Below are 288,358 nucleotides of genomic sequence, written 5' to 3'. Positions count from 1 at the left end.
TGACGGGGGAATGGAAATGAGCTGTCTGGAGCTAATGTGCTTTCGCAGCAGGGGAAAAAAAGGGGGCCATCTTTCAGATAACAATTCCACTCATTAGGACATCAGTTCCACCGTAATGACGAGACACCAAGTTGCTAAATTCAGAGAGGACAATTAGGAAATGCTGGCACCCAGACAAGCAAAGTAAACAATGACACATGGCTCAGAGATCTACATATATTGTGGCTTGATGTTGTGTGACACATCTGATAGCTTTCAAGGGGAGTTAAAAAAAGAAAGAAAAAGAAATAAATGGCCTCCCACTGGGTAATGCTTGTCACAGCAGCAACTTTGTTAATATTGCATGTTTATTAGCATAAAGGGAAATAGATCAATTAGTTCCCCTCTCGTTGGTAAAGTTGTCCATGTTTGATGAAAGAGGCATGTTACAGATCGAAAAGCATGTTTTTCATGACTTGCACTTTGCGTTCAAAACCGCATTTTTCCACCGTAAAAGAAAGCATGTGAATGTAAAGCACAGTAAACATTGTGTGTGAGTAAATCATCTTCACATTTATCTCCCACCGAGTCACCGATAACATTTTTACAGTTTACTGGTATTTTGAATTTGAGTGTAGTAACCGTTTTTGGCCACTTTCTTACATATGGCGCCTTTAATAATAAATATATGTAACTATGAGAAGTGTCAAAGTAAACAGACATTGGTTACTTGAAAATTCATTTTCTCTAGTACACTCCTTTGCAATTTTGGCAGATGTTGCCTCTTCACCTTCCTCTGTCTTGGCACAAACCACTGCACTCCCTGTGGCTGCCACCAACTTCTCAGGCTCTGCATTGCTTGCCATGTGTGTGTCCACTGCATCGCTCTCCCATAGGAGCCACTCCCTCTCCCTATTTCAATTTCCAAAGGATTATCAACAACAATGCATTTCTCCAACAGTTGCTGCCGAGTTCCTCCGCTCCCCTCCTACACCAACGCTTTCCCCTGGTTGCCCAAACAAAGCCCTGAACCACAACATGTAACTTGTGAACATTTTAAGCAGGATTCCATTAGTTGAATGACAGTCGGCTCATTAAAATCTTTCAACATGGCCGCTGGGTTGATCTCTCTCACTGCATTAGAGTAAAGCATTTGTTTATGTATCTCAAACGATGGCAGCGGTTAATCTCTGATGCTTTTTAATGTGGCATGGGAAAAAAAAATGCAGCTTTCTATGGACGCGGCATGCAACCTTGATGTAGCGGGCAAGACCACAGGGGTTTCTTAGACTCCGATAGCCTTCATGCTCATGAATAAAACAGGGGGTTTAGGGGGCTTCCTGTGCAGCTAATTCACAGTGCCGAGCTTCCAATCTGTTTTTATGGTACTTGGGCGGAACAATTTCTCTTCCCCTGCTTCAGGGCTGAAAACAGCACGGAGCGCGGATTCGCAGAAGCTCGTACAGGGATAGTAATTTGCTATAATCAGTCATTGTGCTCGGCTGAGTTTAGCACAAGCTGAGACACATGATACTTTTGTGGTGTTTCTTCAATTTTATGCAAATAAACAATGCAGTGCAGCTCCAAAAACCGGCCCTTGTTTCTAGCATGAAAATGTAACTTTCATGAAGCTATTATGAATGGGTTATTTATGTATTTACTAAGCTACAATGTTCTTTTATATGGGTTGTGAATTTGGAGTTTGTAGAATTTAATTTTTCGGATTACATTAAATGCTTTTCGACTGAACCTTGTGCTAAAAATCCTAGGCAACACATTGACATCAGTCACTGCAATTTGTAATGAGCGACACGGTTTTTCTTTCTCGTGAGTCCTGTTTGCAGACTCATTACCAGGCCCTGCTGGTTTTTCCCGGCACTGAGAGGAAGTTAAACAAAGCGCCACTCACATGCATCCCCTCCGTGACGACAACAGACTCGTCGCCAAATGCTGAGAAGTGAAGGGCCTGCGACAACAAACCACTACAACACCCTTCACTCTTTCTTCTAGTCAACTGCACCCTGTCATCATCCGAGCCAATCATTATTGCCTCAAGCTATGGTAAGAACTGAGACAACAAACCCCCTGGCAATAAAACCACAAGCCTCTCCATCTTAATTCTACCTTACAGCCCATCATATGTGATTCAAAATCTTAATTTCAGACCTTTTTGTTTTTGTTACAATTTTTCAAAATAAGACAAATGTAGTTAACTAGCATAGATTCACTTAATGCTATCATATACAGAGACATACATATTGATAAACTGCATGTGCACACACACATACTGTATACACACATACGAGGCAGAAGGGACCTAATTAAATGTAGACGGTGACTGTGTGGACTGGTGTACAGTGGAGCTGGGCCCCATGGCTGCTGCTGCAACAGTTCATCTCAGCCAATTAGATGCCACATCAAAGACGGGGCCACCATAAAGTTGTGGGTTCACAGGCGACATTGTTGTGTGCGTGGTCAGCAATCAGCAACATTCCCTGCTGGGATCTACCACCGTTGAAGCCACAGAGAGTCACCTGACAGTATCACAGAGGCCTGCCTGCCTGCTGTGTGATCTTATCCTAATGTGTATGTGACTGAACCACAGGCCTCTAGAATGAAGTCATGCCAGGATACATCTAAACCTCCACCATGTTCTCCGTTTATTGCGCCTCTTTCGATCAGACTATGCGCGTTTGATCCTCACAGTATCTTAGTGTGATGCAACCGAACTAATGGAAAATAGGAACTTCTTTTGCGGTAATTAGTGAGTAATTAATGATCCAAAACTGTTGAGTTCCAGCAGGTTTCCTAATTGCTTTACCTTCCTATTCTTCAATAACATTTTGAGCAATCAGCTATGAAACTTGACTTTCACATTTTCCGATTCAACTGAGTCTTAATTTGTATGGCTAATTTCGCTAATGAGATTGCATTTCCGTGCTGTTGTATATTGTGGTCTCTTAGAATTAACGGGGGTTGTTGAAAATAAGTGTTTCTACGATGCATCGCAATGCAGATACACTCCAGGCACCAGGTAGAACCTAGGAACCAGGGAAAGGGGTTTTAAAGGGTTCTCTGGATCAAAATGGTTCTTAGTGAAACCATTAGTGTTACAGAGAACCCTTAAAAAACCCTTTCTTCTGACTTTTCAGAAGCATGTTCCAGGTAGAACAGCCCTTATAGAAGGACCCTTTTGGAACCCCTATTTCTAAGAGTGTAGACGATTACGCGTCCACGCAGTGATGCCACATCATTGATTATAGCCAGGAAACGTTGCTTGTTGATTTTCCGGTTGCTAAAATCTGTAGCTTGACTGCAGAAGCATTTGTTTTGTTTTCTGGGGATAGAACATTTAAGTTCCATTTGTAAAGAAATGTTTTTAATTCATCCTAAAGGTCCTTCATATAGAAAATTGTGGATCCGAATGAATGTGATAGTCAGAAGGAAGAAGTGTAGGTAAGAGCAGGTTCCAATGTTTAGTCTGTTGATGGACACAGGCACAGGAAGAGCTGTGAGGGAGGCAGGAGTCGGCCCTGGATGGTTCCCAGGATTAGGAGGAGGAGGTCAGGGTCAGGAGAGTGCTGCCACTCTCCCTCTCAGCGACTGAGCCGCAGCTCCCTCATTATACCTGAGGAAACAGACATTACCCATGGTGCAATGGGTACACTGAGATAAGCCAAAACCATGGACCATGCAGAGTGGATTCACTTAAAATGCGGCGAAGGGGAATATACAGATGTTTTTTTTGTGCATGTAATCATCATTACGTACATATTGAGATAGCATTTTATTGCTGTTGCAAAAATTGCTTTACAGCATTCAAACATATTGAGAGAGCTTGAGAACACACTTCTGACTTCAAACGTGCCACAGTTACATTTCAATGTATATACGACGAATAGCCCCAGCCTTAACAACACATAAGTGGAGGCATCCATTAACCAATCACATCAATAGCCTTTTGTAATTCATGTATATTTATTAATGTATTTCTCCCTGTCCTTTAGCGCAACCTAATTGGCGATTGCATAACATTTAGGCGTCCAGCGTTTGAAAGGCTCGAGTTCTTTCGTGAATTAGAGAGCGATTAGTGCATGTCGAAAATCTACTTCATTCTAAATGTGTTAATTGACGGTCTATAGCAGTGGATGCAGTTGTTGAAAGTGCCAGTAACCTCACACACAAGCTTCAAATGTAACCAGACTCTAAATTGCTTTCTGTGGGTTTCTTTGAAAGGTTATATATAATTAAATGCCATACAGTAGTCATTTTGGGTGCCAATGGGACTCACATTATATGTAAGAGATCTGCTGAGGAGTCACTTAACCGTCCATTATAACCTGTGTTTCATTTATGTAGCCACATGTTACTGACCGAGATTAAATCTGCATTTTGATACAGTCGAGCCGGGAAGGTGCATGGGCTTCCTTCATAAGTACAGATCTTAATATGATACTTTAGTGATGCGTGTTTTCTAAGTGCATTATATCTGCGGTAATGATCCAGTGATGACTCGGTGTTAAGATGAGGACCAAGTGGTAAACTGGGCCAATCCAGTCATACTGAATGGCTCTACAGGACCACAAACAGTTGACGGAGCCACCTAGTGTTCGCATCCAACACACAATAGAGTCCTGGTGGCTTCACGTTCCACACAGCTGTCACTGAGTGACCACAGTGTCAAATGTATAAGGGGAACAAATAGTGATGGCTCCATCCTATGTTGCTTGTATGTATAGCCCGTGACGCATGCACGAAAATATAATGTAAGCTTTAAATTGTGAGCTATCGTTATAAGTATAGTTTTTCACAGTCCTGCACACATTCTTGTTTCATTGTGGCAAACAAGCTGCCCCACTAATGCAGCCCTGCTTTCTCATATCTTGGTTAAGGCTGCCCCCATCTGGCCGGAAACTCGCTACTGTGCACACAGCCTGAGCGAGAGAGAGAGTGAGCCACTTTGGTTTCTCTCTGCCTTTCTCCTTCCCCACTACTCACTATTTGCACTAAAGACAAACCGTCACATAATAACACAATATGGCTTGTTTAGGTGAACTATGTTAATTATGCACAGGCATGACTTTAATGAATAATTTAGGTGTGATAGTTAATGTTTCTAATGGGGACTGAGGAAAAGTCAGGAGTTGTGTAAGATATTTTACGTTGCACCACAATTTCCAAGATTTATGTTTCTCTGTGTCACCCTTCAGCATCAACAGTTGTTATGGGACAGTCTCGCTGTATCGGGTTTAAATGAGGGTGGCGATGTGTGCAGCGCGGCGGTGTCATTTGCAACCTCGCCGAAGGAGCCCATTTTCTAGTGCGTGGTCAGTGGGCGCTGGCTGCTGTTCATCAGTATGGAGGTCTATGCGGTGAGAAGAAATTGTAATGATGGACACTGTGCGGCAGGAATCAGCTGCTCAATAACCCCCCCCCCCCCCTAATTGCTTAGCAACAGTGTTCCAGGGTCTCTGATTTGAGATCAAGAGTTTAGTGGACTGAAGACTCCGCTTTGGAGAAATAGAGCTTGTGCCATTCGATAAGGCGGCAGAGAAATGGGCTCTATCTTCCACTTCCTCTGTGCCCTCCCTCCCATACTCCCCCTCTCTTTCTCCTTCTCCCTCTGCCACCCCCCCCAACCCATTTCTACCAGGATGATTATGTTACCTTTCAACTGCATGATGTATTCAGTTCACTAGATTATATTCTGTCATCTCAGTTAATTGAATTCTGTCCATCACATATAGATGTTTTCACATTTGCATAAAGGTTAGAGTGGTGAAGAGTGTCAAACTTCAATTTAGACAATGTCACTCAAATAAATATACTGGCCTCTTCCTCCGTCTCTCCCCCTCTTGTGGCTCTCCGGAGGTGGCTATTTACTGATTCTGTCTGAATTTAAATAGATCTGTATTCCTGGGATGTGCTCACGCTCATATACATGTAAATATGAATATGAAAATGACCGCACGGCGCTCTGATACGGGGTGCGTGACCATGCGTGGTTGGGTTTGTGTGAATCTGTTCCATAACCTGCCTGTTGGGCTGTGTCTAATTTTTATATGTGTGTTTCTGTCCACACGGCCACCCCTCATGGCATGTTTGTGACACAGACAGTATGTAGGCATCGCTGTCCTTTACAAAGGCTCTTAGTAAGCACTTCCTCCTACTCCCCTACTTATTGTCAAGTGCCTCTAACATCCAGCCTACAACTGTCATGTGAAAATGTAGGACCACAGTGGGAGGGCTGGGAAAGGGACCTACCCGAGCATAACATGTAAATCCATCTCTGCATGCAGACACATATGCATGAAAGTCATTGGACACAGAACGATTCCTTTTATTTATAACACACACACACACACACACTCCTCCATTGAGATTTTTAAAGCAGTTTCTCCATGGCAGCCAATCTGTTAAATGGCTACAAGTGACAGAGGGAAACCAGAGCATAATAACATGTCACACAAGGAAACACAGCAAAGAGGGGGAGAAGAGCAGACAGACAAGGAGACCAGGGCCAATTCACATTTGATGAGTGTCCCGGAATATCCAATTATGTTTGCTTTTGAAAATTGATTCATGTGTCTTTAGCGGCAATTTTCATATTAGCCTCTTTCAAATAAACATCTATTAGGTTTATGTATCACATTGCCGCGTGGCGACAGTGTGCAGCCAGAGCTAAAATAAGTCTGTGTCAGTTAGTCAATAAATGGGAGCGCGACGACAACGGACAGATTAGAGTGCTTATCGCTTTTCATCAGCTCCGAATGCCAGCTGAATTGAAGGTCAATATCTGAGGATTCTCCAGGTGTCTGGAGAGTATGGATTGGCTAGTGCTCGCAGCGCCTCTGCCCGTCTTTGTGGGCTGGCCAGGGACAATTTCAAATGTGTCACAGGCACATTTGAGCAGTTGCCAGGACAAAGCCACTATACATTATACTACGTACCTCTTTATTGCTCCTTCCCCCCACCGCCGCCCTCTTCGTTCTTCTTTCTCCCCTTCACCGTCTCCCGAGTTCTCTCCAGATATGTCACACTGTGGGCTTTGTCACGCTTTGTGACACATGGTGTGAGTTATCTGTGGAGACTTTGGAAATGTCTGCGACGAGGCGGGCAAGGGTGGGTTATTATTTATGATTACATGAAAGACAATCGCGCGCTGATATTGACTGGAAGATTTGCAATCTCGGGCTGGGAACAGATGCGCGGCAATGGAGAGAAAATATTTTTTTTTGATTGGAAAATTAAAGAACACAAATATCAGGGGGAAAGGTACGAAAAGGTGAAAGTATGCCTCCTTTCAATAGGCCATCTGTTTACAGCAATTTTCAAGGTTGTTCATTATTGATTACATCTCTATTTCTTCCTCCAGAGATGCAGCCAAAAAAACACCTTGGATAAAGAACTATTTAAAATTTACTGAGGCAGTATACAACTCTATCTTGCTCCTTTTCTCTCCCCTGCTTTGCAATGAATGCAGAGGTTTTCTCATTGGAAATGGACAGTCAAAGCCAGATAGGGCCTGAATGGGGCAGATGGCGCTCTGCTCTAGCCTCCAGCTTCCCAGTGTTTGTGTTTGAGCTTAGCACTCTGTTCAAACTCTAAAATCACACACAAAAAAAAACTGAAGATAAAACAACATTGGCACTCGTGTGTCGCCACACAGGAGTTTATGCAGAATGTGTGGCATGTGTGTGCAGTTTAGGTTGGTTATGAGGCCATGGGGGAAGGCGTTTGTATATTGAAGGGTCTTGTCCAGCGTGTCAGAGGGCCCTTTTGGCTACTCTCTTCTCAGACAAAGCTTTGGTGAAGGGGCTCACTCCAATAGGACATGGCTGCTGGGGGGGGAGAGAGCAGCAGCAGCACTCCAGACCTACTCGCCTGCAGGAGGAGGCTATCTCAGCCACCTAGTCCACTCCTCAGGCTGGACGATACCCTCAACCTCAACCAGCACCACCCACGGGGAAGGCCATATCTGACCTTATCTCTGCATGTGTGCAGCTGTCGATCAACACACATAGACAGAAAACAGACCTTTCACTTCACGCAGCCAAGCTAGACTCAAAACTGGATATTACTTCGGTCCCCAGTGAATGCGATGGGCCAAATTGTATATAGGACAAATGTGAATTTGTTTGGAAACTTTAAGTTAAACTGAACAATAAATTCATATACTTCTGCAGCACTGAATAACATGAAAGTGCTTGCTGAGAATTACAAGAAAATGAATGTCTGGCTTTATTTGTGTACGCATTTGTTATATTATTTTGTCCATTTTTATTCATGCAGGCAAAGTTGTGAGCTCACCCGTGGCTTTTATTTACATGGTAGTCTTTCGTCTGCTCTACGGGAGAGCCTAGCAAGCTGTAGATATAGGCCCTTTCAGATACTTACAAAGGCTGCTTAGCTGCTTTTTGTTGCCGTAACTACCTCTTTCTTCCACACATTCCAAATATCTTTGGTTCAGACCTGGTGGCCTTGATGAACAAGGTTCTATGGAATCAATCAACTGCTTCTCTCAGAAGATCTTAACATGGTTTAATGTTGGCCTTGCCACATTGTCCTTCTGAGATATAAACCTCATCTAACTTACGTCTGAGATCAGAGTTTCTTTTCTGAGAGGTCTTTTTGTGTAGAGTGGATTTCAGAGAGGCCTTAGTGTTGGGGGGAAAAACACTACCAGAGAGAAACAAGCAAGGCTGAGTCATATTGTTGTCTCTATTAATGAGTGACAGCATACTTCAAGTATTTTTCATGAGATTTTTTTCATTTATTCACTTCAGTCAAAAATAAATTTTTAAATCACAGACATTTTACATATATTGAACTTTGCTAAATGAATATAAGTTGTACGAGGCCTCGACTATAACTTGTGTGTGTGTGAGGACCAAAGGTTATATAAACCATAGGGAGCAAGGACAATTTGCGAAAGTTAGCACATTTTGTCGGGTTCTCACAACTTTAAGGGGCTTTTTGGGGGTTAAGACATTGAGTTTAGGTTAAGGGTTAGGTTTAAGCCTGTAGTTCTGATGGTTAAGGTCACACTCTTAGAAATAAAAGTGCTAGTAAAACCATACAAGGTTATTTGGCTTGTCCTCAAAGGAGAACCCTTTTTGGCTCCAAGTAGAACCTATTTATAACCCTTTTGGAGGGTTCCACCAAGAGCCCTTTAAAAACCCTTTATCCAGGAAAGGGGTTTTAAAGGGTTCTCTGGATCAAAATAGTTCTTAGTGGAACCTTAAACCTGAAAAAACCCTTTCCTGAAGAAAGGGTTATTCACAAGCAAATGGTTCCAGGTAGAACCTCAGCCCTTGTAGAAGGACCCTTTTGGAACCCTTATTTCTATGAGTGTAGAGTAAGTAGAGAATACATTCTGTCTATGAGTGTCCTGAGTAAGAATGCTGTGCGTATACACATACAGTACACAAATATACTGCATATTTATGGCATGTAAAAACGATTACAAAGAAACATTTACATTGACCAAGAGTGCTCTTTTCGCCATCCTTTAAATGTATTTAAATCCCCCCCAAAGTGATCACTTGTTAAAGTTTAAGCTCCTTTTTTAATTATTCCAGGATACTGAAGCATCACAGGAGTGCATATGCAGAATGTGCCATCTTGTGAATGTCGTGTTTTCACTGGATTGAATCAGGTGATAAACAACACCTGTTTTCTCTCTCTCTTTTTTGTCACATGCAGCAGGAAGCATTGTTAGTGAAACAGACAGCTATTCATGGTGGACATATGTGCAAAGCACCATCAGCGTCCACAGCCTTTCCCAGCTTTAGTAAAACAGCAACATCTGCCTTCAGGTTTTATAGCCTGCAACATATGTCCCATCTTTGGTGACAAAGCTGGCTAAGGCTCTCATGCTGTTCCTGTCCCCTAGTCCAAACATACATCTTTAGATACCTGTCAGCCTTTATTATTCTGTCCTCTGTCGCTACAGATAAGGGAAGTTAAAGTTTAATGAAATGCAGCCCGGCTACAGAGGCCCGGCTTTTATAATTTGTCACAGGCTGGGTGCTGGGAGCCCACTGCTATGTAAACATGGAGGCAGTGGTCACGGCCATTACCTCTAAATGACGGAGCACGGACGAAGTGGCAGAGATGTCACTCCTAAAACCAGCCATTTTCCTGTTGTTGCCTTCCAACACTGTGCTGTGCGTCCCCCCCATAAACCAAGATGGAGACATAAACATGAATTCTAACAAAGCCAGTGGTAATATTTTTTTTGCAGCAAATCACCCACAGGGACTGACACCAAATGCAGTCATTTACCATCTGTATGAAAATGATAGCCAGCATGTTCTGTAAGTGTGCTCACTGTGTGTTGTAGCTTCTAAAGCCCCGCAGCAGTGATTCTCTCACAGACTATAAACTACACCTACGGCCTGGGGTATACAGTATATGTCCTGTTTCACACACTAGGGCCTCAACACTACTTACACTGTGTCCACCTATATAACCTTAATGACAGATAAACACAGGCCTGGGATGCCTGCAGCTATAGTGGTCAAGGAGCCTTTGCTGCACTTTATATCTATGGACTGAAGAGTCCTACATCTTACTGTTACTGATCAGTAAATGAGCTAGGCAGAGTTTGGTTTTTGTGCTTGCTAACATATATAAGTTGCATACTAGCCTTTTATTAGTAATCATTCAGCACGTATTAACACCTTATTCTGCATAACCTAATTCTACCTCTATTACGACATGAATTTCCTACATAAGGTGCTTAATATTTACTAATAAAGGGCTAACATGCTACTTATATGCATGTTAGTAAGCACCTAGTTAATGGTGAATATGTGTTCCCTAATCTAAAGTGTCGCTCAAATCTCATACATAGACTTAATCCAAGTTATACATCAGGAGGGCGCAATGGCTGTCGTACATAAAGGAGATGAACGGTCAAACAGAAACGTGTTTACGAACCAGCAGCGTAACAACGGGCCCCGCAGTAGTGCACCCTAGTTACTAATAACAAAGCACAGCACACAGTATATAGTATATATTTAACCAACAATGTTACTTCTGCTATTGTGTTAGGAAACTACAGAGGACTAAAGGGAAAGAGATCAGAATAGTGCTCGGTAAATGTGTCGAGGAGCTGTTTAATGTCACCATGGTGACAATTGTGTCTTTAATAAGAAACAAACCATAGTAGAATTGAGGTTCATTTCTTGCACTAATTTTGCAAAAAAAAATGCATTACTGAAAATATGAGATGTTTTTATTGGACCTAATGCATTTTAGCCATCTCCCAAACCCTGCCTGTGTCATTTTCTATTATGTTGCTATCTTGTATATTTTATAAAGAAAAAAAATCTGTTATTAAACTGGCAGTTCAACCGGCCGCAGACAATGGCCGCGACACAGTGTGACACAAGAGAGAGGACGACCGTCCCTCTTCACTGGTTTGTTCTGCACTAGACGAAACTCTAGGAAACAGCTTATTCTGCCACTTCAGTTTGGAGCTCCATTTTAGCCTGGACTGCAGTCTCGCTGAGAGCAGGGGTCCACACACATGCACACTACACACACTTCAGCAGCAGTTGATGTCTTAATACAGGCAGGATCTAATTTAGCTGATCCTCTGACATTTATCCCTTAGGTAAACTCTAGCACTCCCCTCTCAGTTCCAGTGGCACCCGTGCCAACAAACCGGCACAGGCATATTTTAGAGTATTCGCTTCACTCCTCAAAGTGCCCTCAGAGACACTCGCCGTCTCCTCCACGGTTCCTAGTGAAACGCTCCACGTTTGATGTTATTTCTTGGGCCCCTCCTTTGTGATCAGGTACAAGAAGTTAACCGAGAGTACGCCCTTGATGAAAAGAGGGGGCTTTTATTTATTCTTGGCTGCAGCCATTTTCAGCTGGTGCAGGGAAATTGATGGGGTCCCACTGCACAATAACATGCATACTCACTTATGGGAAGGCACACCAACAAAAGCTGTTGAGCAGACATGTGCAGGCACACTCAGAGGTGGGCTGTGTTTGTGTGTGTGTTGGGGCTATAATCAGTAGCTCTGTGACAAGGGTGGGAGGTGGTGGCTGGCGGGAGGGAGGGACGGAGGGACAGGAGTGATAACAGATTGAACGACTCTGATAAACTCTCCTCTAATGGTCCCTGCCTGTCCCTCTCCCCACTTTTTGTCGAAGGCACCTATTTAGTGGACTCTTTCACTGGTGGCGGATTAGAAGTCTGGATAAGGAGAAGCAAACACTGACAGCTTCTCTGAGTAAGCAACAGAACGAGGGAAGCAGGGGAAGATAGAGAGAATGCGGCGAAGAGAGAGACAGGAGGAGAATGAAGGACAGAGCGAGAGAGGCAGCCAGAGAGGATATTCAAGGAGTGGCACTTACCCGTAGCCATCCATCGTTTCTCCCTCCGCCACCAGCGCCAAACCCCCAACCCCACCCACCCCCCAGATCCCCTTATAGCCTCCTTTTATTTATTTATTTTGCTTTCTCGGCCATGACAATGCAGTAACTACTTACAGAGCGCCGGGAACTGCTCTTTGAGCCTGACGATGATGGTGGGTTCAAGTGGCAGGTTGCAGGATGTGTCAAACACGGTCTAATTCTGTGTGGTTAACAGCTAGGCGTGACACGAGCAGGACAGTGTAAACATGGATTAGGTTGACGTCTCACTCACGGCATGGCAGAATGACAGACAGCGACTGACAGTGGCGACAACATGGGGAATCTGCCATGTGCAGGGGACTCGCGGCAGCGCTATCGTATATATACGCTTCCTCACATCCAGCATAAAAATCATGTACATGTCCCTTTTTCTTTTTGAATTTTTTAACTTTTTATACCATAAAAAAACTATAAACATTCATAATAATCTATTATTAGGAAAGTACTTGCTACTTCTGCAGCTCCTTGCTAAATATGACATCATGTACTTTCAATTCTCATCTAATTTACTATTATTTAATCAAGATATTAATATTTTATAGTAATGCCAACATTTGCTGTATTATTGAAACGAATAGCAACAATGGAAACTGACCTTTTGGCGTCGCACGTAAACGCACCGTCGCATGTTTTCCAGTCGGTCCCCATTGTCAACAGCAATTAAATGAAATAAACAATGAGGCAGAAAAAAAATAAATGACAAATGCACAGCTTTAAATGAATAATGCGTCTTAAAGAAGGAGACAATGAACACAAGAATACTTTTTTCTTTCTTTTCTTTTTTTTTTAAATGAATGGGGCGGCATTCCATTTGGATGCTACACAAATACTTTATACAACAAACGCACCGTGAACCACGGCTTTAATTAACAGACAGTGGCTTGTAGATTCACGGCAGTGACCACACTGTGACCAGACGAAGCCTCAGTGTTTATTTGTTTCTTTATTAAGTGGGATGTTGTGTTATATTTAATATGGGGTGGGTAGAACCCCCAACCTGGCTATCGTTCAACTGACAAATGAACCGTGTAAAAGTGAAAAGCAAATAATTATATCCAGCTTCACAGCCTCTATTAGGGCAATTTTGCATAGACAAAAGGGAAATTGCACACTTAGTAATTTGTCCATTTGATTATGCCTGCTGTATATGTGTGATTAAAATACTGTAATTATATCTACTGTATTGCGTTCACAATGTGTCCAAGACTGTATATAGTGTGTAACTGTACAATACCTACAGGAGTGAATTATTTTGAATGGTCCATTTACTAAATTGATTATTAAAAAAAAGGATTTCATTCGCTCAGACTTGAAACTAAGTATAGCTCGTTTTTGTCCAAAAGGGGTTAAAGTATTAAAAACGACAACTATTCACCTCAATCACAGCATTTCTTTTCAGATTGGGAGAACACAAAGCATTAAAGCATCACTCTGGCAGCAGTAAAAAAAATAAATAAAAACACAGTTTTTAGTGAAACTCTTTCACACAATATCAGAGAAGAAATAACGCCAATTGCTATACACTGGTGCCAATTATGTCGAGTAGTATTCTAGTCAACGGGGTCATCTTTCTCGTCATACAAGAAAACATGATGCTTCCGAGGGCCAGCGGGCTGCTTCTCTCAGCCTCGCGCGCCAGTGTCAAGTGCCGCAAACAATATGCACTCACGGCAAGCACTGGTCGAATCGCGAGACGACATGCGCCCGATGATTGTCGCCTTTGCCGCAACTGTTTGTGACTGACAAAGACCCCGTGTAACTCGCCATCGACTTTACCTCGAAAATCTGTTATCGCCGCGCATCTCCGTGCAGGAGCAAACAAACGAGCAGTAAATAACTCGCTCACCCCGGTCCCCGCGGGCCGTCAATCAAACGGACAAGAGTACACTATACGGCTGTGTTACAGAGCCCAGAGCTGAACTAATCCAGTAAATGCAACAAAAGCCCCCGACCTGAGGAAAATCCTGTCTGAAGATCCAGTCTCAAACCACAGGAGGGAAGCTGGGAACACAGAAACCTAATGACTCCAAAGCAGCCATGAAGTGTGAAATCCCACTCTTTCTGAGGAACAGCTGAGCCTGTGTGCGTGTGCTCGGCAAAGCCAGTGACACTGGTCTCCATGATGGATAATCAGATTTATTGATTCGCTGAGTAGAGTCATTAACAAGTTGCGATTCAGAAATATTGGCCATTACAGTGGAAAAGCCATGTTGAAATGAATGTCACTTGAAATCCATAATAGGCAAATGAATGCAACTGTTGTTGAAGTCTTTCAGTGGCTTCCTTGTCATCATCGCACTCATCATACCAGTGCATTACACCGAACAAAAGGGCTAAAGACTAATTATTGAAAGATCCACGCAAACTAGTGAGCTCGCTAAATATGGTCAACTCTAGCCAAATTTCCAATCTGTCTCTATTAATTAAGCCATTTAATCATCCACCACACTAATTGTGTAATTAAATCACTGCCTCCTGGGTGCTACTGATGTGTAGTGAGTAATCTGGTGCACAAATACCATTCATCAACAATGTGGGCTGGTTGATAATGGTAATGGATGGGTTGGTTCCACAGCAAATCACCAAGGGCAGTTTGCTTTAGAAATACACAACAGGCGCTGGTCAGTTCTTGCGCGGCGCTGATTCGAACTCTCGCCGACATCAGAGCAAATGTTGGGAGGAGATTTCGTTGAGTGACAGAATAGAGAATCACAATAACAACAATACTGTACTGCATTTGTGCGACGTGCTGAATGATTTACAGTGGGAAATCGGTCTGTAATTATGGAGTTCATAAACAAGATGTTGCTTCCATTAATTTTTTTTTCTATGAGTAAAAGAGTCCTTGTGAGCTATAGGTAATCATTCAATAACAATATTTATATTCAGTGCAATTTTCTGAAGTCAATATAGCAATAGTTCAGTATTGGATATAATGTTCATGCATTGCAAACACCTCTCTTTATCTTTAATTATCATCTGACATTGCAACATGATCATATCGATATCAACTGATTTGAAGCTTTTTTTTATTGTCATAATATTGTTTTGCCCCCAGCCCTACCTCATGCTAATACAGATTAAAATATCACAAAGGTTAAGCAACATAAAGGATACGGGCCCTTATGCAGCCCTCCAATTTCGCACAATTGTGGTCAGTCTGCATGAGTGTGACCAGCGCTAACACCTTGTGTGTTGGCATCGCTGGGTTCTGCCGGTTTTAATGCAAGACCTGGCAGTTCCGGCCAAGTGTTTAAATTCCTGAAGAGCCTCCAGAAGAAAATTAGTATGTAATGGCCACACTCTTGCTTGAAGAAAGACCCATTATGGCGTTCTACTGACTGTACTTGGCTTTTATTTGTGAGCTAAATGGATGTGTGCGAAGGTGAGAGTTCACTAGCCATTCAAGTATTTGGCTTTAACTAGCTCCAGCACTCTTGCTTTAATTCAAGCAGAAGGACAAGTATGAATAATCACTCTAGGCTCATCACAACCAGCGGCACGAACACACCCCCCCCCCCCCTCCCACCACCCTCCACCGCCAAGCTCTGCGTCCAACCCTGCTGCCCTCAAAATGGCTGCTGAAGTTTAATGACAAAATACCATTCACATCGTGCCTTTTAATTCGCAATTTGCCAGCTTTTGTTGCCGCTATCTGATTTTGGTTTGTTAGCTGCGCACAGTGTTATTTTGATGCAAATTCAGCCCCGGCTCATCTCGACTGGTTCTAATTTCACATTTGTTTATCAGAGCTAGAGAAAATAGCTGGGGAGAAATGGGTAACTCTAATCAATGTAAAATAGGAAATATCCAATGATTACAAACCCATGAAGCCAGGCAGACTGTGCAGGGAATTGAGGCTGCAGGATGGATGCAACAGCCCATGTGGTATCATGGGGACAAAGAGACCACACCCAGCTGATACTGTGAGAACGAGTTGTGGAAAAATTGAGGTTTTTGAAGAGAAATGTCAGACACCGGGGTCTGCGGTGACGGAGTGGCTGCTTTATTTAAATGCACAGCCAAAACTGCTAATACGAAGCCCCATGGGTGTTCATCTCATGTAATATATGCGCAGGCTAATTTATTACACCAGGACTAATTTCCATCGCTTGTGCTTGGAGTTGCCTTGCTAATTATGGATTTTTTTTTTCTTTCTTTTAACCATTTTTTCCCCCCTGATTCATAATTGCTCATACACATTCAGGGGCAGCATCTTTAACAAATGAGATGAGGCTATGCCATTTGGCATTCACACACCCCCCCCCCCACCCCCACACACACCCAGGTGATGCCACAGCCCACACACGCCACAAACAAGGCTCTGTTTCCCTGCAACACCCACCCTCCCAATCACCGATGTTCAGATCTTTGATGGGCTCAGGCCCTAAAACGGCTATGACCATCTCAGAAATATCAGATAGGCTGGTGTGTAATTAGACTTGGGACTTTAATTAGGAAAAGTTAACTGTTAGATGAAAGCTGCCACATCTGTGATACGTACCGCTGGTTCAGTGGACAGATCCCAGGGGGTCTGCATCAAAAGGCCCTTCCCCGCTGAGCAGCACCACTCTAGCATGTTCTCATGCGCCAAATCAGGCCCTCTGAGTGGCAGTGGATGTGAGGGGAAAGAAAAACAGTGGCACACACACAAGTTAACTGCAAAGGAGAGACAAAAGAGGAGGAGGAAAGAGGAAAAGCCAACGAAGGAGGGGAAAACGGAGAGAGAAGAAAGGGAAAATATTGCCGAGCATCTCGGCCCGCGTTTGTGTGTCTCGTTAAACGGAGAACAAGGCAGCGACACAAAGGGATCTGAGGGAAAACAATGTCGCTTAACAAGACATCACTGCCTCATCATTAGTAATTTGTTGTGGGCATAATTCCCCCCCCCCCCCATACCCTTTTGCATAATAGGTGCCCTGGGATATTGCAGATGCCTTTGTGTGCCCTCATTTGGATATTTATTTACTTGGCTCATGTCACAAAAGAGATCTGGCCACGACGTGTGAGAGCCAAGGTAACACTGTTATGGCCCTACATCATGGCCCTATTAAGAAGGAGCTCCTTTAATTGACTCCCGTAGCTCGTTGCCTGACCTGGAGTTTCACTGATCCCACCCATCTAATAAGAGGGCTGGTATGAGTGTTGAGCAATGCAATGCTTTTCGTTCAAAGTGGCACGATTCTGTGTGGATTGGGTGCAATTAGTTGTCTGTATATGTTAATAACATAGTTAGGAGTGACTATACTGGTAATAATAGGTGTGCTTCCTGTTTAACTCAATAGAAATGATTTATATATTGATTTATTGATGTCAAGTTGGGTCTTGTTATTCTCCTGTGGTCACCTAATCCTTATCTCAGTGAATTAACTTTGTCATCAACTTGTCTGAACTGAATCTTTGGAAATTGGGTTAAAATTGTTTTCGATCGCTCTCTTTCTGCAGTGGGTTAAAATACAACAGCTGCAAACTGCTGTTCCAGTGTTAAATATGGTGAAACGGCTTGATGGATATCGCTGCCATTAATCACAGCAGAGAGAAAGAGAGAAAGCCTTATAATATCATTGTGTGCGTTTCCTGTTTACCCATCCCCACAGATGGCACTGCCAGCGCTCCACAGAGGAGCTCTCACACTGTTGTTCCATCGCACTCACTTTCTGTGAGCGCCTTTTGTGACAGTATAGACACTGAGCTTGTCATTTACATTCAATAGACACGGACACATGGGGATGGATGGACGCTCGGATGGATAGATGACCCGAGTCATGGCAACAACGTCGCTATTTGGAAAAACAAAAAGCAGTTTTTTTCTGGAAATGGAAAGAAACTGATGATACTAGCTCGATTCAGCTCCGACAGACGGCAGCGAGGATAATGATGTGCATACACTATCTGAGGACCTCCGGACTTCCTGTGACTTGCCCCTCTTTTCCACTCGTCGTTCCTTTTGAATGACAGCATTGACATTATTGTAACTGTACTATGATTGTGTCAGTTGTTGAGGAAATGAAAATCAAGTATTTGACCTTTGTATCCTACAAGTGGCTTAGTGTTAGCTGTGGAGGCCTTCAGAGTCATGGTGCTGTAGCGTCCTTTCATGCCATCATTCTGTCTTCATTTTTTTCATAATTGTTAAGCCTTCATGTCGAGTCTAAACAGCTTTAATGTATTCTGTCCGTAGTATAGCCGGAATTTGCATTAATTTATTACGCCCCCTTGTTCTTAGTCCCTCATCGTGTGAAGTGTGTTAAAAGTGCATACATGCACACAGCAGCCCCCCCATGTCTGCCGCTTTGACATAAAACTGTGCTTTGGCAAGGCCAAATGAGAAGACAGTGAAATCGATTTTCACATTGAATTTCACACCCTTTCATCAGGCCCGCCCTCATGGCTGGAACGCTTGTGATTTCAAAAGCACTTAACATACGCCGGCCCCTTTGTTCGAGAAGCAAACTACTTCTGAGGAGACATCAATGCAAATAAAACCAACTAGCAGAGCGAAGGGAAACTCGAGCTGAAGAACAACCAAATTACCCATAGTTAATACGTCTTCATTACAATTTCTCTCTCCCTCGCTCCCTCTCTATCTTTCCCTCTCTTAGTGTTAATGATTTTGTGGGTATTAAAGAGGCACCCACTGCTGTCACTCTGGATATGAAACGAGAAAACAGATTATTGTTGCGATCACCCACTGTGAAAACCCGAATGATACTTAAAAAATAATGATGTTCTTAACCACACTCATTAACAGCACAGTGAAGGCAAGAACAATACTCTCCTCCAGCAAAAAAAAACAGATTTCAAATTACAGCATAAAGCGAGAAGGCAATCAGTTTGGGGGGGGGGGGGGGGACAACAAAAAAACTGAAGATGGAAACAAAGCAGACGGTGTATTGATGCCATGTTCTCACACACACTGGGATTTATAAACAGGAGCAGTGGTTACTAAATGACTGACACTTCTTTAGTCGGCGCAAACTCAGCGTCTTTTTTTTGTCATTTCACAATCATCGCTAACACACGAAAAGACTCTCGCTGAACTTGTAATACAACCGTGTACTTACTATCGGCGTGATTTATTTCCGCGTCGACGCCAAAACGCGGCAAATCGTAAATGCTAATTATCGTCGCTCCTTCACTTCAAACATCATCTGTATACAGTATGTGTTGTATATTAATGTACATCTGCACTTTTTCCTTCTAAAGTACTTTGGCGCCATATGTTAAGGAGAGAAAAATCGCCGCCGTTTAGAGGAGTATTTGTGCCAACCTTTTATTATTTATTTACCCAATTAAGGTTAGGGCTCATGGCTTGACAGGAAGTGCCAATGAATAACTAAGGGCTCATTTCCATTACATAGGAGAGCGATTCAAACGCTGGCCCATAAACAGACACTAAATCCAAGTCTAGTGTTCCATAACTCAACCCTTGTCGTGGCGTACTTTCCTGAATAGGACGACCAGGGACACAGTGGGATTGTTCAGTTCTCACCAAGCCAAAACGATTCTTTGTCAGCCAGGCATAAATAACATAGTGTTGATTGTTCTGTCAAAGTTAATCTGACAGCTCGGGGGGGAAGCAGTCATTTATCTAATGACAGAGTTTCTATGACAACAATCGATCCGCCCGCACAGCCTAGCGCGAGTATGTGTGTGTGGTGGTGGGGAGGGCGGTCCAAACATTTACTATTGGCTTGTTGAACACCAATTAGAATCAAGGGACAGAGATGTTGAGCGCCGTCCGTAAAGGTATCGCTTTCACAACAGCTCGGACTGGACGTTATGAGCCAAAGCAGTTTTCATTTATAATTCTATTCAGTTTTATTTGTAGCGTCAAATCACAACAAACATCAAGTTAAGGCACTGTACAGAGCAGAGAAAGCCAACAATTCACACAATGAGCAAGCACTAGGCATCATTTAACAGCAAGAAATCTGCCTCGGCCGGTTGGGGTGAAAGGAAATATTGGGGACAGGAGCAGATATACATATAATTCATCAATATTCATAATTATCGTGTGAGAGAAAGCTATTAAAAGAAACAATTAATTGTGGTTTTAAATTAATATTATGGGCATTTATTTCAATATGTTACTAATACAATTCTATCGCAATATTGTCTGTGATATAACATTGTCTAACATCGTCATTCTGGTTTCGTCCATGAAGCAGGGAGGTAATTATCGCAATTAAGTTTATGTTTTCTATGATGCAAAAAAAGGTCTTTAAAAAGTAGTGTTGATATTTAAAACATAATCCAATGAGTGTGCTGAAAAAGAAGTTGGATGTGCCTGAAAATCTTAAAAGTAATTATTGCCTGGTTTTATAATATGCTAAGAGTTGCGTTGTTCATCAATGTCATCATCATGTGTATTTTCTCACACAAGGCCTTTTGGAGTCCTTCTCGTTGAAGTTATGCTGTCAGTCATGGCACAGTTATGAGAGGGTTGGGTTTTGGACACTAACTGAAGGGGAATACACACACACATCTCCACTCTTGGACTCGCCCCCAAAAAAAACCAAAACACAACATAGCAACATCCGCACTGTGAAGGCAGGTCATCGCTGTGGGCGTCACATGACCTTGATGTATCACGACAATGGCGACGTCTGTTTTAGGCAGAGTTGAATTGGGAGAGAATAACTTGGAGCCTTCTTGAAAAGGTGTCCTTGGATTCCTGTGTTATCAAAGAGGAGCATTTCATATAAACATGTCTCCAATCCCCAGAGTAAATCAATGGCAGACAGAATAAGCACACATGGCTTTATGAAATGCACTGCTGTATCACATGTATTTTAGATTTATTATCTGACCCATTAAGACAGGGTAGCAGCTATATTTTCTTTAAAATGCATCCCAGTCGCTCGGCGAGCACTTTCAACATCCTATTAGTCTGAGAAACACCCAGTGTTGTATCCATTTAAATTCAGAATCTGCACCGCCCTTGCAAACTTGATGTTTTTTTTCTTTATTAAATGAGAAAATTAACTATAAAGCAGACTCGCTATCTCGAGTCTGCTTCAGCTAACGTCCAAGTGTCCTGATACCTCGACAGAATGTCTCAAAAAGGCTACGTGTCAGAGAAAGAGGAGGGGGGAAAAAAAAGACCCAAGACAGAACCTTGACAAATATCATCCATAACATTAAAATGGCCCCTATTGTCATTACGGACAGAGAGATTAAATTCATCTCATCATACGCAAGTATGACAGGTGCCTCAATAGGCTGATGCCAAGCGGCAAGCCAAGAAGATTAGCAGGGCACTGATATCATTATTTCCGCCTATCAGGGATTCAGCAGGGAGGCAATTGTAATTTCTAGGCTTATTAGTCCACACTCGGAGGAGAGAAAACCCAGTGATAAAACTGACTGTGACAGCCGGGCATTCCAGCAGCAAGTGCTGTCACTGTGACACTGACCAAATGCCAGTGTGCCTCTGTCCCTGTAATCCTGCCTAATGGAGGTTAACACACAAAACAAAGAGGTCCGCAGTAATGATCACAACAATCCACACCATTTGCATTTTTAAGTTATAAAAAGTGGTCGCGGAGGAAAAAAAATAAAGCTTTAGGTAGGCGGCAACGTGCGGTACGAGTAAATCGCACGTTCACATCAAACGTGTTTCAAAGTTGTGTGCAGAATTGCAGCGGCAATCTTGAGGGTGGCAGGCGAGCCGGCAGATCCTCTTGGCAATTCATGACATCTGCCTCTCCTTGCCTGGGCAGCCTGTGCCAACACCTGCCCCCCGGAGAGAGCTTGGTTCCCAGCACATTAAAGCCCAGGAGTGTTTGTCGAGCCTAATAAATATTGCACGGCACATCGCCTTTATCTGGCGAATGTTTGTGCATAACCGTGTAGCTGTACAGCAAACAAGGGATGAGCATTAAGCCCTTTTTAAAAAGGGCACCCGTCATCGATGCCATCAGCTCCCCCCAAGATATACAGCACTGGTCGCCTGCCTTTAATCCAGCAGGACACGGAGCGCCTGAAGAACCTAAAGCACACAGGCATTACTATCTGCTCCCTAACACATGAGTTCATCCTCTGTTAGATTTATCCCAGCACAGGATTGCGGGTGCTGTCACATTTGGGCCAGATGAAGATATCCGCAGCTCTGTTTGGCAACATGGCCTTCCTTAATTATGCCTAATTTGTAGACCAAATAGCCGCTTATCACTCCCACTGTCTGTGACAGCTTAATAATCTCTAACCTCAGTGTGGGCGTGCGCAAAAAAAGGGAGCTGGGGAGCGTGACCGGGACCTTAATATGATTTGTGTGTTTTGGTGTCACGGTTTAACAGTTTTATAAGCCAGCCCCGTGATAAGTATTGTGTTATTAGGGAGTTACATATTTGACTTGATTTTTTTTTCCCTCAAAGGGAGCCACATTGTGACCAATTGTATTAGAATAATGGCATTAAACATGGTCCCATGGGAGGAACGAGGAAGACGAAAGAGGCGATTTGCGTTCCAGCGGCTGACAGCTCTCTGGTCATATCTTCGTGTACGCCATAGACGGCCATTTTATGCTCGAGAAACTGGACAAATAGTGGCAAAAGAAAGTCACCTTATCGAAGATGCGATTCTCTGCTCAGCTCTGTACACTGTCCCTGTCAACAAATAAATAAATAACCTTTTAATAGCTTTAAGAAATAGCAACATCTAATGGTGATACTGCAGATTGTACTGTAAACGTTGTAAACGGAGGACTTCCGACTGTAGCCTCTGTGATGCAACGCTCTCGGCTAAAAAGCCTTATTCTAATTTTGTTTTAAAGCATCAATACCCTTACACAAACATATTAATGGGTCGTGTATTCAGTGGACCCTCTTAAATGTTACACGCTGGAACCTTTAAGGGGTTTTTTTAAGACCTGTCTGAAACTGTAAAATATCACAATGCCCCCCGTGACAAAAAAAGTCAAAGGAGGCTCGATACATTCCTGCTTTCACTGTCGTTTCTAGGGTGATTTTGCACGTATGTATGTGTACCATAAGGAGGGGGGGGGGGGTGTGGGAATGGAAGTAGAGGTGGGCGATGATGGCCCTGCAATGAAATGTGCCTGAGCTTGCCTCTACCAGCTGCAATTATCATTAAGCCTCCAATGGAGCCGGTCCACTCCAGAGACACCTAAAAGCTGCCGTGGACCCACACATAATATTGTATTAAATGGGACCAAAAAAATCAATACACAATGCAAATGAAAAGCAGGGGAGTAGGATCCACTCAGTATGCATATTTCCTGTCAAGTACACTTTCTGACCCGCTGAACGCCGTTCGCGGCGGAACTCAGTACTTTTGAAAATTACTGATGATCTCTTGTTATGAGCCCCCCTATCTGCCTGCCTGGCACTATTTGTGATATGCTTGTCTCGCGGCGTGTGCTGAAAAACCCCGCTCACTTCCTTCGGCTGAATTAAAAGAGTTTGTCCGTGAACTGAGGAGAATGTGCTGCTTATGTCCTTTTTTGTACGCCGTAAATGGAAATGTTGATAAATACCTCCTCCCATGAAGCACTTGTTTTGTGGCGGCTGTGTGTGCGGCGCACAACGGCACAAGAGAGCTAATTATGAGACGGATGAGCTGCGGGGTGAGGAGCAGGGTGGGCAGCTACTTATTTTGCTGCCTTTCTTTCCATTGTACGGATGTAATATTTCTGGGATGTAAACATGTTCGTGTGTGTGTGTGTGTGTGTGTGGAGGACATGGAAGAAATACTCCAGCAGGAAGGAGAGGAAGCCTCTGAATGCATGTGCTTTGTTAGTGCAAACAGATAAGTGCTTATCATATACCTGTAGCCAGGAGGTCGCATCCAATATCGCCGAGCAATTCCTCCAAGCCCTCTTCCCCTGGTTGAATTTGCAATCTTAACTGGTAGGGTGCTGCCGGGTATTGTGAACAGGGGCACACGTTTTCTCATAGGCCCACCACGTTCACTCTGTCCCACAAAAGCTATTTATTTCCCACCTCTCTCTCTCTCTCTCACACACACACACAGAGGTTTGTGCAACTATCCGTTTAAGGACATGCGTTGACTTCCATTCACGTTGACAGCCTATAAACAAAGCACTAACCCTACTCTTAACCTTTTAACAAGCGCACTTTTTGGTTTGTGCTATCAAAACGGTTTATCAAAGCTGAGAAGTTGCACGTCAAAGCCGAAGTGTGATTATTACGGTAATTTCGCTCGCGCTGTTGCAGGAAGCCGGCGAATCTTTGTCACCAGAGAGAAAAGACAGTTGGAAGAACACCTGCACATAGTTTCCATTTTTTGGTCTTTTCCTCTGGGCATTGACACAAAAACTCAATTAAATGTTATTTTAAATGTGTTTTATACGCAAAATCTGGTGTTTTTTGTACAACTACAGTGTTTTTTTTCTAATTAAACTTTTAATTTTTTCTTTTTTAACATACAGTAAATTGTAAATAACGGCCAGATATTGAAATTTATTCTGGAAAAATGTGCAAAAACACTCACAGCATCATTTTCTGGTCCTTTTATGGTTAAAATAAGCAACAACAACAACAAACAATCCGGACGTACATACTGAGGCTTAGGTATTAAAGGGTTAAACATATAACACATACAATTCAATTTGTTAACCATCACTCCACTTAGTTTCTGCTTCATTATGACCAGGTTTTGGCCTGATCCTGATAGTACAGGTATAATCAGATTATTGCAGTAGTAATAGGAGTGGATTATGTCATATTTGTTGATTTCAGAATGAACATATAAACACGACTGATCATGTTCTAATAGTGGGTTTTATTTCATTTACATACTAACATTAATGGTGGTTAATGAATTTATTTGATTCGATATATTGCATGTCCCAACCAAAGTGATGACAAAATACATTATATACAATATTTTTTATTGTTATACGTGTTAAATACCAGCTAATAAATACTAACATTGACTAAGGTAACACACAGTGTATGGCCTTCTGTAACTAAACCTGTGCGCCTAACCAAATTTCTAATTTTACAGTTTTAGTTATGATTGTTTCGTGAAATTTTTGAAAATAATATACATATTAAAAGAATACAAAGCATCACAAACCAAAACACAACTAAATAGCAGGATCTTTATCGCACACCCACCGTCATCACGGAGCAGAGATGGGCAGTTATCTAATTAGCCCTCAGCTAATACACTTGTTAAAAGAGATTTTACGCAAGCACAATGATAGTAACGTTCACTCTCGTTTAGTTTTTTCTCCTTTTCTCACACTTTCCTCTTCTCTTCTTTTTCCTCAACCGCACCTCAGCAGTCGAGAACATTTCGCGAATTTGTTTAAGGTCAATGGTTATGATGTGAACTCATTATAGTAAAGGTCACGCCCATACATAAATGTATACCAGGCCACCAGAAGCATGGCCCATCTCAGAGAAGGATCTCAGGATACTTAAAGGAACTGGCCCCGGGGAAGAGAGAAGGGCAGACCTCACAGGAGGTTCACAGGAGCTGGCTACTCTGTCTCAACCAGTCAGCCAATCCTGGGTCTCACTTCACTGATTATGCACACTTCCCACACCTCACTGGAGATACTCCACAGGGGGAAAAAGGGGACGAAGAAGCAGGGTTTTTATATGTTTCTCGTGTCTAAATAATGATGTTGGAGCCACGAACAGGGGGTGCGCGCTATTCCCCTCGGAGTTTCGGTTCATGGCCTGTCGCATCTCTGGTTAAGGCTCCTGTTTCTAATGACCCGTGTCAAAGACTACCTCGCACAGATGTAATGACATATCATACCTCATCACTTAGACCCCACACTGACAATTATAATCATATATGTGCTTTTTTTTTTACTGCCGGGTCAGGCGGCTATCGTGACAAATTGATGAGGGGATGAGAGACACAGGCGAAGGACAGAAGGAGCTGGGGAGTGTGACGGGAAAAGGAGGGCAAGAGCAGGGGAATAATGTCCGAGCACGGAGCATCGAGGCAGGTGACGGCTGAAGACACCTAGTGAGGAATCGCAGTATCAGTGTTCCTTACACAGGGTTTCATTCTTCGCGCAAGTTATTGTTCATTCACCCCGTTGCCCCTTAAAGAGTCATATCCTGCCCTGTTTGGCTAAAGAACACTTTATGTCTGTATGGGCCCTGTCACTCCCCTCTTGTTTGCTACAATGGGGGGTTTTAAGCTGCCACACTAGATGTGTAAAATCCTTCCCTCTCTGATGGGGCTAGGGCAAGGACCACCAGCATACTTGGCCCCTGTGCCCCACGATGCACCCAAAACAAAAGTGCATTGAGAGTCGCTGCGTTTTTTTGTTCCTCGACCTCGAGGTACCAACACCCACAAGGCACCGGACCCACTTCCTGTCCTGCACTTTGCTGTACATTTATTACCCCGTTCTGCCAATAACATGTCCTTCAAGCCTCGAGATGGATGCTTTGCTGAATGAGTTAACCTTGTGTATATTTGACAGTGGCTATTGGTGGTCCACTTCTTTGAGGCTCACTTGGCACAAAGAGGCTTTTTGTGCTTGATTTTTCTGTCTTTTCTTTGTGTTCTTCGCATCATTCTTTGTTTCCTGCTTCTTCTTCGTCTCTCTCTCTCTCTCTCTCTCTCTCTCTCTCTCTCTTTCTTGTTTTTTTTTTAGTCTAAAAAAAGAAGCACCCTTAAGGGCAAGCTTTGCAATTCAGCATCTTTTTTTATTCTTTTTTGCCACATAATTTTCATCCTTCCACAATATCTCCCTCTGGTCCCAGCCCCCAGTTTCTATCCCCAGCCCAGCCACCGTGCCCCAGCCATGCCTGTCCTGCAGCAGATTTAGCTTTTGTTGGCTAGTGTTAATAGGATTAAAATGGGTTACTAGCTCAATCACAGAGAGCTTCAAACCATCCCTAAATGTAAGTATCTCATGGGGGTCGTTGGGCATTGTGGTTCTGTCTTTCCCCCCTCTGGCAGCCCTCCTGATCGCAGGAGAGACCCCAGGCCTGATGGGGGTGGCAAAGGTTTGGCCTCCAGGAAAATCCGCAGGATTATGTCAGCACTCATTACAATGTACACAAAGACCACGGGATCAGTAGCAGCACAAACGGAGCAGTTAAGTCAAATAGGGTGGGCCAGGGGATTCTCCGCTTCCACCCTGACAGTGATTAGCCTTTGTGCTCTGCAACTCCCTACATTCAGGCTGCAGCCGCTGGGTTACCAATGGGCAATGACTTAAGTTGGCGTTTACTGGCTAGAATCACAATGCTAGGCTTAGTCTTATATTTCAGTGTGGAATTACCAAATAAAGTTGACCTGTTACTTTGAGCTTAAGTATTTACAGCGATGTTTCTTTCAAAGTTACATATTTTGTGTGTGTGTGTGTGGTTGCTGTTTTTACAAAGTACACAAAAACAGTCATCCAGCGACGATGAAATCAAATCAGGCTTGGCAAGGCGGATATTGCGGGGATATATGCTGCACTGTGCCCAGCACCCATGCATAATTAGACAGTGGATGAGAATTGCAGGGAATCTATTGTGATAATGCGAGGTCACTTCGCTCTTGAACGTCCATAATGACCGTATCCAATGAAGTTGTATCCATTAGGCATTCTGAAGTGTCCAGTAGCACATTCACACAACCCTGAGACTCACACGTACACATGCATACATGCATCCAATTTGCATAGCATTTACACAAACGGGGGGGAAAAACAGATAATTAAAAAAAACAAACAAAAAAAACACAATAGGATTAATATTCGGCTCGTCCTCAAAACTGCACAGATGCATCCTGGGTGGAGCATGTGCGTGACTACTACAGCGACGCCCTCCAAGGCTGGAAACATGAGGGGCCGGCCAGCAATTGATGTTTGTGTTCATTTGAATAGGTACTTAGGAGCCAAGTTGCACGCCGTGTTCACAACACATTTTCACAGATGATGATAACACACTCATCCATTCACACACGCGCACTCAAAAACAGATAAATACTGCTCGCGCGCAAAACGCTGTTGTTTATCAGTGTGCGGCACACAATTCACTTGCGTTTGTGTTGTGCCAGGACCGTGTGTGTGTCCCCGAAGGAGGCATTACTGCAGTGACTTTACAAAATATCCCTCAAATATTGATTTGTTTTACTGACCACGACCAACAACAACAACATATAATACAATCTTCATGTCGTGCACATTTAAACATTGCAGAATTGTTGCATTGCTGATGCCGGAGACCGATTGAGGGGATTTTGTGTTCATTTCTGCTGGATCAGGATAGAAAAACAACGCACATATGAGTACACAGTGATTCCCCCGTTAAAGTAGCTTATCAGTTAAGATTGCATGGGGGTCCTTTAAGAAAATTACAGCCATATGGGCTTTTCCTTCCGCATGTATCTTTTTATTTATTTATTTATTTGCCAAGATTAGATCATAAAATCATGAAATTACCCTAAAATTGCTTTTTTTGAGAATGCACATAGCATATTCCCTATATATATATATATATATATATATATATATTCATCTTCTCCCTCTTGCCTTCATCCTCTCCTGTCAGCATATTCATAAATGTTGTTGGGAAATTTCTTATTTTAGCAATCCTCCAGATAGCCAGAGCCTATTTCCATAGCTTTAAATAATGTCAATCTGGGCATACCGTGGATTGAAGCCCCTGAGCCGGAAGGCACAATTTCTCTTTTGCCTACGGTCTGATAATTTCTGGAGCTATTGGCAACTTGGGAATTTTTTTGCAGCCTTATCACTTGGGCTCAGCGAAGTTCACCGCCACTAATCGGTAAAGGGATCACTCATTCAAGGATTGCACGATCATGTTTTATTATTTTTTTTCCCGCTCTCTTCCGCGGCAGTGACAGCTGTCTGCACCAGGGGCATTAGCAATGCAGATGAACCAGCCTAATAGGTTAATATGTAACACACAGAAATTAGGTTTAATCCCCAAGCGAAATAATCTAACATTTTCAAATTCCTTGATGTGGGAATAGAGACGTTGCCTGTGACTCAATTAGGTTCGATGCAGATCAAAGCAAATTTGTCTAGAGGATGTACCCTGGATCCACAGCACGTAGCCGTCTGTGTGTTTATAAGTGTGCGCGAGTGTGTGTGTGTGTGCGCGCGTGTGACAGTGTGGGATATGGCAGTGTGCCTGTACTCATAATGCCGCAAGCAAACCCAGGGCGGCAATAACATCATCATGACAGGACCTCTGCCTGCTTATTTATTCCCTTTACTTACTCACTGCTCAAATAATGTCATTGCACACATGCGCACGGACATGCACACCCTGACATGCTGACACACACACACACACACACACACATAATGAAAATAGCCTTAGCCGAGGAACCTGCAGAGAAGTGATAACTGAGACGGTGTGAGCAGCCTCGGTCACAGCAGCAGTGTTTTCAGCCTAATTGGAACTAAGTACCAGACTCATGTGGTGGCAAATATATGTGGCGATTCATATGCATGTGGTCAGGCTGGGATATATTTCTTATTCAAATCTAAATTGAACGGGAGCCGACTGAATCCATTCCAAATGTAGCGCTAATGTCGGATTCTATCCTGCATCGTGCCCCGTGATTACTATTAATAAGCTCCTGCCATGTGTACATCGGAGACCATATACAGTGTCCTGTAATGGAAAATGGAGCATCGGGGTTGTGTGTGTGCACACGTGTGCGTTTATGTGTGTCATTAGCAGGGTGCAGCTGGCCATTAGGGTCCTAGGGTGGGTGTTGTTGTTGCTCCTCGCCTCACTGTTTTCCTGTCGGGTTACTCTCTAATATGTTCCTCTGACCACTAGCACTTTGTTAGAGGACAAAAACATTTCCTCATTGCCTCTCACACAAGTGTGTGTGAATGAGGTCGAGACTGATTTCTCAAAGCAGGTAGCAAGTAATGAAAGACACACTCTAAGCCTCCACGAATTGGTAATCGAGAGAGGAGAGAAGACTTCAGGAATAAGCACTGTTTGGGGATGGGAAGCGTCAAAATGCACCAATTACTCTCCCCAGACAGTTACCCCTCCAAAAAAAAAAACACACACACACACACACTGAAATCAATGAGCACACAAACTGAACAATCAACGACAACTAGCTATCAACAATGGAGTGGAATATGCAAAAATGCCAATTAAATGTGTTAGCATACGCACATGTTTTTTTGTTTTTTTTGTATGATATCCCAACATCTGTGGCATTCGCCGTGGCTCTCTTTATGTAAAACAGAGATGGGGAAATGAATACGCAATCTACCACTGTGTTTTCATCATTAGCGCGCTCCAACTCGCGGCTCTGGTGCCTCCCCAGCCGCCTGAGTGGGGAGCGAGAGGAACATTTGTGAGCCCTCGCTTGCCAAATTAATTCTTGTCTTGACATCTTAATTCTCAGTTCTTGTGTGTGGTCAAATCAGCCTACTATGGAAAAGCAATCAAGCAATTATTCCCAAATTATATTTGCCCAACACACACTGATTGGTTATTCTTTTCTTATTGAGTAAGCTCATTAATTCTGAGCAGCTTGCTTGTTATGCCTCTGCCATTACTCCTTTCCCCTCTCATCCCCTCTCTTTCTCTCCCTCTCTCTACTTCTCTCTGGGTCTCTCTCACCCCCTGCTCTTCATCATGCACACTCACTCCGAGCCCCCCCCCCCCCCCCCCCTTGCAGCACACACTCCTCTTTCCTTCCTCTCTCTCTCAACAGATGCACCCTATCTTGCAGCCCCAGCCTGCTGATGTTTTGGAGATGACATACACCACAAAAGCCCCATGATCTGTGGCATTGTCTAGTCGGCCAATTACTATTCCCATCTCTGATTAACTTTGATGTGGAACCTAATGAGATAAGGCAGCTTATCAAGGCAGCAGCTGATAGTGGTCTCATTTATTCCTGAGCTGTGGCGCCATAAGCAAGTGACAAAAACTAATGAGGAGGAGTTTGCGTGTGCAGAGAGAGCGCAGGTCTGAGGGGAAGTGCGAAAATTGTTCATCCGCAGTTCATCAACTCCAACCTGAAATGGCCTCGGCATCGGCGGCATGCGATGCAGAGAGACACTCCACATAACAGCACAGTGGATCACAGCAGACCAAGAGCTACTGGGCTTCTCTCTCTCTCTCTCTCTCTCTCTCCTCTTCAGCATCTTTCTCTCTTAACAGCTCCTTTTCCCTTCTTCAGGCTCTAATGGTGCAGCTAATTGCTCAGGTTGTTTAGTCGCGAGGAATTGCTGTTGGGGGTTTGTGTGCAAAAACCTGTCCCCTGATCTCACCTTTCATTACCACCACACACACACACAAACTATATATATGCCACTGTATTTAACACTAGCAAATGTAATGAATAAAAAAAAAAATAGTATTTCCTTATTTAAAATGAAATTATAATGGCTTCTCTAGTTTCCGATGTAATAATTACTACCCTTTAAATGGTGGTTAATATTTTCTTATCGACAATACCACTACATTGTAATGAAGCGGCCCTTTTAAATTATACTTTTGTTGTGTCGCCGCAGCAGCAGCAGCAAACCCTTGTAACGCAGTTGACGAACGAAGGACGACGGTAGAGAAAACGCCCCGAAGTGAATGGAATTGAACTGTGCATTCTCCTGCACGGACTGTGTGTGTGTGTGCGTGTGTGTGTGTGTGTGTGTGTGTGTGTGTGTGTGTGTGTGTGTGTGTATGGAGAGGCAGGAAGTGTGTGCCTTTTGATTGGGAGTATAAAAGTAAATAATATTTGTACATCTAACACATACTCGAAGTGAATGAGCAGCCCCTGAATGTGTTTCTATGAGCAAGTGGAGAGCTCTACAGACTTTAAAGCCAGAGCCCAATTAAGCCTCGCCTCATCGGGAGAGAGAGAAGAGCTGAAAGCTGAATACATAAGATAATGCAGCCTCACTAAAGCAGCCAGCTCACTCAGTGTAAAATTAGAGAGGGGAGAAGAAATCTTGATAAAGGGAGAAGAAAAAGCAGGGACAGACAGTAGGGGGAAGAAGAGGAAAAGAAGTTCCTTTGGGCCACTTTCCTTTGAAACTGGTTAACCAAATGCAGCTATTCATATTCGGCACAATTAATAGTGTCTCTTTCTTGTTCAGACGGCACATCATAACGGGCAGAGGGGAAGACGGAGAAGAGGATTTCTTTCTCTCCTCCAAATTGTAGCCAATTTAGGGACAAAGCGGTACCCTCTCCTTCCCCAGAATAGGAGTCGCACTCATAAAAGAAGAGTGACAGTTGACATCCAAATCTCATTCAAGGATGCAATTTCCAAATGCTAATCATAATCTGCAGATGTTGGCCACTGATACATCCGTTTATTTATTTATTTATTTCGGGGAAGCGTGGCTGCGCCCGTTTTGGACAGAAAAAAAAAAAAAAAAAAACGTGAAACAAAGAGTGAAAATCCCTTCTTTTCTGAGGCATGTTCAGCCGTGTGTGTGTGAGGCCAGCCACAGCGTGGACATCTGCACCATCTTCAGATACAAAGCAGTCATGCACGTGCACACGCGGACGCACAGTTTTTCGGCACAGAAGAGCACACGCCCATCTCCTTCCTCTCTCTGTATTTTTTTTTTTTTTTTTTCCTTTTTTCCCTTGCTCTTCTTTTCTCTCTGGGGTCGTTTTTTAGAGTACCTCAGATGTGTCATCAGACATTTCTATCTGAACCTGAGGGAAAAAAGAAATACTTGACAGAAAGGTATATAAAAAAGGACACTCTGAATTTTTGACATTCTTCGCACACAGCTGCTTCAAAATGAGTAGGATGAAGAGGCAAAGGAAAAGCAACTCCAAGACATGAGTTTGTTTATTTGCTGTCTTTTCTCCCGTCCCCTCTTTCAGGGAGATGGAGGCTAGCGCGAGGCCACAACTCACTCATCCTTGTATAGACGGACTCAGTGTGGGGCCATGAAAGAGAAATAGGAACGGTTAAATGAATTCTGGGATCTCCTCTATTCAGCCAAACTCAAAAAGGATAACCCCCTTCTTTTTTTTCCATTTAGAGACCAAAGGCAAGGTGAGACTCGGCTCAGTTTGTCACTTAGGTGACATTAAATATGCAACTTCCCTTCAATGGTTTGCAGTCGTATTCAAATTATGGCTTGTGTTTGTTGACGGGGTGCTTGTGCCACTATTTATTTCTGCTTTCTGCTCCCTGACTTTCACTCGCTTATTAAATATTTTTCCTCTTTTTTTTTTGTGAGCTAAACTGCTGCTGGTAAAAAATCCGGTAAATAAGGAATTTAAAAAAATAACATCCACCATGTGTCCACATTTTTTTTATTTATTTAAATATGAATAGAGAACATGCTGCAGTATACATGTACACTGTTCAAGGGTGTGCATGTATTGAGCCCTCCACTATCAGCAGCTGATTATAATAATTAATACTCCTCTCTAACGTTCTATCCATCATTTGATGGCCAGTGTGACTAATACTTCAGCCTCTACTGGAGCCTTTGCGCGTTACTAAGTTGCTATAAAATATATAAAAAACTGCAACGGAGATGATTTGTAGCGGTTGTTTTTTTTTTTGCATTCATACATTTTTGTGCCGTTTCTTCACGTGTTGCTTCGAAATTCATTCTCAATTTATTTTGCAGTTAGAGCCGTGTATTGATTGAGCAAAGATCATGCTCGTGCGAAAAACATCCCGGGGGGTGATGAGATAGGGAATTTTTTTGCACCCAAAAAAAATCTAGCCTATTTTATGAAGTAATATGCATACATAAAATACTGTGTACAGTATCACATCATGATGTACTGATTTCCTTAAACCCATATTTGTATTTTTCTTTATTGGCATCACCAATGAGGTGCAAGAGCACGTCAGTTCCCCGGCTTTCTTTGTTGACTTTGACTGCCTCTCCCCCCCAATAACCAATCCTCCCAGCTGAACGCATGCCAGGTTCTGTTGGGAAACAATCAGTACTCATGCCCCTCTCAAGCATGCCAGGCCAATCAAAAGGCAGGGGGAAGACAAACGGAGCTGCGCAGCTGTCTTACGAACAAAATCGAGCACTTCCGGGGGCGGCCAGTGAGGAGGACCGGGCACTGGGAACACCCTAAATGGTCCCACTCCTTTGGGATCGACACGGCATCCAATTGTGGGCAAAGTGACACCCCTACGTACCCGCCCATCACTCGCACACCCTACAAATCGCACATTTACCTTCACCCAGAACAACCCCCCGTTCCTTAATTCATTCGCTCCATCAATCTCCCCGGGTTGTTGTGAGACTTGGGGTTTGTTTGTCTTCCAGGAGGAAGAAGAAAAGCCTCAGCCTGCTCCAAATGGAGTAGAATGGATTCAGTATCCCCACCCACCCACTCTCCAGTCAGCAGCAGACTCTGAGCAAGGAAAAACTCTGCATGTCTAGCCGCCAAAACACTCAACATGCCATAGTAGTCTGACTGTGTGCTGAAAGCAGTTCTGCATTTTAATATTCAGTGCACCACTTCATTAACATTCTATTCGAGCCTACAATAGAGACTGAAGAGGCTCTGACCCTGCAGTTCCCCCGATCAAGGTCAGTAACTAAGAAAATAAAATCTGAATTGCATCCTGGCACACAATTGGATCCTCCAGCCCTGCCATATCCCCGCTTAAGAAAAATAAAATCACCCCTACCCCAACGCTCCCCCCACAATGCGATGAACGTATTCACTGTGTTCTCAAAAGGGGGCACTTTGGAATGAAAAGACTGTGCTTCAGAAGTAAAAAATTGTTATTTTGATCTTGCAATATGAAAGGCAAATTAATCTCCAGGACGAGCGTTTCTCAAAGTACCTCCATCATTATGACTCGGGATTTGTTAAAAGTTTTTTTTTTTTTTTTTTTTACAATCGGTTTCCAACACACACGCCCTCCAACAGTCTTTAAAGGCATTCACAAACGCTCTATAAGTTTGGTATAGGACACCACAGCAGCTTTACAACCCATGCCAGCTATGCAGTAAAAGGTCACTTTGACTATTTACATCCCTGCACATATGGACACACACACACACACACACACACACACAGCCCAGAGGATAAATCTAACCGAACAGTCGATTATGTGACTCGGTGCTGTGACAAAGGCAGAGCATGTTGCTAACACATTCCCCTGTCAGTGGAGGGGTCTATATGTGGGCAGACACAAAGCCTCATTAAAATACATACAGAGCCGGTGCTGCTCTGGTGGGTGGGAAAGATGCTCCATCAAGATGTCGTTACAACAACGCTATCTCCACCCACTGGCATGTATCTCCCTCACACTGTCCTCCCCCATGCCTGGACAGCACAATGGCAGGCTCCTTTATAGCCACTGTGGGCCATTCCCTCCATTCCCGGCGAGGTCAGGGCCTAATCCTCGGGGAGTTCTCACATTGTGTTTTAGCGAACTGGGGTCAAACTGTTTGAAATGAGGGGGTTTAGTTAAACATCTATTAAGCAGGGCCCAGTGTTTTGGGGTGCGCTTGATTTATGTGCAAAGCTGTTGTGCTCAGCTGTCCCGATGCTCGCCCATACGTGTTCCTGAAGTCCTGTATGTGTCACCGGGAACAAAAAAAATCCCTCGACATATACTGCCTTAAATAACACGCTCTGACCCGGCCGTTCATCGCAACACATGTCCACCTACACGTGCAGCGTGTCTTCCACATGGACAGCATGAATCTCTCTCAGAGTTGCCTGTCATCTTCTTTGCCACTGAGAGGCGCTGTGCTGAGTAGAGGGAAAAAAAAAAAAAAAAAAAAAAGTGGGGGAAGAATTAAAGGGAAAAAAGTTGAAAGTGTAGCTGTGTTGTCAGCAGTGCCCATGTAGTCCAACTGCCCTGTTAGTGAGGCTGACATTCAAAGAGAGTTGGGATGCTGACAACAATCCCACCACCTCCCGCTGAGAGAAGACATTTCGCATTGGTGGCCGAGTGCTTTGATACAGCTCTTGTGATCCTCACTGACGTGGCTCTGAAAAAGCACACACACACAGAGCACAGAGCCTAGGCCATTGCCATTATATACCATTTAAACACAGCGCGTTTTATGTATTCCAGAATTTTCCATTATTATTATTATTCTCATGATATCACCTCTTTCAGCACGCGTTTGGATGGAAATGTGCCTCATTTGGCATGCTTTGTTGCCGCCGTCATACCACTATTTGTTTTTTTTTATTATTATTATTTCTTATGTTCATTTCTGAAACAACAGAGCCCGATACAGTGACATAAAAATACTGTTTTCCTAGAGAGATGACTACTTCACTAAAAACTCCATCTTGTCATAAAAAAGCAATTAAAATATGGCACTCTCCTCATGCTGCCCATTAATAGCGAGGCTGTCTCTACAATCAGGAAATGTGAATATACAAACCACTTTCAAGACTAAAGGCAAACAAGCTCTGCTAATTACTGAGGCACTATACAGTCATTTTTTCAGAGCAAGGGTTACTGAATGGTTGCCTATTACTTCACTCTCCCTGCACCAAATGCTTAAGATAATGACCAGTTGCTAATTGGTGCTTATACCTTATATCAGTTTGTGCAGAGTATAATTGCAGCTATTATGGTTCTAAATAATCATTGGAATTAGCATCTTTTGGTTAAAAAAAACAAAAAAATCATGCTAAATAGAAGTATGGAGCATTTTCCAGGACGGGGTCTTAGTGTCGATGCACTGCAGGTTGATTCATCATTAGCTAGAGGGTTCAGGGCACAGGGATTGCCTTTCCCATCATATTGAGGTGTCAACGTGTGCAACTTCTACACCAGCTAATGGAGGCAGTGATGTAGCACACCCTTTTAACCCTTTTAAGCATGTTCATGTGGCATAATGTCGATGTTTGCATGTGCGCATGCTTATCATAGAGGGAGGGAGGGAGGTCGATATTCTATGCAGATCACGCTCCCCATGCTTCAGCAGCTCCTCCTTTGTGTTGGCCCTTCCGTCAGCTGTTTACTTCCTAAGTGTCTCAGACAGCCGTGTGTCTGTCTGCGCCTCTGTCCACTGCCTTGTCCTGCTCACATTTCTGAAGTCCACTGACTGCTAATGGCCATGTACAGACAAAGAGCCCACTCTGTGGCCACTCTGCGGGGCCAGGCCGGAGGCCAGGGACAACCAGGAGGGGGGTCCAGGGAGGAGGTGACACGGAGAGGGCTGAGTTTGTGAAAAGGGAGGGCTGAAGTCAGCGAGAGCACCCGGCACTGCCTGCCTCTCTGCACTCCTGTCACGCTTGTGTGACAACCACTCTCTGTGCTTGTTTGAACTGTCCTTCCCAATTAGCACTAATAAGTCACTCTGTAAGGATGAGCAAGCATAGTGTGACCAATCATCACCAGTTCGCATAGCCATAAACAGATTTGTGGGCAAAACACACACACACACACACACGTTCTCTCGGCCCCCTCCCCAAAAGCTTAGCAGCGCCATGAAAATCCCAGGAGCACAACCCCACTAATAGACAGAGAAAGCCCAAAACACATCTCGTTCCCAGCAAACAAGTGCCAGTAAAGAGGCAAATTAATGACAAGTCGTTTGAAGGGTTTGCCTAAGAATAATTTTATTCTGGCGTCTCACTACCACTGAAGAATTGATTAGATCCCTGCTCAATCAAAGTGCCTGAATCAATAAAGAGCGGAGCAGGCACGCTCCAACCCAATTTATTCACAGCATCACTCTAACATAAGACTCACAGAGCAACAGAGGGAGAAAGAGAGAGAAAGAGAGAGGGAAGAGAGAGAGAGAGAGAGAGAGAGAGAGAGAGAGAGAGAGAGAGAGAGAGAGAGAGAGAGGGAAAGTGTTTGCAGACAGCATGAAAGTCCTGCTCAAACTGGTGTTAGTAGCAGAAAGGCAGGTGAGCCCCGGTTCCTGTCAGTGCACTGCTTAAACACCTCGTCTCTGTTTATTCAAACCATTGCAACAAAATGATTTCGCACAGTGCCGATAACACCTGTCAGCTCCACTCTATGTGTTTCTCAGTGTCGCCAAACTTTTGTTCTTTGGGGTCTGTGGCAACACTTGCATGCTTGTAACGACAGCGGAAGAACACAGCGCGAGTAAAGCAAAGCGTCTTAAAAATAAAAACACACCAAGGAGAGCAGACAGACAGTGTCAGAAGTGGATTATACCACTCTTAATGAAATCTGGGTGTTCTGTAGTAGTAGACTGTATTTTTTTTTATCGGCCATCATGATTTATGCCTCTCGCAAAAGTGTTTCGTCAGATGCTGAAAACGAACGCTCCGCCAACAACAATCAAGCCCCCCCCCCCCGAACAGCTGCCCGATTATGTGCCTGTGCCAATCGCACCTCTGGACATCACAGCGCGAAGCTTCCTGGACGGAGTCAGGATAAGAACGGTAAAAGACAGTCCCCATAATCAAGTCCCCAAATTACTACATTTAAGGTGAAGACGTGTCGTAAAGTTAGGCTGAGGTTAGAGTTCGGAACTTTAAGACTATGACTGTATCAGTCTCCCTTCGCACAAAAACTCCAAAATTGTGCATAAATAATATAATTTACAGCAAACCTGGACACCATTTTAACAACCATCGAGTGAACGTTCATAAAATATTGAAGTAGTTTCGCGATTAGGCGCAAAACGACAGCCACACATGCAGACTGGAGTGAGGCGCCAAAGCTCGGGAACTCTGCAGTAATAATAACTTCACTTGTGTTTTCTCTAAGTCGAGACTGGAGGACTTAGTCAAGCTCGGCTGTCCTCGGCTTGTTTCTTGTTGCCTGCTTGTTTATTGTCATGCAGAAAGCAGAGGAGGTATTAAAGGCAGATTTCGCCCGTATTTTAAAATGTGGTGCCGAAGATTAGAGCGCTTGCCAAACACTGTGGAAACACTTAATTGATTTCCTTTGGACTGTTTACCTCTACTGTAGTCCTGCTCGAGCCCAGCGTTTGCACGTGCGTGCGTGCGCGTGCACAAACGCGCGCACGCACTCACACACATGCAGAGTACAACCCTGGCCTCATTGACGCCAACACAGGCCTGCCAAGAGCCTCATTAGTATTCACAGCAGTGGCATTTGCCAGCCTGAGCGTTGCCGTGGTGATTCTGCCCACACAAGTGATGATAAATGGTACTTTCAGCTTCTCTGCCTTCCATAGAGCAGAGCAGGGAGCTGAGGAGTTGCTGGCTAGGACCCAGCTCCAGCCACGGCTATAGCAAGGCCTCATCCCTAACACAACTGACGCATGACTACACAAGCCCTGGGCTGCTTGAAGGCTTTGGGGGGCGCAGGGGAGTGGTGGGTAAGAGGGGTTTGATGCCGTATGGGTTGTGTGTGTGTGTGTGTGTGTGGATATATAGAAAAGAGATTTAGGTTCTACCCTGTGAGTGTGTGGGGGAGAGGGGGGAGGAGGAGAGGGGCATGTTGGGGAAGAAGTATGTGCTTGAACTTGTTATTGTTGGCTGAAAAAGTGATGTCAACTTCAGTGTTTCTCGAGTGCGCTTTGTTCCCTGAGATGTGAAATAATGTGATTATATGATCACCAGTTGGGGGAAAATAAAAATATCCGATGAATGGAGATCTCTCGGGAATATACTTCAGAAACTTGAATTTTTAAAGAAATAATAATAAAAAAAAGGCTTGTCTGATGCATAAGTCTGAAATAAACAGTTTACAATTAGGTCATGTATCATATAACGGTGTGCATTCAATGAAGTAAGAATAAATAATAATAAGTATTTTATTAAAGATATTCTACTCTTCTAGTTATTTAACCTAATGCCTCCTTGAATTAGATCGAATAAATCCTATATAATACAAGTAAACAAACCTATTTAACAGTCACCACATAATAATGTAAGCATAACGGATTATTGTGTAAATAAAAAAAAAAGCGTCAAATAACTCGTCACACAGCGACGACAGTTAAAGCCTTTAAATCAGCGTCGACGAACACAGGGTTAAGGCATCTGCAGCGACACTTTTTCCTTCCCTCTCACAGCTCTCTCTCTCTCTCTCGTATACAGATGTGTGGAGCGATGAAAGCAAGGGGCTCGAGCTGAAATCCTCCTGATCCCCGTCAAACAGAGGGAAACTGGTGTTATTCCCCCAATCGCGGTGCAGTCGCTTATTAGAAACGGCAATGCACAATGTCATTGTTTGATTGCAGGTGTCGAGTTATAGTGTCAATTATTTTATTTTTATTTTTATTTTTTTTGCAAGACATCCCATTTTAATCATAAAGCCATTCTTCCGGTGTCAAATTTCACGAGATGCAAATGCAATATTTCTACCAATTTCCCCTCCACTGCTGCTGAACTTACATAATCCCCCCCTTACACCACTCCCTAGCATGATAAACTTGTCCTCTTCATCTACTCTCCTGTGTCTGTTAAATTCACTCCAACGTCTAATGAAATTACAGTAATTCTCGCTCGGCACAGAACATCCGCGGTTGAACTTGGCGATGACCGCCCCTTCAAAAGATGGCCTGACCCCCTTCCAAAATCAAGCCTGATTACCCATCTCTAGGACACTAAGAAGCGCCCGACTTCAAAAGGAGCGGAGACAATCACGGGCGGTGGTGGCACTGGGAGGAAGGAGGGGAAGGGAAGGGGGGTTCAGAATCCTCAGCGCTGTGCCGTGGCGTTGGCGGGTTCGGGCCAGACCGAAACAGTCTCAGCCAGGGGGCCGGGGCTATCAAAAGATAAATGTATTTCTCTGTTCCATTATTCATGATGCGAGGAGGTGGAGGGAGCCAGAGGCTTAGCACAGCAGTGGATCCCTCCTTGGCCTCGTCAGGGCCAAGGCCCCCATTGCATCCACTACCCTGATGCAAGATAGGGTGAGTCGGGGTGGGGTAGTAAGGCGCGACAGCTGTGGGGTGAGAGAGAGAAGGAGATAATGCAACAGTATGTACATACACATTAAAAATCTGTGTGATTTTAGCCTCATATATTACATCCATTACATATACATACATTACATATTAAGTCCTAATTTTGAAAGTCAGATTCTGCAGTAGAAGGCTTTTTCGACATGCGGCTGTATAACCTCTCAGCGCGCTGATTTAGTGAAGGGCTTTGGCAAATATTACGGGCGCACATTTGGACGTCTGTGAATTGGGAAAAGTGAGCTTTTGTCCGACTCGTCCTCTGATCTGCAAGGAAAGCAGATTAGGATGAACCCAGTGTCACTCATTTGGAGACCAGTGATTGTTGAGGAAAAAAACCAAAACAAACACACTGGAGAGAATGTCAAACAGCAGCAGCAGATAAGCCTCGTCGTCTTCTTACATGCAGTCATTCTACTTTTTTTAATCTCCTGTACGACCAATTATTTGATTAATTTATTAGATTTTTGTTTAAGCAAGACTTTACTACTTTGTAATGAGCTAAAACAAGACACAAGCTGTGCAGTTTCATGCCTGTATTCTCTGCTATTGCTCAACAACCAGAAAGAAAACTAGACGTGTAGATGTGAGCTGTGTTGTTGAAAGTATAATTATTCATTTTCCTTTTTAAATGTACATTATTATTATTATTATTATTATCATTATTTAATTATACTACCAATTTTATCCAGTGCACAGCAATTTCACAGCGCCATACTTACTGATTATTGTGGATGATTATATTTGTGTACACACATATATATGTACATATGTATATATATACATGTATGTATGTATATATATGTGTACATATATGTATATATATGTATATATATATGTATGTTTATATATATACACATACATACATATATATGTACACATCTATATAGGCAGAGGTGGAAAGAGTACTGAAATATTCTACTCAAGTAAAAGTACCACTGTTTTTACATTTTATTTGAAAGTACTGGTCTAAAAATTTACTCAATTTAAAGTAAAAAAAAAAAAGTAGCTTGTTTAAAATGTAAAAGTTACTTTGTTACTCTTTTTAAACAAGGTTCTTTCGTGCGTACAAGGACAAGGGGACACAAATCTCACGTGAATTGTTCTTAATTGAAGCCAAACCTTCACAAATTAAAGTGTTGACAAAACGCTGATAAAGCACGTAGAGTCCTCATCATATCGTAAATGTATTTATTTTTTTGGCCAACATTTTTTTATCTTATTTTTTTATAACATACTTAAGTAAAAGTAAAATGACAAATTCTAAAAATGACTACAAAAAAACTCAGGTAAAGCAACATGAGTAAAAATGTATTGCTTTCCACCTACATACACAAACATATGTATATATACATATATATATATATATGTATATATACATGTATACGTGTGTGCGTGTGTGTGCATATGTGAAGAAAAGACAGGATATCTGTGACAGAGTGGAGGTGGTCTGAACGCATCAGTACTTGGAGCTTCATGCTGGGATCATTTGTTTCCAGATAAGAGGGCACAAGGGTGGGAAAAAAGGAAGACAAGCAGGCGATGTGGGAAGGGTGGTGCACTGTGTGAGCTGGTGACGAAATGTGCGTGTGTGTGTGTGTGTGTGTGTGTGTGTGTGTGTGTGTGTGTGTGTGTGTGTGTGTGTGTGTGCACTTAGATGAGTATGTTTTATCTGTCTCTGTGTACTTGTTTATGTGGATCACTATTCTTGTTTCGCCACTTTACACATTCTGGCTTGAATTAGACACAAGAGACAAAAGGCTTCATATTTGTGCTTGCATGTCAAGGATTACTTGTTCCATTGAATGTGTCCCCCCATTATCTGCTTATCACTCTCTGTGCTCTTTAATCTCTTTCTTGTCTCTGCTCAATGGCTTCCTCTCACTGTCTCCCCATCACAAATGTAGCCTTTCTCCCCTTCTATTTTTTAACACTTACAAAACTGAAAAGGCCTGGCCTGGTCTGGGCCACCTGGAAGCACCAGTGAAGCTTTCTCCCAGGCCTGGCTCCCTGCCACTAGCCAGCTGTAGCATTGTGAGTGGCCCATCTCAGTTAATTCCATGCATTGCAATTGTTGCCGGGCACTGTTTACAGCCACCTCCTACTCCGCCTGGGTAGCCTCTCCGATTGTCCCGGGGCCTCCCTTGTTTAATACTGTTTTGCAAGTTATTAAGCCCTGGAAGTCCATTAATCACAGTTCACGGGCTGTGTAAGCCCACACAAGGCAGGCAGAGGTGGGGGATGGGGAGGCACACTCGCTGTCCTCAATGGGCTTAGACGGTGGTCCATTCAGATCCCTAACAAGATCATTACCACTAACTAAATACAAACCTGACCCCGCGACCCGCTGGGAAATTACGTAGGAGCTCCCTGGTGCAAGACATTAATATACACCCCCCCCACACACACCCCCGTCTCCACCCCCCTGTTTTCCTGCAACAGTGTGTAAACACCCACCCCCCAAAGTCTCCCAATGCAACCCAACCCTACTCCCCAACATCCCCACCCACCCCCCCCCCCCCCTCCCCTCTTGTCCATTCTCACTTTCTTGCCAATGGACAGAAAACTAAACCTGTCATCAAAAGAGGCCTAATCACTGCTGTGATTGTGGTAAACCAAGCCTGACAGACATTTCACTGAGGCCTCAATGGCCACATCAGTGCCACCTCCCTAGCCAGCCCCCTCTTCTTTCTCTCGCTTTCTCTCAGTCCCTCGCTCTCTCTTTTTACCAGGCCTCTGGCCAATGAGCAACAAACACCCGGGGGCTTTTCAGATTACTTGACACACTGTGTCCACTTTTGGGAGGGAGACCACCTGGTAAGCTCATTTTAATACAAAACCAGTTCAGTCTCCTCTCCCTTTTTTTCCTCCCCTGCTCCTCTAATTCCGTCTCTCAAGCCAAGCTACCACCATGAATTCTGTCTAATCCAGTGACCCCCACAGAACATTCCTGGTTTTACACTCCTCGGAAGGAGCGGGATTTGGGCGGATTACATGCTTCCATGTTCTGTTTGGAGGCACCTGTGACTGGAAGTAGAAGTGAGGACCGACGATGACATTGAAACAGAAAGAGAGAAGACTTCTTCCTATTATTATTATTATTCGTACACCTTTTATTTCCACAAAAAATAGCGTTTCACCTCCGTAGTTTTTTAACTTTTTCCATGTCCATGCAGGCACAGCATGAGTGGACACAGACGTGGGGATGCCAGTGCTGAGAGGGATGACATAGTGACAGTGAAGGATGTGTGTGGAAGGAGAGGTTGGTCGGGGGGTTCGTGCTGACTTTCACTTTAGCCCCCTCAGCTTATGTTAAGATGTTGTCACTTTCACCATCTCAAGTGTTGCCACTTCAGATGCTGGAGCTTAGCGTTTCGCAATGGGCTCCACGAGGGCCGAGGGAGGGAGAGAGAGGGCAAGAGGGAGGAAGTCTGGGAAGATTTCCATTTGAAACAAGCACAACTTTGTTACACTGTCACCTGACCGCCGCGACTCCCCCTTTTCAATGTGTCCCAACTTCCTGCGTCCTCTGTGCTCCTGCTGTCTCCTTCTCTTCAGCTGCCTCTCTTCATCTTTCTCAAGAACACTCTAAGACAGTGTTTCCACCCCAAATTCCTCTGCCAATTTGTACGAATTGTATCTCAGTCATTTGAATTTTGTGGGTGAGGCGCTTAATTGTTCTGCTCTTCGTCTTCTTCTTTCCAGATACCATGGCAGCTGCTTAAGCTGTGCGTGCTGTCAAAGATGTGCATATTTTAAATTAGGTGTAATATTCCCCACTTTAATCCATGATAAGATCTCAATTGTTCCATGATGTGAAATGGAGATGCAGCGGCAACCGGGGCCTGAAGTAAATGGAAATCTTAATTTACCTGGATATTATACTCCAGTGAAATATAATCACTCACTGAATAACTGGGCTCACTGGGAAATTCTTGATTGACTCTTAATGAGTGTCATGGAGCCTACGCTTTGGTGTAGATGCAGAGATTATGAAAAAGACAGTCCCTGTCACCGTAAACAAAGAAAAACCACGACCATGACGTCACACTCTCATAAACACACTCGTATTTTCAAATTATCTCCTCTGGAAAACCTTGCAGCACGGCATGGCTGGTCGTAGAGTGTCTACCTGGCGCCGCATTGATTGTTTCTCAACACTGACCAATTCTAAGCTCATAATGATGATCTCTGGCATGACAAGTGATTTTAACCTGCCTGTGGGCCGCCCCCACACCGAGTCACAGATCAGCTGCCCCGCGTAAACAAAAACATTAGGAGAGTGTTCCACATTTAAGAGCATGCTAATTACAGTCATTCCCATCTGAAGTACTTTCTGCTGCAATTTGCTCAGATCACCAAACCTCCAATCCCTCTCATGTAAACAAATAAACTCTCACGCAACAAAAGAGATAAAGCAAATAATAAAATAGACACTGCCGCTATCGGAACTCGCTGGGGGCAATGTGTTTGAAGTAGGCTTCAAATAGTATCATGCTAGTTTACAGTGCTCACTCCCAGTGGTTGTGTAGCTCCTCAGCGAGGGTAGTTGTTCATGCACACAGGAAAACAAATAATTTGTGTTGCACAAGCAGAGATAGGAAACAAACATGGAAATAAAGAAAAAAATGATATTTCTATAACAAATTGTGCACTGTTTATTTATAGGTTATAATCCTGTGTTTTGCAATACAATTCAAGGGACTTGACTAATTGGTCCAAACCCAAACAGTTCAGTTCTACCCTCATATAATTCTGATTATTCAATTATGCCTGTGATTGTAAAAAGTGAATCAGTTAACGTGACTATTTATCAATGACTTCCAATTCAATGACTTGACCTAATTTGTGGTGCATCAAGTTGGCAGCAGTGAGCATTTAGTTAGTGGACTGCATGTGTGTGTGTGCAGAAGTGATGAATGGTGATTTGTGAGGTTTAATGAATGCATCTTCTAGTCCCAGCAAAATGTTGACACCGCAGAATTAATTCAACATTCCACTGTCTTTGAAAGCATCGCGTTAGCTGTTCGTCTTAGCTCAACATGCTGTGAACCCTGCATTACTTTTACTCGCTCTCATGTGCTCATTTGTTGTTGTTCTTTGCTTGGAGTGGATAATTATGTTTGATGAATAAAAAAAAGTAATAATCCTATATAATATTTGAATATAATTTTTGCTCAGCATCCCTCGATTCTTTTTTGGCCGCAATCACCTTGGTGCTCTGGGGCAAGATCCATGACGACAGATGGGGGGGGAGGTGAATGTCGCCACAGCTCTCACTAGCCCTCCAGGTGAGTGTTTCTCCAACGCCGGAGGAAATGAAGCAAAAATGATGGAGTGTTTGTTTTGTGACATTTTGTCTCTCTGCGGCCTCATCAGGGCTGAGCCTCGCCGTCGTCAAGTGTTAATTTAAGGCTCCTGCCGAGCATGAGCGTGTCAGCTGCGAGGCTTGGAGGAGGGAGGTGAGCTCTTGCAGAAAATGACCCTTCTGGTCTGATTGTCTTCTGGCCCACAGACTGACACTGAGAGGAAAAACAAAGACATGGTGAGAGCGAGAGAGGGAGAGAAATAGGTGACTGACTGCTAATGCACCTTGCAGCAATTAGAGGGTCTTACTTGACTGTGTGACCACAGCAAACACACACACACACACACAAAAGCATCCCTCGCTTAAAAAGTACATAATGCACACTCAGGTAAATCTGTACGCCAGCTGATGTCAGCACACACTCACAAGTAGACACACACTTTCACTGTTTCCCGTGCACAGCGGGTGCCGTCTCGTCACCATTTAACCCAATGATTAATTGGCCTGAGCTCACGACAGTCCGACGGTCCTTTGTTCAGTGAAACTTAAACAAAAACAAAAAAGCGGCCTCTCTAAAGACTACGGCAGCACATTAACCACAAAGCGAACCATGAAATTGCCTTTTCCCCTCCTGCAGTGTTGTGACTCTAAAGTGGTCACTGCCAGCCGTGGTGAGGGTGCACGGGGCATTAGTCAGTTAGTCTAAAACTAAAACCTGACTTGCATTTAAACCTCAAACATCCAAATGAAATTATAAATATATATATATATATATATATATATATATATCAACATGTCATCGGCATAAAGAATGAAATATTGTGATGATAATGGTTGTTGGTAAGAAACGGAGATGACGCGGTACAGACTAGCCACCAGCTAACGTTGTTTTGGTCTATGATTTAATAGATACCGCCAGAAAATGTATATTAATGACAAGTTGAAAGGGTGCTTATCGCCATCTGGTGTGCAGAGGTGGACACATTTCGTCGAGCTGCAGCCCAACAGACTTGAGAGAAAACAGTCGCTGTGGCATTAATGTGTACCCCCCCTGTTTTATTTGTCAAAAAGTCAAGTCTTTCCCAAGTCCGCTGCATCAAATTCATTGTGATAAAGAGGGTTTAGAGGGCTGTCACGGTGGAAAGAAAGGTTAATTCCGTAATTATTTCAGTGTGAAAAATATGTAATATACCCTTTGCCGTTTCCATCTTTTCCTAATTCACTTGGAAATTCATTTTCTTTCCCTTTTTCCTCACTCCACCTTGCCCAATTCAATCACTTGAGTTCATCTGTCTGTGTTATGCAAATCTGAGCGCCGCAGATTGAACCCATTTGAATACCTGGTTCAACTCATGAGCGCAGGGGCTGATAGAAAAGATGAATTCTTCCCGTTTCAATATGCCTCCCTTTTTCACCCAGTCGTGCGTTATCAAGGCTACCTTTTTTCACGGTGCTCTCATTTATTTTAGCCCATTGCACAATGCTGCTCTGGCAGTAAAATGTATGAATAAGCAGGAGTCACTCTCTCTCTCACACACACACACACACACACACACACACACACGTTTCACTGTCTGTATCTAAGATCATGGACACAAGCAGATAAGATAATTTTGACTAAGTGAGAACAGGGTTCATTTGGAGCTGAGGAATGCCCAAAGCCTTCATAGCTGTCACTGGCTGATTTCCCTTAGAAAAGGAGGTGATAAAATATGTTTTGTTAATATATCGGTGGTGGAAGATAGAGTATGTCAGCTATGTGACATGTTGCCTGACTGGTCAGGATTCTGATTGACAGCCAGCCCCAAGGCCTGAGCAGGGCTAAGACTGGTGGCATGCAGACATAACACTATTATTCCAACTTATCCCTAGGAATAAATCCAGGCAGCCAGGGGCACAGCAGGGGGCTAATAGACTAGCACAGAGGAGCCCCCCCCCCTCCGAAGACTGATGTATTGTGCCGAAGCCTTGTCTACTTCACGCACATTAAGGATCACATGCCACAATTTCACAGTACAGCAGGGGGACCAGCCCCCGTCCCAGGGCCTGATTGGCCGGTGATGGATGGTGTTGACAGTTACAAGCCGAGAAGCAAGTGGAGCAACACAAAGGTCAAGGTTGAGTCTGCCAGTGTGGTCTGGTTAACAATGGAAGGTCTCCATGGTAAGAAAATGCTGTTTATGCTAAACACTAACTTTGCAATGTGTTAATATGGACACAAAGGACTTTGAAGCCGTGGTTTTTTAACAACCCCAGTTGCTAATCCTAAGCATTTAAGAGCCAGACTTATTATTTATGCATACCTCCACAAACAACACATCCAAAAAGGAAACTCAATTGCTCAGAAATGTACATTTGCTTGAGGAAACCACCGCGTTCCAATCCCAGGTAGCAGTGATCTTTGTATTCCGGGCCAAATCACTCTGAGAAGTGCAGAATAAAACCGTTCTTCCCACTGCAGTGTCCTGCCGCAGTGAATTTTTTTCAATATAGCACTTCAGGTTGAAGACATTTCTCCTGTCATTTTCCTCCAGTACTTCAGTGTAATTCTTTTTTCCCCTCTCCCCTCCATTTTTCCCCGGCGACTGCAGTATGTGGCAGTCTGAATTGTGTGTTATTACCCAGCAGGAGACAATATCATTACCACATATTTGCTGTCAAGGGTCTGCAAAGAATGGTGCTGTCTTGGGCCTCAGTGATCTAACAACCTCACACAGAGCTCCAGAATTACCCACTCCTGGCTGGGGGAAGTCAAACACTACCAGTTAGAGAGGGGAGTGAACAAAAGAGAGGTGCCCCACCACCATCCAGCCAGCCCTTCCCTCGCCCTCTCTTGTGAATGTAGAGAGAGATACACCTATCTCCGTACGCGTCTTGATCGAAATATACGTTTGGTTTCAAGTGCGGAATGACACAAAACGGCGAGGTCTTGAACGGGATCGCATGTGCGACAGTGTGTCATTTTAGGTGAAGAGACAAAGTGCTATCTCGAAACAGCGGTGGCAGTTAGTGTTGAATAAGCACCTTTTATAATTACCAGCACTTGTGCGAATGTTGTTGCTCGACGCTCGACGCTTCTGAGCCACTTTCCTGTTCGAAATAACAGGACGACGTTACATCGGACTGAACTGTGCACGGTCAATAATGACAGAGGTGTGTGCATAATATGTAAAGTGTGAAGTTTCTTTCCTGCTCCCCCTCAACACATCACATTATAACAGCGGTGTCGGCGCTTGAAAGGGTTCGTAGATATGTCATATAATATCTGAGGGAAGTAACTGCACAATGGACAAACAATCCCTTTCATGAAAAAATACTATTCAGACTTCGTAACAATGTCGTTCTCACAAGACAAATAGAATTGCAATCATTTCCATTGCCGGAGTACAGCACACAGACCAACAGTTTATGCATACTGAGTGACAAAGCCATCTATTTCCCGTCTGTAAAAAAAAAACCAGGCAATACACACTCTGGCAATTGAAGCACAAATGAGTGGTAAAAAATTCAAACTTCATCTCCCATCCGTCACCATTTATACCAGCCATAGAAATAGTTGATTGCTCTCGCATATCTCCTCACGCTTAAGGAGGCAGCCAACCAATACACAGCCCATGCAAATGGAGTCTGGGACTCTATATATGAGCCTATCATTTAAGAATCCAAGCAAATCAAGCTTGCAAACAATCAGGAGGGAGCGGTAAAGGAACTCTGTGAAAGACATCTCCTTCCAGTGCTTTGAAGGTGTAAACAGAGACTCTTATTTAAGAAAAGATGTGGCTATGTATGTCTGTGCTGAAACAAAGCAAGAGTCCTTCATTTTTTTTTTGTTCTGCAAGAGTGTGGGCCAGCTCTTAAGGACTCATATTCATGAATAGAGGATTCACAGTGGTCAATAGTGAACATGTATATCCAGCAGTCCTTGCGAGGGGAGACACGTCTGAACCGTATAAAGCATCATAATCAGGTGCAGAATTAATGCGGTTACTAAAAACAGTAATGTACATTTACGGAGTTTCAACCTCATTAATTAAATGTCATTGAAAACAGTGCATCTGCAGAATGGAGACGTGAATACCCAGAGATAAAAAAAACAAAAAAAAACAAGGAAAACAAGGTTAAGCTGCGATTTCAATGGTGAGTAACTCGGTGTGTTTTTTCTGAAGAAGAAGAAAAAGATGGATCTGTAGAACAGTTACACGCCCGCTTATTCAAAGGTGGAGCACATTGTAAGCTTACTACAATCGAGGATTTAATTAATGCAGTGTCTCTGCGTTCGCCACGTGCGCAAAGCGATAGCCAAGATTGTGCATCAGTCAGATATGGTATCATGACATGATTAAATTTGAACAGTTACACCTTACCAACAGAGAGCACTCAAAGGCATCGGCTGATAGGACAATATGATAGCGTTTTTGAAATTGTTGCCACTAAATTAACCTGATTCTAATTGGATTTTAGACAGATAACGCGGGAAAATCACTGTTTTATTTCCCGCGGCAATACACAAAATGGAAGCGCCGCAAATTGATTTTTTATTTCCTGCCCTCGGTGCCCCCCCCCCCTCCCCCTCCTCTCCCCCATGCATTTTCATAATTTTAGATGGGTGCGATATGACATTAATATTCCCCTTATCTTATCTTGTCACATCCTGAAAACGGTTGAAGAGGATATGATTTGCCGAACAATAGCATGAGAAATGCACTCTATGAAGGCTATCCAGATTTCTGGTGACAAAGAGTGTGTGGAGAGGTGGCGAAGCGGGCCAGGAAGGAGCAGTTAAACCGCCTGGTTTCTGGATCAAGATTTGTCGCAGCAGGCATTCAGAAGGAGCCCAGGATTTGACGATACATGCATGCCCACTGGTGTTTGGCCATTCATACGCGATTAGCATTTTATTATTGTTTATCGGCCATTTAGGGAAGCAGGAAGACAGCCCGAGCCAATGGTGCGAGGAGGGATCCAAAGCACAGTGTTTTTGGACCAGTTAAATGCACCATTAAGCCCTTTAAATTTAGCTCCACCCGTCAGAGACGAAAAACAAATGTGGCTTTCTGGCTATCAATGGGCACCACTTAGGGGAAACAATGCCCTGTTGAGGCCCAACAGTTTCCTCATCAATGAACATCAAAGATGAATGAGCCCCGGTTGACAGCTTTGTTGTGACTCTGATACCCACAAAGCCCTGCTCAGTATCATCCTGGCCCTGCTCCTCTGCGCTGCCTTAACAGGTGCAACCTCTCTTTTGAGTGCACCATTTGACAAGACCATGGATGGGCAAGGGTGGTGGAGGGAGGGGGGGGGGGGGATTTGGGTCCACATCCGCCTTAATCCGCCCGACTTTAAAAACACTTTGAAAAACAAATGTTTGTTTGGCCAAAGTCAAAGCCCTGGAGCCCGGGGCTCATCCGTCTGTCTGTCCAGGCTTTCTCTCGCCTTTATTCCTGCCTGTTTTTTTTTTTTTTGTCAGAGCCCCAAATTCGTCCCTGCTCATTTGGACGGGGACTTTAAACAAGACCCAGGAGGATCTGATTCCCAGCCACATCCCACAAAAGGGGATGCATGCGGTTTCAACAGCCAATTGTTTGGATTACGATAACAGTTCCTGAAGAAGAAAGAGTGAGAAAAAAAAAGGACAATCAGAGTATCTCTCAGCTCACAACGTTCTGTAAAGAGAGCTCAACCAGCAGCATCAAAATATGCAGATTGAGGATCAAACCTGATTATGATTCAAGTTACTCTTTAAATGGGGAACAGTTTGAGACGGTTAATTTCCGAGCTTCCCTGTGTTTTGTGTTTTTTTGCAGCCATCTTCTGCCAGTTACAGGCTCCCACTACTTCATAGGGAGATTAGAGCTCTTCCACTCAGGGATATAGAAAGGCCTTCAGCCTGCAGAGAGAGGGCGGGACAGCCGACGTTGAGCATTTTAATCTAGAGTCACGAAGATAAGATGCTGATCGACTGTGTGTGCTTGCGGTGGCAGCTCGCTGAGAACTTGTCCCTCCAACTGTGCGCCGAGAAGCCTTTTACCCCTCGTGCCCCATGGCTTCATTTCTCCACCGACCCGGCTATCTGCAGCGACAGTCTCTCGGTGACATTCCGCGTTTAACCCCAGACGCCGACGCAAAAACAGCCTGTGAATATCTAAATAGGATCACGCGTGAAATTTGCCACAATAAATAAAAATCTCTCTGGGAATCACCCAAGTTTGAATATTTAATTCCGCATCGCACCTGTCCTTGGCTACCTCAGTGGGGGTGAGGCAGGTATGATAAGAGATATTCAGAGTAGTGATTAGATAAAGGAAGCTAAATTCTTTTATGATTGAGGGGGGACGCGTCGCGGTGGTATTTTGCACTCGGCTACGTCTCTGTGACTGAAGTAAAGTGTACAGGTAGCATTCAAGATGTCATCTTTGCTTAATTTGCTCTCCTCCTCCTCACTGTAGAATTCCATCATCATTCCAGCATCATCAGATGAGCTTGTCAGCGTTGAGGCAAAAATGTACAACAACAACAAAAAGAAAAAAAATCTTGCGTGCTTTCGAGAATCTCTGCTCTGAAAAAGTGAGGCACCTTGAACTCAGCCAAATAAACTGCAAATTTCTCATTCACGTGCACTCGTACGGAAATCGTTAGCGCACACAAGTGGCTTTACTTTTTCCTCTGTTTCTTCCAGACGCCCAACATCCTTGTCCCCCCCTTGTGTCGCCGCCGTCGCCTTCGACATGTTCCACAACACAAATCGGGCTTTTCAAGGAGAATATGCAAGGTATTGTAATGCTTGTTTGTCTTCATCTTGGGCAGCAGTTCAGATGGAGCAATGACTCAGAGCCAACCTCATCTCTGACGACCCAAAAAAAAAAAAAAGTATTGAACCAAATCTGCATTTGTGAGCACAATACCTACACTGTAAATGACAGCTGTGGTGCTTTAGGTAAAGGGTGGATGCTGCCGGGTGTTTGTTTGCGTGCGCGTGCATGCACGTACATGTGCGTGTGTGTGTGAAAACAGATGAGCACACGTGTGCCTGTGTGTGACAGCAGAGCAGACTTCACCGAGGAGGACTAGCAATCACTCCATTCAGCATCTGCTGCCACACAGCTCATATTGTCATTCCCCAGTTTAAAGGAACCTTGAGCGGCATCAAAGATCTTTTCAAAGCCTTAATCCTAATAGGTTGCGGTTTGTTCTGTCACATCAAAAGAAGGAGAGAGGAGGTGGCGGGTGGGGCGGTGAGGGGGGGGGGGGTGAATAATGCATCAGCGCTGGCAGAGATTCTTAAGGGTGGAAGATTGGCAGAGGATTTGCAGTGCGGGGAGGACTGAAATCTGAAATATCGGACACAGAACGCCTGCTGTAATAGATATGAAATAGGTCTTCTCAACAGCATGAAAGGCTGACATTTCCGGAAAGTTTGTCATGAGAAGGCCCTTTTATTCCCCCGCCGTCTATCTGCGTTTGTACTGCCACCTTGTCCATAGTGGGAATTTGCAAGTGTCACTCTAACAGTTTATAGGAAAGGGCTTGGACATTTGAATTTTTTTTTTTTTTTTACAGACCTCTTCCAAGTCATTTTTAGAAAACTGCCTTCTGCGTGGCACTCCACGTGCAGCACTTGTTTCGTGGCCCTACAACCATTTTTACAGCAATTAATATCCTATAAAGGCCACATTATACTTCTCCAATTGCATTATCCGACTGCGTAACCACGGAGACCCCTCGAGCCTTCATGGTTCTCCGTCGTGGTGACGGATACGCACTGCAATTTCCCGCCCGATCTGTAGGGGTCGCTACGCAAGGTTGTTGTGCTTTTGGCTACAGTGAGCTATGGCGTCTGAGAGAGAAAGACTGTGGCCGATTCTCACGTTTCTGTGTCACGGAACGCAGTTGTAAGATAATTTGAGGCGAGAAATTAGCCATTTAGTCTAAACACGTGGTTTGTGTATTAATATATTATTGTTTGGCAGCGACGTTGTCGGCGGGGATCAGCTCCGCCTCTGTGGACGCTCGGTGCGCACTGTGGTCGGCACAGAATAGCGTTAGCTCGGCCTGTCCTGAGGACCAATCGCAGCCCTTGCCGTCTCCGTTGTCCCTTGACGGAGTGACGGACACGCACTTTACACAGGAGTATAAATTGGGCTTAACATACAATATAACTAATTATCATTAGATGCATTCATTACTTAAGACAGCAAACATTAATTGTCCTCGGTGTGACATGCTTCGCGGCCGATAAAGTTCACATCAAGTCCGCCAAAACGCGCAAAGGTGGGAAGTGAGACGTGCGAGACCATAAGTGTCACTTATGTGTTTACTCCTCGCCCCGTCTGACACTTTATCAGCGCCGAAAGGTGTCTCTCACGCATTTCACACGATCGACTCGGCAGACAAAGAGAGATCTGGCCCCCGTGTTTCAACAGTGCACAAGTGCCCACCTAATTAGGTGCTCATGGGAAACCGAGCATTGATTTTGTGTCACTGCGTCCGCCTGGAAAGGAAACAGCGCTGTTTGTCTTTTTCCTAATGATGCACCTTGTTCCATTGATAACGGGGCGGCGATAAAACAAGGGGATGTAGCATAAGCAAACCTGGACACACCGTACCCGTGGGAACCCATATGTAATGACGCCGTTTAATTGTTTGGGGTAAGGGGAGTTTGGGATTTCGAAATAGGTACGGGTGTGAGTAGTGGGAAGTAAACAAAGTTTGTCGGGGATGAAAATGCACTGAGTTTTCTGACAAATATATATATTTCTATATATATATATATATCTTTTCAGCTCTGTAAAGGCGTGAAATCCCTCTTGTGCTTGTTATTTCACACTCCTGTGGCTCCAACTTGGGCCCACGGTAAACAGACAAACATGCGAATTCAATTCAGGCGATCCACGCGCACGTGCACGCTCACATACTGTACTCGCGCGGTATACTAAAGAGGGTTGGATTTCGGCAGCACACTTATTAACGCCCACTTATTTCCACAGAATATGAATCTTAGATTCCCATTTTTTTCCCGGGGCAAATGATTCCCATACAGAGCGCAATATCTCGCACTGACATCTACATTTCCTAGAATTAGAAAATGCATTTTCAATTCTTTCCCTCTGAGGTTGAGGGACTTGGCTCAGCTTAAGCCACCAGAGAACTGCTGTGTATAAATAATGGTTTCAGTATCATGCCGGCCATGTGTGCCATCCCCCCTGCTGATCCAAGCACACACAGGTAGTGCCAGACTGGGTGACACGGGGTTGTAAACATGGGCATTGAATGTTCCAGCAAACTAATCAGTGAAAGGGCTGAACTCCAAACTTATCAGACGAGGTCACGGGTGTAGGTGGAGGAATCAGCAGTGGGAGAGCAGGGATGTTTTTTTTGCGCAGCCACAGCAGGGTGACACGGGCCTTAAGAATGGGAGAAAAAAAATTTCACATATCTCAATGTAGGAGGTAGGAAAAGAGCACAACCCAGGAGGTGAAAGAAGCTTCGCTGAACTTCCTCCCACACATTACCTGAACATGCTTGAGTATGGAGCTAATGCCTTCAGCTACCGTGAATGACAGGTCCACTTCCCATGCAGTATACTGTATATCTTGCATATTGCATTATTGGTAATGAGCGTTTGTGGGTCAACGTGATCAATGCATAATCTCGATGTGGAGCAGTGTATACTTTGCTTATAGAACGTTAACATCGGAAACCTGTCGAGCATTCTGAAGTGTCGCATTGTCTCTCAAGCACTGTCTTGTTAGCGACAACAATTCGTTTCAACGTACAAACGATATCAAAACGTCCTTTAACTGATCCCCCGGCTGGAAAACCATCCCGTATCAGCATTTTAAAAGTACGAGACTGTAATATCGCCAGCTAATTTCCCCCCCCATCTTAACAGAATCCAATTAAAAGCGCTGGCGTTTCAATTAAACGTCCCCCTGACTTGTCTCGGCGGTGTCACACCACAAGTGAAATTGGAATCAGATTATGGAGAGAACTCGAAGCGGTGTTGTTTTTTTTTTTTTTTCAATGCAATGAGGATCATGTGTTCCAGATAGAGACCCCTGTCATGCGTATGGCAGGGGAGGGAAAAATAGCCTTTCTTTGCCAACATTAGTCATTTAATTCTGCCTCCTTATTAATTTCACAGCAGATTACCTGCAAAGATACAAAATGTTGTCGTGGGGAAAAGAGTTTTAATTAAGTGGGTGGTATGTTTGCCGTGAGTACCTTTATGTGAAACCGCTGCCTTATAATGCTCTTGTTTTAATTACTTCAAAGTGCCCCCAGTCATTAACCTGTATGGAGATGTGCTCCAAAATACAGTGTGCCTTACACGAGACTAAGAAATGGCTTATGCTCACACATATAACGTCATCATGATACCTTTAATGGTAGACTGACTGTGGATCAGTCAAAGCATGATAATAAACCATTTCTCGGTATCTGGGTTTGAGAATAAAAATAAATAGATGCTACTATGAGGGATTCTGTCCTTTAAACTTTGTTAATTGTGTGCTAACCTTTATGTGTTCAGGGCACTATGATGACCCCTGGTGGGCTTGTGTTTGTGTCATATTTGTGGAACCTGCCACATTACAAAAGGGTGATACTTTACAATACTGTGGGTCTGTGATGGAACACATTTTTTTATGAAATTTATCCAATTAAATCCTGATTAATGTAATTTTTAATGACTACTCTCGGCTGTGACAAAAACATAAACAGTGCCATGGAAATTTCAAGACGAGTGTTTGTATTAGATTCTATTCATGTGTGATTCCTGGCTGAGTCAAACACAGATTGGGTTTTTTTTTTTTGTCTCATTATTTCATTTCTCCGTGGCTCATCTGTGTCAAGCGGCTGTGGGTGGTCTCACAGCCTGAACATCGGCAGCCCTGCGGACATTTTCCCGTTTGATCCTTTTCATCCTGAAGTTCTTGAATGGTCCGATATAGATTTAAAAAAAAAAAAGAAGAAAAAATTGCTCCCAGAGTTGGCTCCTATTCACAGCGTTTTCGGATGGATGGCTGTGCCACTGTCCGCAGCAACACCTTAATGTGGTTTAACAGGATACATTAGCTTTTAATGGCACTTAATTGTTCAAAAAGGAAATCCATAACCACATAAGGAGAAAAGTCAAGTATTTCCGAGCTCTTTATAAGAACAATTTAGAGCAGACAAGTGCTTTTCAAACCTTGGATTGGAATCAGTCCGACAGCCTGGCTGTGAGAGAGATGGCCTGCATTTCTAAGGCTACAGTGCCACCATTTGGTCATGAGGAGGACATCATTTCACTGGCAGGAACCGGCACTTGGCGATTCCAGTCTGTATTTTTTTTTTTTTTTTTTAAAACAACAACAAAAAGAAAACTATAATGGTTTATAATCTGAAAATCCTATTTTTAAATAAATAATGCCACAGTTGGCAACATAATTGTCTTATTCTGCACCGGATTATCTTTGAGAACACAGTGCAGGGCTCCACAGTAGAGTGAAATTGCCTCAGCTTATATTGTATATCATTTAAAAAAAAAAAATGAAATGGGGCACAGAATACTTCCAGGTGCATGATTAGAGAGGGAAGAGCCCATTAAATCCCTCCGTTAGCGTTGATAGTTTATCTTAGGTGCATGCCTCCGTAGATAATGAGCTATAACCTGACCTTTAAGAACAGGGGAGGTTTAGCCGAGGAGGAATGGTGATTACAATCAATTAGGACTGATGACAAAGCACCAACAATAACCCTGTGGGTCTGCGTCTGTTTGCATGTGTGTGTGTGTGTGTGTGTGTGTGTGTGTGTCCTTGTATTTTATTCACACATCCCTCCAAACTACCCTGTTTTGTGTAATCAACATCTGTTGTGACAGGCAACCTCCTCCTTTCTCAGAATGGCCCACTTCAGATAATGAGTGTCATACCAAACTGCAGGGCAAAGGCTGATTTTACTCCTCTTTTTTTTTTACTCCTCCTCTTTGGCCTCCGCTCTCGCTACCCTCTGTTTCCTCTCATATCATTCAAGACGCTCACTATTGAGAACCTTGAAAAAAAGCGAGATGAACGCTCTTACCGCACACTGCCAGAGCTCAGTATGTGGGGGTGGTGGATGAAATAGAATACAATCATTGTCTTCTTTATTAAGAGTATAGGATCCTTCACAGTTGACTTCTAAAGAAATTCTGATGAAAGCTTTTTTTACTTACAAATTTGAGTTATTCAAAGTACACCTGTTGTGGAATTTTCTTACTTTTTCATTAATTATAATTTCTATCCCTATTGCTGAATTATGCATTATATATGAAAGTCATACATGGGGCACTTTTTATTCATGGGCGCAAACCCATATAAACTATTATGTGTATGTGTTTTGCCTAATCCTGCTCGGTCATTGACTCCTATCCCCAAACAAATGGTTTAGGCGCCATCTCCTGGCAACTTTTGTCATGTCCTCCCTACTTTTTTGTGACCACAATAAAGAGCCACTAAACCTGCTTTATTTATTTTCTCTCATAATGCGTGGTCTTAAAAATACATTACTGGATAATGTAACATGAAATAACGACATACAGAGGCACAGATAGTAATGCATTTCTTTATAAAAGACGGCCAGTATTTACCACGCAGCACTTAAACTCCATTTTAACCCATCTTCAATGAGATGTTTCTACGGCGCACAAATAAAACAATTTACCCCAGTTTAGCCTCAATGTTAATGGCCTCCAAAATAAGACAGATAGCTGCAGACAGGCAAAAGTGTGAGACTGCACATAATGTCACTTTAGTCTGATTTGATTAAAGGAGGCATCCAATCACTTTAACCTTAATTCATCTCAGAACACTTTAACAATTTTTTTTATTTTTTTTTTAACTCCCAAGATGGAATTTGTTGTCGACACAACCAAGTGAAACAAATTATTTTTCGAAAAACCCATTAATGTCATAAAGTCGGCGAACTCTGTTCAATCTAGCGTAACCCCGCGTTGACTTTTACTACAGGGGAGCTTCCTCCACTTGAAAAATCCTCCAGATTTCTTCTTACATTTATTCATAAAAATAAAAAAAAACCCAACAGATTGAAGTGTCAAGTGGCAGGAGCTTGAATGAGCCGGCAAGGCTGTTACAGCCTTTTCTTTTGTGCGTGCATCACCATAGTGGAGTGTGCATATCAAAAAAAAGTGCAGGTCTCTTTAATCAGGGAAGTTCATGGCTTTATATTAAGACCGACGGTGATTTTAATACACACTGAGTAGTGATCATGTTCCTGAACTGTAATACTACAGTCGTGTATGTATAGTGTCCACACAGACATACATTTATTGAGTATATTTGGCATATCAGATGCCTAGTTATAGCTACTCAAATATGACAGTACATTACATACATATTTCATTTAAAGATGCTGCTGGAATGATCTTCAATCCGAACTTGAAATCCTTGTCCCTTTATATGATTTTAAACAAGAATAATAGTCCAGTACTATAATTTTACGTGTAAAGTTTCATGTATTAAGACCATAAATATATATAATAGTAATATTGTAAATGTTATATATCTATATATAATGTATGGCTACATATATATAGTTAGATACTACTATATGCTAATATGCAATGATGTCAAAGTGTCCTGGAACATCTAAATGGAATCCAGACTTATAAATAAGACCATAAATATACATAATAGTAGTATTGTAAATGTTATATATCTATATATAATGTATGGCTACATCAATATAGTTAAATACTACTTTATGCTAATGTGCAATGCATTGAATTGCCATATTTAACAATAACAAAACACAATAACCTCCAATATGAAACCTAAGGTTATAAAATGAACAAATCCATCTCCTGCACTGTAGTGTTGTAATGTGCTGTTTTGAACACAAGGGGGCGCTTGGGAGCTAATAAAACAACCACATCCCAGATTAGTATCAAACCTCTCTTGTGTCAAAGGTAGTGTTTAATATATATACATCTCTTAACAGACTGGAGCTGTGTGCCAGTTTTCAGTTTGATGATATATGGAATTAGATCGTCACCAGCACCAAATTGAGGTTAATCTCTCTCAAAAAAAGAATGATAGTGTGTTCTTACTGTAGACAACTGAATGAAATTACTCATAAACTAATAAAATGGTCGAAAAGGACCAACAGAAGTGCAAGGTGGCATGGTTATAAACAAGGAGGCGGATTCATATGAAGTGACCACTCCTCTCTGTCAGTGCTGTACTTCCGTGTTTACACACCCACAAAAAAAAACAGGACACTGGTGGCCGTCAGATGAATGTTTACCGAGCAAGCATAGGGTAGTGGTGAGGAAAGTGACAGCCACACTGGAGGCTCGGTGTATGGTGAAACACAGGTGATTTCAGCTTCCACGGTTGCAATTCACAGCGGAATGTTCACTCGAAGGGGGCATGGAGACGTCAAGAAATCTACACAGAAAGTTCTGGACCCAAAGAAGGATGTGCTCACCCGGCTCAAACACCTCCGCTCACTGTTAGGTGAGTGAAATGTCACCGAGCTTTTTCATTCTGCAGCGCCGAGCTTTTGCTAGCCGAGCTAGGCTAACTGGCATCAGCCGACAGCTACAGCGTCAGGCAGGGAATCCGGCTAGCCGGCTCAGCTGTCAACTGCGCTCACTAATTACTAAGTTAACTCACTGGTAACATTGATGACACAACGCTGCATTTGCTGTTTAAAATGTTGACACTTACCCTGCATGTTTATGCACACGTTTAACGCACTAATAACAGATAAATGACACTGTCATAATGCATACTAGCTAATGGGAGCTAGCGCTCCTCGCGGCTAACTAGCCAGCCACTGCTAACTGATGCTGCCTGCCTGGTCAGTGCATCCGTGTCTGAGGAGCAGGTGCTCACCATAGCCTTTGTTGCCATCACTCCTGTGTCAACCTGTTTTAAAACGTAGAAAATGTAAATAGTCGTCCATATTTCAATACTCAGAAGCACCAACATGGTGTTAGTCCCAATTGACGCGTTTAAAGGTGAAGTGTTGTGGAGAGTTGAGCGTCTCTGAAGCTGGTTCAGTTGTCCATCTGGTTACCCTGCCCAAGGAAAATTAGCTTTAATAATATTAATGAAGAATAATTGTTAATGTGACCAAGCCCGTTGTTTCATTCATGGGCGACGAGCTGTTTCAATCATGTTATAAAATGATAATAATGACCAATTATGTAATCATCAGAATGGTAATCAATGTTTAAAATGAAGTAGCAGTAGTTTTGTATCACACAAAATGGAACATGCTTTGATCCTATTGTGGAGGTTCTATTCCATGATCAGATGTAAGTCTTGATGCCAGTTCCAAAACACACACTGTGTCAGTCAGATAGTTAATGTCTGCTGTTAATTATGAACAGAAAGTAATAGTCCAACCTGTCAGTATGCATATGTCACTTCTGCATATTACCCCACCATTATTATTGCATTACAACCAAGATTGTAGTATTAGAGACTGTAGTTTACATAATTTAACAATTCTGTTGTTCTCAGTGCATCACAAACAAAATGGGGTCAGTGGATATGCCGAGAAAGAACTGAGAGGAAGGAATCTGTCAAGAGGGAATTGCAGGGTTTGTAGGAAAGCTGCAAAGGACTTATTATAGGAACAATATAGTGTTTGACATGCTTTTTACTCCAGAACGTGCATTCAAAGTAGGTCACAAACGTGTATGTATTGCTCTATTTTGTTGAAGGATGAACATCGAATAATATGGATCAAAATGATGTTTCTTTTTTCATGTGTTTATACTTTCATATACATATTTTTGGATGTAACGCTTATGTAATAATAGTAATAGTAAAAACAATTAATCCACATAAGCAAAATAGATTAAACAACACCGTAGTAATGGATGCAGTCCTACAATCTAATAAAAAGCTCATAGTGTGACTGATTTTTCCAAAATTCAGTCAGACATGAAAACATAACCACAATAAAATTATCCAAACTTAAAAAAATGTCTGCCAGGTACTTTCAGGCAAAGTCTAACAGTAAAGATACTGTATGACTACAGAGATGGGAGTAAGTCAAAATCTTTATGGGAGTGTTTGGCATTTCAGATAATTGTTTAACTGGGGCATGCTTGCTTGTAAACTTTTAATAGTACCATGTTGCTGCTGATTTTGTTGATTTCTTGTGCACTGTCATAGCTGTGACAGCCACCAGTGATCGTGTTTAGGGGCTCATGCAGATGTTGCTGTTTTTGAAGTTAATATAGTTAGACCTTTACACCGCCATGGCACACTTTCAATGTCAAGACCGGACTTCAACCAAATCGGAGGGCAACATGTCGCTCTGCGTGCCCTCTGTTTTTCTTCCCTTCATGTGCAGTTGAAGATAAGGTCCGTCTGTTCAGCAGCAGATAGTCGGGCCGACGTTACTGTCCCCAATACTCACGATGCTTTCAGGAAAGATTTCCTCCTGTTGCTGCTGGTTGCTGCTGGTTCCTGTGTGGACAGGAAGCAGTGATGAAAGATGGGCTGCTGTAGGACGAGACGGGGACTTTTTTATTCATTGCTCACAGTTTTATACCATTTTATTTGTTTGTTCATATTATTGGCTAGAAAAGTATTCACAATCAATCACACTTGTTAACCTTGTAGCAGATGTTGCTAAATAACCTGTCTATGAGGTGACAAGATTAAACATGTCGTGTCATTGTGGTTATGGCATTGTACTAACCAGGATCAGAAACTTGTTCAGCGTACTTGTTGAATCTGCTTGTAGTATCAGAGGTAGAATTGTGGTAGAAAGGGCAATCTGTGGTTGGGGCTATTTTCAGAGTGGCCCCGTATTGGTTTTCTGCTCACTGAGCTGTGGGATAGAGTGTGAAAGCTGCTGCATGTTAATTTGTTGGTCATGCCTGGCTTCATCTGGCTGAAGTTGTTAATTACAGGAGCCCAGCAAAACCACCTGATTGCCCACTGCATACTGCTATTTCTCTGACTGTTCTTTGTTCTCAGGCTCAGTTCCAGTTCAAAATGTCAAAAAAGAACCTAGACAGTGGTGGTAAATCAGTTTTGACCATACACAGGAGTCTGTCTGGGAAATACCGTAATGAATCCTGAGTGACAGATATGTTTCTTTTCACAGAAGGGTCAGCGTGTCAGGTCAGCTGTAGAGCGGAGAGTGGTGCTAGAGATGGTAGTTGCACTTTTCGAGCTCAAATCTGATGGTGCTGTCATGAGGACGTCAGCATGGGCCCTGTGGTTGAAGGACAAGTAACTGCATGACCTAATCAAGGAAACAACAAAGTAGATGTTTGTTTTTCCATTTGTGCTCTCTCACAATGGAGTAAACACGCTTAAACTGAACCTGTCTGTGAACTGGAATAACCATGAATGTGTTGTTAACCGCCTGATGTGTTTTGTTTGTGATGGGATTTGCGTGCGTTTGTAGTCAAAAGGTAATGCATTTTAAGGAAGCTCTGCTCTGCTCATCTTCAGAAGAAATGAAATGTAGTTTTATTACACTTTACCTTGTCAGTGTGCAGACTCTAAGTGTTGTTGAGGTCAGGGTCAACTGAAAGTGCTGCTGGCATAAAAGGAAATCACAAGGTGAAGCACCAGAGGAAACAATGAGCACAACACTGGAAAGGCTCTTAAGGAGGTCCTCTGTGTGGTTGAAGTAAAGGCTGAGATCACTCGACTTCTGATTCTCCCCTTTTGTCAAACACTCAGATTAGACTTGTGAACAACTTCAGCCTCTTGTCGTCTTACATCCCACACCATGATACCAGCACTTAAGAGGTTTTCTCTCCAAATGTAGTTCAATATAACTACCATAGCAAAAAAGGCATAAACATGTTACATATTACTTTTTATGCCTTTTGTTTTAGTTCCTTCCACGCTATTCTTCTCTGAGGTTGACTTGTGTCTAAATACACTCATGGTAAGAATAAAAGCCTCTGTGCCCCACTAATTTTTACTTAATTTTAAGGATTCATGCAGAAACAATCAAGAGATCTGCTTGATTGGTGATAGTCTAGTATTGGAGTGTATAAAAATGTAATTCATACATGTTTTCATCTTTGCATTAGAGTATTATAGTATAGTAGTTAATGTTTTTGAAGGAGTAATCTTAATATAACTTCATCACATAATTTCCATTGTACAACACAGTTAATAACTGACTTGAACCTTGACTTCAAGTTGCAATAAATGCTAGAAAATACGCAATTTCCCCCAAATCATTCAGCCTTACCATAAAACTGTCTTTGGTTACTAAAAAAACAGCCAGTCTGTCAAGTGAAATTCATTGGTACAGATGGGGAAATTAGCTCTTATAATGTACAACTTAAGTTTCTGAAAACACCTGCAGTTGTTTGTGTATTATATAGATGACAGCGAACCAGTTTTCCAGTATTAAGAAGTACTGTGCTGCTCTTGCTGAGTCATTAGAATTGCAAAGTTACTATTTTACATCACTGGTTCAAGATCACTACACCTTGTAGTGTCGGATGAGCTCTAACTGATATCGTGTAGATGCTGCAGTGCATTTATAATAAAGTGATTATTATTTGACAGGTCTTTGCAGCCAACACACATTTCATGGGTGCCATTATTTGTATGGGTCTATGGGTTTATTTTGGTTTGTTTTTAAAGGTTCTTAATTTATCAGTCTCCATTTACTACCCCCGGTGACTTTTTAAAATTTAGAAATCAGTGAAAACACTTCTATAGCATTTCAAAATTCCATAACACAACAGGATTATTAAATGTATAAAGTGCAGAAATCTGTGGCATCATTCTTGGCCTTTTGTTTTGTTTTGCTTTTAGTTGTTGGTGTTCCTACCATGTGTTTCATAGCTTTCCTAAAACCCAGATTTAAAATCACATGGTGCTGAATGAAAGGCGTTTTTCTTTTAGCTGCTGGTGAGCCAGAGATAGGACAACGTCAGTGCTCCTGTGTTCTGCTGTGGATAATATCTGTGTGGTTCTTACACGGCTCATGAAAAACCAGTTTGTCTGGTTACACTGTGTACCTGTACTGCGTATATAATAGCCGAACCTTACCCAGCACTTGCGTTTCCTTGGGCAGCACGTGTCAACAAGATTTGACCTCAAACTGGGATTTCTATTTTATGTTGCCTTTCTGAGTACCCAAGTGTTTGCTAATCTGCAATCGACTAGCAGCTTTAAATCTTAAAGAAAATAAACACTTAACCTTGGCTTGCACCGAGAGATGTTAAGCACATAAGTTTAAGTTAACCTTGGCTTGCACTGGGAGTTGTTAAAAACATATTTCAAGTTGGCGAACTTACCCGCTGATACTGAGTGATAAACTGCGGTAGAAAATCTGAAAAAATATCTAGTATATACACTTCATTTAATTATTAGGTAACTTTTCTAGTATATTTAGAGGCTAAGGCAATGTCGGGTAGGGCAAGGTGAGAAAGAAGCCCAGCAGATCACACACTGATCAAACCCTAGGTATCAGTGGAGAGAACAATCTCGCTTTTAACAGGAAGAAATCTGCGGCAGAGTCGGACTCAAAGACATGCAGCCACACAGGATTTGTATATTTTTAAAACGTTATATCTGGTTCTTAATCTGGTTCGAAGCAGGTTTCCTCGAATCTTGGTGCTATCTCTCAACTGATCAATTTTCCACTTATGGAGCCATTGTAATGTGTCCTCAACTGAGGTCACTGTAGTGCTCAATGATGATGATAAACTTGAAAACATTCTATTTCTTTTGTTCCAAAAACCCTAAAACCTCTTTTCAGTGACCCCTCACTGCAGCTAGCAGCAAGTTAGCTTTGCCTTGACTATTTCACGATGTGCTCTGTTTAGATTTAAATGTCCCAATCTGTTACACAGCGAGACACTGACAGCAAGTCAAGAGGCATTCATGCAGTGTTTGGCACGTCGGCAACATAATTAAATAAGAATGCCTCAAATGTTGTGATGGCTGGAAAAGCCCCTGCATAAAAATGGCATTTCTTGAAGTGTTTGAATGTAGCTTTAGTCCTGAGTCCTGAATCATAATAATAACCATCACTAATATTTTTGAAAATACATAAAATAATATATATATATATATATATATATATATATATATATATATATATATACACTCAGCATGTAGAGGTTTAGCTAACAGACAAAGTTTATAGAAATTGTAGCTGATGATCTGCTGATGTTAAGTCAGACCATGCTCCATTATTTTTGCTAGCCTTGCAGTACGTTAATCATTCTTCACATTTCACACAGAGGATGACGTCATGTTCAAGACAATCATTAAAGTTTTCTCCTGAATAGCAATGGCAGCTCCAAATCAGCTAACCCACGGTCCGCTGTTGAAATAATCTGCAAAACCAAAGGTTTATCAGCCCATCAAGGACTCTTAAGGAGTCTCTTATTTGGTGCAGCTTGAAGCCTGTTGAACAGTACGTGTGTGAGGAGCACAAGTGTTATCAAGTGAGTGTCATACACTGTGCTACCTATTGTTATTGCTACCTTAAATTGCTTCATGTGACAGATTCACACTCCTCAGCTGCTGTGTAACCGATTTATGATTAACCTCTTTTGACTATGGACGAGGGTTGCACATTTTGTGCGTTGTCCTTAACCACGAGTTGAAAGTTAATCAATGATAGTCAATTAGAACATTTGTTTTACAAACACATGCATTTTAATTACTTGTACCATGTGTGGGGAGCATGCCATAAGCGGAGTTTGCAGACTTATTACCTCTGTGTCAGTGCTTTTAGATGAAATTGAAAAGCAGTCGCAAGTTAGGTTTATCTGTGGGCGGGAGATGTGTGCCACTCCTGCCCTGGGTGTTTGCCAGGGGCAGGATCACCTCCCCACTGCTTGAATTATCTGTTTTCCAACTGTTTTGTTATGATATAATAAGGAAATGGTGACATTTTTTCAATGCTGTATATACAGTACCTTCTTTGTTTGACTATTTTGCACACTTTGCCTACCTCTATATCTATACATAGTCTGATTTGGAAGGAAGCTACCACATTTGTGTTTTATGTAAATATGGCACAGGTGTTTTGTTAATTGAGAGTCTTTGTAAGTAACCTTCCCTACATTTGTCAACTTCCTGAACCAACCTGAGCTCATATAAAATGTTGTTAGTTTTTTCTACACACATTCTTCTTCCATCTTGTTCCTTAAAATGTGAAACAAACAACAAAGACTCAGTGTTTGTATTACTTTGGAACCAGCTGACACACTGTGTCTGCGATTATAGTTTTGAAATCTCCCATTCGCATATCCTCATATCATCGCTATAAAAAATGAACACTCTCCTAATTTACTGCAGTCTCTTTGATTTTCTTTTATTCCACCTTTGTTTGTTGACAACCATTTATGCAGGGAAGTACCATCTACACTGCATCCTTCAGCTTCCACTTTATCTACACCCCCATTTCTCTTCTGTGTGTCGGCGCCCTCTAGGCATCCCTCTGATGGGGGCTCTTAAAGAGTCCTCTGTGTCTAATCTGAGCATACTGCCAAAGAAACACATCAGTCTTTTCTCTTCCCTCATCTCCTTTCTGGCAAGAATATAGTGCACCTGCAGTGTCTGCTAGCCCAGAGCTAATGTAAATGAGGGTATGTTGGATCAAACGCCTGCTCAGGCTGCTTTCTGAGTATGACGTTGCATATTAATGACTATGCTTCAGGTGGTATAAACAACATATATGTTGCCTAGAGGGTCAAACTATGGTTTGACACAACCTCTTAGTGTTGCTTGCTCCGTGTGCTGATCAAGTTTGAACAGGGAGCTGTGGACAGAGTAGCTGACGTTTGGTTTGGGTTGTGTAAATATACCATAGGCTTTAGATGATGAGATGACCTTCACCTATTTTTGCTAACAAGCCCAGTAGGTACACTGCTGGGTGCACTCTCTAAGTGCTTGCTGGGCAAACTCAGTTTAACACCAGTTCATTTGAATAGCAAGCAACAGAGCCGTCAGTTGTAGGGTGATCTTTTCCTAGTTGAAGGGGACATATTATGCAAAATCAACTTTTTAATCATTTAAATCCTTATATTTGGTACTCTGGAGGTCCTATCAGTCTGCAAAGTGTGAAAAAAAGGTGACTCTCTCATGCTTTTGTGTTCCTCCTCAGTCTAAGTACAGGAGATAAAACATGCGATGTTGACTTCCGCGCTTATTGGGACGTCACGAGACGGTACATTTCTGGAATTGTTGTCTCGCGGAGTTCCGCTTTGTCCGTAAAACACAAGAGAGTGCTGGCGAGGGCAACGCTATCCGAAAACGGCACCTATCCGAGTCCTACACAAACTTCCAGCCTCACAGGATTTATCTGTCCAGTGGATACATGTTATATGACGGCAATGTGCCTGCTCGAGCCTGCAAATTATCACTTTTCCAAATGCTAACTGCTGTTAGCTCCCAGTAGCCTCTGTGGCTGATTAAGTTTCGTTTTATTTTTTTTAAGGTTGACCTAAAGAGATACCACTAAACAGAGCGTTCTGAACAGTACAATATTGTGAGCAGTTCATGCCACCATTTTAAGATTCGCCCCCAAGGGTCACAAGGGAGACCCTTAGTTATGTGAGGATGTATGAGACATCCGAACACCATGTTTATTCAGCAAGAGGTTGGAAAATAACGACATGTTTGTGCTAGCATCGGGGTGGGACATTTTTTCAAAAGTGTTTTTGTGGAAATGACAGTGAGCTGATAATATCTGCTTGCTTTTTAAGAAGATGCTGTGTTTTCTGCCTTCCAAAATCTTACATTATGGCCTCCAGCTCTAAATGCACATAATTATTCTCCAGTTGGTCCTCATGACATGGGTGGAACATCTGCCCTTCCCTGACAGCTCGCAGGAAGCACATTCACAATGGAGGACGCTGTCATCTAACCCAAACCTGCCATGGCTGTTTGGCATGTCTTTATTAATTTCCCTATAGAAGATTGCCGGTTTCTGCATCATTAAGTCATTACTGTCAATGGTAACTACTAGACTAGGTTCACAGATGATGGTTCACACAGTTCTTTGTCAGTTAACGATAACTCCTTTTATTTAATTATCCTTTTGCAGAATACTTAAAAGTAGTTAAGGAACCTGATTACCACTAGCTGTGTATTTAGCTGTATTTACAAGCATAGGCTGGCAGTTAGAGCAGCAGCTGACTCATGGTTAATGTTGCCTAACCCAGTTAAGGTTAGGCAACATTAACCATAATGATTTAAGACGAAAGTTGATGGTGTCTTGTTCTGGAAGCGAATTAGGTTCAATTAAGAAAGACAATCATTGGTAATGGCTGCAGACATTCTTCGCAAGGTGAATGTCTGAACTAAAATACATGTTGGACAGCATAACTGTGGATTGTTAGAGAGCAAATGGTTGGCTACATAAAGCTGTTAGCCTTGCTCTACAAAGCATGTCTACAACAAAGAGGCGCACAACAATGCAGATCTGAGAAAATCAGTCATCAGAAATTCAGTTAACGCTCGTGCTACACTAGTGCAAAGCTTAGCCAATTCAGAAGAGCTATTGTGCTGTACTGCCATAAGAAAGTACTGCTTTTAAAATCACAAAGCTGGATTTTCTCTGTTCCCTTTTTTTTGCAAAGTGGGTGTATCGGATCACTGATGTGTTGGCATTCATTTTGCTTTCACAAAAAGCCAAGCTATCAGCCCATCCAGCTGTTATCACCAGTATTAAGATACTTTTTTTTCCCTGCATGACCCCTGCTCTCTAAAGCTGTTGTTCATCCAACATTGTTTTCCTGTTTTTGACATGGGAGTCATACACACAGAGGGGTTTTAATGGAGGGGCACAGTTATCTTGTCAGGCTTAGGGGATACAGTGTCATCCACTGCATTCCCAGGGCTCAAGGAACAGGTTCTGTCACTTTCTGTCCTCCTGCTGTTACCTGAGAAGTTAGTGAAGCCATTGAAAGATGGGTTTCAGTGGATATCGGTGCTCAAAACCATTATTGAAAATCATTTTTCAGTCAAACATTTTCTGAATCTGGAAACTTTTCTGGGACTCACTGGCCCCAATTCCACATTTGAGAACCACTGCTGTACAGTAGATGCAATAGTAATGGGGCGATCTGAACAAAATGTTCAAATGAGTTGATATTAATTATTCAAAACCACAAAAGCAACCTTTAAGTGTGTTTGAATATGCAAGAACATCATATTGATGTATATTGAATTTTGTAATACTGTCTCTGTTTGTTTGTTTTCCTGTTCCACAGGAGTGTGCATTCATTACTTAGTTAGTTTGCTATGAAACCTGGACAGTAACTCAGTAAGTAATTTGAATAATAGAGGTCAAATATCTATGAACTTCTCTTCAGGGAGGCTGATCAGTGTCCTGTCAGCTTATTTTCCACCTGAGATTCTTGTTCACTGTCAGAAGTCCTGCGAGCTTCCATTTAATGTTTTCACCTCTCCTCCCCTTAAGGCCTTCGCTCTCACCATCCGTCATGCTCCAGTGGCTGGTTAGTAGTATTTGAGCAGATGGAGGGCAGTGAGTCTGGAGAGCATAGGGAGACAGGCCGTGACGACTCTGTGACAGGCAGCGTGACATCTGAAAAAATAAACCCCCAGCCCAACAGCAATATTCCAATTAGCATTGCACAATTATTATAGACATGCTACCCTTTGTCTGTCACTCTCACATATGCAGCATGCACGCAGATCACACCTTTTTTAATTATGTGTATGTGTAATTAGACTAGGTTGAATCTCGTTTATCATGAGACACTACATTAGTAATCTGGGAACTGATCTTTAAAGTGACAGGATCTTAATTATTGAACACAGACCAGAGCCAACGTCGACATTCATCAATTGTGGTGAATGTGAAAATACTTAACAAATCATTTGCTCCTCTTCTGTTATTCTACAGCTATTAAAGTTGATATATGTGCACCATAAAGTGACATTTGGCTTATGATTAGCCACATTTCACAATAAAGCAGTCGTTGGTGGTGGTGTTTGTCTGGGTATAAGCACAACTCCGTTCTGAACACTTGACTGCACACCTGTACTATAATGACCTGTGGGATTTTAAACCAGGAGTGTTGTTTTGGTACAGCAGAGCAGTTCATCATTCCGTCTACTTGTAGCGAAAATGGGCAATCTGGGTTATCTGATGCTGCAGATAAAGCCGAAGACGCCAACACTAGCAAGACTGGGTGAATAGAAATCGGTGTTGTCAGTATTTCGGTAAAGAAAAGTTGATAATATACAAAATACATTAGCTACGAGTAGTATTACTCCACCACACATGTTGACTTGTGAAAGTGGATATCATTACATGGGCAGTCATGTTTAGCAAAGCATAATACACTGACTCAATATGCGTTAGTGTTTGTGCCTTCATTTCAGTCCTCTTTACTTTCAATGATGCCTTGAAAGGGCTCCTATTGGCCTATATATTCAGTCCAAACTTGGGGACAAGTATGGAAAATAAGAGCAGTTCAATACATGAATTTAACATTGTGTCAGTGCCACTCTGTTCATTTGTGTATCTGTTTGACCGTACACCTCAATCTACCACAGCCTGTACTTTATCCATTGTATTGGATCATCGTCAGAAGAGGGACGATTTAGACATCTCTGCACTTTTCACAAGGATTACGAAATTAACGGACAGAGTTGTTTTCACCGCCTCCACAAAGCCCGACTTTGCTCTGCTCGACGATTACAGGTGCTTGAAATAATGCAGGACAAGGAAGTTAAGCGGATTGCCTTGATTTTTAAACTGATGTCTGTGAAAAGAGGAAGTAGTAGAAAGTCATTTTGTGCAACAGTGGTTTTAACATTGTCAGTTTTTTAATTAAAGAGACAGCTTAAAAATATGGGCAGCATCTTAGAATTAAAGAATTAACACATGTGCATTTTTAACAAGGTTTATTGTGCTTTTTAATATGTCGGCACCTTTTCCATTTCAGAATCCCACTGACAGTGTTTCTCTTTTTTTCCCTCCACAGATATCTTGGAAAAGAGTGAATTGAAGGCATTCTTTGAAGGCAACTGTTCTCAGATTTATTTTATCTTCTATGAAAATTTCATTACACTGGAAAGCAACCTAAAGCAAAAAGGTGAGCATTATTATCCTGTTTGGGGTGAACATATATACTATATGTTTGAATGTTAGTGGGTGAGCGAGTGCTTGAGTTACACCATTGTCTAAGCCATGTGCCACATGACTGGAGTTACACTATTAGCCTGCTCTGTCTAAACGAGTTAACAATTTGTGTCAGTGGACCACTTTAGTGACGTTTTTATACAAAATACACCTCACAAAATGCTGTCTACATCAATCTCCTGCACATTATGTAAAATACAGTCACCTCTACTATCCCACAAGAAGATTGCACACACCAATTTCATATCATTTTTAGTTTATGCATTCTTTGGATGAGACACCCCCACCTCTCACCCCCCCCCCCCCCCAAATAAATGTTATGGGAAGCACAACACATGCACTGCAAATCGTTACACAGTACACAGAGGAGCTGTGTGTACAGTATGAACACAAATCCCAACTCGGGTTATCCAGACATCAAACAGACTTTACCCTGCCACAGTCTGTGTTGTGTCCGACTGAGCTGGTAAGCAAACATGCAGCGTAAAGGTCTGAAACCAGCTGACGTTGTAAAAGAATGCAAATACATCCATTGTCATGAACATGGTGATTAGCAGCGCTAGTTTGACTATACACGGTCCGGCCATATGCTAGGTTTTAATATGGTTTTGTTTTACCTGCACACTGAGCACTTCAACGGTGGTTCAATAATTAACCCTGTCCCTGCTCTCTATGGTGTGCGTTACAGAAAGGGTTTATTTCCCTCCGCCCCATTGCGCACAGAGCAATGAGTGCTTTTTTTTTATGGTAAAATGAGTTACTTTGAGTGAGTGCTCACAACATGGCCCATATTATGGTTACATTATTGATGAAACTAATGCAGTGTAGCTCCAGGTTGTATGATTAAAAACCATACGTTCCTTGTTTTTCAGGGAACAAATCTCAAAGGGAGGAGCTGGACTCTATCCTCTTTATTTTTGAAGTAAGTCATTTGTTCTTTATGCCTTTGTGCTCTCTTGATTTCCAATCTGTTTACTGCTGAATTGTGGAGTTGAACCACAGTTTCCATGGTGCCATGCTGCAGACCCGAGTTACTTCCTGCATTCTCCACAAATAGCCTGGAAATTAAATGGAGATTGTGCTGATGGGGAAAAAAAAAAAAGAAGCCTAATTTTCCAGCTCTTGACAGGTTGTGGGAGTAAGGTTCAATTCTTGTTTTTAAAACCTAGGTGTGTATGCAAAACAGGGCACGTTCATCTTTGACTCAATGGCACCTCCCACTGTTTTTCTGAACACTCTTACATTACGCATACAGGTTAAAGTCCCTCACCTTGTTTTCCCACCTGACTGCAAAGGCAGCTCCAGTTTCCAATACAAACAGTCGGCTCTCCTATTACATTTGCACAGGGCAGGGCTGTAGGGATGATGACAAATCAAAACAACAAAAAAGTGGAGCAGTCTGTTGTTTGTTCCTCCTTATATACTATGTCTTGTCCTCGTTTTTCTAATCATCTGGGAGCGGAGTGTGGATTATGCATCACTGCATTATATTCAGCAACATTTGAGATCCACTATCCACGGATGTAAGGAATTTAGAATCACCTTACATTTCATTTTCTACTGAGTGATCCTCAACATGAGGGTCGCATGGGGAGCTGGAGTCAATCTGAGCTGACATAGGGTGAAAGGTTGTGGTACAATCCTGGAGGGGTCGTCAGTTTATCGCAGGACCAACATACAGAGGCTTTCACTCTCACACTTGCATATATGGTCAATTTAGGGGGTTATCCAGTTATCTTCATCCCCAATCTGCATGTTTTTTGGACTGTGTGAGGATACGCGAGTACCCAGAGGGAACCCACGTGCTAATATTACGAAGCCAGTATTAAGAGCTGTGCTCTCTATCCATAAAAAAAGGAACTTGTCAAAACGTTGCTTCAGTTTTCTCCACACATAACAATTACAGCCTCCCAGCAAGTCCATATTCAGTCATCTGACCTGTAAGTAAAACCTGGATTCAGGCCTGCTGCATATTTATGGAGTTATCTTTTCAAAAAAAAGGACTAATATTGAAAGCAGCTTAACCCTCATTTGTCCCCTTTTAGCCCCTGCCTGTGACGACATGTGCTTTTACCCGTGCACTGAGGAGATAATCTGTCTTTGAGTGGTGTGTACAGGACAGACACAGAGATGCTTTGATCCTTCGCTCTGATCCACCGCGTGGACTCTAGAGCTGCGACGAACGATGACTGTCGTCATAGATCTGTCGATTATTTTCCCGATTAATTGAGTGTTTGTTTGGTCCAGAAAATGGCAGAAAATGTTGATTGGTGTTTCCCCAAACCTCGAAATGAAGATGTTCTCAGATATCTTTGTTTTGTCCACAAGTATGTATGAGTATGAAACTAGAACGCATTGACATTTAAAAGGTGTTTACTGGTTACAGGAACCTAATAATCAAGTATAAAAATAGTTGACGATAAATTAAGTAATCGGTTAATAATCGATTATTCGAATTATCGATGCAGTCCTTGCAGACACTGACCTTTATCTTGTTTTAGATCAGACCACTGTATTACAGTATATGTGGTCTGGAATATGATGTAAATGGACATGGATTTGCTTAAAAACAAGCAGCATTAATATGTATAGTGTTGCCCTAGTGTTATGTAACACAGACAGGACCGTGACAGATGCTTCAAAGATGAACTAATGTCATATTTTCTCGCAAAGCGAAATTTGCATCATGATGATATTCCTGCCTGCAGAGTGCAGAGTCATTTATTCGTTCAATTATTAATTTTTCAGTCAGATAAGACAATTGACCAGAAGATAAGCTCTTGCAGCCCTTCTCATTATGTGTTTCCTGTAACAGTTTTAGTGGAAAACCACAGTTATGTTCTAATTTCCTCATGGCAGACGGGAATATGGTCCCTCACATCCTCTCACCTGAGTTCAGCATCACATTCAAGCCAGGCTGACTGATACAGTACACATCTCCATTGTGTGCTTGCTGTGAGCTGGATATTATGCGGATTAATTCATTGTTACGATGAGATATGTGACCCCTTTCCCCGCGGATTGCTCTGGGTGACTGCGATCCCCATGCCGAGTCGTTCTGAGTAATGGATATCTCGAGGGAATAATCTTTTGTCCCTCCCCCCTGAACTGCGCTGGAACACCCCACCCCCACCTCCACTGCCACCGGCAACCGTCGCCATTGCCTTCCAGGATTTCTTTGTGTCTGCTGCCACAGAGGAATCCATGGCAGTTTGCGATGCTGCTCCTGGAGCGACAGATGTGAGACCCGATCTCTGTGAAAATGCAAGAGCATTGCTTAAAAGTCCATGTAAAGCGAATAGAGTCTCTCCTCTTCATACATTATATATGTCAGAAAATAGTGGCTGACAACATGTGAAAAAATTAGAACTGTAGAGCAAAGACTGGAAACCGTTTCACTCCAGTCTTGCGTTTGCTGTAGCAATATCAACACGCTTTATTGCTAGTTCACGCGTGAGTAAACACACCTGCTCCTACTCTACTGCCGTCAAGTCCAAGTTCGGCCTAATGGAGAACTTGTACGGTTGTGTGTTCACGGTCCAGCTTTAACCTGACAGAGCTCGAGCAGTGTCCAAATGTAAAATGCTGATTCAGGCCTATTGATTATCCATTTAGGTTTTTGATGGCTGGCGTACTCATGCTTTACAAGAGGTTTCTGACTTTTGAATCAATACTTTGCAGACCGTGTAAGACCTTTTTCGTGTTTGGGTGATGCATGTGTCCCTTTGGAACTCATTCTGAGTTGTAGTACAGCACAGGAGTCAGGATGCTGTCTTGCTAATCAGCGACACAACCTCAGGAGTCTAAATGGTGAGCATAAGAGAAGTACAGAAAATCTGCTGTAGCTGAGAATGATTCAGGATGTGTGTGTGTGTGTGTGTTGGTTATTCTTGGATTAAAACTAGTTATCGGTTTTGTTTTGGAACACTGTTTTGGGTCACAAGACCAGATGGAGCTTCTTGGTAAGCATACTCGGCTCTCAGACCTAAGGCCGTTCCACTTTGTTTACTCCCGTATGACTGTTGGCAGGGACTGATCCTGGTGCCACTGAGGTTGTGGGACAGGTTATGAGAGAGTTCTGGGGGCCAGCCGAAATCCAAGGGAAGTCTGTTCCTATCCACTTTCACTCCAGGATATGACCTCACTGTGACCTGTCCTGCCGTCTGTCATCCGGACCTGACTCAGCTTTCTGAATTCCCCTCACCATCCTGTCTGCAAAACAGCCTCTATCTAGTTTGAAGGCTGTACTTTACTCGGTTGCCTTTATTTTGTCACAAAGCTGCATTAAGTCCGGTGATTTTGACCGATTTATGTTTCTTTAACCGAGACGACGGCTTGAGATTGGGTCTGAGATCCTAGAAGAACAACAAGCAATGGTTTTACACCTGCAATGGTTCATGCAAACACAGTTCTTTATGGAATCATGACTGATGTTTATTTAAATGCTGCTTGCAAACGCTATGTTTTGTCTTAGCAAATGCTACATGTTGATTCGCAAGTCTAAGAAATTAACCTAGGGCCATTTGGTTAAGTGATTTCTTGTTCTTCTTCTTAATGACCTTTATGACTGACAGTTCACCAGCAGGGGATTATTGGTTTATGCATGAAGGTAAATTTGCTCAGTGAAGCTCAGGTTAACATGGAACAGACTGAGTCAGCGTGAATTCTTATGTCTCAGGCCTTTTTCTACCTTTTCCTTTGCCTTCAAAAAGGCACCGTTGGAATGCTGCTTTTCATTTTGCAGTCTATATCACGATGCAGTCGTTGCAGTTTATGCATGAATTTTTAGTGTTGACATGCATTCTAACATGACTGTTCATAATAATCATAGAAAAAATAGCTTCTTGACAGTTGCCACTCTGCTGTAGCTTGGGTTTCACAGGATGGATAGAGGAGGATAAAGGGAAACCTGATCTTGATGGCTGAGCAAGCAGGCGCTGTGAAATCTGTTGTTTAAATGCACTCTTCTGCTGCCACCTACTGGCTGCAGAGGAGAATTAGAGGGAAGATGTACTTTACCAATTGTGGTAAAAGTTGAGGGTACATTTGTAAATAAAAATTGAATTTAAATAATTATTTTAAAGGTAATTTTGCACGTCACACACTAGGTTAACAAGTAATGAGGCTGTAAATAAGCTGCCTCGTTCAGAAACACCTATTTCCTATGTCCTATTTCTTGGCTGAACTGTGTCTATTGTCATGGAAAAACCAAACCTATTAACGGTATTTAACTTTACTTAATACTCTACTAACTGTGTTTTGCAATCCTTGTTTTTTCGTTGTTAACAATAATAGCTTTGTTGTGCTTGTTGTTTGCATGAGTTGGCCTGCACTGTCTGTCTCTGTTGTGTTTGTCTCTCAGGAGGTTTTCTTGTCCTTAGAAGGTGCAATCATCTCATCCAAAACACAAACACTATGCAAATGACTAAATTTCCTCTGAGGGCACTGCTTGTCTGTCGCTGCCTTTTAAAAGCCCTTGTAGACAACCTCTGGGAGAAGTTTATTCCGTGTCATGCTCGAGCCTCATGGCTGGAAACCTAAGTGCGGATCATGTAAATGCATTAAAGCTGCTGTTGCACCTCAGTAATGCTCCCATCTTTATGCTGGAGTATAGCTGCAGATTAGAGTAACTCCACCAACCTCTAGTCCAGCAGACTCTGTTTTCGCCTCAGCTCATCCACTAAATTCCACATTGTTGCTGCCGCCATTCCAGCCCCACAGGGAGTCTTTCTGAGCTTCCTTCTCCATCTCATTCCCTTTACTCCCTTACTGGTGCTCAGTAAGGAGAAAGAATGATGGCGTTATTGTGACTACACACACACACACACTGAGAAAGGCTTAAGCAGGCTATCCTGCTGTGTTACTGCCTAGTATAATGTGTCTGCTGCGGCAAGGAGACAGAATAAAGGAGGCCAGTGCAGAGCCTGTATGGAGATGTCATAATCCCATGTGGGATCAATAGCAAGGTGTAAGCACACACGTCTGTACACACGTATCATCACATCTGGGGATCAGAGAGAAGTTGAGCAGCATAGATCCAGCAGCAGCCCACTACCCACCCCCCAAGTGATGTGTATGTCTATCAGTATCTCCAGTGTCAGTGATAATGACAGGGATTTAGTCTCACAGGATGAGAAAAGTTAATGATGGAGGAGAGCATGTGGGAGAAAGGCAGTTGTTGATTGACTGAAACACTCAATACATTAGATGAGTCTTGGACCACCACACAGCTCTGAGGAATAAACCATATATGATGTCTTCACCTCATCTTTCTGGCCAATTCAGGTTATAGTAATCCAATAAGTTTCTAATCATCCATAGAAAACACAATGTACCATTAGAACACTGGAGAGATGGTTGCTGGAAATGGGCCACTATGTACATATTCCATTAAAAAACAGATGTTTGCTGCTAGAATAGTCATTTACCACATTAACAATGTATACAGTGTTTTTCTGATTAATTTTCCATCAACAATAAGGACATTTCTAAGTGACCCCAAACTTTTGAACGGTAGTGTATTTTTTATAACTTTATTATTTAAGTTTATATAATTTAAATTTTATTATGTGTATTGTACAAAAACTGACAACTTTCTCACTACCAGTGGCAGCTGAGCTTTTTATCATGCTGATCAGAGTGGGTGGTGTGGTTGAGTGGGTCAGAGCTGCATGCGTAACACAGTAAAAGACAGACTTGACCTCTACATTGTAATCATGAAGTCTTATTGGGTCAGTGATTAGGATTTGATGAGAAGTGAGCTATTGGGGTATCAATTGCTCAAAGTGCACTTACTATTAACCAGCCACACATGCATGCACACACACATCTGCCGTCCTCAGGGCTTTTTCATCTCTCTAGAGGGACCCAGTTAACCCGGTGCTGCTTTCGAGAATAATGACTGGCTGCTGAAAGGTTAGGGCGCTCTAATTGAGTTGTAAAGCGGTTGTTGGAGAGGTGATGACATTTTTCAGTGCCGTCCCGTGTCACTGAGATCTGCAGACCCGTTAGGCCAAGTGGAGAGAAAGGTTGGAAAAGTTTATACTGCACTTTTCCAATTACCAAAGCAAAGTCACTTTTTTTTTCAGAATTAAAATAAGGTGACACTGTGGTAACAACTATTTGAGTTGTAATATATTTCCTTTTGATGAATAGTTTGGTCTGTACTAAAACTAAAAACATAATCATTGGCGGAGCTCAGGGTGAAATCTTCAGAACCCAGGACGGTTTGCCAGTCCATCGCAGGGCCACATATAGAGATAAACCATTCAACCATTCACTCTCATGGTGAATTTAGAGTGTCCAATTTATCTCATGCCCATATTGCATGTTTTTGCAAGACTAAGACTAAATAAAACCGTGGGTTGGTAATACTAATACAGCAAATACAGTTTGGTTTTATTTACCATTTATCTTTTTGCTGTTAAAATGATCAAAGTTGTTGCAGCTTGTGACCTGATAATTAGTAATACATTAGTTAGTTAAATCATGTCTATCTTTTCCTTAAAAGGCCTTTTTGTAGGTTTGCTATTTTACACAACCAGTGTTTTTACAAGCATTAAACAACGGGACAACGGTTTCTGAAAACTGGAAGTCTGCAAAGTCCACAAAAAGTTCTATTCTTCTCTCCACAGTGCAGCACAGAGTCCTAAACAAACTTCCAGCCTCAGAGGATTTATCTGTCCAGTGGATATGTTTTATATATGACGGCAATGTGCCTGCGAGAGCCTGCAATTGATCACTTTTCCAAATGCTAACTGCTGTTAGCGCCCAGTAGCCTCTGTGGCTGATGTCATTTCCTGTCCCTTAAGAACCGAGCGTTCTGAACAGGGCTGTTTTGGCAGGGTGATTGAACTGCTGTGGTGCTTCATCCTTATGGTATTTTGACCAAAGCATGTCACATCATTAGGACACCAGGGAACTCGGTTAACTTGGAGAAATAGGGTATAATATGTCCCCTTTAACAAGAAACGTTTACTCTCTGGCAAGTGAACCTGATGAGGGTGTGTTGTCACCTCTTTTCTCGTAATAGCAACAATGTGTACTGTGTTTGGTAGAAACAAACAAAGTCAAGGGTGAAGAACGTTCTAGTTCTTATCAATCATTATTTCTTCCTTCTTCAGAAAATTCTACAGCTTCTGCCTGAGAAAATCTACAGCCGATGGCAGTTTCACAGTATAGGTATGTATTACTAACATTAGTAGTGACTTTGTACCAATGTCCTATTACTGTCCTCGTCTCCTTGTCACGCTCGATTGGTTGTCATGTACTGCAAATGTTTGTTTTTTTCCTCCTTATGTCTCTGTGACCTTGACACAAGGTCATATGGGATACAATGGATGTGATGAAAAACTATCACCACCACGCCCCAGCCTTCCATAATGAAGAGAAAATAATTAGTCTGAGGAGTGGATGTAAATGAGAAATGATAATGAGCACTTCATTTGAAATGCAAATAAGTCATTGAATTATGCTTGCGCGATTTAAAAATAAATAAATAAACATTACAAGAACCTCCATTATAAGTGTTGTTGTCAGCCTCTGGCAGTTAAACAGTCCAGGTTTAGAGCAGATATCGAGCCCTCCATCAAGCTCTTAATTCCAAATATATAGACTCATCTCAAAATGAATGAATTCCCAAATAAATGTTTAGTTTTTTCTTAATCACTGAACAAAAAAAAATCATCACAGGCTTTAAACAGCCTCATGGTCCTTTACCCGATCTCAGAGACATGTTTTTGTCACTCATAAGTTCATGTCTCTGTGGGCACGATGCTGTGCCGTCACTTTGTACTTTAGCTCTAACAATGTGGCCGTAGCTGGATCGCTTCTTACCATACCTGAGTTTTAATTGAATTCCTAAGACCTAACATTTTCGTTCACATATTCCTGCCCCCCCCCCCACATTCTGAAGCAACATTGTTGAAAACATTTCAGTTCCCATAACACATTCTTTGTGGTGGGGGAGAGTTGACCAAGAATGGTGCTAATGACTTTCAGTGTTTTCTCCCTTGTTGCTGAAGATAGCAAGGTCACAGGCTCTTGACTGAGACTGAAGAAAACACCTTTTGTTTTCCTCTATCTGCTTTTTTTTTTTACACAACACAGAGGAGACATTTTATTGATTTAACCCTGTTAGAGAATAAGGAACTTAAACTGTTGTTCAAACTTGTGATCTTTGTATTCCTTTGTGTACAAGAACTCAGTCAAGTTATATTCCTTATACCCAATTCTGAACTTGAAATCGCTGTTACTTCTGTTATTCCCTCATAACAGCGTTGTCTTCAGATTATCATGTCCTTAGTCTTACGGAATGACCTCTTCTGCCCAGGGTATTTAGCAATCAGGGAAATGTCTTATTTGATTATGGTGAAACCAGATTGCCTTCATGAATGCATGGTGCTGCCAGCTGATGTTAATTTTCATTAGGTTAATGTGAAGCCTTGCCACTCTCCCCACTAGTTTGTAAGGATTGCCCATCAAGGTCAATCAATGAAGATGACAATCAGGGCTCCTTTTCCAGTTTTGTGTTGCTGTTGGTTCGTCCTGTGTTGTGTGTTTGGACCGCAGACGTCTTTGACAGCTGCCTCTTTTCTTTCTCTGCCCTTAGGTTCTATTCTAAAAAAGCTTCTACACACTGGAAATTCATTCAAGGTACTGTTTCCACCAGATATGAAACATCATTTCCAGCCACAGTTGCTTTCCGTAACACTAAAGTGACCCATCAAAATCTCCTCTTGTCCAGATTCGCTGCGAGGGGATCCGGCTCTTCCTTCTGTGGCTGCAGGCCCTGAGGGACAACTGTGCTGAGGAGCAGTTCCTTATCTTTGCCTGTCTGGTGCCAGGATTCCCTGCTGTGCCGTCCACCAGAGGGCCCTGCACGCTGGACACCATCATTTACAACCCCTTCTCCAGTCCCCCTGATGGTGAGGCATGCTACTGCATGTGAACATTACTAATCCTGTAGATTTTGTTACATATTCTGTGTTTCCTGTGGTTAATCAATGTCTTTGTTAATCTGAGAAGCAAAAGTGGTACCTGAGGAAATTACCCCGCTGGTTCCGGCTGTGACGGGAGAAAAAGTAGCAGATGACCAGACCTGTTACATCCTCGAGACCCTGCTCAAGTATATGGTCATTCAGGTAACAACAAATTAAGCTGAGGAAACGATTGCACAACATTTGACATTGGGGTGACATAACTGAGTCTCTATAAAATCTGGACTGGATTTCTTGTGTGGATTTAAACAGTATTGTGTAGTCCTAAGCTAAATACAGTGTCATTTGTTAAGTGTGTAAAGTTGGAGTCAGTAAATGTGTGTATAAAGTCCAAACCATTTTAGCTTCTGTGTAAAAAAAAATGTTATTATTTTTTTAAAGGAATCTTCCCGACTATTGTGTTTGAAACAAAGAAAACATAAACTGTCTCTGTCTTAGTGATGCTGGAACCATCTCCTCTCCCTGTCGCCTGACCTTGTCTGCTTTTGTGCTGGTTTTTTTTCTGTGTCTGCCAGGCATCCAGCTTAGAATGGAAGAACAGAGAAAACCAGAACACGGGCTTCAGGTTTCTCTTCAGCCTGTTCAAAAAGTACTACCTTCCACACCTGTTCCCCTCCTTCACCAAGCTCACAAACCTCTACAAGCCTTTATTAGGTAAGGTCACATATATGTATCTAAAGTTTGTGCTGAAGCCTTTTCAGTTGTATTTACTACTGCAAAGGTAAATCTCTGTTTGACTTTAAATATCTGCTTATGGTTGTTAAAAATATCTGACAGTGTTTTTCATAATTGATTAATCTGTCTGTTATTTTCGTGAGTTATTGTTTGGTCCATAGAATGTGAGCAAATGTTGATAAATGGTAATTGTTTTTTTCCCACACTGTGGAAAGATGATGTTCTCAGCTGTCCACAAAACAACATTATTCAGTTTTAATGATTTCATTGCTATATGGAGCAAACACACTGAAACCGTTTAATTTATTATTAAAATAGTTGGTGATTCATTTAGTAATCAATTAATCATCGATTAATCATTGCAGCCTTACTATTGGTCCAAAAGTAAATGTGTAAATATGGGGTTCACTCATGACATGAGGTCACGGGGCAGTTGGTGCTAATAATGATATTAATTAGTATTAGTATTATTTTGACCTACAGTCAATTTAGAGTGTCCAATTAACATCTGCATGTTCATCTTCCACTGCTTCACAGATGAGTAAACCTTTAGATTCAGCTGGAAAATCATCTTTTATTCCTTTCTCACTCCTCTCAGACCTCCCACACCACAGACCGAAGCCTTTGTACGTGCCAGTGACGCGGAACAATGAGAGCACCTTCTGCACCAGGGACCAGTACCTGGCACCCCGTGTGGCCTTCATCACCTGGCTGGTCACCTTCTTCCTGGAGAAGAAGTATGTCAGCAGTGCTGCCGCGGCGCAGAGCACTAAAAACAACGGCACAGAGGTCATTCCCAAACTCATCCAGGTGAAGATGACCACTGCCCTTCTGTTTATTTCTCAAACTGTCGTTGTGAGGGAGGAGATAGTCATGATGTAGAGTTGCCATCAAACCTCTGAGTAGTTGCTGTGTTTATGTGTTGCGTGTTGTACAGGACTGTATTTATAACTTCAAATCAAATCCTTGGATTTTATGGTCATTGAGACTCTTGTGACCAATTATTAGATTGTGCTTAGACGCCCCCTATACCATGCTCAAGGACTTACCACTGTCTCTTCTCTGTGGTGGGCCAGACTGTCACTGCAGGCAGTAGCAGCCAGGAGAAGGATAAGGCATCAGATGGTGATATGAATGGCCCAGCAGGGGAGCCTGAGAAGAGCCACTCCAACAGCAGCACGCTGTCAGGGCGACGGCCCAGCGATTCCAGTCTGTGTAGCATTGAGGAGGAGCACCGCCATGTCTATGACATGGTGCATGCCATCCTTCTGTCCACCAGGGACAATGTGAATTTCGTCAACGAGGTCTTCCACCAGGTACAGTAGGGTCACATTTGAAATTCTGAAATTAAATAGCTCTGTAGCTGTTGTATAGTTATATTGGATCATGATTATAATGTTGACTGGATGGCAGTCCTTTCATAACACGTACAATGTTGCCCTCTGCTGGCTGTCTATTGACATAACTCCTTTCTACACACAGGCCACTAATAAAACTCTGCAGGAGTTAAAGGTAAAATGTCCTTGTTCTCTCTCCTCAGGCTTTCCTGCTGCCGTCCTGCGAGGCATCAGCGACAAGGAAGGTCATCAAAGTGTACAGGAAGTGGCTCCTGCAGGAGAGGCCCGGATTTATGACGGAGCCTGAAAAAAGATCCCAGGAAGATGAGGTGGATGTCGGCCCCCAACAGATACTCAGCAAGGAGACAAACAGCATGCATGCACAGGTCAGTTTCAAGCACTTTAATATACTGAAATATACAATTTAACCAAAACTAAGACCATTGTTTTTGCAAACAAACATGGAAGTTGTATCTTTGTTGTTATATGTTGTGTCATATTTACCTTGTCTTCTTTAAGATGGAGATTCACGGACATAAACGGACTTCTAGCTGGGGGAGAACCTACTCCTTCAGCAGCGCCATCAGTCGGGGTTTTCTCACCGAGGAGGCGAATAAGGACATTAAGGCTGGCATCCAGCCCACACTACAGGTCTGCCTCTGTTGTTTTTTTTAGATATAAATGTATGTCCTGACAGCACATCATTAACTGTGTCTTCATACACGGATATGTGCAGGTGTTTCTGACCAACTCATCTAATGTGTTCCTGTTGGAGCCGTGCCAGGATGTACCTAAACTGCTGGACAACCAGGTTGAGGTGTGCAAGGGCGTTCTCAGCATCTACCGTCATATGATCATGGAGCACACAATGAACACACAGACATGGTCAGTTGGATATTCAGATACAGATCTGTGAGGTTTCACTGTGAAGTGTCATTTCATATGATTTCGCTTTGTCTGTGTTGTGCAGGGAGCAGATGCTGCAGGTGTTGCTGAGGATCACAGAGTCGGTGATGAAGAGGCCACGGGAAAACCAAAGAAAAGACAGCTTTGCTGAAAGTTTAGCATCAATCCTCTTCAGGGTAGGTCTGCGATCCTATTATTTATCTATCTTTCTCTGGGTTATAAAAAAAAAAACTACACCATATTATATTATATGTGAACCATGTTTTGTCCCAAATTACTAGAGGGTGAAATTTCCTACCGCAACCCTGCATGTAGATGGTGATTGATATGCCGTTGTCTCATCACACATTCAGACCATCATCGTCGCATGGGTGCGAGCCAACCTGTGCGTATTTATATCCCGGGAGCTATGGGACGAGCTGCTGGCAGTGCTGTCCTCTCTTACCTGCTGGGAGGAGCTGGTGACAGAGTGGGCCAGCATCATGGACTCGCTGACGGCTGTGCTGGCACGCTGCGTTTACGGCCTGGACATGGGCAACCTGCCGCTGGACAAACTCAGTGAACAGAAGGAGAAGAGGCAGAGAGGACGTGGTGAGATGGGGAAGGGGATACTAGAAAGTGGGACGGCTGCAATTTGGGTTAAAACATGTTTAAATGTATCTTGAAACGTGCTTTCAAGCAACTTTTCCAATTTGTTTTACGAATATATGAAGCTTTTTGCTTCAGTATGTGAAAACTCATCAATCAGCGACAACTTTCAATTTTATGTCAGATCAGTGTATTTTAGATTAATTTAAGCCATATATCATCTCATGAGGAAACAAATAATGTTAGTACTGATCTGTGTCGACTGTCGTGTAATGGATTCACTGAATTGATGTTTAATGATGCAAACTTAATGGCCATGTCACATGGACATGGACGTGTCCTATTAAATAACTGCTTAGGGCTTACACTTATTAAATTCATTTCTTAGTCACTTGGCAGAACATTTGGCACAATGTGATTATAAGTAATTGAGTCACTCAGTATGTCCTGTTGTCTGCCAGGGTGTCATCTTTATTTATACTATCGGTGGTTGTTGCCAAAAAAAAGAAATGTTTAACATTTAAAGTGTGGCCTTGACAGTGAGTGTTTTGCAGGTCGGTAAAGTTTTGATAGCCCTAAACCCTAATTAATTGCAAATGTACATGGCCACCGCAGTACTCAACAGAAGTTGTTTGTCTCTGCGTGTCAGGAGTGATCCAGGACTCCCAGAAGGCAGCAGCTGTGGCTCGCTCCTTCTCTCTGAGCTGGAGGAACCAGGGTGAGCAGGGCGCGTCTGGAGTCCAAGAGCCCATGAGGATTCGCTCGGCCACTACGTCAGGAGCTCCTGGTGTGGAGAAGGCCCGAAACAATGTGCGACAGAAAGCCTCTGGTAAGTACCTGTAATACTAATGATAACAGTATTGTTGTGTGCCCTGTGTGTTACTAATCCATCAAAGCAGGCCAAAATAAAACACAAAGGAGGTGGTTTATATATCCCCTTAAGATGTGTATACTATTCTATGTCCATGCTGTTTTAATCTGCTGCCTTTGTGTGAGCCAACAACACAAGTAGTGATAACCTCCCCGCAGCAAAACATCAGACCGTAGTTTTATCAGAGTCATCAAGTGAAAGCCTTAAGACAGGTCCATGTGTGCACAAGCCCAGGTGTTGTTGAAAGGCCCAACACCAAAGACAAAGAGACCAGCAGATGGCCCCTTATTGTTTCCTTCATATGTCACTGGCCAATGTCAACATGTTTCCATGTCAGCTTGATTGTGGGCACACAGCACAGCACAATCCCATGACAGCATGTCAGAGACGTCCCCCCCCCCCTCCCGGACACTGATTGTCATTAGCTTAGTGTGGACTCTGTAGACAACCACTTATCTGATGAGAATGGGGCAGGCTGATTATGAGTTGAGCTGGAAAGCAGTTGTGAAGTAACAGCAGCTGCCTTAGCTGTCTTCATTTGATCTAGACAGACTCATAAAGTGTAGAGTAAAGGGCAGAGGTCGTTTTTTTTTTACAGTTTCTTCTAATGCAATGAAAGGGTGAGCTTGATGGGATGTAATATTGTCTATGGAGTCTCAGGATTTATATATCGCTCTCTCACACATATTCAGATACACTTATGGAGTGTCTTATGTAGGGCTGTGACTAATTCTTTTTTGACGTTATGTAAAGAAAACGATTGCTTGGTTAGTAGGTACTAACAATAACACACTATGTAAATGAAAAATAAAGTAGTTTGAAGAAGGAAAATAGATAAAAATAGGGATTATGGGTCAAACATAAGTCTCTAACCCTCATCTTGATTTCCAAAGTGACAGACCCATCTGCTCCAATGTTTTTCCCCTTTGTTTTTCTCTAAGCGAATGCTATAGGTCTTTTTTTTTTCAAATGAATGTATATATTTATCAATTATTATGAACCTGTCTGAAGCCAACATTTGGTGACAGCTTTCTTGCATGTCACCAAAAAGATTTTTAAGAGATAGGCGGAAACTGCACGACCAACATTATTCCAAAAAGATGGAATTTGTGGAAGCAGCCATAATTTATTTTGTGATAATAATCGATTATATTCTCGTTTATGTTGTGAAATGTTGATTAGTGTTTCCCAAAACTTAAAATGATGATGTTCTTAAATGTCTTGTTTTGTCCACCAACCAAACCAATTAAGTTTTAATGATTTTTTAGCTGTATAGAGCGATTAATTTAGTTATCTAATAATAATCCATCATCCAGTTTAATGCACCTTTTAGTCTGTTTTTATTTGTGCGTCAGCAAAGATGGACATTAGACACAACAGTTGCAAATTCCCGTCCCTTTCTTCGGCCTAATTGGATTTCTCCCACATTGATCTTCAATGGCCCAACAGTCCTCCTCCCTACTCCTCAAGACAAGGCCCACACATCAATTGCTTGGCAGTTTTTGATAGTTTCATTAAGAGTGTATTTAGTGCTCATTAATATGCATAAATGGGAAGCGGTGAACTGGCTGTAGCAGGGACAATGTCTCCCTCCCACTTAAATGTATAATTAAATTGTGCTGAAAGCAGAGAAGCGAACGTCCCTCTTTCATTGCCCTCTTTGAGATTAACACTGAAGTGCTGTCCAGACACAATGGTATCATCATTCACATCATCGAAAACTTGGCTAAATTTATGCGTGCAATTACAAAATAATAATATTGTTGCGACATCTTGTTTTTATAACGAAGAGAAAGACCGGATGCTAATTGAGCTTCTACAAGTACGGACCCTGTTAATCCAACTCTGCCATTGCTGCAATGTTTTTTGGGTGCACCTTTACCAGTTTTTATTTAGAAAGATATATTGATTTCTTTTTTTGTATGTCGCAGGACAATTATGTTTTGATTGCTAGATAAGTTATATAAAAATCTAATGACAGTCAGTGTGTGATTAATTTGGTTTCTTAAACGCAGAATAATAAGTACACCAGTATCAGAAACCAGGTCACTGCAGATTTAGTGTAACACTGGGCTTTTGATGAGAATAAAAAAACAGTAATTATCAGATTCCGATACACCTGATATGCCAGACAAACGTTTTTTGTAGAGAGGTCTCTTTTGCCCGATGACAGACTAACTTGGAGCTGGTTTGAATAATTAATAATAGGGCAAAATCAAAATCGGAATACGTTAAAGCCAAAATGTGTGTCAAAATATCATTTTAGATTCCTTATCGTCTTGATCTATACACATCTTACTCTACAGACTGACATTTCGGGAAAATTTCAACCAAATCTGTCCGCGACTTTCCGAGTTATGTTGCCATCAGACAGACAAATACACACACTCAAACAAACAAACTCCAGCTAAACTGGCAGAGGTCAACAATACATGAGGTTCGTTATATGCCTCAAAATACTCTTAAGAGATACAGTCCTCACAGTGTAATGCTGGATCAAACAGAACTTGTAAATATCACTACATCCAGCAGACTTACTTTACTGGTATTATATTTTTTATGTTATGTTAAGCAGATATTGGTTTGGAATTGCTTTCATATTCTCTCATATATCTCAACATCTACTGCAGTTGACCACGTCCAGGTCAACGTTTGACACCTTGATGCTTTATTTTGTTTGTGCTCCTGCTCAAAAAGATGTATTAGTCAGTGGCAACTTCCTTTACAACACTCTGAACACTGTCCTTTGCCTCTTTTCTCTTTCCACTGTCTCGTTCTTTTTCCTTTCATTTATTGCTCTTCCTTCCCTGATGGAAGCTAAGCGAAGCCAGTCCATCAGCAACTGCGTTCATCTATACGAGGCTTTGCCCACTACTAAAAGTGTTCCTATGCTGCTCCACACTGTGAGCTCTTTCTTGCCTGGTATCTCTTCTGGTAACTCTGCTTGCTCTCACAGACTCTCAGGTAAAGTTTTTGTTTGCATGCGTTTGTGTGTTTGTGACTGTTGCGTTCATCTGTCGTATTCTGTCACTTTTTGTATGTGTCATGATGACAGCATTTGAAGCAGAGGTTTATGTTTAACCTTGGACTGTGATGTGAATTAAAAACATATGTACCTGCATTGTGTAGATGTAGTATCTGCATCACCGTTACATGTGCGTGCATGTCCCGTATCTTCCTTAATGTCCTCGTGAATGTGTCAAACCTTCAGATATATTGTGAATGTGCACCCCACCGATTAACCGCGTGCCCCCTTTAATCCTGTCAGATGTGGAGGAATGTCAGCTGTCAGAATGTGGGGGTGAGGAGGAGCTCGGAGCTGGGGACAGCCCCCTGCCACGTAGCAGCAGCACCTCCGACATCACCCAGCAACTGTCTGAAACATTACCAGGTGAATTTAATCCCCTTATTTATTTATTTTTCAACACTTTTAATGAAAATACACAGATGATTTCCTCAATTTCCGCAATTAATTCATTGTTTTCTCAAATGCATGTCTAATAAAACCAGAAGCAGACAGATTATACTGGATTATTATTATTATTTGCTAATAATGACTCATTTGTGTGTTTATGCATTTTTGTTCTCAGAAACTTAATAAACTCTAAAATAATTTTGAATCCAAACTTTTATTTAATATTTAGTTCGTATAAAAGTGTCATTGTACACTGTGGTGCAAATTAAAATGATCAAATAGAGGTATGTTTTGTTTAATAATGTTTATTTAAGGTCAATAAAGAGGAAAAGTAATAATTGGCCTATCAATAGAGGAACTGTTCCTAAATCCACAATTAACCCTCAAAAATTAGTCTTGCCTCACCAATTACTCTGAAGGACCCTTTAAGCCTTTTAAGATAACTCTTTATAATTTCTCCTGTTGCACTTCAGCCCAGAAGAGGGACTACTCCCCAACATCCTGTGGCTCAGATAGCAGGACGTCTGAGGGCAGGAGAGAAAGCACCGAGCCACCAGTGGTGAGGAGAATCATCTTTTACAATGCTCTTATATAAATGCACGTATGTCCTCTTTAATGAGCGTTTGTGTGGTTCTAGATCCTCATCCGGCGGAGCAGCAGTGCTGCTGAGACGGAGTGTAATGCTGAGGGACACGCAAACTACATGAGGCCCAAGCTCAGAGAGAAAAGTAAGAGATGTGTTAAAAATTCACTGTTTAATTACTACTTTACCTTAATGTTAACTTACCTTGGGCGGTATATGTTTTACTCCTCTGCAATTACCTCCTTATAGTATCTTTAATGTCCTTTCTCTACCCAGGTGAGAGTATAAGCAGTGAGACATCCAATGGCTACCTTAATGAAGCGGAGGTTACCTGGCATGCGTTTGACGAGGAGGCTGACACTCAGTCCACGCAGTCGGCCCACATGGATGTGACGGCTGACCCCCAGAGTCAGGGGAGTCTGCTGCTCAGTCACAATGAGGCTCTAGCAGGTACTGGAACTCGTCTGACTCTGAGCAACTAACACCATTTTTCTCTATCAGTAGTTCCTGCTGAGTCTGAACAGAAGACCAGAGAGAGGTTTTCAGTTTTTACTCTGTAATTTTTTTTACTCCACAGTGTTTTCACATGTTCTCTGTCACTATTTTACTATTTATAACGTATATAATGTGTGAAGAGGAGAAAATCTTTACACAGTCTTTAATCAAAGCATAATAGTAGTGCTGGGCATGTTATCGGCGTCAACGTTGCAAGTTGTCATTGACAAGTTTCCATGACGACTGACCAGACTGACTCCGCACCGGAGTCCTGTGCCTCTGTTTAGAGATTAATTTTAACAATCCGGAGTCGGGTAAACATGACGTCACGCACGATTTGTTGTGGTCAGTCGTCATGGAAACGTGCCCAGTACTGCAAAATAGATAATTAAACTTAGCATTCTACGTTTATTTATTTATTTATTTTTTCCATGTGTTCGTCAGTGTGTATGTGTTTGTGATTAATAATAAGGTTATTCATAGAAGACAGATTGTTGATTTTATAAAAGCTCTGAATTAAATAGAGCAATATAAAATAGACATCCAGCAGAGAGGAGAGATATTATATGTGTCCAATTCATCTGAAGAGTTCATGCCTCCACTAACCTCACCCATGATGGATTACAATAGTCCTATGTGGGAAGAGGCAATGAAATCCGCTGGAAAGAGTATCTGCAGTAATGACACCATATATTAACAAACAGCCAATAACCTTTAATTGTAATGATTTCAGCCAATTGCTGTTGCACCTCCTCCCTCCCCAACCCTTGTCTGTAACCTTTTGTGTGTGTGTTGTCTGACACGGAGATCATCATGGATTTGTCACTCTTCTTTTGTCCCTGTTGTTACTCCCTCCTTGAAGCCCAGGTTTATCCCTTTTCCCTTGTCGTTTTTTTTTTAGGTCCTGACTGTGCCCTCCCTTCCCATTCTGCCCCCCCGACCTATCACCACCACCACAACCACTACCCCCAGAACCCCCCAGCCTCACCAGCCCTGCTGGTGCACACAGAGTGCCCGCGGGACTACCCCCTGGACGACACCATGCATCAGTCTGTCTTGCACATGCCTCACCACTTGGGTACTGCTCTCAAGCTGCTACTCATCACACAGACCATAGATACCTCATTTACATCTGCTCTATATTTTTTCAGCCTTTATCTCCCATCTCTGTATTTACTTTTTTTTTCATTCTCACACTTTGCAGATCCTGGTTAGTTTCTTAATTACATATATATGTCAATTTGAAATTGGTGATTAAAAAAAACCTTAGATCTGCTACATTCATTTTCCATGTTCGTGTCCCTTCCTGTATTCCCCATATTTCCTCTGCTCCCCACTAGGTGGCACTGTCCTCCCACAGTTCAACCTGAATTCTTTTAGACAATGCATGAGACTTATGCTTGTTTCCCAAACATGTTTTAGTGCGGTGATCGGTTTTATTAGACAAAGATCTTAGCACTTGGACACCTTTGGGAAAATATGCTGGGACTCTGTATTTGGTCAACAACTGCTTTGACAAAAACAGGAAAGGCCTTGATGTTTTATTGATATTTTGCATATTAATAAGTCTCAACATTGAAAATGCTTCCATCAAAAATATTCTGCTGTTGTTGACCGAATCCCAAATTCTTTCACTTTGTATTGGGTACTAGCAGCCACAAATATGGGTGTTATTAACATAATTAATTCTGTCACTCATACCACTCCAAACATTTTCTCTGACCATGCAGACAGTAGTGAGTGCCTGGCTGATGATGTCAGCATCATTGCTGGTGGTACCCTGACTGGCTGGCATGCTGATTCAGCCTTTGTCCTTTGGAGAAGGATACTGGGTATCCTGGGAGACGTCAACACCATCCGCTGCCCAAAAATCCACGCCAAGGTCTTCTCCTACCTCTACGATCTTTGGCATAAGCTGGCCAAGGTAAGGTGGAGAGGCAACAATCTACATTTATGAAGGATTTTAATCTCAAATGAGGATAACATACATATGTAGGGGTTTATTGCCATGGTCAGTTTACTGTAATTTCATTAACACAGGGTTACACATACAGAGTGTCTTAAAAAGTATTAAAAGTTGCATATACCCTGTACATAACATAATTACATGTGTGTACAGATCCGGGACAACCTTGGGATCAGTGTGGACAACCAGTCTTCTCCACCCCAGCCTGCGTTCATCCCTCCACTCCGAATGTTGGCCTCCTGGCTTTTCAGGGTATCGGCATATAATCCACCGGAGTCGCTGCTTACATTATATTCAATATCAAAGTCTTTTAAAACTAAACTTTTTGTCTCTCTCTTTATCATAGGCCACCATGCTGCCAGTAGAATACAAGGCTGGCAAGCTGCAGGCCTACAAGCTGATCTGTGAGATGATGACCAGGCACCAGGATGTGCTCCCCAACAGTGATTTCCTGGTGCACCTCTTCTACATCCTACATAAAGGCTTCTCCAGTGATGACCAGGTAAAGCCAGCAGGTGGCGCATCAGTAAAGTAGCCTGTTGTTCTATCTATTCAGCACTAGATGGGGCACTAGTCAAACTCATGCAACACCTTTACATGGGCCCTTTTGAAACACTGGCAAATAGTAAAGGTTAATTTGCTATTTAGTAACTTATTATTAGCTTTTTTCTTATGTGAGGTGTTATTATTTTTTTTTTTTTTTCACTCAGTGACTCGTGTTAATCTGTTAAATGAGTATCAGTACATGATCACGTCAGTAAGAATCAGGTGATTTTGGGAGGAACCTAGGCTCAGTATAATAATGCTGAACTGTATTATCATTGGGGTTCTTTTTCCCACTTGCCAACCTGTGGTGGGTAATAATGAAGGCGTCTCCTCTTGCCCCCTCTTTTAGCCGCACCTTTCCTGATATTTAAATCTGGCCTTGCTCTATTCCTTTAGGTTGAAGCTGAATGGAGATGAATGGATTGTCCCAAAACAAAGGACAGGGATAAAAGTGTGTTAAGGGGTGTATGTGTGTGTATGTGTGTGTGTGTGTGTGTGTGTGTGTTAGTGCCCTCCTGGTTTGGTTTCTATTGCACCTTGGCAGTGCGACAAGCTTGTTAGAATGTTTTCCATGTCGTTAAATAATGTTTTGAGCCCCTGCCGTGTATATGTGATTAATTAAGGATTGACGTCTGTCGCACTCCGCTAGACTGACATGTTGGCCAGGGGCCCAGAGTAGGCTGTCCTGCCTGCCTGCCTGCCTGCCTGCTTGCCTCCCTGCCTGCCTGCCTGCCTCCCTGCCTGCGTGTGTGTGTACACGAGTGTGTGTGAAGGAGCGGGAGGGGAGTCTGGGGAACATAGCGTAGAGTAGAGCAATGAGGGGGGCCACACTGTGGGACGAGGCAACATTCTCCAGCTTTTGTTGTGGCTCTGTATAATGCGTCAGGGGGCCAGAGCCAGGCTGGCCACTGAAGCATGCTCAAATTGGCCGAAGAAAAGAGTCCTCACGCCACACAATAGAGGACAGCCGCACGCCTGCTTAACATAAGAAAGTGGCTCTTACTATACCCCTCCTCTTTCCTCTTTGCCTTTACCCACAACCCCCACCTCATCCAAAATAGAAAAAACATAAATTTTCTGGACATATATGAATTTTTTTTTTTTTTTTTTCATCATTATTATTGTTTTTAAATGTTATTATGCACATGCAGGTTTACAAAATTAGTAAATAAGTATATATAATTTTTTATTTTATTTTTTCTTATATTGCTTTTTGCCTTTTTGGTCACTTGTGGGTAGAATATGTCGTTTTCAGCTGACTTGTAAGACAGTATTTATTGTTTGTATTTTGCATTCAAATACCCTAACCTTATTGGCTTTTTTTTCCGGTTAAACCATGTTTAACCATGTTCTACGGACAGAAAGAGGAATCGCAAACTAAATCCTCACCGTTATAATTAACTAAGCTCAAAGGAAAATAACTGTCAGTTGGAAAGGACAATCCCTCCAGGGGAAATGAGTGCCAAGGTCAGGTCTATTGTCCTGACTATTTGTCACTCCCTGGTCACTGGTCCCATAAAGGCATGATCATAACACAATAGCAGTAATCTATCTAATAGGCTTTCAGTCTGGACTTCAGTAGTTGGTTTTGTCAGTGTTTTATTTACACTGCCTGTTATTGCACTTGTTCATTGCTATGATGAAAGAAAACATGTTTATTAGGACAGTCTGCAAAGACAAATATGTTATATTAAGTGATTCCTCACCAGTGTCTCCAGATTTGTTGACTGTGTTCCTTGTGTTGCCACAGCAAAAACAGATATAATTTATGCACTGCAAGATATAATGTGACAGTTGACCCCAGAGCCACAAACATAACTGCTGATTAAACTTTTCACCTTTATCGTTATGTGGGTGGATTATATTCCTTCCAAACAGCCCGTCAGGGGGGAAAACCCCCACACTTCCATGGTGACGCTCAAGTTCACTAAATTAGATGGAAAGTGATGTAATGCTGAAATGAACCCTGTCACCCCAGGGTTCGGCAGGTGGACAGTGTATGCTTTCCTGGAGATAAGGCCAAATGAAAAGGCCTGAGGTGGCTGTGTTCAGAGTTGCGTTAATGCACCTTTTGTTGAGGCCGGGGCCATTCCTATTGCAGCCGCAGAGCCACATGCAGAGATGAATTGCCATTTCTATACACGCACACACACACACACACAAACACCTCAAATCAGGGTTCCCTCTACTTACACATACAATAGAAAAAACACTTTGCATTCTACATTTGTGGCTTTCTGTAAAATGCTCTTTTCAGGCAATCAAACAACAGTTTGCTACATACTAATTACCTCTGTCTGCACTGCCCATTATGTTGCAGAGGTCAATTACCAACAAAATGAGGGTAAAATAGACCCTCAATCCTGAAGCTCTTCCCACCAATTTTCCACATGCACATCATGTTACTTTCACTTCCTGTTGATTTCCTCTCCGTGTACATTGGATTTCTCCATTGTTCGTGTGCATTCCTTATTTACCAAACCTTCAGGTGATAACACGTCACAGATAAGTGTGGAGTGTGTGTCTGTGTAAATTGCGTGTTTGCGGAGTTGCCCTGCAGTTCAGCTACAAAAACAAGGGCTGATGTTTGCACTGCACGATTTGCACAAGTTTATGGACGAGGCGGCAGGTGTTTCGAGCGTGGACCTTGCCTTTGTACACATATATTCACACCCATGTCTCAGATGGAAGAGGGAACAATCTTTTTTTGTTGCTGTGTTTGTATTTGTTTGTTGTTTTCTTTATAAAAATAAAAACTAACCTCTTTGCATTGTGATCTAAATATACACATTTTTTTGTTAAAAGCCATTACGCTCTTGTGTCTACCATGGTATTACCGTGTACATACTTGAGCAGTTTATGTAGAGCCCTCTGCAGTACAGCATATGTCAATGTTGAAAGAGCACCCATCTGCCACTGAGCCGCCTGTACCTCAGCAAAACAATACCTTGTCTCTGGCTTTAATTACAGGTTTGCCTGTGTGTGTATTTACATGTGACTCATGAAAGTTGAGGTCTTTTGTTCTCCCTCTTATCCATCTGCTGTTCCCCTCTCTCTCCCTCTCTCTCTCTTCTGTCTTTTCTCTCCACTCTGTTTTTTTCTGTGCTTTGGTGACATGCACGGTTGAGTGCTGTACTCTCCTCAACACACTTAGCGTGCTTAGCTTACCTGTTGGAGGGAAAAGCTTTTTTCCCTGCTACCTTATTACTCCCTCCTTACCCATAGTAAATGCAAAAAAATACCACTTACCATTAAGACACTGTACTGGAAGTTATTGAGTTTTGCTCAGTGTATGGTGATGGTTGCTTCTTATATTCAGGTTAAATCAAACGGTTTGAATGTAAAATGCATAGCCTCCTGTTAAATATCTGTTTTATTCATATTTGTCCGTGTTTACTCTTGTCATCAGGATGTTTTGAACACTATCATCCGCTCCTGCTCCCCACGATTCTTCTTCCTCGGCCTTCCGGGCTTCACCATGCTAGTCGGAGATTACATCACTGCTGCTGCCTGCGTTCTCAGCTCAGTTTCCCCGGAGGTACTGAAATTATTTACCCACACATTATTATATGAATCAAGTTGTTAATGAATTACTGTTTAAAGATAAACAAATATTACTTCATTTTTAAAAAACGATAATATAGTCATTAGGAAGTGCAGATATTTACAGATGAAACAATAGAGAAATGTATCACATCAGGGACATTTATATATGTTCTTATTTATTGCCTTGGTTACCAGATCATTTCATGTCTCCCAGCGTGGATTCATTATCTGTACAGCACTCATCAGGTGGAATGACATGTACAATCTGATACAGACCTGCATCCATCAGGCATTTAATTAGTAATTTTGTTGTCCGACGCCTACCATGTGGCAAGAGATTCTGCTGAACGAAAACAGAATCATGAATAAAGACCAGTCATTTTCAATCCTCCAGTCCTTTCCCCCCTGGATAGTGAGCTTCCCATTTCGTGGAAGTGGGTTGTATTCATGGAGCTGCCAAGACTTAATGATCACATTAGTATTATCATTAATATTTTTGCTCTTATCGTCTCATTCAGGTTCCAAGAATGGAGGCTCAAGCTGCTCTGGGCTCTCTAGTGTGTTTCCCCAACCTTTACCTCCAGATTCCTGTACTTCAACATGTGCCTGGCTCTGAGGAGATTATTGTGGGCAAGGAGGATATAAAGGTAAACATGTGCTACTTTGGGAGAAATTAATTTAAATATATATCACATTGATGATGGAATAGATTGTTTAATTCTGTCATTTAGGATTATCTGATCAACATCCTGCTTGAAATGGCAACAAAGGAACACGTTGAAGGAGCCAGGTATGATTAGCAACAGTAGAATTTCTACTATTTTCTCCCGTGTAAATTGCAAAATGTTCATAGACTGTATCCTTTTAGGTGCATTGCAGTGTGCAGTTTGGGTCTATGGGTGTGTGAAGAGCTCATGCAAAACAACATACACCACCAGGTTAAAGATGCCATCAATGTCTTGGGAGTAACACTAAAGGTCAGTGACTGAAACTTTTCCAGATGAACAAGATTTCTTCATCAAGATCAATACTCGTTTTGTTCAACCCCTGAATACGACCTACAGTATAGGTACGTTTTAGTGGGGTTAGGATTAAGGCCCACAGAAGGAGTGACGGTAGCTTCAACCACTTACTGCCAGTGGAAATCTCATTGAAGCTACTTGATGTTGACCTTGAAGGTACCTGATTGCTGTTATTTATACTACCGCGACGGTCACCTACGTTAAAAAAGTACCTATGAGTTGTCATTCCTATATACGTAGTCTCCATGTGACCATTCTGGTACACTGGCCATCCACATTACATACGTTAATTCTCTCTGATATGAAGCATCTATTGTTAAGAGTAGAACATTTTTTATTTTATTGAGATGGTTGGTAAGTCACGGCTGATAATCAAGAAGTGAATGTAGGTCACTGCATGATCGTTTTCTCCATCTATTTTGAAGTTTTTTAAACTTCTCTGTTTTGGTGGCTCTAAAATGCTGGGGTAGTAATGTGGACGACCTTTCCAGAGCAGAATTTTTGAATCAAAATGCTGAATGTTTACATTATATTATTTGCAAAAACGGCAATACTCGTGCCAACAATCTTTAAAAAATCAAGACAGGAAGGTTGCATTTCATCAGTGTTTTTTTTTTTATTATTTTACCACTGAAAGCCTTGAAAATGATAGTTGATAACATAAAAGGACCGGACTGCAAAACAATGTCTACCGACTGAGTAGAGGAACAGTATGAGAAGAAAACATCCAGTGATGTGACTCATTGATATATTGTGACAGAGCCCTGTATTACCTGAGTGAAGAGATAGACTGTTTTTTTTTTTCCTTATGGAAAGGATTTTGGGTGGTGGCGTAATTTCCAGGTGGCTCGCTCACAGTAGATGTGGGCCAATTTAAGCACCTACATCTCCCAGCTTCCGGCTCGAGCTACCCACCACCTACCCCCCTTTCTCTAATGGAGCAGTAATCACTCCCCTGTACAACTTGACACACAGCCTCAGCCAGCTCCAAAATAGAGGCTATATGCTGGGTGGGGGATCTAGGGGGAAGAGTGGCACTGAGAGTCTCTTTTCTAAAAGCAGGTGCTGAACTCTCAGGGCCCCTTTTTGTGTTTGGCCATTTCTGCACTCCCCACATTGTCTGCCCTTGTTACATGTTGAGAGGCATTCAGCTGGAAGAAATGGGAAATTCTATTTCCCCACAAAGAATTTCAAATCACAGAAGAAATCAACATTTGAAAGAAAATTGTCACTGCCTCAATTTTTTACTCCAATGAGTCTGGAGAAAATGAGCCATGGCTTGAAGTGGAAATGAAATTATACTGATTATCTGCACAGTACGTGAAAAGCTAAATTTAAGGCAAATCGTAGGGAGAATTCTAGCACAGTCAGGCTATGCCAAAAAAAAATGTTCTTCTAATCTCCAACCATCAATGTCCCCGTCTTATTGGGACTCGGGTATTAAGGTGACCCAAATCCAGCAGGGGAACATGTCAGATAAATGATCGTCATGAATTCGTGTTACTCTCCTGCAAGTATGAAATTCAATAACTTTAAAATCTTAAATTATCTTAATCTTAATTATATATATATAATATTATTATTTTTTTTAATATATATGTGTTTACATATATATATATACGTGTATATACACATATATTTGTGTGTGTGTATATATACACACATATATATACACGCACACATATATCATAATTAGTGAAACAAGGTATAGGTATCCTGTTTGTTTGGGTGTTTTTTGCATACAAAAATAGCACATTTTACAAAAATACTGGCTTGTTACCTGCTTTTTATTTGTGTTTTTGTTCCTTACTGCATGTTAAAACGACTTCCCTCCATTGTTAAGAAGATACTGTCCTGTTCTCTTTGTTTGTTTGTGCAGTTTGGAAACAAAGCAGTAGCTCAGGTAGCCTGTGACGTGTTTCAGCTGCTTATTTCTCACTGGGAACATCTCAAGAGGTTCGAGTCCACTCTGCCGAAAAAAATCATCGAGGTAACATTCACACATACGCTCGCATCTGCACACAAGCACGTATGTTTCCAATAGCTATTAGTGGCCTTTGAGAATGCATCATCTGTAAGATGAGAAATCCATGTCAAGTCACTTAAAGTTATCTTAGTGTTACTCATGCATATGCATACACTTCATCCTGTGGCATCGCATCCATTTGAGCACAAAGCCCTGACTCAGCTGATGAATAGGAGTGTGTCATCCAATTATCTTTCTCCTTGTTTTCTCCCAATACAGATCTTTGTGGCCACAATAGCCTTTTTGTTGCCGAGTGCAGAGCACTCAACAGTGGAAGCAGACAAAAAGGTACATGTTGGAAAGGAGGCGACATGAAATGGCTGAGATCTGAAGGCCCTTGATCTATCATGTTGGAATGGTGCATTTGCAGAGGAATGTATCAACTGAAGTGCTTTGTTCTTTCCACTTTTTTTTTCCTTTTTACCTCTTTCTATCCTTTTGGCTCTCATCTGTTGTTTCTCTGAAGCAATCCCGCTCTTCTTTTTTTGTTTGTTGTATTAATATAAATTCTTGTTTTGATGTTTTGGTAACAGTATATAATAAGTACACACTATTAGGGTTAGTTAAGCTTTAATAAATGTTGAATTCATCATTTATAACGCATGAATACTCATTAGTATGTAGTTGATAAACACAGTTATAAATGTTTTACTCATACCATCAGCTGAGGTCCAAATAGCTGCTGTACTCAAGCAGCCAATCAGCATCCACCTCCAACAAACAAACTCTTTGACTTACAAGGGACTGCTCTGTCACCTCTCTCTGTGTCTCCACCAGTCACTCAGAAAATGCCAACACTTCAGCACATGAGTAAAACGTGTATAACTGTGTTCATAAACTACATACTAATGAGTATTCATGCGTTATCATAAAGTGTTACCGATTTGTTGTTTAACCCAACTGATAAAAGCACCTCTCTCCGTCCTCCTCAGTTGATGGTTTCACTGCTGCTTTGCCTGTTGGACTGGTGTATGGCCGTTCCCCTGAGTCTCCTCCTGGAACCCGTCACCATGCCTTCAGTGGAGGACCACACAGCCCTCAAGGCCCCACTGCTGGACTACATCTACAGGGTGGGTAGCCTCAACATGCAGCTGAGAGTTTAGTCCACCGCAAACAAACTTGAAAAGAACCCAACCACCTTTTATCGACCGATGAAATATACATAAGCTTTTGCCCAGAGACACAACTTTAGCTTTGACATCTCCACCCCCCACCTCACCACATGGGCTTCCCCCCTTTAATTAGACTCACCTCTAGTGTGACCTCATGACTATGGCTCATTGAACTTTATAGTGGCACAACAGCAATGAAGACCACCATAATTGATGCATGCGGTTGACATTTCACATACAGTATGTAAGAAATGCTTGATAATAGTTGAGGGATGTGTGCACTACATTTGTTTAAACCGGGCATAATATTTTGTATTCAATCTATTTCTCTTTATATGTCCCTTTAACCCTTTATTTTATGGCCTGACCCTGACTATGAGGGCCAAGCTTTAGGCACAAATGAATGAGGTATTATTCATTCCCTCCTGTCTGGGCAGATGCGGTCAACGGCAGATCTTTGTAAGGATGTCACCCCTGATAAGAAATGGTCCAATTATTCAAACAGGACCCTTTGTCCACTTGATAAGCTCAGGCTATAAATGCTTGTTCTGGAGATTTGAATGGAATATGTCTTAATATGAGAGCGACTGCAGCTGCTATGAAAGCAAAGACAATTAGGCATGATTGGTTGCCTATCAGCACACAAAAGGCAGAGGCCTCTGGATTTCATTTGAAATAATATATTAAGCAAGGCATTACAAGGTTTGACAATAATAATGTAATATAGCTATGATCTATATATTTCCAGAAACACTTAATGGTGAATTATTCTCCATAGCAAGTAGAGAAGAGCTGCTCCTGGATACAAAACACTCTGAGTGTCTATTTGTTTTCCATGCTTCACCCTTTAATTACATTTATATTTTAAAAAAGCATGTATCTTCTAATCCATTCAACACAACCACAACATATGCACACATCTATGATAATGATATGGAGAAATGTTTTCAGTGACTAAAAGCAAGCAAATCACTGTAAAGAGTATAATTGCACTAGACCTCATCGGTTTGCTCTCTTTGGCTACCTGTGTGTGTCCGTATGTGTGTGTCTGTGTTGCCTTTCTAATCATTTCATTAATGTGTGTACATAGGTGTACTCAATACATGCCCCTCTTATCTACGGTACGCTTGTTTCACTATGTGTTTTCTTCCAGGAACTGTTGCTATGCTAAGTGCAGTCACTTAGTTGTCAAGCACAGCCGTGGGTTCCCCCCCCCTCCCTCTCTGTTTCTCCACCTCTCCGCAGAGGAAGCTCTTTGGGGCTTTGGTGTAGCAGCTGTTTGGTTCAGGTCTTTTCAGAATCAACGCTTCCAATCCCTCCCCCACGAAGCCAGGGGTCTGCTCACTAGAATCATCCGCATACTGTCTACATTGCCCCACACAATACTGTTTCAGATGGCAAAGCCCAGCCTGCCTCGCTGAGCGTTCTCTCAGCCAAGTGTGAGCGTATGTGTGCGCTGAATGGGATTAGCCTGTGCAGGGCTTTACCCAAGTTGCTCAACTCTGAATGAGAGGCCCCCCTCATTTACATACATTAGGCATATGTTTTACCCTCTCGTGTGTAGCACCCTACCTCCGTTCAGATTATACAGTATACAGGTGTGTTTGAGTTTCTGTGCTCGTACACGTGTGGCTGAGCGTGCATGTCTGCGGTGAGAGCTGAGCTCAAGGATAAAGTCTTAATTAAATCAAACAGTGTAAACCTGTCCAATGGCTGTAATCAACTGCCCCAGTGCGCCTTATCTAGCCCTGCCAACGGATGCTCTGCCATCTGTTATGTAGATCGATACACTCACACATCACAGGAGAAATGGATTAGTGGCAATGAAGACCCTCTTTTCTCTCCCTCGCTCCCTCCCTTCCACCGCTGCCTTATGATGTAAATGGAGCATATATGCCTCTTTCCTATGCTCCTGGATCATGTCAGTGTCAAACAGGCCTTCTGGAGTGTCACTGTGCATTGTCTCGCCAGGCACCATCACTCCTAATGGGGAAGTGTCTTTATACATCACAGATTCAGTTTAATCACTAAAGTGCATCTCTTATGTCATAGTGTAGAATCAGTAGCCAGACACACTTTATCTGGACACAATCTGAAAACAATTTTTTTTTCTCCTGTTTCTCAGGTGCTGCACTGCTGTGTATCTGGGTCCAACCTGCACACCCAACAGAGCCACTACCTCCTCAGCCTGTCAGACTTGTCCAGTGACTATGACCTCATGTTGGGTCAGGTTAAGAGCTGCGAGCCACCACCCACACAGTCAACCACTACTGATTTCGGCAACTTGCTCACTGTTGCTGAAGGTAAAGACACAAAAAGCATTCCAACACTGCATCAATGTGAGGGGGAGGGGGGGGTCGAGTCATCCTGATGCCCCTCTTAAATATCTGTTCTGTGTAAGAGTGCAAAAATGATGATGATGCTGGAGTACTGCTAATTACTACTATTACTCTCCCCTACTTCTTACAGACTGTAGATGCATATATTTTACCCCGAAAGAAACTCAAAGTAAACCATCCATTTAGGGCCTGTCCATTAAACATCAATATCTTATTAAAAGTATGAAAAGGAAATCAACCATCACAGGGAATGGAATGTTCGCATTAGTGCTCAGCACTGGAGAGAAGATCCATTATGGGGTTTTGATAAAAATGTGATTTTTTTTTTTCTTCTTTTTTTGTGACCTTGTAATTCCATTAGGCAGTGTGTTCCCCACTCGCTCACTCTCTCTCTCATGTCCTCAACTTCTGAGAAGTCCTTAAAGCCCAAAAACACGGTGCATATGTCTACCGGAGCAATCTAAGAATTTTGAACAGTAGGTTTTGCCTGATAAAATGTCACCCCACCTCTGCTTTTTTGTTGCACATCTGCTAGAAATAACAAAACACTATTAAAAGGGCAAACCAAAGCATGTCAGCCTAGTTATATTTATGCCCGCACCTCATATTGATCAAGTCACATCAAAGGGCCAGCACATCTCTAATGCAGCTTGGCCTGCTTTCTAAAGAGCTTTCTCCACTTTGATGGGGGATGATGGTATTGATAGCATTGTCACAATGCAAGAGTGCATCTTCTTGTTTTTTTGTGTGTTTTTCCCCACATCACTGCAGAATAAAGCATGGCATGTCTTTCTCTTGGGAGTAAAAACCTGTACATTTACATAAATGCAATTCACTAAGTAGATTTCTATTCAGCAGCCTTTAAAGACGGTGGTTCTCATTAGCACTCGGCCAGTTGCAATGCTTGTCCATTGTAAGACGACTCAATGGGCTTTTCAAAGTTGTCTCTTATGATTAGATGCTACCTACTTAGAGGTGTGCTGGCCAGGCTATTGTGAGCAATGAATAACGTGCTCCTGTTGGTAATCATTAATGAGATTTGGCTTTGTGTAAAAAGAGCTAACAGAGATGATAGCATGTCTGCACACAAATATGGGGGCTTTTAAAATAGGGTTGACAAAGTCTGTGTTGGATGTACTGTATTATTAAAGATACCACGTGCAACTTTATCCTGAACCCATCAGTAACTTTAACCATTTGTTTATTTTTCTTTAGATGTGTTCTCAGTGTTTTCCATCTTTCTGTCTTTGTCTTTCTTTCAGAAAAGCGACGGCGGAACATGGAACTGATACCTCTCACAGCACGGATGGTAATGACACACCTGGTGAACCATCTGGGTCATCATCCACTGAGCGGTGGCCCGGCCCTTCTCCACAGCCTAGTGAGCGAAAACCACGACAACCCCTATGTGGAGTCGTCCGAGCTGTCCTCGGAGGTATTCAAAAGCCCCAACCTGCAGCTCTTTGTTTTCAACGATAGCACACTGGTGTCCTACCTGCAGATCCCTGCTGAAACACCCACCGTCGGGCAGCCCCCCCACACTTCCTCCCAAGTGCGAGTTATCGTCCGGGACATTTCTGGCAAATACTCATGGGATGGTGCAATCCTCTGCACGACTCAAGAAGATTCTGTCGACGTGGGAGTTTTCAGCACAGTTGACCACTCTCTTTATACCACCAATGTCACTCACAGCAGAAACCAACCCTACTCTCCCACTAAGGCGATGCACAAAAACAAATACGGTTCATTCTCGGACACACTGCCCGATTGCGAGGTGGAAGAAGTCGATGTTCTCGACAAACTGCTGGAGAACCTCGGCCTCAGCAGTCCAGAATGCCTGCTCCAACCGCAACTCAAACTCAACCAGCCAGCGCCCTCACCGCACGGCATGAACATTGAGCAAGAGAGCACCATTGTAGAGGCTATTCTCCGTCAGACTCAGCAGGAGGAGGAGCAGGTGAGGCACTGGGATGCTGACGTTAGCTTTCGAGCTGCCTGCCAGAGGGAACCCTCCCATCAGGAACCAAAAGCTCCTTTCTACTTCTGCCGGCTGCTACTTAATGACCTTGGCATGAACTCTTGGGACCGCAGGTAAACTCCCCACCGGAATTGGCTACAGTGATTTGTCTTCTATGGACTATGGTGTAGTTCTTCATCATTCAAATAATTTTATATGTGATTTATATGTATGGTGGCACAGAATAGAATTAGTTTTATAATTTCTTACTTCATCCTATCCTTTTTTTCTGTGGCCAGTCAAAAGGGAAAGAAACACAACTGTGTTGACAATATCCTCTGCAGTTTACTAATATTTTTGCTGCCCACTTTTCTTACTGGAGGGTTGTTCAGTTGTTTGCTTGTTACTGAAAGAAAGCGAGAGTTGAGATAAAAGCACACTGCAGCGACTTAATCTCCTCTCCACAGGTTATAAATGTCCAGCTGCTTTCACTAAAGTCTATCATACAGTGCCACATCTTTCCAATGCTTCCTGTAAATTAAAAGGTTACACCTCTTAATGGTGATGGTGCAAAATCCACTCAGCTAGTCTGAGATTGATGTTTGCACCTGCACACCCTTTTTGCCTTTGGTAATCTTGAGTGCTTATTTTTGTATTTTTGGGGGGGGGGGTTGGATGTAGAATAATGAAACGGAAATGTCATCTAACCAAGTCTGTCTTTCCCAAACAGGAAAAGTTTCCATCTGCTTAAGAAAAACTCAAAGCTCTTAAGAGAACTGAAGAACTTGGATTCAAGGCAGTGGTAAAACTTCGTTTATGTTGAAACACAAATTACATTTCAGAATGTTCCTTGTAGAAACTGAATACTAACGAAAACTTGTCATTTTGGGCCATAACAATGAAAATGAAAGAGATACATTTTGCTGGTTTTATTCATTTAATTTAAACACTTTATTTTGATAAGCAAGTTGTAGTGTTGCTGAGTTTTGAGTCATGGGTATTATACTTCAAAGCATTTCTCTAAAGTGGCTGAGAAGTAGTGCACTTGTAAGATTGGCCCTTGTGGTTTTGTTATTTTATTACAATCTTTGTAATAAAATATTTGTCTTACTCTGTAGTCGTGAGACGCACAAGATCGCTGTATTCTACATCGGAGAGGGACAAGAGGACAAGTGCTCCATCTTGTCGAACAGCACAGGCAGCCCGGCCTATGAAGACTTTGTATCTGGACTGGGATGGGAGGTAACCACACCAGATCCTCAGATATAACATAAATATGCTTACACACATAGAAAGGCACACCCCGATTGTCTTAACTGTACCTCAACCCCCTAGGTGGACCTGGCTACACACTGTGGATTTATGGGAGGCCTTCAGAGAAATGGCAGCACAGGTGTAACGGCTCCTTATTACGCTACCTCCACGATGGAAGCCATCTTTCATGTCTCCACACGTATGCCATCTGATTCTGATGATTGCCATACAAAAAAGGTAAAATTACCTGTTCATTATGTTTTTAACCTGTCGTATTATCATTGTCTTTTTAGCAAATGGCCTTTAGATTCTTATGGCCTGTGCTGTATGCATTTCACTGGTCAAACAAAATGCTCTTCCCATTTGATGCAGTGAAATGGCTACACAGTCCTTTCTGCCCATAGCAATATGTTGTTGTAGCCTTCAGCGCCGTGTTAAGCTGTGATCAGGAGGTGTGACTCCAGAGTGCGGGCATTGATTAGTGACCCTATCCAGGCAGGCCTGAGGAGTAGAGAGTAAAAGGCGCATGAGTGGAGAGAGGGCATGTGCCGCTGCAGTAATGACTGTGATTCAGCTAGCCCCTGCCCCCCTCCCTGTGTGCTGTGACCAGGGCCTGGAATCAGCCATTAGCTCTCCCTGCTAGGGCAGGCGCCGGCCGGATGCCGGCAGGATCCTTTTATCCAATTCCTGCTGCCGCCACAGGAGCGATCGATTGGGTTCTGACATGGGATTCTGAGCTGCAGTGCAGCAGTAGCAGTTAGCACAAAGAAATGAGCCACAAGGCCCCTGCCCGTGCTGCCAATCTTCTCATACAGTAACCTGCTGAGAAGGGAAATTAATCAGGCTCTCCTCATATCCAGCCCCTTCCAGTCCTCCACAGACCAACCCCCCTCTTTTTTTTCCGCAAATAACCCCCTACTCTTTCTAAACCCATCCTGAACTTGTGCTTAATGATTGCAAAAATTAGTTACACTGAGTAAAGATTTTAACTTTGACTGGCCAGAGTGAGGCGCTGGTGGGGTGGCCATGCCCAGAGCGGTGTGTGCTACCCCTCCAGTTCCATTCATTTCACTTTGGAACTTCTGTAATTGCCTACCTTGCACAGTTCTCCACACCAGCCACAGGCTCAGCAGAAATTGGCAGGCTGGCTGCATGCACAGATGCTTCAGAAAAAGATGGGAGGGCAGGTGGGGGCAAAGAGACGAGGAGAGGTATGAAGAATTGGAATGAGAAACCGGCTTTGTCTGTCCTCAAGTAGGATGTTTACCTGTCAATTTAAAAATAACACTTTTAGTCCAACAGTCACCCACTTTACTGCCTCTGACCCTCTGAGGCATACTGTGGGCGAGCTCTCAGTGGGCAGATTGCTTGTTTGAAACGTAGGTAAAGAAAAAAGAAAAAAAAAAAGAACAGCTAAACCGAAAAAAGAAAAGAGGCAAAACCATGAATTCCTCAATCCAATTGTGGGTTTTCGGGCAGTGCAAGCAGCAGCAGCTGGTTTCAGTAATGCGGTTATAGAAATGACCTGCAGGGTTGGGGTCAGGCCATGCAGTGTGTGTCTGTGTGTGTGTGTGTGTGTGTGTGAGGGAGAAAGAGCTAGAAGTGTGTGCTTTAGTTATCATGCTCAACCCCAGGCACTGCAGCTTAACCGTGCTGTGGCAGTTTTGTTTGTAGAAGGAGCCTCTTGTTTTCTGGGCTCCTCTGGTTTGCTGTCTCCATGTGTCTTGACGCCCGATTCCCCGGGTGGGAGGTCAAAGAGGGCTAATTGAACAAGAGTCTTTGCCTTGAATCACATTTTATCAAAGACGTCTCAAACATTTGGATGTGATTAAAGAGGGAATAAATAGAGTGGTGCAGAAGATGATTGACTCGAGCGTAAGCATCCTCATTAAACTTGGGATTCTGCTCATCCAAATGTTAATGTATTAACCCAAATTAGCATCCCAGTCTTGATTGTTTACTGCAAATGCATATTCAACATTTTCTCTGAAATTGTCCCAGTGACTGACCTGGTTGGTACCTGCTGATCCTTGGACAGACTGAACTGGCAAGCTCCAGTAATCAGCATGCCGTGGATTTGTTTAAGATTACCGTATTACCATAATTAAGGGCTTATAATAGAATGTGCTAATTGCATTTTTGTTGGCGAGGGCATGTTTCGTAATAGCTCATTAGGCCCACAGTACATTGGCAGATATTTTCTTCTGAGGAGAGGCTCTTTTTTCATTGTCCATGATAGCCCAGGAAGGGGAAGGACAGCTTGATTCGACATCACTTGACCACTGGCTAAGTGATTTACACTTGCCAGAGAATGTAGTATCGTTGTATCCACCTATTTTACTTGGGGGGGCAAAAGGGGGGAAGCTGTTTACCTATTTCAAACAAGCATCAGGCAATTTCCTGTCATTAAAGTGTACCTTCGTGTCCTGCCCAGTTTCATTTGTGTTTTTGAATAGAGTGGAAATGGGAAGCAATTTTATCTCTGATGGAGAAAGTTAATTGGATTTGAATTATTTGGTTTTAAAATGCTCCATTTTGTGCAGTTTGTGTTCGCAATTTGACTTTATAATGAAAAGCTATAAAAAAACAGTCAAAAGCAGGGCCGGGGCTTCTATTTTATATAAGCCATTGTTTTCCAACAGGTTCGGATTTAGTTGCACCTGTTGCATTCATGTTTTTTCTCAGTAAACATATTTCAATAAAATTTGCCATATGTTGCAATAAAAGCCATTTATGAGGAATTACTAATGGAACATCTACTGACCTGTCTGTGGTAAATCATATTTTACTATCTTTCATTCCCTCAATTCACTCTTGAGACTTCTTGGGGTCATAGTGGCCTGAGGTGCCAACTGGATGAAACCCTAATATCACTGAATTTGTATTCTTGTCATTACCGCCATCGGAATAAGAACGACTTGCACTTGCCAAAAGCTTGATTCGAGTGATTTTGTTTGTTTGACAGCTGCGTCACCTGGGAAATGACGAGGTACATATAGTGTGGTCAGAGCACACGAGAGACTATCGACGTGGCATCATCCCAACTGACTTTGGAGACGTCCTGATTATCATCTACCCGATGAAGAACCACATGTATTTCATCCAGATCATGAAGAAACCACAGGTAAAGCGCTGCCATCTTAACATTTTAGTGAAGGCAATTGCTGGCGATAAATTGCGAAGGTAATTTTTCATGTCTTTCATTATTTTTTTCTCTAGTGCTCGGATGGCAGAAATATTTTATTCTATTATTTTCCAGGCACAGAAAGCACAAAAACCACACAGGCTATTTTCAGCTTTGCACTACTTTCCCATCTCTGTCCATGAGTTAAGGCAGTCCCTTGTGCTTCCTTTCCTGTTCAGACCAAATTTTTTAGGTTCTTTCTCTTGTTGTGGTTTCCTACTCCAGTAGTGCATTATTACCCACACTGTGGGTATGTGCTTTCAGAGATGGTTACCAGCCTCTCTCGGTTGACTTTCATCTCGGATACTCTTAAGCGTGTGTGCGTTTAGTGAAGATAGGGCATTTCTTCATGCGAGAAGGCCTGGTTCAATCATTCATACTAAACAATATTCAGGTATTTCAAATGATTTAATAACAATCTGCTTCATATTGTCACTTGTAAGATCAAAGAGGAATACATTAGATTTGGCAAGAAACAATAGCGTCTCCACTTAGCTTTATGAGTACAATCCAAGCTATAGAAAGGAACCACAAAGGACTTTTAGGTTCTCCGGAGAAATGGTTGTCATGTTCTTATACTGCTTACCATGTTTACTAATCAGTTGTTTGTTACCTTTCATTGGTAATTACTCATTCAATGTACTCATTTAACCAGTGTCATTATCATAGTAACAAGTCAGTTTAATTTCTTCGGGGATCAATCTGGTCATTGTGTCCTTGCTCTAAAGCTGGCTCAATTTTCACTCTATGTTACTGAGTGTAATTTAAGGGGGGCAAAACAGGGGCTTTTGTTAAATGTTCAACATGCAAACATGGAAGTTATTTGAGCCAAAATATTGAAAATGTAATATTCTACTCTGGGGAAAATGGTACATCCATTTAAGCAAGCGGTAGTGTTCTTTTTGGTCAGTTAAAGTTCTTTACTGACATACATCTCCCATGCAGATTAGATTTGTGAAAGTGTGATTTTTCCCATGAATATAAAGTTTCCATGATAGACGTTTACGCCGTGTCACCTCAGTTTTAGACGTGTGATGAAGTTAATTGGTCTGTATCATTCCTGGTTAAAATCCACTCATTGTTTAATTTGACTGGTTATTATACTCCTGAACTGCCAAGTTGAAGACAGCAGGACCTTTTGGAGAGACTTTGACATTCACATCAACTTCCAGGTCAACGACCATTGAGCTTCAGTGATTAAGGGCCCCCTTCCAATATGCATGAACAGACGTGTGCACCCACACACACTCGCATGCTGTCACTAAAATGGATATTGGCCCTTTGTGTTCGCTCGGTAGCTCAATATGTGGACATTGTTTAGTATGGATTGTCGTTTTAATTTCATTTACCGAACATTGATTCGCATTAGATATGTTTGGTTGTCATGCAAAGTTAGGTGAAATCCAATTTCGGCTCGAACCTTTCCCTAAACAGATGGAGAAATGGTCAGAAAAAGAACAAAAACATGTTTAACCAAGTCTTATATTCAAGCATTTGCTTAAGACTGAAAACTGACCAGAATAAATGTGGATCATTGAGGATGTTTTAATTTGTTTTTTGTTATTCTCATTCCCTCTCCCTCTCTTAACTTTCTCAGGTTCCTTTCTTTGGTCCTCTGTTTAATGGCGCCATCATCACTGGGACTTTGCTGCCAAGCTTGGTGCGGGCCACCTGTATCAATGCCAGCAGAGCTGTCAAATCCCGTCTGACTCTCTACCAGAGCTTGTATCCTTTACTCCCTGTGCCTTCTGCTTCATTTACTGTTCACTATCCCATACAGGGATGGCTCATCAGACGAATGCAACAATTTAAAAAGAGCTCTGTTTATTACCCGTATAGCTAAGATTGTTAATGTTATGAGCATGCATTTAGCAGTATTTTTATGATGATTTCATTAGCTGCATAACACCACTGAGCATACATTTTCAACACCACCAGCAGCCCATTTGGGTAAATTCATTGAGACGTGGCGTGCTTGTCATGTCCGCCAACGTACACTGCGGAATGCTGACACTCATTTTTATGGGCTTGGTGATTTACATACAGCTATTAGGCCAGGATGGTTTCACAGCCTGGAGCAGCATGGGAGGTTGTATGAAACTGTTTTGGGTAGTAGCACCGATAATGTGTCATCATCTATCACTGTTGTTTTATGGAGCACAAGGAGAGCCAAAATAAGAGCACCGAAATGCATACAAGTTCATGCAAACACATACAAATGCTCACACAAACACACGCTTGCACTCATCCCTCCAATCATCCGTCCAACAGTGTGCCGTTAAGAGCCTGACTCCAGCTGTAGTTGTCAGTTGGTTTAAAGGCAGTGCAATCACCAATGGAGATTAATTAGCATGTGAATGCCAGCAGCACTGAGTTGCAGGGTGAGATGGGAGGAGGGGGGGCAGAGTCAAGATGGGCCCTGGAGGGGGAAATCTGATCTCCCCCCAGTGCCCCGCTCCTCCACGGACAGCATGTACAACACCAGAACCACGCTGCCCCTCTGGCGGTTGCTATAGAAACCTCCCCCATAGAGGTTTAATTTAGATGAAAGACAACATCTATTGTTTTAAGACATCAACTTTTTTTTTTTTTTTAAGTTACTGTCAAGGCTTCATATCTGAAGTACTCGCAGCAAAGGATTTTGCATCTTAATTATTCTGCAACACACCATGTGTGTGATGTTTACAGTTGGGTATGTGTCAGTATGTGTCTGCCTCTATGTGTTTCACAGTGCATCACATGCACAGGACCCACCCCACCCCTATATCAGGCCTTGTCTGCGAGTCCCGGGGGGCATCCTGAGTGACAGATGTCTGTTACCCGACGCCAAGTGAATTAGCCCAGTGTTACTCTCAGTACCAGAGGGGGGCCTGCCACAGGCCTGCCTGCCTCAGGGCGTGGGGGTGGTGGTGGTGGTGGCATGGGTGGGACAGTACCAGGCCTGTGCTGGGACATAAAGCCTTTACCTGGCATTCCTTAGCAGAGGAGCAGACAGACACAAAGGCGTGATCTATGAGCGAAGATAAGCCCTGCCTCTGCAGTTCTGCCAGGCCTCACGCACTCCAAGAGAGGAGAGTGAATGTGCCAGGCAAAGCACAGCATTGCCAGCATAAGTATCTGCATGTCTGCCTGCTGTTTGTCTGCCTAGCTGAGAGGCTCATGTGGACAGATGATATATCAAATAATGAATGGCAACTGAGCCCTGAGTTTGATGTATGGCATATGAACCAAGTTTTATAGATTGTGGCATCAGATTGGACCTGACTGACAAAATGTTCAGCGATGGCATGAACCGCGAACAAAGCAGTCTTGAGTGGCAGGTGCAGTCACTCTTTTCATCATTGGATTTTTTTTGTTGTTGTATTATACCAGCCTTTTGCACTTTTCCCTCCTCCAGTCATCATTCTTTCATCTTCTCAGGAAATGTGGCTCTTTATCTTTCTCGGGGTTGGAACAATGACTTCATCTTGGTTCTGTTTTTGTGTGTGTGTGTGTGTGTGTGCAAGATGAAAATCCTCATCCTTAGTTTACCCGTTCACAATGCCTTAACAATCCACAGTCTGCTCTCTGCCTGTGAGGCCACTCCCTAAGGTAATTAGTTGAATATTTCTTCAAAGAGAAGCTATATGACCCCTGTGTGTCCAGATAAAAGGCCAGTATGGTGCTGCAGCCGCCTCTCTTACTCTGTCACAAGGCTCAAGAGGACTCCAGCAGTCAACTGCAGTGCTCATGGGATCTCTTGGGATAATAGGATTTGATAAATAAAAATGACCTCAGCAACATTGTCAGAAAATACACACAGATGAGCTTTACGGGTGTTCTTCAGAAAGATACTTTCCTCTTGCTGCCTCTCTCCCCCGTCACATCCTATGCTGTCCTCCCTCTCTTTTTTGTGAAGGTTTGTGAAATCTGTGCCATTACATTGTTTTTTCTTTGCACCGCGGCCAGATCCCTTTGTCGGTTAGATTTTGACAGTTTCCCCTGTGAGGTCACAACCAAGGCCTCGTAGACATCATATCACCAGCTTCTCGCAGACAACTCATAATGTATCATCTATTATTTATACGCCTGATGGAAAATGCAGCTGGTCTGGCTTTGTGTGTTCTAAGTAGATTGTCTGCAACTCGTCCACACTACACAGCTGCATTTTGAATAGATGTGACCACAAAATGTTCAATCGAAAACAACTTAAGTTTTGATCCAACCGCTGTTGTTTTTACTGATTTATTGGCAGTGGAGGCTGTCAGTTTATGCTTCTTTTTATGCCTATTTTAATGGCACTGCGCACACAAAGCGAATGACACATCAGCGAACCTTGTCTGGATAGCCTTGCTATCTGCTGTCATTTACTGTATGACGAGGATCCTTCATACTGTCCATGTAGAATAATGTCTTCATCCAGGACCTGAGATTCATTTCTCTCTTCAACGCGCACTTGAGTTTGACGTGTCATCCATTATTCTTTGTGATGGGGTTATTGTTGAGGGTAAAAACTGTTGTGTGCGTGTGTGTGTGTTGGCGGAGACTGCAAGTTTCTAATAGGTGAGACAGTGTGGAACTGACCTTGATTCAAACACATAGCCTTCCTACTGGACAGAATCAATAGCTTTTGCACACCGCCCTTAGTCCCCATCCTCTGCACTGACACACACACGTAAACACACACACAGACAGATCCATCTCCAGGCAGCAATCAATAACCATAATCTGTTTCTGCCCATCTCTAGTCATGCGAGCCAGGCTTTTAGGTGGTGTGTGTGTGTGTGTGTGTGTGTGTGTGTGTGTGTCTGTGTTGTGGCAAAAAGAAAGAGAGGTTTGATCCTTTCATTGGAACCCAGAAAGCTGCTGAGGTCCGTCATGTGTCGCTCGCAGGCTCGCGTGAACACAGCTCCACAGATGATGTCCATAATTATAAGGGACGCATACTGGAAACATCATGAATAAGATGATGTCCTGTATGAGCTCCATTGTGTGCTGTTGCTGCACCCTCCAGATGCCAACATAATCATTACAGTCACTGACTGCATTGACAATGGCATATTCTCACACCCCTTCTGAGCAAGTTATTGTCCCACTCTCACTATGTCTTTGTCCAGTGACAACACTTTTCTTTTGTATACAGTAAGATTCCTCACCTAGCAGAGATGAAAGTGCGTCTGCATGCATGATGGGGTGCCATGAATAGGATCTGCCACGTTACTGTTGTCTCACATGAATTATTTAGCATCGCTGATAGGTCTAATTTGCCAGCTGTTGTGCCATAACTGTCGGCAGTCTCATGGATAATACTCAGCGGTCTATATCGCTGTGGAACACAGTGCTTGACTGGGCACAGCGAGACGCCGTGCTAGTCATTCATTAAGCGCTGAACTGAGCTGATGCGAGTATGACTCGCCAACTTCCTGTTTATGGAAAACAGGGCTGACCAACTCAACCCCGTCTTAAAAATGCCCCCAATTTTCTTTAAGGCAGCTCAATGTATGATATTTACTGTCTGGTTGTGTATCCATCATGTTGGGTGCAAACCTTTCAGTGTGAGGCAGTTGGCTGTTGTTGGTAGTTGGGGGGTTGGGTTAAGGGCCAGTTTGAGGTTTCCCTGCTTGGCGTTGGCCAGGCTGGCTTGGGCACTGGCTTTCGATAAAGCGGTTGAGAGTTAACGCAGTATTTTGGAGGCTACAGAGCGAGGAGGGGTCTCTCGCCCACTGAATGTTTTAACCTAATCCCATTATCAGTGTACCGCACTGCCTCCCATCTTTTCCCCTCCTTATCCCCACCCCCCTTCCACCCTTCTCTCCAGCTGACCAGCTGTTCCTGCCGGGACTCACGACAATGTCCGATGTGTTCAGATCACTGAGTACACCCCCTCCACACCCCACCCCATAGTCCATGCACAACCACAGCAATTGCCTAGTCCGTAGCTGGAGCGTAGGAAGGCCAAGAGGGAGGAGGGTTTTATTTGGGGGTAGCTTTGGTCATGCGGAGGGGGCAAGCACAAGCCTGTCAAACCAAGAGCCCTGACTCAGGAGGCAGCCCAGCTCGGATGGCATATGGCGTCTAGCTTCATACAACATGCAGAAGTATTCTCTCCCTTCACCCCCCTTCTCCGTGTCTCCCTTCCCTGCTGCTAATGCAGAATGACTCATAGCATTACTCAACCCCACCTCCCCCCCACCCCATCAGTTCCTCCTCCTCTTGCCACCCAGCCTGTAACAAAAGGTGTCCGCTGCGAGGCACCCACACCCTGAATGCCCTCGGGGCCTGGGGCTCAGCCCAGTCTGCACACTGAGGTCTGAGCTTCATCAGGGCCACCCCCTTTTTTTCTTTCTTTTTTTTTAAACACAGGTATAGCAGGCGTGGAACCAGACGGTCAACAGCAGGGACCCAGAGCCCCGCCTGCTGTAGCGTACACTCATGTTGCTGGTGTCAAACCTGTTTGGATGTTTGTGTTTGTATGTATACAACAGGAAGAGCATTTGGTGTGTACTGTGTGTGTGTGTGTGCGTGTGCTTATGTGTACCATGCATCCTGTTTGTGCCTCTGCAACCTCTCCAACAAATAAGGAGGGTTTGTGTTCGCTTTATTTTGCCGTTTTCCAAATTAATGGTAGTGATTTCCTTTAAAATATACGTTTAGTCCAGTATTTATTTCCCACTTTAATTTTATTATATACATACATTTAATATATATATATCAAACGTATAAATATATAATTATATATTTTAGATACACTGTTGTATGATATAAAATAAATCTTAAGGATCAATCAAGGAGTTTTCATGCCAAAATTCTCATACAGTATATGAAATAAGAAGAAATCATGGAGTTTCCAACTAATACAAACACAATAGACTAGTGTAACCCAATGTATGTGTATTTTTAAACTTGACCCCCCCCCCCACCCCACACACACACACCCATATGCCCCTCCCCTCCCCTCCCCTCCTCTCGCCGTCTGTTATGCATTCATGTCTGACATCTGTCTATTTGTAAGCGGCAAAGTGAAAGCAAGCAGGTCTGCTGGTTGTGTGTGGGATTGCTTTTGCCAGCTCTCCTCCCTCCCTCTCCTCCTCATCAGGTAGAATGACATACGCACAAGTGTCTAAACGTTTTATGTATTATTGACAACGGCTTCTTCTAGTTATTTATCTCAACTCTTTTATGTCACTTTGAGTAGGAGCACATCACTTTAATTGTCACAGTTGGCTATCATTTCATTCTAAGAGTCTTAGTAAAGACATTTTATTCACCAACACTTCTACATTGGCGTGACTATTGGATTGGCTGTCACAGATGCTTTTGCTAAATGTCAACGAAATCAAAACGGCTCTAATGGCTATCACGTTAAGGCTTGCTGGTCTGTGTCAGTCACCCGGGATACCTTGACCCCAGTGTCACAACTGGACTAGTACTGACCACACTGCTGTTCAGAAGACAAGTTCATCATGATTGATGTGTGGAGGTGCTGCTGCTGCTGCTGCTGCTGCTGCTGCTTGTAGCTTGGGTGTAAAAAAAAAAACGTTCCGTCTACTTTAAGTGATTAGAATCCAGCGAGCCATTCCATCTGTTACCCCCTAGTCCTGTTTAATTAATGAACTTTCTTTCTCTGCCCCATGGCCAGCCAGCACAACACTAAAGCAAAAGCTGTTAGCCCTCTCAGGTTATCCAAATGCTCCCCTCCACCCCCGCAATGATGCGATCTCATTGATTAGTAATGTTTTATTTGCCCCTCTTTGTCTCCAGTTCTTGAAGAGAGGCTTAATGAGTTTTCCTGGCAAACTGGAGTGCCTGGAATCTGGGGATAAATGGAAATAATTTTTGTTGTTTTTGTTGTTGTTTGTTTATTTGTGGTGGACTTGGCAGAGATGTGAAGCCCCGTGCCCCTGCGTTGTTTGTGTGTGTGCGTATGTGAATGATGATGCATCTTTGTTTGGGTGTGTATGAATGGCACTGAGGCACGATATATTGCATTTAATCCCCGCTGGTCCATTATTCCTCTTGAGAAGCAGGGAATCTGGAACACTCTTTAACAGTTGGCTCTGTCTATTCATCTTGCAACCATCCCTGCAAAAACTCTTGTCCTGTCCTCGTTTTACCACCAAGTATTCTCTCTTCCTTTATGTCCCCTCTTCCTTCCGTGTCTCTTGTTTCAAGGCAGTGGACAGCCCTTTGTCCAGCTGAAGCTGCCCTCTTTTGTTTGTGCGGCCTTTTTTATCCTTGTGCTAATCGCCATGGTCGTGTGCCTGAGTTGGACCCCATATTTCACGCTCGGCTCTCCTTTGTTTGACACACCGCCCCTGATAAGAATCCCAATTCTAGGGCCTCTCTGATATTGAAATCCAACAGCAGCGTAGAAAGAGCCTTCAATCATCCATTATCTGTGCTCCAGTGATTACCATTCAATCTCTCAGGGTCCAGGCTCCTCATCACCGGCCCCAGAGCTGAGGCCGTCCCCTGAAAGAACCTGCATCCCTTAACGCCTGTTCACATTCAAACATATCCATAGATATTTCAGACGCCGTCTTGACACAGCTCCGCACTGAATGCTGCAGGGAAATGTCAGTGAAATGTCACTCTTCATTCTCCACTGGAATCTCTTCGTCTCTGATGTGGCTTTGGGTTTTTGGGTACTCTCATGTGGACACCTTGTGCCATTATTGGGCTTTTTTTTGTCCCTAAATGGCCATTACATTTCATATTCTCTTTGTTTTTTTTCCATCGACTGGCATTGCTCTTTTATATTTTAATAAGCCTGGGTTTCTTTTAATGTCACAGACTTAATTGGGTGTTTTAAGAAGGAATTAGTTGATTATTTATAAGTTGCACATTAATGCCCTTTTAAATGGTTCAAAGGCAGTGTCTGCTCCTCCGCTGGCCTGTGGCCATTGTTCTCTGGCTGGAGGATGTCCTTGTGGCTCGCAGCATTTGCATTTTTGCACTAAACGGAATTTTCTGCATTAACAGACAAGGCAAGGCAAACAAAGCAATAACAAAAACAAAACATTTAAGTATGTGTCACTGTGCGTCGTCTGCCTCTTGTTGCAGGAAGCAGCCTTTGATGTGGTAATATTGATGGTCCATATTTAATTTTCAAGTGGTGGCTGCAGCTGAAAGACGAGCACCGAGACATTTTCCTGAAATCTTTCCGTGTTTTTCCGTTTTGTCGAGCTTTAATAATATTGAGTTAGAGTTTCAACAAAGGAGGAAGTACAGCGCACAGCACATTCTAGTAGTGGAGTCTAATTGTCGTAGCAACTTATGTGCACTTATGCATCTGTGGTATATTTTTGTGTTTTCATCAAATTGACTGCTGTAGTCTCATTGTTGTGGTTGAAATCCACTCATCCAGATACACAACAGCTCTCAGTACCTTTGTTTAATGTAGTGTACACATCTTCATTAGTTATGTATAGCCTCTAATTACTATTGATGAGACTCGCTGATTGGTGTACAAATCTATAGCTTTTGTTATTCTAATGAGCATTATTTACCCTCAGATCTCCAAGCCAGGGGGCTTTGGAATGGGGGCTTTGTGCAGGCAGACATAGCCGGGGCCGCTCTAGCTACACCCACTTGTTTTGTATCTTGTTTTTGTATTGCGCCCCCCCCCCCCCCCCCACACACACACACACACACACTATCACCCGTCTGCTTGGATGTATAGCACTTCCCGCTCCTCCATCTGTTTTTGTCCACCCATAAAAAGGTCCATTATAATCTGCAGGATGCACAGTTGACGTGCCGCAAGCGCCGCTTGAGCCAATCAGGGCAGGGTATCCAACTTGGGCCACAAATCTCTATTTGCTCTAGTCCCCCCCCCCCCCCCTCCCCAAGTTCATTTTGATTATCTGAGCTCTCTGTCTGAGATCTTCAGTTGAACAAGTTTTTATAGCAACATTGCCTCCACCTTCCCTTTTCAGTATAAAAGCCTCCAGATTGAATGGAGCTCAATGCATACCCACTGGATGATGGCAGGCTCCTGATTAACCCTGGAGTGACTCGCTAATGTCATTGAAGGAGGGCCACCTGGCTGTGAGACTGTACAGTCAGCTGCCACTGAAGGGCCAGAATAGGAGACGACCAGGTGTTGGGCTCCGGCCCCCCTAATTGTTGCCATGTAATAGCCTGCTTGACTGCACAATATAGCCTAGGGGCAAGGATTAGGAAAAAGCTGTTGCCAACACAGCAGTCCATTTTCTTTTTTGCCCAAGGTTTTTTGTGTGTATGTGTGTGTCTGTGTGCATGAATATGTGTGTGTGTAAATACATATTGTACGTGAGCCTTTGTCATTCTCCGCTTGACAGTCTACGAGCCGCCCAACAAAGTAACACAGACCTGCAGCGTACCGCTGTAAGTTGGCTTTGAAAAAGAAATGAACTTTCTTCATTTGTCAGAAATTAAGCGTTATTAATAGCTGAATTGTGATTTTTCTGACCTATATTGTGACTATGATTTCAGCTGCAGTATATATTTTTTTTAAAGTCACTATTTATTTCAATGGAAAGATTTAAAAACAAGAAGGAGTATCAACACATGAGATGCCATGGAAGTATTACGTTTACACTCTAATGCAAAAATGAGAATAGTCTCTAATTGTTGTGTATTGCATTTTTAATTGGCAATAAAGGAGAAAAATTGAAAGTTGAACAATTAAATTGGTTTTTAGCTGATTGCGTAGTTTCATACTTTGTATTAGGCCCCAGTATGCGTGAAACTGTTGCAGACACGAGTGCATGACCTGACTCAAACTTCACAAAAACCTTTTGAAATGTTTTTTTTTTTTTACCCTATTAACAACATATTCAGTCGTCATTATGAACCTACTTTTGTCAATATGACATGAGCAAATTGGCGCGGCAGTCCTGGTGTCTGCATATGTAATTTTAACATCTCTTTGTAATGACAATGGCATTGATTGAAATATGCTCAAAATGCAAATATGAGGGCAAATGAGAAACGGCTTCGGTCTCCAGCAACTAACCTTCTCCACTCAGTGCATTCAACCACAGCTGTGATCATATGTAACCTAGCACTAATCATTATCATTCCCGTGAAATGCCTGGCATTTTGCATAAGGCCAGGCAGCCTAATTGGCCCGATGAACCTTTCACAGAGGGGGCAATGGAGGAACAAGAGACTGCATGTCCTGGTGGTGGGGGGGGGGAGTAGACAGTGATGCTTGGCTTTAACACATCACAGTTATTCTGTTGCACATGCCACAAGCATCATTAAAATTGCAAAAGCCTGTGTCCATTTTTGTTTTAATATTTCATCAGTGCTTGTCTGAATAGCGTTATCATAGGGTTAAGATCAGAGCCATTTGGCACGGCCCGCAGTTGGCACGCTCGTCTCGCAATGAATGTGTCAGACTAGTTTTCTCGGTGTATCAAATGCATCAGACTGGGAACCAGTACTGGGCCTTGTGCTGAGTGAAAAAACTATGTGTTTTGTCATTTTTTTCCTCAGACGTCAAACCTTTTATTACATATCAGACAGGAATTTGTATTTATTCAAATGTACCAAAACAAGCTGTGTATCAATCCAGGCTCAGGCAGTTTTAATCATAAGTTAATTATTGGGTTAAGCACACTGAATAAGGTTGAATTATACTTCATACAGTGTATCTTAACATGACAGTCATATCAGGTCAGCTCTGTATCATCACCTCTCAAACGCTGTCTAGTGTCCTGAAGTAGGAGATGGTAGCGTCATTTTTTGGGCACAGTTAGGTGCAATCAGTCTGTCGCCTGATGATGATTATCACACTTGTCATTTTCCTCATGAATGTTGGAAGAAAGGAAAGGTGAAATGCCTTATTGATGGATTTCAATCAAAGTCTTGGCCCCCTTCTCTGTTTCGTCTTTGACTTGTTATTAAAAGTTCAAATTGAGATCAGATAGATCACAGCTGTTGTTCTCTCCGCCTCAGTTCTGAACTATTCAAAAACCAGGAACTGAAGGGGAAAAAAAATATTGCGAATATTCGCGTCGGAGAACTCATAAGGTGCCCACCTTTGTCCTAACCTAATAATGTTTCCAGAAGGCTAAGGCATTCATGTCACTCTGGTCATCATCACAGACAAAGGAGACCTTCAGAGAGAACTCTCACCCTGCCCACTCGAAGCCCTGTATCTGTTAATCTTCATCCCTATCAGCCTTTTGTAGCTCATCTTATTATGACTTTCTGTTAATGCACGGTGGAGGCCTGTGTGACTGTCTGGCTATAATGGGCCTGTGTTTGATTAATCATGTCAATCCATTGTGTTTCACATCTAAGGCTGTTGCGTTAGGACTCATCAATGCAGACCCAGGGTCCTTTGAAAAGGAGATTGGATACAGACTCACCTCATCTGAATACATGGGGCCCAGCTTTGAGAGTGATAAACGAACCGTGCTCCCAACAAATTATGATGTCACCAGGTATCTTGCGACTGTCCTGTTTCTCTGGCGTGTGAGGATGACTTGTTGCTACATCATTTATGTTTTGTGAACTCCGAACAATCGGTGTGTTCAAAAATAGTTTAGGGGTCACCACCTGACTTTGGTGAAGGTGGTGGTCTGAAGATTTGTTGTGGAGCAGAAATCGATTTTTAGTGTCCCTCAGAGGAACAGTGGGCTGCCAGAGACTTAAGAAAATGGGCGACTACTTCCTCCAGTCAGCTCATAAATAACCTGGTCATGCCAGCCAGCCTACATCAGATGTTGTCTATTGCTGTAGCAAACCTGTGTGAAATCACTGATGGGCAGTGATGATGTCACAGGTTAGGAGTGATGTCACGGCCATAACTTCCCATCCTGCTGTCTGAATGCCAGATGGACGACAGAGAGGTGTGGAGGTTGGAGCTTAAAAAGCTCTTGCTGTGGGAAACTCTCCCCTCAGGAGGTGTCATTAACCCAGGATTACTGTTTGACCCAACTCCTTTGGGGGCTCCCAAGTTCCAGTTTCCTGGACCTAATTAGGCTAGTTGTAAAAACTCTCTGAAAGCATCGCGTCCTCTAGAGCATCTGATGATGATGTGTGTCTATGCTTAGCGAGAAAATGGGCACGCAAACACCTCTACTCTTCATAATGCATCTGCAACACATTCAGACATCTTCTGTCCCGCATGTGTCTTCAGGAAAAAAAAAAAGCTGTTTAATGAGACACCAATGTTTGAGTAGCTGCCGTATGAGATGAGAGTGGGACAAACACACACTATACACCTTACTCACTGTTTTCTGTCATACCGACTCTCACTTTATCCGTCTAAATCTGTTGTTCCCTCTCACTCTACCATTATTACTGCCGCTGGCTTTATTGCCACATTCACCTTGTCCCTATCTTCTCTTTCTCCCCATGTCTCTCCATCTAAATGTCTCCGTCTTCCGTACCGTTTTCCCCCATAATCACCTCACACCTCTGAGGGCCTCTGCTGAGACGAGCTTCACACCTCAGCCCTCGCTGTGACAACAGGTACTGCTGGCACTCACCGCCTGGCCTCTCTCCAATCAACACCTGTACGGCTTTGCCCATCTTTCTTCCCTTCATCTTTTCCACTTATCCCTTCCTCCCTTTCTTTCTTTCTTTCTTTCTTTCTTTCTTTCTTTCTTTCTTTCTCCCCCCGATCTATCCCTTGTTTTTGTGTTGCTTCTAATCCAGTTTCCCTGCCTCACTGTCGTTTTTATACCTTTTTATCTCTTCTTCCACAAATGTAATATTTCATCCATATGTAGTCTAATGCCTTTCCTCTATGTCACTGCCTCCTGGAGATGGCACCGTGATTCCCTGATGGTTTGAACACGCACATGTTACACCAGGCTGCACTCATTACCTCCTGTGGTACCCAGAGTAATGACTGGTAGCAGCAGCAGCCTCTGTACATGTCATTTAAAGGTGTGCCTAGTCTGGCTTTGCCACTAATCTTTTTTCAATTATGACACATTTTCCTCTTAGGTCCCAAACTAAGCAGGAGACTTAACAACGTTGGTGTGCATGTGGTACCAGGAGGTGAGGTGTGCTATGCCTCTAAACAAAATAACCATCACATCTGCCTGTTTTTTTTGTTTTTTTTTACTATGGTTACACTGGTACTCGAGCACAACCAAAGCACTTCCCAATCTCTACCTCTTAACAGGCCAATTATGTGACTGCTGGGAGTCAATGGCGCTGTGAGCTCCTCCGAAGGTTCTCTCTCTTCACAAGGTCAAGCTGACGGGCCCAGGTTAATGGGCAGATGTGGGTCTAAGAGAGGAAAGGGTCAAGCACCTAGAGGTTCCCTCCACCTCATCTTCAAACTGTCCCTCTTCACTATTAGAGCCCCCTTTACCATCAGTGCTCATACAAAGCAGTGCAGGAGTTGTTTCTTGACCTGCACAGTAAAATATTTTTTAAAGGCTTTCAGTTTCTCCCTCTCTAGAGGTTGTCACAGCGGCAATTTGATTTGGCAGAGATTTTTGCGCCAGATGCCCTTCCTGATGCAAGCCTCCCATTTATTTGGGCTTGGGACAGAACAAGGAGTACACTGGATGTGGCTGGGGTCAATTTCGAGTGTCCAATTCACAATGAGCAATGGTTAGTTGTGTGTCATCTCTGATGATGATTAAATAAACCTTTATCTAAACCACCTTGTGAAAGCCAGCGTGTATGGGTATCTAGAAATGGTATGACCTTCTGCTTACCTTCTTCCTTTTTCTCCCGTCCAGCTCCAAATTTCTCCATTGGCTATTTTAGTTCATGCTTGCGTCACTGGTACACTCTTTCCAAGGCTCATTGCCCCTGACTTCTCACCCTTTTTCGCCGCCTTTCACTCTCCACCATGTACAGCACAGTGTGTGCAGCACCTAGTTATACAGCTGCAACTCGGTGTCCGATTTCACTACCAGACCGCGCCCCTTTGCTGCTCCACACTCTCCCTCCCTCCTCCTCTCCCAAAATGGCAAAATATTTATTTTTTTAAATATTTGTGGGCTGAAAAAAAATCATTATTAGATTTCAGTTTGCGTTCCTGTACAGATAAGGTCCCTAAGGGAAGCAGGCTTGCAGTTATTCAAAAGTATAAGGCATCATTTCCTTAATACTGGACTGTTCTTTGATTCTGGCGCCTTCAATATCAATGTGGTTTATTAAATTTAAAACCCGTGTTGCCTTCCACGCCACCTCTCTTTTATCCGTTTCTACTATGACAACTCTCTAATTAAGCTAAGAGGGTTGTGAGCTTTTAGCAGCGGGGCATCTTGGACATAAAATCAGTGGGCAGTCATCCTCTCTGCACCCATCATGCAGCTTCTGTGACTTCAGAGTAGATAGAAATGGAGCTCAGATAGTGAAATGTCAGTGGGGAGCATCTAAGACCCCTTCTAATGCTGCTTTCTCTAATCTGGACCTTCGCCCCAACCCTGTGTTATCAACAGATTAACTGCCTGCGTTTCTCTCTATCTGTCCAATTCATTTGTGTTCATCTGTGCGGTCGCTGCAAACTGAGAGTTCAGACTATGAACACAAACCATATTTATACAGCCTTTTGTGGTTTTGTACAAATAAAGTGCAAAACATGTTGAAGTTTCCATTTTCAGAGCAAATGTTTTTTGTCTCATTATTTTCTCAAAATCACTGAATTGATCTTTGGTGAGCTGCAGATTGGCTGTCATACAGAGGGTTGTTTCCTGACCAATGACACTAATACATGTAGGCCACACGGTAAACAAGATGGTTCATACCACACAGCTTTTCACTGGGATGGATTGTCTGCTGCGATGTATTACTTCTCATATAAATTGGTCTATGGTTTAATGTGCATTTCAACACAGTCCAAATCTTAATTCCATATCAGTCCAATCATGCAGTTTGTTTGTTTTTCATGCTCTTCAGGAAGTAAATGTATAACCACAAGCACTTTGATATAAATGATATGAACATCTTTGATCGTGGTTTCAGGCTTCTCCATTAATCGACACTTGGTGGTGATTATGCATTACGACATGTTGCGAGCGTCTAGCACATGTAAATGTGGATGTTAATAATGCAGGTTTTAAAGCTGCAGTACGTAACCTATTGTTGACGTTTGCCATTGTTGTTGTTAGTCTGCTTCCGTTGGGTTTTCCTGAATAGAAATGGCGTCATTTGTACGCTGCGTCCCGAGTGTTTGTGCGTATACAGCATCACTACACTTTTGGTTGGCGATTTGTGTTTTCAGTCGTACTCCAACCTGTTCGCTCCACTAGCACTAGTCCGCGATTGCCTCACTTCCCGTGTGCAGTGCAGGAATTGTGTGAACTCATTTGACAGTGGTTGTAGCAAATAAACAATTTGTTTGTGTTTAGGAGTTACACGCTACAGTTTTAAATGTCACGCTGATTTTGAGAAATGTTTAGGAAAGCTGTGGATGTTAGCTGCTCAGAAGCCACGGTGCATAAATGTCCCTGCTGGCTGTGTGTGTTTTAAAAGCTGTTGGGTGCGTGTCATGGGCCAGTGGTGGCGTGAGGTCTTTGTCAGCAGGGGGACTGAGGAACACAAAGCCTAAGGCAGGATGGTCAGAATGCTTCTCTCCAGAGAGACACCAGTTCAGAGGTCACCACGGGCTCTTTTTGAGTTGGAGGGTGTGTGCTCAGCCCATGTGCCTTCTTATGCGCGAGCACCAATGTGTGAGCATTTGTAAGTGTCTGCTTGCAGAGGGGCGGAGTTGCGCGCGTCACAAAAATGGATCCCAGCGGACGTGCATTTTCAGGACAGGTCCCTGTGGACGGAGAGAGAGAAAAGGGGGCGAGAGGCGATGATGAGGATTGGTGGTGGTTGTCCGTTGGGGTCCAGCAGGGACAGAGCAGCCTGCTAATGAAGAGCCATCTGAGGCCTCCATTCACCTTGAACATGGGCCACTGCAGCTGCCCTGACCTTGGCTTTGATCCACAAAGATGCTTGACCCCCACCATTCCCCCAGAGTCACTTCCCCCCCGCCCACCCCCTTGCCATCTGGACAGCACGCATGCATATGTATACATACGTGCACACGTCCAAAGATGCATATGCATGTGCATGTATGTTGAACACATGCACATTATACGCCTTCACAGGTGTTATGTTTGCAGAGTGTTTTCAGCTGGATTTGTGGCCCTTAAATAGCTAAATGTTTTGTTTCCAGTCGTGTACATACCTTTTTTGTTGTTGAAATTATATAATTCTCCTCTCTTACACCCTCTGTTCTTTCTCCTCCATCATCCTCAATACACCCCAGACTCTACTGTCTTCCATGGCCTCCAGAGCCTTCAGCTGCTTACATTATCCTGAAAGATGGGATTCCTGCTTTCAACTTCTCTCCTCCCCTGCCCTCAAAATGCTCTAGCTCCAACCGTCTCCACATATCAGATGCCTAACTAAAAGTAGTTTCACATTACATCAGATCTGGAAGATTTTTATTTTTTTTTGTCACAACTGTCCCAGTGGTTTGACATTACATTGGTCACTCGCTCTTCTTCCTAATAGGAATGCAGCCGCTTGGAACGTAGCAGGGGTTCCATGGAAATTCCCAAAGTGCTACAACACACTCCTGCCTTGTCTTGCTTGTCCACCCACGTCTGCTGTAAATGACAGTTATGTCACGGGCAACTTGAGTTGCAGTCCTGCAGTCCATCTGTGGAAATGTAGACCTGTCTGCATTTTCCTTTTTATGTTTCAGCCCCATGGTTTTGTGTATTTTTCATATAGAGCAAAATGGAGAGGAGCCTCATTGTGATAAACTAATTGAGTTCATAAAAATGGCTTTCAAAATATGAGCCATTTTAAGTGTTTTTGTATTGCGTGGTTCGCCTTTTCAGAGAAGTTTGATACAAACAAAGCTCTTGATTATCATAGGTATTTTTTTTACTGCCAAAAAGTAGGTCATTGTCACAGGGTTTTGTGTCCATAACATGGACATAGTCTTCTGTTCTGTACGTGTCCCTTGATTTACTTCATGGAGGCAGCAGCAGCATCTGTGCATATGCAGGGGGAACAAGCTGTGCCCATGGCTGAGCAATTAGAGAGGAGCAGAAAGATGCGGGGAGTGCATGAGAGAGAGAGAGAAGGCGAGATTACGCCGCTCTGTGCATCAGGGTCTGATGTCTGTGCAGCAATTTTTTTTTTACCCACAGATAATGTTGTACGTTTACTTAAATTAGCTGATTATGTCTCTCGCTTTCCCTCGTCTCCAAAAGGCCTACTTTTAGGCTCCCTTTTCCCTCGTCTCTTCATAGTTCCACACTATATCTATTTATTTATTTTACTCTTTTTAAGTTTTTTCTCTACCCCCCCTGCCACTATAATCCATTTGTCTTGGGTAGAGGGCAGCGGAAGGAAGTGGTGTTGGAGAGGCGTGTGTCAGAGTCTGAGAGAGCCTCTGCTCCAGCTGGAGTCAATATTTGCTTTAAGAATCTCAATAACAGGCCTGCAGTCATCTGCATCTCTGATAATGGACAGCCATATGGCTCTGTTGACCCACGCTGTGCTGAGGGTCTCTTTCTCTCTCTCTCTCTGCCCCTCCTTGTCTTTCATTTATCGGCTTCCCTTTAACTTCTCTTATTCCTTCGTCTGTATTGCACTTATCATCTTTCTGGGCACATTTTGTTCTTTTTTTTCTTTTTTTTTACGAACACCCGCTCACTGTGTCCATAAAACCCTGGTTATGACCCACCACACAGTGCTGTGACCCAAGTTACCATGGCAGCAGTCTGGGATGCGCGCTCTTTGTCCAACAGTGTTTCCAGCAAGTGACAGAAAACAGGGATTTAACAGTCTGTGCACATGTTTGACAATGTGTCTCTCACTCTGACTGGAAGACTGATACAGAGCCGATGGGGAAGTGCTCTTATGTGCTTAAAGTTATCTCTCAAATGGAGATGTAGGCCTTGTAAAAATGGTCAATTAGGTAAGTTATATTAGTTGACAGCTGTTTTGATCCCTTTAGTTTCTTTACTGTTGCTCCATTCCTCTTTCCCTGTGTGCGTCGGGAAATGCGAGCTTTTATTTTAATGGATTTCCTGTGGTTCCGTCCTCAAAGTGTTTATCCACATCTCAATTTGCAGCAGAATTTACAAAATAGAATAACATCACTAAGCAGAGCAGACTAGCCTAACTTGCTTTTCATAGAGACAAGTGTTTCTGTTTGATAAACATGTTAAATATGCTATTCGTCTCCTTTTCATGTTGTTTTAACGTGTTTTTGCTGTAAAATAGACAATATTCGACTATGCTGACCTGGGTATTCACACCCATTTTGCCTACACATCTTTTGTCTCATTCTACCCTCTGTCCATCTCTGTCTGTTACTGTGAGCAGCTTGGCTATCATACCCTCTGCTGTGTCCCGGCTCAGGTGCCCGTCACCCCCACTTTGCCACGGTTCCCCTCAAAGCCATTGGTCATGGCTGCGTTGGCCCTCACTGTGGCGGCATGTGCCCACAGCAGGCCCTCTTCCCAATCCCTGTCTCGTCGTATCTGTCTAACCCAGACCAGAGCCTCTCAGTCCAGTCCAGCCTATCTCAGCTGAGCCTGGTTCAGCCCTGGCGTCACCAACAGCCCAGTGCCACTCTACCCTGGCAGTCATAATGAGACGACGGGGAAGGGTGGTGTGGGGGGGGGCTAGAGTGTGTTTGAGAGTGTGTTTGTCAAGCAGTTTGTGAGGTGTCATCAATCAGGGAAACATGTCTACACCAGACAGCTGTGAGAATAATCAGACTCATTGTCAAACATGCGCACGCTCTGTTAAATCAGTCTGCTTTACTGTGATTATGCCATCACAGAGACCTTTTTGCTCTAATAGTTCCCCACACCACATTTTACCCAGCACTTGCCTCCCATTCCACAACAGACTTTGCACAATATAGCTATGATAATGATATGATAATGGCCATCAGAATGTTTTCCAGCCTCACCCGGCAGCCATTTTGCTATTTTTATTTATTTTATTTGAGCTTTCCCATTTCAAATCCAACTATCAATCCTGCACGCTGGCTGCCCAGGCTCCAGTCACTGCTTGTCACTCTGAATTTCAAATGGCTCCAATTTTCCCCCTGATGGCACGGAGAAGTGGCAGGCGGCACATCGGGGAGGGTGGTCCTAGACATGCTGCCTGCAGCAGGGGTTCTATTAGAGAGAAGAGAGCGCCGAAAAGAGGGGGCGAGGAGAGGTTCGGAGCATCACGCCAGTAGTGATGTATTCTTTTCTGTTTTTTTGTGATTATTTTGGAGACTGCTGTCTCATTTGGGGCAGTGTGGCATGGTTGATTGTTCCATCTCTGCTTCTGGCTGGGATGCAGATGGTGGAGCAGCCCTGATCACTAACACGCCTCTCGCTCTCCCGTCTCACACTCACAGTCCGGAGTACACCTGCAGTGCAGCACTGAAAAAATTCAATTTGGTTACCATCGCTATGATTTGTTCTTATCTGATCATCTGTGCAATAGAGAAATGTGTGTTTTACACAGTGCAGGCATTTAATTCAGTAATCTAAATACAAGGTCTCATTTGGTCTTAAGATGTTTTTATGTTTTTTTGTATTGGTAGTGGGACATAATTGAAAAAGTTGGTAATATTTTTGATAAATTATCAATTGCCTTTTGCATGCATCATGACACAGATGAGAACAGTGGAACCAATAGAACAGTTGTATGTTTCAGTCAGGAACGCTCCGAGCAGGTGCAACGCTTCATGCTAGCTAACTACACGTGCCAGTCGCTTCGTCCTGGGAAACATGGGAACATTTTAATTAGAAAAAATGGTTATTCAACCAAGATTTTGCTGCATGTCTGATCGTATGTGCCCTCGTATACCAGACGGTGTTTATGAGGCATCAGGTGCATTATGGGAATCAAGACAGCGGAGTAAAAAAGCTGCAAAATCACTTTCCAGTTCTGTTCATATTCTTCTGCCTTTACTTAGAATTATGTTAGAATTAATATTTACTGCCCCTAGATGCATCAATTAACCCTGTGTTACTGAAGCTTTATGTTATTTTTGGTTATTTAATTTACCTTGCACGTTTTAACAGTTTTCTGAAATGTATGACTATTAACTCAACCTTGTTGCATTGATTTTGTATAATGTCAAACGTCTCATTGTGTTCTGTCACTTAACGAGAGCTAATCAGCTATGAGGAGCGGGCGCTCTACTTGGAGGCCATTGTTCAGAACCACAGAGAAGTCATGACGTTTGAAGACTTCGCGTCGCAGGTGTTCTCGCCCTCTCCCGGCTACCCCATGAGTGGGACAGGTGAGAAATGAAACAAACTTGCATCTATGTCCCCCTTTATATTCTTTCCTCATTCTTCCTCCAACTTACATCTCCGTCCTTTCCCCTCGTTCCATTTTCATCCACTTTTTTTCCCCCCTCCTCCTCAACACACCTGTTTGTTCTCTCTGCTCCCCCCCCCCTTTGCTCCCACACCCACATTGGCTGATGAATATCAAACGACGGGGCCATGGCTCTTCGCGTTGTCTGAGGGACTTCAAACACTCCGCTTCCTCCGCTTCCTCAAGCCCCACTCACTCTACTTTGTTCATCTCTTCTGGTTTTCAAACTGCATCTTTTTGTGCTGTTACTTTCCTATGAATATAAGCAGCCTCCTCAAATGGCAGCGTGTGTGTGTATGTGTGTGTGTGTGTGTGTAAGGGACCTCATTCACCAACACTTAAGCGATGTGCCTGACAAACAGCAGCTCGGGGATGTCAGCACAGCGCTCTTATCAGTCCGTGATGAATAGAATGGAAAATGTGTCTTATCTTGTTCTTCCTACTCGTACCAGCGTCGATCGATCTGCGACAGCACTGAAATCAATACACGATTGCACTTTTCCACTCTATTGGATCCCGACACACATTACATTTTGAAAAGCAAAGCGCTCCGTAATACCGCACCATAATATCTGGTCTTTTCAGAGCTTATTTTGTAGACATTTTTTGAAGTCAATATAAAGTTTTTACTGCGCATGTCGGCATGGGGATGGTGTTCAAACAGGCAAGATGTGGTGTCACATGACCTCAAGTCACCTCTCGAGAGAAAGAGGATCTCTCTATATTTAATACTATCTTTAATTAAAAATGTTGTGACAAATTCATCTTTATAATATAATACAAAAAGTCTTGTGATGGTATTCCACTCTTTCCCATGAGTTATTATCTGGAAATAGCATGGTATTCCTATAAGATGATCCCCTTATTGCCAAAGTTCCATAACATTTCCTCGACTAACGATTATTTTCGCAATGGATTAATCCATCCATCCATCCATTATCTACCGCTTTATCCTCGCGGGGGGTGCTGTGCCCATCTCAGCTGACATTGGGCGATAGGCGGGGTACACCCTGGACAGTTCGATAGACGGGGTACACCCTGGACAGTTCGATAGACGGGATACACCCTGGACAGTTCGATAGGCGGGGTACACCCTGGACAGTTCGATTATTTTTTCCATTAATCGAGTAAACTTTTGGTCCATAAAATGTCAGAGAACATTGATCAGTGTTTGTCAAACCTGGAAATGATGATGTTCTCGAATGTCTCGTTATGTCCACAAACCGAAATGATTCAGTTTTAATGATTTCTTTGTTATACGGAGAAAAGAAATGAAGAAAATAGTCACATTTAAGAAGCTGAAATGATCAGAAATCTTGTTTTAATCATGAAAAAATGCTTCAAACCCGATTAATCGATTGTACTGTAATGTCTCAGTGTTTGAGACTAAAGAACGTTTGACCGCCTAAAGCTTCGTGCATCGTGTCAGTGAGTTCTTAAACCCTATGTCTGCTTCTCTTCTCTGTACATAAGACGGAGAGTTTTTAAAATAACATCTCACAGCATGGGACACGACGCTGTGTCTAATGTGAGAGGCCGTAACATAATGAAGTCTTGCGAGGCTGTTGCGTGTGTCGCCCTCACCGCTGCTGCGGAAACTCGTCCTGAATGGTAATTTGTATTTCTCCGGAATCTGCCCGTGTAAATAGATTAATAGATTAATATGATGCTCTGTGTACGTGCGTGCCTGTCCATTCAGATTTCATCCCAAGGCTTTCTTGGCTCACAGGACACTGTAACGCAGTCACTTTTGTAGATTAGTCCATCATAAGAGTGTTGTTAATTTCTAAAATCATATTTGATGAGACATTTTAAATAAAGAGGGGGTAGATTTAATGTTCAGCATATCAAGTATGCTATTCCTTGTTTTAATGGCATTTGTGTTAAGAGAATAATTTTAGAAGAAATTATATATTATTGCCCATTATGATGTGTCAGAATAAGATGAATCAAAACAAAACAGAACAAGAAAATTGTCGTCCTGCTACAGATTGTGGGTTTTAATTTGAGCGCCAAACTCTGCCAAAGAAGCTGCAAATTGGCAGCCACAATATTGTTGTACACATATGGGCGGCTTGTGTTAGAATGTTTCACTTTTTCCGTATGATCACGCTTAACAAGTACCAAACCGGCACTTAGGTTAAAGGGGTTTTGATTTAATTAAATAATTAAATAAAAATGGGGAAATTTAATTGGAAAACCAAGAATTTAAATTACAAGGTGTTCGCGAGCTACCACGTACATTCCAGGTGCAGCTAATTATATTAGCTACCGATCTGTTATTTATATGTTTATTAATCTTTTTTTGCTTAAATCAGTCATTGATAAATCATCTTCAGTCTGTCATGTCTGGTCTTCCTGGACGACACTGCTCCTCATTCACCCTACTGCCCTTTTTACCTGTGTGTGTGTTTGAGAGTGAGAGATTGTGTGTGATACGGTTGCTTTGAAAAGTTCCCTCATCCATCTGTCTCGTGTGCTCATCCTGCTCTGGCTTCCATTGCTGCCACTAACATGTCATCCATGCTCCATGACAGCGTGCAGGCGTTGGCCGGGGATGGTTTGGGACATGGAGAACCCCTGGGCCAAACTGGACTGTAAGACTCTGCCTGCTTCCTCCACACTATGGCATGATGCCCAGACCACAACATTCACATGTTCATTCATTCATTCATTCATTCAGGTCACCGTGAACCCCATCGCCATCCAGTACACTTGATTTAGCTCGTTTGTGAACGGGGGGGAAAAAAGCAGGTTCCGACTTCATGTCCTGTACACGTCCTGCATGCATGTTTCTGAACGTCATTTAACCTCTTCCCTCTGTTGTTGTGAGTCCAACATGTCTTTACCCTTACAGCCATCGTCCTCCGTGATCCTGAATGCAACCTCAGTCTAGTACCACGGCCTCCTGCATGAGCTAGTCCATCTGTCACATTGAACCCAAGACTCTGTCCTCAGTGTGCTGACCCTTACTGTGTTACACCTCTCACAGATTTTAGTCTTTCTGTGTTAATTCTCTCAGCAACTTCACACGAGAACCTCTGCATAATGGGATACCTTATAAGCTCTCATGATCTTTGCAGCTTTAACTCTCCCCTAACCCTCTCTACAAATGTTCCTCAGACTGTTGTTGCCATGTGAACTGCCCCTCACTATTTGTGGATTTGACTTAATTGAAATTTGCAAATCGGGGAACAGATTCATCGGGTACCAGCAGACGTTTTTGCTCGTCGAGGTATCCTCACAAACACTTGTTGATTTATCTCTTTGCCCCGATCACATAACCCCTTGTTTGTCGTTTTGAAACCTTCCAGTGAAAACTAACCACGACGCCACACACGCTGCCTGAAAGCCGCCCCCACCCGCCCCCCCCTCTCAATCCAGACTTTCCGGCAGCACTGTGTTGTGTTTTTGCTGCAGTGTGGTTCGGTGTGTGTCCACTGCTCTCTCACATGATGCTCTACTCTGTTTTTCCCTTTTAGATTAAAAATATCTTAAAGGTCCAAATACAGTTTATGGCGAAGGTAAGCCCCAAGTCAGACCAGAAGCTTGTTTCCGTCCGGCGGCCAACCTGCGCTCTGCTTGTTTACTCATCCTGGCTGTCTTTTTTTACCCACTCCTTCCCTTTTTTTCCCCTCCTCTCTCAGTACTAACTAAGCTTTATTTACTGACAAAGGGAAGGGGACAGAGAAACCAGGCTGTTTATGTGGGGGTGTCCTACTGTTTAGACCAGGCTGGTAATTGAGAGAGATGCACAGTGGGGACAATTAGCACCTGACTAAGTAGCAGCATGAACAATACGGCTACACTTCTGGCCCTCGCTCCTGCATGTGGCACGCCTTTATCTCTTCCCCCAGCAAACACTTTTCTCTTTTCTTTTTTTCCCCCCTCCCCAAAGTCTCTCCTCCCCCTTCATTTCCTCCTGTTGGAGTGTGCCTGTTTGCCCGGGGCAGACTCTGAGACTAACACCTGCCGCACTGGAAGACGTCTTTGTCATCCAAAGCCTTGTTTGAACTGCTGCAGAGGGGACCAATGGGATTGCAGGACCATTTAAACCCATCTTTTTTTTTGTTTGATTTTTTTTCTCCCTCTTATTCTGTATTCGTCTGAAACGAACTGCTCTGTGATGCAGTTTGGGCCGAGCAAGGAGCAGAAAATTCCGGGTTATTATGAGGGAAAATGATAAATGACTGTGAATATGAACAATTACGTAAGGGCATTCAAAGAAGAACATGATTTGAAGATGAAGTGATGGAGCCACAGTCACTTAGTGCCACAGTGGCAGTGATGACGGTTGAGTGCAGTATCTTTTAATGTCTGCTGAGTGGGTGCTGAACTCCACTACCACAATGTTGTTCATTAGCTTTAATGGCCGTTTCTCAAATTAGTTTGTAAGACTTATGGTTTACTGATGGAATGAGTCGAAGAATACGGGAATGCCGGATTTGATCGGTCTAGAAGTCCAGCCCACATTTTTAGCCAAGCCCTTTTTTTTTTTGTATATTCATATGCAGATTGCAGCATGCACGTCCTAAACCCCACACCTCCCCTCGAGCCCTTCACAAAAACGCGCGCCCAGTGTTTCATCCACAGGCTGGCCCTCCTCTCCCAGTGATCCGCAGGCCTGGATGCTGCCAGTGTCCACTGTGCTGCTGAGTGTCTGTTACTCCAGCCATCTGCCATTCCTTTTAGCTGCTGCAACTTGAGATGCCTCAGAAAAAAAAATGGCAGGAAATAAAAGGATAGGAAAGAAAATAGGCAACCAGATGCTATCTCGACAAAGCAGAAAAGTTGTTTAAACTCGAGGCATGGGCCAAAGAGAGGGTGGGAGGGGGTCGGGGGTACACTGTGGCTCGGGGCCCATTCACAGTATGTAATTGTTCTCACCATGCCCACCTCGCTGCACGTTGAGCTTTGCCGTCGTGCAATCAATCCACAAGACACCTTGCATAGTAACGCAGAAACTATACAATATTATAGAGCGAGATGAGAAAATCCAACAGTTCACACAATGAGCCAGGACTATGCATCAGTGGAGAGAGAAAAAAAACACAGACTCAAACATGTGCAGCCATCTGCCTCGCCTGGTCGAGGCGAAAACATAAAGGGAGGAGGGAAATCGTGGATGTGAAGGACAATATTTGACAGTGGGAAGCCTCTCCGTGTACACACGAGCACAATGTGTCATTTTATCTTCATTCAGAGCAGCCCGCTTTCACACCGTGAATATTTATCCTCGACAAAGGTTACCTATGCTTTTTTTTTCTGTGTCACCGCATTGAGAACGGCGGCTTTTGTCGCACGAAGCATGCGAAACAGGCATGTGATTTCTGTCGCATTTCATCGGCTCTCTCTCTCCGTCCCAACTTTAACAACAGAACCAAACTCCACACTCCTAACCCTTGTTTGTTTTTTGTTCCAGTTTGCATTGTGAATTTTTGAATGTTGGTGAAAATCCTGGTTTAAAGGGGAAGCAGCCACATGCATGACGAAGCATGCCTGGGGGACGCGAAAAGGCCAATGAACTTCCCCTTCGTGTCAAAATCAGCTCTGTCTCTCTCTTCAAAAGCGCTGTGTTGTCATTTTGTTCCTTTTGCACAAACTCTCCCTGCGTCCTCTCTCCCAGGCTCCTTCACCGGCAGCACGAGCACCGAATCCAGCGCTCAAGCGGGCGCCGCGGACTCCGCCGTCGACCAGGTCTCTCCCACGATGCCCCGTGCCACAAAGAACCGAGTGTCGGGGAAACTCCGGCGGTCGGCGAGCGCTATCAGCAAATCTTCCAACTGAGCTCTTTCAGCACCTCCAACCCCTCAAGTGCAGCCTTTAATGATGTTCCTCAAAGAACCTCACACACTCAGCCACGACTGCAAGAGGTGGTGTTGTTTTGTTTTATTTTGTGTCATACAAACCTATAACTGGAGCATATTGCAATTTTTTTTTTTTTAATTTGAGTGGCAATCATTGATTTCATTGATACATTTCCATTTGTTATGGTGTTATAACTGTGTTTAACAGGGATGCACACGAGACTAAGCTATTTGTGTTCATCCTGGTGGTTTCAGCACATAGGAAGACTCGACTTCAAGGAGGAATCTTTAATGCAACATGTGGCAAAAACAAACGTCCTTTCTTTATTCTGGTTTCCTCGCCGCAGCCTTGTAAGGGAACGGGAGAACTGCTTAACCTTGGCTCTGTATCTCGTCTATCTCTCGACACTTAAAGCACTGAAAGACGCCGTCGTAAACGACACCACGCTAAACCTGCACAAGACATTGTTATCCTTTTTTTTTATAGATGTGTCGGCCTTTTGACCCGTTTGTGCACCTGCCGCAACCTTTTCCCCGTGTCTAAGATTCCACTTCACTCAGTGAAAGGGTTTTTTTTTTTTGGATGTTTTTTTCCCTGCCCTGGTATATCACCAGGAGAAAGGACTGATGCACATGTTTCATGGACATTTTTTATTATTATTATTATTATTTTGAACGCACTGTGGACAATCAGTGATGTCTTTCTAACTTAAGCTGGATTTCAATTTGTTTTGGGGGCTGTTGTTTTTTTTATCACTCTTATTTCCCTTTTTTAAATGAATTCCGATGGATTGCGTCACAATTTGATTTATGCAGCTCCAGTGGAATGAGAAAAGACTGCGTTTGTAATTGTTTTCTGATGTTGTTAACATAGGCCCATGTCCGGTAATTGAATAAGTTCCTCCTGTCTCTTTCCTCTGCTATTAGTCTCTCTGTGTCCTATGAGGCCGAGACATTGACATTCCAATATTCCCCCCAAACAACATGTTTTGCACTCACTGTCATTGATTAAGTGGAATGTTCTTTTTTTCTTTGTTCTCGGACGTGCGTCGCTTTAAGTTTCATTTCGCTGATGTGTCTTTCTTAGATGTACATAGTGAGGACTACTACTTTGCGTGGTTTAATGTGCTGTGTCGAGGAAAAACTACCACCAGAGCCTCAGGTGAATCTTAACTCCATGCACTGTGTGCGTGCGTGTGTGTGTGTGCGAGCTTCCTCGTACTCCCCCAATAATCACATTTTACTGTCTCCTCTTCATCATGCGAGACAAAACCATGGCCGCCCGGCATCGCATCTCCTCATTAAACGTCTAAAACAAACCGTTGCCCTCCCCTGTGGCTCCAACGGTCAATTTCTTGTGCTTCCCACAACAACAACATATACAACAGATGGACGACTTGGAGTCGTGGTCTTCCCTGTTTTTTTTTTTAGTCTATGCGATGCTCTGTCTTCATCCGTGAATGGAATGGAGTGGCACCAACCCCTCCCTTTTCCCATGATCCTCTCCCTACGTTGGTCCACGGGGGGGGGGGGGGGGGTTTGGTGTTTGCAAGGGGTGAGGGAGGGGGCTGGGTTTAGGTGGCATGCCAGAGCTGAACTATAAGAGCACTCCTAGCAACCACCAGGCAATCGCTCTCTCGCTCCTCCAACCAGCCCGGCTTGTGTTGTCATAGCAGCCAGGTGTTCCACACACACGCACACAATATACACTCACGCCCTCTGAGGGCTCCACCCAAGCTGCAACACTATCCCCATCTGTTGCACGACTATGCCTTACTTTCCCCTCGCTCACCTGTCGTCATCCTCCCTCCTCCTCCTCTCACATCATGCCTCCCTTTGTTTGTTTAATTCCCTGAGCAGAAAACAGGGAATTCAAACAGCAGGAGTGTGGAAGTGGTGAGAGTTCCTCGATGTCCTTTTGTTCTGTTTCCGTGAAGAATGTATAGATGTATAAGCCTGGGTCTCATCATTGGTTTTTACTTCCTTGTCCGCCCTCCCCCCCCCCATCGAAGCCACTTGAAGGAACCACCCAGAATGCTGATTTTAAATTTGTAGATTATAGATTATGTCTGTGGAAGAAGAGGGTCTGTGTCCCTCTTTTGGTGGCTTAGTCACTGGAGATGTTAGTTTGGACCGAGATACGGATCGTGTTTGTCTCATATACGTGAAGAAGATGAGCTAGTGTTAGTCCTAGTGTGTCGTCTCTATCTCTCTCTTCCTGTTTTTAGAAATCCTTGTACAGTGTGTCAAATTTTGAGGACTCCGTGTGTCCTCCAGGGTTTAAAGATGATAATGCTTGTAATATAATCTTTGTATAAGAGAAAGAATGGGAGGGGGGGGGGAGCTTGAAGATTTCATCATCACTTGTCAACATATCAAACTGTTTTTAACGACCGAACTCCTGCTATCTTTATTAGAAATGTGAAAAATTGAAAAACATTTCATTAAATCAAATTTGATCTGATCTTCTGTCGCTGCTGTTTTCTCCGTCTGGTTCATAAAATGTTAAAAATGCTGATCAGTGTTTTGTCAAACCTGGAAATGACGATGTTCTCGAATGTCTTATTTTGTCCACAAACCAAAATGATTCAGTTTTAATGATTCCTTTATGTGGAGAAAAGAATATATTAATATGTAAGAAGCTGAAACGATCAGAATTCTAGTTTTAATAGTGGAAAAAGCTTCAAACCGATTAACCAATTTAAAGAAACATACAGGTGCCTTTAAGATGCTTGAAAATGCTTGCGATTGGATGTGTTTTCGTGGTTCATAAGAGTGCTTGGAATTTCTGAGTGTATTACTTTGAAAAAGAAATTGCTGATTAAATAATTAGCCTCTTTTGGTGGAAGAAGCCTCGACTTCACTTGCATGTGCTATTGTGACAATTCTAAAACATGCTGTTGGTCTTTTCTAGCACAATACCATCGCTTTTCTCGTGATACAAGGAGTGAAATGTTCAAATGTATGTTAGTATGCCCGTCTTGAATTTGACCTTGGAAAAGGTGTAAGAACCCTTCAAAGTACATTGTCACGTTGTTAATGTTACACAAGGGTTAGGTTTTAGGTACAGCTGAGCTGTTTTCACAATAACATGACAGCAGTGCACATCAGCTTCTTGTGTAAGCTGGGATTTTGTGGATGGGTTTAATGTGAGATAGAGAGTAGAGTGCTGACATGATAGCGCTGTTACCGTGGGCTTTCTGACCCTGGCCCTGGCCGCGCTAGCAACAGCAGCAGCAGGGGTAACCTGACCCGCGTCCCATCTGTCTCCCCTGCTGCTCAGCTCGGGGGCTTAGTGGAGAACCGAGCATAATGGAAGCTCACCGGGAGGTACAGGTGCAACGGTCACTGCACCTACGGGTGCTCCGCCTCGCCTGGGTCACATAAAGACTCGAGGAAAGCACTTGAGTGTAATTGAAGACCTAAAACTGGTGTTTTTTAGAAAGGAGCCCTAATGTCGCCTCATCTTCATCTTCCAGCTTTTTTGCCTCAGCCACTGACTGTGAGGCAGTTTACAGGGGAACATGCAGGGGCGGGCTGCCCCCTCGCTTATTATTCCCACATTGTATTATTCCATGTGTCACACTGATGCTGCGGTGCATTTTCGCTCTTCAATTATTTCATTTTTTTCAGGCAGCACGAGTTAAAGCTGTAGTATGTAACTTTTTTTTTTAAGCAGAACCGTCTATTACACATATGTCAAACTCAAGGCCCGGGGGCCAGATGTGGCCCGCCACGTCATTTTATGTGGCCCGTGACTGATTAATTGGTCTTAAAAATCTGCTGCTTTAAGGCGTGCGTTTAACATAAACTACATTTCCCACAATGCATGGCGATTGCGTTACCCGCAAAGTGACGGCATCACCATCGCGGACCGGGTTACATCTATAACGCGTCATATTTGTAACTTCAATAAGTAATAAATACAGAACGTTATTAAGCAATATGTTACGAAGTAGTTACCTTTATTTTACATTATATTTGGTTACATTACATTTATGCTGTATGATGGATACATCTGGCCCTTTGAGGGTAACCATGATGCTGATGTGGCCTTCACAGAAAGTGGTTGACACTCCTGGTCTATTAGATCCAAACCCCTGTCAAATTAGTTCACTCTCTTTGTCTTTTTCAGTAAAGCAGTGTTGTAACAGCAATGCGGCGCTAGTAAAGCAGCCGCAAACACGCGAGCGGACGTGCAGTGAAGCAAAAGTTTGAGAAATTGCTCCAAAAACAGCAGCTCATTCAACAGTTTGATGAACTAAAGACAAATCTGTCAACAGATCAACAAAAAGCAGCTTTAAAGTCAGCGTAAAGGTGATGTTTATACATGTTTTTTTTTTACTTATTGGCCTCAGTTTTCACCATGAGTGATTATCCTCTACATGTAATACATAAAACTAACCCTAATACTTTGCAGGTTGTGGGATCAGATATGAAGCCAAACTCCTAAATCAGCAGGAACCCTGACCAAAATGGAGCTGCAAGGAGTCCCGACAGATGTTTTACAGCTCCAGAGGTGAGCGCTCATCCACCACCTCCTTGTCCTCCTCCTGTCACGCACTGACATGGTATTAAGGAAGGAATTTATGATTAGGCCTTAAGTGCTTCTGTGTGGCAGGGAAGCGGCGTCTATGGAGCCACAGCAGCTATGATTTACTTTCAAAAATAAGGCTGATGAAGGGTTTGGGCTGAGGCCGGGGGCCTTCTGAGGTTTCTGTGCCCTGTTAGGGACGACTTTATAGAGAAGTGACTTACAGAGAATATGGCAAGTGGAATTAAACGGTTTGTTATCTTGTTTTGGGTCAGAACAGCTGAATTAAACCTGCAATTTGTTTTGTTTTTTATACTGTGAATTTAAGTTTATACATGTGTGGATTTTTTATTTTAAAACTCATGATGTGTGAATAATTGAGGGTTGTCTTTAGTATAAATATCTCATAATGCTGTTTTTAGCTTGACAAAATACAGCGATGAGCAACAAACTAGTTATTATTTTTTGAATTTAAAAAAAAAAGGGAATATTTACTCAAATAAATGTCACTTTTTGAACAAATTGAAAACTTATACCAACAAGTTGAAAACACCAAATGTCCTTTTGAAAATATTTTTTTTATTATTATTATTTTCGATAGACAACAACGATATACACGTTACAATCAAAGCGCTATAAAAGCCAACATTTAGGAAAAATAACTTGTCCTTAAAAAAGATTGCATCTAAGGTAAGAGCTTTATGTTTTTTTTCTTTCTTTCTTTCTTCTTCTTTTTTTTTTTTTTTACAAGAGCTGTGGAGATTGAAGATTAAAATCCGACCCACGACAAAAAAAAAAAGAAAAGCGTCACAACTCATAAAACCTGACCAAAAATGTTTTGAAAAAGAAAACAATAATAATTATATTAGATTAAATTAAATTAAATTAAATTAAATTAAAAAGAAAAAAAAACATTTTGGCTATACGACATGTAAACTGCCAGAAACGATTCACATAAGAAATCACAACAAACACAACAATAAGTTACATAAAATAAATTCCAATAAATAAATAAATAAACATATGATGAAAAATATTGCAACAATCTTCAATAATAATTATTATTATAAAATATGTGCCGGCATTCAAAATTAAAACAATCTATAATGTTGACTTTTTCTTTTCTTTTCTGTTTTTTTAAGGCAGTTATACAGCGGGATTTGGATGTGTATGTATTCATGTGGACTATTTCACACTATGTGTTGTTGTTTTTTTTTTACTAAAGGCATTTGTGGTTCTACTAAACAGGGAATGTTTCAGTCACACTTTTCTTCTTTTCCCCCCATCAAGGCAAACTTCTGTGGTCCACGAACACGCGTAAAAGCTACAGTGTGGAGAGTGGGGAGCAAATCACGGTCAGTGAATCCAACATCCAAAGGCTTTGATGGAGACCAGGAAAAAGAGGGTTTCTGAGACTTTTTAAGACGTTTTCTTAGGTCTAGAAGCTATCATTGAGCACAGGTGCTGTCCTAGAAAAATACCCTTTAACAGTCAAACTAACGCTTTTTTTTTTTTTTTTGATAAACTAGTTTGAGAAAATCTCAACATATTCAAATATATAGAGAGAGAAGCGTTCAACAATCACTGATTGGCATGAAGAAGAAGAAGAAAAATAAGACACCACTTAAACATCAAAACTGCCTTTCATTGGCCCTTAAGTTATGGCAGTGAGCGTCACCACTTCTTTTTTTGTTTTCTTTCTCCTTTTCCTTTATGTTACTTTTATTTTGAACACCCCCCTTCCTTCCTTCCCTCTCTTCATCCTCCACTCTTCTTCTTTTAAAGGCACGAGTTGCTGTCTTCAGCAGGCGGGGCGCACCGGCATTTGGAGCAGGATCACCTGCCTGTTCTCCGAGGGGTGGCACTTGTTTATGTGCCTGGTGAGTCCCGGCGAGCTGTACAGGGTGGCGGGGCAGTACTTGCACGGGTAAATCTGGGAGGAGTGCATGAGGCGCAGGTGTCGCTCCTGAGCGGCCCTGCTGGTGAAGCTCTCCCCGCACACCGGGCACAGCAGGCAGTCCACGGGGCTCAGGTTGAGGGGGCTTTGGTTTGAGGCTTCCTCTGAGGAGGAGGAGGGGGGTGCAGTGGAGGAGGATGATGATGATGAGGAGGAGGAGGAGGAGGAGGATGGCGGCACAGGTGCCTGCTCTACAGCGCGGGGGTCGCTGGTTTGAAACCCGTGCTCCTCCAGCACTTTCTTCTGCAGGGCTTGGTGTCCCATGATGTGTTTTCTTAGGTATGCCTGGCGCTTGAACCTCTTCCCGCAGTACTGGCAGTCATAGGCGCCATCTTCAGAGCCGGACTCGGACAGACCTGGACTCGGGGTGTCCCTGTCACTCATGTCTTTGGCTTCGTCGATCACTGACTTCACACCCGGTGGGGGGATTTTGGCCATTTCAGCTTTGATTTGCTGCTGTTGCTGTTGTTGTTGTTGCTGCTGCTGCGCACCGGTGGTGCGTGGTTTGTGCCAGCGGCGGTGAGAGGCGAGGTTCGCCGGGCAGCTGAACATCTTATCGCACTCTGGACACCGGTACTCGACCCTGACGATGCGGGAGCACTTGTGCTGCGCCAGAGAGAAGGGATCCGCGTACGCTTCTTTGCACAGCTGACACACGAACTCCCCCAGAGGCTTGTTTCCTGCGGAGGACGGCGCCCTCGGCTTCATCTCCACCGGCCCCTCTTTGATTTTGAGACCGAGCACGGGAGAAGTCGTCATCTCGTCTTCAAAGTTGAGTTTTCGAATGGCTTTGGGTTTCTTGGCGGCGGGTTTCGGTTTGTCACCTGCGGGTCTTTTAGTGCCGAAGCGGTTGCTCGGTGCCGGGAGGCTGGTGCGGCTGGTGCTGCTGCTGCTGCTGGTGCTGCTGGTGGTGGTGATGGTGCCGCTGCGGCTGCTGTTGCTGGTACCGATTTTCAGGTCGACTGGGGCGTAGAGGAGATGGTCCAAGCCGGAGAGGGAGGCAGGTGTCGGGAATGACTCGGCAGAAATAGGCGAGCCCAGATTGAAACTTCGCTCGAAATATCCTCTGTCGTGCTCCTTGCTGATGGGCCGGGTGGGGCTGTACAGGGCTTGGCACGCCGCCTCCGGGTTGCCGAACTGCGCCGGCTTCTCCAGTCTTGGCACCGGCGCGGCAGCTACTATGAAATCTGGCGATGTTGCGGCGCGCTCCGGACTGGACGCGATGGACATGGGCAGGGAGGGGTCCGCACGAGTCGGCAAGGCAGCTGGGTGGGTGGGTGGCTCCTGGAGGTCATCTTCCTCTGACCGAGTCCTGTAGGAAACATGTGCAGATTTCTTGTTTCTTTTTACCAGGAATCCTTTGGGCATGTTGGCAAGTGGCAGCTGAAAGGCACTTCGGGGAGGAGGGTGAAGTCTCGAGTATCCAGGTTGGTTAAAAATATGGCAACACTAGAAGCTTGTGGGACTTTATCTCCCCAGTATATTGATCCTTCTGTTGCTGAAATGTTTTCGTCTCCAAGGCATAGCTCCACTCTTTTTATGCCGGAATGATGCTATTGTTCTCGCCCCCCCTGTCGCTGCATCCCTGACCAATCGGATGAAACCAAGACCCCAGTGGATTTGATTGTGGGAGGGCTCAGAGTCTGGCTTTGGTGGATTTCGTTGGAGGATGTGCAGATAGCTTAGCAGATGTACCGGCGGTTTATTACATTAATGTGTGTGCGCTCAGCCCCTCCCCTGCGCAGGCACACGCCGGGACCCTCCTCTTTTTACGGTCTGATGGGCCCTTATACAAATGCACACGTGCCACGGCTTTGTGGCGCTCCTGTGGGGGGCCGCGAGCTGCCAAGAGGAAATGTCCGTCACCGCCACCACCATCACATCTTAGAATGGAGACGAGATGAGTTTGGTTCAAAATAAAATAAAAAATCAGAAGCTCGGTTTAGTTCATGGTGTTGTTGACTCACTGGAACACCAATTGATTTCTACTTTTACGCACGGCCCCTTTTTACGCACAGAGTTTATACCTCACCTTTTATGGACCTTTTGGTTTATTATGCTTTAAATAAACACCAATAGAGGGAGCGCTTCTTTATTTTAGGGCACGTGTCTGTCTCGGTACTTTAACTCGACATATAAATCAGACATCTCGCTGCATACATAAGTAATAAGAAAGGCCCTCTGGTCTTTGTGCACAATGGCCGCGTCTGCCCGTGCTTGGATATGCCTGTCTTTTCTTTTTTCTTTTTTTTTTCTCTCTCTTCTGTTTGAAAGGCAAATTGACCTCTTAACTGTGAAACGGGACTCAGGGCCAATCTGGCCCACAGCTAGACGCGTGCTGAGCGGAATCAGTGCTGCACACAAAGAAAGGGAGAAGGCCGCATTTTGTGCTGCAGAAAAACTGCGCACATTCTGCTTTTTATAATATTTTTTTTTTAGCTCTATCCTGATATTTAAACCTAAAAAAAAAACCGCAACAAAGAACTTTTTTTTTGTTTTACTGCGTCTTTTCTTCTTCACCAGCTTCCCTACAGTTTCTATACATACTTCACAGGTCGTTGTTTTTTTTGTGCGTGTGTGTGTTTTTGTTGTAAAGATTATAGATGTAGGCTGCAGTGCTCCACTTGGCAGAGAGAGCATTCTTTCTCTTTTCAGTCTGCAGACCCAGGGAGGAATTAATCTCCATCGTCGTACATTGTTCCCCTCATTTGCATAAAGCTGCAGTATGACCAAGTCAAATAATTACACAATCGGGGGAGCTGAGCCGCAGGCCTGTGCCTTTCCTTTCATAACAGGCCTCAGTGTCCCGGTGTCTTCTCACCTGCCTGAAAACACACACACACACAAGATAACACACACACACACACACACACGCAGGTATTTTTGGTTGGAGGAGTTTAAATGTCACGCGTAATTTAAAAAAGTAAAAGTTTCTAAGGTGGTTAAACTAAACAGAAAAGTTTTAATTCTAACCAAAAAAAACAATAACCCTACAACTCATATAATCACTGCTTTGTGTGAGTGTGTTTTAAAACAGTTGTAGTTGTAGGAACATAATTAATATAATATAATATAATATAATTGCACGTTTGTTTGTTTTTTGCTCTTCTTCCAACGCCGCGCGTCTATTAGTCGTGGTTTGTTTGGGGAGAACACGCTTTGATGGCATTTTAACGAGTTCCTCTTTGCCCCCGCGTGATCGTGTCAGGGAGGCGCGTGGAGCCGTTCGTTTGTTTGTGTGTGTGAGTGCCGTGCCGTGCAGTCCGCGCGCACTCACGCACGCACGCGCGTGTTTGCTCAGTGGCGTGTGTTGCACTGTGCTGCACAGGCGCCTCATTAGCATACAGCTGCAGCTGCAGCCTAATGCACATCCTCCAAAAAGCCACCTCATTGCAAGCTGTGGCTCTTTAAATCTATTTCGCTGCTGCCTTCAGGCTCCACTCTGTCAATGTACTTATTTAGATTATCTAAAATATTTGAAAATGTATTGTTTTTAGGGGAGTACTTCTTTATGAATGGTGCCAAAACTGGTGTTTAAGTATAGACTGTGAAGTATTTATAACTTGTGGCTCCTGAGTGTTTTTTTGGGCCATTTTTGACAGTAGGAAAGTCACAGGTGTTATAATAATGAAATGAATAAACGGCCGATTTCCGTCCAGCTCACTGTTGTTGTGCTGCTCTTTCTTCTACATGAAGAGCATTGAAATGCTGCACCTCCACACTGAAGAGCACTTTTTACCCTGCAGCCATACATGAACTGACCCCGTGACCTCCCACCCGACCCCACCACACTCCACTCCACTCCACTCCCTCCCCCCACCACCACCACCGCCACTGCCACAACAATAAAGGATGCTTTCATTCATACACATATGCTCGGATATGATTTTTAAACAACATTTTAATCTCATCCTGTGTTTATATCGCGTTGATTTGGATCAATTTTGTGTGCTAAAACGTGTCAAAATGGTGTATTTAACCTTTATATCAGTGGAAAGTGTTGGTCAGATAGCAACAGTAGCATCTTTTCATCACAATGGGACAACTGCATATGCAAATTATTTTATTTTTAAGATAGTTTAAAGAGACTGACATTACTTTGCATATTAACACTGTTGCAGTGTTAGGGGGGGTCATTAAATGGGTCCTGATTTACCTCAGAGCTGAGTGATACGGGTGGACAACATGGACACTGAGGCAAACCTTTAAATAATATAATCAAATTCAACCTTACAGCCTAGATGCCACAGGCCAGAGCTTCCAAATTTTAGTATTTCAGAGTTTTGAGGCTCCAAAAATGCCCAGATTTCGGAGATTAGCAAGAACATAGCACAAGTAATAACGTAAAAACACATAACATTGAAATTGAATCCCTATTATCATGATAAATACACAATTATCTCCTATCTATTCATTTTAATTAGGTATGTGGTATGGTAAATGGGAGAATTTGTACATAGCTGTCTAAGGCCCTCCTGCAATACCTCCACAGCCCACCAGTGGGCCGTGGCCCACACTTTGGGAACCGCTGCCATAGAAACAGGACCTGAGCCTGTGCAGACAAACCCACTGTGCATTTCAACTTATCTGCACGATATTAAATGCTAAAACATATGTTTTCATCATTCAACCAGATATTTTTGTCTGTATTATTTCTTCAACATCACATTAATGGAACGACGCAGAGAAAGTCTGTTTTCCAGCGTCTCGCCGTGCTGCCCCTGTCAAACATTAACCATGGTTACCGTGGGAGCTGTGGGACAGTTTGGTTATTTCACAAGGATTAGATTATTCACGCACACATATACACATGTAAAGCCCCTGTACCTCTCACATGATTGATTGGCTCTGTGTGCTGTGCCAAACCCCAGCCAATTTGAAAGTGCAGTAGGACACGACTGTAATTGGTGCTCACTACATGGCCACCTCCAATGCATTGTCAATCAGTTAATGCAATTGATTAGCTGAGGTCCTATTCTGGCTGAGTGTAATCTGATAGAGGGCTCTTTCAGCACCATGGAGAGAGCCAGCGAGGGACCCAGATTTAATCAGACCGGCTGTGGACACAGCACAGCTTTGTCCCCGAAAAACTGAGAGGCAGGCAGGCACCAACAAGAGAACAATGACACGGAGAGAACAAAAGTGCCAGAGTTTAATGAAGTGATTGGTTTCTAAATACAGTTCAGATTGGGCTCGTATGAGACGCACGTAAACAGTTTCCACAGAGATGTAACAAAAAAAAAGAAAAAAGCGCTCCGTGATGGCTCAATTCTCTTCCTCTCTACCTCTTTATGTGCTCAAGTTAGATGTTACATTTCTCTCTTTCATCCAGGGAGATTTCTAATCCCTGTTACTACTGATTATAAATCACTGTTGGATGTAGGATAATTCATGGCATAAGAACCTTGTGCTCTTATTTGTTGAGTCTAATTTGTTTGTGATTTGATCAATTTAGTAGAAGTATAATATACTTTCCTGTAGAAGAAAACTTTCCTATAAAGATTAGGTACTATATATAGTATAGTATATAACTATAGTATATAGTTTTTGTGTACAGTGACAATAGAGTTGATTTTCCTTTCCCCCACAGAGACAGAATGAACCATATCAGTGGGGCACATGGAAGAAAATCATCGTCAAACAATCTTTTTTAACACAAGAAGGGCCGTAAGGGCTGTAAGTTTTGAAGTAAGAACTTAAGGTGAGTTTTCTCATGATTCTAAAGCCGCAACCGCCTTGAAAACCATAGTGTAGAAGTCCACGTGCAGGCTGCGAAACAGCAGGAAAAACTGCACTTGTAAGGAGCAACAGTAGTAAATAGGAAAAGAAGTCAGACTGTAGTACCAGCAAGATCAATGGGGTTGGGGGGGGGGGGGGGCTTTGCCTGTTTGGCCATGAGAGAAACAGAGGTCACTGTCTAGACTTTTAAAGTGTACTTTAGAAAGGATGCCCAAGAGACCAGGTTACTGCGAAAAAGCTCGGTAAAGTGGTGGAGCTCTGAGCTTTAGACTAATGGACCTCAGTGTTGACGGGGAACGTCCCTGATGTCGTGTGTGTACTTTTGACAATGATGCTGATGACTCAGTGAAGACAAGGACATGTGCTTTTGTCCCTCTTTTTAAAAAAATAATTATTTTTGAAAATGACGGGAGTGGAGTCGGACAGAGTGAATCGGTCTCTTGGCTGCGTGTGTCGTACGTGTGGAACTGTGATTGGTTCTGCTGCAGAAAAATACGGATTAACATGTGCAACAGGTATAGACATGAAAAGTGGTGGTCAAGCACCTGTCCCTTGCATTATGTAATAAATCTAAATCAACTGGCCATAAAAGCCTCCTAATATGTCACAGAGACTCAGGAATAATGTTCATATAACAAACTGAACTCACCAACAACAACAGTACAGACAAAATATTTGCATTAAAAAATATATTTTGCGGACTGCAAATCATGTTTATGTTTTGAAATCATGTTTTGGCATGTGGCGCCACCTACCACCGTCTTCCAGTCATTGCAGTCGTAGTAGAGTCTCAGCTGCTACGTCAGAGCTACAATGGCGGGGAAAACGAAACCTAAAAGACCTTGGGTATTTTGAATTTGAGCGCCTTTAAGACATTAAATGTATATTCATTTATTTATCCAAAATTATACATGTATTTTAACATCTTAATTAATAATGTAATTTCCACACCTTCTTATATCTCTTTAAACTACACAGAGTGGTTAAGTGATTCTTAAATTGGACACAAATCTACTTTAGCTGAATATTAGTAAAGGTTATTTGTCCGATAGTAAAAAGCAGTTTTACCCTTTAATTATTTACATTATCAGTTAAAGGCATAGTATGTATTTTTCCGCCGCTAGGGGGTCTCTCAATCAAAGCAATAACACACAGTGTTGCATCATGGGAATTGTTTTAATTCCATTCTCTTTTTGCACTTTTTCAGCGACAGTTTCTACTCAAAGATCGTCGCCTTTTGATGACATCATCAAATCTGTAAGTACATTACACAACAAGATGTATACTCTTAGAAATAAAAGTACTAAGTAGAGTCATATAAGGTTATTCAGCTTGTCCTTATAGGAGAACCGTTTTTTGGCTCCAGGTAGAACCTTTTTATAAAGGTTCCACCAAGAACCCCTTTAAAACCCTTTATTCAGGAAAGGGGTTTTAAAGGGTTCTCTGGATCAAAATGGTTCTTACTGGAACCATTAGTGTTACCAAGAACCCTTTAAAAAACGAATGGTTCCAGGTAGAACCTCAGCCCTTGTAAAAGAGCACTTTTGGAACCCGTATTTCTAAGAGTATAGAACATTAGTCTGATGCGGAAATGTCTTTAGTTATGAGACAGGTGTCCCTTTTTCCACATGTCTGCACATGAGACTGACCAAAAAATAAATAAATGCAAATGATATGTCGCGCACAGACGACGGATTAAAATGGATTAACGGCAGGTTTTGTTTTCCCGTAAAGTGACTCTTATTAGAAGAGGTCTAATATCAGACATATCAGCCTCAGGGGACGCGTTTAGCCTCTAATTTACTCATCAAAAGCATCCGAGTGTCTCTCAATAATCTTTGCAGTCCATTGGTTGTTTGGGGTGGAGTCCCCTGTCAGGAGGCATGCCCTGGAATGTTAAACACTAATTCACCTCTGAGCTGCAGAGGTGGATAAAGTGATTGTTCTATCTGCGAGCTGATTAAAACAGGCTCTGGCCTGTTTCCCCCCCCCCACCCACCCCCCTCTCTGCGTTCACCTCTGAAGTCCAAGCACATTCATTTCTGTATTCATGAGTGGATGAGAAAGCGCAGACAGAGCGGCTGCTGTATTACAGATAATAAGGCCAGCAGGCACCACATTCGCTGCCACAGGTTTCCCCCTGCCCCGGCTCATTCAATTACTTCACAAGAGTTCTCCGAGGCACAGCTGCACTATGGGGGTGAAGGGGAGTAAATTGAGGTACATTCATGGACACACACACATGCACACTCCTCAGGATACAAAGAAGTGGAGGAGGCACGCACACACACACGCACACATAGATACACACAAGCTGCAGCATGAGCAGCCGTGCAGCCTTACTGACAGGCATTTGGCTCAGTACATTTCTCACAACAACAAAAAAAACAAAAAAACCTCCGTCCTCTGCTCCTCATTGGCTCCCTGAAGATTGTAATGATACTGATAATGACTCTCGTGTAAGAAAAATGAAATCAGGGCCCATTGCTCATAGACTCCCATCTATGAGGTCACCATTATCTTGATGAAATTGTAGACAGCAGTTGTGTCATTTAGGAGCATGAAAGATGGACCGTGCAGACCTAATGAGCCGTATCCTTTATCTATTGACATACGGAGCTTACACAATAGTCGTCGTTGTCGTTATTGCCTGAAAACTATTCGTCGGCTTATCTCGCTTATTCATGCAAACGCGTGTTAAATAGTCCGACTGTCTTGTTTTTCTTCCTTTTTTTAATTAGTATCCACAGTGTTACGTTTCGTCTGTAGATTTTTGTCTCCCTGCAAACGGACACTCCTAACAACGCCGGTCGCTGTCCATGGTACTGAACCACTGTGGCAGCTGCCTCTCAGTGCCTCCGATTGTGTAGAGCACACACATTGTGTGTTTTTAAAAGCATCGCGTTTCTAATAATAATGTGAAATACTTTATATTTCAGTTCCGGACGCCTGTGACTGAATGTTTTGTGCCTTTTTAGATCCACTGTGATCTGTGAGAAGTTGTAATGCACACGTGGAAATGGTAAACACAGGCATAATGTAGTTGAAAGTGCACTTGTTTTCCTCAAGAAATTTCACATAGTTCATAATATGTTTTGGAAAAAATTGCTCAATTAGCTCTGGTAAGGAGGGGATGGAGGATGTGGGCCATTCATTCAATTTAGCTACATTTCCAGGAATTAACTATAAGACTTGATAGAATGTAAAGAGTTATTCTGGCCTTGGTGGAGGTATGCACTCTACTGAGTGAATGCCCTTGTCCTGTTAAAGCCCATCTGGTCTCTTTTTCGCATACATATTTTTATGATGACATCCCTTTTTTACTTCTACTTCCTTCCCATTTCTTGGCAGTGTGCATTCAACAAGCGGTTGAGCCATGTCCAACGCTGGTCACATGTTGCGTCTGTGTTTTTCAGCCCCAAACTTCGCAAGACCTCCCGATTCTGAGGACTCCCGGGTCGCGCAAGGCTGGTTTTCCAGCTAACGGACAGTAGGGGGAGTGGAGACGGACGGACAGCCGCCAATCTCCCCGCAACAAGCCTTTTAACCATCACAGTAAGTCATAGGCTGTTAAATTGGGGTTTTACAGATGAAAACCTTGAGAAAAACATATTAGATTATTTTAATACATGAGTATTTTGATGGATAATTCCATTTAAAATGCATGGGTTAATATAAATAGAGGCTGATTTTCTATTTTCTATTTCAAACCTATATTCTCTCACTGCTCTCCATAGAGACGTGCGAGAGTCTCCGAAATGTACGAAGCATTTGAGCCATTTTGGGCTCAACTATGTAAGTGCATCATTAACGCATGTACATTTAGAGAGGAGCCGTTTTTCTTGACCTTTGATTTTTGGAATGCCACTTTTTTTTCAAAACAGAGAATTCCCAGAATTGGCACACTCTTCATTAGGCGCTGTCATTTGCATTCTCCCGTAATTGTGCTGCTTCCTTGATTATTAAATGATCACCCTAATTAGGCAGCATAATAGGGTTAATCAGACTCTGCTCATCACCCTTATTATTATTCCTGCAGAAAAGCAAGAAAAAGGATACTTGATTAATGATATCAGCCTTTTCATCAGCCGGGCGACCGTTCCCCCCTCCAAAATTAATATCATGTTGTAAATGGAAGGAAGGAGCTGGCTGGACACAGACAGATGAAAGATTTCACTCAAATTAATTAAGCACTAATTATGCAGCAGGAGTTGGGAATAGTTTGCATAATGAGCTTTATCAAAAGAGATCAGTCACGGAGAAGAGCCGCAGAGTTTCTATGCAGCCTTCAGATGACACACGCGGAAAGCACGAGCATGAAGAGGCCTCGCGGAGAAGTGGCAAAAGGGTTAAAGCGCTTTGAGGGCTGGAGTCGTGACGCTGAGGAGGGTTTTGTTTGGTTTTTGTCAACATGTTGACAAACCGGCAGCTGCCTCATAATTCCATTCTCACTTTAAAGATCTGTTCTGGGGCATGAGAGTGTGTGTCTCTTTTTTTCCCCTCCAGCTCAAACATCAGATAATGAATTCCCCGCTCCAACAAGAGGCAATAAGAACAGAATGTAGCTTTAAATTTGAGCTAATCACAAACAACCTGCAGCCACACTCCAGGGAGCTTTAAGACCCTAATCACCTCCCACTCCAATGCTTGTGGTGTTCAGTTATTGCTGATCAGGGAATATGCTGTGGCTATCTATTTAGACAATGGGAAAAGGGATTAAAGAGACAGAAACTCTCTATGTCTTAATCGCTTGTTTAATCACAGCCACTGTGTAGTGTACGGAGCTACGAGTTACTTGAACTGATTTGCCGTCGCGGCAGCAATAGGCTAATCAGAGTGCACAGAGCGCCATTGCCCTTCAAGGTCTCAGAGTGGAATTACAAAGACTGTGATTAGTTAATCAAATGAAGAACCCAATGTCCTTTCTTTATTTGTGTATACACCACATCTAAATGGAAATTGTATAGCTGAGGTACTTCCAGAAGGACACACATCTACATGTGAATGATCCTCCTTGAGCCTTTGGCTTTGAATACAGAATAAGATCTTTCACTCCCCATCATCATGTTATGGCACCGGGGAGACTTTTTCCATATTTGAATGATATTTGTCGGCCGTGGGGCGATTCATGTGAATGATGCAATCACTCAGTCTGTTGTGGAGTAAATCAGGAGGCACTAAGCAGCGACTCTTGAGATACACATGACGACGCGTGGCAGAATGTCAACACTGGATTATTTTTGAGTGCAGACAGAGGGAGGAAGCTGCGCCAGTGGTAAGACAGCTCAGTGATACAGCGTTCGCTTTTAACTTTTTATACATTTATAGAAAAGTGCGTGGCTCAATGTGTCATCTGATGGTTTGATTCATCGGTTTTTTTACAGTCACCAACACAGCTTTGAAACCTTAAAAATGGACACCACTTACAGCATTCATATTCCCTTAACGTTTCAACACAGTGATACATGTAAGGACCAGTACAGAGACAACTTTCCACTGGATTAAATCAAACAAATCGGAAATGCAATGATGAAATACTACACGGTACATTTGTTTTCATGCACATCAAAATTAAATCTTGGAAAGAACCTTCAGACTATTGGATCTGTAGTGGCCAATAAACTGTTTTATGATTAGATTCATCGATCGGCTGCAGCATCAAAACTAGTAAATGTTTTTTACTATCGCGGTGGATCTGTTATTTCTGATATTATTCCAGATACGAAAGAATTTTTTAGAATTATTTATATTTCCTTCCGCTTTAAAGTGTGAAACTCTAAATTCTAAGTCTCTGAAAACATTATACTCTCATGAAAACACAGTATACACTGGTAAATGTTACAAACTGGACTTTTAAGATGTAAAAAAAAGTAGCATGTAAGAGGCCTGATTGGTGTATTATTGGTGTATTGATGAGCAACACATTGATATCCCTCAGTAGATCCACCAGTTTAGCCTCATCAGAATAGTTCACCCACACCACTGATGCACTTATGTGCAGGGGATTACATTTATATTTCATTATAAACTCTTTTTTTTAAGCATCAAAGTGGAGCGTTCTGTCACACGCGCTTCTGTCAGACGCGCTGTTTCGACATCTTGACCGTTGTTCCTAAAGAGAAAGGAATTTCCCTGCGATGCTTTTGTGACAACTTCCTACCGGGGGGCAGCAGACTTGACCTGTTCAATCCCCCTAGAATCACTACTATTATTTGTCAGTGACAGCAGCTCTTTGGAGGGCGAGCCCCCTCCCCCCCCCCGCCTCTTTCCCCTGAAAGGTACAGGGTCGTGGACATTCCAATCCATCTCTGTCTGCCGAGCAATTGATTGTGATTTAGTGCGCGGGGCAGGAGATGGTGGGGTTCCATTTTGATGAGCGATAGGTGGGAACCTTTTGACTCCCAGCACATGGCAAGCAGAGGCAGGGCTAAGATGAGGGGTCAGAAGCAGCTGGTGGGGGTAACAGGGGTGGATTTGGGTGGGGGACGACTGTGTGGATCACAAGATAGAAGGTGTCAGAGATCCAGGACAAAGCCTCCCAAAACCGACCGCCTGAGTCTATCACTTAACCCATCCATCACCCGTGCAGCGTCGTAGGTAGCGTAAAGGTTGCTAGCTAATCATTTCATCATCAGGGTAATAATGGAGTTGACAGTGACTATAGTCGGGCCGTACGCACCGGTGGCCCATAAGGTCTGATTTGAGCGGGATTTTCCTCCAGCTGGAGTGAAACAAGTGTTCAAGCTAAAAGTTAAAGGTGCATTATGTAATAAATCTAAATCAACTGGCCGTAAAATCCTCCTAATATGTCACAGAGACTCAGGAATAATGTTCATATAACAAACTGAACTCACCAACAACAACAGTACAGACAAAATATTCGCATTATAAAAAAAAATATTTAGCGGACCGCAAATCATGTTTTAGCATGTGGCGCCACCTACAGCCGTCTACAAATCATTGCAGTCAATAGATTCTCAGCTGCCGAGCAAAACCACGGGTTGCCAGTTAAGTCTGAGCTCTGTATTTTGAATTTGAGTGTAGTAACCGTTTTTGGCCACATTCTTACATATGGCGCCTTTAAAGGTCCAGTGTGTGAGAATCTAAAGTTGGGGACACATTACAAGGTATTTGTTGCCCGATTTTACCCACAATTCACAGTTGGGCAGAGTTCAGCAAGTGTGTGAGGGATTGTGATTGTTAATATATTATTAAACAGTTAATTAATGCTTAATAATGTACTAACTAACGTTAAATTGTAAAGTGTTACCAAAACTAAACCTTTTTTTTTACAAATTTACAAATACCAGATCTTGCATGTTAAATTTGAAATTTGAACGATATAAAACATATTTAAAGTAACGGTTTTTTTTGCGTTTTTGTCCCAAAAACAGGCCAAAAAAATGGAAACAGGTCAACTTCTATTCCAACTCTCTCCTCTGTGGTGACAAAGTCGCTGATTCGCCGGCTTCCTGCAACAGCGTGAGTGAAATAACCACAATAACAGTTATGCAAGAACATTGATTTACTGTTAGCTAAGGAGCATTTCTATGATTCTTAAGGGATTTTCCTGATATTCCCCTTAAACTAAGAGGAGAAATCAGCCTCTTATGAGACTAAAAGATTGTCAGTTGATGTCCCACTTCACCTTCAGAATATCACACTGCTTCAGACAGATACACATTATGTGATAACTTAGTGGAAATCAGAGCTAAAGGCTTGAAAAAAAAAAAAAAAAACGATAATCTTTGAATCTCAGCACAAACTTCAGAGAGACTGTTCATCCCTGAGCTTCAGGGTTGATGTTACATACAAGCTGTCCTTGAAAGACCATTAAGCCCAGCCTTATCTGTGCCTCTCTGGGCCCATGATGGCAGCTTAACTCTGTAATCAAAGCTGAGAGGCCTTATTATTTCTGATTCATTTTTAAATCAGAAAATACACTTAAGTTTAATCAAAAATTCTTAACAAGAGAGGCTAGAAAGTCTTGATCGGAGCACACGTGGACTGTTGATCCATAAATAACTGAAGGAGGTGACACTTTTCTACCTTGCCTTTCTTTAAAAATCCCACTTTTTTTTCTTTTCTTTTTTACATAACACATATTGCATATTGTTACTCAGTAATGAAATCAACCTTCGCTCTTTAAAGGGCAGCAGGGAACAAAAGCTGTTGGATTGTCAATCGCAGAATTCGGTGTCATCCAGGTGAATGTGTAGCCGCCGGTAACCTGATCTGCTGTTTACAGAGCAGGGACAGGTGCTGCAGCCAAACTAATCCATACATGCACACTGGCACAGGTCATCCAGCACAGCAGATTGATTCAGAGCTTTAAAAGACGACTCATCAGCCGATCCCAGGGCCCCGGCCTTACCTTTTTTCTGTTGCCATGATACCAAATTGCAGTAATTCGAGAATGGCCTGCGTTGGAAATGGAAAGGAATGTTCTCTGTTTGCTCAGCTAATGCTGGAGACATTTTGTCACACACAGGGGATGATGATGAGAGAACATTTTGCGGAAATGCTGTCCAGATTTTGTGGAAGGAACTGAATGGAGTCATTTGTTTCCTGAAATAGTAGCTCCTTTTTTTCTGACATAAATGAATCAAATTTAGTAAATGTGTCTCATAGAGCGCTGGATATGGATGCTACTCTTTCATAACCTCAGATAAGAGTCGTATTTAAATAATTCCTAATATAAAACAACCCGCATAAAGGTTTTTACTGGCATCTGCTGCGCTCTGATTGGCTGGATTGGCACCTGTTATCCACATCCCACTGCATGGTAAACACGCTCAGCCAGAACCTGCGTGGAAAAGGGGGCCCATCTGGTCAGCAGCATTAACAACCGCCTCTTAAACAATGGCTTCCAGGAAAAGGAGAAGGGCACAACCGGGGCCATATCAGCCAATAAAAGCAGGCTATGCATGACATTTAGCGCCTGATGTGGAGCTTAGTGCTGTGCGGGGTTTACCTACTGTCACCACCAGCCTCTGGCAATAAAACACGAGGCAATCTCAAAGAGTGGGACAGGGGTGCTGCGCGTAAAGTCGTCGATCTCATAACACGTGCGAGTTCAGACGCTCGTTTTCAGGGTTGCCTGCGTACAAATAAACACACCTTTTTAATTATGCAAACAATTTCATCTCCATTTTATTTCCATTGTGTGGAAAATGTCATCGCACTCCGGAGGATGGGATAATACCAGCAAATCTTTGATTGTTGTACAATGTGAAATAGATTCCGACTCAGGAGGAACCTGGAAAGAATAGAAATATGAAGAGATGAGAGGTGGAAATGTGGATTTTAAGAGAAAGATTAGCCCTTGATATGGTTTTGACAACTTCTTCAACCATGTTTCTGTATATCCTGGGAGACGGATCCCTGCTCTGTGGCTCTTCCTGCAGTGTTTTTGTGGAGTTTTCCCCCCTCTCTGTGTGAGGGTCTAAGGACAGAGGGTGTCGAAGCCCTTCGAGGCAAAGTGCTTTTTGGCATTAGGTTTAGTAAGCGGTGCTCTTTGAATGGGAAACGTGTCGAAACAAAGTCAAAGAAAAAACTTCAAGGCGCTCTCTCTCTCTCTCTTTTAAGCTGTTAAAACGCCTGTAATAGTCGTGGCTTGGTCATAAATGGTTTAGCCGTTTTAAACAAACACATCACAATCACAATCAGGTTTATTTGCCAGGTCACGTTGACACGATACTACGGGTTTGCTGTGGTCAGTCAGAGAAAATCGGATGAATATAATATAAGGAGAATTAAAAAAGGAATTTACAACAGAGGGAATATAATTTGAAACAGAAGTCGGTGCGATCTGTCAGACAGGGAGGAGCGATTGTCAGCAGTTTATGGGGTCAGTGGTGACACACAGACAGTAGAGTTGTGGCAGATGATTGCAGCCAATCACCTCGTCTTCTTGTCGAAGAGATCAACACCTGTTTGTTGTGTCGCGTTGTTTTGGTCGTTGTTTTAAGACAACAGGTCTGGTTGCTGAGGTCACGCGATCGGTTGGCAAAACAGAAAGATGCTCTGTTCAAATCCTTAGACGCCAGGATTGTTGTGTTATAACCAGTAGCATAATAGGCCAGTGGAGTCTGGGTTACTGGCCCCCTAGTGGGTCGTAATGGTATTGCAGATGGGTTGTGAAATTGTCAGTTTTGTAATTATATTTTAGGGTGTGTTGTTGTTTTTTCTTTTATCTGACCTACACTCTTAGAAATAAAAGTGCTAAGTAGAACCATATAAGGTTCTTCAGCTTGTCCTCAGAGGAGAACCATTTTTGGCTCCCTTTCCTATTCAGGAACGGGGTTTTAAAGGGTTCTCTGGATCAAAATGGTTCATACTGGAACCATTAGTGTAACCAAGAACCCTTTTAAAACCCTTTATTCAGGAAAGGGGTTTTTCAGAAGCAAATGGTTCAGCCCTTGTAGAAGGACCAGTTTGAACCCTTATTTCTAAGAGTGTTGTACAGCAGTTTAAGCACTTTGTTGAGAAGCTTTACCAAGTTTCCAAACATCCTGAGAGGATATGATATGAAACACTTACTAGCTTCAATATCTTGGTATATTAGTAGCTTTTATATCGAGGTTGAAGATGTTGGGATCATGTGACAACTGAAGCTTTGTTGGAATCTCCTACCGCTTCTGTGGTGTGTTTTCCAGGGCTGAATAATTATAATCATTTAATTATTATAATATTTTTATTATTATTATTATTAATTTTTTTTGTCTGACAAATATTGTCATTTGTTTGCACCTTATATTTTTGGTTTTTACAGTCGAGCTTCAATTCATTCATCACTGAATAACAGATGTAAAGCAGATGATGGAGCTTAATCACGCAGCACAATCCATTAACTACTCTAAATGCTATTTTCTATTTTCTGTGTTGTTTCTTAATGCAACTTCAATTTGAGAGTACTTCAGAGTACAAGAAATAGTGATTGCATTTTTATTTTGTTGCCTGAAATCCTCAAGATTAATGTCTACTCAAACTCTCCATAGTCAAAAAGATTTAAAATATAGTCTGTGTGAAGTATGAAGTGGTTATTTGGCTAAACAGTGCCATCTTCTGGTCAAATCACTGAACCTGTAAACCGGCAAACAACAGATGGGAAAATGAAAACTCTCTCTGACAGGTGTGTGTGTGTGTGTGTGTGTACTTATCTTATCCTAAAATGTTGTGAACTATTTCTAAACATAATGCACCTCATGTAATAATGTACACCATGTATTTCCCTCAACTAGAAGCATTTCTCTCAGGTCCTGGTTGTTGGAGTTGCTGCTCAATATAGCGAAGCGTCTACAAACGATAACAGATAAGAAGAACAGGAGCAGCTCTCTGGCTTATTAGATATTTGATAGCGTGCAAACGGACGCACAGAAAGCCCTCTTGAATGAGATCTGGAGAATACAAAATGGATGTGGAAGAAGAAAGGGTTTGGGGTGGAGTTGGAACAGCAAGCAATGGGCTCTCTACAGCTGCTGGCACTAATGAGGATAATTACCCCAGTAATAACATTAGCCTATCTGAGGGAATGGAGGGGAAGGACAAGTGGTTGTGTTTGTGTGTGTGTGTGTGTGTGTGTGTGTGTGTGCACGCACATATGGTTACTGTATGCATGTGTGCTTGCATGGCAGTGCGCGTTGCCTTCCATTCTATCTCACTTGCAGCCTCTCCCTCATTCCCTGAATCTCAATATCTCTTTGTTAGCCCACAATAATTGTATTTGGGCCTCATATCCGCCATATCAGATTCAAGTTTGTACAAGGTAATTAGCGGAGGAAGGGAAGCCTCCACACCAGGAGGACAAATGCCCCACATGACATCATTCTGGCTCCACTCAGGAGGGAGCGCTCGCCTCCCTCTGCTTCCTCTTATTCATCTCTCATGTCAATTCAGCTGTCAAAAAACGGGGCAGTGAAAGTTGAGTATGTGGAGAGTTGGGATTTAAAAAAAAAAAAAAAAAAAAGAAGATAAAGAAATGAAGATAAGAGAAGACCGTGAGAGAAAAAGGCTGTGAATTGATTTGATGATGAGATGGAGAGCTATGTTTTCACCACAGGCCTGTAATTTTCCAATCAGCAGTGACTAACAGACAGCAGGGGAAAGTTCCTCCGCGTTAATGCAGCTCGCCATTCAGGAGGAGCCAGCGTATCCTGCTGGGAGTCGTCGTGGGGGGGGGGATGAGGGCAGGATTAACTGGCACTCAGGTGGAGAGAGATGAAGAGACCCTGTGGATGGTCACACCTCCTCTCGCTTCATCCATCACTCTCTATTTCCCCCTCTGTGGACGAATATGATTTACTGCGGATTTGATGGGAGGAGTGGACTTTATATACGTCATATGGTTTTATGATGAATCAACGTCTTGTTTTTGTACCTTTTGAGTTATGACGTCCACGGATTTATAGATACTGTGACTGGACAAAGTATTTTAGAATGTTCCAAATGTCTATCACCACGACCTCACTCCAAATCATCCGTGTCCTTCCTCCTCCTCCTCCTCCTCCACCTTCATCGCTCGAGGTTGGAGCGTAGATAATACATTTTTTTCTTTAGCCAAAATAAGAGCAAAATAATGACATGTTTTCATTGTACTGAAATGTATTAGCTGCAGAGATTAAGCTCGTGTAGTGTAGTATGTTGTTTAAAATAAATAAATAAATAATATAAAATATAAGTATTAAGTATTCATCCCCTTGCTTTATTAATATATTTAACAAACTGTGAAAATTAAGATTTCATATTTCTGGGTTGTTATTTACTCATATTTACTCCCTGTTTGTTTATTATTATTATTATTATTATTATTATTATTAATAATAATATTATTTACTGGTGTTTTAAATTGAAAAAGGGGTTTGATACATGATTGATCATTGCTATTTGAATGTATTTTATTTTTTCAAGGGGAACTCTAATTATCTCTGCTGCACATTCATAGGAATCAAGCTCCGAAGACAAGAAATCCTATGTTTCTTTAACAAAATGCAACGATGCAGCTCAATATGGACTTTTAGTAACTTGTACAAATTAGTACATTTGATTAAAAAAAAATGTCTCATAGGCAAAAATATCTTCTTGGACTAAAAAAAGACGTGGTTCAGGCGAAAGGACGTGGGCTTATTGAAAGGTGTAGGAAAGGAACACCACAAGGTTCAATACTAGGACCTTTTCAGTTGTCCCTACTAAGAAAACTATATATATGTATATATATATATATATATATATATAATGATATATTGTGGTAACCAGAGTAGCAGGGTCCTCCCTATGAGCTTTAGGGTTGTGTTTCGACGAGTTGCAGTCTCTCTCATCTGGCAAATATTTGGGTAGTTCCACCCATCTGAGCCACACACACACAGATCCCCTATCACGGCGCAGGACATGTAGGCTCCTGCTCAGCCCCGTGTTCCCTTTTTGGTATTTTCTTCTGGCAGACGAGGCCTTCTGCACAGAGGCCATAAAAACTGCTGCATGATGGCACTGGAGCACCTCGCCCTCCTCACTCCACAGCAGCAGCAGCAGCAGCAGCAGCAGCAGCAGCAGCAGCAGCAGCAGCAGCAGCTGCCCACAGTGCTGGGAGGTGGTGGCAGCCTGAGCAAAGAGTGGAGTCATACGCTCTCACTCATATAAAGACACACGAGCACAGCTGTGCCAGGCTGCTGACCTGCAACAGCACAAAAAAGTCAGAAGCAAAATCCTGACGTACTAACTCGAAAGCACACGGCTGACCCGAAAAAAGAGAGTGGAAATGCTTACAGACTGGACCCAATTCATAAGAGAGAGATGGCAGCGCTGGTTTCCTGCTGTGTTCTATCACAGAGTCACATGTTGGTCCTCCTCTGAGTTTTAAATGTTTCCTTCTGTCCTCTCCCCCTCTGTGCTCCTCTGAGTGGTTGGATTGTGTTCTCTTGTTATGACCGTGTACCCCTGCTGCATTATTTTGCAATGTTGTTTTGCTCCTTGAGATTTCTTCATCAGCTCCACGTCCTTACCTAACAAAGAGGCAGCATTTCGCAGTGAATGAGGACAAGTCAGTTTCATCTTTCAGGTATGTGACTCATCTTTTCTTTTACCCTCCTAATTCTACAGGACTGGCAAACAGGGCAAACATCATCGTACTCATATATAAAGGCCTCATGTATTATCAAGGATCTGCATTCTGTTGAAGAGGTTTTCTGTTTTTTTGCAAGAATATATAGGGCTGCTTGTTAGGAATTGTTTTTTTTCTTCCCCTCACTGCAACACAATGCGAATATCAGGATTTTGTGTGTGTGGCTGTATCACTTTGTTTGGTTTATTATCGCTTTATCATTCAATGTCTCTTAAATGGGGTGTGGGACCCCCGGGGCTCCATGTCACACTGCCAGATTCATCCAATAATAGCATTATATATGTATAATCTTAATCTCTGGGGGTATTTTTTATCCTTTTTCTCTTTTTTTCCCCATGTGGAGGATAAAGTGGTAGAAGAGGGATGGATGGATGGATTGAAGGGGAAAAAAACAACATGTGGGCCTAATCCTCTTCTGTTCCCAGCATTACATCTTAATTATATATCTTTTGAACAAGGGAAGGGTTTAGTCAAGGGAAATAGATAAAGAGAGATAGTGTGTGTGTCAGGCTTAAACACTGACCTTGACAGCACCAGTAACTATCATCAGAACCTAAACCCGGTCCTAATGAGACAGAAACGCCCTCCTAATGAACTGATCGAGGGCTAACATTTAGCTTTTTTTTAACTCCTATGTGTCGTTAATGTAACGTGGCACTTTCCTTTACTACCGGGTACACCAGGTGAACAAACTACACACAATAAACCTCCCTGTGTTAAAGGTCCGAGGCGTGGCTTTCTCAGAGAGCTTACGTCATGACGCCACACGTCGCACGAGACCGACGTTAAAGAACCACAAAGCCGGCGTGTCCTTCACAATAAAAATGAAGAAGTCGAATAAAGCCAATAATAAACCAAATCTACCAGCTGTTTGTGTTATTCCATTCGGTGTCAAACTACTCGCTGGTCCATTTGCTATTTTTATTCTTTCAAACAGTATAGATTTGTGTGTGAAAAACGAATTCGCGGACGTCTGTCGTGTTATTTTGAAAGGACGCACACAGGAAGTTGAGTGACAATCTTCCGCTTAACTCCCGTTCCACGTCGAACAGGAAGTGAAGACACGTCAGAAAGGAAGGACAGAAACTTGAGTGAATGAACTGGTGCTGAAGTCTTTGCTCTCTCTTTTACTCACTACTCTCCTGAATTCTTTTTTTTTTTGACAGTTCTGACAAAGAGACGCTTAACACTTGTAAGTATTTAACTTCAATTATGTTCTCAGTGACGTGTCGTCTTGAACGTTTATAGTCGGACATTTGTATCAAAATATACCTCAGGCTAAAGCTTTTTGCTTCCTGTCAAAGATGATGGACTGGAAAATTAGAAATAAAACGTCTTTGTTTTTGTTTTTTTGACTAGACACTGAAATCGTCACCATTTATTCATTTGATTTTCACTTTTGTGTTTTTGAGCTAACTATACATTTTACCTTTCGTGTATTCACTGGGTTGAACTTGATATAACTCTAAATATCATTTAGCACTAGCATTCATGGAATAGTTTCCCATTTAATGACAGTTTATAGAAGGAAAACAATCATGTAGTAAGACTGGTTTAGATCATTAAGATGAGCCCAGCAAACAAAATGATAACATATCCCCCCTGAGAGCAAACAAAATCATTCAAAATCAAACATTTGTTGATGTCAGGAACCACAAAGTCAACAGGGACAGCCTTATCTAACCAATAATGAGAGCAGTGTTTTTGTGTTTGTGTCACTTGCTTTAGTTCTAAGTCATTTTGTATTAAAGTGTGATTTCGAAAGATCTGAGTAAATTTCCTGTGTTACAGTCAGAGAATGGCAGAGAAGGTGCTGGTCACAGGTGGAGGGGGCTACATCGGGAGTCATTGTGTGCTGGATCTTATTGAAGCAGGCTTTCTGCCTGTTGTTGTGGATAACTTCAGTAATGCAGTAAGAGGTAAGCTCCCTTCTCTTTTAAAGCCAAACATGTGTTTAGTTAGTGTGGTGATATTCATGATCTGGTTATACTTTTCTCTCTTTCTGTGTGTGTGTCCGCGTACTTGCATGCGTGCGTTACATCCTGCTATGAATGGAGGAGAAGGGGGCGCGCCAGAGAGTTTACGGAGGATAGAGAAGCTTCTGGACACCAGTATCGAGTTTCATGAACTTGACCTCCTGGACCGGCCTGGCTTGGAAAAACTCTTCAAAAAGGTCAGGCAGGATATAACAGCTGATTTCCGTCAAACCAATTTATTACTCGGTTGACTGACATAAGATTTACCTGTTGCGGCGAACACTAAATGTCTGTCGTCATTGTCGGGCACTTCATAGGCCTCCTCCTATCATAGTTTGTAACAGACGTAGAGAACGTGCTTGTAAAAACACAATAAATCAATAAAAGAAATAGATAAACCGAAGCACGAGGGAGGTGCAGAGAAAATGCAGGCCGGAAGCAATTACAGGTGAATGCCCAAAAGTGCTCCCAAATATCAGACATGTTTTACTACAGGTGGCAGCAGTACCTGCTGTTTATGTAAAGCAACATCAGAAGGAAGGAGGAGGAGAGGTGGCTGGCCACAGAAAGGAGCAAGAACATGACGGGGAGGAAACAGAAGTAGAGGATGTGTACAGGAAGTTGGGTGACAATTCGCTTAACTCTGTTCCACATTGAACAGGAAGGAGTGAGGTTAGCAAATTGACAGGGACACTTGGGGCAGGAAAGTTGTGGGTGTATATTCCTTATTTTGTGGGCAACCTACACCAATATACACCAATATTTCCACACTTAGCTTTCATACATACTTTCCTTAAACCCTGATGGGAATCCTATATTATCAAATAGCTTTTTAAATGGTTCTATAACAATAAACATTCATATTTGTGTTTGAACACACCCTTGACACTTGTGCGTCTGCATTCCAGCATGCCTTTACTGCAGTGATTCACTTTGCTGGTCTGAAGGCTGTTGGAGAGTCGGTGGAGCATCCGTTGCGCTACTACAAAGTCAACCTCACCGCCTCCATGAACCTGCTCGAGGTCAGTTTGTTTGTGAGCTGCTCGGTGTGGCAACATGGAATGCTGCACCCTTCTTAACGTGTGTGGGCTTTAGGCTGCTGCGCTCTCTGCTACTGACTGCATGCGCCCCGTGTGCCGTGTTTGTGCGCAGGTGATGCAAGCTCACGGAGTGCACAATCTGGTCTTCAGCAGCTCGGCCACAGTGTACGGAGACCCCCAGTCCCTGCCCCTCGACGAGCAGCATCCTGTGGGCGGCTGCACGAACCCCTACGGCCAGACCAAGTACTTCATCGAGAGGATGATCATGGACCACTGTTTGGCAGAGAAGGTATATGGAGTAGGAAGTGGAAAGGTTTTCATAGATGTAAGCAAACACGTACAAACTGTCTCTTCTGTGTGAGCAGGACTGGAACGCAGTGCTGCTGCGTTATTTCAACCCAATTGGAGCCCATGTCTCTGGCCAGATCGGAGAGGACCCTCAGGGTATCCCCAACAACCTGCTGCCCTATGTCGCGCAGGTAGGTGAACTGTCTTTCAAAAAACGGCTACAGCAGTGGATGCTTTGTTTAAGCTTATGCATTAAACTAATATGGAGAAAAGAACTTAAAATCCACTTTGTAATATTCACATCAATGGTTACCTATACATAAAATAAGAAATGACAGTGATGCAAAATTCTTATGAAAAGAGAAGCCACTACTGATAATAATAATTATTATAAAAAAACAAAAAGAAATACAATATGTCACAATACAGAAACCACAGTCGTGCCTGTGCAGGCCTGAATATTAGTCACTGACAGTGAAACACGGGCTTTTCTGTGGCTTTGCCAACACAAGGCGGAGTCTTCTAGACTTTGAGTGTATAAAGTAAACAGACATCATAATCTGAGGTTTGCTCATACTATACATGGAGAACGTCAGGGGCGTCTGGATCCGGGTTGTGTTTGTAGAAATTAGACTTATTAATTGTGAGAGGTTTTATTTATTTATTTATTTATTTTCTTAATCATTTTCTGTGTTTATTTTTTTTATTGCTTGTTTCATGGGTTTATATATTTCGATTTAAAAGGCTTAAGTGTACTGCAGTGCAGACACAATATGCAGACTGAAGAGAATTTTGTATATAATTTATTATTGAACCGTTGCATTAACAAATGGCATCATGGGACAAATCCGATTCCCCATTAGTTTTGTTTGTTTCATAGATGTGATCCAGCATCATATTCTACTGGATAATTGATTATGTAAATGTCTTATTTTATAGGTTGCTATTGGGAGAAGAGATTGTCTCAACGTGTTTGGGAATGACTATGACACACCTGATGGGACAGGTAACGAGATAATCGACTGAGCACAGAATATTATTTCTCAAAAACAACGTTCAGAATCACATTGACACAGATCGCTCTCCGTCTCTGATAGGTGTGCGAGATTATATTCACGTTGTAGATCTGGCATTGGGACACATAGCGGCTCTCAAGAAGCTCAAGGAGAACTGTGGATGCAAGGTATGCTGGGAAACTGACTCTTTTTTTTTTTGTTTGGCCTATATTGGCGCCCTTGAGGTATTTATTGGTACTCTGGCATTCGTATACATCACTGCACATGTGTGTTTGTAGGTTTACAACCTAGGAACAGGGAAGGGCTACTCTGTGCTCCAGATTGTAAAAGCTATGGAGAAGGCAGCAGGGAAAGAGGTGAGTCATTTGTATCCAGTCCTCTGGGAGTGACTTTGTAGTAGCCACACAATCTGATGTTGTTCTCAGAGTTAAAAGATAGTCATTCTGGTTTTTTTTGTAGATCCCGTATAAGATCGCCCCTCGTAGACCAGGAGACACAGCGTCCTGCTACGCTAACCCCTGTCTAGCTGAGAAGGAACTCGGCTGGAAGGCTGAATTAGACCTGGAAAGAATGTGTAAATGTCCTTTTTAATGTCATATCATCATTCTCCTTAATATAACATGTGTTTCTTGTCTTGGAAAAATTTCCCACCATAATATTGCGGTCATGTTTTTTTTCTCTCCACCCAGGTGAGGATCTATGGCGCTGGCAGTCCATGAACCCCAACGGATACAGCGAAGCTTCTTGATACATTTGTGAAATTATATTTTAAGTCATTTTTCTAATCACGGGAACAAAAGGAAAAAAAAATGACCTCAGGACAAACTGAAGCTTTACATTTTATCATGTTTCATTAGCTGTGGATCAAGCGTATCTTCTTTTTAAATCAAAGTCTATTTTATTTGTGCAGCCCCAAATTTCACAAATCATGGTTTGCCTCAGTGGGCTTGACAATCTGTACATGAAGTGGCGTCCTCTGTCTTTAGACCCTGGTTAAGGGTACAAACACCTTCACAGAGTGTACAGAGCAGATCAAATATAAGTAATTTAATGAATTAATAATTGTAGGAAGGGATGAACTAATATGATACTTGCCATCGGTCCGATACTTGTCAAAATCACTGGAGTGGGTATAGGAAAAAGAGACGGGGAAATCTGATGATTCCAAAACCCAGGAAGTCTTTGTGTAAAAGGCAGCAACAGCATTTCAACATCATTTAAATCAGGGGTCTAAAACTGGCGGCCCGGGGGCCACATGCGGCCCCCCAAACGATTACATACAAAACATGGCCCACGACCTCACCGTCTTTTAAACACAGTGTGTAGCTCAGGCACAGCTGCCAGCGAGGTGATAGAATATATGTTTGTTAGCAATGTTTTTATAACAGTAATAAGAAGACATTTAGTCATAATTATCCCATTATTAAATGTATCATATACAACATTCAATTACATATATAATACACTTCTTAGGGCCAGAGCCACATATTGCAGTGGCCGAAACGGCTCCTGGTACGAATTTCAATTTCAGTTGTCGACGCTATTATTTATGTAATTAAAAATAAATGTCTGTTTTTGATAGTAATACATTAATTTTGCATCATAAATAATATTATTAAGTATACGTGTGATATCATGATGCAATATTGTGAACATTTTTTCCCACGCATTGGCCCCCAGGTCATTTGAGTTTGAGACCCCTGATTTAAATGTAATGTGCCGTATATTTCTTCTTTACGGCAGTGGAACATTTGTTTCACAGGTTGGAATATTATGATTTTTAGAATGTTTTGTTATGGCTTGGTGGCAGTTGATCAGCTTGTTTACAACTTGGTGCTTTTAAAATGACGGTATCGGACTGATCATGGTGGTGATGGTGCTCTAAGTGTGGGATATATAAGATAAGATAGTATCAAGATTGTGGGCAAATGTCTGTTATCTCTGTGTTGTTTTGTCCGGTTAATAATTGTTATTTTCCTCTATAAATGTGTTGATTTATAAGCCATAACTACAACTATGAAGAAATTAATAAATTATTTTTATTACATGAAAAACAGGAGTTGTTGTTTTTTTTCATATTATTGTAGACTTAGTTTTAAATGACTGCTCCTGATTATTCTGATGCTCCCTCTGATGTTTTTACACAATGCTCCTTTAAGAAGATGCGACAGCATATTCAAAAAAAAACGCCAAATTGTGTGTATTAATATTGGAGTTTGTAAACACTGGACTACACTGTGTCAGTGTTCTGTTCAAACACCTACATTTTAACGGGGCACTGGGGCTTTAAATGGCTCCTTGAACCCTCGGGCACCCAGTTAATAAACACCCACGTCAGCACAGCGCTGCTCCAGTCGCTCTAACCGGGTTTCGGTCTTTAGGGCTGAGCAGGAAGTGGCTGACTGGACCCTGGACGAGGGAAGGGGGAAAAAAAGCAGCACAAAAAAGAAAAAAATGGACATGGTGGCAGACTTGGGGGCGAGTCGACTGTATCGGGCACCGGGTGAATCGAGTCACCAGTGAGTATCGATGCATTTTTTAGTTGTTTTTTTTTTTTTTATCACGGGTTATCTCTGCGTGGGGCGTAAGCGGGTCCTGGCGACACCTCATGCCTGCGGAGGAGTCGCTGGGTTTGGGCAGCAGCGAGCAGGCAAAGCCTCCTCGGTCGGTGCTCGGCGCGCTCCGGACCTCCAGCGAGAAGTGGGGGCGGCGTTGAGGAGGAAAACGGGCGTGTTAGCGCGATTTTGTTCCCCGAATATATTTCTTTATCAGCATGCTGAGCTGCTGGAGGTTTGTGGCTGTTTTTTCTATTGTGTGCTGCTGCTGCTGCTGCTGCTGCTGCTGGTGGAGCCTGAAGTGGGCGTCGCTCCAGGACAGACGGAGCTGCCCGCTTTTCTCTCGCAGGACTGCAGCACTCTTTTCCCCGTGTCGTTTTTCTAGGTCGACTGCTGGTGTGTGTGTGTGTGTGTGTTTGTGTTTGTGTGTGTGTATTAACTCAGGGGGTTTCTCAGAAACGAAAACACCACACTGAGTTCCGTGTGTGACATGAGGAGCAGGGCCGGGCGTCGTGGAAATCGTGGGTTATTTACCGGGCGCTGCGGCTATTAGCAAATATCACATAATTACAACCGGGAGTGTGTCATTCAGAGTCTGCGTGGGGGGGGGGGGAGAGAGGAAGATGGCTAAATAGGTTAAAGACAGTAGAAGGAGAAGTATACTGTAATAGAGGTTGCAGCATGAGTTTTTCTTCCTGTTCTCGGGCCTGAATGTCTTTTGGCTTCTCTCCACTCGTGGGTCTGACGCGTTCGTCACAGCAGATATTTAATCCCCCCCCGACGCCGCCGCCGCCTCAGGTATGATTACTGGGTTTTGTCACCCGACGCTCTCTGACTGGAGACGGGTGTAGCCCATTAGGAGAAGACTTTGATTGAAGGCTCTCTGAGCCAATCACAAGCGCAGATAGTCTCCTGTGGGCGGATCCTGTGCGGAGGAGGCGTTGGTTCCAGTGTGTGGACAAAGACGGGAGGATAATTGACAGTTGGGCCGCAAACACCTATCAATTAGTCGTCTATTAATCGATTAGTCATTTTTATTTTTGAAAACTTTTTGTTCCATTAGATTGTTTTAAAACATTAAAGGTGCATTATTTAAAAAGTCTAAAGGCCGTAGAATCCTCCTAATATGTCACAGAGGCTCAGGAATAATGTTCATATAACAAACTGAACTCACCAACAACAACAGTACAGACAAAATATTTGCATTAAAAAATTTTTTTTTGCAGACTGCAAATCATGTTTATGTTTTGAAATCATGTTTTGGCATGTTGTGGCGCCACCTACCGCCGTCTACCAATCATTGCAGTCAGTAGAGTCTCATCTGCCGAGCAACCACGGGTTGCCAGTTACGTCAGAAAACTAAACCTAAAAGACCTTTGTGTTTTGAATTTGAATGTACTAACCGTTTTTGGCCACATTCTTACATATGGCACCTTTAAGATTTACATTTACATTTAGCAGGGTTTATTGGAGTATACTACCTAAAAGGAAGATTATAAAATCACTTTAAAAAAAAAAAAAAAAAAAATGGTTTTCTTACTGATAGGATAAGACTAAATTATGTATTTTTGCTAAGAGGCCCTGCTTTATGGAGGCTGCCATCTTGCTTATGGTGTTTCTACGGTAGCCTGAAAGGACAAACTATATGATGGATTCTTACTGGCTTGAATGCAAAGTTCCCTGATATTTTATTAATTTATTTTTACACTGGAACACTATCGCTCAAATTCAAAACACCATCACTAACGCCGGGTGATTTTTACCCGAGATAATAAATACACCCAATAAAATGTACTTGTCATCAAAATATATCAAAACATGACAATACATGACAAATTTGAGTAGTGTTCTTTTATTTTAAACTGTGTCATGTCTAACAAAATGGAAGAAAAGCATCATGAGGGGACCATATAAAAATGCTCCAAAATTACTGGAAAATAAGGGTTAGTTAAACATTTTTCGCTTTTCCATTACACAGTTCCGGTACGGCTCGACTCAATTGTGAAGGAAGGGATTCTAGTGATTCACTGCAAACGAACTGTTTTACAACTTGTTTGCGTGTGTCAATATGAAACTACATCACGTGAGTTCCATGCTGCCGTGCTATTGTATAAAAATTCTGTAAATTTCTATTTTGAAAAAACACACAAAACACCAGTTTGTGTTATTTGTGTGTAGTTTATTTTTGTGACTTCTGGGAGAAAAAGGCAGCTAGCCTAAGCTTTTATTTATGCAAGTTTTGATTTGTTTTGAATGAATAAATGTGAACTTTTGTCTTAAGTTTGCCTTTGTGTGATCACATTATCACATAATCAACCTGTATAGTTTTGATGCCATAATTTGCTTTAACACACTATGCATTGTATCAGTTTTTGAAACGAGAATCGATTTTGAATCGAATCGTAAGTCACCCCTATTGAGGAGGTATCATAATAATGGAAGTCGAAACCAAACCGCGTAGAGTTAAGACGTGCTGTGTGTCGTGCTGGGACTTGCATAGTGGAAAAGTGAAAAAACGTACAATTCAAGTAGTACATCACAATTCATGTCTTGTTAATGCTGAATTTGTTAGATCAACGTTGCACACTGTGATTTGCTGTGATCTTATAAGATTGCTGAAACGACATATTTCAGTGAACTGAATGTCGTCATTGAAATTTCTGACAGTGCCGTCGTGTTGTTTTCCTGCAGGCAGCCTCAGAGATGGTTCAACACCGCTGACATCACAGTGGCTCACCAAAGCAACCTGCTGAAGCAGCTCAACCAGCAGCGCAGACAGGAGCTGTTCTGCGACTGCAGCGTGCTGGTGGAAGGCCAGCTCTTCAGAGCCCACCGAAACGTCTTGTTTGCCAGCAGCGGCTACTTCCGCATGTTGCTGTCCCAGGGGCCCGACGGCCTGTCGGACTCCGTCAACGCCACCTTCGACGCCTTCAGCCCCGACACCTTCACCGTCATCCTGGATTTCATCTATTCCGGCCAGCTGGACCTGTCCAGTCATAACGTGATTGAGGTGATGTCTGCGGCCAGCTACCTGCAGATGAACAATGTCATCACCTACTGCAAGAACTTCATCAAATCCTCCTTGGACATCAGCGTGAAAGATGAAGACAGCGAGCGCTGCGTCAGCTTGTCTGAGACCTGTAGCTTCACCAGCGGAGCAGGGGAGGAGTCCTCCGAGCAGCAGCATCAAGGCCCGTGCTCCGTCAGTCCTCCACCTGCACTCTGGACCAGGGACAACTCCAGATCCCAGTCTAGCTTTATGGGGAAAGACACGGACCAGGAGGTTTTAGCCTCAGCCATGAAGACAAACCCAAGCAGCCCAGTCAACGAGCTCAGTGCAGACCCAGACGACCTCCACGACCCGCAGGACCCTCTTTACACCCTGCCGGGATCAGAGCGCCGGCGAGGTAAAGGGGGAACCAAGAGGAGAGCGTCCAACAGCACCCGTGCCAACCATCAAGAGGACTTGGACATCGAGGAGGCGAGGACGCAGAAGGCCGAGAAAGCAGAGGAGCTGTACGCAACTCTACCGCAGATCGTCGGCGTAATCGGACACTTTAATAAAGGTGGGTCGAGAGTCGAACAATTAAATTCTGATTTTTTGGACAAAAATGAAAAACATACTTCACCAGGAGAGAAGAAGCATGAGTGTGAGAACCTTAAAAGAAGCTACTTCAGTTGGAAATTAAAAGAGATAAGAAAATCCTTAATTAGTGGCAGTGTTATTCATTGTGTTACTAAAAAAAAAAATGATTACGGTACAGCACATTGCCGACCAGAAAGAGAACTTGTGAATGAAGGGTTGCCAGTTCGAATCCCTGCTAGATCAAGGTTAATCCCCTGAGCAAGGTTAATTGCACTCTAAATTGACTCCACCCACTTAAGTGGGAGGGTGTCGGACAAAATATGCAGATCATGAAATATGTTGTTTAAAACCTTTTATTCGCTAAATTAGCGCGTACAAACACATAGGACCATGACAAAGACATAAAGCATGACAAAATATATATATTTATATATGTGTATGTATATATATATGTGTATATACACATATACATATATGTATATATGTTTATATATGTATGTATATATACATATATGTATTTATATGTATATATATATACATGTATATATAGATACATGTGTGTATATTTATATATGTATATATTCCAACTAAACCGTTACAGAACAAAGTCAATTTAAAAAAAAACGAAACTAAAGGAACATTAATGTTGACATAAAGAAAAACCTCATCTTCCCTGTCCCACGGTAATTATTTCATACGGTTTAATTTCACATTCATCTACATTGTTTAATCGGATTTTTATATGTAAAAAAAAAAAAAAAAAGTCCAGATTGAACATAATAATAATAAAAAAAAATATCTAGAAAACAAAGGGGAAAAAAAAGCTAAATGTGAGCATATTCCTCTTCCTCTTTGCAGACTCCAACCCCAGCATGCGCTTCAAATGTCCCTTCTGTACCCACACGGTGAAGAGGAAGGCCGACCTGAAGCGTCACCTGCGCTGTCACACCGGAGAGCGACCGTACCCCTGCCAGGCCTGCAACAAACGCTTCACTCGCCTCGAGCACCTCCGCAGCCATTTTGAGACAGTGGGTACTTTTAGAACCAGGAAGTGGAATCTTAATCGGGTTCGACTCCCGGCTCTGTTAGTGTACATGTCGATGTGTGCTTGGGAAAGACGCTTAACCCCGAGATACTTGTGAGATATAAATATATTTATTTATAGTAATATTTTACGCATTCCAAGCTTATTAATGCAATATGCTTTACGTATTAATTAGTGCTGGCCGCGTTAGCGGCGTCAACGTTAACAAACGCTTACGCATGACGCGTTTCCATGACGACTGACCGACAAAAAAGACGAGCGTGACGTCATGTTTACGTGGCTCCAGATTGTTAAAAAGAGTCTCTAAACTAACGCTAAACTTTAAAAACGAATGGATATGCAGACAGCTATAGGGCTGCAGCTATCGAATATTTTTGTAATCGAGTAGTCGACTAATTTATTTTTTTAATCCAATTACTCGATTAATCGAGGAATAATCGGTAGAATACTCGATTACAAAAATATTCGATAGCTGCAGCCCTAGTAAGCTACGATAAATCAGCAAGCATCAATGTTTACGTTAGCGTGTGCCGGAAGCGTTAGCAACGGGATGCTATCAGCTCAGATGCTGAATCATTGAGGACGTGATGTTGTGGTTACGCTAGTTGTCGTTTACAGTGGTTACACTTTAACGTGAAATGGTCCCGCACTTTCTGGACATTTTCTGCCTTTTCATGGCTGTTTCACTCTCCGTCTCTGCCATCACGCTAGCCGAAATCCGGATGTACGCTGAACAGGCGGCGCGAGATCGGAATTAAACAAATACTCGAGGCAGAGTTTTTGTATTCGAGTTACTCGAGTAATCGCAGCAGCCCCACACAGCTACAGTCAGCACTAATATGTAACGTTGAATGCACTTTCCTTCTCCCCCAGATCCATCAAGCGAGGAAGCTGGTGTGCAGGAAGTGCAAGTGTCAAGTGACAGAGGAGACGGGGCACGTGGTGTGCGAGGGCACACGACGCTACCGCATTTGCACCGCGTGCATCCAGGAAGTGGGCTGCGATAACATCCCCATGGACAGTCTGGACGGGTCCTGCGAGGAGCCGGCCCTGCTGCTGGGCGTGGACGGGGAGGAGGAGGGGGACTCCAAAATAAGCTGGATGGTAAACGACGACGACGACCTGGCTGAAGACTCGGGCACTGACCTCATCATACAGCAGGTGGACGACAGTGACGAGGAGCTGCAGTGAAATGGGACCAAAGTTTGCGCGTTTGTGTGTGTGAGTGTGTGTTAAATCCTTGCAACAGAATTTATGCATAAAAAGAATCCACTAATGTAAATACACATTGTGTGTAAATACACACATTTATGTTGTCTCTTAGTTTAAAGCGACTGATAAATACATTTTTACTTTCAATTGTATTGTGACAAAATGGAATGATTTTCCTCGTTGAGCTGCATAAAGAAAATGCACCATTTGAAAGCATGCATGTTGAGTGTTTCCTCTGCGTCAGTTGTGCGATGATAACTCTTTAAAAAAACATGTTTGTTTCATATGCATGGAAGAACACCTTTGAACTTTCTGGAACTTTCCAGCTTTGATCGCTGGAGTTTGTGCGAAACAAAGTGAGCGACAATGACTCAACCTTTTCCCACTTCCTGTAGGAAAAGTTGACTGCAGACTTTTTGTTTCCTTTTCCACATCTCACAGTTGCAGTGCTTTCTACGATGATATGCACTATGATATAAAGCCAATTATAATTTATTTGTTTGTTTTTTTACTTTTTGACACATTAAAATATTTTTATACATTTTGCATTTGAGTCATTAAATAAACTATAAATGTGTCTCCATTATTCGTTGAGAAACTCCAGAAGCACAACCTTTTCTGCTCAGCCTGAAATCCACGTGTGTCGTCCTGCCTGAAGAACCTTTCCAGCAGTGTATTCTTGACTGTGAAGGAATTGAAAAACTTAAAATAAAATCATTTGCTTTTAAAGCTTCAACACATTTCTAACTTAAAAAAATGTTTAGCTTGTTTGACGACACATATTCAAATTTTAGAAAAACATACTATGACGTTTTTGACCATTTTTGGACGACATACTATACTATGTCATTTTAGTGTCATTTTGGACGACATATTATACTAAGACGTTTTTGACCAATTTTGGATGACATACTATACTATGACGTTTTTTACAATTTTTGGATGACATACTATACTATGACGTTTCTGACCAGTTTTGACCATTTTTGGACGACATACTATACAATGACGTTTTAGTGTAATTTTGGACGACATGTTATACTATGACGTTTTTGACTGATTTTCAAGTGCTTTTCAAGGCTAGTTATGTTCAGATTGTCAATATGTGGTGTGGGTTTTTATTCTCTTGGCTGAGTATCAAGTTTGAATATGGTTTGGTTCCAGCCCCAGACATGACCTCTTCCTGACCAGATACGCCCTAACCCCATTCCAAAGCTGCCCCTTTCAGTTTTTGGGGCATCTGTTGTTTTTTAATCAAACACTCCTCTAAATGTAATATCACGTTTATCCACCAGAGGGCAGGTTCAACAGTTGAGCAGCCATGAATGTAATATCACGTTTGTCCACTGGAGGGCAGTTTCAACAGTGGAGCAGCCATGGATGTGGTAATATCACGTTTGTCCACAGGAGGGCAGTTTCAACATTTGAACAGCCATGAATGATGTAATATCACGTTTGTCCACCGGAGGGCAGTTTAGATAAATCCATTTGGAATCTTCCTCTTCCTGTTTGCCACTTGGAGCCAGCAGGAGCAGGAGGAGACACATGGAGGACGAGGAGCAGCGGGGACAAACATGTGGTAACTGCTGCTTAAAAATGATCCAAACATTTCTTCGATGTTCTGTTGACGCTCTGTTTACAACTGTTGTTAACATCCGACCTGAGTGATCTGATCACAGGTGTTCACATGCCACCACATGCTCCTGCTCCTGCTCCTGCTCCTGCTCCTGCTAATGCTAATGCTAATGCTAATGCTAATGCTAATGTGAAGTCACTGCTCCTCAGTAAACAAACACCTTTCATTTAATTTGTCTTCACATACAAATGATGATTTTTTCTGTTTGTTACAGAAAGACAAAGAATCCAGGAAATGTTTGAAAAATGTTCATCAATGTTTCTCAAACCTGGAATTGATGATTCTCAAATGTCTTCTCTTTTTTTTTATCCACAAGCCAAAAATTATTCTGTTTTAATTATTTCTTTGTTATAAGGAGCAAAGAAAGCAGAAAATGTTCAACATGTGTAATAAAATAAAACGGTTAAAGAACCAACAACAATTCACTGATTATTACAGTAATTGCCAATTAATTTAGTAATGGTTTAATAATGGAGTAATCATTGCATCCCTACTTGTTTTATATATATTTTTAAAAAATCATCAGAGACACCGTGATACGATTTATCACGATATTTGAAAAATCATATATAGCGTTATACTGACAGTGCTAGTGAAAGTGAGCACTTGGCACCATCTAGTGGGTTGAACTATTAATTCAGAGTTGCATTTACACTTCTGTTCAATATTGTCACAGTGTGTCTCCGACCACCTCCTGTCGTGGTTTGGCAAATCGGTTAACAATCTGGTTTCTTGGTTTGTGGACAAAACAAGACATTTTAGAACATCATCATTTTCCAGGTTTAAAAAAACCCGACATTTTCTGACATTTTATGGACCAAACCATGAATCCAGTATTTGTTTATGGAGCAGTAAAGTAGGATTCACCTGTGATTTCATCACCTCAGACGGACGTTAACAGCACTTGTCAACAGAGCCTCTGTTTAATGTGTCTGCATTGATTTCCATTGTTAACATGTGACTTTAGTGAAAACCACATTCACCTTTTTGCTGCTTTTTCAGGCTGAAGCCAGTCCAAGTCAACTGCAGCTTTAGAGCTCTTCAGTGTTGGGATGTTAACACACAAACTTGATCAACACTATTGTTTGTCCAAAATGAGTGTTGATCAAGTTTCTGTGTGAACATCTCAACACTGAAGAGCTCCAAACAGCTGCAGTTGACTTGGACTGGCTTCAGCCTGAGAAAGCAGCAAACAGGTGAATGTGGTTTTCACTAAAGTCACCTGTTAACATGTAAAAATGATGTGCACACATTACTCACACAGAAGTCTAATTAATGTGCAGATGATTTTTAAGCTGCAGTTACTGGACACCTGGACCCCAACTGTCTGGTGGACTTTCCAGAGAGTGAACCCCTGTCATTTTTTTCTGGGTTTTTTTAATGAATTTTGTGGGAAACTGTGTGAAATAAAATGTCATAACCCCCTCCTGACATGTCTGTGAATTTCCGGGGGGACACAAGCCCAGCCCCGTTTTCCCACCACCACACCAACACCAGTGAGTAATCTCTTGGGACCACGAGGTGGAATTGAACCGGCCACCACCTGACTGATACAACCTTACGGTTGTGAACGAAACCACTACGCCACACATCCCTGAGAGATTTAGGAGCTCTTGGTGTATTTCACTGTCCACTTTGGATGAGGACCCTTAAATGTTGGACTATAAGGGAATTGAACCCATAATCTCAGGATCTCAATGACTGCTCCTTTACCAGTTGAGCTAAGTCCACACTCTCTTTCCCACCTTTGAACTCCTATTTACTCTTTTTGGTTGAATATTGTATTTAAAATTCAGCCCTTGCAAGATTTGAACCCATGCTCCCAACAACCTCAGGAACTTGAGTCATTCTTTTAGTCCCATGAGCTATTTGTCCTCGTGTGATTTTCCTGAAAATTGGAAGCCTTTCAATAATAGAACCCATGAAATCAACGTATTGAATTATTTGATCATGTCCGTCCGGCACATGCAGCCAAACAGTTAGTGTAATGGTTTACACACTTGTCTTTGAAGCAGGAGAGCCTGGTTCAATTCCCACTTGGAACAAGGACCTTTATGCATGCAGTTTTTCTCCCCATGTGATTGACACACACACTGATGTCTGGTTGTATGACCATCAACACTAACTTTGCTTACACACACACTGATTGACTGTGTGGGGGTGTGGGGTGCTGCTGGGGAGTGGGAGTGGGGGCGGTGTGGGGGGTGGAGTGGAAAGTGTGTGTGTTGTGTGTGGATTAACACACAAACACAGGGAGAACATGCAAAACTGCATATGGGAAAGTCCATGTTCCTACCGGGATTCGAACCCTGGTCCAAAGACAAGGTAGTAACACTCTACACAAGTGTGCTCAACCAGGTGAGCTATTTGTACTTATAGGTTTGTTTTCAAAATTCGGAAGCCTTTCAATAATAGAACATGATGTCGACGTGTTATACAACTTAATGACGTCCGTCCGGTCCATGCAGCCAGACAGTTAGTGTAATGGTTTACACACTTGTCTTTGGAGCAGGAGACCTGGGTTCGATTCCCATTTGGAACAAGGATGTTGATGCATGCAGTTTTTCTCCCCATGTGATTGACACACACACACTGAAGTCTGGTTGTATCACCATCAACTCTAACTTTGGTGAAACACACACTGATTAACTGTGGGGGAGTGTGGGGAGTGGGGGCAGTGTGTGTTGTGGGGGGTGGAGTGGGGAGTGGAGTGGGGAGTGGAGTGGGAAGTGGAGTGGGGGGTGGAGTGGGGGGTGGAGTGGGGAGTGTGTGTTTGGGTGGGGGTGGGGAGTGGACATGGGGGGGTGATACACAAACACAGGGAGAACATGCAAAACTGCATGCAGAAAAGCCCATGCTCCATGCGGGATTCGAACCCTGGTCCAAAGGTAAGGTTGCACACTACCCAAGCGTGCTCAACCAGGTGAGCTATTTGTACTTGTGTGTTTGTTCCCAAGATTTTGAAGACTTTCAATAATAGAACATGACTTCGACGTATTTCACTACTTAATGACGTCCGTCCGGCACATGCAGCCAAACAGTTAGTGTAATGGTTTACACACTTGTCTTTGGAGCAGGAGACCTGGGTTCGAGTCCCACTTGGAACAAGGATCTTCATGCATGCAGTTTTTCTCCCCATGTGATTGACACACACACACTGAAGTCTGGTTGTGTGACCATCGACTCTAACTTTGGTGAAACACACACTGATTAACTGTGGGGGAGTGTGGGGAGTGGGGGCAGTGTGTGTTGTGGGGGGTGGAGTGGGGAGTGTGTGTTTGGGTGGGGGTGGGGTGCTGAGGAGTGAGGGCAGTGGGGGCAGTGGGGGTGGGGAGTGGACATGGGGGGGTAATACACAAACACAGGGAGAACATGCAAAACTGCATGCAGGAAAGCCCATGCTCCAATCGGGATTCGAACCCTGGTCCAAAGGTAAGGTTGCACACTACCCAAGCGTGCTCAACCAGGTGAGCTATTTGTACTTGTGTGTTTGTTCCCAAAATTTGGAAGACTTTCAATAATAGAACATGACTTCGACGTATTTCACTACTTAATGACGTCCGTCCGGCACATGTAGCCAAACAGTTAGTGTAATGGTTTACACACTTGTCTTTGGAGCAGGAGACCTGGGTTCGAGTCCAACTTGGAACAAGGATCTTCATGCATGCAGTTTTTCTCCCCATGTGATTGACACACACACACTGAAGTCTGGTTGTATCACCATCAACTCTAACTTTGGTGAAACACACACTGATTAACTGTGGGGAAGTGTGGGGAGTGGGGGCAGTGTGTGTTGTGGGGGTGGAGTGGGGGGTGTGTGTTTGGGTGGGGGTGGGGTGCTGAGGAGTGGGAGGAGTGGGGGCAGTGGGGGTGGGGAGTGGACATGGGGGGGTAATACACAAACAGGGAGAACATGCAAAACGGCATGCAGGAAAGCCCATGTTCCAATCCGGGTTCGAACCCTGGTCCAAAGGTAAGGTTGCACACTACCCAAGCGTGCTCAACCAGGTGAGCTATTTATACTTGTGTGTTTGTTCTCAAAATTTGGAAGACTTTCAATAATGGAACATGACTTCGACGTGATTCACTACTTAATGACATCCGTCCGGCACATGCAGCCAAACAGTTAGTGTAATGGTTTACACACTTGTCTTTGGAGCAGGAGACCTGGGTTCGAGTCCAACTTGGAACAAGGATCTTCATGCATGCAGTTTTTCTCCCCATGTGATTGACACACACACACTGAAGTCTGGTTGTATCACCATCAACTCTAACTTTGGTGAAACACACACTGATTAACTGTGGGGGAGTGTGGGGAGTGGGGGCAGTGTGTGTTGTGGGGGGTGGAGTGGGGAGTGGAGTAAAGTGGGGAGTGGAGTGGGGAGTGGAGTGGGGAGTGGAGTGGGGGGTGGGGAGTGGGAAGTGGGGGGTGGGGAGTGGAGTGGGGGGTGTGTGGGGGTGGGGTGCTGAGGAGTGAGAGGAGTGGGGGCAGTGGGGGGTGGGGAGTGGACATGGGGGGGTGATACACAAACACAGGGAGAACATGCAAAACTGCATGCAGGAAAGCCCATGCTCCAATCCGGATTCGAACCCCGGTCCAAAGGTAAGGTTGCACACTACCCAAGCGTGCTCAACCAGGTGAGCTATTTGTACTTATAGGTTTGTTTTCAAAATTCGGAAGCCTTTCAATAATAGAACATGATGTCGACGTGTTATACAACTTAATGACGTCCGTCCGGTCCATGCAGCCAGACAGTTAGTGTAATGGTTTACACACTTGTCTTTGGAGCAGGAGACCTGGGTTCGATTCCCATTTGGAACAAGGATGTTGATGCATGCAGTTTTTCTCCCCATGTGATTGACACACACACACTGAAGTCTGGTTGTATCACCATCAACTCTAACTTTGGTGAAACACACACTGATTAACTGTGGGGGAGTGTGGGGAGTGGGGGCAGTGTGTGTTGTGGGGGGTGGAGTGGGGAGTGTGTGTTTGGGTGGGGGTGGGGTGCTGAGGAGTGAGGGCAGTGGGGGCAGTGGGGGTGGAGAGTGGACATGGGGGGGTAATACACAAACACAGGGAGAACATGCAAAACTACATGCAGGAAAGCCCATGCTCCAATCGGGATTCGAACCCTGGTCCAAAGGTAAGGTTGCACACTACCCAAGCGTGCTCAACCAGGTGAGCTATTTGTACTTGTATGTTTGTTCCCAAAATTTGGAAGACTTTCAATAATAGAACATGACTTCGACATATTTCACTACTTTATGACGTCCGTCCGGCACATGCAGCCAAACAGTTAGTGTAATGGTTTACACACTTGTCTTTGGAGCAGGAGACCTGGGTTCGAGTCCCACTTGGAACAAGGACGTTCATGCATGCCGTTTTTCTCCCCATGTGATTGACACACACACACTGAAGTCTGGTTGTATGACCATCAACACTAACTTTGTGTATTATACCCCACATGTCCACTCCCCACCCCCACTGCCCCCACTCCTCAGCACCCCACACCCCCCACTCCAACCCCCACAACACACACTGCCCCCACTCCCCCACAGATAATCAGTGTGTCTTTCACCAAAGTTAGAGTTGATGGTCATACAACCAGACTTCAGTGTGTGTGTGTCAATCACATGGGGAGAAAAACTGCATGCATGAAGATCCTTGTTCCAAGTGGGACTCGAACCAACGTTTCCTGCTCCAAAGACAAGTGTGTAAACCATTACACTAACTGTTTGGCTGGATGTGCCGGACGGACGTCATAAAGTAGTGAAATATGTCGAAGTCATGTTCTATTATTGAAATTCTTCCAAATTTTGGGAAAAAACATACAAGTACAAATAGCTCACCTGGTTGAGCACGCTTGGGTAGTGTGCAACCTTACCTTTGGACCAGGGTTCGAATCCCGATTGGAGCATGGGCTTTCCTGCATGTAGTTTTGCATGTTCTCCCTGTGTTTGTGTATTACCCCCCCATGTCCACTCCCCACCCCCACTGCCCCCACTCCTCTCACTCCTGAGCACCCCACCCCCACACACCCCCCACTCCACTCCCCACCCCCCACTCCACTCCCCACTCCACTCCCCACTTTACTCCACTCCCCACTCCACCCCCCACAACACACACTGCCCCCACTCCCCACACTCCCCCACAGTTAATCAGTGTGTGTTTCACCAAAGTTAGAGTTGATGGTGATACAACCAGACTTCAGTGTGTGTGTGTCAATCACATGGGGAGAAAAACTGCATGCATGAAGATCCTTGTTCCAAGTTGGACTCGAACCCAGGTCTCCTGCTCCAAAGACAAGTGTGTAAACCATTACACTAACTGTTTGGCTGCATGTGCCGGACGGATGTCATTAAGTAGTGAATCACGTCGAAGTCATGTTCCATTATTGAAAGTCTTCCAAATTTTGAGAACAAACACACAAGTACAAATAGCTCACCTGGTTGAGCACGCTTGGGTAGTGTGCAACCTTACCTTTGGACCAGGGTTCGAATCCGGATTGGAACATGGGCTTTCCTGCATGCAGTTTTGCATGTTCTCCCTGTTTGTGTATTACCCCCCCATGTCCACTCTCCACCCCCACTGCCCCCACTGCCCCCACTCCTCTCACTCCTCAGCACCCCACCCCCACCCAAACACACACCCCCCACTCCACCCCCACAACACACACTGCCCCCACTCCCCACACTTCCCCACAGTTAATCAGTGTGTGTTTCACCAAAGTTAGAGTTGATGGTGATACAACCAGACTTCAGTGTGTGTGTGTCAATCACATGGGGAGAAAAACTGCATGCATGAAGATCCTTGTTCCAAGTGGGACTCGAACCCAGGTCTCCTGCTCCAAAGACAAGTGTGTAAACCATTACACTAACTGTTTGGCTAAATGTGCCGGACGGACGTCATTAAGTAGTGAAATACGTCAAAGTCATGTTCTATTATTGAAAGTCTTCCAAATTTTGGGAACAAACACACAAGTACAAATAGCTCACCTGGTTGAGCACGCTTGGGTAGTGTGCAACCTTACCTTTGGACCAGGGTTCGAATCCCGCATGGAGCATGGGCTTTTCTGCATGCAGTTTTGCATGTTCTCCCTGTGTTTGTGTATCACCCCCCCATGTCCACTCCCCACCCCCACTGCCCCCACTCCTCCCACTCCTCAGCACCCCACCCCCACCCGAACACACACTCCCCACTCCACCCCCCACTCCACTCCCCACTCCACCCCCCACAACACACACTGCCCCCACTCCCCCACAGTTTATCAGTGTGTGTTTCACCAAAGTTAGAGTTGATGGTGATACAACCAGACTTCAGTGTGTGTGTGTCAATCACATGGGGAGAAAAACTGCATGCATGAAGATCCTTGTTCCAAGTGGGACTCGAACCCAGGTCTCCTGCTCCAAAGACAAGTGTGTAAACCATTACACTAACTGTCTGGCTGCATGGACCGGACGGACGTCATTAAGTTGTATAATACGTCGACATCATGTTCTATTATTGAAAGGCTTCCGAATTTTGAAAACAAACCTATAAGTACAAATAGCTCACCTGGTTGAGCACACTTGTGTAGAGTGTTACTACCTTGTCTTTGGACCAGGGTTCGAATCCCGGTAGGAACATGGACTTTCCCATATGCAATTTTGCATGTTCTCCCTGTGTTTGTGTGTTAACCCACACACAACACACAACACACACACTTTCCACTCCACCCCCCACACCGCCCCCACTCCCACTCCCCAGCAGCACCCCACACAGTCAATCAGTGTGTGTGTAAGCAAAGTTAGTGTTGATGGTCATACAACCAGACATCAGTGTGTGTGTCAATCACATGGGGAGAAAAACTGCATGCATAAAGGTCCTTGTTCGAAGTGGGAATTGAACCAGGCTCTCCTGCTTCAAAGACAAGTGTGTAAACCATTACACTAACTGTTTGGCTGCATGTGCCGGACGGACATTATCAAATAATTCAATACGTTGATGTCATGGGTTCTATTATTGAAAGGCTTCCAATTTTCAAGAAAATCACACGAGGACAAATAGCTCATGGGACTAAGAGAATGACTCAAGTTCCTGAGGTTCTTGTGAGCATGGGTTCAAATCTTGCAAGGGCTGAATTTTAAATACAATATTCAACCAAAAAGAGTAAATAGGAGTTCAAAGGTGGGAAAGAGAGTGTCGACTTAGCTCAACTGGTAAAGGAGCAGTCATTGAGATCCTGAGATTATGGGTTCAATTCCCTTATAGTCCAACATTTAAGGGTCCTCATCCAAAGTGGACAGTGAAATACACCAAGAGCTACTAAATCTCACAGGGATGTGTGGCGTAGTGGTTTCGTTCACAACCGTAAGGTTGTATCAGTCAGGTGGTGGCCGGTTCGATTCCACCTCGTGGTCCCAAGAGATTACTCACTGGTGTTGGTGTGGTGGTGGGAAAACGGGGCTGGGCTTGTGTCCCCCCGGGTATTCACAGACATGTCAGGAGGGGGTTATGACATTTTATTTCACACATTTTCCCCCAAAAAAATTCATAAAAAAACCAGAAAAAAATGACAGGGGTTCACTCTCTGGAAAGTCCACCAGACAGTTGGGGTCCAGGTGTCCAGTAACTGCAGCTTAAAAATCATCCTCACATTAATTAGACTTCTGTGTGAGTAATGTGTGCACATCATTTTTACATGTTAACAGGTGACTTTAGTGAAAACCACATTCACCTGTTTGCTGCTTTCTCAGACTGAAGCCAGTCCAAGTCAACTGCAGCTGTTTGGAGCTCTTCAGTGTTGAGATGTTCACACAGAAACTTGATCAACACTCATTTTGGACAAATAATAGTGTTGATCAAGTTTGTGTGTTAACATCCCAACACTGAAGAGCTCTAAAGCTGCAGTTGACTTGGACTGGTTTCAGTCTGAAAAAGCAGCAAAAAGGAGAATGTGGTTTTCACTAAAGTCACATGTTAACAATGGAAATCAATGCAGACACATTAAACAGAGGCTCTGTTGACAAGTGCTGTTAACGTCCGTCTAAGGTGATGAAATCACAGGTGAATCCTACTTTACTGCTCCATAAACAAATACTAGATTCATGGTTTGGTCCATAAAATGTCAGAAAATGTTGATCAGGTTTTTTAAAACCTGAAAAATGATTTTGTTCTAAAACATCCACAAACCAAGAAACCAGATTGTTAACTGATTTGCCAAACCATGACAGGAGGTGGTCGGAGACACACTGTGACAATATTGAACAGAAGTGTAAATGCAACTCTGAATTAATAGTTCAGTCCACTAGATGGTGCCAAGTGCTCACTTTCACTAGCACTGTCAGTATAACGCAATATGATTTCTTTCAAATACCGTGATAAATCGTATCATGGTGTCGCTGATGATTTCAACATCATTTGTATGTGAAGACAAATGAAATGAAAGGTGTTTGTCTACTGTGGAGCAGTGACTTCGCATTAGCATTAGCATTAGCATTAGCATTAGCAATAGCAATAGCATTAGCATTAACATTAGCAGGAGCATTAGCAGGAGCATGTGGTGGCATGTGAACACCTGTGATCAGATCACTCAGGTCGGATGTTAACAACAGTTGTAAACAGAGCGTCAACAGAACATCGAAGAAATGTTTGGATCATTTTTAAGCAGCAGTTACCACATGTTTGTCCCCGCTGCTCCTCGTCCTCCATGTGTCTCCTCCTGCTCCTGCTGGCTCCAAATGGCAAACAGGAAATGGAAGATTCCAATTGGATTTATCTAAACTGCCCTCCGGTGGACAAACGTGATATTACATCATTCATGGCTGTTCAACTGTTGAAACTGCCCTCCTGTGGACAAACGTGATATTACAGTCATGGGTGCTCAACTGTTGAAACTGCCCTCCAGTGGACAAACGTGATATTACATTTAGAGGAATATTTGATTCAAAAACAACAGATGCCGGACCAACATTTTTTTCTTTTTTAAATTATGGACGACACAATAAGTTGTTTTTTGTCTAATATTGGAACAAATTTTTTTCTCCAGAAAATTGTAAATTTTGGACGACATAGTATAGTATGACGTTTTTTGTCAAATTTTGGAACAATTTTTTTTTCCCCCCGAAAATTTTTCATTTTGGACGACAATATAGTATGATGTATTTTGTCAAATTTTGGAACAATTACTTTTTTTCCAGAAAATTTTAAATTTTTTGGACGACATAGTATAGTTTGTATACTATAAATTTTGGAACAATTACTTATTTTCCAGAAAATGTAAAATTTTGGACGACATACTATACTATGACGTTTTTTTTGTCAAATTCTGGAATACAAAATTGTTTCAAAGCAATTGAGGTGAATAAGAGGTGTAGTCGGACCATGGGAAGGTCATCTTTGTCCAAGGCAATGTACAGTAGCAAGGTTATTAAAAAAATATTTTAAAAAAATAAAATCATTTTTGTCATCTTTGTCTGTGGTGATTTTTTTTTTTTTTTTTTTTTTAAACACTACAGTTAAGAGCAGGGAACCATTTTTTCCCCCCAATAAAAATATATTAGTAATAGGCCAAGTCATCTTGTCCATAATTAGCAGGTGTAGTATGTTGATAGGGAGGACCCAGATGTGTTGGAGTGATTTTGTAAGTGTTAGATTCAGTAATACTCATCAAGTTAACGTACATACCCCAAATGCTGGCCGGCAAAGGTGGTCTGACTTCCAGATCACTGATGCTGATGTCCCGGCGGCTGACGCTGTGGCTCCGATAAACCTCCAGCAGGTGATCGATGCAGCACTATGCACAATGAAGCACCTCATGTAGTGACTCAGCCCACACGTCTCCAGAGCACAGCCAAAAACAGTTTCTTTCCCAAAAATTAACAACACCTGTGATCAGTGACATGAACTTACATGTGTTGTGCTCAGCCTCGACCTTTACCAATACCACCCCCTGGTGTTCAGAAATATACCACACCACTGCTGCCATCGAAACAATAAAAACAAAAGGTTTTTTTTTCAAAGTTTTTTTTAATTACAGACAAGAAAAGAAAGTGAAAGATGATTTCATTTATTTGAAAAAAAAAAAAAAATCAAGTTAAACTTAAGGACATTAAACAAGTGGACATAAAAGGCTCACAACAGTTGGGTCTTGAACAACAGTACATTCCTTTCCTTAATACCTAGCTATTAAATACATCATTAAATATGTTAAATATATATGTATATATATATATATATTTTTTCTTTTTTTAATATAGTACAATAATTCTTAAAGTCCATGACCTTCCACAGCTTCAAGAACTTTTTACATCAATACTATATTATATATATGTATTATATATTACTTTTACACTTAAAAGTACTGTTTGTGTTTTGTTTGCATCCCACAGTCAGCTACCGACAGGAGATGCTTCGTCAAATGAGATTAAAAAACATTTAAAAATCTTTTTTTCTTTAACAATGTGTGGTTTTAAAAAAGGGGCAACAGAAGAAATGCCCGAGTAAGCCACGTTAAATCAGCAAGCATCAATGTTTACGTTAGCGTGTGCCGGAAGCGTTAGCAACGGGATGCTATCAGCTCAGATGCTGAATCATGGAGGACGTGATGTTGCGGTTACGCTAGTTGTCGTTTACAGTGGTTACACTTTAACGTGAAATGGTCCCGCACTTTCTGGACATTTTCTGCCTTTTCATGACTGTTTCACTCTCCGTCTCTGCCATCACGCTAGCCGAAATCCGGATGTACGCTGAACAGGCCGCGCGAGATAGGAATTAAACGAATACTCGAGGCAGAGTTTTTGTATTCGAGTTACTCGAGTAATCGCTGCAGCCCCACACAGCTACAGTCAGCACTAATATGTAACGTTGAATGCACTTTCCTTCTCCCCCAGATCCATCAAGCGAGGAAGCTGGTGTGCAGGAAGTGCAAGTGTCAAGTGACAGAGGAGACGGGGCACGTGGTGTGCGAGGGCACACGACGCTACCGCATTTGCACCGCGTGCATCCAGGAAGTGGGCTGCGATAACATCCCCATGGACAGTCTGGACGGGTCCTGCGAGGAGCCGGCCCTGCTGCTGGGCGTGGACGGGGAGGAGGAGGGGGACTCCAAAATAAGCTGGATGGTAAACGACGACGACGACCTGGCTGAAGACTCGGGCACTGACCTCATCATACAGCAGGTGGACGACAGTGACGAGGAGCTGCAGTGAAATGGGACCAAAGTTTGCGCGTTTGTGTGTGAGTGTCACAGTTGCAGTGCTTTCTACGATGATATGCACTATGATATAAAGCCAATTATAATTTATTTGTTTGTTTTTTTACTTTTTGACACATTAAAATATTTTTATACATTTTGCATTTGAGTCATTAAATAAACTATAAATGTGTCTCCATTATTCGTTGAGAAACTCCGGAAGCACAACCTTTTCTGCTCAGCCTGAAATCCACGTGTGTCGTCCTGCCTGAAGAACCTTTCCAGCAGTGTATTCTTCACTGTGAAGGAATTGAAAAACTTAAAATAAAATCATTTGCTTTTAAAGCTTCAACACATTTCTAACTTAAAAAAATGTTTAGCTTGTTTGACGACACATATTCAAATTTTAGAAAAACATACTATGACGTTTTTGACCATTTTTGGACGACATACTATACTATGTCATTTTAGTGTCATTTTGGACGACATGTTATACTAAGACGTTTTTGACCAATTTTGGATGACATACTATACTATGACGTTTTTTACAATTTTTGGATGACATACTATACTATGACGTTTCTGACCAGTTTTGACCATTTTTGGACGACATACTATACAATGACGTTTTAGTGTAATTTTGGACGACATGTTATACTATGACGTTTTTGACTGATTTTCAAGTGCTTTTCAAGGCTAGTTATGTTCAGATTGTCAATATGTGGTGTGGGTTTTTATTCTCTTGGCTGAGTATCAAGTTTGAATATGGTTTGGTTCCAGCCCCAGACATGACCTCTTCCTGACCAGATACGCCCTAACCCCATTCCAAAGCTGCCCCTTTCAGTTTTTGGGGCATCTGTTGTTTTTTAATCAAACACTCCTCTAAATGTAATATCACGTTTATCCACCAGAGGGCAGGTTCAACAGTTGAGCAGCCATGAATGTAATATCACGTTTGTCCACTGGAGGGCAGTTTCAACAGTGGAGCAGCCATGGATGTGGTAATATCACGTTTGTCCACAGGAGGGCAGTTTCAACATTTGAACAGCCATGAATGATGTAATATCACGTTTGTCCACCGGAGGGCAGTTTAGATAAATCCATTTGGAATCTTCCTCTTCCTGTTTGCCACTTGGAGCCAGCAGGAGCAGGAGGAGACACATGGAGGACGAGGAGCAGCGGGGACAAACATGGTAACTGCTGCTTAAAAATGATCCACACATTTCTTCGATGTTCTGTTGACGCTCTGTTTATAACTGTTGTTAACATCCGACCTGAGTGATCTGATCACAGGTGTTCACATGCCACCACATGCTCCTGCTCCTGCTCCTGCTAATGCTAATGCTAATGCTAATGCTAATGCTAATGCTAATGCTAATGCTGCGAAGTCACTGCTCCTCAGTAAACAAACACCTTTCATTTCATTTGTCTTCACATACAAATGATGATGTTTTCTGTTTGTTACAGAAAGACAAATAATCCAGGAAATGTTTGAAAAATGTTCATCAATGTTTCTCAAACCTGGAATTGATGATTCTCAAATGTCTTCTCTTTTTTTTTTATCCACAAGCCAAAAATTATTCTGTTTTAATTATTTCTTTGTTATAAGGAACAAAGAAAGCAGAAAATGTTCAACATGTGTAATAAAATAAAACAATTAAAGAACCAACAACAATTCACTGATTATTAAAGTAATTGCCAATTAATTAAGTAATGGTTTAATAATGCAGTAATCATTGCATCCCTACTTGTTTTATATATTTTTAAAAAATCATCAGAGACACCATGATACGATTTATCACGATATTTGAAAAATCATATATTGCGTTATACTGACAGTGCTAGTGAAAGTGAGCACTTGGCACCATCTAGTGGACTGAACTATCAATTCAGAGTTGCATTTACACTTCTGTTCAATATTGTCACAGTGAGTCTTTGACCACCTCCTGTCGTGGTTTGGCAAATCAGTTAACAATCTGGTTTCTTGGTTTGTGGACAAAACAAGACATTTTAGAACATCATCATTTTCCAGGTTTAAAAAAACCCGACATTTTCTGACATTTTATGGACCAAACCATGAATCTAGTATTTGTTTATGGAGCAGTAAAGTAGGATTCACCTGTGATTTCATCACCTCAGATGGACGTTAACAGCACTTGTCAACAGAGCCTCTGTTTAATGTGTCTGCATTGATTTCCATTGTTAACATGTGACTTTAGTGAAAACCACATTCACCTTTTTGCTGCTTTTTCAGATTGAAACCAGTCCAAGTCAACTGCAGCTTTAGAGCTCTTCAGTGTTGGGATGTTAACACAGAAACTTGATCAACACTATTGTTTGTCCAAAATGAGTGTTGATCAAGTTTCTGTGTGAACATCTCAACACTGAAGAGCTCCAAACAGCTGCAGTTGACTTGGACTGGCTTCAGCCTGAGAAAGCAGCAAACAGGTGAATGTGGTTTTCACTAAAGTCACATGTTAACATGTAAAAATGATGTGCACACATTACTCACACAGAAGTCTAATTAATGTGCAGATGATTTTTAAGCTGCAGTTACTGGACACCTGGACCCCAACTGTCTGGTGGACTTTCCAGAGAGTGAACCCCTGTCATTTTTTTCTGGTTTTTTTTATGAATTTTGGGGGAAAATGTGTGAAATAAAATGTCATAACCCCGTCCTGACATGTCTGTGAATTTCCGGGGGGACACAAGCCCAGCCCCGTTTTCCCACCACCACACCAACACCAGTGAGTAATCTCTTGGGACCACGAGGTGGAATCGAACCAGCCACCACCTGACTGATACAACCTTACGGTTGTGAACGAAACCACTACGCCACACATCCCTGAGAGATTTAGGAGCTCTTGGTGTATTTCACTGTCCACTTTGGATGAGGACCCTTAAATGTTGGACTATAAGGGAATTGAACCCATAATCTCAGGATCTCAATGACTGCTCCTTTACCAGTTGAGCTAAGTCCACACTCTCTTTCCCACCTTTGAACTGCTATTTACTCTTTTTGGTTGAATATTGTATTTAAAATTCAGCCCTTGCAAGATTTGAACCCATGCTCACAAGAACCTCAGGAACTTGAGTCATTCTCTTAGTCCCATGAGCTATTTGTCCTCGTGTGATTTTCCTGAAAATTGGAAGCCTTTCAATAATAGAACCCATGAAATCAACGTATTGAATTATTTGATAATGTCCGTCCGGCACATGCAGCCAAACAGTTAGTGTAATGGTTTACACACTTGTCTTTGAAGCAGGAGAGCCTGGTTCAATTCCCACTTGGAACAAGGACCTTTATGCATGCAGTTTTTCTCCCCATGTGATTGACACACACACTGATGTCTGGTTGTATGACCATCAACACTAACTTTGCTTACACACACACTGATTGACTGTGTGGGGGTGTGGGGTGCTGCTGGGGAGTGGGAGTGGGGGCGGTGTGGGGGGTGGAGTGGAAAGTGTGTGTGTTGTGTGTTGTGTGTGGGTTAACACACAAACACAGGGAGAACATGCAAAACTGCATATGGGAAAGTCCATGTTCCTACCGGGATTCGAACCCTGGTCCAAAGACAAGGTAGTAACACTCTACACAAGTGTGCTCAACCAGGTGAGCTATTTGTACTTATAGGTTTGTTTTCAAAATTCGGAAGCCTTTCAATAATAGAACATGATGTCGACGTGTTATACAACTTAATGACGTCCGTCCGGTCCATGCAGCCAGACAGTTAGTGTAATGGTTTACACACTTGTCTTTGGAGCAGGAGACCTGGGTTCGATTCCCATTTGGAACAAGGATGTTGATGCATGCAGTTTTTCTCCCCATGTGATTGACACACACACACTGAAGTCTGGTTGTATCACCATCAACTCTAACTTTGGTGAAACACACACTGATTAACTGTGGGGGAGTGTGGGGAGTGGGGGCAGTGTGTGGAGTGGGGAGTGTGTGTTTGGGTGGGGGTGGGGTGCTGAGGAGTGAGGGCAGTGGGGGCAGTGGGGGTGGAGAGTGGACATGGGGGGGTAATACACAAACACAGGGAGAACATGCAAAACTACATGCAGGAAAGCCCATGCTCCAATCGGGATTCGAACCCTGGTCCAAAGGTAAGGTTGCACACTACCCAAGCGTGCTCAACCAGGTGAGCTATTTGTACTTGTATGTTTGTTCCCAAAATTTGGAAGACTTTCAATAATAGAACATGACTTCGACATATTTCACTACTTTATGACGTCCGTCCGGCACATGCAGCCAAACAGTTAGTGTAATGGTTTACACACTTGTCTTTGGAGCAGGAGACCTGGGTTCGAGTCCCACTTGGAACAAGGACGTTCATGCATGCCGTTTTTCTCCCCATGTGATTGACACACACACACTGAAGTCTGGTTGTATGACCATCAACACTAACTTTGTGTATTATACCCCACATGTCCACTCCCCACCCCCACTGCCCCCACTCCTCAGCACCCCACACCCCCCACTCCAACCCCCACAACACACACTGCCCCCACTCCCCCACAGATAATCAGTGTGTCTTTCACCAAAGTTAGAGTTGATGGTCATACAACCAGACTTCAGTGTGTGTGTGTCAATCACATGGGGAGAAAAACTGCATGCATGAAGATCCTTGTTCCAAGTGGGACTCGAACCAACGTTTCCTGCTCCAAAGACAAGTGTGTAAACCATTACACTAACTGTTTGGCTGCATGTGCCGGACGGACGTCATTAAGTAGTGAAATACGTCAAAGTCATGTTCTATTATTGAAAGTCTTCCAAATTTTGGGAACAAACACACAAGTACAAATAGCTCACCTGGTTGAGCACACTTGTGTAGAGTGTTACTACCTTGTCTTTGGACCAGGGTTCGAATCCCGGTAGGAACATGGACTTTCCCATATGCAGTTTTGCATGTTCTCCCTGTGTTTGTGTGTTAACCCACACACAACACACAACACACACACTTTCCACTCCACCCCCCACACCGCCCCCACTCCCACTCCCCAGCAGCACCCCACACAGTCAATCAGTGTGTGTGTAAGCAAAGTTAGTGTTGATGGTCATACAACCAGACATCAGTGTGTGTGTCAATCACATGGGGAGAAAAACTGCATGCATAAAGGTCCTTGTTCCAAGTGGGAATTGAACCAGGCTCTCCTGCTTCAAAGACAAGTGTGTAAACCATTACACTAACTGTTTGGCTGCATGTGCCGGACGGACATTATCAAATAATTCAATACGTTGATGTCATGGGTTCTATTATTGAAAGGCTTCCAATTTTCAGGAAAATCACACGAGGACAAATAGCTCATGGGACTAAGAGAATGACTCAAGTTCCTGAGGTTCTTGTGAGCATGGGTTCAAATCTTGCAAGGGCTGAATTTTAAATACAATATTCAACCAAAAAGAGTAAATAGGAGTTCAAAGGTGGGAAAGAGAGTGTGGACTTAGCTCAACTGGTAAAGGAGCAGTCATTGAGATCCTGAGATTATGGGTTCAATTCCCTTATAGTCCAACATTTAAGGGTCCTCATCCAAAGTGGACAGTGAAATACACCAAGAGCTCCTAAATCTCTCAGGGATGTGTGGCGTAGTGGTTTCGTTCACAACCGTAAGGTTGTATCAGTCAGGTGGTGGCTGGTTCGATTCCACCTCGTGGTCCCAAGAGATTACTCACTGGTGTTGGTGTGGTGGTGGGAAAACGGGGCTGGGCTTGTGTCCCCCCGGAAATTCACAGACATGTCAGGAGGGGGTTATGACATTTTATTTCACACATTTTCCCCCAAAATTCATAAAAAAACCCAGAAAAAAATGACAGGGGTTCACTCTCTGGAAAGTCCACCAGACAGTTGGGGTCCAGGTGTCCAGTAACTGCAGCTTAAAAATCATCCTCACATTAATTAGACTTCTGTGTGAGTAATGTGTGCACATCATTTTTACATGTTAACATGTGACTTTAGTGAAAACCACATTCACCTGTTTGCTGCTTTCTCAGACTGAAGCCAGTCCAAGTCAACTGCAGCTGTTTGGAGCTCTTCAGTGTTGAGATGTTCACACAGAAACTTGATCAACACTCATTTTGGACAAATAATAGTGTTGATCAAGTTTGTGTGTTAACATCCCAACACTGAAGAGCTCTAAAGCTGCAGTTGACTTGGACTGGTTTCAGTCTGAAAAAGCAGCAAAAAGGAGAATGTGGTTTTCACTAAAGTCACATGTTAACAATGGAAATCAATGCAGACACATTAAACAGAGGCTCTGTTGACAAGTGCTGTTAACGTCCGTCTAAGGTGATGAAATCACAGGTGAATCCTACTTTACTGCTCCATAAACAAATACTAGATTCATGGTTTGGTCCATAAAATGTCAGAAAATGTTGATCAGGTTTTTTAAAACCTGAAAAATGATTTTGTTCTAAAACATCCACAAACCAAGAAACCAGATTGTTAACTGATTTGCCAAACCATGACAGGAGGTGGTCGGAGACACACTGTGACAATATTGAACAGGTGCCAAGTGCTCACTTTCACTAGCACTGTCAGTATAACGCAATATGATTTTTTTCAAATACCGTGATAAATCGTATCATGGTGTCGCTGATGATTTCAACATCATTTGTATGTGAAGACAAATGAAATGAAAGGTGTTTGTCTACTGTGGAGCAGTGACTTCACATTAGCATTAGCAATAGCATTAGCATTAGCAATAGCATTAGCAATAGCATTAGCATTAGCATTGGCAGGAGCATGTGGTGGCATGTGAACACCTGTGATCAGATCACTCAGGTCGGATGTTAACAACAGTTGTAAACAGAGCGTCAACAGAACATCGAAGAAATGTGTGGATCATTTTTAAGCAGCAGTTACCACATGTTTGTCCCCGCTGCTCCTCGTCCTCCATGTGTCTCCTCCTGCTCCTGCTGGCTCCAAGTGGCAAACAGGAAATGGAAGATTCCAATTGGATTTATCTAAACTGCCCTCCGGTGGACAAACGTGATATTACATCATTCATGGCTGTTCAACTGTTGAAACTGCCCTCCTGTGGACAAACGTGATATTACAGTCATGGGTGCTCAACTGTTGAAACTGCCCTCCAGTGGACAAACGTGATATTACATTTAGAGGAATATTTGATTCAAAAACAACAGATGCCGGACCAACATTTTTTTCTTTTTTAAATTATGGACGACACAATAAGTTGTTTTTTATCTAATATTGGAACAAATTTTTTTCTCCAGAAAATTGTAAATTTTGGACGACATAGTATAGTATGACGTTTTTTGTCAAATTTTGGAACAATTTTTTTTTCCCCCCGAAAATTTTTCATTTTGGACGACAATATAGTATGATGTATTTTGTCAAATTTTGGAACAATTACTTTTTTTCCAGAAAATTTTAAATTTTTTGGACGACATAGTATAGTTTGTATACTATACATTTTGGAACAATTACTTATTTTCCAGAAAATGTAAAATTTTGGACGACATACTATACTATGACGTTTTTTTTGTCAAATTCTGGAATACAAAATTGTTTCAAAGCAATTGAGGTGAATAAGAGGTGTAGTCGGACCATGGGAAGGTCATCTTTGTCCAAGGCAATGTACAGTAGCAAGGTTATTAAAAAAATATTTAAAAAAAATAAAATCATTTTTGTCATCTTTGTCTGTGGTGATTTTTTTTTTTTTTTTTTTTTAAACACTACAGTTAAGAGCAGGGAACCATTTTTTCCCCCCAATAAAAATATATTAGTAATAGGCCAAGTCATCTTTTCCATAATTAGCAGGTGTAGTATGTTGATAGGGAGGACCCAGATGTGTTGGAGTGATTTTGTAAGCGTTAGATTCAGTAATACTCATCAAGTTAACGTACATACCCCAAATGCTGGCCGGCAAAGGTGGTCTGACTTCCAGATCACTGATGCTGATGTCCCGGCGGCTGACGCTGTGGCTCCGATAAACCTCCAGCAGGTGATCGATGCAGCACTATGCACAATGAAGCACCTCATGTAGTGACTCAGCCCACACGTCTCCAGAGCACAGCCAAAAACAGTTTCTTTCCCCAAAAATTAACAACACCTGTGATCAGTGACATTAACTTACATGTGTTGTGCTCAGCCTCGACCTTTACCAATACCACCCCCTGGTGTTCAGAAATATACCACACCACTGCTGCCATAGAAACAATAAAAACAAAAGTTGTTTTTTTTTCAAAGTTTTTTTTAATTACAGACAAGAAAAGAAAGTGAAAGATGATTTCATTTATTTAAAAAAAATTAAAATCAAGTTAAACTTAAGGACATTAAACAAGTGGACATAAAAGGCTCACAACAGTTGGGTCTTGAACAACAGTACATTACTTTCCTTAATACCTAGCTATTAAATACATCATTAAATATGTTAAATATATATGTTGTGATTCAACTTGTAATTGGTCAGAAAATATTAATTCAAAGGATTAATTATTTTTAATAATTAATTTTGTTATTAATTTTCTTTAAAACCCTTGCACGGGGCACCATTATGTTGTTGTTCAACAATAGTGGCAATCATTTGATTGATAAAAATAAAAGTAATAAACATTAATTAATTTGTTTAATAATTAATTCACTTTAGATCGGGGCACCACCCTGAAATCAGGGAAAAGACAATCAATCTATGCCTTTCAAAATCAGTCTAAATAATCACTGTTATTGACTATATTAAAGATATCCCAATTGAACAGTAGTGAAGGTATGAATCCGAGCACTGACTCTTGCAACCACCGTTTGTCACAACATTCATGTACAAAAGACACAGAGCGTTCCTTTAAGTGAACAAAAGTAACAATTTATTAAATCAAATAACAAGAATCAATCAAACAATTCGATTCACCAACATTAAATATCCGAGGTTAATGGAATGATCTAAGTCAATTAACATTAAAGCATAAATGATAATTTGGTACTAATCAATAAATCCTACTTGCTAAAGCTAAAATCACACAAACTATGTACAACATAAACACCAGTATGTGTGTGTGTGTGTGAACAAGAAGAGATAAGATAAGAGAAGGGAGTGACGCGGTTGATAGTCACTCCCCCTTTTGACACCAACATCGTGGAACATGCGCAGTAGCTGTGACTGTAACGCACGCCTCCACCAAAGATGGCGCCAAAGCACATTAACATCAGGCTGCTGATCTGAGACCGAACATGCGACAGCAAGGCTGTAGGAGCGCGTGTTCGACTCAAGATGGCGCCTGTGAGACCTTTCATTCATGAATGAAAGAGAGTTAGTGAATGAGCGAGAGAGAAAGCGGAAGTACACGACTGATCTTGCGTGCAGACACAGAGGGTGGTTCGAGCCCAGCGTGTTCTGTGACTGAAACAGCATCGCGTGTAAGTCAATGGCAGTAAAAACACACATACAGACTTGACGTAGGCAACGCCAGGCCAGTCTGTGATTTGTAACGTTTAAACAGCCATCATCTCACCACGTGATCTCTCTGCTCGTTCACAGCAGGGGAGGATACCTGCGGAGCGCAGCGTTGCAGCGTATGGTCCGCATTCAACAGTAAAATAACAATAACAAACACCAAACGTAAACAAAGAAACATGTGGTTATGACGCGAGCGTGTGGATGCGCAGTCCAACACGTTCAACACAAAGAAAAATTAACAAACACAGAAATATAACCTAACTCTGCCCAGAACACATTTGCCTCTTCCTGTAAGACAGGGGTGTCAAACTCAAATACAGAATGGGCCAAAATTTAAAACTGAACAAAGCCGCGGGCCAAGGTTGAACAAATTAAGCTTTTAATAGGGACCCAAACAAGTTTTGCATTGAATATTGAACAAGCAAGGCTTTTATAACTTTATAGTGACATGCAAAATCGAGTTTCAAATAATAATAATTAAAAAATATCAATGGCATATCAAATAAAATTTAAATAAAAATTGAATGCACCTTAAATACAGGATAAGCGGTAGATAATGGATGGATAAAAATTGAATGCCTCTTTTCTATTTGCAGCCTTCTGAGGTAGATATCAAAATAAACTTTTTCCACAGGCTAATAATAAATTTGAAAATAAAATAACAATAATGAATGAATCAAACATTCAAGCCTTGAAGTAGCAAGAGAAAGTGCATGAATAAAACGTTAATTATTGCTCAGTTTGTTACACTGATTTGCTTTAACTTAATAGTGCAAAATCAACTTTCAAAAAACAAACGAAAAAACATCAATGGCATATTAAATAAAATTTAAATAAAAAATTGAATGCCTCTTTTCTATTTGCAGCCTTCTGAGGTAAATATCAACATTAACTTTTTCCACAAGCTAATAAATTTGAAAATAAAATAACAATGAATAAATCAACCATTCAGGCCTTTTTACTGCTCAGTTTGCGACACACTGATCTAATCTTTTGTGCCCAAGACAGATACCTGGCATCTTTTCTTGGAAGCTAGTTCATTAATGTCGGGGTTCAGGCTTTGAGCTGAGGCAACCTTCATTATCGAACGAAGGTGTTCATCAGTCAGACGTATCCTGTGAGACGTTTTCGTCATCTTCATTGAGGAGAACAGTTGCTCACATAGATAAGTGTATAATAATACCGGCGGGCCAGCTCTAATGTTAATTTGATATTGCCTCAAGGGCCAAATGAAATTACATGGCGGGCCAAATTTGGCCCGCGGGCCAGAGTTTAACACCCATGCTGTAAGCGGATCTCAGGTTTTGTGGTCAGTCCATGGATTCGGTTCAGTTTGTTGGAACCGTGGAGTGTGGACGGGCCGTTATTTGGCTCACAGCGGACAGCTGTTGATCCTTGTTGTCTCTGAGTGGAAGCAGAGCGGGCGTCAGGTATGGAGCGCTGCGCTGGCGGAGATGCGGGCAGCTTCTTCAAAAGGCGCATAGTTCGTGCTGCATGGGAGTGTCGCATGTCGGAGGGCACGGCCGGAGCCGCGTGGCCCAAGGGCCAGGGGCCCCAGAGCAGGAACCAGTGCAGCAGGCAAGAGCGAAGGAACAAGAGGAAAAGAAAAGAGGAGGAAGAAAGTTCTGTCTTCCAATTTATATGTTTTATCAGTCGGGGATCATAAAACAGAGACGGCCAATGAGACTTAAAGGATTCTGCCCCCCCTGGGGGGCTCTCCGGTCATAAACCCCATGTGGTGTTACAAAATGGAGCCTGCAGGCTTTGTTAACTCACAGTCAGGCTTCGAATCCTGCATATAGGCCTTAGTCAGAGAACAATAGATTTCAGCCATACTGTTAGGGCCCAACAGTATTATATATTACTTTTACACTTAAAAGTACTGTTTGTGTTTTGTTTGCATCCCACAGTCAGCTACAGACAGGAGATGCTTCGTCAAATGAGATTAAAAAACATTTAAAAATCTTTTTTTCTTTAACAATGTGTGGTTTTAAAAAGGGGCAACAGAAGAAATGCGAGTCTTAAATGTCCAGTCATAAATATGTCTGAAGGCAACTGTGGTGGATATGAACCAGAGGTCAAATCTGATTTACACGATTGACCTGAATTCATGGATAGTTTAAATAAAAAAGTAGAAAGTCTTGAATGTTATAAAAGGCAAAGTACTGCCATGATTATACATTGTAGAAAAGAAAAGTCAGAGCAGAAGGAAAATCTTCTAAAGAGACAAGGCAGCAAATGTGTAACACCTCTCGCTGAATCTGGAGATTCATGGTGACGGTCCATTGCTACTGTGGACTGTAAACTGTCATCTCAGTGCCCATCCTCTCATTCTCAGTCACTGTCGCAGGACGTAGGGCGATCCAACTCCTTAAAATAAAGCATTATTAAAAACACAACAAATGAGCAAATACATATGATTTCAAATAATGCACTGAGAGAAAAATAAGGTTTTACCTTTTGATGTGTTTTCTGAATATATAGATCAGCACACAGGCCACCACCACCACCAGCAGAATCAAGATGACAGGAGCAGCAATCTTGCCGTAGTAAGCTAAAAAAACAATTAAGAGAGATAAGTTATACAGTTCATCTTTATAGTTACAGCTGTCTTGTTACGCAATATCATCAAGCACAAACTATTATTATTATTTCTATCCTGGTCGCTTCCAACACTCCACTTTCACTTGACCTAGTAGTGAATGCTGATTAAACACATGACCACTGCTGGTCAAACTTAAATTTAAACCTGGGATTACAGTTTTTCTCAATTGTTTACACACAAATTCTGGAACTTGAGACACAATGACCACAACAGGTAACTCATGCACCAACCCCCTGAACCAGCTCTGCTAAACTACAAGCACAATTCCTGCTTTACACTCAAATTGCAGTTGTAAAACACACTTCACACAATTCTCTGCATTTGGCACAATTTTCATGAAGAAAATCTCTTGTTTTCATAAGTAACACACTGTCATTCAAAATTATGAAGTTAATTGTCCTACTATGCAAACTGACTCATTACATGGGAAATTACCTGTGACACAGGTTTACAATTTGCATTCAGTGCATTAGCATAAACGGGTTCTGTCTAGTATGTAGACCACTGTATTTGTGTTGGTTGGGATGTACACTGTGTACATTGTTTTTTTGGGAAATAAATAGGAATAAAATATATTTGTTACTGTGTATGTGTTTGTTTTGAGTATAAAAACAATACATCCATTATCTACAGCTTCATCCTCCACCGGAGGGTCGAGGGGTGACATAAGGCGATCGGCGCGGTCACACCCTGGACAGTTCGCCAGTCCATCACAGGGCCTATAAAAACAATATTCTAAAATATTTTACAACACACTTATGTATGTAGTGTCTGTAGTAAGTATAACACTAAACAAAAAAGGCCTAAGTCATTATGATCAATGAAGAAGAAGTGTTTTCCAGTCATCATAGTGTTTTTCATTGAACACATCAGTGTTCAACTGGTTCTTATACATGTCTGTTCATATGATGGTTTGTGTGTGTCATTTGAAAAAAAAAATACCATTTTGAGAAGAAATAACATTGTTTTGAATATAAAGTTTCATTTTGCAGGAGAATTGAGGGGTTTTGCCCATTGTGTGTGTGTGTTTTTGGATTTTGTGTGTAGAGTTGTGAGAGCATGAGGCAAGCTTTCAGAAAATGTGTGTAAACAATCGAGAAAAACTGTAAACAGGTTGTTCGACCAGTAGAAATGGGGTGTTAAAGTGACACATGACCACAGATGCAAACACAAAGAGTTTTACCTGAATTCTTCACAGTTCCTTCTTTCTCTGGTTCTGGGGAAAATATTACATATTTAATTTTGCGTACTGTGATTTTAGTTTGATAAATGAAGGCCAATGAGTGAGAGACTGTGACAGTGAGTACATGCTCACCTCCGATGCTCCCTCCAGTTTCACTGCAGTTGGCTGTGAACAGAAGAGATTCTTACATGAGAACAGTGGTTGAATTGAAATACTGTGAATCTACTTTAAAGTAAATGAATGAGAGTGTCGTCCTCATACAGAAACAGGCCTGACATGTAAATGATACTCACTCTCACAGACAGATGAGTAGTGCTCAAAACCCTGTGGAGAAGAAACACAGAGACTACAGTTAGACTAGTGGTAGGTGGATCTGGTTAAAAAAAAACAAGATTTTTTGATTTTATCTTTATGATATCAATTTCAGGAAAAAATGCAGTTTTGATCCAAGAGAAAGTAGGTACGGGGAAAAAGAAGAGGCCCAGGAATAGAACCTTAAGTTACTCCGCAAGTAAGAGGTGCTGGAGAGGACTTAGCGGCTCTAACATGGACCTAAACAACTCTAAAGCACTGTTTCTTTATTTGATTCCTTTTAAGTTGAAGCTTGGCTGTAAAAATGATAATATAGTGTGGTAATAAGGAGATAATAGATGGTGTAAATGATGGCTACTACAGCAGGTGTTTTCATGGATCATAGTATGAACAGTGTCACATTTTACTTCTCTTCAAAACACAAATGATCTTGTGTTCGATACCAAGCTTTGACGTGGATATTACTTTGGAAACAGCTGTTACATGGTAACTACATCAGAACTAAGACAAAATATGAGCATCACACTGTTACTGCCTTAAACAGGTCTCACATAACACAAAGAATCTCTTCACTGTACTTTTATTTTTGCATTTCTATGAATTCTGCATCATTCCCATGAGTTTGTCAGTGTGCAGCGACATTACATTAAAGTAAAGGTGCAGTACCTGGGATTTGTCACAATCTGCTTTAAACTTCATCACTTCATTGGGATGGCAAGATGGAAAATTCGCAGCTCCATTCCAGTTCCCTTCGTGAGTTGCCACCACAGTTTCCTACAGTCAACAAACAAAAGGACAAATTAGCGTAGATCATGACAAACACCACACAACTGAAGTGTCTACAGTGTGATGATGACCGACCTTTCCAGTGTCGTCTACTATTAACCATGTTTCCACGCACCCTGTGGCATTGACATGTGGGAGAATGTACAAGACGCCTTCAGGGTCCCGTCTGACAGTGCACTTGAGTTTCACTGCACAAAAACTTGTACGTGGAAAACCTGGGGATACAAGAAAACATTATCAGAGGCACAAACTAGTGACACAATGCTGACACAAAGACGTGTGCTGGTGCTACACACACACTGCAGTTCGCCTCAGAAGAACACACAGAGTATGTGGATATCTGAATATCAAAGGCTACCGACTGCTGTCAACCACATTTTCTCGTTTCTAAAGAGATAAGAATGTATATATAAGCACTGGAGCACTTCAGAGTACGACAGAGACGTGTGGGTGCGGGTTGAAGGAAGCTTCCCGGAGCCCGGTGTCCTGAAACTTCCTCATACCCATAGACACGGAGACAAACTTAACACACTCGTCGCTTTTCTTTTCATTTGACAGGCTTCGTATTCAATGACGTATAAACATAATGTGATATTGTTATTACTCACATGCTAATAATAAGAGCAGCGCCGGTGTTGTCCTCACACTTGTCATGGTTGTACCCGGAATCCTCGTGTAAACTCGCGGGTTTAAATTTTGCGCCTGTGTTTTTGATGCAGTCAGTGGAAGCTTCTAGATCACGCGCCATGTTGGACACGCCCACCCAGGATGTTACCTCCACAGCGGTCCGGGTACTAAAGTATAATCCGTTTTTTTCACAATACCAACAAACGAGAGCACGGAAATCCTTTTTTCGTATTTAACCAAAATACGGAAAAACGAAAGAAACAAAACAAAATAACGGCCCAAATTTGTTTTTTGCTAATTCCTTCTTTTGATTTTTGTTCCTTAATTCTCGAGACGGCGGCTGACAGACCGGAAGCGGACGTGAAGTGTAAAAACTTCAAAATAAAAGCGTGCTAATTTATTTTCATACAGATTATATTGTATTCTCTTTATACACTGTAATGTAGTACATGTATTTTCGTAAAAAGTGAAACTATAACAGTTGGTTGTTTGGGAGAAGGACATGTAGGCTATAATTATTATTTTAGCTGAGTGTGTGAATGGATATTGTAGAAAACGTTTACCCTGCCGAAATAAGCTAGCATCTAATGTCACCAGCAGAGGTCGCCATCACCCGCAGCAAGACAGACATGGCCAATAATAGTGGCAAATAATAGAAAACACCTGTGTCACAGGTGTTTTCCCATGTGATGAGTCAGTTTGCATAGTAGGACAATTAAGTTCATAATTTTGAATGACAGTGTGTTCCTTTTGAAAACAAGAGATTTTCTTCATGAAAATTGTGCCAAATGCAGAGAATTGTGTGTAGTGTTTTGAAAAAAGTGTGTTTTAGAACTGCAATTTGAGTGTAAAGCAGGAATTGTGCTTGTAGTTTAGCAGAGTTGGTTCAGGGGGTTGGTGCATGAGTTACCTGTTGTAGTCATTTTGTCTCAAGTTCCAGAATTTGTGTGTAAACAATTGAGAGAAACTGTAAGACCTGACTTTTTGATAGTTTCTGATAGTTTCTGGTAGTTGTGAACCTGTTTCTTGTGGAAAGGACAGTGCCCTGCTCAACCACATGAGCCACACCCTTTAAGATCAGTGTTTCCCAACGGCGATTCTAGAGTCTGTAGGGGCCCTAAGCAAAAATTCCCAGGGGGCCCTTCCTTCCAACCAGTGTTCATCACCATTATGTTATAAATAATCTGACACCAACGAAAAATGTATGAGTTCAAATTTTTTTAATTTTTTTTTTTACGAAATGAATGAAATAACATGGAAAAACCTTGTAATTAAAAAGTATGTGAAAATATAAATGTAAAGAACAATAAAATACTGTAAATAGCTTTAAAAAAAACTATATAAACTCAGTACAATAAAATAATGTAAATAGCTTTTAAAAAACAATATAAACTTAGTAAAAAAAAAGAAAAAAAGAACCCACATTATAAAACAATATACATTTATAAAACAATAAAATACTGTAAATAACTGAAAAAACATATATAAACTGAGTAAAAAAGATATGCATTACACTGTAAATAATCCTCTTCATTTTCCAACTTGCAGAACGATAACTTCACACAGGTTAAAGTGAGGTGGGGCCCCTTTAGGGAGGTTTCCTACTGAGATGTCATTGCAAATCGCCCATTGTTGTTTAAGGGGGACGGTGAGGCGGCTGCTCACTGCACATTTCAGTAAAAACAGCCCTCAGGCTCAGAGTGTCGGGGGCCCCCCTATCAGCTCGGGGGCCCCAAGCAGTTGAGCTGCCTTGCCTGTTCACAAGCTGTGCCTGTGCCAACACACCTGATTCAGATGAACAGCGTGTCATTAAGCTCTGCAGAAGCCTGATAACGATCTGAATCAGGTGTGTTGGAACAGGGCAACATCTAAAACAGTGTTCCCTGAGGACCAGGGTTTGGGGAAACACTGCTTTAGATGACACGTACACTATAATGTGTGAACGATGGAACAAGTGGACAAACATTAGATGTCAGGTTACAGGCGTGTGTGGGAGACGTCGACAGCAGCGGGCGAGGTTTTATATGTAAATCCCCTCTGTGAATGAAGTCAACAAAAGTTGCACAACACAGATAAAACTGTGTATTGTATCATTATCATTTTGAAGAAGCTACATTTAGGCTTAAAAAAAAACAACGATGCTTAAATCACAGCACCATCTCTGTCAGGAGTGTTTAAGATAATGATTATTGTGCTGTTGCCGTTTCCGCCTTCTATCTTGACATCAAACTAATCACTTGACAGCTTGGCAACATGACATCTAAATGCCGCTTTGAATAATTAACCTGTTTGACAGTGGTTTAAATGTAACGGAAGCTCAAAGTCATCTTTATGCAAAGTGAACAGAACTCCCTAACAACAGCAGGGGTCAACTAACCAGTGAGGAAGTTTTTTTGCTCCAGCAGTGAGCAAATATTGCCACATTCAAACAGGTTTATTGTGGGGAATGTGGAGTGAAGGCACAACAGCACAGACAGTGACATGATCCACACCCAGATGACACATACACTATAATGTGTGAATGATGGAACAAGTAGACAATTAGATGTCAGGTTACAGGCAACATGAAAGTGTTTTCCATTGCATGCACAGAATATACAGAGAATGCGTAATATAGAGTGTTTTATATAATTTTTTTCTGATCAAAAAATATTGAATTTTCACCAACTATATTAACACACCTGTGCAAAAAGTAATCGCAATGTTTAAAGGTGTGTTATGTAATAAATAATATGTCCTAATATGTCACAGAGACTCAGGAATAATGTTCATATAACAAACTGAACTCACCAACAACAACAGTACAGACAAAATATTTGCATTAAAAACAATCTTTTGCAGACTGCAAATCATGTTTATGTTTTGCAATTATGTTTTGGCATGTGGCGCCACCTTCTGCCGTCTACCAATCACTGCAGTCAGTAGAGTCTCAGCTGCCGAGCAACCACGGGTTACCAGTTACGTCAGAAAACGAAACCTAAAATACCTCGGTATGTTGAATTTGAACGTAGTAACCATTTTTGGCCACATTCTTACATATGGCACCTTTAAAGTTGGATTAAATGTGTGTAATTTAGAAATACGTCACGGTCTATTTTGTGACTTCTGCACAACTATTGTTTTATCGCACGACTAAAAATGTGATATGAAATGAATCAGAACTTTGACTCAACAACAAATAGATGAAACAATGATTATCTGACCTATGAACACACACCCCCAGGATGTCTATATAAGGAGTTGTGTATTATTCCCACAGCATCAAATGAGATCAAAAGACATTTAAACTCTTTTTTTCTTTAACCACGTGAATTTTTGACCTCGATTGACCTGAATTCATCGATCGTTTGCATAAAAGAGTAGAAAGTCTTGTATGCTATAAAAAAGGAAAAGAAATGTCCCAGAGTTACTGCAAACATTTTACCAAAGTTTTCCGACCAACTCTCAATCCTTTCAATTTCACTGCAGATGACTGTGAACAGAAGAGATTCCTACATGAGAACAGCGGTTGAATGGAAATACTGTGAATCTACTTTAAAGTAATTGAATCTTCATTGAATGAGAAAGTCGTCCTCCTAATAGACCTGACATGTAAATGATACTCGCTCTCACACTTGAATGTGAAGAGATCTGAATCCTGTGGAGAAGAAACACGGAGACAATACAGTTAGACTAGTGCTAGGCGGCTCTGATTTTTTGATTTTATCTTTATGATAAGAATTTCAGGAAAAAACAGAGTTCTGACCCAAGAGAAAGTAGGTACGGGGAAAAAAGAAGAGGCCCAGGAATAGAACCTTGAGGTACTCCGCAAATAAGAGGTGCTGGAGAGGCTCTAACACGGACCTAAGCAACTCTAAAGCACTGTTTCTTTGTTTGATTCCTTTTAGGTTAAAGCTTGGCAGTAAAAATGACAATAAAGTGGGGTAATAGTTGATGTAAATGATGGCTACTACACAGATACTACAGCAGGTGTTTTCGGGAATCAGAGAAAAAAAACTATGCTTGAATTACAGCACCATCTCCGTCAGGAGTGGGGTTTTTTTCGGGTTTTTTTGGCCAGTGGAATTTCCCTCTGCGTCTTTTCAGGGCCCTCCTTCAGTCTTCAGTCGTGCTCCTTCCTGTTTGCAGCCGTCTCTTAACAATGTTGGTACAATGTTGCTAATCGCTTTACAACTTGGCAACATGACATTTATAAACGTGTGTATAGGTGAGGGTTAAACGCCGAACATATGACGATTAGTGATCAGAACAGTGTGGAATGTGCTTCTGCTCTGTCCGTGCAACAAAGTAAAAACCATGACTCATGCGAAGTGAAATCTGTGGTTGAAATTGTGTGTGTATGTGTGTGTGTGTGTACAGCTGTACAATGTTTAGCTTTGAAGTAACACAGCAAAAGTGTGTGTGACACGCATGTTATCTCACCCCACGGTGGCACCATCAACCTCATCTAATCTATTGGCTGAGAGGAAATCAGCCGATCATAAAACCACACCTTTTTTTTACCCCCATTTTTTTTTTATTACAGACAAGAAAGTGAAGGATGATTACATATAAATCAAGTTAAACTTAAGAACATACAATAAGTGGACATAAAAGGCTCACAACATTTTGGTCCAGAACAACAGTACATCCTTTCCTTAATACCTAATAAATAATAAATATGATAAATATATAAATATTTAAAGTGTGCGTTGTGCAATAAATCTAAAGCAACTGGCCATAAAATCCTCCTAATATGTCACAGAGTCTCAGGAATAATGTTCATATAACAAACTGAACTCACCAACAACAACAGTACAGACAAAATATTTGCTTTAAAAAAAACATTTTGCAGACTGCAGATCATGTTTATGTTGTACATGTTTTGGCATGTGGCGCCACCTACCGCCATCTACCAATCATTGCAGTCAGTAGAGTCTCAGCTGCCGAGCAACCACGGGTTGCCAGTTACGTCATAAAACGAAACCTAAAAGACCTCGGTGTTTTGAATTTGAATGTAGTAACTGTTTTTGGCCACATTCGCACATATGGCACCTTTAATATAGTACAATAAATATATAATTTTAATATTATATTTAATGCTATCCGTATACTCTTTCAGATTATCATTAAGACTGGTAACTGTAACGCAGTCCTGACAACGTTACTGCATTATTGCTGCTGAGCTTTGGTCCTCAAAGTGCACGCTCTGGTCCAGCAAAGAGTCCATGAGCCTCCACAGCGTCAAGAACTTTTTACATCAATACTATACATTATATGTATATATATATATATATATATATATGTTATATATTACTTTTACACTTAAAACTACCCTCTTGTGTGTTGTTTGCATCCCACAGTCGGCTACCGACAGGAGATGCTTCGTCAAATGAGATTAAAAAACGTTTAAAAATCTTTTTTTCTTTAACAATGTGTGGTTTTAAAAGAAATGTGAGTCTTAAATGTCCAGTCATAAATATGTGTGAAGGCAACGGTGGTGGATATGAACCAGAGGTCAAATCTGATTTGTATACACAGTTGTCCTGAATGATCAAAAGTCTCTTATGCTATAAAAGGCAAAGTATTGGCAGCACCTAAGTTAATCATTGCCGTGATTATACATAGTAGCATAGAGACAAAGCATCTATAATCTAATCTAATCTAATCCTGCTGTCACAGTATATTAACAGTTTGTGAAGAAAAAACTGTGGAAAATATCAGCAGCCAGTTTTGTGGAGGTGAAGGTCACAGCTCATGATGGCAGTCCTTTTCTCAACAACATCTCCGTCCTCTCGTTCTTAGGGAGATCCAACCTCTAAAAATAAAGCATTATTAAAAACAGGCCAAATGAGCAAATACATGTGATTTCAAATAATGCCTTGAGAGAAAAATATGGCTATACCTTTTTTATGTGATTTCTGAATATCTAGATCCGCACACCGGCCGCCGCCAGCAGCAGCAGAATCAGGACAGGAGCAGCAAAGTTGGCGTGGGAAGCTACAAAAACAATTAAGAGAGATAAGTTATGCTCATCACGGTTCATCTGAGCGTACGTATAGTTGTAGCTCAGTCTTGAAACCTGGGATAATACAGGTTGTTTTCGACACAAACACAAAGAGTTTTACCTGAATCCTTCACAGTTCTTTCTTTCTCTGCTTCTGGGTAAAAAAAAAAAAATCACAGCTATAACTGTTTGAATATTTCATTTTGCGTACAGTGATTTTAGTCGCGACAGTGATCACATCCTCACCTTTGATGCTCCTTTCAATTTCAAAACACTTGGCTGTGAACAGAAGAGATTCCTACATGAGAACAGCGGTTGAATGGAATTATGGAAATACTGTGAATCTACTTTAAAGTAAACGAATCTTCACTGAATGAGAAAGTCGTCCTCATACAGAAACAGGCCTGACATGTAAATGATACTCACTCTCACAGACAGATGTGAAGAGATCCGAACCCTGTGGAGAAGAAACGCAGAGACGATACAGTTAGACTAGTGCTAGGTGGATATAAAAATAAATAAAGGTAATAAGGAGATAATAGATGATAAAAGATGGCTACTACAGCAGGTGTTTTCATGGATCATAGTATGAACAGTGTCACATTTTACTTTACTTTACTAAAACACAAATTATCTAGTGTTCGATACCAAGCGTTGACGTGGATATTACTTTGGAAAAAGCTGTTACATGGTAACTACATCAGAACTAAGACAAAATATGAGCATCACATCGTTACTGCCTTAACCCTTTAAGGTACGCACCAAGAAAAAAGCAAAGGAAAAATTATTTATTTGCATTTTTTATTATTTTATTTTATGTACTTATGATAACAATCAATATATATATATATAGATTTTATTTTTATTTTTATTAGACCCTATTAAAGTAAAGGTGCAGTACCTGGGATTTGTGAGATGAGTCACAATCGGCTTCAAACTTCATCTTGTCTTTACAATCCCTCATGATGAGAATGTTGACACTGCTCCTCACAACTCCATCCACGTTCCCTGTGTGAGTTGCCACCACAGTTTCCTACAGTCGCCAAACAAAAGGACAACATAGCGTAAGTCATGACAAACACCGCACAACTGAAGTGTCTACAGCGTGATGATGACCGACCTTTCCAGTGTCGTCTACTGCTGACCACGATCTGTCGCACGCCTGGTGCATTGAGACAGTGTAGTTGTAGCCTTCAGCGCATAGAGTGACAGTGCAGTCGATTTTCACTGCACAACAACATTGATGTAGAAGACCTGGAGATAAAAGAAGACAAGTTATTCAAATAATAAATGGGGTCAAAGAAGACTCATATAATCCTTAATAATCCCATAGTTCTATATAATAGTCTTCAGTATTCCTGTACACTTGAACTGACACACAAAGCCTTTGTCAAGCCCAATGTATACTTCTGTGTAAAGTGCTCTGCGTAGGTTACGGAGACAGGCTCCGAAAGTGGCTCCTCAGATTTTTTGTTACTTAAATTAATTTATTACCAAATTAGGTGTAAAATGAATAACTAATGTTAAAAAAAAAAACATATGTATAGTATTTATATGGATTTATTAATTAAGGTGCCATATGTAAGAATGTGGCCAAGAACGGTTACTACAATCAAATTCAAAATAGGTTTTAGGTTTAACGCTTTCTGATGTAACTGGCAACCCGTGGTTGCTCGGCAGCTGAGACTCTACTGACTGCGATGATTGGTAGACGGCGGTAGGTGGCGCCACATGCCAAAAACATGATTTCAAAACATAAACATGATTTTCAGTCTGCAAAATATTACTGTACTGTTGTTGTTGGTGAGTTCAGTTTGTTATATGAACATTATTCCTGAGTCTCTGTGACATATTAGGAGGATTTTATGGTCAGTTGCTTTAGATTTATTACATAATGCACCTTTAACATAACTTAACATAAACATAAATACATTTTAAATTAAAAAAAAGACCCATTTTCCTCTTGCGCTCCTCTCACTCTCCCTCCTGTGTGTGTGTGTGCTGCATGCGAGTGTCTTTCTAACATTTTTTTCTTCAGTCACTTTGGAAATACCCTCCCCCCACAAACACACACGCGCGCGCGCGCACACACACACACACACACACACACACACACACACACACACACACACACACACACACACACACAATATTACCGGTGATTTTTAACCCCATACAAAAGGAAGTGCTGAACAAAACATTTTTTATATCCAATGCCAATATCCAATAACGAGCTAACTTCACGCGGCTAAAACAACGACAGAGAGACAACATTCACACACGTGCGTATCGCATTCCTTTACACTTGACAAGCGCCGGTCGAAATAACGCATAAATATAAGATAACGTTGTTATTAATACTCACATGCGAGTATGAGTATGAGGGGCGCCAGTGTTGTTGTTCTTCTTCTTCCAGACATGACTTTAAATCTGTGTTTTTCCCCGGTCAAGGTTCAAGCTGCCGCTACGCCTGGAGCTTTTGCTGTTCTGACTGAACTGACCGTAGTCAAGTCACCGTCACGCACACTTCCCCCAACAACAAAAGTTTCAAAATAAAAGACCGCAAACCAAGCAAATGTCCTACACAGGTAACTAATACACAGATTCACATTATACAGGGCGAGAATGTCTTATTCACACGTGTGTACACCCATCCAATGTCCAATAAGTGTAATCTGAAATGATTCTGTGAAAGAGTATTAAGGCTACATGTTTTGAAAAAATAAGAAAAAAAAATGAAAGAAAGAAAAACAAATCAAACGGCATTAAATCTGAGACAATTCATGCAGAACTCATGTTTATAGGTGTCATTGGTTGAGCAGATGTATATATACATATATAATTATATATATACACAGATCCGTCCACAGTGAGAGCTGCCTCTAACCCAGTGTCAGCTCAGATCTACTCCAGCCTACTATAGATAATATACTGATAATATACATTATATTATGTGTGTACTGTATATAAGTCTATAATATAATATTGAGCTTCAGGTGAAGTAGGAGCTGTAGTTCTGAACAGGACAGTCAGCCTGTTGTGTGAAGCTTAAATGTCTCTTATAATAATAGCATTATTGTTTGGGATTGGGATCAATAAAGTCTGTCTATCTATCTATGGTTATCTTCTGGACTATCTTCTGGACACAGCCACACTGATCTCTCAGTTAGTTTCAGACACGGTGGACCTAGCTCCAGCTTTTTCTTTTATTTTGTAGGAAAGACAGGAAGACGACGACTATTTTTTACATGCTGATGCAAGGTGTGAGCAAGGCAGAAACAATGTATCCCGATCACGAGATGTGTGCTACTACAGGTCACGCGTAAATGGTGTGATGCCACTGCCTCATGTTCGGGAGGGTTGGACTGACTATAAACAGCAGATTTTAAGTTTTACTGAATGAAGTGTTGCTTCACTATCAGCGCTCACTGATTCACCGCAGCACTGCTTTCTTCACACCACAGATAATAATAACAGATGTTGCATCACACCATGCAGGAGGTGATGATCTGCTGCTTCCTCCTTAAAGAAGCCTCAGTAAACTATGACATTTACAGTCAGTTTGACCAAACTACACAGTCACATACAACTATATGAGGAACTATGACATGAATGCTTTTAAGTTTTACTGACAATTTAAGACTAAGTATTGTCAACATGTAACTAAACTCCTTTTCAAAATCCTGAATATTGTAAACATGTCTTCCTCGCACAGTGACCTTCAGTGTTTGCAATCCTGATTTAAAATATGAATAAAATACAGTACGTACACTACCGTTCAAAAGTTTGGGGTCACTTAGAAATGTCATTATTTTTCAATAAATATAACATTACATGAATCAGAAATACACTCTATACATTGTTAATGTGGTAAACGACCAGGAACATGCAGGGCTCCGTGTGCCGTCTTGTGTCCTCAGTTATCTATTGTTTTCCTTGAGTTTCTGGAAGATTTTGTTTATAGATTATTACCATATATGGTCTCGACTGTTGAATGATTGTGAAATCCGTGTTTGTCAGTGAGTCACAGACAAATGTCAAAACCCACTGTCCTTTTTTTTCTCCTCAACTGTCACCAACTCACGTGTGCATTTCACGTGTAGAGTGCGCCTCCATGATGGGTCCACCTGCTGGATGAGATGGACACCAGCTTGTACTGGTGCTCTAGCATCAGGGGATGTGGATTGATGTCTGATGGGACGGACACAGACGTCGTCACCCTGCACTCTCGGGAGCAGCGAAAGTCGAAGCAACGCTCCAGTGGTGATTCAGCAGAGGAGACATCAGCCACTGATGAAGGTCCGTCGGTCTGAGTTAGACCTGAAAAAGACACACAATCCACCCATTAGTCATCACAACTAGACACCAACTAGTCCTATGAAAGTAAACCATTAAACAAGAGAGTTTTTATTATTAATCCATAGAGCGTGAGGCAAATATTGAATAGACAATCCATTACTAGAGTTGTGTATAAGTGCTCTACAATAAAGAATAGTTTAAGTTTAAGCTAAGTTAAGTTTTACAGAAAGGACATTGGACAATGGACAAACCAGCTGGAATATACATTTTCATTTTAAAGTGGAAAACTTACAAAGTTCTACTGACATAGGTTAGTATGTTTAAAATGTTTGGTCCAAAATGTGACAAAAACTTTTTTTTTTTAAACGTCCAAAATTTGACAAAAAAATCCCAAAGAAATGTTGTCCAAAATTTGACAAAAAAAAAGTTAAAAAAAAGTGTCCACATTTTGACAAAAAAACAAATTGTGCAAAATCTGTCAAAAAAGTAAAAAAAAAAAGCGTAAATGTTTTCCCAAAATGTTGACAAAAAGGTAAACAAAAATTGTCAAAAATTTGACAAATAAGATTACATTTAAAAAAAATTGACACAAAAAATGTCCAAAATTAAACAAAAAGTAAAAAAAAAGAATTGTCAAAAATTTGACAAAAAAAAAAAGAAAAGTACATTTTGTCCAAAATTTGACAAAAAAAGTAAAAAAAAAAGAAAAGACCTCACACTAAGTTGAATGACATCCTTTCTGGCATGTGAAGGCCACCATAGTTACCTGAATGTGCTTTGGAAAGGAAGGGATGAGCAGAGACGACCTCAACTGGTTCAATACATGTCACATTTAAGTCAAGGAGTCAGTCGTTTGATCGCGTCGATAATCCTCTGATAGTTTCATGTTGGTGTTGGACAAAAACATTTCAGCATCATGTGGTTTTGGATTAATGGTCATACAGGTATGACTTTACCTTTATTGACTTTTTATGTAAATTAATGAATTAAATTAAATTCATACATATACAAAATGTCAAAGAAAAAAATAACACAGGGAACCATACCCAGGAAAAAAACAAAACAAAATATAGTAAACTATCAAAAGTTAATGCAAAATTATAATTTCACACACAGGCGTTAGAAGAAGTGCCTCGCCTCGCTCCCTTGGAAGAGTTAACTTTAATTCAGCAATGAACCGAGGAATCGAGGAAAAAAAGACAGACATCGAAAGTCAAAATTTCGACTTCCCTAACATCGTCTTGATTTCTTCTTACCGCGTGATTCAAAGTTGTACGAGAAGAAAACGTTACAACTCCAGGGGAGGAGTGGAACGGAGGCACTTTATGATGAGTTTGATGCATTTAGACACAAAATTATGAAGAAAAACATGTGCTTTTGAAGGTGGATGAATGCGGAGTGCAAAAATATATTTTTGCATTAGAAAAAAATAATAAGACGATTGTCCTTTTGTTCCTATCTGTTACACACACACACACACACACACACACACACACACACACACACACACACACACACACACACACACACACACACACACACACACACACACACACTCTTTGAGCAGAACATACACACTTTTCTTTCCTTTTTAAAGCTTTTGTTGCCGACGCCTTGAAGCACATTAGGTAGTAACTGACACAGTAACAGTACGGCACAGTGCGGCCTTCACCTGCGGCGCTTTTTTTTTTTTTTTTTTTTAAACTTCGGTGACATTTCTCCATTTCTGAGTGAAAATAACCAACGTTGACCCTTGTTTACCTTTAACTCCACATACTTTGACCATTTATATAACATTCACACACGCACATACAAACACATTTCAAACGGGTAAAACAGACACAACGGAGAGAGAGAAAAAAGGACGTAACACATCGACTGTTAGAAACATTAAATAACTGCATGTTTATCCCCCCCCCCCCCTAAAAAAAGGGAGATATTGGTTTGTATTGCTTTGGTCTGTTCCATGAGCAGCCTTGCTCATGTTCCACTCTGCTAGTATGGATGCATAAGCATCAGACAGCAGGGAGAGAGGGTGGGGAAACCTCACCGACGTCATAAATGTCTCGTTATGTCCTCTTCTAAAACAGTTCCTCCTCATCTTCATCCTCTCCCCCACCCACCCCACGTTTATCCCTTCTTGGCGTCACGTTAGCACCCGAAAGAATCTTTTTGTGCAGCAAAGTCTGTGTCCTCTTGGTCCCATTTGCCCGGGGACAGGCACTCTTCAGCGTTGAAGTCCTGAGGGTTTACCCCAATGTCCAGGACCTGGGGGTTAGTGCGAGACTCAGCGAGTCTGAAAGAGAAGAGAGAAGTCGTCGTGATTATCAATACTTTACATTAAATTATACACTATCATTCAAAAGTTTGGGGTCACTTAGAAATGAATCATAAATACACTCTATACATTGTTAATGTGGTAAACGACTATTCTAGCTGCAAACGTCTGGTTTTTAATGGAATATGTACATAGGTGTATAGAGGCCCATTTCCAGTGTTCTAATGGTACATTGTGTTTGCTAATCGTGTTAGAAGGCTATTGGATGATTAGAAAACCCTTGTGCAATGATGTTAGCACAGCAAAATTATTATTTTGAATAAAAATCACTATTTCTAATCTTGTCAATGTCTTGACTATATTTTCTATTCATTATGCAACTCTTTTGATGAATAAAAGTGTGACTTTTAATGGAAAAATGTATTGGTGACCCCAACTTTTAAACGATAGTATACGTACAGTATAATGGTTTGTTACAGAGCGTGTTCACAATGTATGGACATGAACATGAAGTCCAAAATGGATAGTTCACCCCAAAATGGAAAATTCAGATCAGTGCCATTGCCACAGGAATAATACACAACTCCTTATATGGACATCCTGGTGGTGAGTGTTTACTGTATAGGTCACATATTCAGGCTTTACAAAATGCATGTTTACGCCATCTTATGTGTTATAGAGTCAAAGTTATGATTCATTTTACATCACGTTTCCTTGGTTTCAAACGGGAGTATAGTGACAATTGTGCAAAAGTCACTCTTTTTCCTTTTCTACTACTTCCAAATTTCACAAATTCAATCACAAAATGTTTTGTGCTTCTTGCTCGGGTGTTTTTATAGCTGGTGAAAATTACCGCCTATAGGTTGTGCTGGAAAAAAGGATATAAGACACTATACACTGTAGTATATATACATAGTAATGGCAGCCCAAATTCTTGTGTTCTCAGGGTTTGAAAAAAAAAGGTTTAGACACCCCTGCACGAAATACTTTAATGTTTATGTAAAACTGTGTGCATGTTTCCCACATTTTCTACGTATGGTCATTATAGCATCGCTAAAGCAACAGTACTTTAGTGCTATGGACAATTTACTTCAATTGTATTGGATTTGGCTGCAATCGCTAGAGTTGAATGAGTGGATTTTCTTTTTTGTGTGAACTAATTTCTGAAGATTCCCTTTGTTGACCATGAAAGACGCCGACACTCAAACGTGTCAGACCTACAGTACAAACAGAACACACTCCTTCATTCATCACCGGCAGAGAGCAAAGCTGGCGAGTGTGACGCAAAAGACACACACAAAACATTTGCGTCGTAATGCAGCGCTGGAATGAATCACTGGAACTGTGGAATGACCATGGAGGAGGAGGAGGAGGAGGAGGAGGAGACGGGGGTTACCCTCCATTTAAGTCAAATAGAGCTTCTGAGCTATATCATGTTAGTGGAGTATGGCCATAAATGAAAATGTGAAACTATATATATATATATGTAAGTATATATATATATATATAATCTGATTGGACACTGACATCAAGGTAGATGAGCAGGATTGAATAATGGGTTGACTGTGGTTGAATGAGGGTGATCCATGTTGTTACCTGAGTAGGATTCAAAGCTATCCAGACTGCGGCTGGGGGGATGTAAAGGAAACATTACAGGTCAACAGGCAACATTTACACTCTGAACGTCTTTCTCTCTTTAACCGCCTCATAAAAAAGTGAAAGGAAAGTTACTTGGGTATAGAGTTTTTAATGTCTTTCTTCTTTGAGTTTGCTACTAAAAACATACAATTCAATCAGGATTTGCGATATGTATATATTAGTTTTGGTGATTTGTTTATGATGCAATGCACATTTGCATTACAGTGTGCAGCCCGTAAGATCTTATAATGAACAACAAAGCAGTGGCTGACGTGTTTTAGCCAGCAGGTGGCAGTACAGTCAACAGAATGTGAATTCATATGCAAGTTAACTAAGATCATTGCAGACAAATCAAATGTGACTAAGATGCTGCAATCATTTGGTCTAAGCAGAGAAAGTATGAATACACTCAGTAATATTGTAATGTCTTGAACTTAAGGTAATGAATAGTGTAAGTGTGTGCTATAGAAAAGCTCTTACTTTTTCCACTTTTAAATATAAACTCGCTTACATTCAAACCTTCGTCAAATGAATTCACACAAGCCGGTGTACGTGCCTCTCTGAGTGTTTGTCACTGTAGAAGTTTGTTTTGTGTTGTTTTTGTGACTCAAACTGAAAAAGTGACTAATTTTTTTTACATCACGACCGGTGCAGGCGACGCGGAAGAAGCCACTTCCTGTGGCTGAAAACTTTCAGAAGTGGCTTAAAAAACTCCCTTATCATATTTTATCATGGTTTTAGCTTTTTAAAAAAAGTCAACAGCTCTCCCTGAGCAGCTACCTGAGGAAGTGTGTCCGTCTGTGTCTGCACCTCACAGCTGTAAGTTTCCTATGATAATCGAAATCTTGATCACTTATCTGCAGTGTAGAAAAAAAACTAAAATCAGGGCAGTGTTGTGGTAATAAATCAGAGATCCACAGGAGGGCAATAGAGGACTGGAACTTAAAACATTCATCAGTATAGTAGTGATAACGAGCTACCTTTAAGTTTCTCAGCTGCATGCTTACACATTTGAGCCACACATCAAATATAAGATTTCAGGCGTCTGTTCTATTCTCATTCAAAGAATCCTGAAATGTCTCCGTTTGTCTCTTCTGTTTCAATCATCAACCCTGGCCCCCTGAACTAACTTCATTTCCAGAAATCTTAATGAGACATCCGTCATTAATCAAGAGAGCTGGATATTAACAGCGTTAAGGTGTAATCACAGTGTAACAGAGCTAAAATGGGCTCATTAAGTGCTTCATTATACAAAGCGGGGAAGGCACCACACAGAAGTGAGAGAAGAAGAAAGCTGCCGTCATACTAGCCGAGGCAATGAAAAGCAGAGCAGGAGATGAATCCACTAATAAAGGCATGAATTAGATTTTTATAGAATCCCTGAACAAAGAGCTGCAAACAGGAGAGCAACCACTAGTTCCTCTGTGTGATGCTTATAAGTATTAAATTAATCTCTGGACTCCAGCTCCATTAGGATAAGTTTGTTGACACATTACAAGGAATTCAACGCACACAACGGACTTTCCCGTCAACATGAAAACGATGAGACTGTGACTTATATCTCTTGTGAAACTACACTACAAAACCAGTTGCTTTCCTGTGGTTTTGTGGCATGAATACCAAGCAATTTGTCCCCTCGGCAGCTCCCATTGGTAATCACAGGCTTTTCCCGAGCTCGTACAGAATCAGTGTGTGGGCCTGAGAGGACGGTAAACGAAGCCTACAAAAGCAGCGTGACTCAGGGAGGGTGTCGGCCGCGCCAGGGCCTGTAAACCGAGCCCGTCTCCTGTCTGTGGCAGCACACCGGGTGAGCCGAGCAGGAGGAGAGGGAGGCAAGTGTTTATTATGTGAGCAAGCCAAAACCGCAGGTGGCTATTTCCAGAGCAGCCCACATGGATGGCTGTTACGCAGAGACTGCACTTAAGGTAAGAAAAAAAAAAAAAACAACAACTGGTTCTTACCTTGAAAAAGCCTCGTCCAGACCGTCCTCCAACTCCTGCCGCGGAGAACGAAACACAGATTAGTACAAACTGCTCATACATGAGACAATAAAGATATGATATATTACATTTCTGCACTAAAATATCTACAAACAACGAGGCTGGTGTTATAGATGTAGTGGACTAAGGACCTTTTTTCTGGTCTCATTTCAATAGAAACCTCAGTGGGAGGAAGGAAATATTTGGTACTGCTAGATTACCTTTTATGATGTGTATTTGTCCCTAATGGATCACGACAACTGATTGCTTGCCAAATTTATCCCTGTAATTATTATTATTAGCATTATTAATAGAAACAAAACAATAAAACACAGCAGAGAGAAACAAACAATTGGTAGGAATTGATCCCATGGAGCTTAAACAAATCAGAAGAGTCGTGAGAAGCATGGACAATGTGGATCTGAGGGTATGGGAAGGTGTGTGGATTAGAGCTTAAACAATTAATCGTCAACTCTTTTGATAATCGATTAATCGGTTTGAATTAAAACAAGATTTCTGATTGTTTTAGCTTCTTAAATGTGAATATTTTCTTTGTTTCTTTGCTCCATATAACAAAGAAATCTTTAAAACTGAGTCATTTTGGTTTATGGACAAAACAAGAATAACAACACGTTTTTTACCATTTTCTGACATTTTATGGACCAAACGATTAATCGAGAGAATAATCGACGGATTAATCGATTATGGAAATAATCGTTAGTTGCAGCTCTAGTGTAGATATGAAGGAATTCGGGTAACAACAATGACTTCCATGACTCCCACACTGTATGTTCGGACTGAGTGATTGAAATGATATAGTGACAAATGAAATATAGATTTGTGCCACTAGGGGTCTCTCAATCAAAACAATAACAAAAGACCTATTCTGTCCTCAATCACAGTCATGGGAATAGCTTCACAGAAAGAGCTTTGGAGGCAAATGCACACAATAAAATAAAAATCTAAAAAAACAACTCACTGTCTTACTAGTAGTACAGAATTTTTTCTTCCTCACTCTGGTGTTTTGTAGGGAGTTTGTCGTGCAATGAGCTGTCATATATGGTCGTATAGAAATGTGGTTGTGGTCGTTATTATGCTTCGTGGTAGACATGGAGGTAAAAAAAATAAGACGTGCTCGGGCGACATCGTCAAAACGCAAACAAAATTGAATTGTCCAATACGTTAAAAGTCTATGGATGTAAAGAATGTTGGAAAGAAAGATTTTTGGCTAAAGTTAGTACTTGCTGCCCCACACCCTCTGCAGCTATGTGACCATACAATAAAGCCAGTCCTCTTCAATAGGCTATTGTCTAATTCTCCAGCTGCAAAAATCCACTCTGAATACAAATGGTACAGAATATCAACTAAGGCACTTTCACCAATTAATCAGCGCTTCCTGCGCGGTGTCCTTCTTTTCCGGTCTTATCAAGCCTAAACAGCTGAAACCTACTGACTTCTGTCTTACCCATACAGTATTGTTGTTCTCTGTTGTGTGGTTATGCACCATAAAAGGATCAGATTCCGCCTGATTCGTTTCCAGGTGGACCTGCGCCACGTTGGCTCCCTCGGTCAGGTCCAGAAGCTTTGCCGTGGCTACCTCTGCAACATGAAACAAGACGAGCACAGTGTTAGGAACAAGAACTCTCTCCTGATCGTTTTTATAACACACCGATTGTGACGGTCGTCGTTAAGAAAATGAATAAAAAGCGATTTGATCGGCTCCTGTGATTAACACGCACAGACAGCAGCACCAAGTATAATGCCACGCTCGTCATTAAGGTCCACTTTTTTCTAAATGAGCCTCTAATGTGTCTCATTAATGCAGCCATGTGCGGACTGCCACTTTGTGATAAGTGAGCATGAGCTCACCCCCCTGACTTGCACGTCTAACCAGTGACACTGCTGATCTGAAGCCAGATTGCTTTGTAATGGCCTCGCCTAATGATAAAAGTGTGGCAATAATATGTGTCAACACTCATCCCTGTCTAGTCTTTTGGCGGCTAATGTTATCCAAAAGAGAAAAACCTCATTCGCTGTTGTGATACAAACACAACTAACTGTGTAGTACACACACTTGAATACGGCAACCTGATGATCCTCGTCCTACCTTTCCAGTTCCCTTCAATCTGTCCTCTTTATCAACACAGGCGTTTAGAATATTTTTAATGTTTGTCTTAGGGTGGAAGTGGGATTCTGGGTACATACATAACATGATATGGAGAAAAATTAATTGTCGTTTCTCACTTCTCAAATGTGACAAATTGTTCACTTTCTTGGAAATTTATGACAGTAAATGCAAAATAGGCAACATAAAGATGCCTTTATACGACAGCCCCTCTGGTTTGAAGCCTAGGAAGGAGGAAGTAGAAGTCGGCCTCCATTTTCCCAAGGAGTGAATTGTCACAATGACTAATTCCAGGTCTTGTTCATATGCATGGCACATAATATGATGAGTGGACAACTGACAGCTAGTATCAACCCAAATCGTGCCTGGTTGCAGTTGATGTCTGAATTTCCACTCTCAAAAACCCTGTGAATAGAAAGAAGAGGCGAGAGCTGCTGGACAAATCGAAAAAATCAAGACCACCTCAGGAAAAAGTGGTGCTCATATTTTGTATCCACTGTTAGAGGCCCGGGACGGGGGAGATGGTTGGAAGTATCATGTCTCCGTAATAAAGCTGAATCACCCGCTGACGATGCCTACTGATCCTGAGAGTCCCACTGACTCTGTGGCGTGCCATTTGATCAGCCACAGTGAAAGGGCACAAAACATTTAACCCTATCACAGCTTTAAAGCTCTGCTGTGCCCTATCACTGCTTTAGAGCTGGCTGTGAAGACTTGCAATGCTCAGCACAGATCAAAAATGCACTCCAATGCCTCTACAGCGTGTTACTCTGCTGTGCACTTATGGCAATTTGCTTTGCAGAAATCTAATCTACTGGCAGCTGAAATGTCTGAAATGTCAGACTTGGTCTTCTCACTAGGGCTCATCCACAAAAGCCGTGTTGCTCATAGCATGAGCAACATCCAAGGTCATGACCCCAAAGAACAGATTTGCAGATCGCCTTTCTAGCAGCGCTGAGGAGGAAGTTCAGTGCAAAGCTGATGGTTTCAGATGCTGGAGCTGTCCCCAAAAAAACACTGCCTCTGACTCAAAGTGAAAAGAATCAGGGGAAACTAACTAACAGTGGCCGTTGGCACATAAAGTGCGGCAGGGAAAAGGCACAGAAAAGATGAAAGCATCATGAGGAGTATGTGCACATCCATTAAGCCACTGGCAATAAGACGCTCATGATCTCATTTTATCTTTGTCTGTGGACAATATGTGAAGCTAGTCGTGCCTGAAGCTTTTCCTGGTTCAGTGCATATCACTCACATGTTCTGAAGGCATGACCCCGTGTCTTAAAGTCCTGGATTTAAAAAAAAAAAAATCTGACGGAGCAATTAGGTCAGAGGAAATGCAGCGCTGTCGTCATGCCCTTGACACAAACAGAGTCAGACGGAGAATGAGTGCGCTTAAACGCACAGTTCGCTATGAGTCGTAAAATGTCACACGGACCATGAGACCAAGATTTGTTTTTTAAGGGATCACGAAACACAGCAAGATCACCATCTTTACTATTATCATCAGACATAATCGCTTGGAAATGTCACTTGCTGCCCATCGTATTGAGGTTAGAGTAAAAGAATAACCAAGACTGTGACCTGCAGCCCCAATATAGGCCAACCTTTAACCGGCGACTGAATACTTTTCCATTCCCTGAGGCTACGGTTGCGGTGACAGGACAGCGAGGGGTGGGTGAGAGAAAAAGGGGGAGACGGAGGGACCAGAGAGTGTATAAGAGTATGTGAGGACTCACCCCCTCCCTTCAAGCTGCCTAGGCTGGCCGAGCTCTCAGACTGAGAGTTGCTGGCTCCTTCCCCGTCTGAACCCGACTTCACTCGCTTCTCTTTCTCTGTGGGAAGACAAAATGAAGAAGGAAGGAAGAGTTGGTGAAGACAAGCAGAAGTGTGATTCAGGAACTCATAAACCTACTGAGTGAACGCCCTCGCAGTGCAGCGATGAAGGGACTGCTCCGCTGTCTAAACTAACCAAGCGTATCATGCGCGTAAACAAATTAGCGGCGGTAAATGGCAAACAAGGTTAAGGCCATTACTCAAGCCACCTGTCAGCTGGAACTGAGAGGGCCCTGTTTGTGCTTCACAGAGTGCAACACAATTCATACTTTACAACGCAGTAAGTGCAGCAAAATGTGCACTTGAAACAGAGCAGGCACAGCACAGCGGCAACCGAGTCCCATAATCATCTCCGCTCGCTCTGAAACATTCACAGTCAGCGTAGCGGAGTAGTTTCAAGGCTTGCGTGTTTATCAAGTTCAGAGTTTCTCTCATACTCAAACAGTGACTCTACACTTGAGAGTAATTCTTCTATGTAGCTTATTCCTCTCTTGTAAGTCTCTTTGGATAAAAGCATCTGTTAAATGTTGAAATGGAAATGTACACGTTTTCAACAAGAACTGAGACGACTACTGCTTATGATAATTGCTGAATAACTGATCATTTAGGTAATTAAGTCCATAAAATGTTTTCCAAACCTCAAAATGATGATGCTCACAAATGTCTCGTTTTGTCCACAAACCAACATAATCCAGCTTGAATGACTTCTTTGTTATATGGAGCAAATAAACAAGATAGTATTCACATTTAAGAAGCTGAAAAACCAACAAAAACATATTAAGAACTCAGTCTCACAAAACGCTCTCTCAAGTATCAGCAAAAACAGAATGATTGAAAGACAGAGAAGAAAATCAAGAAAACATTCACAGTATTGGTGTTAAAAAGTAATCAAAGTGCATCATTCCCAGAATTTCAAGACAATTTCCTTGTCTGTAATGTTCATGACTTACTGCTGAGTACACTCAGAAACTCACAAAAACACGCATATATAGTTACATATATATATATATATATATATATATATATATATATATATATATATATATATAAATACATACACACATACGTATATACATATATGCACGTATATATACATACATACATATGCACATATATACATACATACATACATATGCACATATATACATATACATATACACACATATACATACAGACAAACATATACACATACAAACATATATATACACACATACAGTACAAATATATATACATGTATATATATATATATATATATATATATATATATATATATATATATATATACACATATATATATATATTATATTTCACAAACACATGCTATATCCCCGTTTGAAGACAGATGTTCAAACAAATCAAGATGAAACACTGAGAGGAGAAAAAAAAAAAAACATCTTCTGCATTAGTGTGGTAATCCCCTCGAGGGCTAAGATGATGAGCTCAATGACTGGAGATCAAAATGTCCATTTTTGTTTACATGACAGAGACCCTAACCCGAAAACAAAGAAGTGTTTTTATTTAATCAAAATGATCGGTGTGAAACACAAACCAAAACCAAAAGCAGCAACAAAAGAAAAACATCCCATTCCCCTGAGTCCAGGTAGCTTAGCGATGGCACTGTTTATTCCCAAAGAAACTTTCGTCCTCGCGGCCTTTTCCTGTGTGAGGCTGTTCAGTTTCGCGAGTGTAACAAAGCTCACGCTAAACACAAGACGTGCGAGTTCAAAAGCCAGCTGTAGTGTTTGCAGTGAATTTACCGTGAACAAAGATTTATGGAGGGAGCTGTTAAGTATGGAGGAATGTGGGTCAGGAATGCTTGGTGGGCTGTGAAGAACCATTGTGGGTGGTGTAGGGGAAGATTGCAAGAGACAGATGTAACAAACGAGACAGACGTAGAGTGGATACAACATCTTCCTGTCGTGATCCTCTAGGGTCTTGTAACTAATGAAACAGACTGAAAACACTTTTCCCCCCCTCTTACTTCTTTCTTACCACAGAAGAATGCCGCTACTTCCATTTGGAAAACAAATCCTCATTTCATTGCATATAAATCACAACTAGTACATCAACAACACCATACTGAACCCAAAGAAAGCAGCTTTGGAAAGACTCGCACAGAAAATCAAAACAAAGAGAGGTGAAGAATGGTGGGAAAAGAAGAAGAAGAGGTGTTGGTGTTAGAGAGACATTAGTGAGGTTAAAGAGGGAAGAGGTGGATTTGGCCACAGCCAAGTGAAGAGGTGTGAGACAGGAGCCTGTGGCCTTGATCCTGGGAAAAGTAATCCACCCTCCAAATGGAAATGTGTACATACACATTGAAAACAGTGGTAGAAGCCACAGGAGAAAAGAGAAAGAAGGGGGAAATGTGGAGAGAGTGAAAAGGGGGGCAGTGAATAAACCCGCTCTCCTCCACATGAGACAGAATCAATGACGTACTGACACTGAATCTGATACTGAATCTGTCAGGGGGTTGAGCTCACACTGACACATCATGTATACATTCATTTTCTTTTCCCTCTTTAGAGCCAGCCCTTCTCTGCCCCGCCTTTCATCCTCTCCTGCCCTCTCGCTCCCTATACCCATCCCCCCCTTCCTTTGCTCGCCTCCTTATAATAAACAGAAGCAAGTGCTGGAAAAGGGGGGAGGATGAGAGGTAAAAAAAAAAAAATTGACTCCACGGGTGTGTATGTGGGGGGGGATTATGGGGTGCCAGGTGCACAACAAGCAGCAACAATGGATAATCAAAAAACTCAAAGAGCATCTACAAGGCAACTTGTGTATAAAGCTGGGGGGGATGGGAAGAGGGGTGGAAATGTAGAAAAAAAAATGATTATGTGGCAAGAAATGTTCATTTGACACCAAAGTCATACATGCAGCAAATTACATGCATGTTCTGTTGAGCCGTGTGTGAGACACGCCATCCTTACACGGCACTGAGTGGAATTCAGTGAGGAGACAGGAAGGCACCACCACACCATTAGGGGGTAAGGGCCAATGACATATCCACATATTCAATACATTATGTCAGATCACGACTGTATTAATAGAAAATGCAGCTTTATGCAGTAAAGATAAAAACACAGGGAAGGAAAATCCCTGCTGTCACACACATGGCAACACTCCAGTCAGCCCACCCACCTCTGTCCCTACATAACCTTATTTCCTTGACATCGCCTCTCCAAGTCGATTACCTAAATGCGATTTTAACCACGACCGAGTTCTGTGTAATAAAAGAGGCAGCACTCTACGAAAACAGGTTTCTGTGCTCCCTGGGTGATGATATAAGATACATACGAAGAAGAAGTTGTATTTAAGACCTACCTTTATAACCTTTTTCGTCATAAACGTTGTCAGGAGACCAAAACCTGGTCATAATGAGTCAGAAGCTAATTTCTCAGGAAGTGGTTAAGTTTAGGGCTATGGTTGAATTGTGGTTAGGTTACGGTAAGATAAGGCTTTATTAGGCTGCCCAAATGAATGCAGGTCAATGACAGTCTTGAGAGTGTGTGTGTGTGTGTAGGACAACAGGGATGAACATGACCCTCGTAACGGGTGTCAAGGTCAAAACCAGGAAGTCACAAAATAATTCACGTTTCCACGTCTGAGAAACGTCATGTTAAAGATAGAGGTAGAGAATAACAACAGTGGGGGGGGGGGGGGGGGGAGGAATGGGAGGGAATGTTTTCATTCATCCGTCACATTGTCGTCGTCAGGGGCGACCATGCCTACCTTCCTTGGCAGCTTGCCAGAACTCAAACGCCACTCTGAAAGCCTGAGCCACTGTTAGGGTTACCGCCTGAGCCTGGTGAAGGAGAAACGGGGAGAAACAGTCAGATGCAGCGACTGAATCGCATCGCACAGGAAGGACAACGCCAGGAAGTCAAAGACCTATGACCCCCGTAACACAAACAGGAAGTGACCGTTAACGCTAGAAGGAGCTCCTTCGGACATTTGAAGAAGGGGAAGAGAGAAACACGGGCTCCGTGAAGAGTTGTTTATGTAACTGGGAGGATACGTGGCCTTTTGACCAGAACTAAATTAGTGAGGGGAAGGAAGAGGGAGGGAGTGGTTCACTCGTTCTTCAAACCTCCGGGGATGGAGGGAATGTGAGGAGGAGAGGGATGACGGCCTCCACACCCTTCATGTTCTCACCACTGGTCTCTCTTGACTTAATACTTAAACAAGCAGCAGTGCAGTTGTTCGGAGTTCTCCTTGAAGCACACGATCTGCATAACATTGCCAAGAGCAAACGCTGGATGCCACACCTGCATTCATAATTAACTGCAGAAGAAGACTCTGCAGCCTACATGTGTAGCGTATATATCTGTAGGTCTATTTAAATGACAGTGTGTGGTTATTTTGACATTTTTAGACACTGTACTTCATTTGTTTTGTTACCTAATTAGATGACAAGATCAACTCATCATCAACTCAAAATAAAGACAAGAATACAGACAACAATAAGTCTAGCCACTTCTAATGCGTATTACTAAACATCCTGTTTTTCACAAATTTCAAATTGAGCCAGTAATTGGTTTATGGTGGTCCTGTATGGGATCATTTATTGGCTGGAAGCAGGCTAGTTGCCTGGCAACCTCACAGTGATGACTAGAGTCTGCAGAAAGTCACTGTACCAGATCGAGAAAGTCTGACATATAACACCATCATTTAGGGCTGGAGCGATGGAGTTAAAGGCTCGTTGTGATAAAAAAAATAGCACAAGTCAGTATTAATAATTATCATATTGATAAAATCAAATAATTAAAGAAGATGTTTTGACCCCGAGTAAAACCTGAAGAAACCTATTAATCACAGTTTGTAGTGCTATTAATTTGCAGAATACATGCACATTTCAATAGTGGTCTTACTTTGCATTGATATGCAAGAAAACTATAGTGCACGAATAACTGTTACATTTTGAAACCAGGCTATCCATTTTCCCAGTCTCCAGTTCTGTGACAAAAATGTAATTATTACACCAAGAAGATAAAGACTGTGTGTACACAATGGATAAACGGTATACTCAAGGACACACTAAACCGCAATGACACTGCCTTTACTCACCATTTTTCTCTTTGTGCACAAGAAGGCATGACACTCAAGAGTCTCATTGTGTTGGCTCTGGACAATGTAGGCAAACACTTTGTCATGCATCTTGTCTGCCGTGCAGTATGATATTCTGAAAGAGAAAACACATACACACACAAATACAAATAAATCATTTAATAAAAAAAAGTCTTCACAGATCAAGCTGGACCATCGTGCAACATCATCGACGCTAAGCCTTTAAGCTAGCGCTGCAATCTGATTTAAACTGTTCTGGTATTTCTATAAAAATCTGTCACAGAAGAATTGTCCTCAAAGCCAGCTGCTCTCGTGCTCACGCTGCTCTGCTGCACGTGATCAAACACACACATTGCAGCTGAGTGCAGGTACACAACTTAACAACGCTACGCAAACCGAACCGGGCGACAGCAAACATCTGTGCATTCCTGTCTTACTACGTCACTGCTGTCAAACAACTCCAGATGCACACCCGAAGAGTTTTAAATCAGGGCTTTTACACTGTCGTTGGTCCATGTACATGAAAAGAGTCGCTCAGACAGAGGCGGCAGCTCCTGTCTTGTGCTGATGTTCAAGGTCACCTACGGATACGAGATTCCTTCGTGTCGTGTGTTTGTGAGGTACGAGTCTCAGGTGCAGAGAGGGGATTTCAATTAAGCTGTAATGCTTCTCAAATAGGTTTTCTGCTACTATTTGATCAGCATGTCATCATTACCATGATATCAAAGTAATGGGCTCACTAGACAGTTGGAGGGAGAGAGAGAGAGAGAGACCAAAAATGATGGAGGAAGGCTATAAAAAAAATCTCCCATCTGTCCTTCTCTCGTGAGCATGTGCTCCAACGTTACTGCTGTATAGTTTGGGATGGACAAATAAAAGTGAGGGAAGAAAGTTTGTTGAGATTTGAGAGTCCCCCCTGTGGCCTGCACGACAAAACTAAGATTTAAAGGCGTCGGTAAAATTGGGCATCAAGGCAAATCCCTTTCTTTTATTGGTCATCTATCTTCCCATCCGACATCTTTAGAGGGAGCGAGCCAGTCGAGTGTGACGTACAGCCAAGCTGCTTCATGTCTTCAAACCATCCTGCGGTAACAGTCTTTAATTACCGGTCTATTCAATATACTTTTTTATTCCCCACATGGTGGAATCAGTTATCAGTGAACGCGTCACATAACAGAAGAGGCTGCGTTTACACACAAACACCAGGACGGTGTGCTGTGCGAAAGACCACGAGAGCGAGGCGAAGGAGACCAGTGGATGTCAGTGCTTCTAAAAACAAAAAGGAAGTTAACGGGAAGTAGTTTGGACTGTTGGTTTGACCCCTGGGGGTCAACAGTTCAGGCAGCAGCGAGTGTGACACGCGACTCAGGGAGGCAGTTGAAGTATTTAAGCTTCTTCTCATTTGTCAAGTCAGAGTGCATGATGAAACACAGATACTATCTGTGTTTCATCATGCACTGATATGAATCAAAATAAACAGTCATAAAGAGATTGTGGATTGACTAAATCCGTCAGCTGAAAATTAATCTGCTTTCATTTGTCATCAAAATACAACACATTAGCAATATTTAATCCACTTATCAATACAAAATCATAATAATTGTTAGTCAATACAGCAATTTATCGGCTTAATTTTATCTTAAACCAGTACAGTGACTGGTGGGGAAGGTTTGTGGGAAGGTTACTCAGTGATTTAGGGAGTGGATATTGAATAAAGAAAAATGCTATGAGCCTGAGAAATACACTCAAGCTTCAACAGTTGGGAAACAGCTTATTTTCTTCTGAAATAACTCAGCATCACAAGGTGAGCCCAGAGAGGTGGAAACACTGCTCAGAAGGACAAGAAACTGGAGAATCAGTCTACTGATTTTTGGACATTTGTCAAAATAAGGATATGGATGCCTAGAAGTATGATAGAAACTCCCATCATGCCTTGATATGGAGACTCATAAATGTGGAAGTTCAGAGAAGAAATTCAGGCTTTATGCGGAGGCTTAAGGCCAGTGGAGGTGAGGCAACCTGAAGGGTGCAGGTGATATTTCCTGGCAGGGAAGGGAATGGGTGTGTATGTCAAGTTATGAAGACCTTGAAACTCATCATTTTGAGGATATTTTGGCTTGTCCTCACAACTTTTAACGGTTTACAGATTGGATTACAGTAGTCGTGATGTGATGCGATTTAGGGCATTTCATGACGGAAGCTGTCCCGCGTCATGTGCTGTCATGTGCGAGACAAATCATCGACAGTCATGTGAAGGGCTGGAGGAGGACTGACCTGTATATGGAGATGTTTTCTATCAGCTGTTTGGAGGCACTGTCGTACAGGATGATTCCTCGCGGAGAGACCGTTAACGTGACTTTCTGAAGTTTCTTTCCACTCGCTTTGGCCTTGAAGATAAGAAAACACAGTGTGTTTGAGAGAGAGAGAGAGAGAGAAAGAGAGGTATATCAAGAGGTACATTTATAGTTTGATTAAACTGATTTTGTTTTTCAAAAAGGTGAAATCACAAAAATGATCTCTTTTGTGTCAATTCAAGTGTAATACTCGCAATATTATGTCAGGAAATTTGCAATTACCCACAATTAAACATTTTTCTAACTTAGACAAATCCAGTTCTACAGTGTGACAGGTTTAAAACCACCTCCCACTGAGCAGCACAACACTGTTTTTAGAAGGACGCCGAGGGCAGCCAACAGATTAAGCTCAATAAGAGCCTCGGCGTCCATCGCCACACATCACTGTGTCCCAAGTCTCCCATTCTGCCACTGCTTACACTTCATTATCCAGCACTGAGCTGCCAGGTCCAATAACATTAAGCCTTTTCTGCCATGACAAAGCTGGCTGAGCCACACACTGAGCAACAGTGTGAACAACTAACTGCATCCTCCTCTACAGGTCAACCTGGAGTTGACATTTTTAAAGTAATTAAGTTGATTATGGGGAGCAGAAATGCAACTTGTTTTTGTTATTTTATCTTCTAAAACATTCCTATCACGGTTGTGATGAGTGAATGATTTGAGCGGCCTGCGTTTAATCTCCTACACTTATACATGTGTGTGGTGTCTCTCACCGTGGCCACTATCCTCTTGACGGCAGCAGCTGACATCTCCTCTCCCTTGGGCTGCTCCACCATCGTGACTCCCAGATACTTGAGCTGGAACACCATGCCCTCCAGCAGCGTCTCCCTGGTGTCCGTCCAGTTCTCTGGAAGCTCTGCGAGAGGAGAGAGACGTGCATCAGTCACCAGTGACACCGCTGCTCACCAAGATCACTGCTGCAAGGCAGGCCGAGGGACACATACACACTGTGTCACACGTGTCAGCAACAAACAATATCTTCTCTGTTTTTGATTTGATATGACAGCAGCACTATAGCGGTGTCTAATGAGCACATGCTTTTTGCTAAACCTTGCAGTAAAGTGCTTTTATAGGATGAGTATTATATTGCCAAAATATGTGCAGAGTATAAACACAAACAATACATAAATCTACTGCCAGTTAAAATGGCAAATGAGCTGTAGTCCTGCCAAATGTGGCATGCATGGTTAAGTGAGTGTAAAGTAAGAGAAAGGTATTTCCTGAAAGCTAAATAAATGCGTGGTCATCGCTGAAACATCTTCTAGCCATGAAAATAAAGACGGTTTCAACCTTATTATAAAGAAACATACAGCCTTTTTTTTGCCATTTTATATGAGGTTTATATATGATTATGAAATAATAATAATAATAAAAAAATACAATTATGACTGATGATGATACATTCCCTTTGTTTTTGCTCACAGGGTAGGAGGTAACCTTAAAAAGTTTAAGTTTTTATCCAAACAGTATCAGGAATTCACATACTGTTTGGATAAAAACTTAACCTTTTTTTGACTACATTATACTTAGTTCAGGGTTAGCTTCATGTTACTTAGTTTTATAGTTTTAAAGTTACTTTTCCATGGATTTATTCAGTGGATTTAGTCAGGCTACAATTATCCATTGTGGGGTCAATAAAGTTTCCCATGTCAATCCCATAAGTATGTCAGCATGCACTGGACTCCTCTCTAACCCATCATTAATGTCATAAAATCTATATTTATGAAAAATGTGGTCAGTTTAATGAGGTGTCAAAGACAGGTTCAACCACTCGCGCTTGATTTTTTTTTCCACAGAATTCACTTACAATCCTGCCAAAACAGTAAAGTCATTCATAGAGATAATCTCTGGCAACTTCTGAGGCAATGATACCTCTCCAGGACATATAGTCCAGGTCTTAGGACCGAGGACACAGAGATGGAACAATGAAAGAGAAGAAAAACCTGACCTTCTTTCCACACGACACCAAATCAATGAACCCGACGTTCTGATTGTGCTGACACGCTGAACTATATCTCAATGTTCAGCAGCTTTTCAAAGTGACCACACTTGCACCTGTTGCACAACCAATATCTCACAGTGAACGTTGAGTCACATGAGCAAACGACAAACAGACTTCTTCAGTATTCAGCCATTTGCTGCTATATGCAATAAAAATGCCAACGTTTCCTTGTTGTTAATAAGAGGTTTATGGACATGCCATTATGTGGCGTCATAGTGTGAGTGCAGGCCATCTGTCTCCTCGGAGAGGTCCAGCAGAAAACACAGCCCACAATGTCTCCCCTCCTGTCTAGACATAACCATGCTGTCACCAACTTTATTTTGCAACTGATCAAATGCTCAAATGTGAATATTTGCTAGGGTTCTATATTTTGAGTTTGGGACCTTTAGTCAGACAAAACAAAACATTTAAAGAGCTTAAGAAATCAATCAAATAGTTTTTCTTTGATTGATTTCTTAGAAAAGAGCAGATTAATTAACTGACTAAATTATTTGGTGAAATTACACTACTCACACAACCCTTTGATTCTAAAACCTATTATAGATCGAGAGCTTCAGCACCAAATGACTTTTGGACAGTTTTGAATTAACAATCCCTATCACGGCACATGCCATGATCATATAGGAGGCATACATTGCATGATAAATTATTTAATTTAAGCTGTTAAGAAGAATTCAAATGTAGAATTACTGACTTTTAACATTCAGTCTTGTAACAAGACAACCTCATAATACCAGTCATCTGCCCAGTAAGTGAAATATACAGTATAAAAGCCACCACTGGGTCTGAGAAACCATATTACTGAAGGAACCCAAAGCCTTTGAAGAAAGCAGCAGAGGTTAACCTACTGCATTTCTCCCTCCTCTTCCTCTTCAAACCAAGCCAGCTGTGAGTGGTTATGTGGTTATGGAGAATGGAGAATGGTTTTTAATGGTCTAAATGCAGCGCTACCCAAACCCATACTTAAGTAATGGGCGAGTCTTAAGAGCGAAGACCCACTCTGAGGTCAAGGTCTTGCACTTCTTTGTATCGTGAGCAGATCGGGCTGCCTCCACCCTTCTGCGGGCTACACATTAGCGCCTGGATAAATAGCACCCTTACTGTAACACAATCTGTAGAGAGGAATCACGAGCTGCCGTTTCTCTACCTAAATCAAGTCACCGAGTGCTCCAGGTGGACGATAAACGTCCATTACGCTGTGTAGCCACTTGGCATGTATGCAAACGGTTACACCGTTATGACGGGGACAATAGCCTCAGCTGAAATGCCGCTACTGACCTTTAGTACTGCTCTTATTTGTATAAGCAGCAGTGAACCTTGAGAAGCGTTCAGTGTTTGCATTGCTGGCAGGACTGTGCTGCTGAAAAAATGACTGTGAAGTGACTGTAGGCTGAGCAGAGATACTATTCACACAATACACACAGTCCAGCAGAGAGATCAGAGGTAAGCTTCTTCACATCAACTGCCCATACTAATGCCTGCAGAAGGCAAGTCTTCAGGACGATGATGATGAGTCTGAACAGCTGAACAACCGTTTTCAGATCATGTCAAATTTCAAACTATGCAATTTTCAATTGCCAGTTAAAAACATTTTTTCCCAATCTTTTCCGTCATATTTTTTCTCTCAGATTCTCCCTGGTCACCACAGTGGATCATCTGCCTCCATCTTGCCCTGTCACACGTGTCCTCTTCTGTTACACCAACTGTCCTCATGTCTTCCTCATGTTTGTATTCGATGTGACTACAGAAGTAGAAAGGGCTGAACAATTGGGGGAAACATCTACTTGTGTTTTTTTCTAATCTCAAGCATGAGGACTACATTTGTTACCTCCGCCAAGGAGGTTATGTTTTCGCCGGAGTTTGTTTGTTTGTCTGTTAGTTAGCAACATAGCTCGAAAAGTCACGAACGGATATGGATGAAATTTTCAGGAAATGTCTGTAATGAGACCAGGAACAAGTGATTACATTTTGGGCATGATTCGTAGATGTTATCAATGGTTACAACACTTGCTGTCTGATCCGGGTGCGCCAGCAGGGTGTATTTTGTAGGCACTGAGCTGCCTTGGCGGAGGTCTGCGCTCTCTGAGTTCTTTTTTAGTTTAAAACATGTACTGGATGAATTACATTATTAAATTGACAAAAGAAACATGAAACAATAAATAGAACGAGCAACCTTTACAATTTGAAAGTTCAAGGTCACCTTACAGAAACAATTCAACATTTAAAAAACAACCTAAAAGAACACTATTCAGATGATGAAATCTTGCATCTATCCTGCTCAAAGGAGATAATAGATCCATTTAGAATATATTGTTATGATTCAAAACATTCAGAAAAAACTACACTGGAGCAGCTCGACTGATCAAAGAAACAACAGCATTTATCCACAACCCTGATACAATGGCTGTTTAAATGAACAACTCGTGAACCTGAGCTATTTTTAGGCCAGTTGGTGCATATACCCAGAGTGCTGCTTTGTATGAAATAATAATCCGTTTTCATCTCGGCTACATTTGCATTCACACCAACCAACCCCCCCCCCCCCCCCCCCCCCATCTACCCGATGCAGCACCAGTCCCCTCCACACAGGCTAAACCGACTCAACTTCAAAGGCTTTGCTGGAGCACTGGCTGGTCAGCGACTGTGACTGGCCTGTAAATACACCAGAGAGCGCAGGCGATGGAGAGCTGATGTTTGGTGGGGGAGAGCGGAATGGGACTCAGATGGGAGCAGGTAGGTAGAAGTCTACAGCTGCTCCCAATGTCAGCGAGTGTAAAATGTGAGGGTTTGATTAGACAATCATCTTCACAAAATGGTGTAGATAATAAACCAGTGTGTTTCCATGCACAGACTACACCATTTATTTGGTCTACTGTCCTTGTCTTAGATTACAAACACTAGAAGGAAATCGACTTATTGATCGTATGTCCGCCTACACCACGCTAAGTGGCCCCACTTCAGCTTGTTAGTATTTAACGGTTTCTGGTTTAGCTGGTGGCTAAGTGGTAACAAAGCACCATTTCTGGTAATCCTACCATATTCAATTATTTGAGCATTAACTCAATGTTCTAGCCTGGGTTTTACATTTACAAAAAATGTGTGTTTTTTACTCTACTCTGATGACTTCTGGTAAAAGTTTGACTGGACAGTTTAATAATTAGACATTTCATGAGTAATTCCCGACGTGACAACAAGCCATCTAGCACTATGTAACCTCGTGACCTTTGACAAAAACTCCCTTGGCAGCCACTGAGTGAAGCCTGAATTCACCAAGCCTGTGTGAAGTCCACTCTGCCTGTCGGATAGAAATGTGCTCCCATCTCCTTGTTCTTCTCCTGTTTCAGACATGTCTCAACACTACACCGCTAAGACTAAAGCCAGGAGACGATGAGCAGAGGAACAAAGAATATACATGCAGCTCACCTCATCTCAACTGCAGTGCATAACTACAGACCTTTAGAATCCCAATGATGTAGTGTTAACAGAGTACACCGTAATAAGCAGATTAGATTTAATAGTACTGGAACATCAGACACCCCAATAAAATGTTCACTTTAAGTGGGTGAAATAACAGATCATGGGTTGTCTGCTTTAGACAACAGATTCTTGCTGTTGGCATTTTACACAGCATGAGAATGTCAAGATACGATCAGCAGACATTTCAAGTTCCTGAATCTGCATTACTCCACAGTTTTTAGATTCATAACCATTTCAAAGTAATTGCTCTACACATAAATTATAACTTTTTTCCCCAAGACTGGCCCTAATCATACAACCTTATCCCCACATCTACTTTGCCTTATTTTCTCCAACATGCAAAGTGATATCAATATTAATGGTTACTGCAGGCTAAACTGTGTACTATGGATGAACTGACGCGATACTCAGTATCTGACAGTATTTATGTCTGATACTGGCCAAAATCACTGCATCAAATATCAGAAAAAATAAAGTATGATCCCCAATACAAGTTCAGTGGGGAATATAGTGGTAAATGCATCAGCACAAATGTCTTATACTTAGCCAAGTTGTTTAAAAGAGGTAAAAACATTGTATCGGACACAAAAAAAAGTGATAATGGGTCATCTTCACTGTGGACTCCAAATAGTTTCCTGCATTTGCAGATTTCAGGAAGGTTATTTTGAGCTGTGGAGTTCAATGAACCTGAACACAGGAATCCCAGCTCTGAGTGAGTTCAAAACCAATCTGCAGGCATCTGACTCCAGTGGTAGAAGGGGAAAAAAACACAAAAGAGCTTCTTCTTTAAGATCTGATCATATGCATAAGCTGGGAGTTTTCATGAAGTTTTAATGAAGCTAATACTACAGAGGCAGTTAGGCCCTTTTGATGCAACACGAGATCTGGGGAGGAAATATAGCACAGAGGTCTCTGGAATTATAATCAAAGGGATTTGAGAGCTGGGTCTTTCAGCAGGAGAGCATTAGAAGGGGTGGTGGACGAGGTGGTGGTCAAAGTCAAAGTCCAACACAAAGGAAGTGAAGCAGGCAATATGGACAAAGGAGGGACAGCGAGGATCACTATGACTATCCTTGTCAACAGGAATTAGTAGAGGAAATCTCCTCTCTGTGGCTCTGCCTCTGCTTTAAGAAGGACAGATGACACACAGACAGAGGGCCAGAGAGTCGACGGGTAAATGACATGTCAGAAATGAAGTACAAGCTGATTAAAAAAGATAAGAAAAAGGAAGTGGGGGTTATTGCGACACAGTCAAAAACCAAGATAGCGATGCAAATGATGGCAGGGAGTCAGAGTTCTCGTAAAATTTTTCATAAATTCACACACGCACACCCTTCCCTTGACAGAAGTGGAGGACAATTAGAGAGATGCAACAGTTTAATCAGCGTCGCACTCTGCTATGCTGTGCAGATTAAATGATGTGGTGAATGCTCTGGGGCTGGCAGAGAGGGAGATATGTGTTCAGCAAGACGGGGATAAAAACATACATTTTCACAAATGACAAGTCAGTCACTGCATCTCTATCATCTAGAACTTCCTTCCAAATATAGCCAACGTTTATAGTCTCTCCGTTTGAAAATAGGCGGCAATGCTTCTGTAAATGCAAGATATGATTGTTCAGTGGATGGAGATTAATTAAATATGAAAATGGCAAATCCCTTTTGCAGTCAGTGACTCAAACATTTTTAAAAGGTGACAAGGTTGACGAGGTGAGTCACTCACCCAAGTATCACTACAGAAGTTAATGTTCCTGCAGTGTCTGGGAAATTCCTCTCACATCCGTGTTGTTGACAATACATCATTCCACAAGTGATACTAGATTACAGTATGTGAGGCACCGCAGTTAGGTATTTAATCCAGTTTGTTGTGAATTATTATTTTTTGGAAGAAGGAGGGGGGGGGGGGGGGACTGGCAGCAAAAGTGGCCCAGCTTTGGTTTAACATACAAATACAAATAAAGACTTTCAGGTCAATAGACAAAGCCCTGCTGCCACCACTCCACAGATCCAGCAGGCTCCACAAGTCCAGCCTGCTGCATCAACAGTTTCCCCCATTGTCAGGCTTTTAAAGCACTGAGAGTTATATGCATGGAGTTGCTTTGGCTTCAATAAATGGGTGAGAAAAGGCAGTCCCAGTATTTCTATGTGAGCCCTGTGGAGCCCAGTAAATCGCTCACATTTTTTCGGTCTGGCTGGACCTACATTTGCCCATCCTGAACGAAATTGGAAAAGATTCTTTAGTTAGAATCACCCTGGGCTATAGGATGGATGTAGTTTGTAGGTTTCATACACAAGAGTCCTTCTCTTATTCAGAATAACTGTGTTTGGTGTCAAGTTCACACTCCCCCATGTCTGTTTGTGTGGCCTTCATGCTGGGTGAAAAACTCAAAATGCTGGTCCAAAAGTAAGATACTGTTGCTACAAACGGTGCAATATGAAACTGTAGCCCCTGAGCTGATAAGTTTGTGCAAAACCTATTATCTCACAGATTTGACAAAGGTCCAGAGAGCTTCTTAGTCAACAAGGGCTCCAAAAAAAAAAAGTTAAGAGGGTTTGGGGTCAGGTGACTGGAGGAAAGTCCATGACCGACTCATTTTTACAAAGCTTATAGTTGTGTTTGGGGTCATTGTCCTGCTGCTGCAGGAATGTGTCTCTACAAAAACAGAATGAATATAGAAATAGTATGTTTCTTTAGGATGGAGTCGTGTTCCTCCTCAGGGTCAAGGTGGGTTAGGAAAAATGACCAGTTGCTTGTCTACTGCTTAAAGAACTGCAACTCACTGTTGTTTGTCAGTGGTGTGGAGAGTAAGCAGTTTACAAAGTGGCCCAAGTGTTAGTTTACCTCTTGGAAAATGCTCTCTCAGAGCAAGATGAATCAATAGACATATTCTGAGTTTGGCAAACGCTAAAGCTGACATGCATTTTACCAGGCAAGCCGTTTGTAAGTACCCACTTGACCCTGGCTACTTCTCAGTGAAGGCACCTGTAGCCACTACTTTAAAGCAGAACTATGCAGTAGCTTTAGCCTAAAAACACCTCAGATAGATGAAGATCAAGCAGATCAATCAGTTTTTCTGTTGATCTGCAACATAACAGTGCACATTCTTTAACTATTGGAGGCCTCAGCTGAACTACGCCTGTTGAGAGACAAACTTCCCTCAACTCACAATGATGACACATGAGTAAACACAATCTATTCTAGCTAGCGTTATCAGATTCCAATCTGGATACTTGGGGCTAATTTATAAACTGCTGACTCAGCTGAGAGTAGATACAGAGACACTGCACAAAGCCCGTCTTCAACAAACCACACTGCAAAAAAATCTAAATCCTGCATTGCAGATTACCAGAGTGTGGTCTCATGCAACCATATCATGCAATGTATGAACCATGTCGTTAAGCTAAACACAGTGCAGCAGTGCAGGTCAGATACGAGCACTGCCATCACTTAGTCCTAAATACAGACACACAGGCATCATGGGAGAGGACCGAATCTGAGAATTATGATAATAACAGTGTGTCAAAAAAGGGTGATTGTTGTTGTCTGTGACTGATCCAGTGTCTTTGTTCCTCCTCTTAATTTCAGCTCCTGCGGAAAGGATCCCTGGAAATGTTTCGCACATGTGTGAGTCCGATCCGGGTCAAAGTCTTCCTTGATGACAGACACAAATCAAATTTAAAAAAGAAAATAATAACAGACGATAACTGCTGACTAAAGGGTTAGTCAATATAAAATAAGCAAGATGAATTGTCTGTGGCGACCCTTTATGCTCATCTGTGTCCTTGGGCTCCAGCAGGCTCCTCTAGTTTTGTCTTTTACAATGATTGAATATCTTGAGGCATTTTCAAAGACAACGGTGGAGTAATACATGACTTATCTTTACTTAATTTGACGACTCCAAAACAAGTCCAGTTGATAGAAAGAAAAAAAGGATTTGCAGAGGATAAAGTCTTATAGTCGGCGGTTTAAGTCCTAATGTTGAGACACGTGTTTTTACAGCATTGGCTAAATCCACTCAAAGAAGGAAAGCGAGGAGAGGAGGTGAGGGAGGAGGAGAGAAATGAGTGGTCATGCTAGTCAGGGATTACAGCTGATGACCAGCTGAGGCCAGAATGTACTCTCAACAAGAATATCTTTATATGACACGAGGAAATTATGAATTATTGTGTTAGTCCGACCAAATACGGGCTTTCAAAATTGTACTAAATCAACATAGCAAAAAATTATAATCACGATCACACCTAAATCTGTTATATTTTACTGTGTGGGACGTATGAGAGAGTGGTATTCACAAGACTCTGTAGACATTTCCTTATATTTATTGTGTCTGCATTGTCACTACAACACAAAGGCACCAGCTGTGTCCTCTTAATGGACTCAAAGTGGACGGGGAAGAATGACAACATATACAAGACCGTGGTGCCAGTGGCAGACTGTGTTCATGTAAGCAAGGGCTATAATTCTGACTGTTAACCTAAGGGCAGAGTTATATTATGTATAGTACAGCTATAGTGAGTAATCAATCATTCAGTTCAACTCAAAGTCAAGCTTTAACTCAATATTCACCATGTAATAGATTTTAAAACGAATGATGGAGCATTACCAAACATCGACTAATCTATATTCCAAGACAATGACGACAACGTGAACCCGACAACCCAAAGCTTTACTCACTTAATTAGAACATAGAATAATCATAAACAGAAGACTTAAACTGCAGCCTTCGTGATTTGCCAATTTGCTTTTTAAAAAACACAGGGACAGAACCAATCTACCAAAGATGTAATGAGAACAAAACAGGGACACCAGCACCAGTGTCAATAATGATGTGCCAATAATTCATGATCGGCTGGGACCCAAAAAAAAGCAGAGGAGCAGACTGACATGGAAAACATAATCGTTATTATAATAATCATTCCATTTCAAATGAAATGATTAGTGTCAGAACAAACAAAGGGGACATGTAATGATGTCTGTGCAAATGTTTAAGAAAAAAGGCTTCAAATGAAGAACAAATGAACCATTTGTTCACTTTGACTGAAAGTCGCTCACATCATGCCCCGGGGACTAATGAATATTCCTCTTGTTCAGTGTTTGGCACACAAACCCACAGATTTGTGTCCCTGAGATTGTATGCAAGTCTAATCTCCGCATCCTTGTATTTCTGTCTCAGAGACTGCTGCAAGTGATGCAAACTCAGACCAGTGATATGTAAAAGGAACCCTCCCTAAATTAAGGTGTGTCACCTGATGAACTGATGAATTATACCTCTGGGTATATCTGGACCTCAAGGGGGAAAATGCAGGTTTTGTAACGAGCACTGGTGTTGCAGCAGGTCTTTCCTGAACTACACGCTCACCAGAATGTGGGAGCAGAAAAAGGACAGGTTCCTAAATCAACCTATAAGTTTCAGTGCTGTCTACTCCCTAACACCCAAAGAGACATTCAACAAACCTCAAAGCTTTGGCAGAGAAGTCAGAGGAAGGGGGAGTTATCCTTACCGATGTCTTGCTCTTGATTTACTCAGAGCAAATTAAAAGTTGAAAACGCCAACAGTAACTGATTCCAGGCAAAGACTGCTGTCTAAATGTACTTAAGTGGGATTTGTGGGCTTTCCCCGGCACTGTTCAAGTCTCAGATGGTTTTTATTTAGTCGCCATTTTGTCCTATTGACAATGTTGTATTAGGGCTGTAAACCATCACACTGACATATGGCTGAAGGAGATCACACCCACATTTTCTTACCATTTAAGCGCTCTTGTTAGCCACTGTGCTGCCTGCTCATAATCTCTACTGGTTTCATAGAATGTCAAATTCTTAGTGGGAACATTTTTTAAAAAAAAAGCTAAATTTTGAAGAATTGGGAAGCAAAGCAATGATTATGACATGTATTTTGTAGCAGTTCCCAAGTGCATTATAGCGCAGTGAATAAAATATGCAAATCGGCTTTTGCTTCACAAGCTCATTTAAAAGTTGACTGGCATTTTGAGCTCAGTTTAACTTGTGAGTGGTTGACAACAAAAACAACAATTATGGTGCGTTTAGAACGAGTCATATCTTTCCTGCTGTGTCAGCCGACACAAGAGAGAGTCAAACATCTATTTCCCCGCGGGATTAAAATTTGTCCTCGCAGAGAAAACAAATCCAAAAACGTGATTACGCCGTCCTCGCCCTACACACCCACACATAACTCTATACACCGAGTCCACACAAAGAAGCAGCTTACAAACACAGAAGATCTAACAGGCCAATAAATCAGCAAGGACTTTACAACTCAATAAAGGATTCCTGCAGCAAGCAATCTCCATTACTGCCTGGTGGCATCCTTTTGGTTGACTTTGTGCAGGGGACACGACAGTGGACAGAGGTTCAGAGGTTCAGTGCAAGTCAGTGTGCAATTTGGACTGCTGTCCTTGCCCCAGTATGGACCTTATTCATGGCAGGAACAAGTAAGTATACGTCCACCATTATTTTGTGTGAGATTTAAGGCCCTGGTATAGCGAAGTGTGCGTCGCATGTAGTGTCCCACTTGTCTGGACGCAGGGAATAGGAAATCCTACAAAAGAAGAAGAGAACAATGCGACAGCTCCCTCATCACGTCTGATTCTGAAAGGCCCGTCGGGCAGGGGAGTCAGGGTGTCAGCTGGGCTTATATTCCACCCATCAGTGGGCCGGAAGTTGAGTTTACATGCGTCATGCACATGGTGCATTGGCATTTTCACAATGCACAGCAGGCAGAACAACAACTCTGAAAGATAACATGACTTCCAGAAAAACAGGTAATGTATGCACAGTCAGGGCTTGCTGTAACACTTTTCTTTAAATCAATAACCAACCCTACACACTGGACCTTTAAATATGGCATGTACTCCCTATTTAAGCACCTGCACAGGTCATCAGAGGCACTTACTGTACAATACATGTAGCTATTTCAATATTGACAAGCCAACACAACACAGCTCCCTGTCAAGGAATGTAGGAGGGAACCTTCTGTGTTCACTTGACTGTTCAGAGCAGACGCTGCACCCACCCACATATTTTAGAAAGAAGAAGAAAACAGGCCCTTCATGACCTAAAAGGAGGGTTGATGTTACATGTTCCCACTCTCAGACACAGTTTGGGTGTAATGAGAGGACAGTGCAGAGAAACATTCCGTCAGCTCAGCAGACTTGCCAAAATACAAGTGCGCTGTTTAAAACCGCGCAGGAAATGACACAGCTGACACGCTTGTGCTCGTGCAGGAGGACCACGACTGCAAAAACAGGGTTCACATGCCGAGATCGTTAAACAGACGAGGACAGCTTGTGGAAATAATACTGAAAACCTTATGATGAATCACTGACAATGGGAGACAAGGAATGTGATGGATGCCTAAGATGTGAATGGGTGGAAGACCAAGCCCAATACATGGGCGGGAGAGACAGTCTCACTGGAGACGTGCAGCAAAACTTAGCCTCAAATTATAGACCCGTCAATAACGAGAGGTTTTTTCCCTTATAAATAAAAAAAAACCAAGTCCAAAGAGGAGCAAATTACAATATCTGCATACATCAAATACAAAAACCTCGCAGGAGAATCGCACAACAAGACGAAACAAGTTACAGCTTATTTTTGACACTGGAGTTCACCGGTACACATTTAAGCCTATAATTGTCTCAGCAGAGTGGGGGAAAAAGGGAGGACGGCAAATAGCCAAACACAGACAAAACGAGGACCTCCACATGAGAAAGAAATGATTTCTTTTTAATAATTATTATTATTTATTTGTTAATTAAACACACTAGAGACCAGTTTATCTCCCAGAATCTATAATACATCTTAAAAAGGGTACCATAAACACACTTGATCTGTCTTATATTAGTTGGTGTGTCTGATGTCGGTTTTCATAAGAACCTCAGTTAATATATATGTTGTACAGTGCTCTCTATTCTATTCTATTCTATTCTATTCCACAAGCTCACTTAGTCTCCATTTTGCCACAGACTGAATGTTGAGTTGTGGCAAAGTTCAACATCAGCTATTGATCGGTCCACAGCCCTCTGGGGCGCCTGCCTGCTCCGATGTGAAGGGGCTGTGCTTATTGTGCATTTCCCCACAATACCACCCCCTCCACCCTCCACCCTCCATCCTCCACCCCCACAGAGAGGACGGGTCTGATACAAAGCATCGATTGCACTGCCTGGCACGTGTGACATCTTACTGCTAACTGCTCTATTGTGTACAGAATAAAACATGGTGGCTGGAGAGAGGAGCACGGGAGCAGGGGACGTTCCCTCTTTGTGCAAGTAAAAATAATTTAAAAAAGCAGCTCAAAACACAAACACGATATACACTGACCACTTCCTCATGTGCACCTGTTTCGTCTGCTGGTTAATGCACACGTCAAATCATGTAGACATTGCCCCCCCCCCAGATGACTTGCTGAAAGCTCAAACCCGAGAATCTGAATGAGGAAGAAGGGTGATGCAAGTTAATTCGAACGTGACATGGTCGTTGGTGCCAAATGAGCTGGTCGGAGTGTGAAAAAACTGTTGATACTACTGGGATTATCTCTGGTGAAGGGTCCAAAATTTAAAAAAAATCATAAATAACCTGTGAGTGAGCTGCAGTGCTCTTGGTTAATGGCCACTTTAGAAGTAAACACCAGTGATTGCACTGTACTTTACCTGTGGTGCTGTTTGGAGAGTATTGCAGTCAAAATTAATGTCATGCTACATAACACAATAACAATATCCATCTATGTGAACATACACGGTGGAGACAGAGATGGAGGATGATTAGGAAACAGGTTAAATCTCATAATTGACGCCCTGGTGTGAGCGAAGCACTACTTTACACAGGAAATCTCTTTGTAGGTGTAAAGACTGCAGCCACCCCTAATACGAGCAGCCTCTCATATTTTTTGGTGTGTTTCACATAAGTGTATCTCCTAGCAACAGCGCGGTTGCTAGGATGGCACAGGCTTGCCAGGAGGGAGGACGACCACTCGCCTCCTCTACAGCCGTGACCTCCATCAGTCACTCCGGCTGACTGACGTGGCAGACAACAACAACAACAACAACATCATCAACATCGGCACTAACTAACTTTGTTTTGCCCTGACATTCGCCCGCGTTTGGTCTCAGTGAAGGGAGACGGTGCAACAACCTGAGCCGAGCTAGTAAAACGCTTCAACAGGAGTCAGTTTACAGCTACTGTCACTTTCAGCGTGCAAGTTCAGTTGCACAATAAAACATTCCCGACTTTGAATACACAGCAAATGCAGCCTTTTATCGGTTAAACGTGTTTGTTTAGTGAGCACCTGTGAGTCTCTCATCTGACAGTTCCCAGCAGCCGCGGCTGACGCTCTCTCTCTATCTCCCTCACACGCACACATTCATGAGTTATAAAGTCATACTGGTAGTCATTTTAGCTACTAGTCGAGGTTAGCATGGTTCAGCTGGGTTAGCAGCAGCAGCAGCTAACGCCTTAGTTAAGGTTCGCCGAACAACTGAGTACTTACTTTTATGTCTGCTCGAACCCCACGACTGTTTGGCGATACTCGGGCTCCGTATAATCGCCCTGCCGGCGGATTTCAACGCGTCCATGTCGTATTCCAAAAGTGGGGCAGGAAGCCCGGTAACGCGCCCGTTCGTCTCCGTCCAAACACTCCGCCTGTTCTACAACCACCGCCTGCGCTTCAAACTTTGTTTCGCCGTTTTTTCCCTCCCCTGTTCACGGTTAGCTTTCAGGCGACGGTACATTATCGTGTGTGTTGTTCGTCCCCCTGGGCGGTGTCACGTATGTAAATGAAACGGACAACGCTCGTGACGTGACACCGCCCGTTTGTGGAGGAAAGCTGGGTTGAGCGTGTGTGCAGTAACTGCTGTTGCTACATCCCGGGCGGGCGGTGTAGCAAGCGTTGTTGTGCTGTTGTTACTGTTTTATGTCGTTGTCATTTATTTATTAGTCTTTATTTGACCTGTATTTAATCTGGTAAGTCAAGTGAGGACCAATTCTCATTTACAATGAGCAACAACAGAGCAGACAAACAACAAAAAGGGACACATCAACAACAACCACTCATAGCAATTACATGTATGAAGCTAACTCCCATGATCCTTCTGTCTTTACATACAGAATTAAAGGTGCATTATGTAATAAATGTAAAGCAACTGGCCATAAAATCCTCCTAATATGTCACAGAGACTAAGGAATAATGTTCATATAACAAACTGAACTCACCAACAACAACAGTACAGCCAAAATATTTGCATTAAAAAAATCTTTTGCAGACTGCAAATCATGTTTTACGTTTTGAAATCACGTTTTGGCATTTGGCGCCACCTACCGCCGTCTACCAATCATTGCAGTCAGTAGAGTCTCAGCTGCCAAGCAACCACGGGTTGCCAGTTACGACCTCTGTATTTTGAATTACAATGTAGTAACCGTTTTTGGACACATTCTTACATATGGCACCTTTAATAAATAAAAATGAATAAATAATAAAAAAAAATATTATATTTTTTTTAAATATTGGGATTGATAGAACAAAAATAAATACATTATGCAAAATCCTCAGGGGTAAAATGGGCAAAACATGTAAAGAAAGAAACAAACTCACCCTTCTTGGTTCATATGAGGCAGTTGACCAGGATTAAAGGTGCCATATGTAAGAATGTGGCCAAAAACGGTTACTACATTCATATTCAAAATTCAAGGTTTTGTTTTTTGACGTAACTGGCAACCCGTGGTTGCTCGTTAGCTGAGACTCTACTGACTGCAATGATTGGTAGACGGCGGTAGGTGGCGCCACATGCCAAAACATGATTTGCAGTCTGAAAATATTTTTTTTAATGCAAATATTTTGGCTGTACTGTTGTTGTTGGTGAGTTCAGTTTGTTATATGAACATTATTCCTGAGTCTCTGTGACATATTAGGAGGATTTTATGGCCAGTTGCTCTAGATTTATTACATAATGCACCTTTATTGCCACAAACATGACTGTAGAATTAAATTAAAGTATAGTAAGAAAGGAAAATAAGAATATTTTTGTTTTGCTTTACTTTTACATTGTGAATAAAGCTCATGTGATGCATCATGGTATACGGAGTGACCTCTGAATTTAGAACTGCAAGTGGATCTTGTTGATGACAGTGGACATTTTCCTCTCAGTAACATCCACATCAGATGCTTTCTGTGATTCACCACATGGGCTGAATATGATTATTTTCTGGACTCCGTCGCTGTGTGTAACCCAATCCTCCCTTTTTCTGCCCTTGTGCTCCGATGGCCCCGGCAAGAACAGCTGCATATGCGAGGGTTTGCAAGCATTCTCGCTCAGAACAGAAGACGCACTGTGCGAGCGTTAGTCGTTGTTTCAAAATCCGAGGCCTCTGCTGGACATCTGGAGGAGAGGTCACCTGGTGAACAAGAAGTCATTATTGTAGGGAGGTCTGGATTGTACAGACGCCTCCTACGTCAAGTACAAAGACTGAGGATTGATCATTGGAAAAAAACACATAAATGTACACACACTGATTTGGGGATCACAGTGCTCTTCGCTGAGCTCATTTCATCAGATGAGCATGGGTGTACCATGAGGTCATCCCATCAGAATCTGAACTGTTTTTGAAGCTTCGCCATTTGGCTGCCATCACGTTGACCTTCTGCAAAAAAAGGAAAGATCACAGTCGTCACCTGCACAGATGGCTCTGATTGGACAATACCAGCTCATGTTGGCTTTATTTCCCTCTTTATATACAGTCTATGCTCTTGTCTTGTATGCAAGAGATGATGTGAGGAAAGGTCTTAATTTCCTAGCTGAGTGACACATATTTCATTGCTTTTATTGTCTTGCCACTACAGCAACAGAATTGACCCATTTCTGCAGCATAGGAGCAGGCCTACTCTCTTCCTGGGGGAGGTCAAAGGTCAATCAAAGTGTCACTCAATCGCTTTGCTTGCAAAAACGCCATACAAATAAATCCCACCCAGCAGACCTGCAAGTATGTTTTATCAGATACGTAAATAATGAAGAACAATCAAACCCGCAGACAAAAACATTGTTTTTTTGTCCTAGCCGCACACTGTAAACCAGCTGTTCAGCACAATGGCTTTTCAAAAAAAAAAAAAAATCCCACAGCACCAGATTTCACAGGAGATGACAAGCTCCGAGATAAGAATTCAACAAGCTAATGCATCCCCAAGGACACATTAGGCAACAGCACCACCACATATCTTCAATATACAGCTCAAGTGGCAGCGCTTACAGCACTAGTGCAAAAGAAATGGAGCCACGGGAGAATTACAATCACTGTTACGCTGTAGACAATTCCTCTGTAAACTCAGCCAGGTGAACTAAAAGGTACCATCCATAGTTATTGGAGCATGCAGGACACAGACTCTATATTGGCTTTGAAAGCAGCAACATTGGGGGGGGACACAGTTGCACCAGGTGTTTTTTGGGAAAGAAAAATCCACAAGTCATTACTGTTGGTCAGACGAGAAGGTCGAACCTGCGCTCTGATATTTCTCAAGAGGCAGACTTACAGGGTGCAGGGGAATGGAAATTGCAATTACAATTCCCATGGACTTTATCATAATTGAGGGTTTCTCATTTGTGGCTGAATTGGCTGTAGACGAGGTAGGACGCAAGAAAAGACCTATTATATAATCCATCCTGGTACCAAATTAGGAGCAGGATGAGCAGTTAAATACAGATTTAGGATTATAAAACACATGTATAAGCATCTGCTAATGTGGAGGAGAGTGAGTGAGTGGCTTCACTTGCCTTTGTCTCACTGCACCTGTCAATCCACTGTATTAGAGGAAGAAAGCATCATGTGGCATGAGTGAATTTGCTGAGCAGGAGTCTCTCTCTTTTCTTCCCCGTGTCCTTGGCAGTGATTCTTTATCTCCGTCCTAAATTTTACCTGCGCAGCAACAGGATTGTCACTCGTTTCAGGATGTGCGACAGCTCGTGATCGCGTCTGAATTACAAACACAGACAAATGAGGATTGAAGAGGAAAAAGGAACAGAAACTTATGATACAATGGGATTGTAAGGATTTGAAATGAGGGGGTTTAGTAGCTCTTGACAGAGTTATTTAGGTATAAGTAAGGATTGTCTCTTTAAGCACACAGACACTGCCCCCTAGTGGTGATGAAAGGGAGAGCAGAGTGTGGCAATATGATCTCATGATCTGTTTTTAAGGCAGTTTTCTGGGGGTTACAAAAATATCTCCTCGAAATACACTTCCGAGTTACAGCGACAAGCACAAAAAAGACGATATGCAAGAAAAAAAAAAAGTTTATTCCTTGCAAACCTCACAGAGCGAGAGCGCAGCCAAGGTCAGACCTGGGTAGAAACTAAAGCAGTGACTGTGGGCATAGTAAACAAAACAAAACAAAAAAACACTTTCAACAATCAGTTGACCAAACAACCGACTAAAACGTTTAGTCTTTTTCCACAACATCCTTTTCCCAATGAGCCATCTGAAAGGAAAAAAAAAGCTTTTCCATATACAGTAGGTGAAAACCACACACACAACAATGATCATTTCAGATGACAGCAAAACCACATCAGACTCCAGCAGTTTTCTCACCTGCAGGAAAATAACAATACCACAAACGGGAGTAAGGAAAGAAAGAAAATGCTGTATAACAGCCTCTTGCTCGACAGTTGCGAAATACTGTAACCTTCTTGAAAAGGGAATGTTAATTTTTAGTCCCTTTTTTTTCTTTTTTTTTTAAACTACACAGTCTACAACAAACAGGTGACTCACTGTTCTCTACCTGCTCAACACAAACTTCCATCAACTGATATTGGACAAAAAATAGAGTGTCAGCCAAAATGTATTTGCAGTACATTCTTGAACACATCACGAGAGAAACAAGCGTTTCAGTCTTGGCACATTAACTGAGGTGGAGGAGTCATTAAATAATATTATTTAACTGTTCTGTTTTAATTTCCAAAGCGTTGTGTACACTGCACAGACCAACGTTTTTTTTTTTTTCCCTTTTAAACAGCATGTGTTTCCTACAGTGCAACATTTCACTGGAAATCAGTCAAGAAAAAGAAGTTCAACTTCAGGGGTTTGGGGGTTTAACAGCAGCTTGAACGAGCTTCCGTGTACCGACGTGACAGTTCAAGAGACGTTTACACTTCACAACCGGCGTGGAAATCAGTCAGAACACATCAATGTCTGAGGGTGAGGTCAAATTCTTATGCATTCCAGTTTAGCCAAGGTGCGTCATCACTAATTCAGATTGGGCTGGGCCTTTCACCTCACCTCAAGGCACTGTGAACGCGACAACTGGTGACAACTTCCTCTCAATGGTCAAAAACCTTAGCAATATAAATGAAAACAAGCTGTCGTTTTGACCAATACTTTTTGTTTAATTTCATTTTATAACGCGCAATCTTTCCCAGCTTGTCGAAAGTGTTAAACAAAACTGAACCACACAAATGAAAAAAAGAACTATTCACCACCAAACCCCAAAGCGAGGATTATTTGATGTCGATTTGCAGATTAAGATAATAAATTAACCGAGACAAGAGTCTGTGCCAACTTTGCATTACATTCCTCTGGTTGTACAGATGACGCCTCACTACCTTATGAGAAAATAATCTGTCCAAGAAGTTGGGATACAAGTCAGGCTGTACGATAGAAGAGAACTGATTTCCAATTTTCTTAAAAAAACAAAACAAAACATAAAAGCAAAACCAAAGCAGCTATTCCCCAGGACCAAAGAGCAGGTGGTTGCAGTGGTGTTGGGAGAGGGAGAGCAACACCTTTGAGATGAAGGTACATACTCGATTCTGTGAGGTTTCACTAGACACTTAAGAGAAAGAAAAAAAAAACTGGGACTTCCTAGTTGACACGTGATGCCCGTTTTTTACGTTGTTTTTTTTGTTTGTTTGTCTGTTTTTTTTTTTTGTCTTTTGTTTTAACTACAACAAATACAGTCACAAAACAACATCCTTCTGACCTGGCAAGGAGAGAACAACACCCCCACCCGCCCCTCGAGAAGAAAACCAACGTTCTCAGCTGCAGACATGCTGAGCAGATTGTAAGGTGATGAGGCCTGCAGGGATAATCAAAATGAAGGGTCGATGGAGGGAAGGGGGCTGGGTGGGGGCGAAGCGTTCACTTTTTCATTGGCTGGTAAACGGAGGCATTGGGGTCGAGGCCAGAGGGATTGGTGTCCATGAACTTGGAGGAGTAGTGGGGGGCCACGGGGGTCATGCTGCTGGTGTCGGTCGAGTAGGAGATGCTGGGCATGACGGCCATCACTTCAGCTATCTTCTGCTTCAGGTCTTTGATCTCCTGGTCTTTCTGCAAGATTTGACCTGGAAGCAAACATCCAAAATCCAGATTTTTTACATAACATAATACATAAACATAATTGCACAAGGGATTTCTAATCATCCAATAGCCTTCTAATGCTATTAGCAAACACAATGTATCATTAGAACACTGGAAATGGGCCTCTATACACCTATGTACATTAAAAACCAGACGTTTGCAGCTAGAACAGTCGTTTACCACATTAACAATGTATAGAGTGTATTTCTGATTAATTTGATGTTATATTAATTGAAAAAAAAGTGCTTTTCCTTTACAAATGAGGACATTTCTAAGTGACCCCAACTTCTGAACGGTAGTGTACATCGTTTGACAGTTGGACCGACCTTGTGCAATCTCCAGCTGTCTCTTGGCATCGCCCAGAGCAGAGAAGAGGTCCAGTTTTATCCTGGTCTCTGCACTCAAGCTATTCTCCAGGTGCTGGGTCTTGTCCTGCATTGCTGACAGTGCGGACATCAGCACCTCCGTGTCTTTTTCATTCTCCTTATATTTATGAAGCTCCTGATAGATGGAGGACAAGAGACAATGTCAGGGTCAAAGTCAGGAGGTTGGCATCTGTGACACGTTGTTTTTAAAACACACTGGCGACTCAGTGTTCTCCTCGTCGGCTGGGTTAGCCGACAAATAAGTCGGTATGACCACTGTTGATTTGTGAGACAAAATTAGAAAAAGTTGAAAAAACACACACAATTTTCACACTGTGTTCACTTGATTTATACACTTAGATTATAGCTATGTGTGAGAAACTGCCTTGGCCAGGAGTTGCAAGAAACACAACCATGATTGTATTAGCTGCATTATTGTGTTAGCATGAAGAACTGGTCAAATTATCTTTAAATAAATAAATAATACAAAGTAACATTTTGCATTTAAAGTAGTGCCGGGCGCTCTAACGGCGTCAACGTTAACGCACGACGCGTTTCCATGATGACTGACCGGAAAAAGACACGTGGCGTCATGTTTACGTGACTCTGGATTGTTAAAATGAGTCTCTAAAGTATGGCTAAACTTTAAAAACGGAGGCATGCATACACAGTACACAGGTACGCTGGTTATTTGTAGTGCTGCTCTTTTCGTTTTAATAAACAGACCTCTCCAGTTCCAACTTAAGGTGCGCTAACCGGCGCTACTGCAGCTAACGGTGCCTGGACTCCGGTATAGCACATAAACATGCCGTCACGCACAAAACGCATCATGCATTAACGTGCGTTAACCTAGTGCCCAGCACCAATTTAAAGACTCCATAGATGATTCTTTTAGCTTGACAATAACAATTCTTATGATTGCTTTCTTTTAGCCCAGCATCCTCACCTGCACTTTCAGTTCAAGCTCTCGGATCTGGTCTTCCTTCAGCTTGATATCCATCGTTAGTTTCTTACACTCCGTCTCTAATTCGGTGATCTTACGCCGCAGCGTGTCTGTGCACTCCCCCCTAAAAAAGTAACACATGTTTTATTAAAGTCAACATGATAATCATACAGTAAAAGAGGCAACAAATGTGTTGTTAAAGTCAGATGTGTATGTACCTGGATGCTGCTGCTAGCGCTACTGCTCTGGCTGCCGTGGCCTCCTCTAACTTCTTTCGCTTCTTTTCGTCTGCGAGCTGTTTCTCGATGGCGGCTCGAGCTTCCTGCTCTGCTTTGAGCCTCTTCTCCAATTGGCCGACTGCCTGTTTGTCCTTTTGCTTTGCCTGCACAGCATTATGGAGTCTACAGGGACACATACAATAAAACAGCACTTTAGCAAAAATAGGACAGAGAGGGAGAGGAACGGGTGAGGTCTCCATCCATACTTGTATAGGGCAATGAACACGATCATCTATAGTTCAGACCTGTTGGGACTGTGGCACCACTCACTTGTTCTGCAGCAGCTCGTTCTCCTGGCGCAGCTGACCCAGCTCGGTGCGTATGGAGCGTTCAGCGCTGCCCAGTGAGCCAAGCTGGCTTCGCAGGTCCTGCTCTACTTGCCGACTGGCCTGAAGGTCCGCCTTCAACTTTTTAACGTCCTGCTCCAATCTGTCCCAGGCAGGGGAGAGAAAAGAGATGGCCTTAAGACATGATTCGTAGAAAATACATTAATAACAGTAAATAACAAAGTTTAAGTATTTCCACACCTTATGTAATGTGATCTATACGGTTCAATCACATATGATGTAAATGCCCAGTACATTGTGGACAACAAGTTATTATAGCTGCAAGGGCAATCCAATATCCAATACATGTGGAGGATCAAAGTCAAGATCTGCATCAAAGTCAAATTTGCATTGAATAAACATTAAGCTAACACTACTTTTGATGTGTTGACAGACACAGAACGAGGGAAAGCAAAAATCCACTGCAAATGATTTCAACACTCAATATTTTGAAAGTGGAGATGCAGCAAATGCATACAAACTACTAAGCAGGTCTTTAGTATACTGTTGCACTCCTGGTGTCTGCTGCGTCTCATTGTTTAGAATAATGTTTGGGATGTTTTCCATGTTCAGGAAAACTCCCTTTGTGAAAAGATTGTTGTTAATTACAGCACACTTGTATATGTACTGCAGATGATAGTGTTTTATTGTTTATGTAGTAATGTGGGCCACACAGATACTGCTAAACTGAGTTATTGTGTATTGCACACACATGAACGCACGCACGTGGTTTAAATGCATCAGATAATAATTTTGTACAGGTGAGTCGTAATCACATCTGAAGAGTTACACCTGTAGCCCTAGCAGTCAAAGCATCAGAGAACGAGATTTAGCATAAAACGAGCACAGATTGATGCTATAGATGTTATAGTTCTGGTCTCCTCTCTGCTGTCAACTATGGCTAACATCCTAAATTAATCTGCAAAGAAAAATCCCAAAAATAAAAGTAAATCCTGCCACATCAGTGACTTTGTACACCGTCAACAACTACATAACGTTTTTACTAAATCTCACACGTTATTTGTTATGCGCCACATGAAGTAACTGAGCTTTATATATTCAGTTATATTTTTTGTACTTGGCAATTAATAGCAACAGCTACAACCCACAAATAGAATCTTATTCTGTTCGGGAAACATCAATGACCATCTGTTTGCTTTGAGTAGTTCGTCACCATCAATGGCGTCACAACCGGGGACTTGTTTTGGCCACAGTCAATGTCTGATCCTTTGTTTGCCCAAGGTACACAAGCAAACAACACTGGACACTCAAGTAAACAAACCGCAAAATCAACAGCAGAGAGCTCCTATAAAAAAAAAGGATATTCGATAATAGATATAGATAAACAATATTTTTGAAATGCTGCAATTAAATTGTGTCCTTTAACAATTTTAGAATTGAAGTATTTCTGCCATCAGAACCATGCCAAAACTATTTTTTCTGTCCAGGGTGATATTCTTCAAAATATATACAATAGGGCTGCAACTAATAATTATTAATTATTCTTAATAAATTATTAATATGTGGATTATTTTCTCAATTCATCAAACAAACAAAAATGTTGATCAGTGCAGAACCTCTCAAACGCCTTGTTTTGTGAGCAAACCATAATTATTCTTAATTAGTCTTAATGATTTCTTTATTATATGAGAAATGAAAGCTGAAAAATCATAGAAAAACGATTAATCGATTATCAAATTAGTTGATTAATTTAGCAAATCAACTGATCATTGCAGCCCTTTATTAAAGATTTTTCTTGTTGTGTTACCTTTTAGTATGTGCGTACTTGAGTATTTTATCTAGGGTAAATAGTCGTAAATTAGCCAAAGGCTATTATCTGGCATATTTACATGTTATTTCCATTAAATAAACGAACACATGACAAGTCATGCAGCCCAACTATTCAGCTGTCTGACATATCACTGAATCAAATAATTTGGCTGTGTATCAGATTGCATTTCTTACCGAACCAGTGCTTCTGGCTTGCTCAGCTGGTTGTTGGGGATACAGTTGTCTGTCGGATCCTTGTGGGAGCCACCCGATGTCCCCTTACCCACTGATAACTTGTGCTTCTTCTCATTCTTCCCTGAGGAAGAGGAGGAGGACGGTGCAGAGGAAAGCACGCTGCCATTGGTAGCACTGTGACCACGGGGTGAGGAGTTCAGTGTTGCGGCATTGCTGCTAGCATTTTTGTAGTTTTTGGAGGAAGAAGAGGATGAGGAAGAGCAGGAGGAATTGTTGTCCTCTTTAAGCAACAGGTTCTCTGTGCTGCCCAGCTCTGTGGTCAGTCTCTTGTTGTTCATATGGTTCTCCATGTACTCCATCTCCTGGAGTTTAGAGTCCACTGACGACGGCAGGATGCTGTTGCTGTTGTGCTGCTTTTTACCGTCCCCGCCACCCTTTCCCTCTTTCCCTTTTTCTCTATACTCCAGTTCCGGCAGTGGTGCCGTTATCTTTTTATTGGCTGGGGTGCCATTCTGTGACAATGAAGGGGTGTCCACTTCAGATATTCCTTTAGTTGCTGCTGCGGCTGCTGCTGCTGCTGTATGACAAAAAGAAGTAAACAAAGAGGGGGTGTATTAAATACGACAAGTGACATGAAACATCATCTAATAAGACACCGAAATAGTCTCCTGTACTCAACACTGCACCCTCATTTGTCCAATATTTAATTCTGCATATCTTAAATTTGACTATAGTATTAGTATAAGCTGTGTTAGTGAGGACACAGAGAGAGATTCATGTTGTGTTAAAATGTTGGAAAACATTTCCACACAATTCATCTTAGTGATCTTTGTTCAATTACAAATTCTTAAGTTGCATCGATTGACTATTTTCAACGAGCAAACAACTCTGCAAGAAAACCATTTTAAAAGCTATGCATTATTTGCATACAGAAAAGCAGAGAATCTTGGCATCATGATTGGCACTGGGCGTTTACTAAACTAAAAGGCAGGTAGTCATGGAACCACATACTTTGGATTGAGTGTGAAATGCTGCAGATGAAAGTTGAAATAATGTTGGACTTATGACAAACTTGATCAAAGCCTAGGTGTGTTGAAAAAGAAAAACACCAATTTTTTAGGGCCTCATTTATAACCATCCATTATATCACGGCTGTGTAAACTGTCACATGTTAATACAAAAATTAACAAGATAAAAAAGGTATACAAGTTTCATTTTACACAATCCAAACAATGTGTATCAGATATCCATGTACATGAATGTTTGAACTTTACCTTCTTCTGCTTCTCGCTCTTGCCTCTGAAGCATCTGTTGCTCTGGAGGCAGAGCCTGTTGCAGCAGCTGCATGTAAAACTCATTCTCCTTCTGCACCTCCTTCTGCTTCCGGAGGCGCATCTTGTAGCTTACATAGCTCTTGAAGCCGAAGCCCAACGTAACCACCGGATAGCCAATGCTACAGACACGACAGACATGACAAATACTGATATAAGTCTGAGCTTCAATTATGGATTGAAAGAAGTAATCCAGATGTTTATTTTTCTATGTAAATAACACAATTTGTCAAACTAAAGTATTAGTATTAAGGAGGAACGTGGCACACAATATATACTATATATGTGGTGTGAAACAGTAAAAGAAGCAGCATGTTCAGTTTAGACAACGGCGTCATCATGACACGAAAGCCAGACGTGTCCCTCAAACAAAGCCATACTGTCTAGCACAGTGCACCTTGTCAAAACACAGTAGTGACTCACCAGTGTGCAGCAAAAGGACGGCACAAGTCCACGTGGAAGTTCTTCAGGTCTTTGAATCTGATGGCTGCCTCTATGTATACAAACAGTATCCAAAGAGACACTGTGGGCAGACAGACCCCCCTCTCTGAAAAAAATAAACATCAAAGCAGGACAAAGATGTTAGAGGTGGGCATAAAAACGTATTGTGTCCAAACAAAGAGAAGATAATCTTTTACTTTTCCTTGATTAACACTACCTAAATTCAATTTCATCATAGCTTTGCCAAAGTAAAAGTTCATCCAGTTTCAGTGTTTAAACATAACATCCATTTTTTGTATAGCATCAGAAAATCATTATATTAGCATACATTAAAAAAATTAAAAAAAAAACCACTGACGACTAAAGCCAAATACACGTTAGGGTCAGGGGTTAGGTTAGGGTTGGTTGATGTGGCAACAACCAACTGTGCAAATATAGACTTGACTTAAATAGATTTGCCATTCTTACAGACTCACGTGTATGTATGTATGTATGTGTGTGTGTGTGTTTAGCTTGGTTAACCATTTGATTAACAGAACCACTCGACCCTTATAAGAGAGTGATCACGATGCCTACATCAACCACTGCTTCTGTGGCTGTGACATGCTTAGATAGCTTCACCACCAGACTATGTGGTGGGATAAATATTAATACATCTGTGACGTCCTATGGTTGTGCATGTGTGGCGAGTTAAGCTAAGTGAGCTGGGACAGCAAGTGGTGATCATTTTGTGTTTCTCCTCCCCCAGCTGGCACGAGGATCTCAAATCTGACACCTGGCCTTTGGTCAAAGCAGGGGGGATACCACTAAATCAGTGAGTGACAACTAATCCGCAGAGCGCAGCTCATTTACACACACCATGCAAAATTCTAAGAGGCAAAACTATGACTTGCAAATATGATAACACAATGTGCATGGGTATTACACAACATTTTTCACACCTGCTCTTCTGAAAAAAGGAAGTGGAGGCACTAACCCATTTTAATTTACCTTAATTGTCTTTCTGAGCAAACAAACAGAAAGCCTGGGTCTACAGACCTTCTGCAGACACAAAGGTCATAGCCATGAAGCAGTTTTTGTTCCTGGATCTCACAATACTTAATTTAATCACTGGCATTTGTCATATGCAGTATTAAAAACCAACAAATATCAAGACATCTAAACAGAGGAAGCCGTACCTGTGTGCCAAACATACTGCACCCACACATAGGTACTAGCAGCGAAGAACAGCCATTGCACCGGGATGAAGAGGAGGCAAATGATGTCCGAGGTAAATGCCACACACACAAAGAATACTGAGAAGGCCTGTAGGGTAGGAGAGGTGGTTGTGTTAAACAATTTGCTAGAAAGAGACGTAGATTTTTACTTTTACTCAGTTCAATTCTAACTGTTCACGCTGTGAACTAGCACTAAGCTGTAGGGCACCAAAACACACACCTACACAATACATTTCAATCGCAACAAGCTGACTAGAATCAAAGGAAATAAATACTTAGACACCAGACTAATGCCTGATCAGATACTGCACGTGTGGCACTATTCAAATCTGAAATGTGATGTTCACTGTAGGCATGCTCTCTCCTGTTTACATAATTCCAACCTAATAAGATCAGCCAAAGCTACTCACCAGTCCCTGGTATCTGAAGGAGTCGTACACACTCCGGATGAAGAGCCAGAATGGCCAGAGGTACTCAAACCTGAATTCAAGTACAAAGTCTGCCAGAAGCACCAGTGCCCACACCACCAGGAACTTCAGGTACAGGAAGGTACTAGAAATGAGAAGAAGTGAATGACATTAGATTTGGAATACAAAGAACACAATCATCAATAAGGTTAAAGTGTTTCTTCTTTTTACATTGGCAATGTGATTTTTGTCAAACACTGCTCATCCTAAACCGATTAATAATTGTGGATTATGAGTGTGTACAGGTGTATGATGTCTCTGGAGCTGCAGTTTGACAAATTAGATGCACCTTACTCAGTACAAGTATATAGAAATCAGAGAGACTTCTGAGAAGATTATACAGTAAAAGGTCTACATCTTGTACTTATGTACCGATGCTTCTCGGGGGCTGTGGAGGTTGGAGAATCAGAGACAATGTTGTCATTTATTGCTGGCTCTTTCTAATACTCGGTTTACATTGTAGGATTTGGGACTATTGCAGAAGAAAGACAACAGACGCTCATGGCGTTTCTTTTTGGTTATGGCTCTGAAACTGTGGTCCTGCATCATACTGTGAGATGCTCAAAGCCATTCTCATGGTCTTGCAACCAAAATGAGCCTGTCAGACATTTAGGAAGACCATCTCGCAGTGTCCGTGCTGCCATGAACTGCTTCTGCATATATCGTCTAAACTAGCTCGCGTCAAATGTTGTAGTTAGGCATAAGTTTTCAGCATCTGCAAAAAACTATTGAGAAAAAGTTATTGAATGAGATACATGCGACTACATGACCACACTGACACAGAGCAGTGAAGACGGGAGAAATTGCAAACCGCAGTTTCAATACATGTGTCCATCCCTACTGATTTTGACTAATAATAATGTATAAACATTAAACAATAGTTAGCACCGTGTTAAGTTGATGTAGCCTCTGCAAAACAATGCACATTTGAGTTGGAAAACAATACTTTCTGAAGCAATTGCATGTTTCAATCCATACATTTCATATAATAATTCACACACTGTCAATTTTAACCCCGATCATAACATACAATTTCAATTGTCATCATCGTACAGTCTACAAATACTATACTTGTGCGTAGTGCAGTTTTTCATGATGTTTTCCATGATGTTTATAGATTGCTGGATGATCAGAGTTGACATTTGTGTTGTTGTAACACTGAGACTCAGGCAGAAATACAGCGGGGTGATGTGTGCGCATCAAAGGAGGATAGAAGTGTTACGCAGGGGCATCTGTCAATAGTTCAAAGACTGACTAACAACTCTAAATGCCACGTGTAACAAGTGGCTCCTGGGGTTAGTTTTGTCAGATACACAAAAGGCACACGGAGGTAGCGCCTGTCAAGAGCTGAACAGACATGCTACATTAAGATTCCAGATTTGAATACTGCAAAACAAGCCGTGTAATCATGTTTGGTTAATATACACACGGGTCTAAACGTGCGTGGATGAGCAAGGTGTGTGTGTGTGTAAGGTGTGTGTAAATGTTGGCAGTAAACAGACAAAGATGCTTTGGCGCTAGCTAACATAAGTTACATTGGCTAACAGGGAAGCGACTCATTTTGACAGGGCTCACAGGTGACAACAAACGTGGGGTACTGGCATTTAACTGACGGTTTCTATCAGTTTCCTAACGCTGCCAACAACATTCCTTGAAGCTGTCACGTTGCTATGACAGATACTCTGAAACATGGTGCAAAACAGGCTGTGTTGCGGCCTAGCGCTACAGCTAGCTTAACAGCTAACGATACCTTCTCACAAATGCACTACCAAATATACCGCTAGCATACACTTGAGCTCGCTAAGATAATAATAGTGCTAGCTGTGGTAGCCCGTTCAAGTATGAGTGACAGTGTTAATAACTTTCACGGTGTGCAGCTGTGAAGTCACGGGAATCCCCATGCAGTGCGCCCGTTACTGTGTTGAGGAGGACCGTTGGTCGGGCTCCATGGAAGTTACCTGCCGTATATACCCTCGGTGATTCGGTTCCGTTTCAACGGCCGTCGGAGTTTACTGCAGTCCGCATTGCGCCGCTTCATCCTCCTCCCCTTGGCTTTGGCCTTCGAGTAACCACTGTAATCTTATCCAGTTTTCTTGTGTGTACAGACAAAATAATAAATGAACTACCTATTGTATCTGTCGCTGTTATTATTATTTTTTTCCCCCCGTTGGAAACAAAGAAATAAATAAAGGACCCTATTCGGGAACCTCCTCCTTTTCTGTTAGCGCAGGCTCAATAAGAACAAGCCGCTCGACATTGTACGTATGCCCGGTTGTCAGACGGCTGGTATATCCAATTAATCTCTCCGCCGAGGCCTCTCCTCTTTGACGGATACAGAGATGAGCCACTTACGTTGCACAGAAGCCGCTCGCTCATTTCTCTTCCGCCAAAGACAAACAGGACAGAGCGAGGAGCAGAGGGCCGTCCCGCCCTTCGGCCAATCAGAGCCTTGTGGATAAATTGGGCACGGACGATTGACCAATGAGCTGACAGCAGAGGCGGGCTTTGTCTGAGAGGTTTCCACTGTGGGTTTATTATTAAAAGCAGGGGATAATAATAATAATACAACATACAAAACTCTCACTGACATAAGAAGCGCCAGCACATGAAAGTGATTTACACGAGGGTATTTCTATGTGGTTCACTGACTAGACTCGCCCCCATGTGTGTCCTGTGTTCTGTTACCAGGTTAAATTGTGTACACTGTATAAATGTGTATGTGTGTGTACTGTAGGTCCTTAATGAAATGCCATAGTGGAGTTACTATTATATCTTTAATTCTTGGTTATTTTATCTTTCTGATTCTCATTACAGCTTGGTAGATGCTGAGATTATTATTATTATTATTATTATTATGTATAAAAGTCAGCCACATCATGAAAATAGGCATTTGATTCTATTGTGGCAGATTGGTGTGTATCCATAGCTTGTTTTGAATTACTTTATCCACAAACATTAATAATGTGACATAAAAAATAAAAGAGACAGATCAGCCTACACCAGGGGTCACCAACGTGGTGCCCGCGGGCACCTGGTAGCCCGCAGGCAGCCAATACGGTGCCCGCGGGCTAACTTCACTTCACCTCACTTGCATGTATCCATATGATCGCTCAGTAAAATATCTTTGATATTGTTTATAAAAACTGGTAATCGTTAGGAGTAAGCACTGGAATGAATGTGTATGCAGTTGAATGCATAATATTAATCATTTAAATGGTAAACAAACAAAAAAATATTATATGGTAGCCCTCCATATTATTTTTTTACCCTTAAGGTAGCTCTCTGTCTCAAAAAGGTTGGTGACCCCTGGCCTACACCATACTCAGTTACCAGTTTTGTGTTATACGTATGTTGGGCACATAATTACATACTGTATGTGTAACTATAGCTCTAATGTGTAACAGTAAGTAAAACAAATATATAACTTGTGTTGTGTCTGATGTGTGTATGAAATAATATAACTTTTTTGGCATGCACAACCTAATTCCATTATGCAGGACAAGCCCTGAAATATATATTTCATTCTGTCTCTGGATTAAAAAAAAAAAAAAAGAAAAAGAAAAAGAAAGAAAAAAATGAAATGAGGAGCTTGGAGTTGCGCCCATGTTCAAATTGCGCCAACCGCGCACTTGCGTCAGTCAGCTGGTGAAGAAGGAGCTTGCAGAGAACATCTCCAATGGCTCCTCGGTACGCACCAAGTCTGCGCCCCTGCCTGGCACCGACGCTGCTTCTCCTGCAGCTCGCTTTCATTGTCATCTTTTACTTTTACGCTGAGATCCAGATCCACGTGAGCGCACACAGGGACACCTTCACCAACGTCTACCCAAGTGAGTAGTGCATGTGGAAGTGGTTGGGTGGTGAAATGGTAAACAGTTCATCATGTTTGAGTTGAATAATTCTCCAAGGAAAAACATAATAATAGTTTGTTAAGTACTCCCAACTGTTATTAAAAAAGCTGAATGAAGTGACATGTTTGTGGTGAGTATGGGGAGGGGCTCCTTTTATCACTGCTGGATATTGATAAGCTGCGACAGTTACTGCCGCAGTTGTGTTAGAGCAGATGATCTGCTTTTCCTCCTGAAAACTCATCAACTATCAGCTGAAACACACCAGACAACATTGCATTTCACTGTATTGTGATTCAGATTCTAAAGCCCCCTCTCAGAGGCGATTCTAGAGTCTGTAGGGGTCCTAAGCAAAAATTTCCAGGGGGGCCTTCCAACCAGTGTTCATCACCATTATGTTACAAATGATCTGACACCAACAAAAATGTATGAGTTCAAAATATTTCTTTTTCCAAAATGAATGAAATAACATGGAAAAAAATGGTAAAAAAGTATGTGAAAATATAAATGTGAAGAACAATAAAATACTGGAAATAGCTTTTAAAAAACTACATAAACTTGTACACTGTAAAGAACTCACATTATAAAACAATACAAATATATAGAACAATAAAAAACTGTAAATAACTGAAAAAAAAACCCTTTTCCTACTGCAATGTTATTGCAAATCGCCCATTGTTGTTTAAGGGGGACGTGGAGGCGGCTGCTCACTGATGCATTTAAGTAAAAAAACAGCCCTCAGGCTCCGAGTGTCGGGGGCCCCGTATCGGCTCGGGGCCCCGTGCCGCAGTTGCCTGCCTTTCCTGTTCACAAACTGCACCACTGCCCACTCTTCTCTTGCAGTGTTCCAGGATGTGAACGTGATGCTGATTCTAGGTTTCGGCTTCTTAAGCACTTTCCTGGTGCGGTATGGTTTCAGTGCCACTTCGTTCACTCTACTTGTGGCAGTGGTGGCCACTCAATGGGCAATTATACTCAATGGTATCGAGACCTTCAGAGGGAAGATCAGGATCGATTTGAGAAGGTAGCATGATAACACCGAATGAAATCTTCTGATTCTTTTACAGATCTAGTTTTGACATGTCTCATTTTAGTTTGATAGATGCTGAAATGTGCACGGCCTCTGTCCTCGTTTCAATTGGAGCTGTGCTGGGGAAGACCAACCCTGTCCAACTCGTCCTCATCTCCCTGCTGGAGGTGTCTGGGTTCATCCTGAATAAATGGGTCCTGCAGACCTTGCTCAAAGTAAGCAACATTTGATGCACACTCAGGACTGTCCTGATTTTGTTGGTAATCTGCTGTAAATGTTTCTTTCCCGACTGGAGGATCACCTGCTGAACAGCATCACGTTGCTTCACATCTTTGGGACTTTCTTTGGACTCATGCTGTCTTGGATCATGTACCGGAAAGGTTCAATGCAGCGGTTTGAAAAAGAGACATTTGACCAACGATCTGGACTGTTCTCCATGTTAGGTTTGTAATAATCTCCCTTCTTTTTCTGACATTATTGCTGTAAGAGGGCAATCCTAAGGTTCAGGCACTAACCTTCTCTGTTCTCCAGGGACTTTGTTTCTCTGGATGTTTTGGCCAAGTTTCAACTCAGTCCTTGTGGGCGATCGTATTCCTGGGAGGAAGGTCGGGGCCGTGTGCAGCACCTACCTGGCCCTGGCCGTCAGTGCCGTAGCAGCAGCTGCCACGTCTGTGCTCTCCAGTCCCAAGGGAAAACTCAACCTGGTACGATCTGACGTTTGATATCTTAACACACAATTAGTCCACCATCCATGAGCTTGACTGAAAGAGCTTGGGATCAGCAAATCAGTCTGCTGATATCATGGTCTGCCTTTGAGCTCGTGTCTTCACTCCTTTGTCAGATCCACATGCAGGAATGTATCCTTGCTGGTGGTGTTGCTGTTAGCGTCGCATTATCAGCGGTTCATCAGCCGTGGGTGGCCATGACAATTGGACTCACTGCTGCAGTTCTCTCGACCATTGGACACCGATACCTAAAGGTTTTGACCGTCACCTCTTAGACAATGCACATTAGCTTGCCTTATATTATAACTCCTGATTCATCTCTTACTTTTTAGACGCAAATGCTTCTTGCATTTCAATTCCACGACACCCGTGCTGTTCTCAGCACCCATGGCCTCCCCGGTCTCCTGGGATGGCTAATACGTCTCGTCCTGGAGGTTCAAGAGTTCGACGATCACACAACGTAAGAGTAACTTATCAGATCAGATTTTCAGCGCACAAACACACAAAAAGGTGTGACACCGTGTGTCCTTCATTCGCAGGGCGATCCGCTTTGCTGTATATCATATCTGTACTCTCCTCGCCACCATCGCTATAAGCATGTCCGTGGGAATCATCACAGGTAAATGATCCGTTTTGTGTCCATTAGAGAGTATGATGATTGGCATAATAGACCCTTTTCACATATAGATATAGGAGAGGATTTAATAGAGCATAACTGCATTGCTAAACAGATCTGATGGTGATCTACAGTCCTTTATATCAATACTGTTTCCCATTTGTAAGCTTTTTCTCCTATTTAATTTTTTTTTCAAAAAGGACTTCTCCTCAAGTGGGACTTCTGGAGAACACCCCAAGACAACAAGTGTTATGACGACCAGGCTTTCTGGGAGGTATGTCATCAACATCATGTTCATTTCATCTCTACAGGAAGATAATTAACATTTTCTATTGTGCTACATCTTATTAATCGACTTTATATTTTACAGTTTCCTCATCTTGCAAAGAGAAAGTAAGAACGTGGAGAACCGGGTTAGTCTGGAATGCTGGAGGAAGCTATTTTCATGCCTATGTATATACATAGGCATGAAAATACAGTGTAGTAATGAGATGTTTCTATTTGTGTGTGGTTAAGGAAAAACAAATTAAAAGCAGCAACAATCCATGAATGAAAGTTTTATTCAACGTTTGGTATGTTTATGTTAATGCTGCCATGATTGCCAGACAACAACATCATGGTTTGGCTGTTAAACAAGCAAAACTGAAGTGTGGCAGAAAAGTACAAATCTCTAGTACGCAAAAACAAAATATACAGTTGTGAAACCTTCAAGCAAAACTAAGCATGAACAATGCATCTGGATGACGGCAAAGCTTCAGAGATGACAGTGTTATTTCAAGAGAAATACAAACAAACTCAGACAGTTACATTCACTATTTGCCCGTGCGTACAGTGTCTTAAAACATTAAGCCCAAATATATTGTGTGTGTATGAAGTTTCATGCTATGCACGGACTCCCCCGCCTGCCAACAATTTCAGAATACACACAAGCTGTAAACCATTCAAACTAACAGGGCTACTTTTGAAGATGTGCCAAATATTCAAACTAACAATGAATAGCCATGATTTAGCCATTATACAGAAAACAGTTTAAATTAAACATTTTAATCTCAATGCTAAAAAAGTTTTATATATATTTATATATATATATATATATATGAAGTGGACAACCATTAAAGCATCGTCTCACACCATTACGGAAAGCAAAGTGTTTAACAGCGGACACAAAGACAACAAAGTCCATTACTGCCACAAATCCTCTGTACGTCCAAACTTGAAGACCAAGCCCCTGCGTATAAAAACGGGAAGACAGTATAAGAAAGCGAAGTGTGAGCATCGGCTGAGAGAGACGGGTCACTGAGGAACGACGGACTTACCCAAAGAAAATGAATGCATTCTGGAAGAAGATGGCAATACCCGGGTACACGACAGGTTTCTCTGAAAAAAAAGAAAAAAGAAACAGCATAATTTTTGCATGTTTAATGTGTCATCCTGCAACTTGACTTGACTTTACCACACCCCAAAACTGTTTCCACAGTAATTGGCAGACATTTGTGACATGCAAAGGAGATTAGCAGGACTCACGAGGCACTACGAAACCGCCGAACAGAATCCACATGGAGGCAATGAGAGAACCGAAGGCCAGCATGAAGCCGATGAACAGCCAAACTCGCGCGCCTGCAATCAGAGATAAGGAAGGGTGGACTGCTGAGTGACACAATGCGTTACTTTTTTAATGGGTTTGTGTTTTGCTGCAGGAAGGGTTATACAAGTAAAGTGGGGCATACACAATATAGACCATGTGTGGGGAAATAAGTTGTTTGTTATCATACACACCTGTCTGGCCCATGCAGCCTTCACTGTAGCTGTCTCCTCTCACCTGGCCATTTGAAACAGCATTTATCCTAAATGGGTCAACATTTTGAACATGTTAGAAGACACTGTTAATTTATAAAGTGATTACTTTAACCAAAAAAACACTATGAAAATAAAACATCTCATTCCGTGGTCCACTTATTTGCAGTTACAGAAGCTTTCAGTCACATCGTTGGTTCACTGGGTTCTTGAGTGATGTCCTACTTCACCACATTTCATAGAAATTGGTTCGGTTGCTTTTGCATCTTCAGGCTGACGCATTCACAACAGCAAGAGAAAGTCCGGAGCATCCCAGTGAAGGGGGGTAAATGAAAGACCATGCTGAGAACAAAACTCCTGTTGTATTGTCACATAAATCACATAAGGTTTGACTAGAGACTTCGGCAGACGGCTCACAATCTCAATCTGGGTTTTAGGGCGAAAGTGAAAGCAGCTTAAGCTTGCAATTCTACCAGTGAAGGAAGACAGGGGATGGGGCGACAAGCTACGGGAACACAAAGTGAGGGGACCTTTCATATTTCCTGTTATAGTTAGCGTCGGCACGGTCGGTCTTACATGAGAAAAGCCACTGTCGCGATGACTCCACAGGTGTGATAGGCATGATGAAACTGTCCCTGATCTGGATATTTCACGGCTGCGTCGATGATGATCCACCACCCTGTGAAGAACTGCAACAACAAGATCCACAGTTAGCCTGAGGGGATGACAGATTTATTTCCCAACACATAAAGCAAAGTCTTCCAGCTACATATTAATAAACAATACAATAACAGTATTTTTACACTTCCAAGTACTCATATGTTGATTTAATAGTAGCATCTGCCAAACACTGATCTGCACTCAGCTTTTCCTAATGATTCAAAATTAAAAAGGTGCCATATGTAAGAATGTGGCCAAAATGGTTACTACACTGAAATTCAAAATACAGAGGTCTTTTAGGTTTCGTTTTCTGACGTAACTGGCAAAACGTGGTTGCTCGACAGCTGAGACTCTACTGACTGCAATGATTGATTGGTAGACTGCGGAAGTGGCGCCACCCCACACGCCAAAACATGAACATGATTTGCAGTCTGCAAAATGTTTTTTTTAATGTAAATATTTTGTCTGTACTGTTGTTGTTGGTGGTGAGTTCAGTTTGTTATATGAACATTATTCCTGAGTCTCTGTGACATATTAGAAGGATTTTATGGCCAGTTGCTTTAGATTTATTCCATAATGCACCTTTAAATATTATTTCATGTTACAACAGCATGAGTAGTGCTTCGATTTGTTCAGCTCCTGCCTATTCTCTCTGTACCCATCACTTGTGCAGACACACACACAGATCAGTACAGTAGAGTGTTTTTCTTGTTGCTTATAAACACAATGTCAGTGTGTACTACAGTGAATATCACATGTATGAAGCTAGATCCAGTCACGTGGTCTGGTCTCTGTGTTGTCGCTTCTTTCAAATATCAAACCAGACCGGAAATATTACATGCCACTCGCACAACTCGTCTTGTTCTGATAAAAGAGGACATGGATGCAGGCAAATGGGGGGGGGGGGTCTAAAGCAACTGGCCATAAAACCCTCCTAATATGTCACAGAGACTCAGGAATAATGTTCATATAACATACTGAAATCACCAACAACAGTACAGCCAAAATATTTGCATTAAAAAATATTTTGCAGACTGCAAATCATGTTTTGGCATGTGGCGCCACCTACCAGTCAGTAAAGTCTCAGCTGCCGAGCAACCAGGGGTTGCCATTTACGTCAGAAAACGAGACCTAAGACCTCTGTATTTTGAATTTGAATGTTGTAACCGTTTTTGGCCACATTCTTACATAGGGCACCTTTAAAGTGGGCAGAACGACAAGAGATATGAACACCCCCCCCCCCCTGCAATTTGTTACTGTGACCTAACTCTAGACTTAATTATCACCCTTTTCACGTGATAGTGATCTGTTTTCATTCTGTCACATTGTTAACGCCTGCTCACAGTGCTGTTGTAGTATAGAGCCATCTGGTGGACAACGTGGTACCTACTCCTGGCAACTGCTCGTGTAAGTTTGAACTAAACTTGATAACATGACACACCTAAAAAACATCCAAATCTGGAGCGATGGCACAAATGTCAAAGCAGCTTATATAAACACAACAGTGTAACAGTGTATGGTGTGTTCAGGGACTGGTGAAATAATCAAGCGTGAATACCAGAACGCCAGCAGCTACAGAAGCGATGGTGTTTCTTCTCTCGCCCCAGTCCACATTGCACTCGCAGTCTCCGCACCGGATTCCGTCCAGAAACCCCGACATGGCTCTGTGAAGAGAGAGGACGGTTCGTTTTAAAGTGACAGTGTGTCAACGTGAAAGGCGAGAGACTAATGCGTGTGTTAGTTACACACAGAAGCCGATGTGCAACAACTTGTTTGGCCGATAACTGAAATCTGGAGGACGATGTCTCGCCTACTTTAGTGCGCAGTTACTGCATAGTGGAGATGATGCTCAGCTCCCTGACACACACACACATACACATACACACCGACCACTGTGTAACGTCACCTTAATACTGTAAATAATCAGCAGTTCTGTAACAACAACAACAACAACAGAAATGGACGACGTGTTCATAGAGTGGATAAAAACAAGGCCGTGTCGGTTCTTTTGTTCGACGCTTTGGCATTAGCAAACATTTCCTTGAAGGTTTCTTCTCGGTGGCGAAGTCCGGGGAAAATATCACCACAGCTCAAACGTCAACGCTTGTAGCAAACAAAGACACACACGTGTACTATGTTACATGGTGGAAATCTTATTTTCAAACGGATTATTACCTTTTATTTTCGGTTTCTGATGTAGACCCCCCTTTAGATTAGCTCCACTTCGCTTCCGACTGAGCTCAGTCCCGCGCATGCGCAGTTCACCCACACCGTTTGATAAATGAACCTCAGAGACGCTTGATGGTGGTGCATTCAGGGGCCGTTGGACAAAATGGGCCTTTGCATTTGAGTGACACTTCTAATAAGAATAATTCCAGGTTGGTTGTACCCTGAAAAGTGTATCGCTGCCCTCCACAGTTCAAAGTTCTTAATCACAGCTCGAAGCTTTATTCAGTTCAAAATTCTTACCACAGTTCAGTGGTAATAACCATCATAACAAAAGGTGTTACTTAGGTATTATAAGATACAATGCTTTGGTCCTTTCAAGTGATATGTTACCATAATAAAAATAACAAGAATGATAATTGAATGACAAGAATGATAAATTGAAAGCTGTTCAAATATGATTAAAGTAGTGATAAGGTCTTTACCCTCTGATGAACAGTCTATTTGGATTTGGCTTCGTTGTTCATTTGCACACCTGTGGCTCAGTAAGGTATTGAACACATCATATGTATTAATTATTGGTGTATGACTCTTATTTATGAGCTACTGAACAATGGATGTTTCTGCTTGAATATCTACCTGTATGTGTAAGGCAATGAAAAACGTATGTGACCTCACAGGAAGCAAATATCGCAATAGAACTGTATTTTTAATTGTCTTGAGTTGAGCTTTCATTTGGAGACAGGCTTGATTTCATAGTACTCTGTTCCCAAGTGGGACATCATGTGTGAGTCACATGAGGCCTCTTTTCCCCTGCAGCTAAACCTTGTATTATTCACGCATGACAATGCTTTCAACTGTGGGAAGAAGAGGATGAAAAGACACTGAAATCGAGACAGTAGAATTTAGTTTATTGCCAGTGATTACATGGAATACGAATGAAAATATGAAAAGATATAAAATAGTGGTAAATAAAACATGTTTCCTTAAAAGTGGTGTAATGCTATGCCAGTGCAGAAACAAGGGAAACATGGTATGAGAGGTCCTGTGAAACAGAAAACCTGCCAGTGAGAAGGATAAACTGCAAGACGACAATCATCTTAAAAGACACCGAGCAACTGCAAGGCTACAGCTATGGACAGAATGATGACTCCAAAGTATCCAATGTAGCCATAGGCACCATTCAACCTCTTGGATGGATCTGGAATAAAACACAGCAAAACAAAATCCTTCTGTTGACACATTACACTATTAATATATGTTGTATATCTTAGTTTTTGTGTATCATATTATTCATTTTTCATCTGTTACAGTTTTTCAGTGATCATTTCCTTTAATCAATTGCATTAACTTCTTCAAAATAACTTTTGTTTGACGCACGTGTCACGTTTCAGGGCCAACTCGGCCTCATATGGCGTTTTCAATTTGGCTTTATAGTCGCTACAACCTTTAAAAAAACAAACTTTTAAAATGTTTTGAAGTTGCATGTTGCCGCATAATATCCCTCACCTCACCCTTCCTTTCAAAGTGTATTGGATAATATGTGTGGACCTCAGGTAGCATGAAAACTCAAAAATGTTTGTCCATTGAGGCTTATTATAAATAAATATGGTCACAATAAAGCAGATCTGGCTACTGATATGAGGCTAAATCTGGTGTAATGTAAAACAATGATCCATATAATTGTTCATGTGCAGTTATTGTATCTTCAATGTCAACATAGACATTTGTGAAAATGTAGATACATAGATAGTACTTTATTTATCCCTGAAGGGAAATTCAACTGTCCAGCAGCTCCTTAAAAACATAAAACATCCACACATCCACTCAGGGCAACACTAGTACAATAATATTAAACAGACTGGAAATAGGGTTAAAGGTAGTTCCAAAGGTTAAAAGTAGTGCAAAAAGTAGTTTTCAAGTTCTGAAAATACAAATTCATGTATTCATGTCCAGGTTTGTCCAGGATGAGTTAAATGTCTTTGCATACATTAAAAAAAAAAGTAAGTGAATTGTGAATTTGTGCATTTGGTGTAAGTCACTCTTACCTCCTGTGTAATATCCCCAGGCATAGGACAACCTGCTGGTCACCCAAATAGCTCCCAACACAGATGCAGACAACTACGATGAAAAGCAGAGAATCAGAAACAATGGGGACATACAGGGTAATACTTTATTTATGTTATTTATGTGTTAGTTTTGGATTAAAAAAAAAGTGCATTTTGATCATTGGTTGTTGAGATTTGTGTCAAACTGTGAATTTAAAAAAAAATGCTTAGTCATGGTGACACTATCTTGGCGTTTGTTATCTTGTGAAATGTGCCAAAGATCATGAGGCTTGCCCATCCAATGCAAATACTTTCAGGCCACAGATTGCAGCCAAAGAGAAACATGTATAATGAAGAAAATAAAGAACACATACTGGGTAGACAAGAGCTGCAATGGTCTGGAAAACAAGCCACTGTGGGTAAACCTCCAGGGTGTTCTGGTGTGCTCTCTGTACACAGTTGAACACCTGCTCCTTGTCACTGTACATGGTGGGATACTGCAAAATCAAGCAAAGTGTGAAAATGAAATTGAAAGTGCATCCACACATTTCGATTCCTGATCAAACGTTTAACAAAATACACACGCAATGTGGGACAAATTGGAAAAAGGAGCGAAATCAGAGACCGACAAACTTCCCCTACCTTCACGCCGAACTTCTTCCGAGCAGCGCCAACCTTGATAGCTAAATACCCCAACATCACCCAGCTGTAGAGGTAAGTAAATATGACATATCCAAAGTTGGACGGCAGCACCGTGAGAACGTCCATCTTTCAGCGGAAAATGTGGACTGTTTTTCAGTCGCGACGAGTTACGGGGGCGTACGGCGACAGGTTTGCACAAGTGACGAGAAAGGAATAAAGGGAGAGAGGCAGGAAGGAAGGAAGTAGGCAACCAGTAAACAGAAGGGTGTAGCTGCTGCTTCTTCTGCTTTGAGGTTGTATGGCTATTTGGCGCATTACCGCCACCATCTGGTATGGAGTGTGAATCAAACATGTGCTAATACTGAAAAATAAATAATAAATACATTTTAAATTTTAAATAAACGTTTAATATAGTCAGTCTTGTTTTCCCAGATAAATGTAAATAGGAACTTAAAGTCAAATTGTCTTTATCTGACTTGAGGACCTGTAGTTTAAATACGACTGGCAAAAACAGAAAGGTTACGTAAGATATCGCGAGATTTTTCGACGGCGAACGATACCACGTGACTGGAAATTTCCAAAGCTTACTTCAAAGCCGGTAGCTCCTCCTCTCTGCCCTTCATTTTAGTGACAAAGCAGAAGAAGATATTATCCCAGCTCTTTCGGAAACATTCGACGTAAAACCAACATTATTTCAACACCGTTGAGGTATTTTCCTGAAATAATTACTTTGTGATTCGTTTTCTCAAGGCGACTCTTCTCAGATACCTCACTTTTATCAACTTGACCAAGATTTCGATCAACTCTTCAACCGACCTGGTAAGTAGCACAGCGGAAGCTAACGTTAGCATGACGTTGACTATTGCTATTACATGTTATAACTGTTGTAATTGATTTTTTAAAATGCTGGTTTATATTTGTGTAGAACACATTTTTTAATGATAAAAAGTAGTTTAAAAGAATCGAATGTAGAATGATTTTCATTAGCAACAGACGGTAGTGTGTCTAGCATGTGTTAAACTGGAAATTTCCAGCACAGGCCAGTTTTAGTCACGCAGCTGCACTTTGCACTCTAGGGGCAGTGTTGAGACACCTCACGGTTATGCAACAATGGCCATGTTTACGCCGACTGGTATTATGTTAACACTCGGTCTCACGGAATACATGTTGTGTTTTTTAGTTTATTCGCTTCGCAAGAAAACGTGGTTCAGACAAGAAATATAATTAATGTAAGAAGACAGACGAAGATCCCCTACCACGATTACCACAATACAGATCAACACAAGTGTAGACGAGGTCCAATAAACTGGGGAGTGGTCGTTAAAAATGATCAAAGCCAGCTCTCTATCGAGCCACATGGCATTATCCGACTCAAATGTAAAGAAGGGATTCTGATACTTGAAACAACAAAAGCCAACAAGCAGGCAAACGTCATTCATAATTGTTCAGGTTAGTAGATAAATGTAAATTGTGTTGAACACCATCTTTTTGTCTCATTTCAGCCTGTGGCAGAAACCAAAGCAATGGCCAAGGAGGAAGGCTCTCACTCAGAAATGGCCCATGCTCGTTGTTGTGACGGTATTAATGTCATCTTTGACCAGAACAGTCCTGCCTTGTTGCGCTCCTGTTCCCGCAGCAGCAGTGGCAGCAACCGCTCCTCAGAGTCTGTCAAACACAGGACGCTTGGACACCGCAGGAGACATTACAGGTCCTCGTCCAGTTCATCGTCGTCCAGAAGCAGGTCGAGCCCTCGCACCAGGTCCCGCTCTCGTCCTCGCTGCAATAGACCGTCATCGCGCTGTCGATGTGACAACCACCGCAGATACTGCAGGGTCCACCACCGCCGCTCTCCCTCACACCGCGTCAGAGCCCTCTCTCGCGCTGTCAGCCGCTCTCCTTCTCCAGACAGGTACTCGCACCGCAGACGCAATAGATCACCCTCCAGTTCCAACACCCACAGGAACAGGCACAAGAGGACAGTCGGCAGATTGGATAGAAAGGTCTCACGATCCCCAGCCAACAGTAACAGAAGCCGTTCGAGGTCTGGATCTTCAGGGTCCTCTCTCAATTTGAGTTTGGAAGGTAAGTTGATTGGATAGATTACCCCTGGTACTTACTTAGTCATAGAGGCAGATGAATAACTTGATGAATAATCAACTGATTAAATCTGAATGATCAAATCCACAGATAAACAGGAACTCCTCATTGCTGCAAAGACCAATGCTACGAAGAGCCTGGACGTGGAAAATCTACAACTTCCTGAGAGTGTAAAATCAACCTTATGGGAGGAGATCGAGTCCGAGCGGTTGTCATCGAAACCAGAGACAAGGGTGAGACAAGATCCAGAGAAGACCGTATCACAGGTGGGTTTCTCATCGTGAACATCTGCTTCGTACAGAACACACTCAAGACGAGGTTTAGACGCAGATTCTAAAATCCTACAGTCCAGATATTTTCTAAGTAAACTTTTGATTGATGATTGGACAGGAAAAAACAGGAGTTATGCTTTAAATAGAAGGCACTCCTATTGGACCAGGTTAAAGATGTAACACCTGTGGCAGTACATCAAGCAGGGTAAAATGTCTACATGTGACTGTTGAGTTCTGTGCTGTGTTCAATTTTCTGTCTTGTGTTAACCTTTGGACCTCCAAGGGAACACACATACTCTCTGTATTTATTCCTGTCTTCATAGATAACATTGACAGTGGTCTCCTTCACTCATCGGCGCCTGGGATTAAAAGGCTGTCATGTGACTTGGGTGAAGACTAAATGTGTTTGCTGGAAAGGTTATTTGATGACTCTCGTTATGTTGTAACATGAATGAGGTCTGCAGCTAAACTCACACATATCAAGATTAGCTCACATATAGAAATGATACACATTTAATTTAATTGCTAATCACACACATAGATACTTGAATGTTGTACAAGTAATTTAGATTACACTACGGCACTTCATGTATAAAGGCAAAAGAAATTTGACAATACAAATGTATTCATGCTTGCAGTTGAAATGGGTCATTGTTATTTAGCAGAACCTTCCACTCACTGATGGGGCACAGGCGTGTGGACTGCGTTATAGTGACTATTCCTGTCGAGAGAGCTATAAAAAGACGAAGAACTCCTCTCCGTATGCCAAAGATAAGTTGGTACACAAGGCGTGTGCTGAGGGGGCTGGGAAACCAACGTCACCACCATTCTTCCACTCTAGACAGAGAAGACTTCCTTTTTAAGTTGATGTTTTTGTTTGAATTTTTTTGTTATTCAGTTTCAGGGTTTGTCCTTGAAGTATTCAATGAATGGCTAAACGTAGTCTTTGACAGCAGTGTGGGGGTGGGAAGAGTGCATGGGAGTTAATACTTGGTTAATCTATGCAATAGAAGTGTTTTAATTTATTAGTAATGAAGTATATCATCCATCTAAATGAGTATTAGAAGAAGAACTTACCAAACTGTCTAAACTCACGATAGCATGAGTTTTACACGTCTAACTGGGTCCGTCTTTCTTGTCATTTGGAAATAGAGCCACGAGTTGGAATCTGATGACATTTCTGACCCAAAGTCGCCTCCCAGAAGGAAGGAGATCTCCTTCAGTATTAATGTAAGTTCCATAAATATATTTTTCCTAAAATATTATTTAAAGCCACACATTGTTTTACCCAGAACATGTAATGATGCATTATTTTTTTCTGTCTCTAGAATTCTATTGCCAAACCAATTGTGGCAGCACCTTCCATAGGAAAGTTAACCTCCAGAGTGGACAGCTTTGGAAGGAGGAAGCCCTACGGTCACTGGGTTCCAGTCAAATCACGCCACTTCTGTTAGTGTGACAGAGTACACACAGGACACTGTTAATACTGTACATGTTTTGTACATATATTCATTTATGGCAACGTTTTCTTTCAGATATTAGAGTGTTAAGTGGGATGAAGTGAAGAATTCGGTACAGGTGGGACGATTTTTTTGGCCTTTGTATTGTATTTAAAATTTCTATAGATAAAATAAAGTCTATTTGGGAAAAAAAACATTGTGGTTGTTATTTTTGTAACCAGTTGATCTGAAATCCTGAGGGGAAATGTACAGACTGAAATTATATTTTTATTTACTCATCAATTATCTAAGATATCTATAGACTTAGCGGACTAGCTCAGAGGAATATGCAGTCCAGAAGTACACAATTGTGCATTACTGAAGAGGAAATGAATAAGGTAATGCTATAAAAAAATATTTTGGGTAAGGTTTATGGAAAACAAAGTAGCAATACTTGGTACAAAAAGTTTGTTAGGGATCTAGTAAATATGGCTAAGTGGGAACCTATATTAGGAAAAACTACTGTGTGAATAAGCAACTACGCTGCACAGTCAGTTGACCACAGTACATGAGTGAACAGTGAAAGACGTTCAAGTTGGCTGCCATTTCTCCAAAGACCACATGGTGTCAGTATCAACGCGTCACTTCACCTCCGGAGGGATGAACTGAGCTGAACAGCAACTGCATCTCATCCACTTACATTACATGGATTAAAAGAGTCAGATTAAATGGGAGTTATGTGGTTCTACATCACAACGAAGTACACTACTACTGTTTATACAATACTGGATCACAATGGATTGATGCCTCTATTCATCCCATAGTACAGTGACACGGCTCTTCATCTGTATTTTTTTTTAATGAGGTTTAGCGTGGAATGACAGTGATGGGTCATTGTCAAACTTGACTCCTGTGTAGAACGGAACCATCAGTGTCGACTCTTAACCCTTTTCCTGCTATTGACTCAGATACTTACCAGGACTGAGCCACATTCGCATAACTTTTTTTTTGCCATTGGGATGAGCTCCAACCACCCATCACTTAAATGATGAATGGTTGGAACATTTCAACCTGTTTCTTCTTGGGTAACTCGATATAATCTGCTGTTGTGGCTGCTGTGCTACTTACTTTAAAGCTTGTGTGAATTAAATCCTGACAAGTCTTTGGCACGTGTTGAAATAGCGGTGAATTATTGCAAGAGGGGGTAACGTATCTGTCGGATGAGCGAGTAAGCAATACTTTTCAGGGCTAATATTTGGACGCGTGTCAACGTCTGTTGTAATCATGGGGTTAAATCGCACACTTGTGAAGATCTCACTACCAGACTGCCTGTCTCCTGCTGTAAATGCGCCTGATAATTCTGATTAATGACTTTGACAGAAGATAAAGAATGTAAACACAAAACACAGTGAGTGTCCATAATAATAATAAGAATACTGCCTTGTTATTCACACACAGAATTATACTTATAAAATAGCAGACAGGTGTGTCTTGTTATTGTTGTCCAATTATGAATTCAATGACAATTTTTTTATTGTGTCTGAAGCAACAGTTGGTGCTTCTTGCAGGCTTTTGTCAGTTGGAGGAAAAACTCACCCCCCCCCCATAAAAAAACCTAGGGTATTTATTTCATTTCGCTGTGTTTATTGGGCCCAAATCAAACCCACACCTTCATATTGTTTCTGGCAGTTGGCCCCAACAGACTCAAAGGTGTCAGCTTTTCTGAGTCACCGTGGTGAATTTATGTGCTGCTGCTCCCGACACCAGCCAGCATCCTCCAGGTGAATCAGATAAGACTACAAAAATATCGCAACCATAAAACATGAACACTTAACACCCACAGCAGAGTCGCACATCAAAGCCAGCATTTTAAGATCTTCCCTAACTTTCATCAGCAAAACATTAGCAGCATCTCATACAAGCAGGTCAGATATAACAAAATCATCAATACAATAGTGTACAGCCCATTTTATAGTCACATAAACATGACTTCGGTTTGCCTGGTAGAGGGCACAATATTATTCACACAAGGGTGACTTGCATGGGAACCGGTTTTCTTGTCTTTTATCTCCTCTCCAGTCACAAGACTTTCTTGCTCATGTCACAGCTTGGGGCAAGTTGGTTAGACTGAGATGTGGATGATAATGACTAAATTGAATTGCTCAATTTTTGGTCCTTATCTGTGTGTGTGTGTGTACCTACACTAAAACATTCTTTTGGCTGGCATCTCTTTGCTAAACATGCCCCGAGGTTTGAGGATAATTACTGGTAGTTCATTCTCACGCTCAAAAAGGTCTCTGTCATGAGACCACACACATAGAAAAGCCAACAAGTGTGCAAGAGTAATAGAAGTGGTTTATTTAAAAACAAGGATAAGAATAAACATGTGTTTTAATTTCTAATAATGTACAAAGAAACACTGCTCATTACATACAGAATCTTGCAGATGACTGAATTATCTTTCAGTTCAAAGTAACCCCTGCATGATATATGATGTTTGAGAAACCCTATAATTACGCAGTCCAATATTTACGTATGAACTCTTGGTAGGTAGAAGACTAAAAAGGAAAAAAAAGTTACACCCAGGACTGTTACAAGAAAAAAAATAGACAATGTCCACTGACTGTTCCCTTTAGACAGCTGTGCCTCTCTCCAAGTTTTGTTTGATCTCTGCTGTGTATTTGCCGTAGAAACGCTCTGCCTTCTTGTTGAACTTGGCGTTCCTCTCGTTAATGTAGTCGATGTCTGCGTCGTCGTTATAGGCCCTGCGTCGGCTGTACTTGGCCCGCTTCTCGATCCTGACAATAGCAAATAAAAAAGCGGCTTAGGGAGGATTCCAAAAACCAGTGTGACCACTCTCCGTGACACATCCATTAACAATAATTGGCTACAGGCAATAATTTGGCAGTGTGCGCTTAAATTTGGCAAGGGGAGTGGCGACGGAAAACGTAACACACGTACACACACACACAGAGGAAAATGCAGTCAATTTGTGAATTCGCAGACTTTATTCACTGTGTCTTCAAAGCATTGTTGTGCGTCATACTCTGGAAACTCAATCCTTGTCTAATGCCCCACAGTCGCATCTCTAACACAAGCCTTGGACTGTCTCAAATATAGAACAGCTCAGGGAAAGACCGGGGTAATAAAACGTGAAAGGGACGTCTGTAGAAAAAGGCAAAAACAAAACAAAGAAAACAGCGGAAGACCGAAACCGTTTGAGGTAGCCATCTGTTTTAACGTGAGGGACATCAAAGTATGTATGATCCCCCTCGTGTTGTGACTCTTACCTGATTTTCATAAAGGTTTAAGAACCTTTACCACACTAATATAAGCCATTACAACCACAAACCCGGTACCTGGTTTTACTGCGGTGGCAGATTTTTTGACTAAAGCCATAAAAATGTGGGCGCAAAACCGAGCCTATAAAATAAGATGATGGTTCAGAGTGAACTCTTTCAACACAGGACAGAAAAGCCGCAACAATAATGTCAGTTAAATGGTCTGCCATGTTCTATAATATTCAGAGATTCCACCCAGAAATCCCCAAACTGAATCAGCATAATCCTAATTCCTAATAGACAATATAGTCTCTATAAGACACGATGCAATTCAAGTTTTTTATTATCTATTTTATGTAATTAGCATCTTGGATGAATTGATTCTAAGTTGTACTTAATATATGACATAAAAAATGGTCAAAATCACATGATCGTCAACAGCCAACAATTAAAAGTTCCAGACAAAATGTCTTAAAACAGAGGCTTTCAATCTGGTCACAGGCTGGTAGCTGTTATATATTGTGCTCACATTTATTTATTTATGTTTATTTAGTTCTGGTTGTTTTAGTGCTAAATCTATTTGATATTTAGAGAGGAAAGATGATTTGCCAAGTCTACAGAAGTTGCAGTGTTGTTCTGTTGGTGTATAAATGAGCAACGTGGAGCCACATTTCCACAAAGCGGTTCAGTTTGGTACGTAAAAACATAAGGAATACCAAAATAATTTATCAGGTTTGGCAAACTCTGCTGGGGTAACAAGCAGAGTGGCGTCTGAAGGATAAAGCGAGACACCTGTGTGCGATGGGGGAGGAAATATTGGTGGCATGTTGCCTCCTCTCAAACAAAGCTCTTCTTGTGATTAACAGCCACATGCTAGGAAGGAACAACACGGAATACTGGATGTTCTCCATTAGAATTAATTAGGTGAGCTATGTTGTGTCGTGCTGGTATGATGATACATTATTTATAGCTCACGCACATTACTTGAATAGCTCCATAATTTACATATGTGGCCCACACACCGTAGTGGAAACACAAGTCAGATCAGGGTGTCATGCTCCAAGTCGATGAGTGAGTAAAAGAACCACAAAATACAACTGGACAAACAACTAATGTTCACGATTAGCTCAATTAGCTGATGAGTTACCTTATTTAGGTCATAAAAGCAGCTGCTTGCTTTGAGGTTGAGACTCTGCGGCTGATTTCTTCAGACCATTGGCCCCTGGTTCACACACAACAACCCCCTCTTCCAAGTTGGCAAAAATCCTAAACTCAGTGGTTCCACACATAATTTATGACCACTGGTACAGTCTCATATTTCATCCGAAAATGACGTGTGTGGTGTGCCAGAGCCAGAAATCAGAATGCTTTGTATGTCAGAATGAGATACAAACAAAAACGTCCTTTACCAGTTTGCATTGCTGCAACCAATCGCAGCAAGCGAGGTTGACCCAGATAGTAGTGAGCTCACAGAGGACTAATATTATATAGAGGATGAAGTGCCTTATGATGACGTTATTACTTTACACTGTCCCATTATTAAGTAATGAATGTAATGTATTTAGGAAACCCCCCACTGAATTTACAGAAGGAAACTGTCTATTAACAATATTGTTATATTAATTCTATGAACCATTTAAAGAGGAAACTGATAAGATATGTGGCTACACATGACAAAAACCCATTTATCATGACATAATTAGTATAAAGAAATGGGATTTAAAAAAATAAATAAATTTCCAGGGATTCTGATTCCTTAATAAAAACCAACCACAGTGTACAGAATTTAAAGAATGGCTAATAATAACCTGTATATGAATGATCTGCCCACATAGGCAATAACAAGCGGACTGAATTGCATTTTAATGTCTTCTAATGTCTTTTTCGGAGTATTACTTACTGTTTCTCAACATCTTCTACCATGCGGTCAATTCCCTCCTTTGTGGGGACATGTGTGCCGTGGATCAGGCTATTGGCTGTAGGGTAGAAGTCTTCACCGCTGTGGAGCACCAGCAAACAAATTAGGAGTTAATTACCACAGATAATCACCATTTTAGCATACTTAAAGTGACTTTTCTATACTTCATTGAGTATGGTCATACTTCTATGGCTTTTCTACGGGGTGAAAAACCCGTGGGCACTGATCTTATCTCTGAGCTTAGTGTGTTAGCCTGAACACTTCTGTATCTTTAAATTATTTTGGATGTGTGCTGATATGTGAACACTAACCCCAGGGCATATGAGGGGGTACAATATTCAACATATAGAAAATGCTTTGTGCACATGTGATGGGGGGGGGGGTGCTAAGATGATGCAAAGTAAGTAGTTACAATTCATTTCACTTGACTACAAATTTCACAGTTCCGCTTTTAATACCGGAGATGCCTTTGAATATATTTTCCTTCATACCAGATGACATTTTTTTCATGTTAAGGTGTCTGTGTATCTCAGTAAACTATTAAAAGACAAATTAGACGAAATAATGCAACACCTAAGGGAAAGGGGACAGAGGCTTAACTCACCAAACTTCCCGCTGTTTCTCATAGCCTTCCATGTCTGGTCTGATCTGCTTGGTGAGCCTCTGGTACTGTCGCAACTGGGCCTCAGCATAACCTGCAGTTCATTGTGTGAGACAGAGGGAAAACAAATGACTGGAGGATAATTACCGGAACAAACAGCAAGCAGGCACAACGCTCAGTGACAAAACCTGTGGCTGGTTAAAGAGAGATGAAGAGGCAATTCTACTTCCTTCCTCTCTTGAAGCCCCTCTGGTGGTAACTTTCCCCTCTGAGGTTTTAATGCCGTGAAGGGTTTGATGCAAAAGATGGCAGCCATATTTTTGTTTTTTTTCAGAAGACTTAAGAGGGAGCACTGCAAGATAATTTTCCCAGGAAGTTGCCACTGGATTTACTCTAAACTGTGTCATCTAGATTATAAAAAAAAGACAATAATCCCATTGCACCATTATCCTTGATGTTGAATTGTAAAAAATGACTAATATCTAATGGAATGGTCCATGGTTCTCTGACATGACATGAGGGCTACATATGTGTTGAATGAAGCAGCTTTTATCACCCATTTGCATCAGAAGTGAAAACCATTGCAGTGTCTTAAAAAGTAAATATCATACATATTAGGTGTTAAGAAAAGAGAAAGCGAACCAATGTAGAATTATTTTTAAAATTAAGATTTTGCCAATGTCCGACAGCGTATACATGCAGGAGTAATCAGACTATGAGTCGTATTATCCAGGTAGGTTAGTCCGATTAAGAAGAGCTCGTTTTTAATGCGTTTCAAACTGCATGTAATACAACACTTTCCAGTCCCATTGTTTTGTTGGTGTGCTATTGTTTTGGTCAAAAACGACCAAAAAGAAGACGAAAACAACCAGAGAGGTTATGCAAGCAGGTTGGCTGATAGACACACCTGTATATCTCATTACACAAAGATTAAAAGGAAATACACTTCAAATGGGGCGAACTGCTGACGATTGAGCGTCACTCCTGGGTTAAAATGTGAGATTGAGTATGGATGCCTGCAATGCTAGATTGATGCAAACTCTCTTTTTAGTAACGTGAGTAATGTGTAGTAACGGAACCGCAGCCATTATGCAAGCAGAAATGCATAGCAACTCTCCACAGACACAGCATATGGACTTATATTTGTTAACGTCACCCACATATAAAATTCCCATTATTTGCTTTTAAAAGAACTGACATTAAAAATGAAATAAAGGGTCATCATGGGATAGACTGTGCCAACACACACCTGCAAATCCGGTGTCTGGGTTCTTCTTCTTTTTCTTCCTCTCCCATCGCTCCGCATCATCAGCAGTGATCTCCAGCAGTTTCACTTGGTGATAGTTCTCACCTCTGTCCGCACAATCCTGGCAGACAAAGATATTGTTGTTTTTATAATAACTTCAAGGCAGGGCTAATAGCATGAATGAACTTGAAAGGCTGCTGATGGTTGTTTGACTGATGTAAGATGGGGTTTTGCATACTTCTACATAAAAACATCAGTGAGATATATACGATGCCAACTCTGTCAGACAATATACCAATGTTAGGAACACGGTTAATTACCCGTTTCAATAGTAAATCACAAGTGTTACTTTATAAATACTGTAAGTAAAGCAACTATATCATTTAGACACTGAATTACCTTTTTCTTTTGGTCTTCAGCAAGCTCCCACTCCAGTCTGGCTTTCTTTGCCTCCCAGTTTGCAGGAAGCTTCAATCTCTTATCCTCCTCCACAACCTCCTGGTGATTCAGCTTACGTGCTTCATTCTGCATAAGATAATAATGCAAGTTGAACAGCTGTGTTTAAGTGGAACCAACAGAAATACAATATCGAGTACCTGAAGTATGATTACCCAGGCGTCAATGTGGTTAGGTGCTGAACAAAAACATTGCTGACACCGATAGTGCTACGTGTGGTTGTTCACAGCCAGTCAGTCAACGGCTACGAGAAAACATCTATCCACAATGTACATGTGATTTAGGCAGACAACTCACCCTTTTAAAATGTAACTCTCGAAATTTCCGTAATCTCGCCTCTCTCTTCTCTGCCGCAGGGGTATCATCGGTTGTTTCCTCTTCGGTGGCTGTACGAGGTTCCTGAGAAAATACACCCCGACAATTGTGACTTTAAACACATAAAACGTTAAAATAAACACATTCATACTATTATAGACACGACTAGATGAACACAACAGACATAAACGGCTTAAAACGGCAACGGAACAATGTCGCAACGAGCTAACGTTAGCTAAACATCACGAGCTAACATCGTTTAGCTTTAACGCATCAAGTGTGGGATTGAAACACGGCATCAGCAGACGAAATGACACGTATATATCAAATGGCTTTTATTCGACACACTAACCGAAATGTACCACAACGTTAACCCTACCGAAAAACGTACTGTGGAAAAGAAAGCAACTTACCTCACTGCAGGACGCCATTGTTGTTCCGCGGCGAGTGGCGAATACCGGAAGTGAGACTGTCAGACCGAATATGAAAAGACTGGAACGTCACAAAAAAATAAAAGCCTTCTGAACAACTTCTGAACACGACACGACATATTTATTTAAAGCTATTTTATGCGAATATGTTTGAATGATACAATCACACTCGTAGTATAAGTATATTTTTCAATACATTCAATAAAAAAACACAACTCTTCAATGTTTTTGTGAAAATTAATTGAAATCATTTAAATTATGGGACAAATGTATTTTCTTTAGAATAAAAAAGTAATGTTATTGTTTTCCCTAGTGTAGATACACGCATGTGTGTTTACTGTACATACTGTACATACCGTGCCATCATGGCTTTTACAAAAATAAAACAACATCATAAGGTATGTATATAAGTTATATATATGTTTTCCCCTCAGCTCAATGGCTCCTGAGTGGAAACCAGTCAAGCAAATGTACCATGGGGATATAACAGAATGATCATTTTTGATCTCTATCATGGTCTTGAGAATTGCTGCATTGATTTCCAAATTTTTACAGAAGACAGTGAAACATCCTGGTGAGTAATAACATTAGTTTCTTACCTGATCTAAAACACAAATACATGTTTAACTGTGTGCACACATCTAGTGTCAGTGTTGTGCATCTAGACAAAGCAACAATCTTCAAAGATTTTTGCCCGTGGAAAAATTCCAACAATTGAATTATCATCAAAACTGGAATTAAAAATGCTGAAACAAAGTACCAAAACAAGCACTCTAACTAAAAACACAAAGGCCTGTTGACCACAAAAATGTTCCCAAGTTGCATGAGAGAACTTTTGAATGAAAGTTCTCATGACCCAAGCTTCTTTTAAACCTGTAGTCTTCTACATTCATACTGTGGGTGAATGGTCTCTATTCTAAATAGCGCTAATGTGCAAATTGTATGAATTACTGGTAGAATGAAGAATCTAAATGAGATTTCATAAGATACAGTTTAAGATGACAAGCTAGAAATAAGTATAGTGAGAAATCCTTATAATCCCATAATTAAAAGGAGACTTTTGAGGCACTGACTCTGAACAGGAAGTGGGATTTTCACAGTTTTATTTGGGGTTAATTTTCTGACAACTTTCAGTCAAGTCAAATGAAAAAAAAATTATTGTATCACCACAAAAAACGATTTTTTTTGTTGCAATCTTACATCAGTTGTGTGCCTGTTTTTTTTTTTTTAATCGCAGCGTGGCTAAAGTGATTGCCTTGGCATCTTGTTTGGTGTCTTTGTGTCTTGTTTTCCTCCACGCCATTTTGCTTTAAAATGCATTGGAAGACACTTTGACTAATTCAAAGTGGCGTGACACACAGAGGCAGCAATTATGAATATGACCAGAGGTTATAGAGGGAGAGAGAAGCATGAAAGGTCAGCTGTAAAGTCATCAGTGTGCTACACAGCGACTCTGTTTAAACTCCTCTATACTCAATTTGTATGGTCATGTTTTTTCTTTCGGGTAATGGAGCCGTTACATCTTTGACAAATGCATCTTATTTTACCCACAAAATAATCACAAAAAAATCTAGGCTCCGATCATAGAAACACGATTCAGTGACAAAAGTAAACAGGTTCAGAAGCCATTTGAACGTGTCTGACTTGCTAAATCGGTTGTCCTCTTTGTTTTAACTGCATTATACCAAT

General features: G+C 42.1%; 13 protein-coding genes across 17 annotated transcripts; 5 read left to right on the top strand and 8 right to left on the bottom strand.

Annotated features, from left to right (window-relative positions):
• Positions 1 to 60,909: 60,909 nt before the first annotated feature.
• ralgapa2 (Ral GTPase activating protein catalytic subunit alpha 2) lies at positions 60,910 to 137,536 on the top strand (the record flags this gene model as incomplete). The annotated part of the gene is made up of 42 exons (XM_083907903.1): positions 60,910 to 61,015; positions 72,481 to 72,591; positions 73,511 to 73,560; positions 80,762 to 80,819; positions 82,249 to 82,292; positions 82,384 to 82,564; positions 82,665 to 82,780; positions 83,152 to 83,290; positions 83,910 to 84,121; positions 84,388 to 84,627; positions 84,852 to 85,034; positions 85,168 to 85,299; positions 85,385 to 85,533; positions 85,619 to 85,730; positions 85,908 to 86,145; positions 86,792 to 86,971; positions 89,831 to 89,977; positions 90,282 to 90,404; positions 90,902 to 90,987; positions 91,066 to 91,156; positions 91,288 to 91,461; positions 92,408 to 92,584; positions 93,237 to 93,430; positions 93,626 to 93,724; positions 93,819 to 93,974; positions 97,428 to 97,556; positions 98,083 to 98,211; positions 98,296 to 98,354; positions 98,433 to 98,541; positions 100,466 to 100,576; positions 100,832 to 100,900; positions 101,545 to 101,682; positions 103,850 to 104,027; positions 105,326 to 106,154; positions 106,751 to 106,822; positions 107,139 to 107,262; positions 107,356 to 107,511; positions 110,240 to 110,398; positions 112,056 to 112,183; positions 131,548 to 131,669; positions 134,287 to 134,346; positions 137,376 to 137,536. 42 exons carry the CDS (start codon positions 60,910 to 60,912, stop codon positions 137,534 to 137,536), a joined length of 6,231 nt encoding a protein of 2,076 aa, XP_083764029.1.
• A 6,355-nt stretch (positions 137,537 to 143,891) lies between these two features.
• On the bottom strand, positions 143,892 to 145,415 carry insm1b (insulinoma-associated 1b; the record flags this gene model as incomplete). Its single annotated transcript, XM_083908189.1, is given in 3 exon segments — positions 143,892 to 144,194; positions 144,197 to 144,217; positions 144,219 to 145,415. Coding segments are annotated over 3 exon segments (1,521 nt in total).
• Positions 145,416 to 164,983: 19,568 nt separating this feature from the next.
• gale (UDP-galactose-4-epimerase) lies at positions 164,984 to 169,041 on the top strand. The gene is made up of 11 exons (XM_083907439.1): positions 164,984 to 165,094; positions 165,694 to 165,821; positions 165,960 to 166,075; positions 166,787 to 166,900; positions 167,031 to 167,207; positions 167,284 to 167,397; positions 168,146 to 168,212; positions 168,304 to 168,389; positions 168,501 to 168,578; positions 168,682 to 168,796; positions 168,912 to 169,041. Exons 2-11 carry the CDS (start codon positions 165,701 to 165,703, stop codon positions 168,968 to 168,970), a joined length of 1,047 nt encoding a protein of 348 aa, XP_083763565.1. The 5' UTR covers positions 164,984 to 165,094; positions 165,694 to 165,700; the 3' UTR covers positions 168,971 to 169,041.
• A 1,550-nt stretch (positions 169,042 to 170,591) lies between these two features.
• On the top strand, positions 170,592 to 176,653 carry zbtb8a (zinc finger and BTB domain containing 8A). The gene is made up of 4 exons (XM_083908226.1): positions 170,592 to 170,741; positions 173,469 to 174,343; positions 175,222 to 175,391; positions 176,282 to 176,653. Exons 1-4 carry the CDS (start codon positions 170,677 to 170,679, stop codon positions 176,597 to 176,599), a joined length of 1,428 nt encoding a protein of 475 aa, XP_083764352.1. The 5' UTR covers positions 170,592 to 170,676; the 3' UTR covers positions 176,600 to 176,653.
• A 25,487-nt stretch (positions 176,654 to 202,140) lies between these two features.
• LOC310942629 (uncharacterized protein) lies at positions 202,141 to 205,413 on the bottom strand (the record flags this gene model as incomplete). Its single annotated transcript, XM_083908043.1, has 8 exons — positions 205,347 to 205,413; positions 204,814 to 204,953; positions 204,619 to 204,726; positions 203,934 to 203,964; positions 203,773 to 203,805; positions 203,641 to 203,673; positions 202,310 to 202,406; positions 202,141 to 202,222 (listed from the first exon to the last, which is right to left on the bottom strand). Exons 1-8 carry the CDS (start codon positions 205,390 to 205,392, stop codon positions 202,141 to 202,143), a joined length of 570 nt encoding a protein of 189 aa, XP_083764169.1. The 5' UTR covers positions 205,393 to 205,413.
• A 4,496-nt stretch (positions 205,414 to 209,909) lies between these two features.
• LOC310942472 (uncharacterized protein) lies at positions 209,910 to 213,836 on the bottom strand. The gene is made up of 8 exons (XM_083907861.1): positions 213,717 to 213,836; positions 212,472 to 212,605; positions 212,253 to 212,384; positions 211,778 to 211,808; positions 211,598 to 211,630; positions 211,473 to 211,505; positions 211,250 to 211,344; positions 209,910 to 211,162 (listed from the first exon to the last, which is right to left on the bottom strand). The coding sequence occupies exons 1-7, from the start codon at positions 213,769 to 213,771 to the stop codon at positions 211,274 to 211,276; spliced, it is 489 nt and encodes a 162-aa protein (XP_083763987.1). The 5' UTR covers positions 213,772 to 213,836; the 3' UTR covers positions 209,910 to 211,162; positions 211,250 to 211,273.
• A 2,866-nt stretch (positions 213,837 to 216,702) lies between these two features.
• On the bottom strand, positions 216,703 to 248,094 carry ldlrap1b (low density lipoprotein receptor adaptor protein 1b). Of its 2 annotated transcripts, none has more exons than XM_083907423.1 (9): positions 247,906 to 248,094; positions 233,638 to 233,780; positions 232,842 to 232,954; positions 230,568 to 230,682; positions 229,233 to 229,305; positions 225,407 to 225,502; positions 223,011 to 223,144; positions 221,528 to 221,562; positions 216,703 to 217,946 (listed from the first exon to the last, which is right to left on the bottom strand). In XM_083907423.1, exons 1-9 carry the CDS (start codon positions 247,988 to 247,990, stop codon positions 217,802 to 217,804), a joined length of 939 nt encoding a protein of 312 aa, XP_083763549.1. In that variant the 5' UTR covers positions 247,991 to 248,094; the 3' UTR covers positions 216,703 to 217,801. The 2 variants fall into 2 exon arrangements, with proteins under 2 accessions (XP_083763549.1, XP_083763550.1); XM_083907424.1 differs by having other exon boundaries at positions 223,050 to 223,144.
• A 3,659-nt stretch (positions 248,095 to 251,753) lies between these two features.
• On the bottom strand, positions 251,754 to 263,285 carry maco1b (macoilin 1b). The gene is made up of 11 exons (XM_083907626.1): positions 263,046 to 263,285; positions 261,031 to 261,172; positions 260,582 to 260,708; positions 259,386 to 259,509; positions 258,906 to 259,084; positions 257,632 to 258,208; positions 255,611 to 255,769; positions 255,281 to 255,463; positions 255,066 to 255,186; positions 254,081 to 254,255; positions 251,754 to 253,738 (listed from the first exon to the last, which is right to left on the bottom strand). Exons 1-11 carry the CDS (start codon positions 263,123 to 263,125, stop codon positions 253,536 to 253,538), a joined length of 2,070 nt encoding a protein of 689 aa, XP_083763752.1. The 5' UTR covers positions 263,126 to 263,285; the 3' UTR covers positions 251,754 to 253,535.
• A 1,478-nt stretch (positions 263,286 to 264,763) lies between these two features.
• rhd (Rh blood group, D antigen) lies at positions 264,764 to 267,700 on the top strand (the record flags this gene model as incomplete). Its single annotated transcript, XM_083908042.1, has 10 exons — positions 264,764 to 264,914; positions 265,776 to 265,956; positions 266,027 to 266,177; positions 266,258 to 266,405; positions 266,494 to 266,666; positions 266,804 to 266,941; positions 267,020 to 267,147; positions 267,227 to 267,306; positions 267,504 to 267,577; positions 267,674 to 267,700. 10 exons carry the CDS (start codon positions 264,764 to 264,766, stop codon positions 267,698 to 267,700), a joined length of 1,251 nt encoding a protein of 416 aa, XP_083764168.1.
• A 145-nt stretch (positions 267,701 to 267,845) lies between these two features.
• On the bottom strand, positions 267,846 to 272,024 carry tmem50a (transmembrane protein 50A). Its single transcript, XM_083908129.1, has 7 exons — positions 271,933 to 272,024; positions 271,316 to 271,421; positions 269,674 to 269,786; positions 269,080 to 269,147; positions 268,828 to 268,920; positions 268,620 to 268,680; positions 267,846 to 268,531 (listed from the first exon to the last, which is right to left on the bottom strand). The coding sequence occupies exons 2-7, from the start codon at positions 271,415 to 271,417 to the stop codon at positions 268,486 to 268,488; spliced, it is 483 nt and encodes a 160-aa protein (XP_083764255.1). The 5' UTR covers positions 271,418 to 271,421; positions 271,933 to 272,024; the 3' UTR covers positions 267,846 to 268,485.
• A 789-nt stretch (positions 272,025 to 272,813) lies between these two features.
• Positions 272,814 to 274,832, bottom strand: mgst3b (microsomal glutathione S-transferase 3b). The gene is made up of 4 exons (XM_083907437.1): positions 274,614 to 274,832; positions 274,346 to 274,468; positions 273,972 to 274,044; positions 272,814 to 273,124 (listed from the first exon to the last, which is right to left on the bottom strand). The coding sequence occupies exons 1-4, from the start codon at positions 274,737 to 274,739 to the stop codon at positions 273,024 to 273,026; spliced, it is 423 nt and encodes a 140-aa protein (XP_083763563.1). The 5' UTR covers positions 274,740 to 274,832; the 3' UTR covers positions 272,814 to 273,023.
• Positions 274,833 to 275,242: 410 nt separating this feature from the next.
• Positions 275,243 to 278,622, top strand: rsrp1 (arginine/serine-rich protein 1). Of its 3 annotated transcripts, none has more exons than XM_083907470.1 (6): positions 275,243 to 275,432; positions 276,116 to 276,695; positions 276,801 to 276,976; positions 277,306 to 277,399; positions 277,648 to 278,212; positions 278,311 to 278,622. In XM_083907470.1, the coding sequence occupies exons 2-5, from the start codon at positions 276,137 to 276,139 to the stop codon at positions 277,662 to 277,664; spliced, it is 846 nt and encodes a 281-aa protein (XP_083763596.1). In that variant the 5' UTR covers positions 275,243 to 275,432; positions 276,116 to 276,136; the 3' UTR covers positions 277,665 to 278,212; positions 278,311 to 278,622. The 3 variants fall into 3 exon arrangements, with proteins under 3 accessions (XP_083763596.1, XP_083763595.1, XP_083763594.1); XM_083907469.1 differs by having other exon boundaries at positions 277,645 to 278,212; XM_083907468.1 differs by having other exon boundaries at positions 277,306 to 278,212.
• Positions 278,623 to 280,758: 2,136 nt separating this feature from the next.
• On the bottom strand, positions 280,759 to 286,686 carry syf2 (SYF2 pre-mRNA-splicing factor). 2 transcript variants are annotated; one of them, XM_083908195.1, is made up of 8 exons: positions 286,652 to 286,686; positions 286,221 to 286,322; positions 286,064 to 286,132; positions 285,867 to 285,992; positions 285,471 to 285,588; positions 284,225 to 284,315; positions 283,603 to 283,701; positions 280,759 to 281,219 (listed from the first exon to the last, which is right to left on the bottom strand). In XM_083908195.1, the coding sequence occupies exons 1-8, from the start codon at positions 286,667 to 286,669 to the stop codon at positions 281,054 to 281,056; spliced, it is 789 nt and encodes a 262-aa protein (XP_083764321.1). In that variant the 5' UTR covers positions 286,670 to 286,686; the 3' UTR covers positions 280,759 to 281,053. The 2 variants fall into 2 exon arrangements, with proteins under 2 accessions (XP_083764321.1, XP_083764322.1); XM_083908196.1 differs by lacking the exon at positions 286,064 to 286,132.
• Between the last annotated feature and the right edge of the window lie 1,672 nt (positions 286,687 to 288,358).

The sequence above is a fragment of the Microchirus variegatus genome (genome assembly GCF_963457635.1).
Source record: "Microchirus variegatus genome assembly, chromosome: 21".
NCBI lineage: Eukaryota > Metazoa > Chordata > Actinopteri > Pleuronectiformes > Soleidae > Microchirus > Microchirus variegatus.
The sequence above is the reverse complement of the archived record's forward strand: the minus strand, read 5'-3'. Positions and strand labels throughout refer to the sequence as shown.

What these genes read in the sequence shown, in the direction of transcription:
- gale (XM_083907439.1), top strand. Translation starts at nt 165,701, where the DNA reads ATGGCAGAGAAGGTGCTGGTCACAGGTGGAGGGGGCTACATCGGGAGT. An exon ending in TGACACACCTGATGGGACAG is followed by an intron (nt 168,213 to 168,303) that starts GTAACGAGATAA and finishes CGTCTCTGATAG; the next exon opens with GTGTGCGAGATTATATTCAC. An exon ending in ATTAGACCTGGAAAGAATGT is followed by an intron (nt 168,797 to 168,911) that starts GTAAATGTCCTT and finishes CTCTCCACCCAG; the next exon opens with GTGAGGATCTATGGCGCTGG.
- zbtb8a (XM_083908226.1), top strand. Translation starts at nt 170,677, where the DNA reads ATGGACATGGTGGCAGACTTGGGGGCGAGTCGACTGTATCGGGCACCG. An exon ending in CCGGGTGAATCGAGTCACCA is followed by an intron (nt 170,742 to 173,468) that starts GTGAGTATCGAT and finishes GTTTTCCTGCAG; the next exon opens with GCAGCCTCAGAGATGGTTCA. An exon ending in TCCGCAGCCATTTTGAGACA is followed by an intron (nt 175,392 to 176,281) that starts GTGGGTACTTTT and finishes CTTCTCCCCCAG; the next exon opens with ATCCATCAAGCGAGGAAGCT.
- LOC310942472 (XM_083907861.1), bottom strand. Translation starts at nt 213,771, where the DNA reads ATGTCTGGAAGAAGAAGAACAACAACACTGGCGCCCCTCATACTCATA. An exon ending in CCTCATACTCATACTCGCAT is followed by an intron (nt 212,606 to 213,716) that starts GTGAGTATTAAT and finishes TTTTATCTCCAG; the next exon opens with GTCTTCTACATCAATGTTGT. An exon ending in AAGAACTGTGAAGGATTCAG is followed by an intron (nt 211,345 to 211,472) that starts GTAAAACTCTTT and finishes TTGTTTTTGTAG; the next exon opens with CTTCCCACGCCAACTTTGCT.
- ldlrap1b (XM_083907423.1), bottom strand. Translation starts at nt 247,990, where the DNA reads ATGGACGCGTTGAAATCCGCCGGCAGGGCGATTATACGGAGCCCGAGT. An exon ending in AGAACAACAATACTGTATGG is followed by an intron (nt 221,563 to 223,010) that starts GTAAGACAGAAG and finishes TCTCCGCGGCAG; the next exon opens with GAGTTGGAGGACGGTCTGGA. An exon ending in CTGGACGAGGCTTTTTCAAG is followed by an intron (nt 217,947 to 221,527) that starts GTAAGAACCAGT and finishes CTTCTCTTTCAG; the next exon opens with ACTCGCTGAGTCTCGCACTA.
- maco1b (XM_083907626.1), bottom strand. Translation starts at nt 263,125, where the DNA reads ATGAAGCGGCGCAATGCGGACTGCAGTAAACTCCGACGGCCGTTGAAA. An exon ending in GCAGTATGTTTGGCACACAG is followed by an intron (nt 259,510 to 260,581) that starts GTACGGCTTCCT and finishes TATTTTTTTCAG; the next exon opens with AGAGGGGGGTCTGTCTGCCC. An exon ending in CGTCCTTTTGCTGCACACTG is followed by an intron (nt 259,085 to 259,385) that starts GTGAGTCACTAC and finishes TCGTGTCTGTAG; the next exon opens with CATTGGCTATCCGGTGGTTA.
- tmem50a (XM_083908129.1), bottom strand. Translation starts at nt 271,417, where the DNA reads ATGTCGGGGTTTCTGGACGGAATCCGGTGCGGAGACTGCGAGTGCAAT. An exon ending in GCGACAGTGGCTTTTCTCAT is followed by an intron (nt 269,148 to 269,673) that starts GTAAGACCGACC and finishes TGACCCATTTAG; the next exon opens with GATAAATGCTGTTTCAAATG. An exon ending in AGGCTGCATGGGCCAGACAG is followed by an intron (nt 268,921 to 269,079) that starts GTGTGTATGATA and finishes CTCTGATTGCAG; the next exon opens with GCGCGCGAGTTTGGCTGTTC.
- mgst3b (XM_083907437.1), bottom strand. Translation starts at nt 274,739, where the DNA reads ATGGACGTTCTCACGGTGCTGCCGTCCAACTTTGGATATGTCATATTT. An exon ending in GGAAGAAGTTCGGCGTGAAG is followed by an intron (nt 274,469 to 274,613) that starts GTAGGGGAAGTT and finishes TTGATTTTGCAG; the next exon opens with TATCCCACCATGTACAGTGA. An exon ending in TTGCAGCTCTTGTCTACCCA is followed by an intron (nt 274,045 to 274,345) that starts GTATGTGTTCTT and finishes TTTTCATCGTAG; the next exon opens with TTGTCTGCATCTGTGTTGGG.
- rsrp1 (XM_083907468.1), top strand. Translation starts at nt 276,137, where the DNA reads ATGGCCAAGGAGGAAGGCTCTCACTCAGAAATGGCCCATGCTCGTTGT. An exon ending in TCTCAATTTGAGTTTGGAAG is followed by an intron (nt 276,696 to 276,800) that starts GTAAGTTGATTG and finishes TCAAATCCACAG; the next exon opens with ATAAACAGGAACTCCTCATT. An exon ending in CAGAGAAGACCGTATCACAG is followed by an intron (nt 276,977 to 277,305) that starts GTGGGTTTCTCA and finishes CTGTCTTCATAG; the next exon opens with ATAACATTGACAGTGGTCTC.
- syf2 (XM_083908195.1), bottom strand. An exon ending in CCTGGGTAATCATACTTCAG is followed by an intron (nt 285,993 to 286,063) that starts GTACTCGATATT and finishes TATCTTATGCAG; the next exon opens with AATGAAGCACGTAAGCTGAA. An exon ending in GAGAAACAGCGGGAAGTTTG is followed by an intron (nt 283,702 to 284,224) that starts GTGAGTTAAGCC and finishes GGTGCTCCACAG; the next exon opens with CGGTGAAGACTTCTACCCTA.